Raw genomic sequence first — 288,358 nt, forward strand, 5'->3', positions numbered from 1 at the left:
ATTAAACTACTTAATAACAAAACTTTAATCTAAATTCTACTGTATTATTTATTCATCTATAGCCAATTGTCATCTCTCTAACTGTGATGTACAGAATTATTTTAAGAATCAACTTCAAAAGAAATTAAAAGACAGTGGACAACTAGCTAAGTATAAAGAAATGTTAGCACAATAATTGCTTTTAGCCTAAAATAATGTTAACAAGTCATTAGGTAATATTAATAAACCAAAAAGTTAATAGTAAACATAAATAGTGCAACCAATAGAATATTTCTGAGATTAAAGATTTCTTCTCCAGCCCTGGCTGGTGTGGCTCAGTGGATTGAGTGCAGGCTGAGAACCAAAGGGTCGTCAGTTTGATTCCCAATCAGGGCACATGCCTGGGTTGAGGGCCAGATCCCCAGTAGGGGGCACACAAGAGGCAACCACACATTGATATTTCTCTCCCTCTCTTTCTCCTTCCCTTTCCCTCTCTCTAAAATATAAATAAATAGAATCTTTTAAAATGTTTTAAAAGATTTAAAAGAATAATGAATTATAGGGTGAAAATTTACCACAAAAGTATAAATTGTATTTATATCTCATGGGTACAGCAACTTTATCTGGAAACAAGCTGACAACTTTAGAAGAAACCAGGGGCAGGGAGAGGCACCTTTCTATGTCTGATAGTACTGAACACAAACGAGAGAACGTGTACCATTATAATAAAAGTGGAGTATCTCTTACAATTCACAGTATTGCTTCCCAAAACCTCACTTCCACAACTACTTAGTTGTCTGATTGTCTAGTTCATCAACTAAAAGAGATACTACAGAAACTTAGAGGCACAAGAGAGGAATGCATTGAAAAGTTAGAGTCTGTTTGCATCTGTTTCCCAGAAGCAACAAATTGATAAACCAAAGACTAGTTGTATGATTTTGAGTAAGATGTTTCATATACTTTGTTTAGAATTCCTGAAATGTTAAATCAGAGTTATACTGGAAGATTTTTGATAAAATCTAAATTTTTTTCTAGCCCTGGAATTTTGCAAGAAAGTGATATATCCTTAAATGTACTACATAGAGAATAAGATAATGATTTATTACTATGAGATTTGGAGTTGTTAAGATGAAAAGGTTTTAATGAATAAAAGGGGAAATTTCATTCATTTTCAAATTTCACTTATATTGAAAGTCTCATCCAAATTATATTGTGTAAAAGAGGATTATGCATTGTGTGTTTTGATATTATTCTTTCCATATTTTTATTTTTAAAATGTACCCTAAAATTTAACCTGGATTTTCTCACTTTGATTTGAATGAGGTAACACTGTACATTATGTGTGAGAAAAAAATCTAGCATCAGTCTTTTAGAAAAAGCAGGGAGCCAAATTCCTACATGCATTTGTATACAGAAATGTAGATTTTTAATAATTTTATGTTGCCAAGATGCTAATCTGATACATGGGACAATCAAAATTCATAATTTTATTTTTTGTATCTATAGCATCTTTAGTACAAGTAACATATTGTGACATTTTTTAAAAAAGTAAATAAAATGAACCTCCTCTCCATAACCAAGAGCAAGGACGATATAACAAATTATTGGATAAATAAAACATCTGCTTGTTCAAACTTTTTATTTTTATTTGTAAATGTGCAAATTTTAGCACACAGCCTAAGTTCTGAATTACTAAATAAACTGAATTGAAATGTAGATATACATTTTGATGGCATATATCTGTTAAAGCTGAACTTTAAAGCAGTTAAGTTTTCAGCATTTCCAAGTTTTTAAAATAGATTAATAATAAATGCCAACTACTTAAATGAAGCTAATTTCTCAATGTAATTAATCTGCATTTCAACAAAATAGATCTTTCCTTCTATTCCCAATCCTGGCTGTATTTAATAAGCAAAGATTGAAAGCATATTTCTGTGAACAGTCACAGTATCTAGTCAATCAACAACAAAACATACTTCAATTCTGAAAACATTAAAGAAAATGTGTATACTTAGTTCACTAATGACAAAAATTCTATATTGAAGTTAACTGTAGCCTACAGTCATTTTGCCATTTACTTTTAAAATTCCACAATATTTTCCAATATATCCAATGCCAATTTTTAGGTCAGATGATAATAATATTGAAGCGTTATTAATTGCCCAACAAATTGATTACTTTTAAAAGTTTGAATAAAGCAAAGGTAAAAACAGTGCTCTCCTATTCCTTCAATTAAAATTGCATGCATTTGTTCTTGAAGATTATAGATCTCTTTTGGGATTTCCAGTTTCAAACAAACTTTTTGGTTCATTTCACAAGAATAATATTCATTTTAAGTAGCAAAAAACAATTGATGGGCTTTTTACAAGAGGGAGTTCACTCCATGCACTGATTAGTGACACTAGATTATCCCATTAAAAATAAAATAAAATAAAATAAAAAATAAAATAAAATAAATATAAAGCCCTGCTTTGAAAGCAGTTAGTTGAATATGTGTTCTGTTAGTAGCCATTGCTTTGAAGACAGGATGTCTTTCTTGATGAATGGTTAATTGATTTTGTTTTAACCTCCAAACTGAGCAATGTCCAAAGGTGGCTTCTGAACTGATTTATTACTGTTTTATGTCAGTTCAAATATACAAATTAAAATGATGAAATAAATTTCTGGTGTGCCATGCCATTGAATTGTTTTACACATTTTATAAAGTTAAAACACTTGTTTCCCATTTTTAAATGGAAATTTTTTTTAGTATTTAATAGCTAAAAATGAAATTGCTAATACATAATAAGAAATAACAAATCATACATATCTGATTCCCCTGTGACCTTTCAAGCTCTCTGTATGCCCTTCTAAAATTCCTTAACCCTCTTTAATCAAAACTAAACATGATTCTAAATTTTCTCTATCCCTTTCTTTTCCTTGTAATTTCATATCATGTATTTGAATTCCCTAAAAATACTATTCTTTGGTTTACATGTTTGCATTTATATGTAAATACAAATATATGTATTTGGCACTTTTCTGTTCAAAGTTAAGTTCCTAAGTTTCAACCATTTGAAACACATAAATATAATTCATTAATTTATACTGTTTTATAGTATTCCATTCTATACCATAATTTGTCTTTTTCAAAACTGATGGATATTTGGGTTGCTTCTAGTGTTTTTGTTTTAAGATTTTACACATTATACAACATGCTGCTATGAACATTTTAAACGTGTATAAGTGGATACATATACAAATTTCTCTAGGGCAAGCGGCTCTTAATCCAGAATGATTTTGCTCCCAGAGAATACTTGTCAATATGTGGAAACATTTTTGGTTTCCTAATTTGGGGAATGCTACTGGTTTCTTGTAAGTAGAGGCCAGGGAGGCTCTAAGCATCCTATAAGACACAGGACAGCCCCCACAACAAAGGATTATCTGAACTAAAATGTCAGTCGTGCAATGTTGAGAAACTGCTCTAGTTATTAGATAATTCCTAACTGTTGCACACAGCATCAATTTTATACCCTTCCCAGAAGTGTATAAATAAATTTTCCAATAGTGCTGCATTCTTGTTAGCACTTAATATTGTCAGATACTTTGAGTATTTTTTATCCATTTTGTGAATGTGAAATAAAAACTCGTTATAGTTTCTATCATAATCTGTCCTGGTCATTTTAAACCTGGAATTACGGCCCTGGCTGGTGTTGCTCAGCAGATTGAGCTCTGGCCTGTGAACTGAAAGGTCACCCGTTCCATTCCCAATCAAGGCAGATGCCTGGGTGGCAGGCCAGGTCCCTAGTTGGGGGCACAGCAGAATCAATAGATTGATGTTTCTCTTGCTCATCAGTGCTTTTCTCCCTTTTTTTCTCCCTCCATTCCCCTCTCTCTAAAAGTGAATAAAATCTTTAAAACTGGAATTATGGAACACAATCTCAGGCAAAGTGAGAATATAGTGGCTGATGGATCCCAAGGAAGGCTGATTCTGAGATTTAATTCTAGTTATTAAACTTTCTAGGGGGTCCATGAACCAGTAAATTGCGTTTGCTTATTTGAGTGGTTTCTGTAACTTGCAACCAAAACAGTCTTGAGAAGTACACTTTTATAAAGAAAATTCAATTTTGAGATGGTTTCCCTGTGTGCCCATAGTTATAGAACACATTGGATGAATAATAACCTTAATACCTTTTTCATCACAGTGGAAGGGGATTGGAAAGAGTCTCTGGGTGAGTTCTTCTGAAGCCCTGCCTTGACCACAATCTACCTCTCCCTCCTGATTTATTTATTCCTGAGGCAGGTCAAAGTAAAATGGATTACCTTAGATTATTTCTTATGACAAGGTTTAGAACTAACAGTATTTAGACAATTAACTTCTGTTATTCTTACAAGAAGCAGTTCTGGAGGTAATAATATTTTCCAGCTACTTTCTTCTTAAGATTTTGCATAACCTTAACAAACGAGGAAGAGACTGAAATTCAAGGGAAGAACATAACAATTATGGAGCCTTTTATGCTATGTTAAGGATCTGGCTGGTCCATTTTAATTTATTTTATAGTTAGATTTCACAGGCCGAGTTGCATCCCCCCAAAATACATGTCTTGAAGTCCAAAGCCCCAGACCTCAGAATATGACTAGTTGCAGTTAGTCTACAAAGAAGTTATTAAGGTTAAATGAGGTCATTGGGGTGAGCCCTAATCCAATATGACTCAGCTCCTTACAAGAAGAGACTAGGACAACTTGAAACTAATACAAAATAATATTGAATATAAACTATAATTGAAACATTAAAAGAAGAAAAAGAAGAGATTAGAATAGACACACACAGAGGAAGACCATGTAAAGATACTGGGTGGAGACCATTATCTATAAGCCAGGGAGAGAATCCTCAGAGCAAACAACCCTGTCCATCAAGTCCAGCCATAAAATGTCTTTCAGCTATACTGCTTCACTCTCTGTTCCCACTTTTACTACCTTAGTTTAGGCTTTGCTTTTCTTGCTTGAAACAGATCAGTAACCATCAGCTTTCATCATCTAAATCAAGTATTCACAGTCATGCCACTTGATTGTGAAATTGTTGACAACAAACTCTGCTCTGTAGTCTCTCTTTATCCCCAGCATATAGTCCACGGTTCCTGTACCTGGCTGTGCATCAGAACTTTCATTGACATTTTTTAAATTACAGATTTTCAGGCCCCAGGCTATATCTGTTGAATAAGAATCTACAGGCATGTGGGCTAGAAACTGGTATTTTTAATGTGTTCCTAAGTTGATCTTATGAATAATGGATACCTGTTACTTTTATTTGGCCATCTTTTTATTGACAATCATGTGACAGTTTAACCAAAACTTCTTACTTCAGCCGTTTGTCCACTCTTTGTTACTCTGCCTTCCATTACTGCAGTGCTCAGTGAATAATAAATCCAATTACACTCTTTTGAAGTAAAATGGTGATTCTTTTTACAGTAACAATGTATTTCAAGAATTTTCTTGTTGAAGGTCTATGTCTATTTTATGTTACAATATGTCTGTCCTCTGAGAAAATACAAAAATACCATAAAGGCAATTTATGTACTTATCATTTGGCAAAAATTGACAACTTTATATGCTGAAAAGAAAAATCATGCTGCTCTTCTTGCCTTAAATACAAAAGGCTTCAAGGCTGAAGCAATGGGTCTTTGTGTTTACTCACAGATAGGAAAAACAACTCTAAAAATGCCGAATAATGGCAGTCCTTAGAGATGAACTCTGCTGTTAGTCCATACTTAAAATCAAAGGCACTTGTTCTGACCATACTTAGGTAAGGAAAGAAAAACTTGCCAAACTGATAGATTCAATAAATATTTGTTTTGTGCCTATAATGCTATTCAAACATTATATAATATGGGAAGATTAAATGATGACATAATTCCTGTTTTGGTTTTTTTGCAGTTTCAGGTCAATAGAACTCCCAGTTAAAAAAAAAGCCGGGGGTGGGGGGGGGGGGTTGCTTCCACAGGCCTGGGATGGAGGCAGAGAGGTAGAGTGTATGAGTAGAGGTCTTGCCCAAATGATACTTCCTTCAGGGACCACTTATTCTGTGCTCAAAGGTAACTGCCAGGAGGACCCTGAGACTTGAATAAACAAATGAGTATGACCTCTTTCAGTACAGTCTTTGCTACCCATGCATACTTTGTAAAAAGGCTGTTACAAACACTAAATATTATCCATGGTCTCCTTTGCCTGTTCTAAATGTATACATGCATGTACTCATTACACAAATATTTTACTAAAAGTGCTTATAAAATAAGTCCCCTTGAGTAGACTGAAAGGGCTTAGTTTGAAGTAATATACTAACCAGTCACCTAGTCCTTGGGTTATTATTTCCTGGCTTATCTTTCTAACATTGTGGAGTCTTCAGATTATAATTTTGACCACATAGAACAAAAACAAGTTAGCGTTTCCAAACTCAGCACCTCTAGGAACAGCAAGCCCACTATTTCTTCTATCAAAATATTATATATTTGAAAAATTCTGACTATAAGTGGTTCTGTTTTTAAATGGAAATATGCCCATTGTACTTTGCAAGCATCTTATTTCAGCTTTTTTGGGCCATTTGCAATAAAGCTGATCCTTCTTGCACATAGTTTTTTAATTAAAAAAATATAGATGAGACTTTTATTAAGTCTTAGCAAGGAAGATTTCAAAAATTGAAAAAGTAAATAAAAGAAGAAAATAGCCATATTCCCAGTACTCAAGGTAACCACTTAAAAATTTTATGTATCTATTTCTAGACTTTAAATAGTTTTGATTCACTATTATTTTACACAATTTATCATCACAACTGTAAGCCATAAACACAAAAATAACATAATTTGTTTCCTTCCAGTGAGGGAAATCTACTATAGAGGATATGAGGGCAGGCACTGAAGACAAACAGACCTGAGTTCGAAGTCAAGCATTATCACTTGCCAGCTTTCACTGCCTTGGACATGATTCTTAATCTCTTTCAGCCTCAATTTTCTAATCTGTAACTACAACACACTTCTTGCAGTTGTGGCTAGCATTAATTAATGTAAAATGTTTAACACCTTGCTAGCAAATAGTAAATGCTGAATAGTAATTAAAATTATTATGTTTATATTATTCTAATATATCAAATACAACAACTTTCAGGCTCAAGTTCCTCAATTCTTTCAGCTTTTTCTCATATGAGATACTTTCAAGTTCCCTTTCCATGCAGGCTGGCCAATACTGAACATTTTGCAATCTTTCCATTCACATCTTCCTCAAAATTTTGCTTTCAGAACTGAACATGGTAATCCAAACAACATAAAATAGAGTCAGATTACACTCTCCATTACTCTATACAATCCTAAATTTACTAATGCAGGCTAAACCATTTTTTCTTGTTCCTCTCCCTTTCTTGCTCTGCCCTCCCCCTCCCTCTCCTCCCTCTTGCTCCTTCTCCCTTCCTCATCTTCTCCTTCTCCTATTGAACCTGCTTCTGCTTCTTGTCTTCTTATGCTTTCCTTCTTCTCTTCTTCTTCCTCTTCTCCATCTTCTCCTCCTTCTGCTCCTTCTTGTAACTATGTAATACCATTGATTCACTTCGAAGTAAAGCTAACTTTTTTTTTAAATTTCATGAGTACTTTGCTAAGTCACATATCCCTCAAATCAAATTTAAGCAGTTGGTGTTTTGGTCTCAAGCAAGGCCTCACAATGACATTAACCAAATCATATATTGTTAGATTTTTCTCACATTTCAGTTGTTCAAAGTTTTTAAATCCTGATGTTATAATCCAAAGTATTTGTTTACTATCTTCCCCTGTTGCATGTAACCAATTTTTGATAGCCATGTCTTCTTATAGCTATATCTCAGTCATTGATAAGTATGTTCACATCACACAGGGCCAAGGACAAAGGCCTGTGGTATACTACTTGATAATCTTTCCTTGAGCGTGACACAGAATCATTAAAATTGTCACTGGGTGCAATCATTACACCAGTTGTGAAAATATATAATAGTACTATCCCTCAACCTGTATTTCTCCATATGGCCCACAAGGATATGAAGAAAAGTGTTTTATAAATACAGGGTCCGACAGAAGTGACGCCTGCTTGACTGTGGTTCATAGGGTAATAATATGGGTATAATAATTTATAGTTTTAATTTGAACATTTCACCTAAAATGTCATATGGTTTGCTTGAGTATGGTATAATTATACTATAGAACTACATGCTTATGATTTTGTAATAAAGAGTGTTTATTTAAAAAGGGGCATTATTTGCACTGGACCCAGTATACTCTAGGCTATTCCCACCTTCCCATTCCCCAAGCAACATCAATTTCATGGATCTGATTTTGCAGTCTCTGCGATTTTGTTAACTCTGCCATTTTCTTCTCATATCCCCCCTCCTTCATTTCTCAAAGATAATCAGACTAGTTCATACTCTAAGTTTGATAGTCTCTGGTAGCAATTCATAGAGGTCAATAGATATATTTTTAGCTAGAACAGTCAAGTTCTCCCAGTATAGCATATAGGGGAAGTGCTCAGATTATGGTCTTGCCTATTGTGGTTAAAATTCTAGCTCTACACTTCTATAGTTGTATGATTTGGGACAAAATATTCAACCAGAAAATAATGCATGCTTTATAGGGTTGCTACGATGATTAACTGAGTGAATGCATATAAGTACTTGGTGAATGACATCTACTGGGTTCTCAATAAATGTTACCTATATTATAATCCCTTTACCTATTTTGGCTTTCAATTTTTAACCAATGTCTAATCTGCTTGAATTCATTCAACAAATATTCATTGAATAGTGCTTTATATACAAGGTCTAGAGATACACTACCAAACAAATCAAATTTCCTGCACTCATAAAGCTTATATCCCAGTATAGGAGAAAGAAAACCTTAAAACTTCATTATATAATATAATGGTAGTCAGTGATTTGAAGAATGAAAAGTTTAAGGGTTGGAAAATGTCAGAGAGAATTACTTTAGAAAGGGTGGTTGGGGTCCTTCCTGAAGGGCTGATGTGAGCAGACATTATTGATGAACCAACAGAGAAGACACGTATAGGAGTAAAGACACTTTACTTTCTCTTTTTCATGAATGGATTTCATATCTTCTACTTTAAAAAATATACCTATTCCTGTATTGATCATTTTCCTCTTTTCATGCTAAGGAAATCATCTTTGGTTCACTTTAGCATTTTTCACAAGCTCCAGCTAGTGCTTTAGTCCTGTTGATGTTATTTTTGTAAGTCTAGGCTACCTTCATATATTTGTGCTTGATTATGTGTCCCCCTTTACCATCTTTTGCACACACTGTTTTAAATTCAGAGCCTGCTGGTAGGTCCCTCTGCAGCACACTGGTTTCTTTAGTTTCCTCCCCATTTTCTTGCTCATTAGAATCAGTTGTGTTTGCATAGGCAGAACACTGCTTAAATCAAACTAAGAGTGCATGGTTGCTTTTCCCCAAGGTTCCGATCATTTCCATTTTACCTACTGGTTTCTGTCAGAATTGGGTCCAGAGTAGGAGTTCCCTTGACTGCTTATTCTGCCTTCTGGGAAATGAAATTATAAGCACGGCCAGTCAAGAAATTGTCAGTGTTTTGCTTTTGAAAAATGAGTTTGTGCAGATACTTCAAAACTAAAATCCCTAACACTAAGATATGTTGTTGCTCTGACAATTTTGTGGTCGCTACTGGAAAAGCATCCTTCTGTCAAGAACTTCACAATGCATTCACATGGTGCTAACATTTTTCTGTTGTCTTTCAATATAGGTTCATCTAGATTTGTTTCCATTGTACCTCTGCCCTCAGGTTCTTATATTTGCATGTAGGTTCATAACTTCTAACCAGCAAGTAGTTACCTACCTTTTTATTGGCATGGCCTAATTATAACTTAAAATAGATTGGATTTAAAATTAAATTGTTTGTATGACCAAACTCTATGCCCAGGAAACCAGTAAACTTCTCTACAGCTTACTATTAACAAGCTACATGAAATCCCACAAAGCTATATAACAGCAGGTGGATTCTAGTCCTGATGAAGCCATATACTAGCTTAAAGCTTGGTAACATCAAAACTAATGGGCCCTTAATTTGAGAACCAAAGATCTGAACCCTCAACTTCTTCTAATGAGCAAATCGTGGCCTATGCAGGTTAGGGGATTTGCCCAAAGTATCACACCTAGTTAGGGATAGGGACTGCAAGAAAAGTCTATTTTTTGCCTTATACCAGTAAATTTCTCTTCTTCCATGATTAGCCCAGAGACTTACTTTCCTCTTCTGTGAAATCCAAATAATATTATCTCCCCTTTTGAAAGGGTCTAGACAGGGAATATGTATTAATGACCCTTGGACATAGACAGCAGGGTGGGGACTGACTGTGGGAGGGGGTGGGCAGGGCAGTGGAGAGCAACGGGGGGCAGGGGTGGAATTGAAACAACTGTAATAGAACAGTAAAATACAAAATAAAATAAAGAAAATGTTACCTCCCCTTCGATTCCTCCTGAAGTTGTGAGAAGGGAAGAGATAATAGTTGTGTAATGATAGTGGTTGTGTAAGGTGGTATTATGATAATGCTTTAAACAATTTACTCTGTAGGTTTCTCTGGGCTTTACCCCCTTCTTGTTTAAGTGATCTGCATTTTAAATTTAAATCCGTAGTAAAATGTGCTCACTTTGTTAAAGATTTAAGCAAACTGCAGGGTGCATCCCACAGACTGCATTTTGGAGTCCCTGAGACTAAGATGGTAATCTTTCTGTATTCTGCCACTCAAGGGAAACAGGGCATCCCTCCTCTAATTTTAGTTTTCTTATCTGTTTAAGGGCAAAACATTCCTGTCTCCAACAGCTGTGAGAATTGCTACAAAAAGTCTATCAGTGGTTGTTTGGGTTTTATTTATTCATTTTTCTGCATTTTTTTTTCTGATGAGAAATCAGAAAAGCAGACTATGAGCATCTTGATGGCAGAGACCATTTGTTTATCTTTGTATTCCTGGAGTCTGGCACTTAGTAGTGAATGAATAGTGCACAGTGAATGAATTATTTACGAAGGTGAGCAACATGGAATGGGTCTGAGGGTGGCAGCATTTTTGTAAGTCAATGTTTTTCCAACTCTACCCTTAAGAGAACAACACTGAATTTTCTAAAGGTATGCATACTTTAGGAGCTACTAAAGTAGTGAGCAGTGAGCTCCTGGCCTCCACCTTGCTGTAATAAGAGCAGATATAGATACGTATTTCTTTTCAGTATATTGTTCTGCCACATATGACTGTTGGAAGTAGGGGAAAACCATTTCCCCTATGTCAGAGGAAAAGGTTTTTTTAGCCCAAAGAAAGTTCAAGCAAGGTATGCGGGCTTTAGAGTCTCAAAGATACATCTTCTAATACTCCAGTCACCATTAGACATCTTAGGAAATTAGCCTTTCTTTGTCATAATTTCCCCACTTATCACAGGACTTAGAGCATTTCAGGTTGGTTATAGATGGTCAGGAAGCTATTACATGAACACCTGCCATTTCCCAATGCATTTAGCCAAGAATAGCAAAGTGGATTCCATCTGGATCCAGGTGGCCATTTGTATCAGCAGCAGGTGCATACAGACACAGTGTACCTTGGCTTGGCTTTTCTCTCCCTCTGGTTCCCTATGGACCACACAGCTGCCAGGGACACTATTGCCAGCTTTGAAAAACACAATTTTTAAACTCAAACTTTAGACGAATTTATACTTACGGCTTAGGCACTTCCACATAAGAGAAAATGCTTACAAACATCGGGCTCTCTGAATTCTAGAACCAAACTAGCACAAGCAAGAAAACCTCCTCTAGGCAGGTTGAGGAGGAACAGGCAAGTCAGAGTCAGGGGTTTTTGAGTATACCTCTGCCTCTGGCTTCCAGGGTTCTCGCTTTCCTGGACATTTATTTTGAAGATGAAATATAGTAGAAGTAACACTAAAATATTTAGTAATGTGTAAATGGTTGGGCTTGGGCACCAATAGATCAGAACAGATGCTGGTCATAAACTATCCCTGAGTTCTGCCAGTGTGTGCCAGCTGAATGCCAACATTGAAATAAAGTAACATTAAAATGTCCTCATGATATCTGACACATAGATGATGCTGGATTAATGGCCATCCTCTATTCTGCTTCCCTCTTCCTCTTGAACAAAATCCTGTAAAAACAAACAAAAAAGGCAAATCCAAGGAGACATATGCCCAAGTAACCTGAGTAGTCAAGTTTATTATTTCATTAGTACAATATATTAATGAAGGGATATTTTCTAACACCAAAATTCATCCTGTGGTCTAAAATAAAATGGATTTACTAAAAAAACTGTAAACTCCTCCCTGAGTTATAACCCAGCTGTTAGCTAACTAGTAGTATATCTTAGTTATACCCACTGGGGCTATCGTGTCTCCTCTGAGGTCATAATTTTCCCTGGTAGGAACAGCTCATTCATTAAATTTAGTTATATTGTATCATTTGCTTGAGGGCAGTGTTTCCCAGGAATTGACCTCAGAAATGGGGAACACTCTGCCAGTCATCGGTGTCTTTCTCCCCACTCCCCCAGATCCTTCCATAGAGTTTGATGCCTTTCTTCCTATTAAGAATCTGCCAGAATGAGCCACTGGAAATATGTATAGGATTCTCTTGTTAAATTAGCTTAGGAAAAAAGTTAAATTAGCCTTTGAGAGGTCTTGTTGTTGGAACCTCTGAGAAAAGAAGGATGGATATTTTCATAGCAGAGGCAAAACTGGACTGTATCAACTTCAGTAATGGAGCAGAGAGGGTAGAGGACAGGCCACAAAGACAGAAGGGATTGAAGGACAAGTAATTGACCAGCTTCACCATTTGGTCAGGGTTCTCCTTAGTCTCATCACTGAGCACTGGGAATCTTCCAACAGCCTTTCTCCTCTCTCTGTGGCTCTTAGAGTAAAGGCTGTCATGCATCATTTGCGCTGACTTTTCCTGCTTTTCAGTTTTCAATCTTTCTCTTTGCCTTGCTATTCTTAGTTACTTTTATTATTTTTATTCCCATTTGTTTGTAAATCCCCTTAAATTATCTTTGGGACATGAAGGGTTATAAATTAATAAATAACAGGCAGTGTGCCTAATGGATAACTGTGTGCTTCACTCTTTCAGAAAAAAAAATATAAAACAGGAATATAATAAGTTTAACAGCTATTCTCTTCATGTTATGGATTTAAGAAAAACTAAGCATTTTTGATTAAAAAAGAATGAAAATTGTGAGCTATGAATATAACTAAGAATGAGGGGATTCTTCAAATTGTTAACTTAAAATAATAAAAAATACCAGTAACAACACTGGCATACATTTGATAATAAATTTTATGTAGTCAATATAAAGCTATATATTTCAAATTTCTTCAAAATTTCTTTGCTATAATACAACCCAATATGTAAGAATATTCAAAATTGCTCCACATTAGATTGTACAGTTTTAGGCATTTATACAGCAGTATTTTAAAGAATTGTAAACTGTTTTATTAATGGTACAAAAATAATTAAAAATATTTGAAGACTTACTATGTGCCAGGTATCACCTATATTAATTTATATAACCCTCACAACAACACTAAAATATGTGCAATTATTATTCCCATTTTATAAACGAGGAAAGAAAGAAACAGTTAATTTAAAGATGAACATCCATAACTTCCTTAAGGACACACAGTTCAGATCTGAACCCAGGTGGTCTGGTCCAAATCATAAGCCTTTAAGTTATATTGCTTTTTTGAAAAAAAAATAAAGGAAAATAAAGGAAAAATTAAGCACCTTAAAATTAACATTAACTAAAGTTGAGTGAAGTTACACTTTATGAGACCTTTTCAGATCTTTTCAACAGATCTTTTTCAAGGTAAAAGAAAAGAGAAGGTTAATCTTCAAAATAGTTTTAATTTTAAAAAAGTAATGTCTGTGGCTTTTTTGAAAGAATATGTTGAGTGCTTCAGTGATGGTGCTTCAAAAACTTTTGCAGAGCAAAGTGATTTAAAATGGTATTTACCAAATTCTTGACTGTACCAAATTGCAGAATTTTAAGTAAGCAGTGAATATAAATGCTTTCAGCTAGGTATAGCTTTGCATGCTTATTTAGCATCAAGAAAAGAAATTTCACTTCTCAACATGTGTGTTTTCTTAAGAGTCAAAAATAATAGTAAAAATGCTTCATGTTTTTACGTGGAGATAAACTAAATTATTGGCAAAATTAATTATGCATTTTTATGTATTCAGTGTATCTTTTATTTTACAATTTGGCAGGAAAAGTGAAAAGAAAGAGAACATACAACTTTTGAAAAATAAATACCATGATAACTAGAAGCTCAATTTTATTTCTGTCATTTAGAAGAGACTTGCTTAATAAAAAAGAAAAGAAAGAAAGAGAAAGAAAAAAGAAAGAAAAGAAAAGAAAAGAAAAAGAAAGGAAAGGAAAGAAAAGAGAGAAAGACAGGCAACTTCTGACATGAAGGGAATCCAATCACATATGCCAACATCAGTTTCTAGGTTACACAGGACCGCATTTGTGATGTGTTCTTTTAAATGGAGTCTATCCCAACAGTTGACAGATATAATTGTTCAAATAAAGTTTTACTGGTGAGGCTGCTGAGATAATTCTTTAATAAAATGGTAGGCAGGTGTTCATGTGTTCTGAAAAGAACAGTTAGTTGAACATTTTATAAAACTGTTAAGTAAAGGATAGCAGTATTTCAATAAGACTACTACAATGAACACAGGTGCTCATTTGAGAAATTATGTACTACTCAGGATTTTTAACTCATATAAAGGATTTTGCAAAAATTACTAGTTACTTCTAGTAAATTTTAACTAAAGGCTTAGCTTGTGTGTCTTAAAACATTTTGTGTTTAGCTGTTTCTACTACACAAGCATGTCTTAATTATTTGTTTAACTAATATGTTTTTAAACTATGTGTATTAATCCTTAAAAGGATGTTTGTTCACATTTGTTTGTTAGGTTGAATAAAACTGAGGCTTTCATTTGTTTTCCCTCGGTGAACTATACCTACAGGATATTAGGTAATACAAAAATAATCAAAATCATGATTTGTTACTGTCAAGGTACTTTTCCATATAGAGAAACTGACAAATAAAAGAAAGTGCAAGAGTATCTGTCAGTGTAAGAGTGGTGGAAAGTGGTGTCAAGTGGAGAGAAAAAGAGAAAACCAGTAAATGTGGATATGGGTAGAGGAGTAAGCCAATGAGTAAGAATAAGAAGGGTACTACAACTTAAATATTGAGCTATGTAGTACATGCACAATGAGATAATATATATGCAAATCAGTTGGACCTAGTAAAGCATTATTACTACAATTTAGTACATTTCTTTATATATTACAATGTATATTAACAACATAAGTCACACATCCATTCACACACAAATTATTGACCATGGAACTCAAAGATTTCAATGTTCATAGAAACGTGGAAGACAAAATTAATGAGTGAAGGGCAGTTGGGAGTTGGGTGAATTACATAGTCCTCTTATGCATCTATTTCCCACTTTATAGAGCTACAGATGAAGATATATTTCACTTTCTCTTAATGCCACTGTTAAAGTGGAACACAAAACATCACAAATTGGGTGATATGTGTGGCCTTGGATTTTTTTTCTCATGGAAAAAACTGTCAGCATTATTCCTCTAACATGTTGGTTCTCAAATTGTGGTCCCCAGATCAGCAACATCAGCATTACTCAGGAACTTGGTGGAGAAGCAAAAATTCAGAGTCACTCCAGACATGCTGAATTAGAAGCCTGAGGACAGGGACCCAGCCCTCTGTATTCAAGGAGGCCTCAAGTACAGGCATACCTGTATTGAACTCACAGAACTGCTGTGAGTTCAGTGCCAGATCACTGCAATACTCTTTTTGCTGGTGGAGGGTCTTCACTTCATTTTGTAAAAATTGTGACATATGTGAATCTCAATTAAGTGAAGTGTGATCAAAGGAAGTCTGCCTGTGTTTGTAGTTACCACTCAAGTCCAAGAACCACTGCTCTAGAACATAGCTCTCAAGCTGCCCTGCTCAGTCAAAGCACCTTTGGAGCTTTTAAAACTGTCCACTCTGGACTCTACTTCTGGAGATCTTTCTTCAGAGGTCTGGAGTAGAGCCCAGGCTTCTGCAGGTTTTTCAAGCCCCCTCATCTCATTTTGATGTGTAGTTAAGATTGAGAGTCAGTGCCTTAAGAAGTTTAGCATATTTTGTGTTTATTTTTTTTTAAATTTCAGAGCAAAACAGGACAGGGTAACTGGCCCCACACTAGCTTTTGTGTACACGTTCTTTTATAATCCTTTCATTATTGGCTCTTTTTAAATAATTTATTTTCACTGTATTTTTCTATTATCATTTACCCCCTTCTACCCTCTTCCACCTTCACCCACCCCTGTCCCCTGGCAATCACTCTGGTAATATATAGGGCATGATGGTGAGTATGGCTGAGTCAGAAAGTGCATGTTTTCCCTAAAGGGGAAGGTCTCTCCTGCTCGATGTTGTTATGATGTGATGTATGGAAAATGTTGCCATATCTTTCCATTTTTTCCAGAAACTGGAAATCTTTATTTTGATTGAAGCTTCCTAATTTTTAAAAATGGACAAATAATAAATTTTTAAAAAATCAACACACTTTGTGACCCAACATCTGTTGGGCCAGGAAATTAAATTTGTTGGCTAGATTTTATACGGGCCAGCAGTTCGTGACCTCTATTTTATACTGTGCTAAGAACAGGGAACTTATTAAGCTTAGTGAGACTTTCAAGGAACTTATTGTTTCATGGGGGAGGAACAAATCAATAAATACAATGATGCATAATAAGTGTATGATAATTAATGTTCATTTTGACAGTCCTTTCACACTGAGAAATTTCATGTCATCAAATAAAGATAAAATGATATTTAGTATGATTTTCTTAGATAGAAAATTTCTATACTAATATAATTTGTAAAGATTTAAAAAAAACAAGAATGTGAGCTAAAAGAAAGCCTTTAAAGTACCAACAGGAAATCAGAATATCTTCCTTGGACATTTTGATTAATTAATTAACTCTGTACGAAAAGATAATTAAAAAATGCTAGTTATTTGGCAGGAAAAACTTGGTTAAAATGCTTTCTGGCTCTTGGATATAGGTTTCTAGTCTTTGAATGCTTAGTGAATCATAAATGAGCTAAGATGAAAAGTATGATACTTTTTAACATAATGTATAAAATGTCAGATGTTTTGCTTTTGAATAAAACCAAAGTACTAGGGTGCAAAATATAACCTTGAAAAGCTTCATGTAAGTCCCGTTGATTCTAATTTCTAAGGTTCCCTAGACATGCCTTTATCTTATTTAAGTTGGCATAGGAAGAGTAGAAGGGAGAAAGATTGTTCTGTGTAAAATGGGTCAGTCACTTTTCAACTTCTATGGATTCAAAACCTCAAATTAATTTCCTCCTTCCTTGAGCTATTTCCCACCTGTCACACACCCACATACACACACACAAACACTCAATAAGGTAATTAATAGTGCTAGAAACTCCTAAAACAATTTGTCTATATTTTTGCCTTTCTCTTTACTTAAAAGCACACACACAAACATTATCATTAAATTATCTTTTGGAAAACACTCAAATTTTCATTGTAATCACTAATTTGTGCAGATATTAAAATATTTACATGTGGCCTATGAAAGTATTTCAATAGTTTGACTAACAAATTTGTTAATCAGTGTGTTTATAGGTACAGTTGTGATAAGTACATTTGTATAAGATTTCTGGGTTATTTGATTTATAATATTCATACCGGCAAAACAGCGTTACAATATTTGGATAACAAGTAGCCTTATAACTGAACTAAGTATTATGACAATATTCATGATTACAGGATTCTAATTCATTTATTCCATAAATACCTTTCAACAACCAGTTGTAGCTCTGACCCTTTGCTAGACGTTAAAGAGGTCTCTGTTTCTCAAAACTCTGAGAGAAGGTGAAGTGTTTCCAAATTTACTTTGTCTGACTTGGGTAATATCAGTTCTTGTATCACACAAATTACAGGTATTTTGGGGGCCATTTGTACTTATAGACACAAGAATGTGAGTGGGAAGAGAGAAGCTTTCAGAAAGGAAGATGCAGCAAGGGGTTTTAATTATCCTGAACTTTTTAAAAGCTTTGTCTTCCCAAGAGTTCATGATGATACTTTGGCATATCAGGGACCTTTAAAAGATGTGTTAGACTGCTGAGGTCCTTAACACCTCCTTACTGAAGTTTGTGTATTATGGGTAATGGATATAAATTAGTACAGTGTAAATGCCACAGAGTGAGATTTTAATATGCATAAAATTATACCCTCACTGGAAAACTAAAGCTAAAAAGAATTTGTTGAAATGATGGGTGGCAAAAATAAAATAAAACCTAATATAATGGAAAGGGGAATAGTACCCCAGAGGAAAGGTTTCCAAAAGAAAGGAACTGGAAGGGAAAATAAATAAATAAATAAATAAATATAACGTTTAAAAATAAAATTGATGGCAACCTGCCATAATTATAATTTATTATATAACCTCACCAAAGTTGGAGTATTATTCAAATATTTTCATTGTTTTTATGAATAAAAATGAATCTTCAAGGGGAAAAACAACAATAACATCTATTTGAGAGAAAATTTTGTGAAGTAATAGTCTGTGAGGAAATACTACATAGTTAAAATTCCTGAATGCCATGCATATTAAGCATATTATATAAATCTTTATGTCCTAATTAGTTTTGTATATTTGCTTCTAAATTTCAGTGTATACATATATTTATTTTCCATGTGTATTTGCCCTCCACTTCCACAGATGATTTATTTCTCTGCGGACAGATTATGTTCACCACTTTCTAGTAGCACCTACAGCACTGAATTGAGGAAAGGAGGTTTTCTATGAGTGTTGCATAATTGCATTTATTATAGTTACATTTTGAAAAATATTTTGGCCTACAATCTCAGTAAAAATGCAAAATTAAAAATGAGTTGAGAAAATAATGTGCACATTTAGAAAATGACATGCATGTTCTTTTGACATTAAATCACCGTGTTATGCCAAATGTATCACAAATGGCCCTCTAACAGGGGTCCTGTGTGTTCTCTGGGTGATCAAAGAACACATCAGCTGCAACACCCAGTCATGCTGGTAGTGTCAAGGACAATGTATTCTAAATCCTAGTTTGTATTTCTTCTGTGACATTCTGCCAGAACACAAATATATAGACACAGATGTATACACATACATGTGCATATATATAGATTTTTCAGAATTTAAATAATTCATTCAAATAAATTATTTAAATGATTTAAAAATTCCTCTGTCAAACAGATTAATGGAACCTTGTTATTCAAAAGATAAATCATTTTATATAAAGTGGCAAAGACTTCAAGGGCTAATAAAGGTTTTATGAGAGATAAACTTTTAATAGATTAATATTTTTGCATGTACTTATTTTCCATATATGTAAATATATACACAAATGCTTATAATTGTATTTATATTAACATTTCTGACTGATTTTTAAGTAAACACTATTCAGTGTTTAAAATTAAGTATTTTGGGGACCTCTGGTCAAGATGGCAGCATAGGTAAACACAGCTCACCTCGTGAAATAACATCAAAATTACAACTAAAATATAGAATGACTATCACTCAGAACCATCAGAAATTGAGTTGAATAGAAGTAAAAAAAACTAGAGAATTAAAGAAACCACATCCATCTGAACTGGTAGGAGGGGTGGAGATGAAGAACAGGATGGTCCCATATCCACATGTAGTGGATAACTATTTGGGAGGGATATCATGGGAACAAGGAGTCCTAGCTCCACACCAGACCCTGAAGCCCAGGTGCCAGGAAGATAAGTCTCCATAACATCTGGCTGCAGAAACCAGCAGAGAATGAGTCGGTGGAGGAAACTTCTGGAGTCCCATGCAGTTCCTCTTAAACAACCTACACATGGACTTACTCAGACTCACTCCCTCTGAACTCCAGCACTGGGGTAGCAGCTTGAAAGGCACCAGTGACATACAGGGAGGAACTGAAGTGTCTGTCTTCAAGGTGGGAGCTGGGGGACAACTTCCTTGCAGACAGAAAGGTGGGTAGAGGCCACTCTCCCATTTCTGAACCGTCCCCCTACAGAGCCAAAGAGCTGGCAGGTGGGTGCCATATCTGAGACTCCATCAACATGGCTAACATATTTGCCCTGCCCTGGAGGTCCCCTGAAACTCCATCCCACCCAATTATGGGCCCATCCAAACTGTTAATCATGACTTTTCCATATGAATGGCTGGTCTTGGTTGATGCTTCACAACTTCTTAAACCTATTAAACAAGCAACAGCTGGTCTCAGTAAGCCTATAGCCCTTGTACCTCTTGCTAAGTGGCCCCAGGTCTGGCACTAGCAGCAGCCAGCCTAGATTAACAGCTTGGCTTCACCTGTAAATCTCCAAAGCCAGCACAAATAGCAGCCATCTCATATTGATTTATAGCTTATTCAGCGTGGCCCCAGGTACAACACAGGTGAGAGCAGACCTTGGCCGGCACCACTCAAGAAATCCCCCAACCCCAGAAGCCAGTGGGCAGTTATAGACCACATCAGAACACCACTGCCTTGCCCCTACACAACTGATCTTCCACAGAGGGTGGAGTTTGGTGGTCAGTGGTTACAATCAGTCCTTGCAGCTCACTGGTCTGGGTAAATCCCTCCCATTGACCTGCCAACAGCAAACAAGTCTCACATACAAGAGGATGGTATACTCAGCCCACAAGAAGTGTGCACCTCGAGTACCCAGCACGGTGATAGGGGAAGGAGGCTGTGCCATTGGACCCTACAGGACACTTACCACATTAGGTCATACTACCAAGACAGGGAGTCAAAAGAGTTCAACTTAATACATAGAAACAAACATAGGGAGGCTGCCAAAATGAGGAAATAAAGAAATATGGCCCAAATGAAAGAACAGATCAAAACTCCAGGAAAAAAACTAAACAGAATGGAGATAAGCAATCTATCAGATGCACAATTCAAAACACTGGTTATAAGGATGCTCAAGGAACTTAGTGAGGCTCTCAGCAGCACAAAAAAGATCCAGTCAGAAACAAAGGATACACTAACTGAAATAAAGAACAATTTACAGGGAAACAACAGTAGAGTGGATGAAGCCAAGAATCAAATCAATGATTTAAAACATAAGAAAGTAAAAAACAAAACAAAAACAAAAAACAATCAGAACAACAAGAAGAGAACAAGAATCCAAAAAAAAAATGGGGATAATATAAGCAGTCTCTGGGACAACTTCAAGTGTTCCAACATTCACATCATCTGAGTGCCAGCAGGAGAAGAGAAAGAGCAAGAAATTGAAAATCTATCTGAAAAAATAATGAAAGAAAACTTCCCTAGTTTAGTGAAGGAAATAGACAGGCAAGTCCAGGAAGCACAGAGTCCCCCAAACAAGATGGATGCAGAGGCCCACACCAAGATACATCATAATTAAAATGCCAAAGGTTAAAGATAAAGAGAGAATCTTAAAAGCAGCAAGAGAAAAGAAGTTAGTTACTTTCAGTGGAGTTCTCGTAAGACTGTCAGCTGATTTCTCAAAAGAAACTTTTCAGGCCATAAGGAATTGGCAAGAAATATTCAAAGTCACACAAAATAGAGACCTACAGCCAAGATAGCTCTACCCAGCAAAGGTATCATTTAGAATTCAAGAGCAGACAAAGAGGTTCCAAGATAAGAAAAAACTAAAGGAGTTCATCATCACCAGGCCATTATTATATGAAATGTTAAAGGGACTTTTTAAGAAAAAAATCAAATTTATGAACCATAAAATGGCAATAAATATATATCTATTTAAAATTGAATCCAAACAAACAAACAAAGCCAACAAGAAGAACAGAGACAGAATCATGGATACAGAGAACATTTTGATGGTTGCCAGATGCGAAGGGGTGAAGGGTATGTGTGAAGAGGTGAGTGGATTAAGAAGTAAAAATATGTAGTTATAGAATAGCCATGGGGATGTAAAGCACAGTATAGGAAATGGAGTAGCAAAAGAACTTACATGCATGACCCATGGACGTGAACAATGGTGTAGGGATGGCCTGATGGAGTCAGGGGTACTTGGTAGTGGGGGGTAAAAGGGAAAGAACTAGGACAACTGTAACAGAATAATCAAAAATATGATTTAAAATAAAAAAATTAAAATTTGAAAATAAAAAATTAAGTAATTTTCCCTGGATGGTATCATTCAGTGAATTGAGCACCAGCCTGTGAACCAAAAGGTCACTGGTTTGATTTCCAGTCAGGACACATGCCTGAGTTGTGGCACAGGACCACAGTTAGGGGTGTGTAAGAGGCAACCCCTTGACTTTTCTCTCCCCCTCCTTCTCCCTCCCTTCCCCTCTCTCTGAAAATAAATAAGTAAAATCTAAAAAAATGCATAAATAAAATTGAATATGTTTATCGATTTGATTTTTAGGATATGATGGATTATAATTCACCAAGTAGAAGGAGGTTTAAAGAATAGTGTTGTAAATATTGTTATTTGTGTAATATGACAAAATAAACTTTTTTGTTGCAATTTAGATGAATCCATAATAATTAGCCCTGAATAATTTTATGTATGTCATTTTCTATGGTTTGAAATGTATTTACCACTCAAATCTTTTTTTCTGTATAGGTCCTAATTAGAAAGATGTTTTGTTGTAGAAAATTACAGTGAGCTAGTATTTTTATAACAAGACCTTAAGACCCTGGGAAAAATTTTAAGGATTTTTATGGAGCGCAGTACACATTCTTTAGCTAAATTTTGGCATAGTTTCAAATTGAGACTCCAGTGAAATTCAATTGGTGTATTTATAATTAAAAACAAGGAAATCATAATAACAAAAATATATAATGTATAGCACTCGTGTTTATAATAGAAACATCCATAAAGAAAGAAACATGTTCTAACTTTTCTCATTACTCCAAAGGGAATTGCATCTTTAATCACACAAAGCACAACTGCTTTCTAATTTTGTTTAAAGTGCTTCAATACTTACAAAAACCAGATCAGGTTATTGTAAATCTAGAGCAAATTAGAATCATTGGCCTCTGCTCAGCTCTATGTAAGGGTTCTATGTAAATCATAAATTTAATGACATGCTAAGACACACATCTGTTTCAGTTTTGTAGAAGTTAATAATCTAACTACAGAGTATTTAAACACTTCTTTCATTAACTGGAAAATTGAAGCAAAGATAGACTTCCCTCAGTTATAAGGTGTGATATTTTACCTCCAAATTTTGATAAGCTATAAATATATTTAAGTAGTTAAAGATGGTTTTATAAATATTCAACCTAGTATCTATTTTTGACATTACATGGTTTCCCACATATAGAAGAAATATCCAATATAAATAAGTCAGTATTATCATCTCATATCTATACCTGCATAAAATATTTTTATTTATATATATCATATTTAAAATCATTTTGCAATAGGGCCCTGGAGAGAAACTAAATATTGAGTTATCATATATAATGTCAAAATTCATTTTTTAAAAATATTTTTCAGATTCTTTATTTGATTATGTATAACTATATTTTTAAATGATAAATGATAGTCTTCTGGGGGCCCATATTATGTAAAAACAGTTTATGTTCTTGGATTTCTTAAATGTTTACATTTTATGGCTATAATTCCTACTCAAATTTTCTCTAATTTTATTTTAACACACTATAAGTATTCTTCCTGTTATTTATGTAACCTCTTTCTTTGAGACATACCACTTCATATATAACATTAACCCAGTATTATAATAAATGTTTCCATTATCATTAGATAATAAACAGGAAATTAGTTTTTCTTGCAGTGTATTCTACATTGTCTGAATGATGAAATATATGTGGTTTGAATTTGGGTCATTAATTCAGGTAGTAAGGACATAGTACTAATTAAATTGGTGTCATAAATTACATTCCCATAATGAAGGGGAGCATTCTTTTAATGCACTAATAATCCTTTGTAGTTATATTGTAGATACATGATTTTGGTAACCAGAACAATTGCATAAGAGCATGGATGGTTCAGTACAATACATTTCCATCACTGAAACAAAACATTCAAGGAATATATTATCCAGGGGATGGCTTGGCAATTGGTCTCTAATGTACAATAGCTGGAAATATTAACATGTTTTTATTTTTTTAACCTAAAACAAATTTTTTTTTCTATTGGGTATTGCTCAACAAAACCTTATCATTACCAAATCATTTTAGTACTCCTTTGAGTTGTAAATGACATTTTAGCAGAATTCTAAATTTAGATGCTAATTTTCAAGAAAATGGACTCTTTTCTACTGTACTTGTGCTTATCACAAAAATATATCACTATTACATCATTGTTTGGTCTAAGGCCTACATGATTGATTTCATAGTAACCTTAAGAATGCACTGTATAAAGGGCTACAATAAGTTGAAAACTAAATTATAAAGATTTAAATTATTCTTGAAAATAGAGGTAGCAAAATTTTATTATCTTATCAAGAAACTATGAGAGCTGAGTTTAGAAGAAAAATCTTTGCAAATTGCTGTTCTTTTCACATGCTCAAATTTACTTTTACTAAAACATAGAGAACTGAAGCCCTTTTTAAATTAAAGCATATATGTACAGTTAAAAATAACTATCATATTAATTATAGAACAAAAGAATGAAAAATGTTAGTAACAGCTAATAATAATATAATCAAAGAGAAAACCAAATTCAAGATGAAACATCTCATGTTACACAGTGTTAGACTACAAAATATTTTCAAGACTGAAGCAAGATAATTTTTGTGTTTGGAAATAACTAAGATCATATATTACAATTGTTGTTTTATGCTGCAACATTAAGAAAACTGTATGCCTTGTAATATGAAAATATTAGAACTGTGATATAATTGTATCTTTGACTCACTTTCTAAACCACAAAGAGGCATTTGTCAGTTTGTTTCCTGATTCTTAAAAGCCTTTTGCAAGTTTTGCTGTACTACAATGAACCATGATATAAACAATCAAAGTCATATTCTCAGAGGCAATAAAAATTCAATTTGGACTTCTGTGAAATTGCTGTTTAGTTAACTTTGAGGGTTCAGATTCAATAGAGTGGAGTTACCTCTACTATTAACCATTGGTTTGCTTTTGTTCACACCCAAGCTATGCTTGATCAAGAACTGCCCATTCAAACATTTTATATTTAAAACTGAGAGTTGTGATCTTATGGAACTCTTAGTTTAACTTTAAAATAAAAAAAAATAGATATTTCATCTGTATTGTTGACAGAGGTCTGCAGATATTAAAAGGGAGGCCTATTTTTAAATGACATACTTTAATTAAAAAAGCACTTGATTATGAGCATTCATGATGAACAAAATGATTACTATAAAAAGCTATAGATAGTATTTTCATAAAATGAATATTATAGTTATATTTCCTGGTTTTACAGAAACATTGAAAAAAATGATCTGTAAGACCCAAATATATAAAATCCTCAAGGTTTAAAGATTAACAGGAGTTAAGGGAACAATCTATGGAAAAAAAAGACAGACTTTGAGTTGTGTAAGACTCTGTAACAATGATTATGAGGGCTTTTTAAAATGTTTGCTTACTTTTTAGTATGATGATAAAAGCATAACATTTCTATATTCCTTTCTACACAGTTATACATACATAAACAGTGAGTGCAGAGAGTCATGCTACCAGTGGTATTGCTCAGTATTTCTAAAAAGTATTAATCACAAAAATGATAGGTACTTTAGAATATATATATGATTATATACTTCTAAGTAATATCATTAATCATAGTATACCATAATCATTTTTACAATATAGTTTAAAGTGTCATTATTTTTGAAGACTGCATCTCTGTATTTTAGATAGAGTTTGGCCTTCTTGGATGAAGGTTTAGACTGCACCTCTGCATTTTAGATAGATTTGGCCTTCTTGGACAAAGATTTAGCCTGAAGAGAGCCGGGAGAATAGTTAAAAACTTATTGACTTTGCCAAATGCTTTCATATGTTTCTGCTCTCATGGAAAATGAGTTTTGATATTTTTTCAGCCTACATGTATGGCAAAGCTAAATGAAAAACAAAGCTAGCAATTTTCAACCAGTTCTAGTTAAGTTTGGTATTCATATATTGCTTTGATCTTCTCTAGAGCTTTCAAATATTTTCTAGAGTAGGCAAAACTAGTTTCAGCACTAAGCATCATTGAACAGTAACAATGAAGAAGAGGAAATGTTAAGTTTAGGATGAAATCTAACTAAGTTTATGTCTATTTCTGTGTCAGAAGCTGGAACAGTTTCACATGTTTTTTGTGTGTTTGTTTTAGTTTAGAGCCCTCACAGAGCTCTCATCATGGGCAAGAACATGTTCCCTATAATGAATACAACCAACCTCACTGATAGTTCCAGCTGTGTAGCTCAAACTTCACACAATTTTTGGGCCACTATGAAGTCTGGGATCTTCTCCTCACCCCACCCCACTCCACCCTTCCTCCATGCCAGAGTGGTCCAGTGAAGAAGTTACTGGTACTCACTATTCTATGGAAATAATAATCATAATATTTTGTAACCAAGCCCACTTTTATACTTCCTCAGACTGTTTAATTTTGTACCCAAACGATTCTTATTCATACATGTATTTGACAAGTCTTTTATCACTTCCCTCTAAAACAAAAATGCCTGGATGGTATATAACTTTAACAATTAGCATAATTTATGTATCAGAAATATGTGAACCCAATGAATGAAATCATCTTCAGTTCCTTTAAGTTGCTTAAATTAAAAACACGAGTTACTACAGTTGGAAAAAACATGTATGGTTAGAATGTTTGAAGGCCATCAATCTCCCTAACCACATAAGCTAATGAGTTCCTTCTGTTTTCTTTGAATGAAATCACCATGAGTGGTTGGATGTTGATTTAACATAAAACAAATGGAAATGGGTGTTTCCTTTGTCCTTTGTAGAATTTATTTCTTAAAAAACAATTAGCAAGTATTATGAATACGTAAATGATCTCGCCATTACTTAAATAATAATACAGTTTGAGTAGTTAAACTGATTGCATTGTAGGGAATGTATAACATACTCCAACTGCCCTTAACTTGATAACATCTGCAGACATTATTAAGCTTCTCGTTTCATTTTTCTACCGTAACACCTGTATTGTTATAAATTATGTTTTGAATTGCCATAAAATATCAGGTAAATTATATTTTTAGGATGTGTATGTGTCATTTAAGTGATCCTTTGTAATGGTAGCTTTGTGGCTAACAGCTTAATCTTGAATATATCAATGTAATTAAAAGCTGTTTCAATTCTTCCTTGTGAGTACAAAGAAGGTTGAAGTATTATTATATGTAAAGTACAAGGAAAGAATTACAAATTCTTTAATATTTCAAACATTATTCTAGAGAAGGAATATACTTCAGTGTAACTGTAAAAACACAGAAGCTTATTATATTCTTAGAGAAAGGTGTTGAACCCTTTGAACTCTATAAAATACATATCCTATTGAATTGAAATTAAAACTTGTATGAGGCACTTCTCCACTCCCTATAGTTTTCCACTCCCAGACACTTCTGACAACTTCCCCCTCCCATGCATCCTTCTTTTCTTGTGATGTAGTCTCTTTAGAAATATAGTGGAGAGTGACTCATTCATCCACTACGTGTCCAGAGCATCAAAAATATCAGACCTGTAAAATGTAGACAGTGGGTTCTTCCAGAGATTCTTTCTGACAGAGTTAAATAAATAAGTAAATAAGTCAATAAGCCAACATATGGCCAGCTTAATTCAGGCAAAAATTACTATTGATTACTTACTAAGCTCACTAAATAAAAACTTCAGACCAAGTTTTGCCTCCCCAAAGAAAATAGGATTAGACTGATCTATGCACTCATTGGGGCTTCTTGTGAATCATACCCAGATGAATGAAAAACCTTCAAAGATAAACAAAAGAAAGAGCTAAAATCTTTCGGTAAATGCAAATTATTATTAGTTTGACATATTTTGGTTTACAATCTTGAGTCAAGTAATTTTAAACTCCAAAGGATACCATGATATAAATGACCTCTGAGGTTTGAGAAGTCTCTATTTCTGCCTTTTGTTCAACTAAAGTAGCCTGATTTAATTTGCCTAGGTAGATCTGTTGTATGTAGACATTTTGACAGATGTAAAAACTTAAGGTACATAGTAAGGTTTCATACCAGCTCTGCAAAAGTGTGTTTCCTCAAAGAGTTTATAATGATATAAACGATAATACTTCAATTACAGTATCTAAAAAATTCCAAATGGAAGTGTTTATGTAGTTTATAGCACAAATGCTCCAAGTTTTTCCTCTTACCTTTTGGAATGGTGTGAATGCTAAAACATTAATACATTAAGTAGAAAGAAATTTGATCATCAAGGATTCTCATTTTAAATTGAGAATTATAATGAATCAACCAAAAGAGCATGTTTCAGTTATTTGCACTTAGGTACTTTTAACTTGCAATTTTTTTACAAGAACAAACTTGGGCAAATAGCTGGATTTACTTTAGTACTGGAAGTATCTGGCTTTGTGACAAAATACTGACAGGTATTTAGAGTCTTCATGTTTTTTGAACAATCTGCTGTTGACATTTTAATAACATTGTTGTTTGAAATGATTTCTGAAGTATGATGACTGCAACATACCCGCAGCAACAAAAAGTACATATTGTTTCTGAAAGCAAAGAAGCTCAAGTTTCGTCTTATTTACCAGGGATTTGAATCTTGGATTATCAGTCTTTCTTGAAAACCAATGCAAACTTACTTTTTGTATTAGTATAATCAGTGACTTAGAAATATATCTGAAAATTAAGTCAGTTGCAGCTCAGACATTTTGTAATTAAAAATAAAAAGTCCAGGTTTGATTTTCCTCGGATGCAGAGGACACTTAACTGGCTTTTAAACATTTTTCAAGCATGATTTCCCCGTCGTGGTCTGTTCTTTTCACCTTGGATGCATCGTTGGCGCTGCCTGGCTGCTTGCTGACACTTCCAACAGAATGTGCAAGGAAGTGTGGTCAAAGGACAAGAGCAAAAGCAGTTTCAATGTTAAGAAATGAGGGAAACAGACCTAAGAGCACGTAGAATGCACTTGCGAGTACAGAGCCTTGTAGTCAGTCTCCTTTCCTTTCTTTGCATATCCTAGTGAGTTTAATCAAAAACAAACAAAACGCTCTGGTAAAATATAGTCAATAAAGTCAAAGTTTGGTTAGCTCTCTGTAACTACAAAGAAAAAGTCACCGCAATTTTAAAAAACGTAACTTGCATTAACGAGCGTGCCGGAAATCTCAGGTATCAAAGACATTAACCCTGGAGCGTCCCCCGCGTGCCGCTGCCGGACGGAGGCAGCCGCGGCAAACAGACGTTCTTTCTCTCCGGAGCAGTCACACAAAAGGAGGGCTGCGGAAACTAAAAGTTTCGGGGCCTCCGGCTCGCCGCGTGGAGAAAAGAGAAAACCCGGAGACGGGGTGGGTAAAAGACACCTCTTGGGCGCCTCTTCCAAGTGCAAGCAAGGAGAAAGCTCCTGGGCCTGGAAGGGGAGAGGGAAGGGGGCGGTGAGCCACAGGCCAGCCCCCTTCGTCCCGCCTCCACGGCCGGAGCGCCTGGTTCTGCCGCGCTCTCCCAAATACCCTTCACTCCATTCCAGAAATAAAATAAATGTTTAAATTTCAAGTGCGTGTGTGTGGACAGGATGGAGAGCGCGCGCCGGCAGAGCGCGCGGAGGACCAAGCGCGCAGTGAGTGGAGTTTGGAGGTAGGGTGGGGGTAGGGGTTGAATTGGTGTGTTGATGGGGTGGAGGAAGCTGAATGCGGAGCCGCGGGACTGAGGTGGGGGCCTGGGGGTGTGCCGAATCGAAGGGGAGGGGCGCTAGCCACCGCCGGCGGCCTCCGGGGCGCGTTCCGCGGCCGTGTGCGCGCGTCCCTCGCCGCCGCCGCCGCCGCCGCCGCCCGGACAGCCCTGCGGCTGCCCGGCCGCTGGCGGAGCTGGGGCCAGCCTGGGCCAGCCTGTCCTCGGGCTGCTGCTTGGCCACTTCTATCCGAACAGCTCGAGCTCGTAAGTGTCCCCTTCTCTCCCCTCCCCCTGCTTGGGCGCACCGCCGTCGCAGCTGCTCAAATGGAGTGGAAAATGGCCATTGGGCGGCAATGAGTTATAGACTATCTGCTCCACGTTTTGTACTTAGCTGCCTGTAATCTTCTTTTGAGTTTGCCGGAGCCTCTTGCTGGAAAAAAAGAGGAGGGAGAGATTTGTCCTTTGCCGCCGTACATGCTAGTATGTTTATATGATTAGCCGAACTGGGGGGCGGGCAGTGTAGGTGGGGGCTCGGGGTGGAGGAGGCGGCTGGAGGTGACTCCAGTTCAGACCTCGCCGTGAGTCTGTGTCAGGACTTCGCACTACCCCGTCTCTCTGCCTCTCTCCCTCTTCCCCTCTCACTCTCCGCTCTCACACACACGCAGAGGTGCAGAAGCGAAATCGGGAGCTTACCGGAGAATTCCTTGGGATTGTTGAGGGGCATCTCCCCTCCGTTGGTGTGCGTGACGTGGCTCTTCCCTGCACCTCCCTGTTTCCCTGAGCCCGAGTTCTCGCCTTCAGCCTTTCGTGGGGCAGCGGCCACTGCTCAGCCTCGGCCCGCAGACTCGAAATGTGAGGAAGGGCTGCCGCCTCTCGTCCCAGGCCGCAGGGTCTGCGCAGGGGATGTCAGTAGGGCCAGTACGGACGGCGGACGGTGAGGGGCTTCGCGGGACAAACTGAGTTGGCGGCGCGCCGCCGGCGTCTGCCCGCCCCTCCCGCGGCTGCTGCTCCTAGGGGACTCCCAAGTCTGCGCACCTCTGTCGGGCTTTTGCCTGCGCCACCCCTTTCGCTGCGATTCCCGAATTTTTAATTTTTTCAAGGGAGCGTGCGATCGAGGGGAGGGTGGTGGTGTGCGTGTGTGCCAAAGATCCCTCTTGCGGAGCAGCGTGTGCTAAACTGCGGGAAAATGTTGACCTAACCCCTGGAGCCGCCCGGCGCTGGCTGCTTGGTTGGAGGAGGCGGCAGCGGCGGCCGAGCAGGACGCTCCGAGCCGCGGCGCTGCCTCGGCGCGGACCCCGTGGCTGGCGACCGGCCCGCGGCCGGCCGCTGTCCGGCCGACCGGGTCGCCGCTGCGCTTTGCGCCTCTCCCGGCGCGGCCCCTGCACCAGACGGTCGGCCCCCGAAGCGCGTTCGCAGACGGAGGTAAGAGCTGCAGGAGCGAACAATGTGCCTCTGTGCGGGGCTTCGGAAACCTGTTTGCTTTGCGCCTCCTTCCCGGGGGTGGATGCGGGAGGTAGGGGGAGTCGCGGGTGAGTTGGGGCTCCACTGTTTGTTTATGTTTTGCCGGGCCAAGGGGGTGACCCGCGCTCGTTCGGGCTGCTCCCCTCCCCCTTCTCCCCACCTCCTGTCCTCTAAAATCGATACGCAGAACTCCCAGTCGGTCCAGTCTGCTTCTTTTTCTGGGGGAGCTGCAGTAACGTTCTCGAACCTTCAGTCTAGTTGCAGGGGGCACCGAGGGAGAGGAGAGTAGGATTGCGTTGTGCATATTTTGATTTGGGGGAAGCCTGCCTCGAAACGTTCCCGTTCACCTTTTTTTCACAGTGCGTCTGGGGAAGGGGGTTACCAGGCCGCCCTCGGCAGGGCTGCTCAGCTCCGGGTGCGAGGCCCTGCCCCCCCCACTTCCACCTCCCCGCCGGCTGCAGACCCGTCCGGGTCTGGAAGTGGAACGGGGAGGCCAGGCTCTGGGAGCAAGTTCAGGGGAAGTGGACGATGGGGGAGGGCTGGCCTGAGTTGTCTTGGATTGCTGTTTCTTCTTGTCGGCGGTTAGGTGGTGTGGAGAGGCAAGGATGACAGCAAAGCGCAGCCAGATGTGGCCGGGCTGGCGCTGGGGCTGGCAACGATTAGGAACGGCCGGCGGGGCGGGAGTGTGGCGGGGCCGGGCACCCGTGGGCCCTGGGGTGGGTAGAGAGCCTCTCGGACCCGCAGTGAGAGGGCAGCAGCGCGCCGCGCTGGGCCTGCGGGAGAAGTTACGGGCTGTTGGCTCCTGGGGTGGATCTGCGACAGAGTGCCTCGGAAAGCCTGGTTGGTAAGAGAGGGTACCAGGTGGGGAGTGGCTGGGAGAAAAACGTGTGGCTGGAGCGAAAGGAAACGGGAGACCCCTGGGGCTAACCGAGCGTGGGCTGGGGCGACCGGACCCTCTGTTGGAAAGGCAAGGGCGAGCTAAGCGACAAAAGCGTCCAGGCACCGTGGAAGGCACTCTTGCAAGACTCCTTCGTTTGGGGTCACCAAACTTTGTTCTTTTCACCGAACTGCGGGGCTTGGGATAGGGAAAATCTCTGGAAGCTTTACTTTGTGCCAAAGAGTCGCCGAACAGAGACCAAGGGACGTATGTCTTTCGTATGTTTTTTTAATCCTCTGTTCACGCTGTGCTCTGAAAGCGCAATTGGAGGGACAACTCCCGCGGTGTCCGTCTTTTCCTATCTTCTTTGGACTCCACCCCCCTCATCCTTTCCCCCTGTCCTGGCCCCCTTATTGTTGTCTCGAATTCAGACCGAGGAAATGTTTTCCTCCTGTTTCTTGAAAGGTGTCAGGCTGCTTAGCAGCTTCTCCAAGCAGCCTGGGAGCGTCTGAGCCGCAGCCACCTACCATATGGTTTCCGTTACAAAGGCCAGGTTCTGACGTGCTCTCCTCGCCCCCATCCTAAATTCCCAAATTTTCTTCTGCAGTCTTTACACTTTGTGCAGTCTTCTCTTCTCTCCAGAGGCATAGCTTTAAGGGACGTGGTTGGTCCATTCATTTCCCTGACAGTGTTTGTGTCTGGAACGGCCCCACCGAGTGTGCTCTTTGCTCAACTCGAGTTGCACAATGAAGAAAAGTCACATCCGTTTGGTAAATAATTGCCTGTTGGGATGTCTCTTACTAAATCAGGTTTGATCTTGGACGAACCTTCAAAGATGGGCATGAAGGAGGCAATATACATTCATAGCAGAAAATAGATTGGTTTGAATGGTGTCTTTGGCAACATTCCAAGTTGTGATGGGACTCTTGACCTAGGTAAAAGGTAACTTTGTAACTTTAAAAATTTAGTATTTTCCTAATACTTGAGAAACCCTTTATAAAGAAAATCTCCTTCTGTTCAGGTGTGTTATGGAACTTTTTGCTCTCCCTTCCTGCACCCTCCCAGAAATTTATGCATGATAGAGAGAATACTGCAGAACAACTGTTCTGTTGTTTAGTTTCTTCAGACATTCCGATTCTCTCCTTTTGTTGCTTGCCTCTAAAAGAGGTGCCATTTCACATCATTCTGCACAAATTGTTTGAATTAATGCAAGTGTGAATTCTTACCGTTTGAAGGGGACTATTAGCATATCAAAGGTTTCTTAGCTTCAGCTCAATTGAGAAAACTTCAGCCTGTCTTCCATTTGCTTCCAAGCGGGGCCCAAAGGGCAATGAGAATTGTAAAGGGTGAAAATAGGGAGGTGGATTCAGACTGTGTTTCTGAACTTTTACTGTTTTGTAATTATGTGAGCAAAAAACATTGTCTATTGCTGTGGAGCCCTTGCAAATGGCAAGACAATTATTTTCTATTGATAAATGGTTTGTTCCTAGAAAAAGGGTGACCTTTTATTTTATGATAGTCACTGTTGCCTGTCTTTTGGGGTCCCTTCAGTGGAAGAGAAAGCTTTTCCTTTTAACTTAATACTTTTCTAGGGCCTATACTTTTGTTATATTAATAAAATGGGAAAAGAAAAGCTTTTCATCAATCCATAAAATAATAGAAATCTTGTGGTAAAAGAACACTCATTTTTTACCTAGAAAACTTTGTTTTTAATACACTTGCTAAATTAATAGAAAAAAATCACTGGAGGGTTTTGAATATTAAAACTCAACAGGAACTTTGTTACCCAATTTCTGTTGCAAGTGTAAGTTTGAAAAAGGATTCTAAGTGATACGCAATTTTTTGTGAATTGTACTTAGAGAATTTTGTTTGGCTATCATTTGTCTAAAATTTTGCATTTTATCAAACAGTAAATGCTAGAGTTTAGCTTACAGTTGGTTTATTTTTCTTACTATTCATAGTGTATTTGCTAATGCTTTTTTATATTTGCGGAAGGATTCATTTGGATTTCTTCTCACAACTCAGTATCCATGAGGGAAGAAACAGGAACAAGTCCTTGGGTCATTTGGGTCATTTTGTGGTGAGCATATGGGTGAAGAGAGGACATTCTTCTTCCATTTTGGGGGAAGGACTGATTTCATTTATTTAGCTTTAATTTTCTAAAGCCTGGTTAAAGATGAAAATGAATCTGAAGGAAGGTATTGAAAATTTGCAAGTTCATATTTTTTTTGCAGTTTTACCTTTGATGGTTGGTTGATTTTGAATGTGAATTGATATCCCTTAATTGGAGGAGATATTTTTAAAAAATTAATGTTCAGATCTCCTTGTTCTTATTTCAATAATGAAAATTTACTCTAATAAACATTTGGAAGTAAATATTAATTGCATAACATTTTTGGACTTCAGCTTAATAGAATGAGAATTTTTTTCATATTAAGATTTTTTTAAAGTGGCATTCAAATTGTACATCATTACTCTGAAATCATTTTATGGTAGTTTGTTTATCTGATTCCTTCAGTTGTCTAAAAAGTACTTTCGAGGTAGAAAAGTGTTACATTGATGTAATTGCTATTATTGCACTTAAGTTTCTGTTTAACTAGTTTGCTTTGAATGTAGAGTGCTATAAAGAAAACATCTTTCAGAGCTATTAGTGATAATCTAAAAATTGTCTTGAAAACATGGCTCTTCATTTTACATCATGGTGATCCTGAATTCATCAAAACTCTAAAGGTGTAAAATGCAGTGAAAGAAAAGAAGATGTTTCAACATTTAGATGACAAAATTGGACTACTTAGAGAAAAATTAATGTGTTGTAGAAGCACTCCAGCTGCCATTTTCAATCACTGTGGGTTACTATGTGTTGGCAACAGAACACAAATTTAGAAATGCAGATAGCTCTGGGAGCAGGTAGTTGGAGAAATCAGAATACTGAATCGTGGGGTAGAACAGACTAATTATTTCAGGTTTTGACTTGAGAATTTCTAATAAATGAATTTTTTTCCAGGCTCTGACTCCCTGCTTTATTAATGGACTAACATCAAAGCAGACAACAAAACTTCCAAATGTTATAAAAACTAATATAAACATACAGCTCTCACATGGAGTACTACAAGTCTTAATTTAAGACAAGCAGTTGGAGTTTTTATTGCTCTAATTTTCACAATCAGCAGAAACATTAACACCAAGCTTCTGGGTGTTTCCTTTCTTAAAATTAGCAAGAGGAAAGCTTTAAAACCAAAGTTTACTTAGGTTTAGATCTCCATTTGAATCACGATTGAAGCTTTCTGTGTTTTATTAAAAATTTTAAAATATTTTAATGTCTTAAGTAATATAGGAATATGTGAACTACGATTGAGATTTTGGGAAGGTCAGGAAGTAATTAAAATCTGTACACCATAGAAATAAAATGTTACTGCTCCATTTTCTATCAAAAATATTCATTTGACTTGACATTAGTAAATAAATGTTCAAATGACACAGTTTATTGACAGTTCTGAGATGAGGAGAGCATTGGAGTTTATTTTAAGGTATGGGCTAACCATACTTGTATCTACCTGACAGAAATCTTTCATTTTAATAAGAATCCGTAGCACTTGTCAAATTGCTGATGTTTAATAAGAGTGCAGATCAGTTATTCTTAGATTAGGCATGAAATACAGTTTTGGAAATTTGAAGAATTTACTGTCATATAGTATTGCTATTTTTATTAAAAGTTTCTTCAGAGACTGTGCACTTTGCCTCTTGATGTTCACTGTATCGGATTGTGTGTCTTGAAGGAAAGGTATACATTTAATATCTGCAGAAAAGGTTCAAGTAGAATAAAAATGGAATTATTTCCAAGCTAGTAAATTTACTTAATTACAAAAAAAGGTTCATTTAGTTGTTTGCAAAAATGCCTACTTGAAAACTGCACAAATTGATAATTTTGAAGAGGATTAAAAATAGCAATGTTAGCGGCTAGCCCTGTAAAGAACTTGAAATTCTATTTTATGTTTTGGTCATATCAGTTCCTAAGATAAATTGTGTAAATATTAGTTCATATTACCTAAATAGATAACTGTTTTGTAACTATTTTCAAGAAAGATTAAAACATTTCTATTTAACAGACAGATTAAACCCATAGCTTAACTTCTCTTACATAACACTAATTAGTGTATTGCCCCACCCAAATATTCATCTCTTCAAATAATTCTTGATTAAAGGTTGAAAGGTTGAAAAGTGTTTAATCACCTAGATTACTGTAATTAGACTTGATATCAGAAAAATTGAGATGGTTTTCTGAAATTCTTTTACTACTTAGGATTGGTCAAGTAGTGATTATTACTGTTTTTTTAATGCTTTAAGAAAAGGTTAAGGAAATGCGTTATTTAGCCTAGATATGGTTAATGATTGGAATTAGGGAAACAGAATCGTAGAATAATGCCGTTTTTCTTGATCTACTGTGATAATTTTTAAAGGACTGACTGTAACGGGGTGTGTAATCCTTACATTTTATTCAAGGCATCAATGTAGTATTGTGAGTTCAGTCTTATAAGTAGATACTATAAACTATGAAAATCTCAATGCTATCTTGATGTAAGTAGGTATTTTTAAGTGGATCATTGTGTCATGAAAAAAAGGTCTTAATCATCCAAAACTACTTACAAAATCTGTTTAGGTCACTTACATACTTTCCAATCTATTCTTATCCAATGATTTTTAAAAAGCATTTCTTAGAAAAAATTCCATATTTTGCAAATAAAAATTATGTTTAAAAAAAGAAGATCAAATGAAGGAACCAAGCACTTAACACCTGCAAGCAAAGTGCAGTTTATAGTAAAATACTATTGATTGCTTTGGAAGCACAGAGCAAGTTTAAATACAATTTGTTTAATCACAACAAAAAAGCAGTTTTATGAAGTAATATAGTTTGTTTTCATAGAGGATTTGATGCATTGTGTGGTGGTAAGTAAAATCCTATCACACTTGTATAAATTTGTTCAATTACCAGAAAGGCTAAAAGGAAAAAAAAGCAATTTAAGTTGAAATTCAACAAAAATTATATTACCTTGGTTAGGAAGAACTTGTTAGCAGTGTCTAAATAGCTTAATAATATCAAAAGTTACCATGTTCCACAGTATAAGGATATTGGCGCCTGTTTTAATATGCATGCATCTTGTTTACTCGGTGAGTTTAGTTACGTGAACATTTTTTTTTCTTTTTGCTTTCTATTTTTGTTTTTATGGAAGCTCTTAACATTATTACATGACATTCAGGAAACTGCATGACTGCATGAATGTTATTTCCACTAACATTCTTGTTTGCTTTAGAGGTTTGTTTTTTAGTTTTCTGGATTTCTAGAATTGCAATCAGTTGATACTTCAGATCAGTGCAGTGAGATATTAGACATGATTTTCTGAATCAAAAGAGACCCAGTCCATCAGTAGGGATAGCTAGATTATTAGCAACAGAAACACATAGCAGTTTTTTTTTACTATTGACTCTCAAAATATACAGAACTCTGAATCTTAAACTCTTGTGCCAGTAACGTGGCGTGGGGCTGATCATAGCAGGTAGATAGCGTGGCACCTGTTTCATTACCTACACCCTGATTCATTCTGGCACCCAGATTTCCTGAAGTGCAGAAAAGGCACAACTACTGAACAGCCACTCGGCTGATTTTAGGTCACGAAGTCAACTTCCTGGAATTTCTGGGGGAAAACAGTTGAAAAGGGAGGACAAATGTCACTTTAAATAGAGATGTTTAAATCAGATTTCTGCCCGAGGGTGAAATTTAGGTCTGTTTTAGCCCGGATGTAATGTCTCCCTCTACAGAGCACAGCATTAATCACTACCTGACAAGAAATCATATGCTGAGCAAAACGGGTCCTGGTCGGTTTTGTCATTGATTTTTCCAATCTGTGAGGAGCACATTAAAAACCTTAAAATTCACACACAAAGATTACACCTTAGTATCTGAATTTTGGTATTGGAATTAGTTGCCTTAAAAGACGCCTACTTAAAGCTAGAAAATCTTAGGGAGACTTTTTTTTGTTTTTTGAAGGATAGGCTTCGTACCTTAATAAAAACAAAATTATTTTCTAATATTAAAAAGGAAGGTAGGTTAAGCAGAAGTTAACTTCCTGAAGTGCTTACCAAATCTTAATTCTGTTTTAAGATGCATTAAGTAACTTAAATAATGTGTTTTTTAATCTGATAGTGGAAAAAAGAAACAGATGATGAACTGTTAGTTCTTAGCCTTGAGGAGGGAGAAGTTGAGAAGGTGGTTAACCTTAGACACAGATCAAGGCAAACATTTTGTTAGAACAAAACCCTGTGTCTTTTTTTCTGGAAGAAAAAATAAAAGCTTTAGCCATTGTAGTAGCAAAGAAGAATGCATCATGAGGCTCCTAATTTAACAAAAATACAAGGTTTAGTTTTACTCTTTTATTAGGTAATACTGTTTAACTTCTCTTGGTCGTACATATAATGTACATACACAAGTGTGCAATGTGTATACACATAATGTACATATACTGTACATACACAAGTGTGCAATTTATATTCTTTTGTTTATACTAATACTTATTGACAGTTATTGGCTAAAAATTAGTGCAAATTCAAGTTTAAAATGTGAACTATGTGTGATTAACATGTCTGTTTTTAAACTGATTTTGCAAATGATATGATTTATTTGGTCTCTATTTTGTTCTCAAAAGTTATTTCCTGCCTTTGGACTGTGAAATGCTTGTTTTATCCAGACTTTGCATCATTTTGTAGGTATTTTACATCGGTCCACAGCTCAAACAGATTGTTGCTTTGAATTTAGATGACAGAATAATCTAACCCCAATTGCTGTCAAAAACGGTTCTTGGCTGCTGGGGGCAGGATAGGTGACCTTGCTTTTGAAGAACACTTTCTCTTGTAGAGGATAGTAAACAGTGTCTCTCTTTGGAGACAGCAAAAGGTAATTCTCTCTTTTGCTTGTAAAAAGTTCTAATTTTAATCATCTATTCTTAAAATACTGTGACATCAGTTCTCTGTATAATGGATGAATCATTACATGATTTTAGATAGAGTCTTTAGTTGATATATTTGTTTTATGCTGATTATATTTATTTAATGAGTTCTCAATTACAATTTATATTAAAAATCACATTGAAATGATTTTCAATTTCTACTTTGAAGCAAAGTATTTCTATTTGGAATTAGTTCTTTATCCCACTGGTACTGTTCATTGTTCACATGGATATTTTCTTCCTCTGCATGAAAAGCCTATCTTTTTTTACTGTTTACTGCTGTGGTTATTGATTAGAAGTTACAGAATACATTTTTATACAGTATTTTATCCACTCATTTATGTTTTTAATGTCCAGATGCTCATGGTATGTTTAAATTCTTAATTTCTCTGGTTTTCCTGTAGTTAACATTCCAGACAGTTTGGGAAACATTAATTTTGGTGATGTAAGTTTAATGCATTTGTATCTCTGTAATTGTACATACTTTCATAGAACTTGAGAAAGAATAATGTATTAAATGAAGAATAGATGGATTTTATATATCTTGTTTTCCATTTTATAAAAAGATTGACACAATTCTAAAACATTTAAGTTTGCTTTACATGCATCAGCAAATAAAAATTTTACTAAAATTATGATGTCCTAGACATTTTCATTTTTACTAAAGATATTTAGCTGTTTTTGTCCTTTTTAAAGTCTGTTTGTCATGAGAAAGACACTGTTTGAATATTAGGTGCTTCCTCTTGAGAACCGTATAGATGAATAATAGGGACATTGCTCTCTGCCTTGTTTTTCCTGCTGTAAATGCTGGGTGTGATACCCGTAGCCTTGATAGAAGCCACTGTTCATATTGCTAATTGGTTTTAAAGAACGTCTAGGGCCTGGTTATTTAGAACTATAATAGAAACAAAATTTCTTTCTCTTAAGCACTAAGAACAGTGCTTGTTATTAAGTTGCCTTTTCCCTTAACTTTATTTTCTTTAAGTGGAAAAAATATAACTGATATCTCTGTATGGCATTTCTGTATGTTTTAGCATGAAAGTTAGCATATCTTTTAAAATTTTTACTTGTTTAATAAAGATATTAGTTTTTTAAAAATCACTTTTTACAAACCTGTCAATTCAGTTCATTTATAGGTAAGCCAAACTGGATTTGCCTTAAATTCCTGCAATTGGGAAATCTTAAAATGGGAGGGTCATCAAAGATTGTTCAGCAACAATTTTTTTTTTGCTACACATTGCCCCCAAGACCTTGAAAACATTCTTTACAATTTTTTTCTCCCTTGGCAGAGATGCACCTTACATATCTATCTGTATACCTGGGGAAGGGAACAGGGGAGAGGAGAGTGTGTAAACAAATTTAAAATAGCTCTGAAAAGAAAAGTATCATGGTGGGGTAAAAACATTTTGCAAACCAAATCAACTTTTTTGTATTGAATTAATGAAAACAGGTTTATTGTACAGAAGTAAATACTCTCCAGCTTTAAGTTTTAGAATTCTAACAAAATGCAGTTGTTACTGCATTCATTTAAAATTGATCTTTTATCTTTCACTATAAATTAATCCTGAAATGCCACCTTTATATATTGGTCACTTTGCAGTCAGATGATGCATCAGATATACAGGTTGAGCAGCTAGGTTTTGGGGGGTCTCATTTGAGGGGGCTGCTGTGTAAGCAAGGTAATATTTTCTTTTCCCTGAAACACACCTTGTGAGAGTAGCCCTTGGGTGACTGAAAACTTCGTGTGTCCTACCTGCTCAAACTGCATTCCTAATCAAGATGACAAGAATAACGGTGTTGACCCACTAATTCTCAGGAGCAGGTATTTTGATCAGATAATTGGTAACCGATGGAACAATGCCAGATGATAGTATTTTTGTGCGACAGTGACCTGCGACTTTATGCAGGGAACTGCCTACATGTTTGAATATTTTTGCTAACCCTTGTTATTACCTGCAGAGGGAGCTTGTATATGACATAAAATAATCAAGACAGTATGATTTGGTAATTTCTCATTTGAAAATTGTTTAATTAACATACCTTTTATTTTTGTTTGAGAAAAATTAAGGAAAGTAAAGCATTTTGGGGTTAGCCATCTATTATAGCCATATAGAAATTCAATATACCAACACCAAGTGTTTATCATTCCCTATATTCACAGATTAATAACTGTGGTTTTTACTTTTTCTTAATTAGCAAAGATAATGTGGAAAACAAGGAGGATAGTGAATCAGATTCATTTTAAGATTCTACCTTTTTTTAAACAGTGAGCTACAGCTCTTGGAGGATAGCTGCAGAACCAGGTCTTCTTTAAATATCTAATAATTGTTATGAGAAATCCAAATTTTAAAGATAGCTTTTCAAATTATGTAAAATATAAAACATTCACTTGACACTAGGCAGTAAATTATATCCCTCTACTGAGTAGATTAATCAATAGATCAAAGTACATGAGTTGCATATGTTCTTTTCTAAATATAAAAATGGTCACTTTGGATTAATGACATTTACTTGTGATAATGGACCGATCAGTGCCGTGACATTTAAATGGGGAAACTACCAGTGAAGACCTAGTACTAAATGGTTTAGAAAACTGCTAACTTGGTAAAAAGCAAATGCAAGCAAGATAGAAAGTACTTTTGATTAATAACTGAATTGTATTTGTGAACGCTGTGTGAACTAAATTATAAGCTGGATACTCATAAATACTTCAGAGTTTTGCAATCAGGTATTTTGAGAATCAGGGTGTAAAAAGGCCTTTTGGGGCATTGGGATCTTCTTGTGAACAGGTTTTTTTTTTCACATTATGTGCATATACTTAATTGTGCCAGGAAATTTAAGGATAGAATATTATATTATGTAAATTCTAAGAAAAATGAATATTTCTGTTTTTATATTTTGGTATCATAATGTTATTTCAGAAAATGTTTGTTAGAAAGAAAAGGTTTTCCACCTATACATCTGTGAAAAGAGATGTGGTAGTTCATTTTTTTCTCTTAGTTTACCAAGGAATGACATGACAAATAAAAATATTTATTTTGTATTTTAAAGAGCTTTATTTCTTAAAGAAATTTATTGTTGTGGACTTATTATTTTATTAGCTAGCCTTTGCTAATGTAAACAGTCAGATCGTTACTGTTGCACAGAATGGCCCTCTGAGTATAGGGGGAACTTGTATGTATAATAAAGAGATTTATGGTACTTGCATGGGTTTTTATATAGCAAGGTCCTGTGTTATCTTAACAAGTCCATGTTATTGTACATTTATGCAGAGCATTTAGACATCAGCATAAAAATGATTGCAATAGCAGTTACACTTAAAGGATTATGATGGCATGTTTCACAAAAGTATATAAATGCTCCTTTTTCATAGAGTTATTGATTGGCATCCTGTACTGCCAAATTTACTTCATTGTCTTAATATGATAAAAAGAGCTTTCTTATCATAGTTGGTGCTAAATATAAAAGGCACCAGAAATGGAATCCAGTATTACAGTTCATTATCCTTTTCTTCAAATACCACACCTCCCTTCACAGTGAGGTAAGGGTTACCAGAAAATTCATTCCAGGAAGATGGTTCGGTGGGCAACAGTAACTGTCACGGAGTGCATGACTTCTGTGGGGTTGTTGGAAAGGCACAGCTAGGGTGAGTTCTGCTTGTTCTATCTCAAATTGAGGGTAGACTACTGAGTGTTTGGTAAAATAGTGAGATTTGAATCCATTGCAAAGAAAGTGAGCTCTTGAAAAATTAAATTATTGTTGAGTAAGTATTGTTATTACATTGAGGATATTTACAGCAAGGACATTTTTTGGCAATTGCTTTTTAGTGCAACATAACCCTGACATCCTTGGTAAGTTAGCAAAGAAGTTTTTATTGAGTATTCTTAAATACGTTAGGGGTAAATGTGTATGCATCAATTGTTCCTAGATCTAATTGAGCAGATTTTTTAAAAATGCTGTATTATGTGTAGAATGTAATACAAAGAATAATTCTCCAGATAACGATAATGTGTTATGAATATAGACTTGAAATAATCTTTTTAATATGAATTTTATAAAAATGAAGCTCCTATTTAAGAGAAAAGATGGTACATTTTATACTCTTTGACCCGAGTCAAATATTTTAACATGTTAATATTTTAAATGAAAGTTTACAAAACATGTAGCAAAAAAAATTTATTCAAAAATTTTCATATACCTATATGAAGAGTCTGAAATGCAAAACTGTAATCTGCGTGTTGCAAAAAAATATTTAAATTGCCTTATCAGGATTTAAAAACTAATGTGTTTATTTTAAGTATAAAGTGGGTAAATAATATTAGATTCTTTTCTTGCTTTTTATATGTTTCAAAGGTATTCCTTTTTGTCTGTTTGATTTCTTCAAACTGAAATCTAGCAGAGATTTAAAAAACTACTTTTTGCCCTGACTGGTATGGCTTGGTTGGGCATCGTCCCGCAGAGGGAAGGGTCGCAGGTTTGATTCCCTGTCAGCGCGCAAGCCTGGCTTCAGGGTTTGGTCCCCAGTTGGGATGTGTATGAGAGACAACCTATCAATGTTACACATTCACATCATGTTTCTCTCCCTCCCTTCCCCTGTCTCTAAAAGGAAATAAAATCTTTCTTTTTAAAACTACTTTTTATTTTTATTACACACATTTTAGTATGATTTTTGTGGCGTTCACATGATGGTGCTAATCCCAAGCTGCCCTGAAGAGTGAACAGATTTCTGTTCCTTTGAAAAACAATAACTTATAACACATATCACAAATTTTCTCTAATTTATATATAACGGTATTACCTTTATATAAAAGTAAATACCGTACCTCAAGAACTATTTGAAATTGAAAATAATACTGATGCTTTCTGCTTATGAATAGTTTTGTCTCATGGTTTCTATATTTTAATATAAGTATGATTATTAACACTGCTTTTTTATTTATATTTAAGGAAAAATAAAACTCATTTAATTATTGATTTTCTGTGTAATGGTTTAAAAAAATTTAATGCTCATTAAATCAGATTATTGATTCAAAAGGCATTTTTGTTTTGAGCAAATATAAGTCAAAGAAAAAAAGGAGTTGCTGTTATACCAGAAACCCTAAATAATAGGTTCTTTGAAATGACTTAGCCCAGCATTTTACTATTTGTCAGAACATCATAACAAATACTTCGTTATCTCTTATCTTAGTTAAAATTACTGGCCCCCAAAAGCTACTGGTTAATGCAAATATAAGTACCAAGACTTGTAAAATTTGTTGAATTTCATTTCAAGAAAATTGGTTTTACCTGTTTGCTACGTGGGATTCAGATCAGAGCTGCGGCATATTGAAGCATTTAAGAATACATTCTAAAAGCACTTTTCCATCTTTGTATTCTTAATAAGAATTTGGGGATGATTTATCTTTATAAAATATTTTGTAACATGCTGACAGAATTGTATTGAACTTGGTGGTTAGACATAACTTTTGTATTTTGCCTATTTTAATATAGTTACTCTTTCACACCTCCATGTGTTTTTATTTTTTTACTAATTTCCTTGTATTGTGTTACTAAGGTGTTAGGAAGTACATATATTCTTCAGCATTTCAGCCTAGGAACTCTAATTGCTTTCATTAAATGAGATTACATCTTTAAAAACAGTTATTAATCTGTTAATATTGCGTGATTAAAAAAATCAGGACAAATCTAAAGTATCTTAGAAGTCACATTTAGAATCGATTCTTAATAGTTTAAGAGTATTCCTAAAAAAAACCCCACAAAGAAGAAGAACTAGAGCTCATTAGAACAATACTAAATTGAATAGCCTGTAATATAATCATTGCTTAAGTATTAAGGATACCGAGAACCTTGTAGATTACATACACTAATAGACTCATTTCTCTGTATTGCCTGTCTATTCCATGAGCAGCAAATTCACAAGGTTGCAATCAAATCATAGTGTTAACTTTTAATTGAAAGTAAACTAGAATAGAGGTTTGTAAGTTTACTTTATTAAAATTGATTTGCCTGTTTATAAAGAATAAGTCATCACAGACTCATATTTATAAAATGGATAATGTCATGTTTTTTCAGCTAACACCTTTTTAATATTTTGTAAATTTTTTCAATATTTTTGATATTTTATGTAGCATGATTTCTTAAGATGTTTTAATAATTTGATGTCACTTATTCCTGAATTGCTGGCTGAGGTCTCATTCTCTTTTTTAAAAGAATTCAGTCACAGTTTTTACTTGACTTCCAAGTAAGCTGCTGTTTGACCTTGCAAAAAGAGCCAATATACAAATTTAGGGATAGTATTAATGTATAGGATTTTTATTGAATGTGGAATCATATGGTGATGGTCTTCAGAGTGTTTCTATATGACCCAATATATATTAAACCCTCCATAATTAAAAAAAGAATATTTGCCATGCCTTCATGTTTGACATTGTTCAGCTCTTATCAAAGATGTTCTTAATGTTTACTCTAATAATCAATTATTCATTATAATATGAGTGATTTTTTATACTTGCATACTCTTACTCAACCTAAAAAACAGAAACTTTATTTCATGTACTTTTTTCTCAAAGAAAATATAGACGTTTTTATTGAAGCATCTTAAATGACAGATCGAGGAATGCATAGATATACTGCCATTCTATAATTAAAATTTGTGTTATGAATAAAATGATTTTAAAAGAAAAAGCTGCATAGCACAATTGATGCCTTTGGTTGGCCTGCCATCCTACCTTGTTTTATTTAGATTTGTTTCAACCAAAATATGGTCAAGTATGTATTCACTCTTGGCTGTGATTTGTTATTATCCTGATTTTAGTTTTCTGGCTGAAAATTAGGTTCTGTTACTTAAACTTACAAATACTGTATTATGTGTAAGATTTAAGTATCTATTGATTTTTTTTTCTCCTTTTTTCTGTTAAAATCTGAAACTTAGACAAACTTCTGTGGTAACTTTACTGTTGCAAATTTTTGAGCATAATTTGTATTTATTGTCTATAAGGGATTTTTTAAAAATAAGTATATGAAACCATGTGTAAGGATTGGCTTATAGATAATGAATTATAACATGTATTAATAATTGAAGTTGTTGGAAAGTCAGGCTAAAAATATTAGAAAGGATTCCAGGAAATAGTGTATAAATTTGAGTAGTTAAAATTTTCACTAACACTGCTTATAATGGTTAAAAATTGGACAATATCACCAGTATACTGTGAATTTTAAAGCTTTGCTTAGTCTATTTGAACATTAATTCCTTGTTAAAATAAGCTTTAATATTTCATATCATTTTAACATGCAGTCAGGAACTGATATAATTTAAGTGTTTAATATCCAGGTTGATATATTTTGAAATTACCTATCATGGTGGTATGGAAACTGCTTTAAAGGTAGGACTTCAGTCCATTTTTTGGTGGTAGTTGTTGCGCTTATGGATACATTGAGAAATATTTTAGCAAGTCAGTGGAAATTAGAAGCTCCACCCTATCTTTAGTAGTAAGCTTCTTTATATGAACTTTGAGTTTTATTGATTCTATAACAAGCATAGCAGATAACAAATTGAACAATAAGTCTGGAAAAGCAGTTTTTGGGTTAACATATACATATTACAGATTTGGAAAATTGAAAATTGTTCTTAGTTCTAAATATAATAATCATAAATTTATCTTTATCTTTCACAATATTGTGCAAATAACTAGTGGTGCAGTGGGTTTTTTTAGCTGAAAGGCAGATGTTTCCACCTTTGGATTTAACATTCAAGTTTGTGTTAATCCAACTAAAACTCCTTCAGTCCACTTTTTATTCATGGGGACATTTATAGGGTGCGATTAAGACCATGCAGGTATATGGGAATGAAGTAAATCTTAATTTTTGGCAGCCTTGTCACTCTTCTGTGCTGAACAATTTATAGTTTTCTCAAGGACAGAAGTTATACCAAGCCAGAGTGACTCAATTTTTGACACTATCTTGCCTCTCATGCCCAGTTTGGGTAAATTAAATTGTATTGAGAAGCACAGTACTAGAGAATTTTTACTATGTAGAAGAATTCTTTTGAGAGTCCAATTAAAATAAAAGTCATACCCAAATTATCTTTTGAAAAATCTGTTATTTCATATGTGGGTATGTTCTGTTAAAAAACACATTTCTGCAGTTCAGAGCAACCTTCCCAACAATGTTGCATATGTATAATGACAGGTGAGGGCTTGGATTTACTTTACTAATTCATGGAATTTATATGCTTTGAGGTTTACTTTCAACATGTTATTTTTGGTTTCCTACAATGCCACAGAAGTTACTGTGGCAGCACATGTGGTTTTTAAAAAGTGACAACTTCTAGCACCGAGTTTGCCAAAATTGCCAGAAGTATGCGTTTGCTTGCATTGGTTTTAAAGTCTGTATTTTTAAAATACTGATTGTGTTTTAGCCTTTACAGGAACAGTTTTGTCTATTAGCACATTTTATCTAGTTATCCATTAACTTCTGGGCTTTAAATTCTAGTCTTTTTAGATAAACAGACATTTTTAAGGCCCTGCTTAGAGAAAATGTACTGTATATAGGGACTGTGCTCTCTAGGAATTTATAATCTCATGAGAGAGACAGATATTTACACAAATAATTTTAATGTAAGGGCTACTACACTGACATAGCATGACATGAAGTGTAGAGGAAAGGCTGTGGAAACACAGGGTTGTTGAGTGATTTCAACGGGTAGTATAGAAAAAGAGGATACCCTACTTAAGTAGACCTGAAGGCAGAGGAGAACTTTGTCAGATGAAGCCTTTTTGAGGAGGAGGACAGGACAGAGGTGAAGATACTGGAAGACAAAAGCAGAAAGCGGTGCCTTAAGGAGAATGTATAGAATGTATGAATTGCACAGAAGTGGAAGGGATGAAACGCAGATATCAGTTTGGGGGCATGTTATTAGAGAGCCTAATCTACTAAAATTACCAGGGGGCACCCCCCAAAACCGGAATTATCCTGCTAGCTGAGTGTTCCAGGAACCCATCTGTATCAGGGTATTAGCTGGCATTGTTGTGAGAGGCTGCATTGGGTTTGCAGTGAATTTTTATAACAGGTTTGCTCATTTCATGATGGGTGAATTAGGAGCATACCTGCCCACATGGTGCTGAGTGTTCAGTAGGTTTAGATGAAAAAAAACAGCACGATCCTCGCGTCACAGCCTCCCTGTTCACCCAATCTTATCCTGAGTGACTTTCGTTTCCCTGAATTAAAACAAGTCCTCAAAGGGAAACTTTTTGCCCATGTGAGGAAAACAAAAACAAAAACCCAAAACAGCAGAAGCACTAAAAGCTATCAAAATTGAAGAGTTCAAAAACTTTTGAGTAGTGGAAAATGTCTTCATAGGTGTATTGCATCAAATGAAGAGTCTTTGAAGGTGACCGAGTTTAAACATGTGAGAATAAATACACAATTTTTAAATAAATTTCCTGTTTTATGTCCCTCTCCCATATATTTTATCATGTAGGTATAAAAGATGTTAATACTTTTGATTGAGTAAATGTTTACATATGATTCCAAACTCTTCAAAAGTGGTGTAACCACTGAATTAGAGGAGGGAAATTCTGGAAGAAATAGAAACATAGAAGGCTTGGATGATAGTCCATCCAGGTGAGAGGCTATGGCCGTACACAGCTGGGAAAAGTTTTATAATGATGGATAGAATTTAGTAATCAGTGGGCTATGGGGTAGAGAAGAACTAGGAATCATAGCCTAGGTTCCATGCAAGTCACTCATTCCTGCTATTACCCTGCTTGAAAGCAAGAGAGAGGGAATTAGCCCACATTTCTGACAATACTTTCAGGGTGCATGCGTTACACGAAAAGATCAGCTGGACCCCAAATCGCTTCAAGTTGATATGTATATTTTTATGTGATATTTGTGAAAAAATATACTTTTGCTTCTTTTATAGATGCTTCTAAAATATTCCATATGTCTTTAATATCACACTAAATCAAGTGTCAATTAGAGTGAAAAATTTTATTGGTAAGGTTACAAGATTTGGGTTTTTGGTTATTTGTATTTTATCTGAAGTTCCTGTAAGATAATTAAGACTATAAAAGCCAGTTATTATAATCTGGTTAGAAGGAAGTATTTATTTTGTGAAAGAAACACCTTTGTCAGGATTAAATCTGTTGAGATACTTCCTGTGTTCGGGGTCATTTTAGTAATGTTCTTAAGAGCTTTTTAACCAATGAATTAGACATTCTTAAGTTTCCTTAGATACCAGCCTGCCTCCTTTAGGAAGGCTTAAAGTTTCTATGCCATGCAATTTATAGTGGCTTTTTCTCTTGTTATTATGAACTTATATTTATTCTCTTGGTATGTAGGAGATTTTCCAGCTACATATTGTTTATTATAAGAATAATGAAATCATTTCCTCAATAACTTTTCAGTTCTTCAGACTCAGCAATAACTTTTAGCCTTTATAGCTGATCCTTTGTATCTAGTTAATTAGGGTGACAAGGGTGAAAACCAGCTAAAGCATCTATCAGCACCTATCATCGTTGATTAACTCAGACTAGGCTCTCAATCTGTTTTTGAATAAACAGTTATTATTGTTGATAATGAAGATCACAATAACTTTTGCTACAATCTAACCAATTCCAGATTCTTCTCATAGATGTAGGAATGGTAAAGGTAATAAATAAAAGAGTTAGTACTGGTATTTTCTGTGCTAATGCAAAAGTATTCTTGCTTCCATATAATAGAGAAAATTTGTCTGATGCAGTTATATTGCTTAATGGAGCTGCATACATGGAGAGCTCTCAGTAAATGCTTATTATCATTATTGATGTGGATTAAATTTGCTTCACATTGGTTTCCATACTTTAAGCAGGCCATGTCATTTGGCTTCCATTTTTTACTCTAGATTGTTTCATTTTTTTTTCTCTTATTTTTGTTTGGGAGGTTTTTCCTCCTGTTCTCATTGTGCTAAAGGTTTTCTATTATTTTTTATTACAGGGGTTTCTATTATTGTTGCTGTCTTTAGATGATAAACCAGTGACTGGCCTGACTGGCCTTTGTCAGAATAGATGCTCAGATGTTGAAAACAGGAAGCATTGATGATTACCCAAGCACCTGAGAATATCTGTACTTTCTCCTTCCACTTTTACTATGTGACTATTTTTAAAATCTGATGCCTGATTGAATACCACGTGGAAAGCACTCAAGTAGGATTTTTTTTGTAGTTCTTCTCCCTGACCTACAAATACAGCCCAGTGTCCCTGCCCCCAAATCATTTCAAGTATTATATCTTCCCACGTATTATCAGCTTTAAAAGGCAGTCAGGAGAGGATACTCTCAGCACATGTCCTCGTATGAAGGCTGATTTCTTTTCTCCTGGTGCGCCAGTCATACTGAAGGCATAGATCAGCATAAGGTAATCAATACAAAATAAAGGGAGGTTAATTAAATGTGGTTATTGATACTGTAGTGTGAGTTTTATTTTAGTTGGTTGGTTAAGGAAACCATAAAAATGTAATAAAATGTTTAAAAAGACATTTTAATAGTCATAAGATAAAATATGTGAAGAAGATTTTTGACAAACGATTTCAACAAATACGTGGTGTAACAATAACATTTGGTATCTCATGTAAACTGTTAGCAAAAGTGGCCTGAATTTTAGCATCGGACATGTTCTGGTATGCAAGGAGCCATTCTTCAGTGGTACTTAGATATCACAGGTGCTTTATCTTTACCTTTTAATTATGAAGTAATAGTTTTCTTGGGGAGGCGAGGGTATTGCCTTCCGAAATATCTTTTAGTGACATACTAAAATGTGATTAAAATCTCATTATGTTCTTGCATTCACAGCAGAAGACTACTATAAATTGCATTGTGTGAAACTGAATTGTAACTATGGTTTGATTTAAAGTATTAATAAAATCCAAATCTGTACATTCAAGATTTTAATTTAGTGAAATGCCAGAACAGTTTCTTTGTATTTAGTCTGACAAGTGTTATGTGAGAAGCCTGTCTTCCTAAATTAGGACAGGCATGTATATATAGTACCATTTACAGAGTCTAATTATTAAAACCTGTTAGATTTCATATTTAATATCAGATATCTTTCTATAAGCAAGCTGCTTAGTTTTATTATCAACATTGTTGAACTCATGTATTAAAGTTGATAAATTGCAAATGCTAGCCTTAAGAACAGTGCAGTTAGGTTTTAGGGGTAGCCATGGTAAATTACAATACAAAAAAAAACCCCAAAATTAACCCCACAAAGTACAAAACTATGAGTGCTGCATGTATTACGGGAATATCAGATAGCCGAAGCTTAGTCCCCAGTGTGAAATTTCCTGCTTTTTCGAATAGAGTTGAGACCTAAGTCCAAGATTGACATTGGAGTGCTAATGCCAGTCCCATCATTTTGGAGGAGAAAATTAGTGTGGATTTTAACTTTTTTATTCTTTGTCCTGAATGCTGACAAAAGTGTGTTGTGCCCGTATGTTGCCCTCTATTTAAAATGTTTCACTTTTATGAGGAATTACACCATTGAATTACAGCATTTTCACAAATTCAGAATATTACTAGGAAGATGTGTAGATGTGGAAGCCTACCTTGGCCAAATATTTTGCAGTAAATGATGAACACATAATACAGTATACAGATAATGTACTTTAGAATCATATACTTGAAATCTATATAATTTTATTAACCAGTATCACCCCAATAAATTCAATAAAAATAAAAAAATTACCTTGCATTTTCAGTGTACTTTGAAAATAAATGTCAAATTTATTTTTCCAGTTCTGTTTTTATTTAAAAGCAAACTGTCAGGTTTATAATTTTATGTAATTCCATATCTTGTAATAATTTTAACGAACTATAGAAATGATCCCTGAAAGTGTAATCTTTAATAATTTTAAAAGTTTTAAATTATTTTCAGTATTTTAAATCATAAATTGTTTTTGTAGGCACTATTACATTTTCAAGTATTTTGAAGCCAGCCTCCATCAAGAGATTATTCCACAGGAATTTGCTTGGACCTGAGTTGCAGGTCCAGTTTCCCCACTAACTGGAGGAGTCTCAGTGGTTTTTAAACTCTCCTTGTCGATAGTTTATTTGACTTCCAAAGTGATAAAAATAATAAGCTATTTTATGCCAAACTGGTAAATTAAACTTTCTGAAAAACAGCCATTTCTATTTTGTATTTATGGGGAATCCTCAATATTTAATGAAACATTTAATTAAAAAGTAGTCCCAAATAGGAGGGGAAAACCTTGAAAATTCTATTTTAGAAGATCTCAAGTTTGTTTCCAGTTTAAAAAATTGTTTCAGTTTTTAAAAGTTAGGAATTTAGTTTCTGAAATCCATTCACTTTCCTTGTCCTTTCCACCATTCATGTTTATTACCTCTCATAGTTCAGTTTATTACTCATTCACCCTTTCTCCCTCTCTTCTCCCTATATCACTATCTTCCTTTTTTTTGTCAAAAACATTTCTTATGTGCTTTTTGCCAGCAAAGGTGCCTGGTGTGAAGTTAATAGATACAAAAGCCATGGGTTCCATTTTCAGTTATATAGCGATAATTTGAAAGTAATACTTGCAACAGTTTTTGGTAGTGGTAGGCACACTGTACTTTAGAACAATGGCAGTGTGTGTGGTGGAGATTTAGGGAAAGGAGGGAGAAAGATAGACAGTCAAGTGATGGACCTAAACTGAGTTTTGGAAAAGGAATTGTAGTTGGCCAAGGAACAAGTGGCAGGTGGGATTCCAGGCAGAAGAATAGCATAAGTATGCCAAGAAAAATACAAAGGTGAAGGTAAGCCTCTTATGGACCCCAAATTAAATTACCTCAATATTTAAAGGGGAAGAACAGGAAATAAAGATGGTCATTCTCAAGTTTAGTTGTGAAATAAACAGTAAGTCCATTAAAAGTTATAATAATTTTCCAGAAATTTGGTTGACTTAATTGTATATTTACTGTATTAATCACCAGGATGTTACACTACTTACCAGAATCAAGATTGAAGTGAAGAACCAAAGTCACAGACCAAATGGAGCATGTACTCTATTAATCACATTAATTTGTAAAGTTATTTGTACCCATGGCTTATTTCCTTATCTCCTGCATATTGTAATGCCAGCCTTATACTTTGAACAAAGTAGTATCCTGGAAATTTTTTGGTATGGATTGAAAAGATGTACGTTGAAGAAGAAAAATATTGAAAACTTGGACATAATTGAACAACTATAAAATAATTGAAAAAAGATATTAAAATAGTTTAAAAGCTTAGTTGATCAGGAGCCATAATATAACCCAATAACAACTACCGTACAGATGACACAGGTAATGACCATAGGAATTTGCAGAGGGAGAGGGTTTCCCCCGCCCACTCCCTGGAGGTGGTCAGGTTGGCTTTATGGCATGGGGTGGTTTTCAAACCCATCAAGTCTTTTGATGGTGGAAAGGAAGGAAATGCTTTCCATATGGCTAAAAACAATCTGGCTTAAAAGTTATTTTAAAAGATGTATTCGGAATTACTGAGCAAATAAGTTTGACAGAATCAGAGGGTTGGATTAAATATTTTTGAAGTTAGATCTGTTTGGGTTTTTTCCCAGTTTTACTTTTTGACACATTTTTAAAACTTTTTCCATTTACCACCACCTCCCCCAGCCCTCCCAGCCCCCACTGTACTTTCCCTATTGTTAAAATAGTGGAATTACATTTGTTGTGATAATTATGGTGAGATAATGATATATGCACTTATGGGAAAGTTTTAAAATCAGCAGTTTAGAGACCTGCCTTTTTCAACTCAAAACCTCAAGTGTTTTCTTTGTCTTATATATAAAGTGATCTCTAGGATTGGTTCCAATTTTACACATTTTTATGGTTTAGAGTGAAATTAGGAAGATTAGTCTAATGGAGGTTGGCAAACTGAATGGAGGGTGAGAAATCAGCTGTGAGATTTTTGCAGAAGTTTAGAGAGAGGTTAGGGCAGAGGGAATGAAAGGAATGAGGGGATATTAAGACATTTCAGAGAAAGAGTCAATAAAACACTGAGAGAATTTTATACTACTTTAAAATGAAGTACCTTTTATATTAACAGAGCTGTATTTTACCCAAACTTACAATAAATAATGCTCCAGGGGATTTTTGGTTTTAAAAACTACTAAAGACTGAGCTAATTGCACTTATGTACTGTATATATATCTTCATGCGCACTTGTACACATTTTGTAAGCATGGTTCAAAGAAAATCTGTTACTTTATAGTGGATGTGGTTTTTTTCTTTTACTATTTTACATTAATGTATTTCATTGTTATTGTGAGTCACCAATTGAAGGATATATGTATAATTTATACCTAATCAGTATATTGGTCTAGAAGGGTTTTTAGGGGACTAATAACAGAGTAGAGGCTTCTTTAATACATATGACTATATAAAACATTATTAATGTTAACAAATGTTGCACTTTAATCCCCTGGAATGATTGTTTGGTACCAGCAGGAGATTTATTAAGCCTGAATTGTGTGAAATTGTGTGTGTGTAAGCTGCTTCTTAGATTGTAAAAACACTATTGAAAACTGTTAACAAGTTTTAGCTATAATTGGCAGAGAAGTATTAACTGTACTGAAAGAAGGATGTGTTTATGGTTGGCCCATGTGCCTTAACCTTTTTATCATTTATCTTGTATTAATGTCACTGAATTATTAATTCATGAGCTGAGGTGGGGTGGGAGTGTGAAGGCATCATTTAAATGTGTGGCAAATTTATCCTTATCACTAGAGACATGAAAAAAAGTCATTTTGTGTTATCTGTAAAATGGAAAGGACATTTAAAATTTCATTTACTGTAATCCACTCTACTTTCAGTAAAACACCTAGATTATTACTACCATAATATAATGCTCTTATTAAAAATTTGTAACCTCCTCCACTCTTTTGTCTTATATGTAAAATTGATAGAAAAGTTAAGCCTTCATGTATTTTAATGTGGTAACTATTAATTGTAGCTTAGAAATGTTACATGGTATGTTACAGCCTGACTATTCAATTTTAAGAATCATTAGATTGCAGGCAATAAAAATATTTGTTGTAATAGTAACATGGTATTGTGATTGGGGAGAACCTACATGGAATTGAAAGCTGTAGAAATACTTTTGTTCTAAAAGAAATTTGTGCATTTATTGTGACCTCATAATTTTTTGGAGTAAGGTTGGTGATTTTGGCCTTGTAGAATTTTTAGATTTATAGAGCAATTCAACAAATTAGAATTCAGCAGTTTCCTGTTGAATACAATGTGGAACCTGGGATATATCCAGTGTTTCATATGGGTGAGTAGCAGTGGTGACAGAAATTTCAGGAGTTTGAAGTCACTTTTACCAACAGCTATTTGACACCATCATACTAATGCTAGAAGGCCCTCCGGGAGTCTTGTCCAAACCTCATTACTTCTCAGTCTCCCATTACTGACTGTTTTGATTGGTTTTACATTTTCTCCTGCCAAACAAAGTAGTAAGATAGGTTACTGTGGTGATGTCCTTTGTTTTCTTTTCTGGAGTTTCTCCTCAACACTGAAGCTCCACATATGAATCTGTTACACACATAGTATTGAAACACTAATTTGTTTGGTCAGAATAATGCTGCTTTGTTTTTTACCTTTACATTAACATTTAAATTAATTTCTTAAAATAACAGACCAAAGTTGGCTTGATTATTTTGGCAGACATTGATAGTTACTGGTCAGTTCATTACTTGACTGAACTGCAGTCAGTTCTCTTTATCTTATGCCTGTTCAACTATAGCAGACTTTGGCAAACTGTGGCCGGCTGGCTGTTTGTGTAGTAAGGTTTATTGGCACACAGCCATGCTCATTCATTGCCCATTGTCTATGCCGGTTTTGTGCTGCAATGGCGGAGTTGTGTAGTTGTGACAGAGACTGCATGGTCCTTAAAGGCTAAAATATTTACTCTCTGGTTCTTTATAGAAAAAGTTTACTGATCCTTGTTGTATAATATCAGTCTACATATTTCCTTGTTTTTAATCTTTCCAAAGGTAATGGAATACTACAGATTTTAATTAAGTGATTTGAAGAGTCACTAGTTGCTGTTGGTAGTTGCTAAGAATAGTTTTTTTTTTTTTTGCTTTTATTTATACGTAGAATTGCAACAGGGGATGTATCTTCCTCAGTTTTCTGAACGGGAAAATTTTAAAATATTGTTGAAATATTGCAAAAAATATGTTAGTCTTTTACAAAGTAAAAGAGTCTTGGCAAGTGATTCAAATTTTTAGTCAGTTTTTCTCAGGTTTTTAATAACCTTTTTAAAAAATTAAACACCACTGTTTTGTTACTACATTAATGTTATTTGAAATTTTAATAGAGGTTATAAAATTGCATTTTAAACTCAAAAACCCATTTTCTAAAATCCACATGCCTCTTCTATTCCAGGATCGAGTAGTTAAGAGGCAGTAACACATAAAATGTGATACATTTTAAATTTTTAATGAACTGAAGTTCTGTTTTTAATTTTTTGTTTTTAACAACCATTCAGAATAACTCAGTTTATTATTATTTCTTATAGTTGTGTCCATGAATATTTCTCTTCCCATCAGAGCCTCCTCATGCTCTTCAGGGAAATCAGCCACACCACTCACACAGAATGTCAGAGTAACAGTGGAAGTAGTCTGTTCTGTTCATTGACTAAGACTACAACTTTATTTCTAATGTTCAGTTAATTTTCAGAAATAATTGATACATTTCTCTCCTCTACAACTCAGTAAAATGCTGTTTTGCTTATAGATGTAGGGATATGTATATGGTGTGGAACATAGGGCTTGATGGAGAGTAACCAGGTACATGTATATGGTATGGAACATAGGCCTTGATGGAGAGTAACCCTGGCTAAAGCACAGGAATTGGCTCTTTTTGGAAGAAGACCTGGATGTCATCTTGCTTTTGATCATGTGTAGTTTTCCACAAGGCAGAGTGTGAAATATATGAGCTGCGTAAGTCTCAGTTTATTCTGTTATGGCTACCAATGTAATAACATTGTAAGTGGGTTTCGAAAAACGTTTTTGGAATTAGCAACTTCTTTAGATGTAATTTTAAAAATGGAATTACTAGAATAATTGCTAGGATGTTTTGGTAAAAGAGATAAGCTTATAGTGAGATATATTTCAGTAATGCCTGAAAATGTTCCTCAGGATTACTTACAGTGGAATCAGGACCATAAACCTAAAATTTAGAATAATTGGGAGAATAATGGAATAGTAGATTTACTATACATTTCTACCCTCATACAGAGTTGCTGAAGTTGAGACATAGATGTTTGTGAGGTGTCCAGCCCTTGCACGATTAAGCCAGTATTCTAGTGTGCTCCTTGACCTCAGTCTCTGGCCCTTTTCATCAGGGTGATATTGGTTGCTTTAGGAACACATTTCAAGGGAAGCACAAGTCCAGAAACTGCTTTTATTTGTCTTCTCTTATTATTTTGGTACTAAATACATTTATGACCATTAGGTTTTTGGGAGTTGAGCAGTTATTAATTAATATTTTGGGTCTTAGTAATTTCTTTGGTTATTTAATTTTTAGAGTATTAACTTTTTGAAGGTGGCAACCATATCTTTAATTGGTTTTATAATCCTCTAGAATGTAATACAGGACCAATTAATATGTAAGGTAAAACTAAATAAGCAACACTTGTCAGAACTCAGTATCAAAAAATATCTAGATTGTAAATCACTACTTACTCATTGACTTAAACTGACATATGCAATTACACAAGTAGTGTTAACTATTATCTACTGTATTTTAGGAGTTAGAATTGCAAGTTTATTTATTTTTAATTTTTATTTTATTGCTTTTTAGAGAAAAAGAGGAAAGGGGAAGAGAGAAAGAAACATGAATTTGTTGTTCTATTTACTGATGCCAACACTGGTTGATTCTTACACGTTTCCTGACCAGGGATCAAACCCACAACCTTGGGTTGTCAGGATGATGCTCTGACCTACTGTGCTACCTAACCAGGGGTAGAATTGCAAGTTCATTAAATGACATTATTTATATATTGACATAGGTTGCAGATGAGTTGTATGTATCATTTATTGATTGCAAAAAGCAGTGTGCTATATACTTAAAATTTTCTTCAACTTCTTATTGTATATTTAAAAATTTTTCATATTTTTAAGAGCATTTGACATATTTTACTGAGGTTACCTCATTATTTCTTTTTTTTAAGATTTTATTTATTTTTTTAGAGAGGGAAGGGAGGGAGGGAAGGGGAGAGAGAGAGAGAGAGAGAGAGAGAGAGAAACACATCAATGTGCGGTTGCTGGGGGTTATGACCTGCAACCCAGGAATGTACCCTGGCTGGGAATCGAACCTGGGACACTTTGGTTCCCAGCCCGCGCTCAATCCACTGAGCTATGCCAGCCAGGGCTCATTATTTCTAAGAAACTTCTGATGCTCATATTGATGATCTAATGTATACAAACAGATCCTGGGCCATTATTATTTAATTTAGTTGTTATATATAGATCAAGAGGGAATCTGAATATCAATTCAGGGAATGCCTGCTGACAAGGCTTTGTGAACAAAGGGTCCAGTGCAGTGAGCCAAACATAAGATTGCATCTTATGAACAACATTGGATTTTTTTTTCTATTTGCCTGACCAATGATTAGTTCAGTCATTACGTGAAATCAGTGGTTAGGTAAAATAACACATTTCTTTCATTCAGGCAATCACAGGAAGGGTGTGTATATCACAGTGAGACATTTTGCGAGAGAGAGAGAGATCACATTCACATGCTTTTATAATTTGTAAATGAAACTTTATGTTTAAGGAAAAAATGGTATGTATAGAGTTCAGTACTATCCAAAAGAAAAAGAAATTCATCCAAGTTTCAGGCATCCACTGAGGGGTCTTGGAACATATCCCTCCATGGATAAAGGGGGGCTGCTATAATTAGCCTTGATTGTAATTCAAGTTCAGCCACCTGCTAGTGGTGTTACTTACCCTTTCTGAACCTCATATTTCTGACCTCTGTAACATTGGCCTCAAGGATTAATGATATGTTCTAATACAGTATTTCACACATAATAGACACTCAGGAAATATTTCTGGCTGTAGCACCCATAATTTGTATTCAAGTCAAAAAATTATTCGGGAAACCTGGACTATAGATGAGTTAAGGGACAACATGCCTTAAAGTTGGAGAGGACTGCTATTTAAAAATAGAAAAAACGAACTTCTATGTTGTAGGTATGTTATAATTTTAATAAATGCAAAATATTTTAAACAAATTATGATTCCTTTTGGTAGAAAAGAGTGAGAAGCCATCAAATTTTCATATTATATTAGCTAATATTTTGAATTGGGCATGTAGGTTTAATTTTTTTCCTTTGCAACTTCATTTGCAAGTTTACATTTGGTCATAAAGTGTTCCCTACATTGCTTTGAGAATGACAGCCATTTGTTTTGATTATTTGAACTAGAAGGATTTTAATGAAGAGGATGGCAGACTGCCCTGGGCTGTGCCTCTGGTGTCCACAGCTACAAGCGTCTTCTGCATGCTCAGCCTGACTCCTAGATAGATATTACCGTGGAGAGCAGATGTGCTTTACTAGGAGCATTCCTGAACTCTTCTCTTTTCTGCCCCTCCACTAAGCCCTCTCATAGGAGAATTTCTTCATTTGCAATGAAGAAATTTCAGTTAAGGTCAGGGATGAATGTTAAGGGAGACTTTGGCATAACTAGTTTAAACAAACTACTCTAGATTTGATACCGGTGTCTGCAGGAATGAAACAGAGAAAGAGGGTGGCGACTTGTGTTTGGTCATGTGGTTTTAAAATTTCTATCAGCATTCCCAGGCCCAACCCTATCTTTGTGAGGAAAAGAAAGTAAACTCAGAGGCTAAGAACTTTGAATGCCTGGAGCTAAAAAAGGCATTGTGATTAGGGATAGCAAGGGTTTTACTTAGACAATTTACTGAAAGTAAACTCCCAAGGGTGTTGATGTTTTCCTGTGTCTTAGCGAGAAGAGAAAATTCTGACCCGTAAGGGCTGTATGTGAGATATTTCTGAAAAAATGAGCACTCCAAATGAGGCTTAGCTAAATTGAAATGCAATTAACTTATTTTTCATTTTCTATTGCGTGGGGGCAGAGTGGGACTGGTGTCCTCTTCTGTTGCTTTTGTTTTGGTAAAAGACAGAAAAGCAGCTTTCTTTTGCTAGCAAAGTATGCTCCGTAATGATTATAACTCCATGTTACATGTAAGACCAGAAAGACTGATTTACAACTACCTTTAACTTTCATTTAGTGTTGACGTACATTTAGTGCATAGGATTTTAGGCTTACTCAAAGCATTAACATTTTATTTTACACAGCGTTAGTGCATAATTAACAAGGAGGGGTGACTTTCATAGGTCCGCGTTTGGATGGCTCTTTCCTTTCCCTGTTCTCCTCATGCTTATAGGTGTTTTGTTCACAGCAGTTCAGTGTCCATGAGTAGAAATCAAAGGTAAAGCTTTATATGTGAATCTTTATGGTGGATTTGCTCTTAATAGAGTGTCAACCTTAGTTAACCAGTTGAGACGATTCTAAATTATCTTTTTCTCTTACTAGTTTGAAGCATGTTATGCTCTACTTTCAGTGATGCTTATCAACAAATAGTTTTAACTTTTTAAAATTTTTGCTAGTCATTATTACATAAAACGTTAAATGTGATTTCTGGGTAATGTTACATAAATACATGACTATTAGTGGTGTTTTCCTAATTTTGCCCATAATTTAAGGCATGGATGTTTCCTGCAGCTAATAAATACAGGATGGGGCAAAAGTAGGTTTACAGTTGTTCATATGGAAAATAAGTACAATAATTGATAAACAATACAAGAATGCACTTTTTTGTATACTCACAACTGTAAACCTACTTTTGTCTAACTTTACATAAGCAGGTTACTGTCTGAAAGACTACAGATAACTGTGCACTGTAAGTTTTGTAGAAAACATTGAGGACTGTTAGGATATGAACAGTGCTGAGGCATTTTCCTGGAAGGCATTGTTCTCCTTTGGAAGGTTTAGTTGTAATGATGCATTGACTTGTAGTAATGATGCATTAATTGACTTTCACATAACAGAGTATGAGAGAACCTAGATTATACACACACACACACACACACACACACACACACATATCCATAGGTTTGGTAGACAATGGCATGTGGTTTATAAAAATAAGATTAAGATGAAATTGTTTGAGTCTTCTTACTTGAAGGATAAGAATAAAACATAGGGAGTTTGTACATTGGAAGTGGCTTTGATTTTTTTAGATCATATTTTTAGTTTAAGTAGAAATGTTCTGTTTCTGTTTTTACTAGGAAATGAACTGTGCCCTGGCCACGTGGCTCAGTTGGTTGGAGTGTCATCCCATACACCAAAAGGTCGGGGTTCTGTTCCCAGTCAGGGCGCATACCTAGGTCACCGGTTCCCGGTCAAGGCATGCACAGGAGTCAGCTGATTGATGATTCTCTCTCACGTTGATGTCTCTCTGTCTCTCTCTCCCTTCCTCTCTCTCTCAATCAATAAACATGATCTTGAGTAAGGATTAAAAAAGAGAGAGAGAAGTGAACTGTACCTTAGCATTAGCAGGGGTTTCATCTGTGTACTGTATCTTTACACTCCCAGGCCCTCTCTGAAGTTCTTGGGGAAGAAAAGTTTTTTCCTAATCTAAAGACAAACTGGTGGTTAATATGGGGACTCGGTTAATCTTTTCTGTTTGTTGAAAAAAATTAATAGCCCTTTTCTGATTTTGTTTCTTGTTTTGTTTTGCATCGTGAGAAGCTTCTACTGAACTTCGCTTTGCAAGTATTTACAGTTTGGAGGAAGAGTGTTACCTACATCTATGCCCATGAATGTTCTTTGGCTCGAGTTTGATTTAGGAGCACTGTTTTCTTGGAATTGGTTTCACCATATTTCATTGTTTATTTATTCTATCCATAGCTGATTGTGGTTTGCTAAGTATTTCAGTTTTCATTAACATTTCAAAATGGAAAGTTGTTTTTAATTTGAATCACAGCAATAAAATCTTTTGACTTAGTTTTCAAACTTGCATTTAAAACTTGAGCTTTTCAAATAATTTTATTTGATTAGGTTGTAGAATTAAGAAAATAAATTTGAGACTCCTTACTTAGTCACTGCATAGTGTGATGGACAGACTTCAGCTTTCTTTGCATAAAAGAAACCATCATTTTATTACATTCCAGAATTTGTTTCTGTTTGTTAGAAACAACCTTATGCTGTCTCATAAATGACTAGAGCATACTTTTTAAAATTGTGTTTCACATTTAAACATTAAGAGTACATTGAAATTTTAATGTAGTTAAAATGTGTTCATATAATACTCTGCCCTGGCCAAAGGCCACGAAAAAAGGTCTTGGTTGTGCGGTTTCCTCCTCCTTTTCCCTTACCAACAGAGGTTTTCCTATCTTGGCAGCTGTTTCCTACAAGGCAGTCATCAGTCCCTGATTTCTTCCTTCCCTTTCTTCCCACAAACAAGGACTCTTTGAAAGAGCGGATGACTGAAGACAGACTGATCTTGGATTGCTTTACGAAAGCAGAAATGTGTTCAAGAGCATGCGGGCAAGCAGCCTATATGCATTAGTTCACTGAAATGAAAATACTCACTACAACCAAAACTTGGACAGTCAGAACTCTTGGCTTGAATCAGGAGCATTCCAAAGGCTCACTTAATTTTACTGGTCGTAATGAATGTACCTCATTCACACATTAAAATTATTCTGCTTGCTTCATCAGGTCATTGAACAGTCTATAGAGTATAAGAAATTGTTCATTGATGAGACTTTTCGATGTGACAGGCCATGAAATTGTCTTATTCCATTATGCTTTCCATTAAAGAGCTTGCAGTTTTAAGGCAGGGACTCTGCCACAGCGATTGTAAACTGCAGGTTTACATTTGGTTTTGTCTTTTGCATAGTCTTTGGGAGCTCAGAGAGAAAGCGGAAAGACAGAGCTGGCCAGTTCTGCATGGTTGTGTGCATTGTGTCTCCATCATATTAATTTTTCATGTATCATTCTTCTTCTTATACTTGTGGCATTCAGAAAAAGAAACATGCCCTTTCTTTTGTTTTTGTTTTATTTCTTTGGATAGAGAAGCATCTGAGGTGTTCTCAGAACTGTATAATATGAATTCTGAATTTCCTCATCATGATACCTAGTCATCTTTAGAGATTTCAGAGAAAGCTTAAAAAAAAGGCTAATTAATGGTTGCAGAGGCATATATGGGGAAGTAGTTTCATCTCAAACTATAGGCATGATAAAATAAAGCTCTTAGTACAGAAATATCTTGCTAGTTTAATCTGTGATTTTATGAATCTTTACGTTTAAACACTAGATAATAGCTTCAGATTAATTTCTTACATTCTTTTCGGTGTGTTTGTTGGATCCTTATGGGCTGGTGAAATTATACTTGGCTTGGGATTTTATATTTTTGCCACCTTTCCTAGTTTTTTTTTAATAGAGAAGCAACCTTGGAGATAAAATAATCATTTTCTGGGGTGTTTATTTGGGTCCAGTGGGTGGATCAGCCTACTCAAAGATGATCTTACTAACTTATAACTTGCTGTAAGAAAAAAATAATATAGGAAAATCTTCACAATGAAATAGTTGAGACTTTATTAAATTGCTCCCTCTATGAATAGTAGTAATCAGAGAAATAACAATTAGATATGCGATGGTTTTGAAATGCCATTATTATATAAAATACAACCATATTTAAAATTGTGCACCCTTGTGTAGACAAATAAAGTTTCATTATCTATTTTGCAAGGTAACATGATAATATTGCACATAATGTTGCTGTTACCATTACTAGAAACAAACAAAAAAAAGTATATGCATTTATAAAATTTTGTAGAGTTGTTATGGATTAAAGCTAGTATAGAGGGCCCTTGAACATTACGGAAGTTGGATTGTCAAACCTGTGTGGTTGAAAAATTTGTGTGTAACTGTTGACTCCCCCCAAAACTTAAAGTTCTCTCTTGGTATCTCTGGGGATTAGTTCCAGATCACCCCCTCACCCCATTACGTGTGAATACCAGAATCACAGATGCTGAAGTCTCCTATGTAAAATGGTGGAGAACAATGCATACAGTTGGCCCTTTGCATCTGCGAATTCCCACTGATGAATCAAAAGCAGTACTGGTTTTATGGATACTATGTGGACTCTCACAGTTAAAACTTGTCTTATTTAATGGTGGACTGTAATTTAATTAAAAGGCTGGTATTTGGCATAGAACAAAAGATGACTTATTCTAGAATGACATTCTAAGCTTTTCAAAGGAAAATTCATCATTAGGGATTTAACTATTATGTGAATTTCTATGTTCTGGTTGTCGATACATATTTTCAAGGTTTTGATCATTTTTAAGGTGTGAGGCTCTGCTATTCAGCATATAGGCACAGCTTCCATATTGGATATAGAATCAAAATACAGACTTTGAAAATATATACACATAGGTGAGGGAAAGAAGGAGGAAATGAAAGAGAGCTATTGTTAATACTATTTTTGCATATTTTGTAATGTACCAGGACCATAGAATAAATGATGGATTTGTTTGTTTTTCAGATATGAAGATCAATGATGCAGACTGCTGGGTTCGATGAAGCTGGGCATTTATAACTAGATTCATTAAGGAATACAAAGAAAATATTTAAAGGAATCAATAATGGTGTCTTCTGGTTGCAGAATGCGAAGTCTGTGGTTTATCATTATAATCAGCTTCTTACCGAACACAGAAGGTAAGATGAAGTTTAAATTTTATTTTTTACATCCAGGAGACTGAAACTATGCAATCTTACTTATATAGACATGACTAGAGAGTATCATTTTATTATTTTACAAATAGGTGTTAAAATGATTTTCTGAATGTTGAATTATTTTCATTACACAGCTATGTATTATAGAAAGTGTTAGAAGTCTGAATTTATATTTTATATAAATTTATAAATATAATTGTAAATGATCCTTAGAGAAATAAATGAAAGTTTTGTTTTGGTTTAATATTTCACATTTATTGACTAAATTTATTTTAGTAAAATTGCCACATGTATTGTGGTAACTCTTTCACTTCACGTTTATATTTGCCTGCTTGTGTATGGTCATAGTTCTAAAACTGCTAAATAAAATTTTATATATCCCCCAGAAAACATTTTTATTGTGCTTCCATTTTAATGTTACATATATCTTTTTGATGACAGATCTGATTTTTAAAGAATTACATACACTTTTGAAGCTTAATGAAAGTATAGCATTTCATTACCATTATTTGTCAATAACCATATGGGTTTCCTGGTATCCATTACTTCTATAAATATGTTTTTCCAAGTGAAAATAACATCCTTCAAGATACTTTTTACAGAGTAGTTAATAAATTAATGTGGAGCTCAGATGCTAGTTGATAGTGGTAGTTGTACTCAGCGTGAAAATACATTAATCTTGTAAAATCTGTAAAGAGTACAGAATCTCTGATAAACACATATAAAATATAATGGATAATTTTGGCCCCAATTAAATATTTTTGAAGAAAGTGTTTTAGAATTTTAAAATTGGCTTCCTACGTTTTTTTAAGTGATCACATTTATATCTATTAATATAATGATAGGGGGAGAAACAGGCATCTTGTTACCCAATAGATAGAAGCAAGCTTATTATTCCAATGTCTTTATAATAAGCTTCAACATGGTAATATTTTAATTTTGCCAAAAGAATTTTATTTGAATTGCTTATTCCAAAATTGTTTTATTATTCTCTCATTGCGTTTAAAGTTCCCTAGTTTCAGTGTGTTGACTTGACTTAATAGTACAATTCAAATAACACATTTAGGAACATTTTAAAATCAGAATTTCTATAATCAGAAAGTAAATAATGTTCACTTATATTTAAGTCACATGAAAATTACAAATATGTTAATATTTTGTTTTCAGAAGATACAGCTCTTTGCATCAGAATTGAAAGCTACATGAAATCTAACATTAAAATGTAATATGCCTGAATGAAGAATACTGTAATGATAAGCAATGTGCAGAAACTGAGTTTAATAATAATAATCTCTGGCTTGGATCATTATAAAAATCTTGAGTGTATTCTATAATTTCATGTCTGGTTTTTTTTTTGGGGGGGGGGAACTAACTGAATCCCTGCTGTTATATTTGAATTATTTTATACATTTAGGAAAGATTCCAGGTGTGGACGAATGGCTCATTAGTCCACATAATGAAAAATTTTTCAATGGAGACTACTTTGCTGGCACAGTAGCTTAATTCAGGAGGGTGCTAGCAAACAGAGCCTTTTTCATGAGATACTGCAGTTTTATTTCTAGTGTGACCTGTCAGGTCAGGATTCATATCTACTGTGAAGAGAAATTTCATTTTTGGCACATCAGGCCAGGGGGTGTTGCTTTTGAAGCAGTTCCTTCCTACAGGTGCGAAGAACCTGGGACAAACACGCACTGCAAGCTGTGGGAGTGTACACAGCTAACGCACACTGTCAGACATCGAGATCCAGCGTCCCTCGGTTTTGTCTTAGAAAAGCCTGACGTGACATGATAGTATCTATATTGCCAGAAAGTAGATATGCTTTATGAACACCTATGGAGAAAACCAATCAAAATCACATATTAGAGCATAGGAAAGAGAATATAAATTTAATGATTCAGCCATTCAATGTTTTCATTGTCCTTAAATGATTGTTACCTTTGTGTCAGTCCATAGTCCTTACGGATAAACTCTGACAAGTTTTCCTGGGTGGTTTCCTCCCTCCTTCATTGTACTGAGTGACTGAATTGAGCCAGGTGTTTAGGATTAAAAAATGCACAAGACACAGTTTCTGCTGTTGAGCTCCTTGTCTTATGTGCAGGGGTGGGAACCTCAAATACCTATTGGGGCCAAGCAGGCAGAGTAGCCTGAGTGTATGTTGCAGATCAGTGGAGGTCCGCAGCAGGCAGGAAGGTGCTTGCTGGGGAAGCGTGATTGCCGTTTATTTTAGCCTGGTTTTGCCAGTTTTCTGGCTTTGCAATACAGAGCAGACATTAGATTTTTAAGTAATAGTAACTAATCAAGTTTAAAATCAAAACAAGCCTTTGTACTATATTCAGCTGTGAATCATGCCTTCCTTTTTATAACTTCTTTTCTCCTCTTAACAGTTGTGTTTTACCTTAATGTATGATTTTAAAGGTGTAATGTGTGATTTGGATTTATATTACATCCATACATGAAAAGTAAATTTACGCATTTGCAAGAAGGACTTCTGTGTTCTATGTTCAGATGAACATAAGTATTCATGTTTTGTGTGCATAAAAAAGCAAATCACTAAGCATTTTTAATAAGTTTTATGTATAACAGTCTAATTGTTAAAATTAGCTCATTTCTCCCTCTCTTTCAATTAGTATTTAAGAATCAAATCGTACCCATTAAAATATGCTTGTTTTAAAAAAATAGGAGCATTTTGTTTATTCTTCAAGTCTCTTTTCCCTGTGTATTTTTGAAAATTATGTTTAGAATTTCCAAATAAAAAATGATTATAAAAAACTAGACTTCAAAATATTTTGTAAGTTTTTCTTAGAATTGATTTTATTCCTAGAGAACTAACCTCAAGGCCTTCAAAAATCAGTTTTGTTGAGAAACTGGTGTGTTTTGATTTTTTTGACTGATTTTTATAAGCATAGTAACCCACAGTGGAATCATGCATCAGTAAGTAGGAAAGTAAATTGAATTTTTGTGTCCTAGAGAATTAAATTATGGTATATAATGGAGCCCTGGAAAGTATAAGTCAGACATATGAAGGCTTGCTCAAGTGACAAGTTACAAATAATAGCAGTTCTTCAGCAAAGTCAGTAATATGGATTTCAGGTTCAATTTTTTATGTGGTATGTATGTAATTGGATTTCTTTAGTCAAATTTTTAGTCAATTAACTCAAATTACATTTTTGCTTATCCTTATTTCAAAGAAAAATCTTATGCCAGGTAGAAATGCCAGGTTTTCCAGATAGAGCTATAGATATTTATTTTATATAAAGACAATTTTAGAACATAGCTGTGGAAGTAGTATTGTTACAGCTTTTAATCTATTTTCAGATTATTTAAGCATATCTACAATGCCTTTTATGTAAATGATGTCTTACTAAAAATGAATGTTTGGTTGTGAAGTCTTTTCTCTATTTGTGTGGCAAGAAAAAGCAGATCTAGGGGTTAAATATGAATTAAAAAGACTTTTTGGCATATAAAGATTTCCCTCAGAGTGGTCTATAATTTAGTCGAAGGAATAGAGTTGCTATCCAGTGTTAAACATAGGAAGTATTAAAATAATTCAGACCTGTATTCATTTATCTTATTTCCATCATTCTTTATCTAACACACATATAATGAAATGTGTAAAATTTACATTTACCCACACATACACTATGCGTAGTGTGTTGGCATGTGAGCTTCACAGGGATCTTTTCATTTTTTCTTTTTGGTTCATTGATGTGTTCAAGTGCCTAGAATAATGCCTAGAATAAGCGCCTCACTTATTCTAGTGAGCACACATACTATATCCATCACATAAACAGCATAAACCTTGGAAGAGGGTCATGGTTTTAGTCACTAGAGAAGGGACAATAAACAGTCGTAGTAAGGAGGTAAGTGCCTTGGGGATGCTATTCCAGAGGCACTGACCTGAAGGGTAGTTGAGTTGTGTGGGTGTATGTCAGGAAGTAATGATGCTTCAGGTGACTCTCAGTGGGAGCTGAAAAGACAGTAGTGAGCATAGTTGTGGAGGAAAAAAGTCAATGGAGAGAAAACAGCATGGATATGAAATAAACAATTACAGTGCTCCTCAAACGATAGGACCAGCAGAATCACCTAGTAGAACAGAAGGTCAGGGGTAGGGCCTAAGCATTCACATTTCTGACAAACTTCCAGGTGACACTGGTGTGCTGCTCAGCATTACACTTAAGAAGCGCTGTAATATTGTATGAATGTGGGTGGATGGAGTGAGTGAGGCTTTAGGGGGTGCGTGAGTGTGGTATAAAGTGACTTTTTGAAAGTTTTTTTTCATACAGTTTAATGCATTGTGATTCAGAAGTTGTAACCAGTTGTTTACAGGGAGTTACTATCTGTAATTTTTCATATGGCTCTTTAGACTCTGTTGAAGCTCCTTGGGTATAATTCTAGGCTTCAAAAAGGAATTACTTTGTTACTATTTTCTGACAGTGTACTAAGGAAGGAAAAAACAAAATTGAAAACTGTCTCCAGATTGGAAAAAGAGAACATATTTTCTGTCAAGGGGAAATGTGACATTTTTGGAACTCCTAAGCCCTTGCTTCAATTTGCCTCTTTTCATTGTGATAACCTTGTTCTTTTTCTTGTTGGGAATAACTACATGGCTGTTGCTATGATAATGCTGAATTAACTTACTGTAGGGACTTTAGATTTCCCAGTCCAGCAAAATTGACTATTTTTGTTCATTTCAGTATGTTTGATTATTTGAAAGCTGAGAGGTAAATTTTCAGCAAGGTGCATGGGGATCTGGCTGTATGACACTCATTAAACTTAATGGAAGTTACAACTCCTGTTAAATTAATAGGAATTAGACAGCATATCTGTGATCACTGTGTAGCAAATGTAGCCTTATTTTTTAAATTCACAAATTATGTAAATTAACATTTGATTAAAACAATGTACTTTTTAAAAATGATTTTCTTTATATTTTTAGTGCAAACCAATGTGATTTTATTCTTTAAGAGAGCACCTAACTATATTACTTGTAGGGCATTTTAAATATTCCTTATTATATTATAGGAGTGCAATGTAATTTGATTACAGCCGTCTTTTTCTGTATGGGTTGTGATGTAATTCAGTTTTAAAAATAAATATTAATTCCATTTATAAATTATATGATGATACTTACTTTGTAAACACCAAATGCCTTGTAGTACTAAGACCAGGATTCATAAGGAAGGTATACTTGTTCTGAATGTGACTGAACTTGAAAAAAAAATGAGACTGAATAGGATACACCAGCATTTTTTTAAAAGTTAATTCGGAGTATACTTTGATCATCTTATTTACTGACATTCAGTGTCAAAATATGCTGTATTTCCTTTAAAGTTTTAATTTCAGTGCCTGATTGTAAGTTTTTTTTGCTTTACATTTTTCTTCCCACTTTTTTTCTGTTTCATCCTCTTGTGATTCTTTTTCGGTGTTAGAAAAGGTTTGTTTATTCACAATCTCTGTTGATTCATCAACAGACCTATGATTAGTAGTGAAGTGTTACAAACCAGTGTGTCATACACAACAGTTACCCAGTAGACCTCAATAACATTGTATTGCTTGACTGTTAAATTTTTGCAAACCTTTATTTTCTGACAGAAAAAACTAATCAAATAAAGGTTTAATCTGTTACTATGAGAAAATAATCTGCTAAAAGAGCTCTGTTATAAACTTGTCCATATGAGAGGAGATTTTTGAAATATTCATTTTATATTTATATGTGGCCGTCATTGTTTTATTTTGAGTGAATCAATAGTTTAATAAAGGCTGCTTAATTAAAGCTCAGGAAGTGTGTGAAGCACCTTAATTTTGGTAAATGGTAATTGTATTAAATACTCATTGAGTGATTTCAGTTTTAATGAATCTCTTGCTTAATTTTTTGAATTCATACACACTTTCTCTTTATGAGCTATATATTTACGTTGTGGTTTTAAATAACAAATACAAATGATTGAGCACATCTGAGTGTTAATGTTGAACTGGTATGCCTGGAAGAAACGATTTATCTGCTGCATTACTAAGGGAGTGTCTTACTGAAACATATGCCTGGTACCCCATGGTACTCTTTATTTTCTTTTCACCTCCAGCATGACAGAGAATGACATATGACAGCCGTGCAGTCTACATGTATTAGACATCAATGTGGATTAGTGAATATCTCATGACATCTTTCAACCCTCTTCTTGAACTCCTTTTGTCAACCTGACAGAAGCGATTCCAGGAGAGTACCTAGCCCCAGCCCTGGGATCTCTTGGCTGAAATGTAAGGTTGAGAAGGGAATTCTGTATCAGAGCTTCAGGAAGCAAAAACATTTATAATCCCTCCTTATCAGCATGGGACTCTGTTGCATTTGACTTTTATGTCTGCCATTATTTTTGCTTTGAGGGCTTATTTTTCTTGAAAAATTTTCCCTTTTTAAATTTTGAATGTAGTACAGTCTCATAAGAGATTAATAAGAAAAATTAAGGTACGAATTTTAAACTGTTTATAATTCTAGGACCCTGATATAACCATAACACATTTCCTTTTTGTTTCTAATGTACATATTTGGTATTATGGATAAAATATAACTATGATATGTAAACAAAGTTAGGTTTTGCATCTCCATATACTTTTACATTCTGATTTTTCACTTTATATTATCATAGCTTATTTTATCATGCTATTATATATATAGATAATGGATTTTAATAGCTGTATTTGTTATTTATCATGTATATGTCAAAAATGATTTGATTTTCCTTCTCTACTCGTTGGCCATTTGAAATTAGGTAATTTCTTTCAAGTATATGTAAAATAAATATATTAGAAATCTTTCCCCTTTTTATCTGATTATTTCCTGAGACTAGAATTCTGGAATTCCAATTAATTATATCAGGCACATGGACAGATTCAAGTAGTTTTTCTGAAGTTATACCAGTGTTCATTTGGATTGCAAGTGTGTGAAAATACCAATGTACACACTTTATGAACATTGACTTTAAATTTTTAAAAGAATTTACACTTTCATATGTGAAAAGGGTGTCTTATTGTAAATTAAATTTGTAATTTGGACAGAAACAGTTTTTGGATTTATTTATGGCCAGTTGTAATTTTGATGTGAGTTTTTTGTTAACTGCCTTTGCCAATTTTTCTATTTATGTTGTTACAGCTTTTCTTACTTTTTAAAACTCTTTGATGGTATTCTTAGGTCATTTTTATTATGAAAAATGTATTTGCCTTTAATTTAATTCATATTGCTTAATTTTTAATGAAAGTTTCAAACAGAAGAGAAGATTTTGTAAAGTAGCACTAATCAGATTTCACAGTTACCAATATTTTACTTCATTTGCTATATTTACCCCTTTTTCTTTCCATACTTTATGATGGACAGCTATTTTCTTTTGTAAGACTTTCTGTTATATATTTATGGTTAAAAATCTATGTCTTGAGATTAGTTAAATATTTATTCACTTGCATTTTCCTGTAGCTCTTAAATGTTTTCATTTCTATTTTTTATCCATTATGAATTAACTTTGTTTAAAGGTGAGAGTTAAGGTCTCAGTTAATTTAAAATGTAGTGGATTAATATTAAATCATTGGATATGAATCAGATTTTAACTAACAAAGTAGATGAAGTTGGGATATTCTCATATTAAAAGTGGATAATGGACAGTATTTAAAAAAGGAACAGAAAGACATAAACACAATTCATATCTATCTGTATAGATTGACCAGTGGATGAAAATGTCATTGTTCTGATGTCAGTGTTAGTGTTCTTTTCTATGAAAATGATTTCTTTTTGCATCTATTCTATTTAATAAAGTTTATTTTAAGGGAATTATTTTTTTATATTTTTCAGATACACAAAAATTTTCCAGGAAAAATAGAGGGATTCAGATAAAACAGAGTTCAGTTTTGTATATGGGTTTAATTTGAAAAAGAGATTAAGTAATATTTATTTTTCTGGTTATTTACAGAGTGCTTTTTACTGTTGCTTTGTACCTATCTCGTTGTGTCTGATTGGTGTTGTTAGTGTGTGTATTAACCATTAGTTCTCTCTCCCCTTCTCCTATTCATCTTTCACTCTTTGTAGTAAATCTGAATCAGGAGGTAGATATGCCTAAATGCAGGCCTTCATTAGAGGTAATATGTTAAGAGTCAGGGACTTCATAACCTTCAGTAAAACAGTAGAAAAGATGAACGGGGGCTTTGCTGGTGGCACTGAGGAGAGAGCTATGTGTTGGATTTTAAAAGATTTACATGGCAGAATGCTGTGATGAGGTGATGGTGGCAGGTAATTCAAAATTTGGTAAGTCGAGTAAAGGTGATAGGTGAAGGTGAAAGGTTAAGTGTACTTTGTTGTTGAAGGAAAGTACTTATTATAGTTTTCTGTTTTGTTTGTTTGTAGTAGAAATGTCAGATGCCTAAGTTTTTTCCAGGCAGAAAAAAAAATGGGATCTGGGGCAAGGATAAGTCGTCTCATTTAGGAGAGGAGAATGGATATTATGATACTGGGAGGGGAAGATTTAGGAAGAGATATGTACAGGAGACGAAGAAATTTAAGGGGGGTCATGCTGGATGTTTTCAATCTTATTTATTTAGAACAGTGCTCCTAAAAATTTAATGCACGTATAATGCACTTGGGAATCTTGTTAACATGTAGATTCTGATTCAGTGATCTGGGATGGGCCTCCAGAGTCTGCACTTCTAATAAGATCCCAGGTGATGCTGAGGTTGCTGGCCTGTGAGAGAACATCTGTATAAAGGAGTTTTGGTTATTAAAATAATTCAGTCTAGAAAATTAGATTTTGCATGACAGTGATTTCTACCCTTGCAAATTGAGTTTTGTTTCTAACCTTAACAACACAGTTGAAATGTAAAACTAACAGCACTTTCAGTTTTGTAATTTATTTTAAAAAAGAACTAAGCTATCTTGAAACTTTATAAACACTTTTATCTTTTATTATATTTTCAATCCTAATTTATATGCTTCTCATTGACCCTTTATCTGATATTATTGGAATTTGAAAAATTCCTGAGCAACAATGCAACCTGACCCTTTCTCCCTGATATTTTCTTCTATTCCCCATTCATCTGTCCTACTTTTATTCTGTTATATGAAAACATAATTTTTAATAGCATTTTACTAAAAATGTTTTTAATTCTTGAAGTAAAATGATAAAATCACATAATGCAAAGTGTATAGTAGGTTTGTCTTAACCCATGGAGAAAAAGTTTGTCTTTACTAATTTTTGAAAGTCACCATATTTCAGAAACTAAGAATTGTCATTTTCACTTCAGTATTAATGCCCTGACATGATAGCACCATAAATGGGTAGAGGATGAGAATACTTCTCGGATGTAAATTGGTTATCTAAAAGAGCTTTAAAGATGCTTTAATTGCTTAAGGTCATCTAGTGATTTCTCTGCTTTGTAGTATTATACGTAACCAAAGATTTTATTTTTCTTAGTAGTAGACATCATCTGCTTTTACTTTTCCTATCAGAGATAAAGATAAGTTACTGACATGATTTATTTTAGTTTTATGATAACACAAGCACAAATTACACTTATTTCTTCATGAGGTGCATAGATTTTCCAGCTTTTAAAGCCAAATAAAAAGTGAGTAGAAAATTTTAAACGAGAAGAATTCTATATAGGTGTCTTAGAGGTCAAAATATTTATTGTTTTTATTTTTTCATAGACCTGTAGAATTTTATACTGAGAATTACTACCTGGAGATTAGTTCACCACGTAGAAGTTTTCAGTTTACAGGTCAAGAATCTAAGGCCTGCGAAGATCGTCTCTGTCCAGCTGTACTTAACTGCCATTCCATTTTTCTTTCTGTAGAACTGAATCCTTAGCCTTAGGTCATTGGAGTATTTTCCTGCCTCACCAGGTTGTTGTGCAAGAATATTTAAGATATACTTTAAAATATATTGCTTAACATTGTTGATGGTGATGACTGAAAAAGACAATTTATTTCAAAGTTTTAATATCATTACATTCCAAATTAGACTTTATTTTGAAATATAGAACAATCTTGGTAACTCTGCAACTTTCAAATAATCCATAGAAATTATACAGCTATAGGCATATATATTTTTATATCACAATTTCTCTTTGAAAGTACAGTTGCTCATAATGATTAACTATCAGAACACTGAAAAATTGAAATATTCCAACAATACTTTTAGTTTTTACTATATTTAGTTTATCAGTTCATGCTTATTAGCATTAATCATTAAAATAGTTGAAGACATGCTTTCATATCCCCCTTTTCAGGTATGGGCTTTAGATATTATCTTTTTCCTTTTGTTTGCTTACAACAGGAAGCTCCTTTAATCCTTTGCTTTGTTTTAGACTTTAAGCAAATAGGGACTATCCCTGTTAGCTTTTAAAAGCTTTTACTTTTGATGCATTAATGGCACTCACTGTGGATTCTGTGATCCTGCCTTATTTACTAGAAAGCTTGCCTTTGAGAGCTGTCATTCCATTCTTTTAACTGTGTTGTTAATTGACTGAGAGCAAAGATTGAGCAGAAAACCCTTTAGTGACAAAAACTGGATATAGGTGTGACTCCAATCTAAAGGCTGATGAATCTTTGTTTCTTGATCCCGTTTCTATTGTACTAAAACACTACATACAGATGAGAAGAACAAAGTACATTTAAAAGCATTCAGAAATGTTAAGCAACAATACAACTCCGTAACCATTTAAGTGACAGCCGCTGACTATTTGAATTAACTTTGTGTTTGGCTTAATTTGGGGCCCTAATTATTCCTAACTTACATGAGTAGATTTCAATTATACTATCCTGCAGGGATTTGTAGCTAAGGCAACTAAAAGAATCATTTTACATAAAGTACTTCTGTTCAACTGATAATGCAAGTTAAAATGTGATGATGTAAAAATTGAAACCCTTCTGACAAGATCTAAACAAATATTTCTAGTAATTTTGTTTAAAAAATTAAAACAAGTATAATTTTAAATAATATTGTGGTTTTTGGGAAGATTGTCTTTATTGCGATACTGATAATACATACATCTCTCTCTCTAAATATGTGAATATATACGCACACACGTTAAGATTCCATGATTTAGTAAAGTAGTAAAACAGTAAAGATATTTGTCACAGTGAAAACCTTCCCAAATAATATTTAATTGCTTAATATGGTCCTAATATGTAATTTGACAACTTTAGATCCATAGATTTAGAGGGGAGATACAAGTAACTTGAATGACTAGCACCTCTTGTATTTTGTAAGGCATTTCAGTTGAACACAAATCAGAGACTCATTTATGGATTTGAAATGCTGTATACCAAGAAGCACAAGGACACATTATGTAGTTGACATTTTGCTACAGTTGGTAGTGTGATATTTAACTGGCCCTTCCTAAATATTCTTTTTCCTCACTCTTAAGAACCTACAGTAATTTTGAACACCTTTTCCAGACTGAAACTGTCTTTATGACTGTTAGTAAAGTAAATGCTACTTTGGTTATTTACTTATCTATGTATATGAACAGAATATTTGTTTAAAAGATTTTATTTACTTTACTTTAGAGAGATGGGAAGGGAGGGAGAAAGAGAGGGAAAGAAACATCAGTGTATGGGAGATACATGGTTGCTTCTTGTACGCCCCTTATTGGGAACCTGGCCCAGAACCCAGGCATGTGCCCTGACTGGGAATCAAACTGGTGACCTTTTGGTTCACAGACTGACACTCAATCCACTGAGCCACCAGCCAGGATGGAAAGAATTTTTTTAAAAAAACATTTGCTGGCATTAATAGACCATTTTGAGACTTTACCATAACATTTCACTGGAGTCTCATAGCTGTTTGATAGTCTCCTCTAGCGAACAAAGTGAGCAGCAGCAGCTCTGTTGTCTTGCCTTCTCAGCACCCCTTTGTCGTCGCCGAAGCCCTCCTCACCCTTTCCCTCCCTCCTCCCCCTTTGCCCCTCCTCTTAATTTTTGAACATGTATTACATGTTGTAATTTTTATATACGTACATATGCATTATTTTCTTAAATTTTGTCAATTATGTGACCAGTTGTTCACTGAATAAAACAAAATCTACAGTATTCAAAGCCCCAAATTTGACTTTGAAGTGGGGTTTTCCTCCCATAACTGCAGCCAAGCTATATTACTAATTGTTCCTTAAAAACGATGCTGAGAGATCCACCCTTCCACGTGCTGGGTTTTTTGGTTCTTTAGGATACTTAGATAGAAAAGATTGTACCTTTAGGAGGCTTTTTCCCATATAAACAGAAATCCTCTGAACTTACATGGTAACACAGTCCAGTAGAATAAGTCACTTTGGGGAATGTGACTGATAAAGTGCAATATTTTTTAATGTTAATTAAATTTGAGTAGCCAGGCTACCATAATGAATGAAACAGTTCATAGGTACTTTTCTTCATTAACACTTTTTTTGAGGGGTCACCCCTTATACACCTCATTTATATGTTTTAGTGAATTCCTTGAGTTCAGGGATAATTTTCTACTTATGTGTATGTTTTTTATAGTGCTTTGGCACTCAGAAAATTAATTCATTTAATTGAGAAATGCATTCAAGAGGTGTTAGTACAAAGCAATATTTTAAATATGATCACCTAAAAACAGTGTTGTGAGTTCGTGAGCATCACAAACAAAAGTGTCTCTGCATGTGAAGTGTGCAGCATGCAGGAAGGGGATCTTCGAGATTAACAGCTGAGTAGACTTTAAGCCAAGGATGTCAAACTCATTTCACAGGGGCCACATCAACCTCTCCGTTCCCTTCAAAGGGCCGAATGTCATTTTAGGACTGTATAAATGTAACTACTCCTTAACTAGGAGCAAGCAAGGAGCTCGGCGCTGCCGCCAGGTTGAAACAAGGTGCTGGGCCACATAAAACAAGGTGGAGGGTCGGATTCGTCCCATGGGCCTTGTGTTTGCCACCTGTACTTTAAGCATAGTTCAAGACTTACAGGTAGCAAACCCTAGTTATTGACTACAGCCCAGTTCTTAAATGATTTGGATAGTTTTTAAAATCATCTGGATGGTGATAACTTGTAACACCTAAGTCAGCTAATGTTGACTTTTAGTCCCTAAATTGAGCTTCCTTTTGAAATCCAATGATAAACCCAGTCGATGCTGCCATTTGCTTTCTATGCTTTGAGAAATTGTTTTAGAAGATAATAGTTATGAAGATATCAGTTTAAAAATATGAGTAATGAATATCTATAATCATTTAGAAAATTCTCATGAAATTCTTTATTAGTAACTAGAAAACTGATTGTAGTTTAGACATGAGGAGGAAATTTTATTCTTATATATAATGGTGTTTTATTATTATATTTTACATAGACTTATAAGTTTCATTTGAAAATATATTACTCTTAGTTAATATGTTTTAATGACTATTAGTATTAAAATGTTTATAGCTTATAATGCTGCTAAAATTGATGAGGAATCTTCATATTATGTCTTAATTATATGTGTATTTATGTATTTACGTGTGTGTGCATACACACACACACACACACACACACTGGCAGTTGCATTTCTTACTCTGTTTAAATAACATTGCAAATGGATACTGGCTTAACATGTCGTGTCTCTCTCTGTCTTTTAGAAGAAAATTGACAAGTTCTATATTTAGTAGAAATTTTTAAAAATATATTTTATTGATTATGCTATTACAGTTGTCCCATTTCCCCCCTTCATTCCCCTCTGAAATTGAAATAAATGCACAGTGCAACTAGGGGTATTCCCCGCTATTTAAAAGTTGTTACGTCACTTTGCTTGTACAAAAGATCTCTCAGTGCTTGTTTTCACTAAATGAAAAAACTGAAAGGATTTTCACTTTTACAAAAAAAGGCAAAATGCAAAAAAGGTGTTCAGCCTTGGTTTTTCAGCAAGCCATTATTAGGAACAGCTTATACCTGGAGCAGGGAGAGTGGCCTTGCCAAGCTCTGTCCTGGGAACCCCCTTCAGCATCACATCACAGTAGCTTTGAATGATGTCTGTGAGCATTTGTAGTTTGTCTCCATCTATTCTGTGCAACGGTTAGCAAGATGTGTCCTAAGACATCAGAAAAGACTAAAAGAATTTATTAAGGATATTATCTTTAATGTAAACCTGGACATAATTAAATGTTTTGATCATGGTGAACAAAATAAAGACACTGTGTGTGCATCGAGTTTTGGGTCTGGGAACACTAAAAAATGTTCCCAGAATAAATGATAATTGCTTCTTCGATTTATGCCGTTTTGGCTTATGAAAAATTTCTTAGGAATGCCCTACTTTCAGATAGTGGGGGAAACCTATATTCATTAATTTTGAAGACAGATGCATTTGACTTAGAATGATAAATTAAAAAAGTAATTGAGTTTTCTAAGACATACTTGTCATTGGTTTGAGGTTTCAAAAGTGCCAGTTGCTGAACCCCCACATCTAATAGGTCATCACCATCTCTTATTCTATACCAATGGTGATGTCTCAGATTGAAGCATTATTTTATCCCCTTCATTCCTGGATGATGTATATTTATTTTTAGCAAGTCAATCCATTCTTCAAATGAAATTTTGGCATCACTAAAAATAATTGAAAAGAATGTGTTGGTACTTCATTGATCAAATAGTACAGGAGAGTTCCAGAAATGGCTGAGTCATGGCTGTGTTACTAGAACAAACAAGTCATCATCCAGTCGACTCCGCGGAAGGAGAAGGTGTCGTTTATTAGAGGGAGAGATGTTTATGCATAAAATCTTGTATATATGTGGAAAAAATAATGAACAGTAATACTTTATAAGTATGGTTTATATATTTGTCATTTAAATATGAAAGGAGTAGGTAAATAAAATATAAGGAAAATTTATAATTTCCTGAATATAATGTCAGTTAATTGCTATTTTATAATAGTTCTTTATAATACAGTCATACAGAAGTACCGGGTAGTAAATTGGCATAGCTTTAGGTTAAGGTTGGTGTATTTGTCCTTCTCTTTCTTGCTTTATCTTGCTCTCTTTCTGTCAGTTTAGAAAAAAGAAATTAGTGAATCCTGTATTTAGTAGACATACATATGTTTCTCGTTCTGGCAGCCGAGAAGTACTGCACTATATAAATTAAGATCAACTGACACAGTGCATTTTTTTTATAACTTCATTAATTTTTTTTCTTAACTGTTCTTAAGAAAATTTTAGTGGTATTTCTTCTGCATGGGAATCTGATACTTTAAATTTTCTCTATGAATTCTGATTTTCGTTTTGTTGGTGTAGTTGAAAAAAAGACCCAACTGTCAGTCCATTCCAAGAGTGAAGAAGGCAGATGCAGCTGGTCCAGAGGAGAGGGGGTCTGGTCGGTGCATAAAAAATTCATGTCAGCATTTCAGCACTGCATTCTTTGGAGGTATCTGTTATCACTGAATAGGAAACTGTTTCTAACTGACAGGCAGACAGAATGTTGTGCTGAATGTGTAAATTGGAATTATCACAACTAGCAGAGCAGTTCCCTTCACCAGGTGCTGGCTCGGAGCTTGGTTCTGCCAGGAATAGTTTTATTTGTTAATTATCCCTCATGTCATCTAGTGTCTAGGTTTTTTTAGTATTCAGCCTGCCCAGGTGTTTTTAGGAATGCCTTGCAGGACAATGCAACACTGCAGGTGCTTCTGTGGCAAGAAGATCCCATACAGATCACTGAAAACATCTATATCCATCTGTATGAAAAAAATAAGTGTTCTCAAGGATTTTACCCTCAAAAGTACTGATACAATATTTGTCAGTATTTTGTTGGTGGTTGGTGTTTTCAAGAAAGCAAGAACATTTAATTATGCTTATGTTTGAGCCTTTTTAAAAACCTTTGGTATGCAACCTATGTGGATCAGCGGTGATGTTTTGAAAGATTGTAAAACTGAAAACTAATCCAAGTGTTAAAATAATATTAAAGATGGGGGGAGGGGTTTGCCCTGGCTGGTGTAGCTCAGTGGATTGAGCACAGGTCTGTGAACCAAAGTGTCACCAGTTCAATTCCCAGTCAGGGCACATGCCTGGGTTGTGGGCCAGGTCCCCAGTTGGGGGTTAGCACGCTTATGTTTCTCTCCCCCTCTTTCTCCTTCCCTTCCCCTCTCTCTAAAAATAAATAAATAAAGTCTTAAAAAAATAAAGATGGGTTTTTTTGGTTTATATCTCTAGGCTTTTCAAACTTACTGAAAATATTTACTGCTGTGTAATATAATTGTATTTTGTCTGTCATTTTTAAACAACTACTGTGGCATTTGAAAACAAAATTTAGAAGTTTTTATTCTTTACAAGCTTATGTCACAAGCTGTTTTAAATACTGCTCAAATTAATTTGTGCTTGAAGCATTTATAATAGTGTTATTTTTCTTGAATTTAATAACGAATCTAAATTATTCTTTGATTAGTTCTATAATGTTTTCTTGACTGTCATAAATAGTTTTCTTAAAGAGTTTATGATCTCCTTTGCCTATCCTGTGGGCATTGAATTTTCTTAATACATTTTCTATAGTAGATTGCTTTTTTGTTTTCTTCTTTCTAATAATTTTCCATTATGGTAAGACAATGAAGAGCTAAGTGCTCAAATATGAAGATTTTATGGAGTTTTGTCTAGTTTGCCTATGACTGTGAAAGTTGTCGTGGCATTTTGACAGCCAGTCACATTGCAGTGATACTGCTGAACATTTCACAGGATTTATCCTGTCAGCTTTGATTTAGGATTAGACATTATTGTCTTTTGTATTGACTGGGTCTCTGTTTTCTTTTACTGACATAGCTTGTAGTGAAATCACATTTATACCAGAATTTCCCATGAGAGCAAGAAAGGGATATATTCAAGGGCCACAAGTTTTGGTCTAAAGTCCCCTGGTTTAGATTTTTATTCTTTTTTAGCAGCCGTGTGAACTTGTGTGAATTATTTGACTTGAGTTGCATTTTCTTACTATAAAATTGGGGAAATGTCTATTTTTTGGAACTGTTAATCCTGATGCTTAAGTACCTATTTAATCGTCAGTAATTATTGAACTCATCCAGTGTGCCAGGACTGTGCCATGTGCTAAGCATGGTTCTTGTCTTTAATGAACTTTACAATAATTTTGGTAGCTATGACACCTACAAGGGAAGTAGAGAGAGCTGTATAAGTGGCACACCCATATGAAAGTGGGTGTGTGAAGGAAAGCTTTCTGGTAGAGGTTCCTGAATGGGTAGGAATTGACCAGCTAAGGAGGAATGAGGCATTCCAGGAGAGGGACTAGAGTATGCAAAGACATTGCCACTAAAAACGTGAATTGCAAGGGATGCCAGGTAAGGAGTGACAAGAGATGGCATAGGTTAAAGAACATGGGCCAGATCATGTGAAAGAATTAGGATTTTATCATGTAGGTGAAAAATCATTGAGTCATTCAGTAATTTCAAAGGTGACTTTAGATTTTTATTCTAAAGGTATTTATTTGGGTTGATAGGGTCTTCTCTTGAAAGCAGAGAGAAGGTTGAACAAGTTCCTATGAGACCAAGTGATTAACATTTAAAAAATAAAGCATACAGAGTATAAAGAAATGAAACAAAACTGAAAAATGCATGCCTGTCTACAATGGACAGGTGCTACTCAGATTCAGGTGATTTATTTGTCAGTATTTTGATACTTTGTTAATATGAGTTTTTCAATTGATCTGATTTCCCCCAAGGAAAGTGAGAAATTGGTTTTGAGTGTTATATCTCCATATTTTGAAATGTTGACAACTAATTGAGAATACATATTCAGATACTGAGGGGGCGAATGAAATATACTGTGAGCTGAATTCATTCCGTGGTTTGCCAGTTTCTTCCCTTTTTCTTAAATGAGACTTGAAGTAATCTAGGCGAGAAAGAATGAGACTGGAAAAATTTCAGTGAGATTACATAAAAAGGAATGAATGGATGCAATTTCAGAGGTAGTGTTGATGGAATTTGGTAAATTACTGATGAGGGAAAGAATGGTTCTTAAAGTTGATTGGTGGTAAGGAAAGGTGAGTAGTGGATGTTCAGGAATAAAACAAACTGGACTGTCCCGGGACTCAGAAGCAGTCATACTGCCTGGCTTGCACTTACAGAGTTTGGAAGATTGAAGGAAACGGGTCATATGAGCACAGATCCAAGATCTGGAGTAGCAAGAGCTTTTGGGACTCTTTGTGCTTTGCATGGGCCCCTTTACCTTTCTTTCTCTAGGAAACAAACCTGCTTTCCTTTCCCTTTACTCTGCCTTCATCTTTTCCCCCTTGCTTTACTTAGAGTTTCTACTCTTTCACTGTGTTATCTGAGGATAACTACCAGTGTATTATTCCACTTTGTTACACTGTCAGCTTCATTTTCTGCTCTATTTCTGGAAGTGCTCCATGCTTCCCAATTCAAATTCTAGAGACACTTAAGGGCTGCACTTCTCTTTTTTGTATGAAGTCACATCATACATTGCTGTTATGATCATAAACTGCCATGATCACAGCCATGGTTTTTACAGTGAGTTATGTTCGGTTGCTGGTATCTCACAGGCAGATCAGCTTTGCCCCCTCGGCAGTGGCTATAGGCAGACCGTTTTCAGCTAGAATGATCTCAGTGCTGCTGGCAGAATGGGAGATTTATATCCAAGTGTGGTGAGTGCTGAATGTGGGGGGGTCAGACCATATCATGAATTCTCCAAGATGAGAAATACAAAAAAAATGTATTTGATGGATAATTTATGTGGGCAGTTTAATGAAGTTACTATTACTAAAAACATAATTATTGATTATAAGCTCAGACTTAGACCACCTTGTCAGTGGAATATACTTACAGATTTTTTTGAAACTCTAAGAATTAGATATTTAATATTCATATTCCATATGGCCTTACTAAGACTATATCATAAGGCTTGCTTTAATCACAAAGCAATAAATGTAAGTAAAGTTTGGAAAACTTTTATTATACACACACACACACACACACACACACACACACACAGAAATTACTAGTTTTTAATATCTCTCCCTAACTTGAGCATTTAATTTAAATCTAAAACCAATGGCTGCATTTTGTTGGACCCATGCAAGATATCAAGGACTCTGCTCAGTTCTTTCTAGTCATTGACTTGGGTAATGAATGCCTCCACAGCTCTATGGGGTTTATATTTTCTCAGTTTTGTGCCTGAAGACACTTAGGCACATTATATCAGTGTAAATGCAAAAATGAAATTCATTCATCCTCATGACCGATACAACATTCTTGATGCTCTTTAATTTGTACAATAATGAAAATCCATTTTAACTTTTTGTTTCAGAATGCTTCTAGATGCACCTAGTGTGGTGCCTAAGATTTAGCCTTCCATAATTGAAGCAATGTATACGTGAAAAAAGGAAATGGCTTTGAAAGAAGTTCATAAATGTACACCTACTATGCATGCTTTGACTAGGTCTGCTTGACACCACAAAGCCTGCTGAGAAAGTGCAAGGTGAAGGCAAGAACCATTTTCTGACATTTTTAGGTAGAATATCATTGGTTATATACACTGGTTCTCTAACCACGTATGGACTAGTGAGAAGAATTTTTCTTGTGTTTATACAGCAATTAATCTTTTTTATTCTCATTGCTGTCATCAAAATCTTTACTGTTATTGATATTTCGAGACTGGCCCTTAAAAATATATAGGAATAGTAAAACATTTTATCTCAAAAGAGAAATTAAAATTAATAGTTTGGAATAGCAAAATAAAGAAATGTAAAGATAAAGATGTCTACATTTGGACTTAGGGAATTAAAACTGGAAATCAGAGAGCATGATTAACTATGAGGAATAAGCAGTTCTTCTAGCTGCTGAAACTCACTGTTGTTTTCCTGGGATAATAGCAATATTGGTTTAAATGAGACCACATGTAGAAACTTGGAAGTTCTATAATGGCACTTAAGAATGGAGAAAGCCAGACCTAGTAACACCTAGGACATGCACCTACTACCATTCAGCCACTCCTTGACTTGACTTATTCATAGAGTCATGTGTTATTTCATCTAGCAAAGGCTCTGAGCTCTTACAATGTGAAACTTTTGTGTGTGTGTGTGGTTGGTAGGATGAAGAACTAAAACTAAGAAGAAGGAACCTCATTTTACCTATGTTCATAAACTTCCCCTTAGGGCAGTCTCATATTTATTATAAAAATATTTAGAGCTAAGACGTAAGACAGTATATTCCTTAGTTTTTGCTGTCTTTCAAAGCATAACACAACCTCAACTCTTGAGACAGCATCAGGGTCTGTATTTGACTTAGTGTTATTATTTTTTACATTATCAGAATTACGGATGGTTATTTAGATGAAGGCCAATGAAGTTTTTGTACCCTTTAAAATGCTAGCAAGTGTACAAAGACCTGAAAAAAAATACAACAAAAACACGTAAGTTAAGCTATGGACACATTTAATGTGTTCTCCCCACCCCCACATGTGGAGGAAGAGTGCTGTTTGTAATTGGGGTGCTTATTTGTCTGTTTTTATTGGGTATGGCTTATTTTTAACCTGCTATGGAGTTTGTGTTTTAACATGCCATCCAGATTATAGTCGTATAATGTATATCACCATTTATTTTTCTACATGTTTGAAAGTGTTGACTGAAAACAGATATTCCTCAATGAAATAATTGTCCAGGGTTTATTTAAATAGTTATGTTTGAACACTCAAATTTTGATAGTAAGGACTGAGAAGTTGCTACCAATAAAGTTGTAAATAATGGATACCATTTAAGGTAGTAAAATAAAATATAATGACAGAATTTTATAATACTTTAATAATGAGAATCAAATTATTTTAAAAACAGTTGTGCACTTTAATTCTGACATGATTGTGTAAATGTTCTTTTATTTTTATGAAAAGATAATGTGTTTAAGTTATGTCAGTTCAACAGAATTTTGTTTCTGTTGTGTAGTATTTTTGCAGTGCCTTATTCTTCTATCTTTACATGATTAGAAATTCTAAGTATAAAATGATCACAAAATAAAACTTTCCACATTATTTGATTTATATTATTTTTTTTGTCATTTAGACTGTGGTACTGTGTGAGACTTTTTAAAATACAGAAATATTTTAATGACTTTATTGAATTCTAAGCAAATATATAAAATGAGGAAGAAAAATAATAAAAGCATTTGAAATTCTGAAATCCAGAAAGTAACGTTTTTTGGAACATCTCAGTGATTTTTTTAAAAAAAGTTAAAAGACAAAAACCTTGTTTGGTTTTCTGTATCTTAAATAGCAGATAACATGTGCAATATGTTGATGTGCAATATCTCCAGCAAATATAATAATCACGTGTGTATGGTTTCAGTCACTCAGGTCCCGTGTTTACTGGGGAAAATTTCCTATGGTAACTTGACACAAGAAGTACTTTGGGTAGAAAAGAAACAAAAACCCAAGGAATCCAAAATTTCACATCTTGGTCTAGTTAGTTAATTTTTCTTGTCCAGTCTCTCCATCTTAAAAATTAAGAAACTACACTGGGAAGAGGTCAGTATCGATGCCAATTCTATATTGTAACAGGAAGTTGTCTACCAGAGCAGAGTATTTGTTTATAGCTGTAAAAATTTGCTTATTTTAGTGTACTTTTTACTGTTCTTTTTCCTCTGTTATTTCTATCACCACTTTCAGCATGTGCTGGGTAATTGTTACTAAGCATACGGTTGTCTTTCAGTTGCTTGTCATTTTCATTACATATCCTCATTAATTTTAGAGAATGTGCACATTTCGCTGACATTTTAATAGGATGATAAAGTATCAAAGTATTATTTGCCATAACTAATTTTGCAAAGATTTAATTTTTTTCAATAGGATACTGAGTTTAAGGTACTCAGCTGCCACTTCATTTGATAAGAGATGTCAGAATGTCATGACAGGTTTCACATGTTTGCGTCCAGGTGCTGCTGTGCAGTGTTGCATCTCGAGAAGTTTATTGATTCTGGCAGTGTCATTTCTAAAATGTATTGATATTTGATACTGTTTTTTAATTAACAAACACATGAATGTGCTTTGTTTAGATCTTGAAGTTTTCCACCATGAGTTATTTTGTGTAAAAGAGTTTAGACTTAGTCTTTTTGCTTTATTTACCATCAGAATTTTTATGTATACTTTTGTCATCATAGAGTATAGAAGGTAATTTGTGAAAAAAGAAATATATTTATCCTGGATTTTATTTCAGTTGCCAAAGTTAAAACTAGCAGACTTTGTAAATTAAAAGAAAATTACTAGTGTAGATTTATATTATGTTATTGAAGGACTTAAAAAAGAGAGGCTAAGATGGATGAGAGAAAGCACTTTCTAAGTTTTGAAAAGTAGGTACTTTTTTAAAGAATAGATTAACCTACTTGTTTTTACATTATCTCTATTGGTAAATTCGCCAGAAAAAATACCAACTTATCCATCATGATCTAATACCTTGTAGCAATTATTGTGCCCCTTTTAATTTGTTACCACTGAATTTTGAACTTTCTCTAGTCCCTGTTCACTTTTTTCTATCTTGCTCTGGACTTCAGTAGTCCTCCATGACAGGAGCCCTGCCTGTTGCTAGTGTGCATTCCCAGACCTCATGAACATGCAGGGTACAATTAATATTTTTAAATGAGTAGATACTTGATGACTGCTCAGTAGATCAATGAATTAATGGGTTTCCCAGCAGATGACTGATGGAATGTAAGTCTTTTTGGGGATGGTGCAGGAGTGGCCAAACTGGATTTACTTTTTATAAATTCCAGATAAAGAAATGTGTAATTTTTCATAGCCCTTATATTTGACCAAGTAAACGCATCTATCACTTTTCACATCTGCCAGTGTCTTCCATGTAACTAGAGCAGTGTATGACATTTGGAGATACTAAATAAGTATTTGCTGGAGAATGAATGACCCTGATTCACAGTATTGTAAAAGGAAAGAGAAATTACCAGACTGTGACTTAGGAAAAAAAATTGCTCGTGAAAGCAGATAACATAAAAAATAGGCCAGTTTCTAAGTCACAAAGAAAAATGAGCAGTGGAAGGCTGTATGATTTTTAATATGTTTATACTTGCTTATAGACCATATTCTGTATAGATTTTACATAGATAAAGTACTCTTCGTTTTATGGAAGTTTAACTGTGCAAGGAATTCAGATGATGTGTTTGTGATAAATAGTTGGAGCTGGCTGGTGTTGGAACATAAATTAGAAATCAGTTTGTATGGTTCCCAGGCTATTGATTTTTACTCTGTGCAGGACTGAGAACTGAGGATGGACCACAGACAGCTCACGTTGGTCTTTATATTGCATTGCAAACTTTCGAGGTCCCCAAACCTCAGTAAACAGTGGTTGGGACTCAGGTCATAGCATGTCTTGGTCATAGCATGTCTGGGTTGTCTTCTACGTATCGCTTAGTGCCTGAGGAGCCTCGGCTTTAAATGATGATTCCAGAAAGTATCCTCCTCCAGAAATTGAAAATAATAATCCAGAACCATGTTTGACAATTCTTTTCCTTCACTACCTTCCCCCACAGCTCCCCCAGTCTGAGGAAAGTGACAACAGGGCACTGTCCTGTGAGGATTCTCAGGTTGCCCAGAGCGGTTGCCAGCAGCAGATTAAAGGATGGAGAAAGGGAAGAGAGGGGGAAACCTCAGCCTCTTGCTGTTATTTAAATTTGATATAGTGCAAAGCAAGATTTAATTGTTTACATTAAAGGCAATTAAGGGGGGAACCCAACAAACCATGGAGTCATTGCAAGCTGCTGCAGAATAAATGAGAATGTTTTCTCACCCAAAAAGATTTGTAGTTGGGTCGTATACACATTAGTTGTAAAATAAAATAATGAAGTTGTCTGAAAAGATTAGAAGCCACTACATTTGTCCCAAACTTATTGATGTGTCACAAATATTAAATCACCCCTAGACCCTTGTACCAGGAATTAAACTTGACAGCAGCTGATACTTTATTTTTAAACAGTTTTAGGTTTTTATAGGAATGTTAAAAATAATAATGTGTTTGTTTATATATTGTGGAGGAAGAACCAAAACACTGGGACTTAATTTTTATTTATTATAAGTTACTAAAACAATGAAAACTGTGTTACCTTTTCAGCATTTTGGGGCTTTTAATTGTATGGTTTACTATGCAGTTACTTACCATAGATATGTATTAACAATGATATGGCAGCAGCCATAAGCATCCCTAAATAGTAAATTGTCACATGTATTTCATGGCCTAATTCCTATATCCTTCTAACAATAAGATACTCAGTGTGAGTCTCAGAACTGGCTAAGCATGAAGATTTTGTTGCATGCAAAATTAATTGCCAAGTGATGTGTCTCAAGGCAGCGTATCATTTGGCAAATGTGTACATGTTTAGTGAGGCCCTGCCTCTGATTCAGAAGAAATTGAATGTTTCCTACAGCATTGAGACAGTGCATAGAATTCTTTTTCTTCTTCCTGCAAATAGCAGTCATTGACTTATGCAAATATTGCACTAGAGAATGAACTGAGCGATGAATTGATCAATGGCTTATTAATGGTAAAATTAAGAAAATAATATTTGCATGATTATTATTCAGTTTCTATTTAATTTGATGCCATCATTTGCATCTTTGTTAATATAAACTGTTCAGTCATTATAAGTATATTTACAGCTAAGTTGGAAAATTGGATTTGAAATATTTCACATTATTTCTAAAGCTTGTGAAAGCTCCCAAGTACTGTTTTGCAGAGAGCAGATTCTCCATATGCCAGTATCCCTACCTCTCTTCTCTGCTCACGATTCACTCTAAATGACAAACTTAACTATGTAAAAGTGATACTAAGTCAGCTAATGTGCTCCCTCGTCTTTCAACTTCCTGCCTGTATTTCATATTTCTAAAACTGTGACCTTACATTATTTGCTTTTCTAGAATGTAATCTGAACGGGTAGGCAACAGCAGTTGCAACAGTGCCCAACATTCTTTCAGTTACTTCCCTGTCAACCTTTTGGTTCTTACTTATTAGCTCAAATATATTGAAATATTAAGTAAGAGTTGGTGAGTGAGCTATATCTAATTTTCTAATTAAGACTTTCTGATACAAAGATAATGTGAAGCATGAAAACTGGAAGCCTTTTTAAGCAGTTTTACTACATTGCAGCTCTTTTTAAGTCACTTTTGTTTGAGAACATGGAATCGTTTCTACGGTAAAGATTATGATTTTCCCTCCTTTCCTTCCATTATGAAGAGATCACTTTCCTGTGAGCACCAGGGATTAGGACCCTAACTGTTCTAGGGAGTAAGCTCTGATTATTCCTAATGTTCTGTATGTTCTTGAATGTGGGATTGGTGGTTTTAACTACTACTTTTGAGCCAGTGGTTTGTTTTTTTCCTAGAAGATAGATAGATACCCAGGAAAGTGAGGTGGCCTTTGTAAATATTTCTGCTGTGTGCCCCACAGAGAGCTTCCGGGGAGACAACTCACCACCCTAAAGAGAGGACGGGGGAGAGGGTTTACATCAATCCTAACTTTCCATGAAAACTCTGCTGTTTCAAGGGACATGGAAAATTTTGTTTGAAGCCCTGGCTGGCATAGCTCAGTGGATTGAGTGCGGGCTGCGAACCAGTGTCGCAGGTTCGATTCCCAGTCAGGGTACATACCTGGGTTGCAGGCCATGATCCCCAGCAAATGCACATTGATGTTTCTCTCTCTCTCTCTTTCTCCCTCCCTTCCCTCTCTAAAAATAAATGAAATCTTTAAAAAAAAAGAAAGAAAATTTTGTTTGAAAGAATTTTACTGAAAATGTTCTACATAGATTGTAAATTTTTTAAAAGATTTTATTTATTTGTTGTTAGAGAGGGAAGGGAGGGAGAAAGAGAGAGAGAAACATCAATGTGCGGTTGCTGGTGACCATGGCCCACAACCCAGGCATATGCCCTGACTGGGAATCGAACCTGCGACACTTTAGTTTGCAGCCCTTGCTCAATCCACTGAGCTATGCCAGCCAGGGCAGATTGTAAAATTTAAAGAGAAAACAGATGGTGGTATTAAGTTCAGAAAGATAAAAGTGGCACCAGTTCTGGAAGGAATAATTTATTGAGCATTTTTGTTAGCTGAAGACTTCTTATATCAGTGGCCATTATGTAGATGAGGAAAAAGTGGGTTAAACATGTTTTAGTAACTTACTTCCCAAAATGAAATAATTTGTAAGTTAGTACTGCTGAACTTCGGATCCAACCTGCATTACTCCAGAGTCCATCTTCTTACTGGTAAGGCCTGCTGATCTTGGAGGAATAGGAAAGAAATGTTAACGTTTTATGAACGTGCTTTCTTTTTCCGGAACAGGCCAGATTTTTTTTTTTCCTTGTGTCTGGAACTCATTCATCGGCTTGTCATATCACTGATTTTTCCTCATCCTTTAGGTCTTGGCTCTAATTAACATTATCCTCCAGAGATTGCCTAACCATCTTATGGAAAGTACCTCCCAAGTTACATCATCCCATTTATTTTCTTCTTAACAGTTCTGGTACCTATCAATACTTTATTTGTATGTCTCTCCCACTGTAAGCTCTATGAGGATGGAAACCTGACATTTTTATTTTTGTTTCCTGAAGTTTTATTTCACAGAATAGTACTTGGCACACAGTATATTTAGTAGCTGTTGGGCCAATGAATGAATACAACGTACATGTACCCGGCTTTTTTTAAGTATAGAGATAAGTGAGTACTATTTCCGCAAAAAAAATTTTTTTAAAGAAATAAAACTGCATTTCAGTTTTAATTCCCCATGTTACCATGGCAGCCAAAAGTTATTTTAAAGAAATAAGTTGCATATAATTTTTCATGAAAATTACTGGAAATTCTTATTAAAACTATGTTTAATTGATAGGACATTTTATACTCCTGCGTTCCTTTTCCATACAAGATCCACTTCTGCAAGCAGTGCCTTTTTTTGTTGTTTGTTTTTAAGATTTTATTTATTTATTTTTGGAGAGGAGAAGGGAGGGAGAAAGAGAGGGAGAGAAATGTAATGTAGGAGAGAAATATCAGTCAGTTGCCTCTTGTACATGTCCCAGCAGGAGACTGAGCCTGCAACCCAGGCTGTGCTGTAATCAAACCAGTGACCTTTTGCTTTGTGGGATGACGCCCAATCAACTGCGCCACACTGGTTAGGGCTGCAAACATGTCTTAATGATTGAGCTATTAACTTCATTGTATATCTTGCACAAAATAAAGTAATATCTCACTGGGGTTTTGCATGAAATAGTTACTCTTAGGACATTGTGTGTAGAATGAACCAGAATCTTACATGACTTTTAACAAACATTAACCAAGAGTGAGCTCATAATACAGAGTTATAAGTGGCAAGAAAATACTTTCACTACTAGAATATAAATTGCTACCTGTGCTTATAAATTATACAAAGTTATTTGAGAACTGCATTATGTTTCTAGAAAGAAGAAAGTGAGATCTTTGTTACATAAGAAAAGTGGTTACTTTTTAAATTTAGGGAAACAGAACAAAGCTCCGCTAATTTAAGTACTTTTTCTTAAGTAAATTTAAGTAGGAACTTTGCCTCTTCCAGCCTTTTAGAGAAGATAGGAGAGAGAAAAAGTTAACTTTGTAAAATATTTCTAGAGATCTAATTGTAGCCAATTGACTTTGTTTTACAAATTATAGTGTTTTCACATGTCAAAATTCTTATGCCCTCTACTTGATCTTGTCAGTAAGTTACTTTTGTGATTAGTGGTTGATGATTACTAAAATCTCACTGTTTGGAAACATCTACTTTATCCAAAGGTAACAAAAAGAAATAGCCTAGATATAATAGTGTTTTGCTTTACTGGTGGACGAGGTAGCATTTTTTGCTGAGCCCCATGGGAAGAGGGAGCACTGTTTTGGGTGTTACAAAAACAAACCAGACTCCTTCCCTGGGGTGTTCTGACTTCCTTTGCTGTGTGCACACCAGGATGTGTGCTGTGTAGCTTTTCTTAGATCTGTGTCAGTAAGTCAGAGAGCAGGAGGCAACTCTTCTGTATATAAGAAGGAAAGCACAATAGAGGCTAATGAATGAATTATATATTTAACTCTATGCATGAAAGCTATTTAGTTAAATAATTGTGTAAAGCAATATCTAATCATCTGCAGATTAATTCTTATTTCACAAAAGTTAAAAAAAAGTATGGCTAGGTGCACTGCTTTTTCTTCACTTGGAATTGCTAAATACCTAAATGAAATACAATTATAAAGGAAAGCCAAATATTGCAAAGTCAAGAATAAGTCATGTTTTTTTAAAAATTTTAATCTGTACAACATTATCAGGAGTTAACCATCTATGAATAATGTTTTTTTCTGTTTATTTTAGATTGTTATGTCTTTATGTCCTTTGACAATTTTACCTTCTAGATTTACCGTTCTTAGTGGCTGTTAAAATTTTGGAGCATCTGGTCTCCTCGGAGAATCTGATAAAGGTTTTGCAGCAACTCCCAGACAAATATATTTCACATACACACAAAATAGTGTGCTCTTGACATGTACTTAATAATAAAGCTCTGACACAGAAAGAAGTTCATAGATATAGAAAACAAATTGAAGGTTGCCAATGTAGGGGCATTTGAGGACTGGGTGGAAAAGATGAAAGGAATTAAGAACAAATTGGCAGTGATAAAAATAGTCCCAGTGGTGTAAGAGACAGCATAGAGAATACAGTCAGCAATATTGTAGTAACTATAGTATGTATGTTCTTAGCATGGTACACAACTTAAGGGAGTTTCCCTTTGTGAGTTATATAAATGTCTAATCACTATGTTTTATACCTGAAACTAATGTAATATTGCATGTCAACTGTAATTGAAAAAATTTTTAAAAATTATTTAAAGTTTCTCCTTGGATTGGTGTATGTGTTTAGAAAATATTGTCAAATGGGGTGAATGGAACTAAAATACTGTGTGTTCAGGGAGATTTGAAAGGGTGTTACTAGAGTAGTGGGATTAAGGATCAGTAAGTGGATTATTTTACTAAAAGTAGAGACAGAGAAAAGGGAATGAATTAGAGAGATATTTAAAACCTTAAAACATGCCAGACTGGGTGATGGGAAAGGTGTGTCAAGGATGAGTCCTGGGTTTCTGGTTCCTAGAACCTGGATGGATGTTGGTGCTGGTGCTTTGGGCTGAGATAAAAGAGGACCAAATTATTCCATGGGGGGCTTACCAGGTCTTACTTTTTTTCACTTTCAAGGTGTGTTTGTTTTCAGCTATTTTCACATACTGTAAGAGTAGAAAAATACAGGACCTGATCAGAGTTTTCTGATTAAAATAAATTGTGTGTTGTTGTTGTTGTTGTTGTTTAATGAGGATTGGAAGACCTTGAACTGTTTAATGAGGATTGGAAGACCTTGAACTGCTTAACTTGAAACAATGTAAGGATATTCAGATCAGCCTTTTTTTCTCTTAATGGAGACTATAATCTTGCTGTTTCTCTTTCCACAAAATCCACTTAATATTGACCACCTCTGTTGTTATTAGTAGTAGGTCACCAGTATAGTGACTCTCAGCCATGGTTCATGAACCTGAGTATACACATAAAATATCATAATAGGAAAGCGCATATAGGTGTAGTTTAACTACTTCAACTACACTTTTTATAATTTATAAAGAAGTACAATTCCTCAGTGTTATGTAGAGAGGAAGGAAGGATAAATGTCAGTCAAATTGATCAAAACCATTAATTAATGAAATGTTTATAAACTGTAAAAATATGGTAACTTAAAAAGGGGGTAAGAGACATTAAATGTTCAGATACATATTTTCTGTTTATTCAGGGAGACATATTAGTCCCCCGCAAAGGAGATTTGAATCGAGTCTCCATGAAGTCATGGTTAATTTTGAATTCTTTTGTACTCACTTATTAATGAGTGTTTTGTACTCACTTTATATGAGAACTTGTTAGTAATTTGATCTTCATTGTTGAATTTTATATTTAATAGCTACATATCTTGAGAACTGTTGGGTGCAGCACCATGGCAAAAGTGAACTACCAGGAAGTGTATGTTTTCCTTCCTCAAACAATAACAAAAAATTAGTAACCTCATAAGATCTGTATGAAATGAAAGACTTGGCTTTTGCCAGGCAGTTACTCAGTTAATTTCATACATATTGGTGTGTGTATCTGCACATAAAACTTTTGGTATATATTCATGAGACATTTTTATAAAAGAATAAAATGTGGTTTATTTACTGGAAATACATTTTCCCATACTTAATATTTTTTGAAGCTGAAGACGTCAGCAACAACTTTTATTTACTCTTGTTATCTAAATCGGAACAGATTCCCTAGGTCGTACTTACCAATATACTTGCTGGAAAACAAGGAATGACCAGTGCAGTGTTCCTTTCTCATACTTGAAACACTAAAGAAAAACTCAGTACTTCTATTAATTTTTTTCTGGAACATTTTGATGTATTGTAACACAACATAAGACTTTAAAAGGTAACATTTCTAATTGTAAGAATCAGTTTTCAAATAAAACAAAGGTTGAAATGGGGACTTTTGACCAATTTCAAATAATAGCTTCACATTTTGGAAAGCACCCATAATGATAATCTAACTTTAGCATATTTGAAAATTGTGAGCATATTTTTTTCAAGATGTAGGAATATAAATTACAAATTAATTTTGTTAGAACTGCTAGTACTGATGAAAGCATTTTTATATTTGTAGATGAATATAATGAAGTGACTAAGGTTCTGGTTTTTCTTGTTGTTAATACAGTTATAAAATGGCTTGTAGATGTACTTTATTCATTTATATGTTAGCTTAGTCAAAACAACCAGAAACATACTTTTTGTTTTTTTTCCCCATTTTTCTGGTCATGAAAAATTTTACATTTATATTGACCATTGTTTATTTAAAACTACTTAAAAATATTTGTATACTTTTACCTAAAGGTATAATCTTTCCTGCTTTTGTTTTAAGACAATATATTTTTAATCTGATCAGTTGGACTATAGAACTTAAATGTAAATGGTTGTTATTGGTGGAAAATGAAAAACAAAAGTACTTTTCAGGTCAGCATTTAGTAGGTTTTCATTTCTTGTTGACTTTAAGTATTAATTTGCCACTAGTTTCTGATAGATTAAAATTGTTTAGAAATTAAATTTTGCATTTTTTAAAAAGATGAGATGTAGATTGGTTCGTTCTCTAACGACTGTCTAATCTCAAAGAAAGGCCACAGGCTGCAGTAGTTGTGAGGAACTTGTAAGGCCACAGCCTTCTGTTCATGGATGTAGAGATGTTCTTAGGAGACTTGATTTTTTAAAAAAGATCTTATCTATTTATTTTTAAAGAGGGAAGGGAAGGAGAAAGAGAGAGAAAGAAACATCAATGTGCGGTTGCTGGGGGCCATGGCCTGCAATCCAGGCATGTGCCCTGACTGGGAATCAAACTTGTAATGCTTTGGTTCACAGCCCACGCTCAATCCACTGAGCTACGGCAGCCAGGGCTGATTTTTTTTTGAAATAACTATTTAAGTGGTAGAATCTCCTCTCCCTGAAAAAGATTCTTATTTTTAAAGTGTTTGGTTTTAATTTTTTATATTTTTATTTTGAAAGCTTTTGTAGTGCTGATTATTTTCATGTTCTCTAACTTTTTTGTATTGACATATTTCTATCACAAAGACATCTTTATTCACCCTGTATTAAGTATTGGTGCTGATTGGTTTGTGTTTTAGTCCAGCTCTTATTATACTGATGTCAGACTAAGGAGAAGGAAGCATATATCCTTTGAAATTATTTTAATTTGTGCTTTTATTTCTGAAAAATCATTGCCAACTGAAGACACTTGAGACATTTTCTAGATTTCTTAGAGCTAGTAAGTACATACCCAATATAATGATGATTTTCTTACTGTGATGGTGTTAAAATATGCTTTAGTGTTCACCAGTATAAAGGAATGCTGACAAGTCTGTAGTGTGCAAACATAGATAAAATAAGATATCAGAAACACTTCTAATTTCTTACTAGATCATTTTATCAGCTTTATTGGCGTAAATGCTTAACTCTTTGGAGAATATGCAGGATTAAAATGAACAAATTTATGGTGTGAGACCATGAAGTGGAATGTACATTAAAATAAGAACAAACTAAGTACTATGTTTATTCTGTATTACTGCATTTTGTAGAGAAAATGATGAAGTTAAAGCTCATGTTTGTTTTAAATACAGGGTCTTGACTGAAATGTAAAGGCGTTTTAAGCTACCTATTTCAAAGATGGTATGGATAGACCACCTGCTGTTAATATGCGTAAAGGAAAGTGGAGAGATGAGAAAGAGGTTTAGTAATTTGCTTGCCTCTGAATATAAATGAAGCTGAAAATCGTCTGTCTTACACTTTTAATGGTGAATTACTTAAGTATTCAAATCTGTGCAAAAGTGAAGGCTGTTATAAGAGATTACCATTAGCTTTAAATTTTTTATTATGTGAATAATTGTTAATACTAGATAATCAAATATAACTTGGGTATAATACTTTTTTAAATGTCTCTAAATATGGTACTTTGTGAATGTGCTTTGACACATTCTGATTGAAATGTAGAAAAACCCATTGAACATCATAAGTGGTAGATGAAAGTTGTGCCTAAAAATCAGAGAAAAAGGGAGTAGCCTTTACAAAGTATCCAAAGTAAGTTTTTAGCTAAGACAATAAGAATATTTTTAGGAGTCAAAATGACTTCCGTACAAGGCAAGACCTAGTAAAATATGCCAAGTATGTCAGAAAAAGGCTAGAATTTTTTAAAACATTGATAGTATATTCAATGACTAAAATTACAATCTTTGAGTAGAGAATGAAGGAAATTGAGATAATCATATGATTCTTAGCTGCCCTCAATATGGAAATACCTAATTTTTGCCATCAAAACACATCAAATGAACACATCAAAAGTGCTAGTGTTGCTGAATAGAAGTTTAGTTTTCTTTTAATTATCCATTAATAAAGTTTACTGTAGGCTCACATTCCTTCTGATGTTTGTATTTTATCAAGATGAGAAAAATATACAAAATTCTAATTTTAGATATGTAGGTCAAGAGATGAAATAGTGAAAAGTTATATTTTTGAATAATCAACTATAGATTTGTTTGACATATTGGTAGTTTAATCCTAAGAATCTGTAAAGACTTTCCTAGATCTTTTCCCACTCATAAACTTCCAGAACTACAGAACCATGATTCATTTAGGAGGGCAGTTGCTCCAACTTGTCCTCCTTATGTTCATCCATGGCATTGAAAACTTGCCATTCCACTCTTGCTGGGTACCTGTCTCTGGAAACAACTTAATTGTATGAGATTGTCATAATGTAGCGTTGTCTTTCTGAAGATCATAGGTCAAGCTGAAAATTAAAGGTGAATCTTGCTTTATAGTGTCAATTATACCTTTTGGAGCAATGGTGGAATATAGATGAAGCATTTTAATAATAAGTTTCAGTCCATATTAATTTGTATTTTGTAAGGTTCATTAAAGGTAACAATCAACATAGAATGAAATCGTGAAACTTTTTATCCTGCCTTTTTATCCTTAATGAAATTATTTATAAATGATGTTTTTATTAAAATTTTAAAACTGTAAGGTATCCTTAAGTTTCCCCAAAATATTTCTTCAGTTTCTATCTTCCAGATCTGAACTATCTCATTGTAAAACAGCAGGGGAGCAACATCTTAGTATTTAATAATATGTGTTTATAATATTACTTTGTGACTAAGTCTGTCTTTCATAGTAATGTGATGTAGATTTAAAGTAAAGGAATTATGGAACAGTCATGTGCTTTTGTTGATACAGCTCTAGGTTTTTTAAATCAGTTATTAAAGGAAAAAATTGACTTGTTAAATGAGCAGAAAACTTTTTGTTTTGATTTGCTCATGCTACCAAAAGAGAAATACCTGGTTGCCTTACGTTCTAAACTCTTAATTCTATAGGCTGCACATCTTTCTTCTGAAAATCCCTGCAGTAAGTGATCTCATCAAATAAAAGTGGGGAATAATGGGAGGCAGCCCAGGGGTGGTGGCTCATTTGCAAGCAGCTGCTTCCTGCTGTCAGAACAAAGGCAAATCAGAGTTGCATTCAAGGATATGACAAGCAGAGGGAACAACTGTCCAACTGCCAGCCCACTTCCCTAATAATGCTTATCTTCTGTTTGGTTGAAAAGTGACTGGCTTGAGTATCTATTCATAAGGGTATGGGGATAATGTTTCAAAACACAAGATTATTAAGTAAAGTTTATTAAAGCACCTTTATAATGCTTATGAGTGAGAGAAACATTATGAATATGTTGTATTCAATAGCTTTTAATTGCATTGTTATTAAGTACGATTTGAACTGTGATGTATTTGAGTCTATTTAATATTGCACCATGTTGTGATTAGATTGTTGATGTACTTTGTAAATTTGGAACAACAGTTAAATCTTATTCTTTAGAATATTTGTGTGCAGAACCCTCTTACATGTTTACATGAGGAAAAAATTCTGCCTTTTATTTGTGATTTAATATATAACCTGCCTGGCCTTTTTGGTGTTTTTGGAGGGGGACCTGAGATTCATTGTGTAACTTCTATGCTGGTGTGAAATGAAGAGCATCACCTGTATCTGGCATTTGCACTTTCAGTTGTGGCTTTAAAAATATTCCAGAGCCCTGTCTGGCCTAGTTCAGTGGATTGAGCGTGGGCTGCGAACCAAAGTGTCGCAGGTTTGATTCCCAGTCAGGGCACATGCCTGGGTTGCAGGCCGTGGCCCCCAGCAACCGCACATTGATGTTTCTCTCTCTCTCTTTCTCCCTCCCTTCCCTCTCTAAAAATAAATAAATAAAATCTTTAAAAAAATGTTCTAGAGAGGTACATATTCTTCCACTCTGCCTTTTTAATGCACAGTTAATAAGACGTCCTTCCCTTGAACTCTTTCTCCCATAAATCAATTACACATTTGCTATAGTAATTCAACTTTTTGAAGTGCATACAGGAGAATACTGTATATCAAGTGCTTGTGGAATAGTCTGTATTCATTTGAATAAGAACCTAGACCTTGAGAAGTTTTCCCATTTTTGAAGTTTTTAATGTAACAGCTAAGGTTGTTTTAAAAAGTTGACATATATAAAAGGTGGCATATTTAAGTTAATGTTTAGAATATTGCAAAAAGGTAAAACATCAAAATGCTTTCTATATCTGACTTATATGATGCAGATGCATTAAAAATGTTACAAGAAATTAATACTTGGCCAAAAGTGAGATTCAAGTAGGTTTTATCATACATGTTCCTGATACGTTTTTAAAGCAAATACTTGCATTGGTCTCTTTTTTTTCATTTACTCCTATCATAACTTTGTATGTATTCTCCTCTGAAATAACATTTCAGAATGCCAACATTTATTACTTCATTATATTGTAGTCAACATATATTATTTTCCTGTGAAGCTCTTAATTATACTAAGTAGAAAATATGTGATCTTTTACACTTATTTAAATGTGCTAAATTACTTTTTACATTGATTCTATTAGATGATTACATAACACAAGAGAAAACCCCGATTTACATTGTAATAACAAGAAGAGCTACCTGGGTATCAAGAAATGCTTGTTTAACTTGAGTGACTAAGTTAAATACTATAGAAGTTAAAAGGACTTTGGAGATGATTTAATCTAACCCCTTCGTTTTTGACTTGAGAAATCGTTCATGACTTGATGTTGGCTCTGGCAGAATCAGAGTAACTCAGATCCTCAGACTGAAAAAAAATCTTAACATTTACTATTTTTCCCTGCCTTTGGTTTTTATACTGCTAACTCTACTGATGAAGCTCAGGTTCAGAAACTCTTAGTCTTAGTTTCAAAGCTATGGACTGGTGCTGGATATACATACAAAGTGGGGTAAAAGTAGGTTTAGAATTGCAATTATGCAAAAACAATTTATTCCTGTATTATCATTTATTAATGATTGTATTGTTTTCCATACAAACAACTGTAAACCCACTTTTGCCACCCCCTCCCCCATACATCAACAACCAAGCCTCTTAATAGCATAGAACTGAAAGTAGAATTAATTACTTTTCTGAAATAGGAATCTCTGGGTGCTCATCTTAACCACTCCTGTTCAACTCATCCTACAATATTGCCTTACTATTTATTTCTCACTAATCACTCTTTTTAATACAGTAATTCCTCACTTAATGTCTTCAGTAGGTTCTTGAAAACTGCAATTTTAAATGAAACAGCAATTAGTGAAGCCAGTTTTACCACAGGCTAGTTGATATAAAGAAGAATACTTTGTATGGTATATTTCTGGTCACAAAAACATCACCACACATCTCAGTAGAGACCCCAAACCCTTTTAATGCTAAACATTGAAATAAATGTGAGCTATATATACATTTAAGAAGGATGAAGAAACACAAGTAAGGTAACTACTTTCCAACCTGCTTATTCCAGTTCTGGGTGGTGGGTGGCTGAGGTCTGTCCCAGCAGCTCAGGGCATGGCGTGACCCCAACCTGGACAGGATGCCCTTTCATTTCAGGGCACACTCACACCCACACTCACTCAAACTGGGACTATGCAGACATGCCAGTTCACCTCAGGTGAACATCTTGGGGATGTAGGAGGAAACCATAGTACCCAGAGAAAATTCACACAGAGCTGGGAGGACGTGTAAACTCCACCCAGAGAGTGGCACCGACAGGGAATCATCTCCCCACCCCCATCATCAATATTAATAATTAAACTGTATTCGTGGACCTCCTGTATTTTTATATTTTGTCTTTTTTTGAGAGTTCCGGCAAAGTTAACAACACTTTATTATAATAGATATTCTCACTTTAAGATGACATAAAGTGAGATATTTCTCAGGATTGACTTTCAAACTAAAAAATGTTTGCCTTTATCTCTGCATCAAAATTTATTGCTTCAATTGAGATGACTAATGTTCCATGACATAGTATTGAAGAGCACTGTCTGGGGCCAGAATGTTTGAGTGTGAATCTCAGCCTGTTTAGTCTTAAACAAGAGTCCTCCCCTGTTCATGACCTTGGGCCACTTAATCTGTCTACGCCTTGTTTTACTTATATTTAAAATGAGGATGATAATAGCACTGTTGGAGGATTAAAGAAATTAATATTTGTGAAGCACTAAGACCCTTTTAAAAATCACTTGATATTTTTGAGGAAAAGGTTAAAACTACATCTTAAAAGAAATTCTGCAGCTGGCTCAAATATGTAGTTATATGGATACCTTGCCCTCTAAAGTTTTGAGTGTAGTTTATCTGCTTAACAGCAATCAGAACTGTTGAAAATGTTTAACTGTAGTTAACCATGAGACAAAGACAGTTTAATTGTGTTGAGGGAAAGGAAAATCTCTGTAAATGATGTTTACACATTTCATAAACAGACTAGGAATATTTATCAAAATCTGTAATTTCCCATTTGTTTACTATATTAGAATACTATGTAGGTTTAATGAAGAAGCATTTGCAGTTTTTGGTCTTAAAATTGTACTAGAATTTTGAGGGAAGTTTTTATTCTTTTCTGATAAGCTCTGCTAGAGATTTAGAGAAGTCATAGTATTCCCAGTGAATACAGTCATTTTCAAAGCCCATACTTTGGGCCTAGGAAGACTATTACGGTGCCTACCTTGCTTTTCTTCCCTAATATAACCTAACAAGGTGGAGTCTCATTAGGTACACAGCTTATATACCTGCTATAGGTCACACATTACACATATGCAGAAATTACTATAACATGGATTAGAAATCTATTCATTGACTTGAAAATCTTATAATAATTTTTTTGTAAATAAACAACTATTATTTTACCCAGCTCATTGAATACTGATGACATACATTTTTTGGAACATGTTTCAAAATACATGACAATACAGCAGACTATGAAATATGTTACTATTTTTTATATGTTTGGAAGATAGTTTTGTTGGGGACATAGCCTACGTATATATGAATAGATGTTGAAGAAATAGGAGAATTGATAGGAAGTTTGATTTTTAGTTGTTTGCTTAGTTAACATTTCTTAGTATAAAAACAGGTTTTAGAAGATTTATTTTTACTTTTGATTAAAGCACGCATTTAAAAACTATTCTTTTTGAAAGTTGTAAGTAATGAAAAATCCTTTTTACATTGCACTTGTTTGTTAGCTCCATATTATTTTTCTGAATTTCTTTCATTATGATGGTCCCTTTCTCACAGCAAAGGACATTTATTCATTACTTTTCCTGAATAATACTAACACACTAGCAGATGGTCACTTTCCAAATGGTTTGTCTTCAAAAAAGAAATTAAAACATTATAGTACCAGAGAGAGATGTTGTAATGTGTCCCATTTAAATTAGCAGGTTGTCCTTTCAACTGTTTTATAATTATAAAGCAGCTCAATGTCACATAACAGGCTAAAGACTAGAGTAAGTGGAATCATGGGCAATTTGAAATAAATACACGCCTGTGTGGTTCAGAGACGTATGTGTGAACACACTGGGGATTACTGTTTTCTTAAAAAAATGTATGTGATACATAGTTTGATAGATAGCATTGTGGTTGTATTGGTTTCTGGCACAATTGGTTTATAACAAAAATTAGCAGTTTTAAAACATACATAAATTCTGAAAGATGTCATTCAAAACCATTTAATTAAAACATAATTTTAGCCTAAAAATGAAATCAAATGTGAAAATAATTAATCTGCTTCACTCTTCTATCCATGCACCAACCCCATCAAAGACTGATCTCTACTTCCAGTTGGCTTTGAGACTATTGAATTATTTCCAGTCTAGGATTAGACTGAAAGTAGCATTGTAGGATTAGAAATACAACATATAGATGCATAGATTCAGTCAGTGTGTTAAAAAAATAACTGGAGAAACTGAACCATCCTAAAAACACAGGGTTGTTATTGAACAAACAGGAAAATTCTAAAAATAGTTATGAGTAAATGAAGACAATGAAATTATCACAGTTAAAACAAATAATTTGTTTCAATCTTTTTCTGTTGCTAAGTAGCCACTAAATAGTGGCTATTAAACAGACACTAAAGTGTCTGACCTTGGGCAGACATCTGGATCCAGGCTATCATTCCTTCATCTAGCACATTAGATAACTCTTAAGTCCTTTTTGAAAACTATAACTATTTGATTGGTGGGTAATTACTCAACCTAGAATAAAATGTTTAAAATGCACTTGCTCAAGGTATATCTCTCATGAAGCACAAAGGAGTTCTTACCATAACTGTTCCTCATAGCTAGTAAAAAAAAAACCTGTTATAGAAAGTCATGTATAAAGCAGGTATAATTTGATTTTCAGTTCTGATTACTAGTACTGTTACAAAAGCAACTCCTATCAATATGCCAAGATTTGTTTGATTCCTAATCTGAACAGAAGAAATAATAATTTTTCAAGTTACCCTTTTTCGTAGAGGGATCATTTGAATATCTTTATGGGTGCCCTTGTTGGAATGCTTTCTAGCATGTTACTCAAGCCTCACATATCATCAGGGAAGTTATTTCTTAAGTAGTTGGATGTTCCTTGTCTACTTAAAAGACACAAAACAGCCTTCTCTGATTTGTGCAGAGATGGAAGATGAAGTCAGCCTTAAGTCTTTCTTAACTTAGATTGTTTTGTAGAACACAATTTTAAGATCCCTTAGCACCTACCATTTTTAACATTGTAGTGATATCAACATGCCTGCCCAATAATCCTGTGGTTTGCAGTTTACTGGTTTCAACTACTGTTTAACTAAGAGACACTGCTTTCTCGCACACCTACTGAAGGATTCTAGCCAAATATACTACTACTGCAATGTTCCACATAGATTCTAGGCTCTTTGGAATTCATCACAGTGAAAGTCAATTTTATCTAAAAAAATTAACAGTAAAAAATACCCTTTATTTAGTAAAAAGAAATCATGCTTTCTGCAAAGCATGTCCAAATAATTAGAGCTGTTTATATGGATAATGCCATAATAAACGTGAGCAAAGTCTGAAAAGTTAGAAACATTGTAAACATAGAAGTTAACTTTATGGGTGGAAGATAACCCTGAGGGAGAGGCTAAATGCCATTTGTTTCCATGACATCTCTTAAACTGAAAAAATAAGGAGTCTGTTTTTACAGTTCATCAGATGGTGTACTGGTCCCTTTCAACTGATTCTGATAATAATTAAGACCTAACTCATCTGTTAAATGGAATATGTCAGCATTTCTCCAATGCATTTAGATGAGCAGAATTGGGAAAACAGACCATCAACCATTTTATGTAGGGCTTTATTTTGTGAAATCCTAGTTGAGAAATGAGTTTTAACCTTCAGTTACATAAAACTTCTCCACAAATATGTTTTTGTGAGCTTTCTCTTAGATTATTTTTATTTAACCCTATTTGGTAGTGGGTAAGATGCATTGAGTATATAATAGAGTCCAAACCTTGTCCCTCTTTATTTTCAAAGTTTTAAATGTTGTGGCCATATTTTATCGACAGCAGTTTTTTTTTAGTTAATTATGTCTTTTGTTGACAGCTCAAACTGTCTCTGTTGACTCTTAGTTGAAATGCAGCTGGCTGCATCAGTTGGTTTGTGGAACCAAAGCACATAATTAACCTCCCCAGTTAAGGCAAACTGTGTTTCATTGGGAGAGAAAGGATTTTGCAGGATATGGTGCTTTGGTCTGAGAAGTTACCCATTTTATTTTCATGATGTGTATTTTATATGAGAACTTAAGCAGAGAATTTTTTTAAAAAGTGTTAATACTACCTCTAATATTACTTGAGTAGTAAAGTACTACAGAAGTAATTTTGGTTTTCAATTATTGGTTGGACCAGGAAAATTAGATACCAGTATTCACTTAAGTGTCAAATTAACATAGTGTGGCCAGTAAGGAACATCTGGGATCATGTTGTTTTCACACCTACTTGGATGAGTATTGAAGCTTTGATGTGGATTTTTGAAGAAATATAAAGACCCTTCTGCCCCTCCTATTTTCAAGGACACTTTGTAGTTACTAGTTCTAAAATAAAACACAGATAGTCCTTGGCTTAAAACGATTTGACTTATGATTTTTTTGAATTTACAATGGGACGAAAGTAATTCACATTCAGTAGAAACTGCTTTGAATTTTTATCTTTTCTTGTACAATACTCACCTGTGGTGCTGGGCAGTGGCTTCGTGGTGATTTTGCCCAGCTGCAGGCTGAGGTAATGGTTCTGAGCATGTTTAGGGTAGGCTAGGCTAAGCTGTGATCTTCAGTAGGTTACTTGTATGAATTGCATTTTGACTTAGGTTATTTTTAACTTATGATGGGCTTATTAGAACTTCATGTGAAAATGGGGAGAAAAATACGTAACCAATAAACTTTATACTATGAGATTTCTTACGTCCTGGCTACCTGACTTGGTAAGTTACCCTGGGTTCTCCTAATACTGCACCAGATGTTGCTGCTAGATTCTCTTCTTCCAGGTATCGTCCAGTTCAATCGTCCAGTCTTTATTTGCTATTTTTTATAGTTATAGAAATGTTTTGGATTGATAAGAATTTTTTTCTGTTTTCAGATAAAGTTATTTTCTTTGTTGTTCATCCGAAGAGAACAACTCTGTTTTTGTGATGATTTTAAAAGAACCTTACCACTTTCTTTCCCATAGAATTATGTGTTAACAGAATATGGTTTCTTAGAGAATATTGTGGATTTATTTTTTACTAAAGTTTTACCAAATTTTTTTTAAAGTTTCTTAAAGATTTTATTTATTTATTTTTAGAGAGGGAAGGGAGGGAGATAGAGAGAGAGAGAAACATCAATGTGGGGTTGCTGGGGGTTATGGCCTGCAACCCAGGCATGTACGTTGACTGGGAATCAAACCTGCGACACTTTGGTTCACAGCCTGCGCTCAATCCACTGAGCTACGCCAGCCAGTAGTTTTACCAAATGTTTTGATCTGCTCTTCCAAATACTGTAGTTTTTTGCCCGGTATTTTAATTTTAAATTAAAAATGGGGAAATTGATCATGATGAAAGCTAAAATTTATTGAATGATTTCTGACTAAATAACAGAGTGTGGTAAAGTAGGTTTACAGTGTTCCTATGGCAAAGTATATAATAATTAATAAATAACAATATAAAAATTGTCTTGTATACTCAGAACTGTAAACCTATTTTTGCCCCACCTCGTATGTACTGAACAGAGCTGAACACTGTGTATGCACTGCTTCATGTACTCTCTCCAAAACTCTTGTAATCAGTGTTCCTGTCTTTATAGTTAGCTAAGTCACCAGTTCTAGAGAAACGTGATTTATGTGTGACCCATTGTTGAGTTTAGGGAAATAAAACAGAAAAAAAATAAGTCTAAAGAATCATGGTAGTTATCTTGCTGTTGAGGAAGATAATTTTGATTTTTAGTGTAGACTGATAGAATTAAAAACATATTCATAATATTGCTTTTGCATTAGTAGTTGAATTGAATAGAAGGAACTTCAAAATTAGGTGATCTAAAAATAGTGTTCCACAGTACAAAAAAATGAACTAAAATAGTACTTTTGAAAACAAGTAATTTTAGAAAACAAGTCTTTTTAATGGAATGTAGTTAAGGAAATCAAAATAATAAATAATGGAAACTGTATGAAATTAGAGACATAAAATTGTGAATTTTGTTTCAGGATTTTACTTTTTGGTAGTTATTATTCCAAAAATGACTAACATAAAAATTGAAATAATGAGGGAAAAGCTAAGTAAACCATTTGGAGCTATTAATAACATTTGGCACTGATTTTACCATTTTACTTATATTTGGTTTATAAGGGTTAAATTTATGTTTTAATGTCTATATTTGTCTATATCTTTTTCAATCTTAACATTTCTTTATATTCAAAGAATTTTTTTGAATTTTGAGGTTTTTATGTTAAGATATTAATGATTACTGGTTCTAATTAGTCAAAGCTTTCTACAAACACAGCTTCGAAGGACTGCCAAGGTGCTTGGTTCCATTTCTGATCTAAAGCTTGATAAGAATATAGTGCTGCTCACTAGTTAATTACTGTCTCCATGTAGAAAACGGCTTTGAATTCAGCGTTTGTGTGGCTGCACGGCCCTGTTCAGGCAAGCTCAGTGCATGTTACTTATCAACTGACAGGAATAGAAAAGCTACTTGCTCAGGCTCTGACCAGAATGCATGACAAGGAGCGGTGTCAAAAAGGACAAGGTTGGGATCAGGGCAAGGTGGGGATTGCAGCTGTTATGGCAGAGGCAAAGTAGTTTCCGAGACTACCAGACTGAGGATTCATTGCGATTTATTATTTACTACTTCAAAATCTCACTCTGTGATTTAATTAAAAGTTGGGATGCCCATAATCCACCCCCCATATTTGAATACCCTGTTACTGTTGTAAAGGTGTACACTGAAACAATTCCAAACTGATGGTACTCTAAAACAGGGACAAATTAGGTTTAACTATAGCTCTGTGAAAACCTAGACAGGCAGTTAACTTAAATGGACCCTATGTTGGGTGATATTGTTAATCAGCACTTACACAGACTTACCTGTGACCCCCTTGGGGATCTTCTGAGAAGCATGACTTAAACAAGTGCATTTTACCTTTTTTGTTGAAAGCAATTTAAAATAGTTTGTATTACAATATATCATTTTAGATGTAAAATACATATTTTTGCAATTATGTGCATAATTATATACCTTTTATATTGCCCCAGAGTTAAGCTTCTTGAAGTGAGTTAACCATCAGATAATGTATTTCCTGTTTTCTCTTCCCAAATATTTCTCAGATACTTATAAACTTGCAGATGAAGCTCTAAATTGACTACTTATTCTGCATTATTAGTAATCAAATGCGATAAGCTTTTTAACATGGGGTTTTTATTTGAACAACAAAAACTGACAAATAAAAATAATTTTAAAGCTTATTGAATTGTTATTCAAAATGAATTATTTGCACGTACTCTTTTTAATTAAAATAGCATCTGCTTAGCTCATTTACATTCTTTTCTGTCAGAATTTCTGCCTGAGGATTCTATATATAATTAATGTAAGAAAAACAAGACAGTAATCCCTTGGTAGAAAACTGGTAATGGATTAAAAGACCGTAGCTCTGAAATTCCAGGAATGTGACACACTTTCTGAGAAAGATGCACTTAGTGTTGAAGTCTAGGGATACTGAGAAGTGCCCTCTAGTGTAATTAGCAGAAGCTAGACCCTCTGAGTATATATATTGTTGCTATTTAATAGGGATTGTTATAAGTAAATTTATAAGTGATATTAAATATTAAAGGAGATTCATTCCTTTGTCCAGAGTAGAGCTTTGAAGACCCATTGGAAACTTCAGGTTTTTCTTGAACCAAATGGAAGAATACACAGAATGCACATCGAGACTGTGCAGGGCAGTTGTCTAGGCAGTGTGATGGGTGTCTTAGAATGTAATGTCTGACTGACATTAGCTAAGCTAGTTCAGGAACTTTGGGGAATTTCTATAGTCATCCTGGATTCCCATTTCATTATTTAAAGATTTGAACTAGACTAGTGCTTTTCAAATTGTAGATTGCCACTGAATATCAGTTTGTGAAGACAATATTTAGTGGGTATGAATAGCACTTAAAGAATAGCAAGTAGAGTACATTATATATAATAATATTTTAAATGAAAGTTGTATGTGAACATAATAAATACATTTTGTTTTGATGCATAGTAATGTGCCTGTGGGATATTGTTAAAATATATAATATAATACATATAAAGAAATACTAGGATGGGAATGCTAAAAGTCTCTCCCAGTTCCAATATCCCCAAATGAAATTTTAATTACTTAGATTTTTTAAGATTGTAATTAAGAAATAGAATTTATTGTGTGTAGGTTATTTAGGGAATAAAGATAAATGGAACGGTGCAAGTCTTGTACTCTGAGAGAATACTACCTATATAAATTTTGATTATTCCTAGTTACTAAGTGTGATAATTTAGGCTTATATACAAGCTGTGGGAAAGTAAAGAGTAAATGATTTTATTCTGATTGTCAGGCTTAGAAAAATACCTCATGACATTAGAATGTCTTCTTGAAAGATGACTATGATTTGAATCATTTGGGGAACGGAACTGGGAGAGATGAGTCTGGACACTTTGGATGTGGCTGGGGGGTCAAGAGGTCTTGTATGCCGAACTTCGGCAGGGTGAACTGTCAAGCCCATTACACCTGATAGGGCTGAATATTTCTAGACAGGTGAAGGTAACAGTGGTGTTCAACCCAAGTACAGACGGACTCAAGGTACGGAGGCAGCGAGTTATAGGAGAATGTTAGAGTTATAGGCGAGTTATAGGCAGTTCGCACAATGATGAGAGTGGAGGCTGTTACAGCGAGTCAGAAACTCATCTTAGGATACACAATAAATTAGTTTGATGGTCTTTACACAGCACACTAAAGGAGTTTCAGTGAGTTTCTCAGCCCATGCAGTTTCAATTTAGTATTTTAGAAATACTGGGTCAGCTTTCGATACCATTGCAAAATACCCAAGTAAATATATGTGAAATGTTGAGTGACTGATTAAACGAAAACTAGAGTGAGAAAAAAATTTTGAAGAATATTTTCAAAACTGTGCATTTCATATAATGTAGTATACTTTTAAAATGAAAGGTCTTAGAATGAAATAATAGCAGTAGGTTAAAAATGACTTTGATGTGGTCTTTTTTGTCATTTCACTCCTGGTCAGATCCTTAGCTGTTTTGTGTTGTGTATTCTCAATTTTGGAGATTTTTATATGTTGCTTTTCTTGAGGAACCTTCCTTGACATCTTTCCTGTCAAGATAGTTTTCTATCTTTTGTGAGGTTATTCACTTTTCTCTCCCTGTATGATGTGCTCCTGCTTCATACTTTTAAGATTGAGCTGCTTTAAAGCTGAAACTGCAAATTTTCAGTTCAGTATGTTGTGTTTTCCTTAGCACGTGGCAACCATTCAGTAAGTCTTTCAGTGAAGAATAAATGAACCAAACAATGGAAATATGCAATAAAAGTAAGGTAATTAATAGGAAATTGAGTTCAAAAAATTACAAATGGAATTATCTCAAGGAATTAAAATTTAATTTAATAACATTTGGACATATGATAAGATACTGTTGGCATGCGTTTAACACGTGTTTATTAAGTACCCACCTCCTTGGGTGCTGTGAATGTAGTTTGTGAACAGAACAGGAACTATTTGCACCCCCATGCAGACTTTCTTTTCCATGTTTAGTCAGAAAGCATGTGATTTCAGGTTACAGTGTGATGGACACTGGGAAGATACCATGAAAAACTTTGTAATGTATCTGAGGAAATAGTGTAGTTACTTATTAAAGATAGTTACATAACTTTTGTTCCTGGAGTTACTAGATTTTTGACAACACTGTATCTCTTATTTTTGCAGACCATATAACGCATATATCTAACACATTGAGTCCAAAAAAGTAGGTGGTAAGAATATTTAGAAATAGTGGGCACGTCTGATTACTTTGTTAAGGTAAAATTGTTAGTAAAAATAGGAGACCAAGGTATAGGGTCCTTGGCAAGATGACAATCCCTACATAAAAATATAGGCAGTTGTTTTTTCATTTCATAAAGCACACCCCAGCAGCTTCCTCCTCAAAGCTCTTTACAGATCAGGAAAACTTTCTCTGTAGCTCCCTATGTATAGAATAGTCTGGGGTGTTTTTGTTTGTTTGTTTGCTCATTCGTTTTTTGATATGCACGGAGGACATATCCATATAGACTGCCGATATGTTCTTAGCACAAAGCAATGTCTGCGCAAGGATCTTTCTTCAGAAATAATGATACGTCATTTTATTATGATGATTAATATATTCAACAAACTGACTTTGTACTCCACGGTGAAAGCAAAGGTCACTCAGGCAATAGATCAAGGTACAGAAACCTTTAGTCTGTTGTTGCAACTTACAGCTGTTTTACAGCCTTTGATCATTCGGTGTGGGCAATTAAAAATTCTGACAGCTGAACTGCGTGGTAATGTTACATGTAATGAAGTTACATCATCATTAAAACGTTTGTTACTTTTGGATGACTTTGACATTTTGCCTATCAGAATTTCAAATAAAATTTCCACTTTTATAATATATAAATTCTAACAAGATGAGGGAATTGCATGTTCAAATATACAGTTTACAAAATAACTTTAACATAACCTATTGAAAATCTGTGAAAAAATTATTCATGTCCCTTTAAATGTGCGTTTGATGGATTTAATTTAAGTGCCTGGGAAAGATTTGTTAGGATTGCAACAATACTCATGGTAAAACAGGCTAAAAGGGTGCTGAAGGGAAGTGGCCTGGAATCTCAAAAATTAACTACAGATAGAACTTGACAAGTTAGCATGTTATAGTGAGAGGAGCAGTAAAGGCTGTCTTCTGATTCCTTTTTATCAATGTGACCCTGGATAAATCTGAATAGTCTCCATTTTCTGAGCTGTAAAATTAACATCGTTAAGTGCTTATATAACCAAGTACTGTGCTTGGGATAAAACCCAGAATATTTATTCCTGCCTTCAAGGAATTTTTAGTCTTAACAGGAGGAACACATAAGTACTTAGGTTTGAAGCCATGTGTTAAGCGCTGAGAATGTCCATGGTGTATAGTCATACATAATTAGAACTCGGTTTAAGAGCTAAGGTTTAAGATAGGTTGGGTATGTGGTCAGAGAAGACGCCTTGGAAGGGATTCTCCTGTTTATAATGTTAAAAAGGGGGAGGGGTAAGACTCCAACTAGCAGCCAGGATACTCTGTGGAGTCAGCCAGGATTATTGTGATAATTAAGTAAGATAATGTACCTTGTGTGTAAAATATTCTAAGTTATTGCAAATCCCTGTCTTTTTTCCTAACCTGTGGTCCAGTGTACTGTGTGCGTATGTGCACATATGTCCCCACTCGCAATTGGCACGTGAACTTTGAGTCCTCAAAGTGTAGGGAGCAGAGATGGGAACAATGAAGGCTAGCTGATCTCTAATGACCTGTAATTATAACTTCATAATCTGAAAATTATCTGCATATAATGAGTTACTCAGTTACATCTGGTTGATAATTTACCAATTAGGCTGTTTCCTTATTTCACTGGAGATAGAATCCAGAACTTAAGCAGCAGTGTCAGATGCACCACTTTTAAGAAGAGTCTGCTGGCAAAGTTGTCAAGCACTGTTTTTGAAGACTTTGAAATGCAGTAATTTATTTAATCCTTACAAAATCCTGTGAGACACAGGAGTTATTATTTTCCCGATTTTACAGATAGGGAAACTAAAGTTGGGAGCTTTACCTCTGAACAGTATCACTCAGCTAGGAAACAGGCACCTAGGTTGAAATCTAGATGGTCAGTGCTGAACAGTGTACATTTGCAAAATAGCATGTGGTCAGAAGTTCCTAGAAATAGCCTTCTTGTCCCAGAAGACCAAGACTTTGAAGGTAGTGCAGCCAAGAACCAAGTTTTAAAGAACACAGGAAATAAGCAAGCTCATTAGCCAGCCTGTGGGAGATAAGTGGATACTTTGCTAAAGTTAATGTGGCTGACAAGCTTGCCAGAATACTGTTGCAGAGCAGGGCAGAGCAGGGCAGAGCAGAAACCGGAAGTCAGAAGTACGAAGACCAGGGAGATGGAGAGAGCAACAGCAGGATTGGTTCTTTGTTTCCACATTCTTGGGGCATCCTTAGGAATACGGATGTCCTGGCTCTTAGCCTTTTCAGCAAAACTCAGTGCACAAGAGTAGTGCATGTGAGGCACCACGATAACCCACAGTGACCCCTTCTTTAATGCTTTTCTCTGAAAAAAAAAAAACAACTAACATTTATTATAGTGATTTTGGGAGTCTTAGGCACATAATTTGTGATCTAAGTGCAAAAGTTATCATCCTATCTCTGAATCAAGCCTATTTTTTAAGTTAGTTTCTTGATAGTTTTATACTGTATCTTCTGCTAAGAAGGCTTTAAGAGGAGGGAGCTCATGGCCCCTAAATGGAGTGGGGGAGGGGAGAAACTGAGCATACTGTAGGGAATTGCAAATGGGGTGGAATGGTATGAAGAAAGTTAGGAAGGCAGAAATGCACATATTGGATTTTAGATTGTGAATAAAATTTAAGACTCAACTAGCATAAACATTAAATTGGTACACATTAATTATATGGAATAAATGAATTTTCTACATAGCACATTGGTGTCACAGGTACCATTTGCTTCTTTTTTAAAGTATGAATAGTGAATTTCATAAAATTAGATCACTCATCCACCTTTCAGCAAGTAAGGGTTAACACACAAATATCAGCAAAGCGGCAGCCTTGGGGTGCACTGGGAAGAAGCCTGGATTGAGTTGGGGGAGAAATTAGGAATGAAGAGCAAGAAGGAAATTACGAGGAGAATACTAGGGTGCAGCAACACTGACTCGGACAGGGTCCTATGAGCCATATCTCTTGCAGCCCCTTAAACAGTGACCCTTGAACAACATGAAGAAGGTTAGGGGGTGGATCCCACACGGTCAAAAATCAATGTATAACTTTGGACTTCCCCAAAACTTCAGTACTAATACCCTGCTCTTTGGAAATGTTACCAAAAACAACATAGTTAACAAATATTTTGTATTTGTATGTGTTATATACTGCATTCTTTACAACAAAGTAAGCTAGAGAAAAGAAAATTTTATTAAGAAAACCATAAGGAAACTATATTTTATAGCATTTATTGAAAAAAATTATGTATAAGTGGACACAGGCAGATGAAACCCATGTTATTCAAGGGTCAGCTGTCATCTGTTAGAACATGTGAAACCAGACGTGGGAACTGCTGTGCCGCCTCTCTGCACTCTGGGCATCTGTAGGGAGCAAGCAGGAAGGGTGACAGTGGGTTGTCTGTGTAGGGTCAGGGCTTCTACCCTTGGGATTCCCACCGTGCTGTTTCTTAGTTCCCTTGATGTTCAGTTTGGAAGTGAAATACAAGGAAGGAAATGATTTCCACTCTGTGGAAAAGTAGTATTAGTTTCTTTTTAAGGCAACACGTTATACCTTTACAGTGTTGGATTTAAATTGTCTCTCCATCCCACCCTCCCTCTCTCCCTGAATGTTCAGGAGACACAGATTTGAAAATACTTGAGTGTGTTCTCGGGAACCTCATCTTTTCATTAAAAATGCAATCAAAAGAGAGAACAACAACAAAAGGAATAAACCTCAACCTCAGAGCACAAAATAACACCAAACCACCCACGACATCAAAGTCGTTATATTGTCACTTGAGAAATTATTTAACCTTCATATCATTTTGGGAAGTGGTTTCTGTTTTTACCTCATAGTATCACAATTAGTAAAGTAGTTTTGTAAGATATCACTTTGCTTCAGGGCGGACTTTGTCCGCTGAGCAGGCTTTCTGTAGTTTGTGCAAGCAGTGGAGTTACTTCCAACTAGAGAATTGTTAGTTTCTGCGGCTTATTCCTGGGTCTAATGGAGGAATTAGAAAGAGCTAAGGACATAAATACAACTGGATGAATGAATGAGCAGTGTCTGAGTGCAATTACCAAAGGTGTTTGTAAGAGGTTAGAAATGCTGTTTGCTGTTGGTGGTGATTTTGATTATTTTGACTTTGCATTTTGAAGAGAAATTCACAAATGGGCTTACTACAGCATTTGGTTTTACTCATTGTCATTTTACAGTTTTTAATTGGTCCAGGAACATTGAGAAAAGTAATAGCACAGTAGTGCATTGTTGACTGGAGTAACTTTTAAACATCCTCTTACTTAGTGGTCAGTGAGTTGTTCCTGTAACTGTGTATGTTTCAGAAGTTTATCTTTACAACTGTTGGTGAGAGAAAAATAATCTTCAGTGGTAAAGGAAGAGTCTTATGTCAGTAGTGACAATTTAAATTTGGGTTTAAAGATTTCATGTATGTAGCATAATTTAAAATAAAATTTTAAGCATTGTTTAGAGGGAAAGGGGAAATTAAAAAAAAAACTCAGCTTAGGTCTAGTTATTTTTTGAGGTGGGAAAGTACTTCAGTAAACATTTTATTAGTTTTTCTTCTAGAACCATGTTGGGAAATGCCTTCTTACCTTTAGCAGAAAAGGTTTTCTATGATCTTTGATAGGTATTACTGTATTTAGTTTTTTTAAAAAATGTCCTAACTTCAAGAATGGGTCTTTTGAAGTTTGGGGGAAAGAATTACTTATGGCTTGGAGGAACAAAGACAGAAAATTTCTCCTTTCAGTGGGAAAAAGGTTAATGTCTGACACTTTGTAAATGATCTGATTGTTAGTGTGGGTAACAGTTTGTGCAAAGTCAAAGTATAAGAGTTGAGACTGGTTTTAGGCTATCTTTTCAACCTGAAGTGAGAAATAAATACCTCATGTATATGGAGATAGAAAGTGTTTCCCTTCTAGGACATTCATTCATTCAAATCAGCTGTGGTTGAATGTGGTTGAATTTGGATTCCTGTTTGGGATTGAGTGAAATGAGTGGGTGGTTCCAGCGCAGTTTCAATGTAGTTAACTCAAATACATTTTAGACTTAGTATTAATTGCCCCTGTGTATAGATACCTTTAATGAGGAAGCCACTTAACCCTGGTAACTTCTTTACACCTTTAGCGATCGTTGTTGCCAAATAAAAGTTAATTGACGTGAAAATCTTGTGTTCATACACATTGTTGTTCCTCTTGTGATTAGATTTAAATGTACTTTTTAAAGATGAAATTATGAAAATACTTAAAAATGAAATTATGGTTCATAATTTTGTGTGAATTTAAAAAACATTTTCTTGTTTATATTTAAAGATAATAAGGCATTAACAAAAAGTGTTAGAATCCAAATTTTGACTCTCTCAAATCTGGGAGACCTGCTTGGGGAACACTTTAGTGAGGCCGCCACCTCTAACTAGCTGTATTCATCAGATTAATACAGCAAAGGAAGAGAATGTTTCAGTCAGTATGGCTTTGTGGGTGAGTCACTGGATGAGGGGGCAAGTCTGCTATTTTTGCATATTTGTTTCTTATTTAACTCTTTTAAGACCAAACATTCTAAGGTTGAGTGTAGTCAACCTATGGAATTTCTGGTAACAGAAGCACTGCAAAAAAAAAAATAAAATTGTGAAAAGATTATATTAAATGATCACTATAGAAGTAGAAATAAATTGTGCCAGAGGAAATAATGAAGTTGATGTTTTGTTACTTTGAGATTATTTTCAATTTTGTTGTTGTTATCTGTGAATAAATTATGCAGAATTAGTTAAGAATTTTAATTTCATGCTAAAATATGAATGACTTTGGAAATTGCATTTCTGATAGCAACTATTTAAAGTTAAACTGGCTTTAACTAGTTATGAAAATAATAAATGTAAGAGTATTTCCTGTTTTTCTAAGGGAAGTAAAAAGAGAGGGGGGTTAAGTTGCTCTTCTGGTTTTTGTGATGCTTTTATGTGACTAAGGACCTCAACTCCTGGATGATTTTGAACTTCAGCAGGTCAGACACTGAAGGGTGCGCTTCATAGTTAAGTCCCACGGATTTGGGGATGTCATCTTTGTTATATTTTTGGTCACCTGACATCTGAATTTTTAATAAAACATTTTCTTAGCTTAAACTTCAAAACTGGAAACTTTAAAGCCGACATATAAAAAGATAAAATTGTGGTGTGTTTTCCTCTCTCCCATAAAAAATATTTTCATTTCGTATTCTTGGGTATATTGGATATCTTTTTGTCTAAGGAATTAAAGTATAAAATAAAACATAAGATAAAATTAAGCAAAATGGGCATGCCTAATATGTGCCATGCACCGTGCTGGAAACAAAGAATACAAAAATATATTTAGTGAGTCCCCCCTAGAACTCACTTCTTTCTATTGAGCAGCTCAGAGTTCAGTAGGGAAAGACTACATAAGTAAAGAGAATCTTAGAGTATGTTACCTGCTTTGGTAGAGAAGGTCGTAGTTGTTCATCACTTAATTTATTTATACATCCATTCATTTAATGTACCTTTATTTCATGCCCTCTATAAAGAGAGCAGTATAAACTGACTCTATTAGGTTTTGGAATTATATTGGTCATCCAGGGAGGTAAGATACCTTTCCTCAAGGAGAACTCTCTTCCTATGTAAGTGACTCAGGCACAGGGATCATTGTCATTTTTGTTCACTGTTATATCTTAAGTGTTTAGAAGGGTCCCAAGGCATGTAGTAGATCCTCAACAAATATTCGCTAGAAGAATGAAAATAGCCCACACCTGAGCTCAGATTTTGCTTTCCCCATTATTAGAGAAGCCTTGAACTGAATTTTGGAGAGTAATTATTGTCTAAGAGAAAAATGGGTAAAATATTCTGTGCAGAGGGAATAGTTTAAACAGTCACTGAGTCGTAAGGGTGACACTGTGGCTTAATAAAAAATTCACTATTTTTTCCTAAAATAAAGGAGATAAGAATTAAGTATTCTATATTTGTGAACTTGGAAGAAGTAGTTATATATATGCTAAGACTACTGATAGCCTCTCTTTGTGGCATATATTACTTTTAACAGACATGCTTATTAGGAATTTTTCTTTTAGAGTTCAGAATTAAAGTGATAGTATTTTATAACTTTTAAATTGCTTTATTTTTATGGCACTTGTGAATTATTAATCAGTGGTTTACAAGTTTTTAGTGGAGAAATTAATTTCTTTTTAATGAGGAATTTAATACCAAAAATGTCTAGAAAGACTCGTATACTTTCTCCCTAAAATATCAAGAGGATTTCAGAAGTAGTAACATTCAAACCTAACTACTTAATGCTTTCTAAAAATAAATTTTTACCTTTGAGTGGCAACATGTGTCCAGTATTTTACTTAGTGAATCCCAAGAAACCCTTGTTGTTTCTGTAATTGGATTTAATGATGCATTCACTTTTTCATCAAACATTTATTTGTTAGGAATTTTTTGTGTATGCCAATTTAATTCACAGTATTTTGTATGTAGATTGATTTTGCTTAAAACTAAATATTCTTCTTAGAAAATAATTTGTTTGAAATTCTTCACAACTTAAAATATATTCAAAAGTAAAAAGAAAACCAGCTTGTAAATAAATGAGCCAAGAAGCCAACGTATATCTATCCCCTGTATATAGTGAGTTGATTACTGTGTACTACATGATCTTAAATTGAACGCTTTCTTTTGCGCGCACTTTGTATTTCTGTAAGGATTTGATTGGTGTTTCATGCTCATAACCAAGTTTACTTACACTCAAATTACTACATTTTCAAAGTGTGTGTTCTTAAGCTGGAAAACGGTATTGCATTCTTTTCTTTATCCTCGATATGAAAACAAGTTTAAAGGTGAAAGTAGTTGTTTTTTTTTCTCTCTCCATTGTCGTTATTTAGGCTCCTCACATACTGACAGGTTAAAAGGATCATAATGTTTATGAATAAAAAGTGTAAGTGTTTAGATTGATAAAGTTATTTCTTAAATGGAGTAATAGGGTAACTAAAACACTAGAGTGACAGTCTGCACACATACATGAAGTAAGTTTTTCACAGGCTGTATAAAAAGAAAAGTTTAGTATACAAAGACAAGTTTTATTATATGTCCTTGATTTTTTTAAGTTTGATGACTTCATGAATATGCAGAGATGAATGAACAACTTAAACTACTAGTGAAATATTTTTACCTTTTAGGTTTGCTTTTCACATTCTCTTTTCATCAAAATTCTAATGAATTGGAAATAAGTTTTCTGGAAGCTTGTAAACTAGAGTTCAGCTTTGCTGAAATCATGTCCCCTCCTTATTAAGTATTTTTCTCATTTCCATTTTAGGAAGAAATCTCATTAACATACATAAACAGGGATAAGTCAGAGATTTCAAATGCCAGCACTGGTAATAGACTGTGGCCTCAGTTAATGTTTCAGCAGAGCTTGAAGTCACAGCCCCAGTCCCACAGAGGTCTCTGATAATCAGAAGTCACGGTGCTTACCGGAACCCTTGACAGCATGAACACTAGCATCCATGACAGGGTTCAGTTCCAAGTAATTAAGAAAAACAGTACCAGAAAAGTTGAAGTTTTTACATTACAGCTTAATAAGAAGACTTTTATAGGCGTGCGTGATTTTACGGAAATGTGCAAAAAACAGACTGAATGGAGACAATGTTAGAAAAGGAAAATGTTCCCAATCAAGGCTAAGCTTATAGCAGTATGTACTATTTATTGCCACAGTAGCATATTTTCTTGCAAAAATGCTCATAAATGATGCAAAATTCAGTGACAGAATTCCAATTCTGGTCTCACAAATTCCCATCTGGTAGCAGTGCATCTGTTTATTAGAAGTTATCCCCTGAATGTGAACGATTTCAGGCCTAAGTCACTGCACCTGTTGCTGGGAGGTATTTATTCCAATCACCAGCCTAAAGCACAGAGAGTTATTGCTTGACATTTTATAGCTCGAGGGGAAAAATTGTCTTTTCAAAATCATTTGTTCAGAGTGGAGAAAATGGAGCAAAACAGTTCATTTTACTCTAAGCACCGCTATCTGGCAGTATTCACATTTGCACAGCACAAAGCTGCAGTATCGATTTTTTTTGCTCCCAGGGCCTCCCACAAGTTTTTTTCTTCAACTGTCAAGGCTGCAAGATGGATTGGATTACACTTGTTGGGATGCTTATTTTTTTCTTTGTTGAAATAGATGTAAGTTGAACATACATCTTAGAATAAATGTCATAGTAGTAGTGTGAATAAAAGGCTTTAATTTAGAATTTATTTATGTTGATTATGTTGACCAATTTCATCGAATACTTGGCCACCAGGCACTATTTCCTTTTCTGCTCTTCTTACTCTAAAACTAGAAGCACACAGTACACCCTAACTATTCCCTCCACAAGGAGTCCCCAAATCTGCTGCTGATTGTCATTATCACTTGGAGAGGCATTAAAGTAACATTGAATGCCATGAACCTGGGAACTGAATTACTAGGCTTCAAACCTTCATTTCACTCTTACTGGATTTGTGATCATGGAAAGTGTAATTTTTCCATGCTTCAGTTTATTCTTCTGTAAAATGGTCATAATAACAATAATCCCTATCTCATACAATTGTTTTGAGAAAATGTAGTCAGTAATTATTTGTAGTCTATTTTTAAAAAAAATTTAAAATTTTTTAGACGGAGGGGAGGGGAAGGGAGAAAGAGAGGGAGAGAAACATCAATGTGTGGTTGCCTCTCATGTGCCCCCTACTGAGGACCTGGCCTGCAACCCAGGCATGTGCCTTGGCTAGGGATCAAACCAGCGACACTTTGGTTCACAGGCCAACGCTCAGTCTACTCAGCCACACCAGCCAGGGCTATCTGTAGTCTTTAGAGGAACTCCTGGTGATGATGGGGTAACAAGAGTGGCAAATCCCTCTCACTCCCAAACAAGGGTGAACTTGGAAAGAATTGTCAACAACAACCACTTTAGGGCTCTGGAAACTAAACAAAGCCATGTAAGAAATTGGGAGGGCATTTAATTATAGAAAGCTGGCAGAACTTGTGGTGTGAACTGTGAGAGTTTAAAGCCTGCCAGCCTGGCTGCTACTGTCCCCACCCCACCGTGCAACTCCTTAGATACGCATGTCCTTTTGGTCCTTTCAGTGGGGTAAGACTGGCTTTGAAACTCACTTTGCTGCCAGGAAAAAGTGGCTTGGTTTGGAGTGAGGTTGCGCGGGGGACCCACATCCGGCAGTACTGTCAGTAAAAGCAGTAAACACTGTGGAAAACTAATGGGAAAAACCCACAACTCTGCCTGAAGTGGTGGTCCCAGGTGGGGAGACTGTAGGGCCAGCCCAAAACATAACCAGGAAAACTTGGAAATGAAGGAACCTGAAGTTTTCTGTGCTTTCTTGAGAAACTGGAAGCTGTACACATGTGTCAATGGGAAAAATAACCCAGGCTGACTTGAACATGTTCTGGATTCTGAACACTGTCCCAACGCACATTCAGATCATGCTGCAGAGGTTAGAGATTGTATTATGGGTTCATGGTTTTTGTGAAAAGTCTATATTCAGTCAATCATTGCCTGATCACTAAGCTTTGTGGAGATAGGGGTGATCCCTAGGAAGCCAGATGCGAAAATAAAAATCAGAATTAAAATAACAACAGCAGCAGTAACAATAATAGGAGAGACACAGGAGCTGCACACTGTGGGGGAGATGAATTTTGCAGATTTAAATCCAGTCGTGATACTAAAAGGAAAATACCTCACCAGCAACAATTCTCGGGGGAAAGAGATCTGAATCAAGTGTTGCTAATACTGTAATATTTCAAATGTCTGGTTTTCAACAACAAAATGTTAGAAGACATGCAAAGAAACTGGGAAGTTGATCCATACTCGGGAGAAAGCTCATTCAATGTAAAGTTGCGCTGATGTGGGCCCAGACATTAGGTTTAGCTGATAAATGTTTCAGAGTGCCTATTAAGAATATGTTTACAAGATTAAAATAAAGTTATGTTGGAGAATTAAGGGGAAATATGATGACAATGACTGAAAAATATGTAATCCCAATAGAACAATAAAAACTATTTTATAAAGGCCTTGGAGAAATTCTTGGCACATCTTAGTTATTATATATGAGTGTGCTGCAAATAAATTCATGTTTTCCTCCCCCAGAACGGATATTTTTAGCTTCATCTGAACCTAGAGATTCTGATTGAATAGGTCTGGATTAGGGCTTGAAGATCTGTCTTTTTAAAAACATTTACCAGGTAACTCTGATGCAGTCATGTTTAGGTATCAGTCTGGTAGTCTTGGCAAATTATTTGTAAAAATAAACAGTTAAGAATTACTTCATATACACAAAATGGAATACTATGCAGCAGAAAGAAAGAAAGGACTCCTTACCTTCCGCAACACCATGTATGGAACTGGAGGGTGTTATGATAAGTGAAATAAGCCAGGTGGTGAAAGACAAATACCATATGCTCTCACCTATAAGTGGAACCTAATCAAGAAAACAAACAAGGGAGCAAAACATTGTCTAGAACCAGAGACATGGTAATAAAGAACAAACTGACAATGACCAGAGGGGAGGTGGGGATAATGGGGAAAAGAAGGGGGTCACCAAGGAACATGTGTAAAGGACCCACGGACAAGCCAAAGGGGGGAAGGATTGAGGGTGGGAGGTGGAGATGGAAGTAGTGGGGTGGGGAGAGTGGTGGGGGTAAAACGGAGACAAGTGTCCTTGCACAACAATAAAAAAAAGGGAGTTACTTCATGTACAAAAGAAGAAAGTGTGATTAAGAAATAGCGGCCATACTTGCGGTAGTTTCTTCCATTTGACTCAGTATATTAAGTCATTAGTGTGCAGGAAAGGGGATAAAAAATGTTTAGGAATCAGTTTTGTTGTGCTTTTTCATAACTTAGTGAAAATACAGCATTTTTAAAATTAGCATTAGTTGTAATATTTTTATTTAAACTGCGCTCCACAATTTTATGTCACTTATTTGAATTGCCACATAGCTTTTGCTTCAGAAATAAAGGTCCTTTCTGACACTCTAAAATATTTCAATATTAAAATAAATATAATAAAACTAGTTTAAATTGGATTATTTTTTGAAGGCAGTACATTCCAGTATCTAGAAAATGGAAGAAAGCAACTTTTAAAAACAGATTTTAATTTATTTTTAGAGAGAGGAGAAGGGAGGCAGAAAGGGAGAGAAACACTGATCAGTTGCCTCTCTTGCACCACTTCAACCAGGGACCTGGCCCACAACCCACACGTGTGCCTTAACTGGAAATTGAATCAGCAACCTTTTGGTTCAGAGGCCGGCACTCAGTCTACTGAGTCATGCCAGCCAGGGCAGAAGAAGACAGTTTTATATATGGGTATGGGTGTGGGTATGGGTGTGTGTACAGTCTGTCCAAAAAATCCAGCCATTGTCAATATAAGGAGAACAGTTCTCACAATATCGATGTAACCTGGCAGCCAGGGAGAGTGGACTGGAATGCACATGCATGAACCATGACAACTTTGTTGTACTAGTTAGTGGGGGCAGTAGACACCCTTGAGAGGTACTGTGCGGCTGTTGCATTCAAAATGACTAGGCAAGTCATTTTGAGTACTGTGTGGCTGTTGCATTCAAAATGACTAGGCAAGTAAAGCAAAGAATTTGCATCAGAGTTTGCATTAAGCTTGAACATTTCTCTGAGAAAACTGTTTGGATGATTCAGAAGGCCACAGCTATGGGCATCTGGCAGCTTCATCACTGACAACATGGTTGCTCATGCATCATGTCTCGTGAAGAGGTTTTGGCAGAATAGCAAATCACCTAGGTGACTCAGCTCCCCTACAGCCCAGATTTGGCACCCCGCAACTTCTGGCTTTTCCCTAAACTAGAATCACCTTTGAAAGGGAAGAGATTTCAGACCATCGATGAGATTCAGGGAAATATGATGGGGCAGCTGATGATGACTGGGAGAACTGTGTGAGGTCCCAAGGTTCTTACTTTGAAGGGGGCTGAGGTATCATTTTCTTACATACAATGTTTCTTGCATCCTGTAGCTTTTTCAATAAATGTCCATTTTTCATAATATTGGCTAGATACTTTCTGGACAGATAAGAGTATATAAAGTTGATTTATGAACTTGGGGAAGTTCATAAATAAATTCTCAGAAAAGTTGGCCTATTTTCTGTTTGTCTTGACATTTTCCCAGCTCAGTTTCACTATTTCTTCTTTGTTGATAGTGCACCTCTCCACATACTTTTAGTAATCTTCTAAGTCCATAAACTTTCCTGGTGGAAACTTAACAGAGTTGGGTTTGCCACAATCCCCTATAGATTTCTGTGCTCCGAACTGTGTCCTTTCCTTCCCTCTTCATTTCAACTACACCTTTAGTTTTCTCAGTAAAACTGAGAGGGCAGCCAGGTTTGAGAGTTGCTAATTTTCTAAATCGTACTCATGTGTAACCCAATCACCCTTTTGTATAATTATTTTCATATTATAACGAGAATGCATGTTTATCCGTATGACTTTATGTTTCACAGAATTAGTGAGAGGCATTCAACAGTAGAAGCTAAACAGGGCAAGGTTTTGACTTTGGATTGACCTGAATGCCGCCCGCTCTTCAACTGGAAGTGTGTATTTTAGAACAGACTACTTCTGAGGGTCGGTATTTTTCAGTAAGAAGGAGTAATTCCTGTGATGCAGAGTAATTAAAGGATAGAAATAAGAAAAAGATACCAAAATTGCTGCTAATATTTTGTAACAGGAAAAATATAGGTAGTGACAGGTTATACAACGTAAATAACAAAGAGTTGAGGCAGTATAGGACAAGTGTTTGATACGGCAGCTAGCCAGTGCGTAGCACACCAGCTTGACGAAGATGTGCTTCTTCCGAACACAGTTCTTCTTGGCTCTCCTTGTTTTATTTCTGCTTTTACCTTTCCTCCTGTGCTCTGTTACTACTTCGGGACCCATGGTTGAAAAATGGTTAAGCTTAAAACTCTAATCTTTAGTTTGGAAAATTTTCACAGCATTCATAAACAGTGGTTATCTATACTCTGCCTAGTGCAATGTGCATAAATTCATACAGGTGTTTTTAGTTAGGCACTTCCATGTACATTATCTCATTTTAGAGTCACACAGGTAGAAAAAGTATCATCACAGATGTTTTTTAATCTCCATTCTGTAATTGACAGAACTGAATCTTAGAGAACTTGACCCTTTCTGGTTGTTGCAACCTGCTGGACTAGACTGTCTTGGAGCAGTGCTGGCTCCTTTGAATGCCCATCTGCTGATTTTTGTCAGTTTTAAATAAAATGTATAGAAATTGAAATATTATTGTGCCATAGTATGTTACTGTTATAGTGACTTAGTTACTTTGGAGGGAAACTGCTAAGACAAAAGTATTTAAGATAATGTTACTAGCAAGAATTATATGTCTACATTAAATGGGACTGTATGGCCAGTATATAGCAGAGTTTATTCCATTGCATAAATGAAAACTGCTTCTTGATTAGTGTTACATTCTATATTTGTAAAACTATTCATTGATTAAATTTGTGATTTTTATGTACTTTAGCTAAAAAACCACTTAGTTTCTGACTGTGAGAAGATTATACAGAAAGTGTTTTGTTTAGAGTAATTTTAAACTGTCTTATTAAGGTGGATAGTTCAGCCAAAGGGATGTGTATGTGTGTGTGCGTGCACACATGTGTGTGTAATAATAAATTCTTGACACATGGTAAAGAACCAAGGATGTAAATAAATGTATGAATGGAAAACTTAAAAAAAATAGTTTGTGTGACATCTCTTGAATATAGACCTGAATGCTATTATTTGAGAATGCCCCATTTAAATAATGTGCATTATAAATAAGTTAATTTTACTTTATCTTATTTTTTAAAGGTTTCAGCAGAGCAGCGTTACCCTTTGGGCTAGTCAGGCGAGAACTGTCCTGTGAAGGTTACTCCATCGACCTGCGCTGTCCAGGCAGTGATGTCATCATGATCGAGAGTGCCAACTATGGTCGGACCGATGACAAGATCTGCGATGCCGACCCGTTTCAGATGGAGAATACCGACTGCTACCTCCCAGATGCCTTCAAAATTATGACTCAAAGGTAAAGATTCGTGTGTTACATCCCATTTTAGCAACTGCATCTAAATTGGTGAAAATACTATAGTAATTTCAAAGTGGATTGGAGAAGTTTATATTTCAGCCTGTATATTAAGTCAAGTTAGGGTTTTACCTACCAATGTTGATTTCTACTTTTTAAGTTTTCAACATTTAAATGTTTATCATTTTATATAGATGTATCAGAAGAAATATGTAACATCTTTTTATTTTTAAAGAAGATACAAACAAAGGGTATAGGTATGTAATATTTAAAATGTGATTTTGTTTTTTAGGGCTTCAAAGTTTTGATATATTTTTGTAATATCAAGAATGTTTAAATGTCTGGGTTTGGCATAAATGCACCTCAATTTTTAAGTTAGTAAACTTTATTTATGACAGCAAAAATAGCAGAGTTATCATACTCCAATCCCCAAATGTACACAGCGTTCTCAGCTGTCAGCATCTCACACCACAGTGGCACACTTGATTGAATAGATGAACCCACCTTGGTGCATCATTGTCACCCAGAATCCATATTTTTCATTAGAGTTCACTCTCAGTGTTGTACATTCTGTTGGTTTTGGCAAATTTGTGATGTATCCACAATTGTGATACGTCATTCCCCCTTTTCCAGGGGGATACCTTCAAAGACCTCCAATAGATAACCTGAAACCTGGATATGACTGAACCTTATATTTACTGTGGTTTTTCCTCTACACACATATGTATTTTTTTCACTTAAAGGAAGCACTTTATGGCTTCTTTTTGGTGTAGTTGAATTGCCAGCAACACTATTGCATTTTGGGGCCATTAGAAAGTAGTGTCAGGGCTACTTGAACGTAAGCCCTGATACTACAAGGATTGATCTGATGACCGAGACACTGGTAAGTCAGGTAGTATGTGCAGTGTGTATACGCTGGGCACAGGGATGATTGATGTGCTGGGTGGAATGGAGCAGGACCACATGAGATTCATCATGGTACTCAGAATAGTGTACTATGTAAAATTAGTTTATTTCTGGAATTTTCCATTCAGTATTTTTCAACCACAGTTGACTTCAGGTAACTGAAGCTGTGGAAAGTGAAAGTGTGGATGGGGGTGATTATATCACATAGAACAGTTTCTCCCCTCTAAAAATCCTCTGTGCTCCACCTGTTTGTTCCTTCCTCCCTGCGAACCCCACGATAACCACTGGCCTTTGCATTGCCTCATAGTTTTGCCTTTTCTAGACTGTTATAAAGTTGGAATCATACAGTACATAGCCTTTCCCAATTGGCTTCTTTCACTTAGTAATATGCATTTTAATTTCCTCCAGGTCTTATCATGGCTTAAGAGCTCATTGCTTTTTAGTGTTAAATAATACTCCATAGTCTGGACATACCAGTTTATCCATTCACCCACTGAAGGACACCTTGATTGCTTGCTCTAGTCAGGTTTTTGTGTGGACGTAAATTTTCATTTCACTTGGGAATATACCAGGGAGCACAATTACCAGTTGTATGATGAGTGTGTTTTAATTTTGTAAGAAACTGCCAAACTGTCTTTCAGAGTTACTCTACTAGTTTGCATTTCCACTAGCAATGAATGAGACTTTCTGTTAATCCACATCCTCACCAGCATTTGTTGCCAGTGTTTCAGATTTTGGTCATTCTAATAGGTGTGTAGTGGTATCTTGTTTTAATTCGCAATTCCCCAATGACACAGTGTTGAACATTTTCTCATATGCTTACTTGACATTGTATATCTTCATTGGTGAGGTGTCTGTTCAAGTCTATTGCCCATTTTTTAGTCAAGTTGTTTCTTTGCTTATTGTTGAGTTCTAAGAGTTCTTTATAGATTTTAGATTAAAATGCTTTATCAGATATCACTTTTGCAAATACTTCCACCATGTCTGTGGCTTCTCTTTACCCTTTTTAATTCTCTTTACCTTTAGCTTAAAAATCAAAACAAATAAACAATTCAAGTTAAGTATCTAATGTGTACATGCTCTCTCTATATATACAAACACAGTAATAAACCATTTATTAATTTTGTGTTAAAAAATGGTTTGTTGGAAAGTATGCTATAAACTTAACATAAATTATATCTCTTAAGTGGATAGTTGCCTTCCTACACATAGAAAGAATACAAAAAAACTGCCGACAATGGGGTCTGCTTCTTCCTTAACACAGAGTACCTAACTTTTGGCACCTTTTCCCCTAAAATTTGGTACTCTTGGCATTTTAATTAGAATTTTCTCATATATTAATATCATCGCTCCTTATGATTGGATTAATGCAGTGAATATCTAGTAGTCACATTTATTTGGGACATAGAGACTCTCTGAAGAAAAATTCAAGTGTCACAGAATTTTACACATTATTGTCCTTTATTTTGTTTACAAGGAAAACCCTTCATCTTTATTTTCAAAGCCTTCACCCTCTCCTTCTGCTTCTTTTTCTGCCTTGGACACAATATTCTACCTACTTTTATAGCTTATTTACTAGTCTGCCTCAAGGTAAAATAGCAAAATTTTTAGAGGAGTGGTCAATTTAGGCACACTGAAGACATCAAAAGGTGGTAAGAAGCTAAGAAAGAAAAAAATCCATGGTGTAAGAGTGTGGGTATGGATTACTGTAATAGCTGTGATTTCACAGAGACTATCAATAAAATATGTAGTAGCATATTTTTATGGATAGTACCATTATAGTAATTCATAGTAAGTAGTTTTTAAAATGTTGATACTGATCATGGTATTTTTAAGAAAACAGAGAACACAAACAATACCTTTGAAAGATTTTCATTACATGTTTTTATTTTTATTTCTTAAAAGGATAATTATTAAACAATTATGGCTAAATCTTATTTTCATAAATGGTACTTGGTAAAGGTTTTTCTAAATTTAAAACTGAAGTTTTTTATGGACTATGCAGAATTTGAAATCTAGCCAGTGAAGCAAAGCATAAGAATACAACTTACTTTCTTTGGAAAAATAGATTCAGTGCTACAGAAAAATTGTAATAGAACAATTTTCACATAGTATTTCAAACTTTGGGAACTGCTTCTGCTAGAAAGACAATAAAGGCAACCATTGATAATTGACCGTTTATTCATTCTTTATATGTTGATCTGTTCAATGGAAGTGCTACAATTTCAGCATTTGGAATTAGGCCAGCAAGAACTAGGAAGTAAAGAATTATTCTGTATAATTACATGCTTTTACTAGACTGACAAGCAAAAAGCAGGGGGCTTAGTTAGAAAGAAAGAATCTAGAAGAGCTGGCCTTGAGAAATTGTACATTGTAGGTAACTTACCTTTGTATGTGGTGTTATACATTTTAAATACACAGTTGAATAGAAAAATACATAAATCTTGTCAAAGGAGAAATGTCAATATAATTATGTATTATAGGAAATGTGCAAGATAGATACCAAGTTATTTTTATTGTTCCATTATGTTACAAAAGCAGGGCTGCACTTGTGATAATTATTTTAAAGGAATTAGAGTTTTGAGGTAGTTAAATTCTGTGTAAGCATAGAATTGTTTCCTGTTTCTTTGTTATCAGAACCTCCAAACAGTTTGTGTGTGTTATTGTAAATAAGGGGTTAATTCCAAAACTGAGAGTACAACCCTATTTTAAAATTGTTGTATTATGCTAAGGCTTATAATTATTTAATCATCACAGTGACCTTTTAAAAATGAACACTTTATTGACAGGAAGACAATGTTAAGATGACTTAAAAATGAATTCCAAAGTGGTAGCTTATAATTACTCCACTCTGTGTGCATAGAATATAAACCTTAAAGGCCGGCTGCCATTTTTGACTGTTATATAGTTACAAGTAGCTATAAGAAAAATAGGTAGACAGTATTTTTGCAACTGAATTTTATTACTGAATAATTGTTGAGTGCATGCAGTACTTGTCCCTGTTTTGCTTTTAATTTAAAAATATTTTTAGGTGGCTGGAATGGGGAGGGAGTGGTGGAGGAAAACTGGAGACAATTGTACTTAAACACAATAAAAAAGAGAGAAAAAAGAAAAAGATATTTTCATTATAAAGAGCGATTTTTTACCAAATTCCTAATAATTTGGCAGTTATTTCCATTTATAATCATAAAAATGATTATAGAAATCAGTATAGAAAAGGCCCTGGCTGGCATAGCTCAGTGGATTGAGTTGCAGGCTGCAAACCAAAGGGTCAAGTCCCAGTCAGGGCACACGCCTGGGTTGCGGGCCAGGTCCTGAGTGGGGGCCACACGAGAGGCAACCACACATTGATATTTCTCTCCCTCTCTTTCTCCCTCTCTTCCCTTCACTAAGAATTAATAAATAAATCTAAAAAAATTAAAAAGAGACTTTTTTCTTTAACATAGAAAATTTTGTGGGGGAAAGTTCACAGCACTGGAATTTTTCTGTTGAATTTGAATATTCTCCACTTTCTACCTAAAATGATGGAGATTGGCACAGGATTTGCCATTTACTACAGCTATTGAGAGGCAAGTAAATAAATATACTTGTAATTCTGAATATAGTTGTAGTAAAAATATTATTCAGCCTTCATTTTCTATTCCCTATTTATTTAGAGTGTGAAATCAAGGCTCTATTAGTAACTGATAGTATACACCAAATGACTCAGTCTAAAAAGTGAGAAATGAAATTCCTTTCTAAAATAGTATGTATTTTAATAATCACCATTAGAGATAATATTTTAGCACTCTTTGAAGATCATACTAGTGAGGTAACTTAAAAAATATATGAACTGTTGTTAACACCTTGAATTCATTAAAGACAAAAATAACCTGTCTGCTACTTTGAGGTGTTTGATGGGTAAGTAAATGAGAATTTGCCTGTAATATTGGGTCTTTGCAGCACTCGGGCACAATCTAGTTCATGTCTTGAAAGTGATGTGCTCGGTTGTGCCTTAGATCCTCTTCCAGTATTGCTTATCACTGTCCTTCTGTTCATATTCTTCACTCTAAGAATTTGTGTGTTCTCATCAAGGTAGTTAGTTTGCTGCCTAAGCTTTTGCTCTATAGCATGGCCTTAAAATTTTAGCATTTCGGCCTAAAGACCTGAAAGTAAGTGTTCATCGTTTTTGTTTTCAGTAGTAAAGGTAAGGTTAATGTGCATGGGTAGGCTCAGTTTCAGTTTCAGTGTATACTGTCAATATAGAGAGGTTCTAAAAGTAGTATGTACTATTCTCAAGAAGCTAGAATAAATGCCTCAGTTTTTCTCTTTATTAAGAAAGGTATATTTGGTGAAAATGATTCAAAGATAGGCTGTTTATTTATTTGTTTATTTGTTTGTTTGTTTGTTTGTGTTGAAATTGCCCTAGAAAAGTAAAGAGGTGCCCTTGACCTAGATAATTAGCCTGGCTCCTTAAAAGCTTTTAGCCAAAACATTTTAACTCACATATAGACAGCAACTGACTAGAACTTCATAGCTAAACTATACAGGGTTCTTATTAAATAAAATTGAGCATATTTTTGGTTCTTATATTACCCCTTTAAGCTCCTGTAAGTTTATTTGGGAACAGGGTGGCATATAAAAAATTAATAGTTCATCAAGTAGTTGTTTACATAGATACAGCACTCACAAGAGTGGTGGAAGAACATACAGACGAAGCTAACATAAACATAAAGTTGGTGCCTGCAGGTGAACAGATGGTACTGCCCACAGAGGTTCTGTAGTTCGAGCGTGCAAAAGCTGGAGAACACCTGCATTTAGGGCAGAGGTGCAGTTGCTATCCAGGAAGCAGAACATGTGCAGAAGGGTAATGTCTCGTAAGCCGGTAGTAAAGCATTTGAGACATACATTTTTTTCTCTTGTTGATTTGGAAGATTTTTATTCTGCTTAGAGAGCTCAAGTAAACGAACATGTTAAGATTTTCAAGATAGTGTTTTTCAGGATAGAATTCAAGAAAATAGCATGCAGCCTTTCACAGATCAAAAGAATGAGGTAGGCTTCTAGTCACATGGAGCTAAAGAATGCATAAATATATCTAGATTTATAAAGTAGGGCTACAGTTCAGGGATTTTAAAATCTAGCTCCTAGAACTTGTGTACAATTTAGTTAAACTAACTGCAGAATCTTATTTTAGAGCCTGGATCTTTGTCATAAAGGAACCAAATTGATCTATTCCCATTCTCTATCCCATTAAATAACTTTTCTATTCTTGAATTTCCCTTTTCTAAACCTATCGATGTCCCAGCCTATTGTCTCCAAGTATAATAATTCCATTTCATTTAACACTGTTAACCCAACAGCAGCTCAGGTGGCGACCATTTCTCATGCGTATGAACATTGGAGAAAACATGTCATTGTTTGTGTATGGGTGTTACTTTTGCTGTCCCACGGCTCTCCACGTTACGGTAGATGCAGCGTGAGACTGGGAGGTGGAGCACATACTCACAGCACGCAGTTAGTAGTAAGGCTGCCGAAAGGACCAAAGCGTGCCATGGTCTGGAGTAAGCAGAATAAACTTTCCCTCTGCCTCTCCACCTCCCTTTTTGCCACCCTACCAGGCAAGGCACATAACTAGGAACCCTTTAATTGGAGGGGAAAACATAGACAATTGTTCCTATATTAAGAAAATTATTACACAGCAGATTGTTAGAACTGCTGAGGACCTTGGGACTCATCATATTCAAACTCCCTTTCATTGCCTTACGGAGTCAACTGTCATTGCAGTCAGTGTGCTCCGTTCACAGTACTGAGGCATGCACAGCAGGCCCCCTTCTCTACAGGGATGTGTTCCCGAGGCCCCGGTGGGTGCCTGAAACCGCAGGTCGTGCCGAGCCTTGTGTGTACCATGTTTTTCTGTGCAGGCAAAAGTTGGTTTACAGTTTCGAGCACATGAACACAATTTATTCTATTATTATTTTCCTTATGAACAACTGTAAACCTTTTGGTTTACAGGGACAACAAAGTTTAATTTATAAATTTGGCACAGTAAGAGATTAACAGTAATTAAAGTAGAAGTTATAACTATACTATAATAAGAGTTATATGAATATGGTCTCTCTCTCAAACCTTACTGTACTATACTCACCTTTCTTCCATGATGAGGTGAGATAGTACACACCATACCTACTACTGAATCTATGGAACCCCCATTACCTGCAGTAAATAGTTTGGTGTCACTCACTTCAGGGGATCCCTTGACAAAGTTTTCGTATAGGTTCAGTGCTTTCTGGTGCAGCCTAAGCTATGGGATTTTTTTTTCCCAGAACTTGCACCTTTTCATGTAAAGGAAGTATTTTATAGGTTCTCTTTGGCATTTCAGAATCACTAGGAGCACTACTCTCTGCTTTGGGGCCATTCCTAACTAAAATGATAGTTACTTGAACACAGCACTGCGATACCGTGACAGTTAACCTAGATAGCTACATAGCTACTAAACGACTGGTAGGTGGGTAGTGTGCACAACTGGGATACTCTCACAAAGAAATAATGCATGTCCCAGGTGAGGCCGAGTGGCACTGAGCGAGATTTTATCTTGCTACTCAGAGTGACACATAATCTAAAACTGAAGAATTTTTTATGTCTGGAATTTTTCATAATATTTTTGGACTGTGTTTGAAAGCAGGTAACTGTGAAACCCAGAAAGCAAAACCATGGATAAGTGGGGGCTACTGTATATTCTCCTTATTTGAAAGAACCCTTGGAAAGGAGTGGCAAAAAGATACCCTTCTTTTTTGTGAACCTTTAAAAAGATTGACTTGTTTGCCACAGGGTCTGAAACATCAAATTGTCCATATCAAAAACTTCATTAATTTCTTAGTGGCATGAAAATTTATTCTTAAATAAAAAATAATAATAATTGTTATCTAGGTTTTTAAAAATACACTTTTGTTATTTTTCAGGTATCCTAATAGATATTAAGTTGTGTGTAATATATTTTTTAAAAAGGGGATGCACACACACATGTGTGCATCATTTCTTGATGAATATTGGAAGCTTCTCAGAATTTAGCCATGAAAATCCATTAAAATGCAGTCACAGTTCTGCCAGTGTTTTCTGGCAGACTTCATGATTATAGATTTCAGTGTGGGTATACTCTCCTTGACATACAGCCCTCTCAACTTTTATATCGATCTTTCAGTCTTCATAAAGAAGCTTTGTATTAAAGTCAGAGCTATGCGAAAGAGTTTTTTTTATTTAATTAACTTTTTTGTTTTCTGATCTCTTGTTATAGGTAACAATAAACTTCAAATCTGTCTTTCTAAGATGTTCACATTCCTTTCTTATTAATGGCCTTTTCTTAGAGGGAAAGATATTTGCCCAATCTGTATTTTCACCTCATTCAGTGTTTTGTAATATTTTTTTCAAATTCTTAGTGTTCAGGGATACCCCTCTCTCACTTAGTGTATTTGTTCTCTGTATCTATTTATTCTCATAGGAACTAAGCGTGCCATTTCTGAGAAACTACATTCTTATCCTTGTGCTTTTTATCCCAACTGCATTTATCTATCTGTGGTGTCAGATTTATCAACCATTTGTTCATTAAGATGAAATGTATCTTGGGAAAAATTAATAACTCAGATGCTACTATCTCATCATTTCTGTGATGTACTTAGGTTATTTTCCTTAGTGATGGATTCCAGTAATTCTTTTATTCTTGGCTGAGTTGATTTAAGAGAACTAACTGAATTTCAGGCACCTCTCTTTACCCAAGGATTGTGCGGCAACTAGTCTGTACTCTTCAGAAACCTTTGTATAGTAATAAATAATCATTAAAGCTCTAATTGGTATATCTAATTGGACACATACTTTGCATGTCACTTACTGATGGACATTTAAACCAAAGCATTCGTTATAGAAAGGGGTGACTATTGGCAGTAATAAACATGAACCATATTAAACAGTCACATTTAGTGTGTAAAAAGGCCTAATAAATTATGACATGGATTAGAAGACAAATCATCTAAATATTCCTTACAACCCTGCTTAATTAGCAAATGTAGAAGAAACAATGTCACATCAAAAGTGCTGCCCTACAGGGGCCTTTGTTTCTTCTTTTTAAAAAGAAAATTAGTAAAATAACTCTACTGGATAATGAAGGCTGAGAGTAAAAGCCTGAAATGCTGGTTTTCACTAGTATTTCTGGTTAATATGTAGGTTTTTACGTTTTATGTTATATGTCTGTTGGTCAAGGAAGCCATGACTATTTTCCTTAAGGATACTACATTGCCAGTCTCCTAAGCATTATTCAGTGAAATTAAGAGTCTTGAATGATACCTTAAAAGTTTGAAATTTATTTTATTTTTGTACAGATATTGGTCAGGTGAAGCAAAAGGGATTTGTTTTTTAAAGTGAAGCATATCTTATTTCAACTCTGGTGATTTTGCTTTGGTTTTAATTTTTAGAAGTTGTCTTTATTTTTGAAACCAACGTCCAGAGGTGAATAAAAAAAACCAGATGCGAACATTTTTTGACATACACGTGTCAATAATAATATTATAATAATATTTTTCATAGTGCTTTTCATACTCTTAGTGTTGTTTACTCCAGCTTTCTCATGTGAGAGATGAGTGTTACAGCCGAGGTGACAGTGGTAGTTCAATACTGTATAGATTGCCATACACATTGTAGTTTTAACTCTCTTAGAATGTTTCCTACTACACACTGAAGTATTGCTGTGTGTTCATAAAGTAAATTTAAATTAATTGTTAATTGGCAGACACCAAGTCCAATTCAGTGTTATATTACTAAGATATACTAGACAATCATATGTTAAATAACTAAATTGAAAGCACATTAGACGTGTTTATATGTGACTCATGTAAATATTCATGTGAGTGTTTTGTTTTGGACCCAAATGTGATTTGTTTTTAGTGTGGATCTACTTTCTAATGTAATATGAGTGTCAGTGAAGAAATATGGCTTACAAGCATTCTTTAGAAAAAAACTATACTTCGAACAAATATGAAATACTGTATTTTTCAGACTATAAGATGCACTTTCCCCCAAATTTGGGAGGAAAGGGGGGTGCGTCTTATAGTCCAAATGTAGCTTGCCTGGCTTGCTGGTGGGGGGGCAGCCTATGTTATTTATGTTATTAAATGTTTTACTACATTTTTCGCTTCAAAATTTTTTTCCTATTTTTCTCTAAAACCTAGGTGCATCTTATGGTCCTGTGTTTCTTACAGTCCAAAAAATTCTGTAGATGTTTGATTACAGTTGTGGAGAATAGAATAGAAATTGTATTTCAGAGTTTCAAATCAAAGCATAGTCATTTTTTTCCTTCAGATTTGTTTTTTTGTTCTGTTTTCCTGCCCACCAAAATCTTGTAGCCAAATGCTAATGAAATGTAATATAATGCATATTTTATGCCCATTTAAAAGATGAAGAACCAATTAAGAATTGTAACTTAAGAATTTGGAATTACTTTTCATATATAATAGAACTTTATATTGGCATGTTTATTACTAGGAAATTAATACATGTATTCATGGAAGCTTTGGAATAATTTTACTGTCTGGAAATATGCTGTTTATTTCCCCGACTGGTGTGGCTCAGTGGACTGAGTTCCAGCCTGCAAATCAAAGGGTTGCAGGTTCCATTCCCAGTCAGGGCACATGCCTGGGTTTTGGGCCAGGCCTCCAGTAGGGGGCACATGAGAGACAACCACACATCAATGTTTCTCTCCCTCTTGTTCTCCCTCCTTTCCCCTCTCTAAAAGTAAATAAATAAAATTTTTTAAAAGTAAAATAATATGCTATTTACTTACTATATTTCATTATATAATAAATAACTAATTTTGTATAAAGTTGAATTTCCCATTTTCATTATTTTTAATTTTAAATTTTACTGTTCAATTACAGTTAACATTCAGTGTTATTTTATATTAGTTTCAGGTGTATAGCACAGTGGTTAGGCAATTATGTAATTTATACTGTGATTCCCTAGTATTTCAAATACCGACCCAGCACCATGTATAGTTATTATAGTATTATTGATTAGAGTCCTTGTGTTGTTCTTTACATCCCGACAACTATTTTGTAACTACCAATTGGTAACCTTTCCATCCAGCCTCCCCAACCCTCCTTCCCACTGGCAACCATCAGTCTGTTCTCAGTGTCTGTGAGTCTATTTCAGTTTTGTTTCTTCATTTTTTTTGTTGTTTTTATATTACACATATAAATAAAATCGTGTGGTATTTTTCTTTCTCTGTTTGACTTATTTCACTTAGCATAATACCCTCATTGTTCTTTTTATTTTATTGAGGTTTATATGTGCCAGTAAGTTAAAAAATTATATGTTATTTGGTGGAGAAAATATCCTTAGTCATTGATTTACCTCAAAGCCTTATTTCTTTACCACAATTTGGGAGCTCTGTTTTGCCACATCAAAAGCAGGATTGTGAGTCAGCATCATTTGTACTGTACTCTAGTAACTAATTTTATTAAATGAAGAGAGAATAAGGTTTGGTAAATTGTTTAAAAGCAACTTAAACTGTCATTTATGATGGGCCTGCTAATTTTTCCACACACCACACAATACCCCCCTAGAGCATAGTAACTGCAGCAGCACTAACAACACTGCAGCATTGATACTGTAATCTGTACACGTTCAAGGGAAATTATTGTAGGTTATTAGGTTTGGGATAATATTGTACTAATACATATTTATCTGTCTCACAGATTTTATGACCTGTTCTTTTAAATTAGCTCCATATTTTTATAAAGTATCTTACAGCAATTTTGTTAGTTTTTAGTGGTGTTTGCTATTCCACATTTAGATTTCACATAAATCAATAAAGTATGTCGTGTAACTCATACATGTCACAGTTCTCCCAGTATTTCTTAACATGTTATATGCAAGTAATAAAGATGTAGTTTTAGAACTTGCCTACACACAGTCCCCATGGCCTTGAAGAGTGTCTGGAATGAGTCATTCTGTATACATTGACTTGAGATTACAACAGTGAACTTTCTGTCCTTTTTTTCAGATTGCAGATATTTAAATGTTATTGAGCTCACCTGTACTTTGTGAAAATGTTACTCTGTTTCTGTAGATGGGTTTACCATGTGGCTAATGAATCTTAAAAGTCAGAGCCCTTCTTTTCCACAGGTCCCATCCAAGACCATGTTAGGGCCACTAGCAGTGTGCTCACAGGGCCATATGTTTTTGTAAAATTTGCTAAATATGATATTAAAGAATAATCTTTTAAGGTTTTAATTTCTTTTAAGGCTTTAATTTCATTACTGGACTTCAATTTTGTTATACTGCCCCTCATTTATGGTCATTTAGGAGTAGCCAAGAGCATTTTGGGACTCTGTTTAAGTGGAGGTTCAGTTAGTGACAAATACAGTTTGGATTTAGTGGGGTATTTTTATGTGATTGCAGACACTCATGCACTGTTTAGTTATTGCTAGATCTTCTGGAAAAGAAAAATTGCCTCTAGAAATACTCCTATTACTCATTATACCACATTACTGATCATGACATAAAGGTGCAAGGCCAGGTGTCATATTACAATAACCGCGTGTCCTTTGGCACCTGAAATATGTGCAGAAACAATGTTTGAAATGTATGGAGCCAGAAGCTAGTTTGTGGAAAATTCTTTCAGTCATTATATGTGTAAAATGGTACGTGGAGATTTGGCTCTCATAGATACTAATCAAAACAGAAGTTATTTTCTAATATCCTTGTTAGAGCACATATAGTAGATACATAGAGAACATATAAAATGTGGTACTTAGAATTTTAAATGCACCATCCTGCTTCCCTCTTTTAATGAGTATTGTATCAAATAGACCATACAAAACTACCTGTGTTTGTAGGGCACAGGCCATAGCAGGTGAACAAACATAAGCACCTGTGACATAGTAGGTGCATACTTTATGTACCCCAAACATCAGTAATAAGAAACAAATTTTAACCATCTGTTGTAGAGGAAAAGCAAAACCACAGAAAGGACACTATAAAATTGTTAGATAAAGAATCATAGATAATGGACTAAAAATATAAGGAAAATTTTATAAAGAATGTCAAGCAATTAAATTTTTAAAACATTAAGTTTCTGAATTTTGTTTCTTATGGTATTAGTAGGTTTTTTAAGATATTTGTTTTGATTTTATTTTTTTTCTAAGTAAGTATTCACTTTGGAATCTGACTTTTTCCTTATAATGTTTCAATATTTCCCTTAAAGTAGAACCCCTAAATTTTAAGCTTTAGACTTTGAAAAATTGAATCTGCTTCTACCTGTTTTATTTATAATGTGATAGTTTGAGGAAATTGGCACATGATTCCACTGACATTCATAGGTTGATATGTGCATTTCAGGACATTTCATTATGCCTTTTTAGTATTATTTCATTGTGTCTCCTTTGTATTTCAAAAATTTGGGGTTTGGGAGAAGAAAGATGAAAAATTTTAAAATTTAACTAATATAATTTATTAAGGGGCATTAAGTAGATAAGATAATAAAATATTCAATGAAATGTTTGAGATAGAAAATACATTTTTACAGTTTATATTAAAGAAATGCTTGATTTAAACTTTTCATATTGTACTATAACTAGATGAAAGGGGTTTTATGTTAAATAAGGTGTAAACATATTTTTAAGAAATTACACTAATGGGCTTTGCTTTTATACTTTTCTCTCACTCTCTGCATTCACCATTTTTGGAAGTTTCACCTTTACCCCCCATTCCCATGGTAACGTCTTTGTGTAGAAAACTATTAATTTTAAGTTCTTTTTTTTGTTTTTCAGTAATTATTTTAGTGGATTTCTAAAAGATCCATAATCAAAAAACCTTTTAGTGTGCCTCAGAGGTTTTTTTTTCTTATTACTCTTTGAATTTGCCAAAACAATCTAACTAGAGGAGGCAAGAGAGTGTATGCTGATTTTTCTAGGCCATTTTATAATCTGGTATTTTTTTTATATATTAAATTATCTTATGATCGTCCTAAGATGTTCTCATCATTAAATTTATGGAACGCTGTATATATAATTGAAAAAATGTTTTTATAAGTAACTTTTGAAATCTAATTATGGGTTGTTATGTGAATGAGAATATACCTTTTAAAATGTATATAAAAACATATGTTAGAGAGATAGATAATGGTAATTGCAAATACATTATCTGATAAGTGGATGTAGGACCTTTATGTGTGCCTCACCATTTATTTCATCTCTTGACGAGTAGACCTTTATTAAGCTGTGATGATTACGGAATACGAAATGTAACCAAGATTATTTTTATTCAAATATAACTTAAATATTCATCAAAGAGAAGTTATGCTTGAGACTGACAGAGACTATTAACATCAAAAAATATAATTAACTGCATTGGGTATCATGAAGCAGAGTTAGTCAAATAGCCGAGAGGTCTAATTGCTCTAGAGTTAGAGAAGCAATGGTTTTATTTTATGCTGTAGCTGTGGAATTAATAGTAATGTGGTTTCCTATGTGGGCCAATTAAAAGCTGCCTGTTAAGGTTCATTGCTCTATAGGAAACCCATTGAATATCACTTAGTAAACAGGATTGACATGTCAGTGCGTACAGGAAGATAAAATACAGTAAAAATCATGAAAATGAAAAGTACAATAGTATTAAAAATGGTTTTGAAAACAGTTCTCATTAAACTCTACTGTTACAGTGTTGTGTGCTGGATAATTCCCCCTCAGGATCAGCCACTCGCTGTCTCTGCCCCAGCTGCCCAGGGCACTGCCTGCTGATGGGCTCAGTCAGGGTGGGAGGGACCTTATCTTATACTCTGCTTACCAGAGGCAGCCCTCATCAGATGCCAGAGTACAAAGGCTTGGCCCCATCATCCTTTGCCTCATTTTGGGAACTGAAGGGCTTTCCCAACTCCAGAGCCCCCTCCATGAGGAGTTTTTGGGCCTTTGTTGCAGCCACACCGGGCCTCTCACTGTACCCACTCCTGCTTCCTTGGCATTCAGTGGTAGTTCTGAATGCACTGGGAGCCTCTCAGACATGTCTGCCTCAGCCAGATCCCACCCACTGCCTGTGTTTCCCGACCTAAGAAAGGGAGTACTATTGCATATAAAAAGGAGAACTGTCAGTGGTATGGGTCACTACATACATTTCAGGAATCTGGCAATTAAACATTTTAAAAAATATGACAAATTCGTTTTAAAGCAAAAAAGAAATGCTCGATTCAGGTCGAAAATGGCATTTTCCACTCTGAAGTTTATCTTCATGTGGTCCTTCTTTTTTAATAAAGATAATATTCTGACTTTGAGGCTTTATTAAGCTTTTTGCTATATATAAAGAAAGCACTGCCTTGCTCAGGCTATAGAAATTTAAAAGTGGGCAGACGTTCTAATGGCATTTTGACATTAATGAGGTTGCTGAAATGGAATAGTTGAAGGGTCAAAGATAAGAGCAGTAGCAAGCTCTAGCGTGTCTTTTTCTTCATAATGACATATCAAATATAGTTAATAAATTTACTGTGATTTCTAACATAAAATAAGTAATTACATGTGTGAGTGTAGTACTTGAAGTATGAGAATGCATTTGCAAATAAAAATAATTCTAAGACTTTCTAGCTATAAAATATGTAACTTCAAATACATTTTAGTAAATTATAACAATCTTGATTTAGCTGTAACTTTTGTAAGACATGTAAATCTTAAAATAGCTTAATAGATTTTAATGTGTATAATATAATAAATATGCAATATGCATTGTGCCTTTAATCTGCAATGATAAAGATGTTTTCCTAGCTATGCATTATTTAATATGCTTACCCTGTTTATATCTGTGGCCTAAGAGTGCACATTAGCTTACAGAAGAGCAGGGTTGCTGCTCCACAGCACACAGCTCTGCACTCCCAAGCCTGCACATGGCATGAGTGGTGTTTAAAGCTTTTGAGGCTAACATTTTATAGGTCATAGTGAAGGGAACCTTTCAGACAAGTTACTGATGTGAAGCTAATTCTGTAGGAATATAATATGGAATCGAAGCTTTCTGCTTTCGTTGTAATTTTTAAAAACTTACACAAACCACATAAATCAGAAAAGTTTTAATTTGGTTTATATCTTACGGTTATGGAACTGAAAATTACTTATCTTTTACTCACTGGTTTATACTACCAAGTGACATTGAGTTGTATAATGTATAAGATAATGTGCCAGATACTCTAAACTTACTTATGAATGACCAGTAAGAATGTTTTCAAGTCTATACACTGACATTTATGGACTTAAATTTTAAATAAGGCACAGCATCATGCACTGCACATGGTTCGGAGGTTCTTAAAACAGGCACTAACCGGTCCAAGATATTATAATCGGAGGAGGAAGGTGAGGTATATGCAGGAACAATGATGTCAAATCTCTTGATATAGCACAACGAAATTCCAAAAACTGATGAAGGGAAGCAATGAGCAGTGGCCTATTGTGCGAAAATATACTTCATGTTGAGGAAATACTGAGCATAGGTCTGATTAAGAGAGTTTCAACATCCATCCCCTCCCTCTCAAATTTTCTGTTGCTTGTAGCATCTCACCAGCTTTCTTCTTCCTCCACAGCATTGTGAATTTTCTTTTTGCAGTTAGGCTAAGGAGGAAAGGATTTTTCAAAGATTTCTTTTCTATTTCTCAAAATTGTGGAATGAATCTATAAAATTTGTTAAAAATTGATTTTAACTCTATGAGTTTATTTTAACTCTATCAATATGGAAGATAACACTAGTGTTTAATGCCCTTTATATTAACTCTGAAGCAATATGGAGTCCACTCCTTTTATAAGCAGAGAATAGTAATACATAATGTTATATTCATTTGTTCATTTATTTTTTCTGCATAGGTATTGTTCAGATGTAGTATATTTAGGGTAGTACTGTGCTTTTCAAAACTAGATATTTCTACACATAAGATATGTCTTGTATTACTGATAATGTCTTATGTTACTGTTTCTAGTGCCAGAATATATATAAAATTATCGTTCCCTTTCCCCCTCTTTCCCTATCATCTGTCTGCTTTTAGATAATTTCTTGCCTTTGTGACACTGATGCAGCAAGAAGACACTTCCCTTGATCTGCGTGTGTGTGTGTGTGTGTGTTTCTTTTTTTAAAGAGCACTTTAAGTAATATGCTGTGGACTGAATGCTTATGAGAAGGTGTTCAGTTATCGAGAATGCTATCAGCAGTGCCTTGTTGCTTTCTTATCAGCTACTTCCTGCTGTCAGCTTGGCACTTATTTCAATAGAAAAGGATTTGCATCAAATGTAATGCCTTATTATATACAGCTGACATGGGGTTTTTAATTGTGCAAACACATGAGACTCCTGCAGTGATAGTCAATTTGATAAAAGGATTAGATTATGAATATTTTGTCATGATTAAAGATTAGTTCTGATTTATCAGAAGTAAGCCAGTGAAATTTGCCATATATTTATCAGTCAGGTGAGACTCCATTAATTTTGAGAGTGTGTGATCCACAAAGTATTCACCTCTTTATAAGTCTCTGATGGATTTGATTATTTGTATTCAAATTGTGGGTATTAAGGATTGTTTTCAGCCTTCCACACCTGCTCTACTAAGAGTGTCCCAAGAGTCTGTTGATCCAGATTTTTGCCTTTGTTTTTCACCTCTTATCTTACAGAAGAGTTAGGTAAACATCTATACAAAGTTTGTGCAGTTTGTATTAGGGAAATGGCAACTGGTATGTACAAGGGGATATTTTGAATTGTTCCTTCAATGGTAAAATCTTAGTAAAATATAGAATAATGAGAAATCCAATTTAGAAAATACTAATGAGAGAGTAATTTTTGCTGTAAACAGGACTAGGAATTCCAGTGGATTTAAAAGAAACCTAATGATATCTAACTGGAGAGGTAAAAAGGAGGGTCCTAGAAAGGACTTAGTGCATTGTAGGGTATCTCATTCACCAGCACTCTGGGGTGTTTGGAAAAGAATAGAAAGAGAAAAGGAGTTTACAGCTTAATTCTAAACATCAAAAATACTTGGTGAGTTAAATAACAATTAAAATGGAAAATAGAAGTGAAGATGCCTGAGAGCACAATATAATTGCCAAAATAATTATACATGTAATATATAAGTACATAAATATATAAAATGTACATCTACAGTTGCTGCCATGGAGAAAGGAGAGAAAGATCAATTCAGGTTTGGATATTTAGGGGAGACTTTAATACTGTTTGCCCAGCACAGCATATGTGTTGGCTTTCTCTGTGTCTGCTTCCTCCTTAGCTGGGCTTCCTACAAATGTGTGTGCTTCCCTCACAGCCAAGTATGTATCTGGGAGCTGTTACTCAAATGCTTGTGTACAGGGTACCACTGTGAGCTGGAAAACAGTGCGTCCTCAGACTATTAGCCTAGTGTCCTAGCCTCTGAAAATGTTCCACCTCAGAGACTTAATGTCCTTCAAATGGTCTGTGTATTAAGAAAGATGTAGTTCAAGAAGTGTACACAGACATTAATTTCCATGAGAATTTAGTTCCGATATAATTTTCTAGGTTAGAAAAAACAATGCAAGGAAACCATAAAGAACTGTTTTCATGGTGCACAAAGTTAAAACTAGATAATTAAATGAAAAAGACTTCCAGAATGCTTACATAGCACTTTGTTTTCAGATTGAGTTTTCACTTTGAGCCTTTGGAGAAATATTTACATATTTCTCTGCCCTTGATATGAATTTGTTAGTTCAAGTCATATTAAAATGTTGCTCTTATATTTGCATCTCCTTTTACCAAGGCATTCCTATACATTCATTTACAAACCGCACCACATTTTTTACTACCAGAATATTTTATAAGTTGTAGGAGGAGAATAAAATACTTTAAAATTTCTAAGAAAAATGTATTGATCTGAAAAATGTTTGATGAGGAAATAGTAGTACTAAAGGTTGTGAGAGATTTTATACAAAAATAATTCACTTTGAGTAAAGAAAAGAATAGCAAGCTTATTTGCCTCTTGTTAAAAAAAATAAGCACTTACAGAATGCAATCATTTTAATAAAAAGTGAAAATTTCCTGAGTCAATTAAATACTTTAATGAAAAGTTATACTTTGTCTAAAATTTTGTATAGGTAAAAATTTTTAAATGTTATACTATCAAAAGTCTTAATGATTTTGTTTCTGTGCATTCAGGAAGTTCTGCAAACATTTGTTGCTGTGCTGTAATCAAAGTGAGGTCTGTAAAAGTGGAAATTATATTAGCTGTCAATTAGACCAGAAATTTGCTTCGTTCATATGCAGAGATTTATAATACTGACAAATGACACCCCATCAAACATCTCAGGAGGCAGAAAAATATTTATGGCATAATTTTTCTGTTCATCAAAGCTATATCCAAACCAAGGGAATGAGTAATCTTTAAGGTGAATTTAAAATATTAGCAACAAACATCTAATTTACTCAGTTTGTCCTCTAAAATTCCTTTTAGTAGGTTGTTTTTGCATTATTTCAAACTCTAATCTTCTGAGCGGGTAATTAACGGACCAGAAAAGCCATTTGTGGAAAAGAAGAGCCATAAGGGTGAAAATATTTCTTCACCAAATGATCTTTAAGAAGTAAATAATTACAAAAGGAAAAGATGTGGGATGACCAATTTAAATCTGAGGATAATTAGCAGGAATAGAGAATGAAAATCAAAATGCTTGGCATGTACAACAATTCTCATATCATAACAAGACTAATTAAATATTTAGAAACCAAAAATCCCCTCACAATTTGAAGAAAAATAACCCATGTAAAAGGGTCTGTAACTTTGCAGATAATTAGCAAGGGTTAGAGGAAGGAAAAAACATCACAGATTGGCTCCAAGACTCTGCAAGGTCATGTTTTATTACGCTATGTCTTTTATATGGTCTAGTAACAAGTTTCTTGCTAATTTAATCTAACTAGGGCATCCCATAATGATTTCCCATTTCCCTTGCTAACAATGTGATAGTTTCCGCAAGTGCAAACTATAGTAGGTTAACATTTTTAAAAAGCATTGCTCTTAGTTGATACACGTCACAATAATTTCTTTAAGTTATTAAAAGCAGAGTTCTTGAAAATTTGGACACAAGTGATATTTTTAAAGTAGTTCAGTATTTTATAGTTTGATCTCTGTGTAAATTATTATTTTTTTCCTTTCAGCAAGCAGTTAGACATGATAACCCTGTGCATGAAACTTCGTCTCAGTGATGTGCTTTGTAAATAAATACTTATTATTTTGCTAATAAAAGCAAGCACACTTATGTTGAATGCGCATTTCTACAAAGAAGAAATTTTGTACTGGATTGATAAGGCTCTGAGTGAGTCAAGTGTAATTTGCATTAAGCTGACACTGTGGTCTGGTAAAAACTGCAAGGAATTCCAGACTTTTCTAAAACACAGAAAGTTGCCTTTAGTAGATCAGCATGGCCATTTAAAGTGCTTGATTTGGTAATTAATGTGGGATTTTTGAAGTTATTTTTTAAGTTTCTGTGGTGCACATTTAGCTACAAATATTACAGTATGCACACTCTGGTTATTACTCCTGACACAATATTTTACTCCCACACAGATGATTAAGGGAGGTGTCACTTTTACGTTATTCCTGTTTTCAGCGTACTGAAAAACAGAATGACAGTCTTCTAGGCATGATCTTAAACTTTTGTTAATGTGCTGTATGCATTACCTGATGCTTATTTATTTGGCTTTCTATTTCTTTTACATACTAGACACTTTCGGTCATATGGGTTTATGTTTATATATTGATAGCACAGAAAGATATTTGGTGCTTTTTGCTTATAGTTAATTAAATAATAAATTGGCCTTTTTCTGTGCCTTATAAAAATAGTTGCAAAAACTTAAACAGGATTATGTTTGAAATTTTGGAAAATAATAGTATATAGAAAACTAAAACAATGGAAATTATGCTGTTTACTTTTCTAAATTATGTACCCATCATACATGCACTGATACACAGGCATATATTCCTAGAGATATTGGTAGTAAATTTATTTCAGTCATTCAGCTTTATTTCAATGGTTTTAAAATTCTTTAAATAACGCAGTATTCTTAATGCTTACAAAGTACAATATCCTAACATACTTCCAGAATTAAATAACTTTATGATGAATAGAAATCTTCTAGAATACACAAATTATCAAATAATGAGATCACAGTTATATGACAAATGGGAACATTACTACAGAACACCTCTTTTTTACCATATTAATTACACACCATTTAGCTTCCTAATGTTATGTTTACCTTGCAGTTAGTTAAGCTCACAAATCATCATTAATAAATATTTATAGAAAGCAGGAACCACTTTCCTTAGCTTTAAGAAGAGTAGTTTAGATTATAGAAAAGCATCTCAATATACAATAAAAAATAAAAGGATCAGTTTAATATTCAACTCAATTTCTCTCTTTAACCCGTGAGGATGATTGCTACCTGTGTCTTCATATCCCCACAGTATATTTGATTACTTTGCTTGAGCAAATTATTTGGATTGGAACTTACCTTTCATGTTTTAAGATTGTCTGCTATGTGTATGAAACTTTACTCTAAATTTAGGCTTACAAAGAAAGGAGCTTTGGTGCCTGTAGTACTATGTTCCTTGCTTATTCAGAATTGTTAATGTATGAAGAAGTGGTTTGGAAGCCAAAGGGTACTTTTTCTCCTTGCTCCTGAAGCAGACGTATCTCCCAGGTATTATTTGGGTTGGCCAAAAATTTCTTCAGTTTTTTTTTTCCTGTATGATGGCTCTACTAGTGCTTAGTGTCTAACTCCATTTGAAACAATTTTTGTTAGATTGAATTGTGACAGAAGTCATATATCAGTGTGCATTTTTTAAAAAGTATCAAAATTGGTGAATTTTTGTGTAGTCATTTTAATATTGAAGATGGAAGAAAGTACACATTCAGCATACTATGCTTTATTATTTCAAGAAAGGTATAAAAACTGAAATGCAAAAAAAAAAAAGATCTGTGCAGTGTATGGAGAAGGTGTTGTGACTGATCAAATGTGTCAAAAGTGGTTTGTGAAGCTTCGTACTGGAGATTTCTCTCTGGATGATGCTCCACAGTCAGGTAGACCAGTTGAAATTGATCGCAATCAAATGGAGACATTAATTGAGAACAATCAATGATATAATACACAGGAGATAGTGACATACTCAGATCAACAATATCCAAATCAACAAAGTTATTGGTGAAAATTAAAAATGTGTCTTTTATGGAAAAAAACTAAACAGATATTTTTGGCCAACATATAATATATTACTGGCTTTCATGATACTAGGCTACGTCCAAATTGACAGAATTCTCTGAAATCAAGTACAGCTGATTGAAGCAGATCGGGATGTCTAGTTTTATTTTCTACTGAGTGCTTATTTACCAGCAGAAATAAGTTAAATGTGTATTATTATCTTATTTATTTATAAAATATTACTGCATTCCTGTTACATATCAAGCATATAATCACCTCTGATAAGAATTTGTCAACTGCCAGTGGTTTTTTTTTCTGTCTTTTTCTGTTTTACTCTCTGTGGTGATGTTTCTCAATGTTTTTTAACTTGTGTACCTGAACAGAATAAAATTTACTTAATGATGTATAATATTTTTATCACTTGAAGCTCAAGGATGAATATTATTTCTATTTCATTAGTAAGAATGGATTTATAGTGCAGTAATTCAACTGTATATTTAGAAGATATGTTCATTTAGAAGATATGATTCCCCGTGTGGGTATGGTTTAAACTCTTCCAAGGTATTCCGATAAATGTCCTGCTTATTTTTGACATTTTGGAAAAGGGTATCATTACATGATACCTTGGTACCTTGAAAACATTAATTTCGTCTCCAAAATGTGAGCAGTTTTAACCAAGACAGAAGGTAACTCAGGAAAGAAACAGACCTCTTACTGGTAGTATTTTATAATTGAATTTTTAAAATAACAGTTGCCACTGAAACTGAAATTGTTGAGGCAGTCTTCACTGAACATACAGACTTGGGAAAGAACTGAATTAATTCTAGAGGATAACTCCAAATTTCAGCAAACATTAATTTTTAGTTTCTGTCGTGATATAGTGAGGTTTTCTGTTGAATACTGGAGTATTTGTTCAAGTCTATAGATTTTGAATTTTTAATCTTCCTTAGAACTGTAGTGAATAATGGCCCCTGGCAGGAGATAATGAAATTTTCTTAATTTATATTTTCAAGCAGAAGAGTAAGTTGAAAATGGCACCCTATGGCCTGGAGACATAGCTCTAGTGCACGTTTAGGGGAGATGCAGTAATAATGCAGTGGCATCGAGACCAGGAATGATGGGACAGTGAAGAAGTAATTTAAGGAAGAAAAGAGAATGTACCAAAGCTTTATTGTAGCATATCTAATGATCTGCTGAAGATTCCCAATGGTTTTTGGAGCATGACTGGAGAAACTAATGTTATCTTGCCAAAACAGAAGCCCCTGCTTAATCAGCAGAACAGGACCATTGATTAAAACACCTCTCACAATAGATTACACATGGAATCTCATCTCCATACTTTGCACTTGGTAAAGTGTAATAATGAGCATAAGATAATCAAAAGAAGAGTAAAAGCAATTTGTTGGGCATTATACAATTCAAGATTAGAGTTGGAAAGGAAACAAATTTGCATGAATAGTTTGGCCTGGTTTTAAAGCTGTACACAGGAAATCGTGCACAGCAGAGGGACTAGGGAAGAATAAACTTCTACCTCTTTAAGGTTTGCAAATCTACGTCCATCTTATACAAGGGAGTAGTTATTGTTAATGATTTTCTTGTGTGTTTGGTAGTTCATATTTGTTGAGGGATTATGCAAAGAGTTTGCCTGCATGATCCTGTTTATTAACAACAAATTTCTAGGGTAGGCATTATGTTTTACAGATGAAAGAGCTAAGGTTGAAAGTTTTAATACATTGCTTATGGACACACAGTTAAGTAAGCAGTCCAGCTGTAAATTTCTGATTCTAAAGCCCCTGCTTTTAAAAACTAATCTTCCCAATTAGCAAGTGGTTTTGCTTCCAGACAGTTAAATATTATACTGTATTGTTGATTTTTGTACAGTTTATTCACAGATTATAATAAGTAACGTGTGCATGGTACCTCTCACAGTTTTAAAAAATTGAGGAAAGCAGGATATTGATAGTTTGTTTGCATTACTATTTCATTAATAGTGGAGCACTATTATTCCAAAATAAAAAAAAGATGTTTCTTTAAAATACTATAGTGCTGTTATTCTGTGCATGACAATTTCTAAGGAAATGCCATATACAAGTATGTAAATTAATGGCGTTACACATTTATAAAATGCCTTTCATCAATTACACATTTTCTTGGCAACATTTATCTTAATTTCCAAAAATATCATGGCTGCCTTCAGATTTATATTGAAACCTGAGAGCATTGATTACATCCCAAAGATAAAATATACTGTTTCAATAATTTTAACTTTTTACCATCTCCTAATTTTGATGGTTGAAAGATTCATTAGATACTCCTTGAAGTATTTTTTCTTACATTACTGTGTACAGATCTGAACAGATGACTTTAAATGTTATATTGTAAATTTTGCTAATTAGCAAATACATTGCTATATCCAGGTACATAGGAAGTAAATTAGTAAACTCTCAATCTCCAGAATTACTTGGTTTTATTTTCTTCAAGTTTTGAGGTGTACATTTGGCTTCATTATGAGAAATTCATTATTTTAATTTAAAGTAGAAAGACTTATGGAAATGACTTTTAAAATAATTTTTAAAACAGTCTTTTTGCTCCATTTAAAGCAGCTTTATGGTCTATGAAGCAGGCCTTAGATTTTCTTTGTTGGAGTTGATGGGTTTATGACTAAAATGTAAGATATGACTATTACTGTCAGAAATACTACTTTTATTCTGGCATTTGAACTTGATAATGTTACAAAGCATCTATTAATTGGATTTAATTTAGTTACATACGGAATTCTCTGAATGAGTATTGTATTCTGTGTATATTTTTGATTAGTAAGAAGATTAGAGGAAAAAATATTTATTGTCATATGACAAGTTGAAATCTAAAATAATGTGTAGAAATTATATATAGGTGATATTTTTTGAAAGTTCTTTTAACTCAGTGTGAAATAATGATTAGCCTTTTGTCTATGCGTGCCAACTTTTGGAAATTTTTGGAAGGTCATTAGAATATTAAGAATGATTAAATGCTTAGAATTTGAGACTGAACACCTATGTACTTTTACATTGATTTACTAGGTGTTAAATCATACATTATGCCCTGAAGTTGCTTGGACATTATTTCCAAGGACTGCCTTTATGCCTCTTGAATTCTTTCTTAAAAACAATCATATTATTTCTTCCTATAGTTGAGCCTTTTTGTCTAAATTTATTTGAATAAATAAGTCAAAGGCCGAATATAAAAAACTTTGTAATGACTACAGTAAATCTTTTTGTTTGTTTGTTTGTTTATTGTTATTATGGATGGTCTCCCAGGGAACACAGTTTATTTTTTACACATTGTCAAAAAATGTTTATTTCCAGGCTTATTTGGTGTTAGGAATTTCCATTGGCTTACAAATTTTTAGTAAAAGGTTAGATTTTCCCTGTGTTGTTAAAAATGGGCTTGCATGTGATATATGCATGTTCCTAGAAATTGTACTTATATAGACTACCCACATTTGGGAATTTATAAATAACTAACCTGTTCTCTCAAAATTTGAGAAACTAAGACCCTTGATTCCTATGATGAAAATAGCAAAGGCAGTCATTTTAATATTGTAAACTCTATTGTGTACTTGCTTCATAAATCATATTCATCACTTAATGATTTTCTGTTTCACTTGTATTTTTATAAAGATGTATAGAACAAAAAGCATGAATTTCCATACCTTTTTATTCTTTATAAAGTAGCGAAACCTTTCTCTAACCCAGTGGTTTTTATTCATCAGAATCACCCGCGGAGCTGATTAAAACACAGATTGCTGGCTATGGCCTTCCAATCTCAGTCTGATTGTCTTGAGTGGGGCCTGGAAATGCATTTCTCCTCAGTTCCCAGTTGATGCTGGTGCTGCTGCTCTGAGGACCGCATTTTTTGAGAGTCGGGGCTATCCTAACTCATCTGTCCATCTTTACAAATACGAAGTAAAATATAATCAATTTTTTAAAAAGTTGAAGTGTGTAAAATATGTCTAGAATGCATTTTCTTTATGATGAACTGTAGTTATATTTCCTTCAAGTTGTACTCAGAGGTCCACCTATTTAAAAAATCCACTTTCTTCTCTTCTGCCTTGTTCTCCTTCATACTCATTTTTATTTAACATTTGATAAAAGTAGAATTTTAACATAATTCACATGGTATTACTAAAATATACTGATACTTTCATTGTTAGTACAACCATACCAGCATGGGATGGGAGAGAGAAAATAATGCCAGGAACAATGTCCAGGGCTAAGAATCCAAAGGGATGAATGTCTTTCTGTTCTTGGCTTAGTTGTGTCTGTTCAGAGCAGTTGGTGGGAATTTACTTCGCTTCTGTGGCTAGCTTGCTTCCTCTTTACCAATCATCTTAAGTTTTAGTGGTTTACAATTTTACAGTCTTACCAGCAGTGAGTTGGATAAGAAGTTTTTAGTTGTTTTTATATATATATATATTAACAGCTCATCTTAGATATTTCCTTTCCCTTGTGTCCCATACTTACTGTATTTGGAAACTTAAGGATACCTGCTTCATTCATAATTGAATGTACATAGTCTGTATTTTTGTTTCCATCATTTGGTTCTCTAAAAGCTTTGGTTTTCTTTGCCATGAATCAAGATACTGTTATATAAATCTGATGCTCTTATATTTGTGCATTCTACTTCTTGCCGATCCTTTAACACTTTAGCCCCTGAGTATCTTCCCCCCTCAAGATTAATTTTCTGGATTTATGATATATAAACGGAACATTTTTGACATCTAGAGAGGCCACAAATTCTAGAAATATACATAATTATACTTGCAGGAACTCCATTAATTCTCCTTACCTTTAATTGTACTTAGGAATATAGCCCAAGAATTAGCATCATTTGCTGTCTTAAAGTGAATGTTTTGTACAGTGTGATTATTAATTATGGTCATTGCTTTTGACACTTATTTGAACCTGTAATTTTGGTATGACAACTAATGCAAACACCATAAAAAGTAAATTTGAGCAATTGCTTTTCATTTAAATGGTGATGGTCTTTAAAAATACATCCATATATATATAATGGGGGCAATAATACTTTATCCTTTGTATACTTCTTGGAAACATGCTGTGCACATTGAGAAATGTAGAAGAAAGTTTAAATTCCATATTAAAATCATATTTATTTTTCTGATCTTCTACTGGTAAAAATTAGGTAACCTTCATTTCCTTTATTTTTGAAAAACCATATAAATTCCTAGATCCTTTGGGCTACATACCTCCTCCTTCACCTTGGTCCACAGTCCTTCACGCTCTTCCGTGCAGTCCAACCTCAAGTACAGTTCCCCCTTTCTCCCACCTATTCTTGGTTTAATGGTGTGGGAGGAGGCTTCTGTGGGAAAGGGGGATGGTGATGATGTATATGAAAAGGTCACTAACAAGTAGAAGAACTTTTAGGGGATTTTATCATGAATATCTTTTTTTAAAAGATTTTATGTATTTACTTTTTAGAGAGGGGAGGGAGGGAGGGGAGAGAGAGAGAGAGAGAGAGAGAGAGACAGAGACAGACAGACACATCAATGTGCGGTTGCTGGGGGGTCATAGCCTGCAACCCAGGTAAGTACCCTAACTGGGAATCGAACCTGCGGCACCTTGGTTGGCAGCCCACGCTCAATCCACTGAGCTATGCCCAGCCAGGGCTAATGAATATCTTTTAGATATGTTTTAAAACCATATGTTTAAAAACCAGTTGCAGCATGGCAGAGTCAACATTCTTGAGTGGTTATAAAATGCATATTGAGGGAGTATATAAAAAGCATATCTTACATGAATGTGGATTACTATTTTTTTTGAAAGGTGTGAAGGTGATGTGAAGGGAGGATCCTTATAGGTGTAAATGCAAAGAAGAAAATAAAAGAACTTTAGTTTTTCACGGGGACCAGGTTAGTGGTTGAGGGTTCCTGGGAGATCAAGAAACTTTAAAAAAGTGATGAACTCTCTTTTGCTATAAAATTTAACAAAGGAGAAAATAAAACATTAGTTGAAACATTAGATACTATTGGGAAATCTTAAATCCATCTGTTCTGTTGTTTAAAATTTTAGGATATAAAATTGGTTCTGTGTGACTCATTTACACTAAATAATTCATTTACAGTAAACTGACAGCCATTGGCATATTTCCTCAAGTGATTGAACCAATTCATGAAAAACACAGACTAATAAGAGTAAAACATGATGTTGTATAAGAATGTGACAGAGCACCATTTATATCATCCGTGCTCTTGGAAATTATTTTGTATGGTATGTTTCTTAAAAATAAGGCATAGAGTATTACAGATTAATTATGATAAAACTTATCATAAGTTTAGTATTTGCACCAGCAATATTTGTTATCATTTATTTAACATTTAAGACCTTTGTTCATAATATACCTTGATCTATGAAATGTACCTTTTTGATTCTGTAGAAGTTTTCAGGTCTTGCTGCTCTTTAAAGAAGAGTTAGCCTGGCTTGAGTTGAAATGGCTCCAGGGTGCCTGACTTACCATACCTGCCCCCCTCTGACACAGCTCTCCCTCCACCGTCCTTTAGTTATGGTAATTGCTGTGCTTGAAGCCAGGCTGCTTTTTCATTCCTCACAATGTTAAAGTCCCGTTATTTGGGGCACTATATAATGCCTGGTGTTCAAATTGGTAAATAAATTTTATTATAATGCTCTTGTTCTGCTTGCTTTGCCTTCTTAATTTATATAGTATTGGAAAATACCATAAAAGCCTGTATGTAATATTAATTTTAAAGGCTAGTTCTTGCCTTGACAAAACTTATAAAAAAAAAGATCATTTGGATAAAATCGTGGAACTAAAATATCATCTTACCTGGAGCTCGAACTTAATTCTAATAATTTTGATAGTTTACTGACAACATAAAAATAAGAAAGTATTTCCAATAGTAATCAATAGGATATTCTAGACACCATGTTAATGACATTCTTTTCAATGTTACATTTCAGGGAATCTTAGTTTAGAAGAACCGGTGTTCATAGTTCTGCCATATTAATAGTATAAGCACATTGATCTATAAAAACAAAAAAGATAAAAACAGTGTTTAAACAGTCAGTATGTATTGGGCACTGTGCTAAACACTTTAAATGTGTTTTGTCATTTATGGAAGCCATAAATGGAGAGTGCTGTGGTGTGTGAGATCAAGAGTATAGATAGAAAGTGCCTGTGATAGAAAACGTAACACAAAACTGGGTTTAGAGGATAAACTTAAAAACCTGTCTCCTCCTCTGTTTTAATATGTTGTCCAAACTTACTTTAAGCTATTAATTTGTGTTTGTGTGTTTCTGTTCCATCATAGTACCATTTTAATTCTTAGATATGGGGAGTATCTTGGTATTTTTTCAGTACATGTTTAATATGTTAAAATTACAAGTAAAACATAGTCGAATAATAGAGAAATATTAGCTATTTTCTTTTCACTTGGAGTTAAAATTTAGTGTGACCCACATTACAGAAATATCACAACACAAAGAAGATACGACTTTTGTAACTAATAATGATATCAGTCAGATTTTTTTTGTTTCATGGTGCTAGTTACTTGAAAAATAAACAGTCCTCAATTATTATTTTTTTGTAAAAATATTCAAATAAATTATCATGTCACACAGTTGGATTTGTTTTATTTTCCAGGTGCAACAATCGAACACAGTGTATAGTAGTTACTGGGTCAGATGTATTTCCTGATCCATGTCCTGGAACATACAAATATCTTGAAGTCCAGTATGAATGTGTTCCTTACAGTAAGTATGAAATTTGTATTTTTCAATTTCTCCAGCATTCCTCGTTGATGCTGAAAGACCACACATGTGAAAGAAGCATATGTTTATGGCCTACAAAACCATTATGCATGCAGAGCACTAACAGACTCTGGCCTCCAATTAGCTTCATGAAGTGTGGAAGGAAGCCATAGTGTGATGCTGGCCAAGTGTCTGTCTGTGTTCTTAAGTGTTTGGCTTTTAAGGCTAGTGTTTTTCCAGAAAACAAACTTGAATTAGCTATTCAATAAGGCAGATAGAAATCTGTACTTTTGCCCAATACCAGTTGCTGACAAATTGGTTTGGCTCATGGTTTTGTAAAGAAGGAACTGACTTTGGTTTTAATCGTGAGCTACTTGAATGGCTACCTGCTGTCGTGGTAACTTCAGTGCCTGGGAAAAGCTACCGTTGCAGTAACTGAGGCAAGTGCTCTCTTTTTTGTTCCATTGTCCTTAAGGGAGCATTTCTTTGCCATATGCACTGATGAAATCTTAACCCTGAATAAAAAAAGAGATACAACAAAACCTTATACATATTTCTATTTTTAATTTGACCTAACATTCATTTTTGGTGGGGTCCATGAAGGGATATTTAAAATTCAATTGGAGATTTCATGAGTAGGCTTCAGCTAACGTTCTAATTCTGTATAATTTTCCTCTGAGCTTCAGAATTCACACTTCTAAATTGTATTCTGTACTTTCATTGTACATTTTATACAACTAAAAAGTTTCAGTACATTACCTAATTTTCATAAAATGTATATGTCACCTTAATTCCTAAGCATGTGAATGAAAACTTCATTAGCAGTTTTACTGATTTGAGATAGTTTTGGTCCACTTCTTCCTAAAAAAAAAAAGTCGGTTTCAAGCTAAATAATGAAATTGCTTTTTCTAGAACCTCAAAAACTAGATTAGTTTGGATAGGTGCCTATGTGAAAACCACCAACATTTCTATAACCAAAGGGCCGAATTCTAACAGATGTCCAGTATGGTAGTAATGCATCCTTACATACCATGTGAAGGCGCTGTCTCTCTCTTTTCTGCCCACAGTTTTGATAAATTGGCTTTTTGTAGGGTATCAGTTAAAGGCCAAACACAGCTGATCTTTCCTTTTCACTCCTGCTCTGTATTCCTGTGTCACTGTGAAATGGATGCTTTTTATGTTTTCAGTATTCTCTATACCATTTGTAGGATTGGAAGCCTACTGAGTGCACTGATCGTTGTATCATTTCTCCTGTGTGTGGTGTTGGTGGCTTACATAATCATTCTCCTGTGCCACTAGAGGAGCATTGTATTCTTTTGAGCTAACCAAAATTTTGTTTCGTAAAGTCACTCTCACTTGAATTTAGCACGGTTTCTGTCCTCACATTAGAAAAGGAGTACAGCATCCATTCCCAAACAGTGGAATCAGTCAGAGCTGCCAAGAATTGTGTCTTTCTGGAGCCTGTTCCTGTAACCTAGTCTATAGACCAAGAATAGTGTTGTTAAGCAAATATCATTTTCAGACTAAGTAATTTCTTGTGCTGTTTAAGAAAGGAAAATGTGGATACCTTCTGGAACATCTAACTTTCACTTTTTTTTTACTTTTTCAGTTCTCCAGAAGTATTGTACATTGTGCACTAAACTTGCAAATAGTTATACCCAAGAGAAGTATTTGTTCTTTATAATTTTTGTCCTTTTTTAAAAAACCCAGGAATTAATTTGATGTTACCTTTCTAGATGTTTGCACAAGGCAGAAATAAGTCTGTGGCTTTTTAAAAAACTACTTCTTGCTTAAGGATTGATGTAATTATAAATTCTGTATACTGTATGGTAGTGACACACTATGAATTGTAGGACTGTGTATTTTATCTCTTTTCCTCTTTTCAATTCTTTTGTTTCTTTATGGTTCTGTTTGTTGTCCAATCCTTTACACTTGCTTTTATTTTAAGTGTGTAGCCTTAAATTTCCCCTTGTTTTAATAGTGTTTTTTTACTTGTAATATTTGCATACCTGCACACTAAGTTGATAAAAATTGTCACTGTCACGTAATATTTATGACATGTCTCTTACCATCTTGCTTTATGCCAGTTTCTATCAAGAATAAATTCTCCAGGAACATATACATCCCAGACTGTTTTCTCCTCTTTTAAAAAATATTCAGACAATTTTTTGTGATTTCTGAAAATTTTATAAGTACTTTACTCAACAGAGCCCATTAGAAATATTGTTTATTTCTTACTTTGTGTGTTGAAGACAAGCACATGTCTTTTATCTAACATATTTCTGCTCAATGTCTGTGTCAAAAATAGATGTACACAGCTCATCCTTTATCGTTAAGAGAAGTAGTACATGTTTAAAATAATTTAAAAGGATCTTGTAGGAAAAAGGAGAAAAGTCTGATTGGAAATTCATATTTTATAGGCAGGATTTGGCTTTGATTTTTGTACCCCATTATTTCAACTATCATTAAATTACAAAAATTAAAATTATAGCTACCAGTTTTATTTGAAACTGATGAAAAGAAAGAACCATTACTGTTGATTAAATCATATTAATGAATAAACATGAGATTATTCAAAGTGAAATAGTGTGTCACTTCAGATACAGAGTATATAAGGCATTAGTTTGTTTGGGTCAGTTTCTTGTCTTACGTATCCATGTAGTCTTCCTCTGATGTTAGTGGGTCATGTATTTATGTTTGTTTGGTCTATAGAATAGCAAACATGTTGTTGTGAATTAATTCATACATTCTCTTAAGACAAGTTGCAGTATCTATTTAGCATGTGATGAAGAATGCTAATTTCATCCATTTTATTGTGATTTTATATTCTTCTGGGTTGAGAAATTTTAATTGGCTGGTTTGACATATACCTACCCTTTGAGTTTCATAAAAATCATAATGTAAGGACATTTGTTTTAAATATCCATATCTTATTTGATTCATTAGTCATCAAAGGTTGTATTTAGTTACTTTTTATCCTTCAATTTTAATATTCTCAGTTTTCATCAGAATTGTTAGATACAATTTATATCCATTTTACTTTTAATATAAATGTCAGTTAAATCACAGACTTCTCTATTTAACATTTTGCTCAGTAACTGCACTGTCATTTTACTTCATCATATAGTAAAACCCAGACATTTTCAATTAATGGAAAACAAAATATACTTTCTATGTTCTTTATGGAACTTGTTTTAAGTTCTGTTTTAAGTATGTAACATATGTTAAAGTGTATTATTCCCATCCTTTATATTTAATTGATTTACTTCAGTAAAGTCATCCTTTTCTAAAATACAGCAGTATGCAAATATAGTCCGAGCAGTCACGACACTAATGATTTCTCTTGCCCTCACTCTCCCACCACACCCTTCCGTTATTGATTCTAAGCAGGTATAATAGAGCTCTTCACTGTGGAGTAATTTTAGGACTAGCGGTTTATAAAAATTGTTTCACGTCAGTAACACTTAATTTCTTTTTACCGGATGCAGTCAGAATTACACATTATAGAGCAAGTATGTTTCCTGAAAGTAGTTAAATAGGCCAAGTTGGATGGGGGAGGCGGTGGCTAAATGTGGAAGGATTATGCTATTTTTATGGCAAAAATATTTGTGTGATATTTCTCCCTAAGGTATTTCAGGAGGTCAGTAGTTAATCTTGATGAATTATTACAAATTTAAAAATGAATCAAGCTAAGACATGTAATGAAATGTGCAACTACAGTACCTTTGAGTAATCAGTTTGGAGATACACTACTAGCACACCCTAATGCATTTTAATAAGGGAAGAAGCAGCCTAGACATTAATCTGGACACTTTATGAAATTCAGGCAACATACTTCAAAGCCTACACACAATTTAAAATAGTTCTTTATGGTTTGTAATTATTAGACTACTATTTACCAGTGAGAATCTCATGTAGCACCCTTCTTTAACAGCATAACCCATTTCTTTAAACTTCTTGGAGGGAGGATTTTTTTCACATATAACTGTACTAATCAGGTTTGTTTTATGAAAGCATTTACCTTTTCTGGGGTCTGTGGAGTCAAGGTATTTGCTTTGAATGCTTGGTATGATTGCTTTTGCATGCTAGCTTGCATTCTGTGTAAATTGATGATAGAAGACAATGTCACAATAAGCTAACCATATTCTTTCTTCCTTTTTCTCCTTGCCTACTGTGCTTGCTTTTTCCTTGTATGTATTTTGCTTACTTCTTTAAAATAGTCTTAGCATTACAAAGCTTGAGATATGTACTGTAGAGAAATTAGTAAGAATTTTATGATATAAAGTATATATAATTTTCCTGTTTAAATTTTTCAAATATTAGTGGGGAAGAAAGGCACTAACCTACCCCACACTTCAAAGTCCCTATTGGGATAGGTGGGGGAAATTTGTGTATTCCTGTAAAGGAGGCATTTTTTTTATGGATAAGGTCTGTTTTTGTAGAAATAGGAGTAATAGAAAAACAATCGAAACATATACTGAGATGCATAATTATGTATTTCTTGTGACATAAATACATTACGTAAAATGTTAAAATGTAGCCATATTAATATTTATGAATTTTGACCTATACTCCAAAATTGAGTTGTCATTTTTATAAATACATCATGTTGTTATGCTTAGTCAATGTATTGGATATTTTAATTTTAGTGACTGTAATGATGAGTTTACATGATTAGATAGATACAGATGATAAGCCCATGCATGCATCTGTGTCTGTAGCCCACATATATTAAAGTAATACTTGGTAAGAATGCTGAGTGACTTTGGAAAGGCAAGAGTATGTATACCATGCATTAGTGAAGAATTTCATTATTTATTCAGGTACACTAAGTGAAGCAGCATGCCAACGTATTTGTATTGCCTCCTTAATCTATTAAAATGATTGATCCATGTTTTTTATGTAACTTTAGAATCTTTTTCCTGCTAGGTTTTCCTGTTGTGTGTTTCTCTTTGTCCAAACTAGTGCAGCTCTTATTCTTCCTATATTTAGCATCTGTTACAAATTCAATCTTAGACTAATAGTCAATTTATTTTAATCTTTTTTCTTTTTTCCTTGCACTCTTTTTATTTTTCTTCCGATGCTTAAAATAGAAGTGGAGCAAAAAGGTAAATAACGTACAGTCTGACCCCCAGCTCCCTGTTATGTGCCTTATGGATGTCACCTCCTCCCTCCCCTCCCCCTACTACACTCCTGACATTAAATAATCAACAGGATCTCATAAATGCACTTCATAAAGAAATCAGCTGTTTGCAATGAAATTTTATGACTGCTAAATCTGGTGATGGGATAAAATTTCTGAAGTCGGCGAGGGGGAACTGTCCTTTCTCTGTGTCTTTTTCACCCTTTATCTCTTTTTTCTGACCCCCTTGGATATTTTATTATTAAAGTGTCATCTTGCCTGGTTTCCAGAGCCCTCTCCATAGCATGCCATGGTTCCAGGGCCTCCTGGTCGCTTCATCCCCGCTTTCCTTGTGTTTACTTTTCTCTGCTCCTAATTGCATTTTCCAAATATTTATGTTTCTTCAATCGAAGCTTCTTTGGTTTCAGTGTAACTTCTGTAAAAGTTCTAAATAAGCCTTCACGTTAGGTTTTTTGTTGTTGTTGTTATTGTTGTTGTGGTCTGTTTGCTTTACTTTGGCCCTTCAATTTGGGGTTTTGGGGGATCATAAGTGGGCCAGGGAAGGGAGGGTACAATGTTGGGACTAAAGAAAGAATGTTGTACAGTATTGTGCAAAAAGCTCAAAGTTTTAAAGCATAAGTTACGAAATTATTAGATACAAGCACGTAGCAAAAATGTACGTTTTCCACTCAATTATGAATGACCTTAAACTTGGGTTTGTATTTGTGAAAATAAACCACAGCCACTTTGTGTGCTGGAACTTCGATTATGAGAACTTGGGGAAAGAATAGTACACTTGTATTAAGGATATATTTTGGTAGAAAGTTAATAAAATGAATTTTTTTTCTTTGGATTTACAATCCTTAAAACTTCTGTTTACCAGTGTCTTTTTTTTAACTTAACTTAATTCTTGTCTTTTCTCTGTGACCGTCAGTTTTTGTGTGCCCTGGGACCTTGAAAGCAATTGTGGACTCACCATGTATATATGAAGCTGAACAAAAGGCAGGGGCGTGGTGCAAGGACCCTCTTCAGGCTGCCGATAAAATTTATTTCATGCCCTGGACCCCATATCGTACTGATACTTTAATAGAATATGCTTCCTTAGAAGATTTCCAAAACAGTCGCCAAACAACAACATACAAACTTCCAAATCGAGTAGATGGTACTGGATTTGTGGTCTATGATGGTGCTGTCTTCTTTAACAAAGAGCGAACAAGGAATATTGTGAAATTTGACTTGAGGACTAGAATTAAGAGTGGAGAGGCCATAATTAACTATGCCAACTATCACGATACTTCACCATACAGATGGGGAGGAAAGACTGATATCGACCTAGCAGTTGATGAAAATGGCTTATGGGTCATTTATGCCACTGAACAGAACAATGGAATGATAGTTATTAGCCAACTGAATCCATACACGCTTCGATTTGAAGCAACATGGGAGACTGTGTATGACAAACGTGCTGCATCCAATGCTTTCATGATCTGTGGCGTCCTCTACGTGGTCAGGTCAGTTTATCAAGACAATGAGAGCGAAACAGGCAAGAACGCAATTGATTACATTTACAATACCCGATTAAACCGAGGAGAATATGTTGATGTCCCCTTCCCCAACCAGTACCAGTATATCGCTGCAGTGGATTACAATCCTAGAGATAACCAACTCTATGTGTGGAACAATAACTTCATTTTACGATATTCTCTGGAGTTTGGTCCACCTGATCCTGCCCAAGGTAAGAAGGTTTGCTTGCAAATGTATATGTCTTTCATGAACAGTATACTTCTAAAAAAGGCTTCTTAATTGCTTTCCTGTTTATTTTCTGCCCCTTTCATAGCTGAAGCACAAAGGAAAATGGTGTGCCATCCCATGCTATCACGTAGTATATACATTGTAGCTTTATTTCAGTACTTTTTTTCCTGAATTTCTTCGCTTAACAGTTGCCTTCAGAAAATTGAGGCATCATTCATTGATCATTTAGTTTTTCACTACTAAAAATATAATACCAGCTACAAACCTGTTAACTTTGCTTTTTTTCCCCTCTACCTGACTTCTGAATTGATTACAATCTATGTGCAGACCTTTTAACTTCTTGGCGCCAGTGGGTAAGGGAAATGTGTGTTAGGGTGTCCCAGGAGAACTGCTAGGCTTGATGTGCAATGCCAGGCGTTAAGTGTTTTGAAGTTTTGGCGTCTACTCTCTGCAGGAGAGGGGGTCATCCAACATCTTCCTAGATTGTCATGTAAAATTACACATTTTTATTTCCTGAGAAATTAGCAATGGTTTTAAGTCAATATTTCTGTGACTTTGTCACATATAGATTAAACATTTAGTGATTCCACGTGATGATTTATGACATACCTGCTAGCATTTTTTTGTGTTCTCTTCAATTAACTTTTTGGAGAACCATTACTTCAGAAAGTAATGCTGAATCCTTGGGAATAGACTTTAGTTTATCAAGTAAATTCAATTCTGTGGAAAACAACTTTTGACGGTTAAATGACTTATTATTAAATGACTATTTTATTAAAACAAGATTACCTCATACTCATGATAAAAGAATAATCTGTTACATTATTATAGAGCTTGCACTAATTATAAGTCTTTTTGTATTTGAACAATATCTGTGTATTAAAATTCTGAATTAATGTTTCGATTTACTGAGTTAATAGGAATTCTCACATTATTGAGTTACTTCAGAATTTTAGGAACCAGAATATTCTATGGAATGATTAAATCAATCTCTTCAAAAAGGCAGAAGAAAAATTAATATTTTTCTTCTATTAAAGCAGTACATATCTACACAATTAAACATAACTCTATGTACCCACACATATTTTAGGATATACTATTACTAAGCTCTAAATATTGTCATGGGATCAGAATCTCAAAAGTGGAAGTCATAGCCTTTTGTAGTGGAATTTTGACTCATAGAACGCCAAATCTGTGATGGGAGTTTTGTTCATGAGAACAGTAGCAACACTGACTTAGTGCAAGGTCCCTTTTTCTCCAGATCATATATGTCTAGAATTTTTTGGCTTAAAATTGTAGCAGTAATGTCCTATTAAATTTTCAACAATTAAATCTTCTTCTAGGGCATAAATATTTTTACTGGCAGTGTAACTCAGAATTGTTTATTTTTATAATTAGACATATTTTTTTTCTCTGGAGGACAGCAATTCGGAATGTTTTCTGTATCTCATTTGTTTTCCTAAAAACAAGTACCATGGTTCTCCTTTATCTTACAGGCTGGTAAAAGGCAAATGTCAGGAACTGACAAAATTGGACATTGTATTGATTCTCATGGTAGCTTTCTTTGGTAAATCTTTACTACACTCATAGCTGTTCAGTTTGTTTTGGTTGGTGATACATCTCTTCCCCTCCATTAGAAGAATAAGATAGGAAATAGTTTTTTAAAATGCCAATTCATGATCAGGCCACACCTGCAGGATTCTGAATAAAGAATCATTGCCTCATCTAATTGTCACAAAAGTATTTGAGTGAATACAAGATGAGTAATGTCATTTTCCACAGGTGACTTATATTCTAGTAAATAGATTCATTACAGATAAAGTCTGATAATTTAGATGCTTTATTTTTTTATTATTTATTTTTGAGAGAAAGGAAGGGAAGGGAAGGGAAGGGAAGAAGAAAGAAAGGGAGAGAAACATCAGTGTGTGGTTGCCTCTTGCATGCCCCTACTGGGGACCTGGCCTGCAATCCAGGCATGTGCCCTGACTGGGAATCGAACTGTTGACCCTTTGGTTTGCAGGCTGGCACTCAATCTACTGAGCCACACCCGTCAGGGCTGAATGCTTTTTGGAAAGAGCAGTTACCAACTTTGAAAATGAGAAACTTAGGCACATTTAGTAAGTGTGTTTCTACAATTATGTTTTGGTATCCTAAATAGCCATTCTTAAATAGTCTCAGAAAATGAAAATTCATTTTGGTCCTTTATTAAACCCTTAGTGGTAAAAAGTTTTATCTGACTTAAATTTTCTTGCTGCTGTTTGAATCATACTCTCTTAATCTGTTTACTTATAATTTATCTTCATATGCTTTTAGGGAGACTTCAGTTCTCTCTCCTCCAAGATGTGTGCTAATATCTAGATTTGGGGCTTTGCAGAGCTGTTCTAGCCCATAAATTTAGGCCAAAGCACTAAGCCACTGTCAGCATTCCAAAAGCAAGATCTGAGGGACTGATGGGACAGAGCAATTACAGATCAGGTTTTTTTGCCTGTCCTACAAAGCAGTGATTGACTGGTTTGGCTAAAATTCACAGTTTTATGTACTGGGTCTACCACAGTGTATGTCACCAAGGTGTACATTGTGCTATAAAGTTATTCATTCCTTTCATTTTTCACTGTGACCTGCTTTGTAATATATTAGTTTCAATACTTTTTCTTGCTTATAAATCCAAGCATTTTTGTTACTAACACCACAAATGTGTTATTTATTTGCCTGGATCATGGTTTTCAAATCAATCTTTTTTGTTTTTTGAGTTTCAGCTTTTTGTGATCTCTGTTTCCTTAAACTAGATCTGCTTTTCCTTTCTCCTTCTCTTCCTCCCTAAGTGGGCTTAGGAAAAATCCATTTTAGTCTTATTTTAACTCTTTTCTGGTTCTTAATTTGAGTGTTTTATATTTACATAATCTGCATGCAAATATCACCTCCCAAATGTTATAAAAAATATTGTGTCTTTGGTTTTGACAACTCCTAAATAATTACTCTAATTATGAAGTACCATATTTTGGAAATACGAGGGAAATTTTTTATTAAGAGAGTTCGTTGATTTTTTTTGGTAGTATTTAGCAAAGGATACATATTTCTTGAAACATCTTCCCAGTGATAATGAATCCTCTCAAAAGATGGCCAGTATTTTTAAACATTTAATAAGGGGAAAAATAATGAATGTGCAGTTTTGCCTTACTAGACTACCAACTCACTCTAGCCGGAGTTCATTTAGTGAATAGTGGGTTAGTTTTGGAACCTGGATGATGGAAATACTGCCCTTAGCATCGATAGTATTGTCCTTAAATCTTTTCATGCAGGAGAAAGCTGGTGATAAATAACAAGTTCTTAGTAAACACTACTGTAGTAAACTGAACCATTTTGTATGTGTTTGTCAAATCTTCATGGGATCCTATTAACTATGTTGATTAGCATTTTATTAGCACCATTTCTAGGTCTCTGTACTCAAATGATAACAGTGGGTAAGATGCTGAAGCAGTTAATCTAGATGCTTAATATGGCATCCTGATAACTGGGATGCAGCTTTGTGTGGTAGGGTTTGGGTTTGAAATGGAATTCTCTTGTGAGTTGCCTTGTTTTCTATTACCATTTGTAGGCTACCCTAGAGTTTTGAACTTCTTGCCACGTAAATTTCTGTGTGAAGCTTTACAGTTTATTGCTCCCACACCGTATGCTATCCTTCTCACATCTTTTCTTCTCTTAGAAATTTACACAGAGCACCACTGTCAGTTAAATGTTCCAGAGTAAGGGCAGATTGCTTTGTGGGATGTTATACTTTTCTTACCAAGGAAAGTAAGATTGTAGCATTTAAGAGTACAGGCAAGTGACCTTGAACAAATTGCATAACCCTCTCTGTGACTCAGGTTCTTCATCTTTAAAAGAAAGATCATCATAATGCCTACTTTATAAGGTTGTGGAATGGATTAAATAAGGTGAGCAGACGATCTTTGAGTGCTGATTTGCATAGAGTCCGGTACATAAATGCTGAATAAGTGTAAGTGTTTATCATTATCAGATGCCCTGTCTTCACCTATGGAAAGCAATATTAATCTTGAGAAATATCTCTGCGTTTCTAACTTCAACCTTACAAAAAATTGCTTTCCTTGAAGTTGTTAAACGCTGGCCTTCCAAAATCCCAGGAATTTTAGTTGTCCTCCAAAAAAAAATTAAAATGTGCCACATAAAGCTTACTTCCAGGTTTATTGTCACAATGTCCCAATATTTCAGTGATTTGCCTTTGAATAATGTGTTGATTCCCTTTGAACTTCTTTTGTTAAACAAAAGGTGAAAGTGTATGAAAATTATTTTAAAAACCACATGGAAATAGACTGTAGAATATCTCATGAAATCGTATACACGTAACAGAGGTCATTCTATCACCTACCTTCAAACAGTTATTATGCATCTCTACTGATGCTTAACTAACAGATCCCTAATTGTAGCACTGTTGATACATATTCAGTGATTAAATATGTCCTGATTAGCTCGGTGTCGAGGGAGACGTAAGACGGTTTAGCAATAAACCACTTTGCTCTGCCTTGTTCTCTTTTTGCTCCGATTCTCCACTCCCTTTTCAAATTGGATTCAGCAGCAGTCATTTGACACTTCTGCAAAAGATTGTGATGCTTTTGACAAATGTTAATTGAGAAAGCACTGAAAGCCTGGCTGCATTGTAATCAAAAGAAAATTACAGAGGTTTAACAAGATGTCAGGCAAGGGCTTTTCGGAGAAAGATAGACGGGTGTGAATAGGTTTCTGCAGCAGCTGGCTGGGCAGGATGTTTGACTCACGTACACAGGCATATCTCATATGGTCAATAAATTATGCCCTGGAAATAAAACATATGTTTAAGAAGTTTTTCTTTCTATAGAAGGGAAAAAAGGTGTAGAAAGTATATTGGCAACAAGAAGTTTGTCACTACTAAAGGCCTAGAAACAAGTTTTTCTGATAAACTCAGTGTACTCTCAATAGTATCAGAATTATATAAACATCTGTTTATGGACTACAGCCTAAAATACGAGACATAGTAGTAATATGAACTTGTTTTCTAATCAGTTTTAATGTTCTAGTTTGTTTCTTATGTATAGAGAAATCATAAAACAGTTAAATTATATGAAATTACTTGAAATTGTTATTTTTAATTTGCTATACTCTTAATAATTTAAATTTAAGGCATCATATATGTAAGATTTTAAGAGCCAGTAACTATAAATGTTGATAAAACTTCAGTGTGATCACCTAATAGAGTTCAAATGATAGTATTAAAGTTTTACTGACAGATATTTTGTTGTTTAAACTAATTAAATTGGAATTAATGAAGGAGACATAAGCTCCATTAATTTTTTAACCTGGATTTAACAGTTTGAAAGTAATATTGGAAGTCAAAAATAACCTTTAAAAACTTCTTTGTGAATTTCTACTTTTAAATGTGTAACTGTAGTCCTTTTTTACTGTTAAGGGTCAGTAAGAGAGTAGGGCTGTTTTTGAATTAGGCATGATTTGATCTGACCTGTTATCTTGGTAAACGATTACATTATAACCTCTTACCAGAACCAGTTGCCCTTTTCATACCTATGTTTTCAAAAGTAAAGAAGCTGAAGCCTCCGATGTGTTTCCTTACTAACAAAACAGCACAGGCACGTCACAGTTACATCCCGTTTGGGTCTGACCAGGCACGCTCAAAAATCTCTCAAGCAAGAGTCGCTGCTGGGTAAAGTGAAGTCACAGATGTCACATCTTACTTTCCTGTAAGATGTAGAATGAGTGACTTTAACTTTTCTGTTGTCCTAATTAGAGGTAATTGTCAGACTTTTGTAGATACTTTGAGTTTGATTGTTTAAAGAGTATGAATTTATATAAGAAAATAATTTTTCTCTTATTTACTAGTGACAAAATACATTTGGTTTGTATGTTGAAACTTTATATAAAACCGCCCATTTCCTGTTAGATAATATATAATGAAATTACACTTAAACTATGTTATCAAATGTCTCATTGAGAAGTAAACCTAACACAATTAGAGTCATACACAAAAATCTAAAATGAACCCCAAACCGTCTTTGCTTGGCTAATAGTATAAATAAATTGGAATAATTGAAGACATTTATTTTTCCTCCCCGCTACTAATGTTCTCAGTGGTAACACTCCTTTTGTTGGTTTTGGAGAAGTTGGATGGGTGGGCTTTTGTGTGTACGTGCATGCACACATTCACGTGTGTGCATGCGTGTGAACTTGAGTATGTCTTTGAGATTAACATACTCATCTTTTTTCCATAGTGCCTACCACAGCTGTGACAGTAACTTCTTCAGCTGAGCAATTCAAAACCACTGTATCAACCACAAGCACTACTTCACAGAAAGGCCCCATGAGCACAACTGTAGCTGGATCACAGGAAGGAAGCAGAGGGACAAAACCACCTCCAGCAGTTTCTACAACCAAAATTCCTCCTGTGACAAATCTTTTTCCCCTGCCAGAAAGATTCTGCGAGGCATTAGAATCGAGGGGGATATGGTGGCCTCAGACACAAAGGGGAGTGATGGTTGAACGACCGTGTCCCAAGGGAACAAGAGGTATTTTCTGTAAAATACTACATAGACCTTTTAAATTTTACTTCAGTTAGATTCTGAATTACACCGAAGTGATTTCACTAGATGAAGGAGCTGTTTATAACACTGAACTTTATTATTCTTGTTACTTGGGAATACAGTAGACAACTTAAAGGGTTTTAAATTGTAAAAATTACCTAAAGTCAGGTCCTTAATTACCTCTCCCTCTTAAAGACCGGGGTCAAGCCTGAGATTTTTGCCCATGGGCTCTAGGGAGTGTTCCTAACAGCTGTCTTTCTCATTGTGAGTATCATTTTGGATGAGTCCCAAGAAAATCAAGAGCTTTTTGTTTGTTGTAAATGTCTGATATTTCTATGCTGGCTTTATATTTTCTGTTTATAATCTGCATTTCACCCTACTTTTTGTGAGTTATTGTCAACTGCTTCCATTAGCGCTTATTCAAAATTGAACATGCAGGGTAGGATCATCATAGCTGATTTCCCGAATGCATGTAGAAAAATGGTTTCAATTTCACTGTTGTTTTCTACATCTGTTGTAGGAACTGCCTCGTATCTCTGCATGGTTTCCACTGGAACATGGAACCCTAAGGGCCCCGATCTTAGCAACTGTACCTCACACTGGGTGAATCAGCTGGCTCAGAAGGTTGGTTGGAACCTTTTAGTATGATACACATTGGTGATTAAGGGCTTTAACTTCTAACGTAAATAATTTAGCTTTGTATGTTAAAACCAGCTTCATTACTCTTTGTTCAGCATAAAAGTAAAAAATTATACATAGTTTTGTCTGTAAACTCTTTATTCAAAGTTACATGTGTTTTGGGGCATGCTGTTTTTTCTGTTAAGCTTTTTAACGAGTACATACTTGCTTAATTTCAATCATATTTAGTTAGCTCTGTTTCTTTTGATGTTTGTAAGACAAATAGTGCATTGGCCTAATAAATCAAATATCATTATGTTTGCAACTGAATCCACAGAATGCAAGCAGATGTTTATATCATAGACGATTATGAGAGAGTAAGTAAAAATATTTACAGTGAAATATAAGTAAATTATTTAATATTACAGTGGAATGCAGTGACATTTTAATTTCTCCTTTGTCAGCTACCTTTCTGAAGTGCAAGAAGTAGATAATAACCCTCTGTACCATACTGATTACATTCTGATTTAAATTTCTGGATCATTGGAATAAATAAATAGATTTTTAAATCGCAGTTTAAAATGGTTACAGCGAAATGAGAGAGCTATCTGAAAACCTTTACAAAGGATTTCTGCCCCCCCCCCGCTTTTGTTTCTTTTAAATTTCTGATTAATAATTTCTTTTGTGTTGAGTATATGAGAACCTTTAATCATTTGAAATGAAGAGAAAGTTATTTGTCTCAATTAGTTGCAGATTTTGACACATTTGCAAATACATTTTTCACCATAACAAAGATACTCAGGAGAAGAACAAGAAGCCACAAACTGAGCAAGAAATATTATTGAGATAATGTAAATTGGCATTTCAGATCAGAAGTGGAGAAAACGCTGCTAGTCTTGCTAATGAACTAGCTAAACATACCAAAGGGCCAGTGTTTGCTGGGGATGTGAGTTCTTCAGTGAGGCTGATGGAGCAGTTGGTGGACATTCTTGACGCACAGCTGCAGGAACTGAAACCTAGTGAGAAGGATTCAGCTGGAAGGAGTTATAACAAGGTAAGTAGGAATTTTCTGTTACATTCAACTAGACAGTTTTGTACAGCAGCTCTGGAATCAGCAATAGCAGCTGACTGTCAGACCTCTGGCCCCTTTGACATACACTTAGAGACAAAATTTCTAATTTGGTTTATGTCCCAAGAAAGAATTACAATTGAGAAAGGAGCAATATGGCTTTAAACAACAACAAAAAAGTTAATTACCTGAGAGTGATCTTAGTTGGTGGCAAACTTCACCTGCCTGTTTATGGTCAGTAGTTTCATTTTAGCATGCATTATCTGCACTTGTAGTCTCATTTTGGAATGTATTATCTGCACTTGTACAATAAACATACTGTGTATAATAGTACATTCAACTCTTAGGTTTGCAACACAGTTGTGACACATGTAGTAATGTTACCCACTGAAATACTGTCTTTAGTGGCAGGTTTTGAGAGAAGGACAAATTTCCCTCTCTAGGATTACAGTGTATTAGTTTATTAATTTTTCAGACTGTGACAAAATTTGATAGCTTTTTTTAACCATATTGTAAGTGTTCAGATGAGATTCATATGATTCCAAAATCTGTGGCTAATACAATTTTATAGGGAGAAAAATAGGCACTTTTTTCCTTTTGATCACATGTTTTGTCCCTAGTTTTATCAATATACTTTGGATTAGTATACTTAGTAACATACAGCTAACAACTGTAGGCAGAGAAAGTTGGCAGTCAGTGCAGATCCACGAAAGTCCAGGAGACCCAATACCTAATACATCTGAGTTCAGGAGCACCAGCTTAATTTTTGAGGATTTTTTTCTTTCCTCATTTTCAACAGATAAAATCTAACCTCTGATTTTCTTTTCTTTCACTAAAAAGCTCCAAAAACGAGAGAAGACATGCAGGGCTTACCTTAAGGTATCTCTCCTGTGCTGTCACCCTGCTTTCTCCCTTCTTCAGCTACCTGCCACGCTTTATCATCTTGCTGCATGATCCAATGTATTTCAGTCTTTGATAATTATATAATGTGCCCCATATCAGCTGTACAAATGTTGGCTTTGCACAGGTATATTACTCTCAGAATAAGCAAATAATTTTGTAATTTTATACATTTTTATAATTTTTGCTGTTTTTTCCATTCGTCCAAATGTACCCAGCATTTTAATGACATATCCTCTGAATTGGGGAGTAATCATACAGTCTTTTTGTTTTCTGTTGCCATCTCTGTGGATTAAAAACAACTTGAGTAACACAGCTATGATATATTCTCGGCAGTTTATCATATCAAAGACTGTAGAGTCATAATGTATGTGCATGAAAAAGTCACTGCTTTCTTATCTGTGTTATACTCTTAAATAAAATAGGCTTTGTCCTGAATTTTGGGGGGTCATTTCTAGTATCAGGTTGATATTAGAAAGGGTCACAAGAAATGAAATATAAATAATGTGACAGTGCTATCGTGAGTGTTATATGTTGGTTTTTTGTCAGGCTGATCAGAACAGAAAGCCACTGTTTTGGTTGAGAATCCTTGTCTGTTCCAGCCAAGTTTTTTTCCCCATGTGTATCCAAGGAATAGGCAATATTCTAAGTGAGGCCAACAGAGGAATTACGCCCTGCTAATTCTGTGTGATAGGTCAAAATAATAACACATTTCATTTTGTTTCATTCTAAATTTTAAATGTTCTTTTTGGAGGATAGTGCCATTCACTAGTAAATCAAACTTTGAACTAATTCTTAACACGTGTGACAACAAAGCAAAAGGACTTTGTAGTTGTAGAACAGAGATTACTCAAAAGCTGCTGCTTTGCTAATATTGGCGGGTGAGGTCTAGAAAAGAAGAATGGCATCTCAATGGGTACTAATAGACATCGTGGAATCTCAGAACTTTACAAGAAAAGGTGGTGGGAAATTCTTTTTAGGCACTAATATTCTGAAAGTCCCTTTAGCCTTTTTAATGGGGGCAAAGAACTGCTAAAGAATATAGAATTTGTCATACTGAAATTTTCAGTTCCCCATAAAGGTATTCATTAATGTGTGGAATGTAATGATTGGTATGTTGCCCAGGACATATATCTCAGTGGGAAAAGAATAGCTTTTTTTCTTTGGCAGGGAGAGACTACTTCAGGAATATGATTAGGCTAATGATCATTTTTGATCCCACTAGAAGAGTACAAATGTTAATAAATAAGGAGGGTTTCAAATTAATAAAGCTGTGTCATCAGTGAGTTATGTGTATACGTAGTAAATTTCAGCATGACCTTAATTTCTGACCAGTGTCATTTTCAGTATGTCACAAATGAGTTTCTGGGTTCAGATAAGACTAATAAAACTCCTTAAATTACAAATCAGAAGCTGACTTACACTATGCAAATGAAGCAGTTTCCTGCTTTGTGACAGAGGATTCATTTGTAACTTAGATTAGAGGCGCTAGTCTGTATTTCTTGGTAACTAATGAATCTGGCCTCAGCAGACCAATTTCTGTTCCACTCTGGTTAATGGCGTGCAGCAGTATCAGTGTGAGCATTATGACTATTCTGTCTCCCATAGAGAAAGAAAAAGCCTTTAACGCCACTTGGAAGTATCTTCACCCTTCGCGGAAGGTCATAGTGGCTCACGAGCAGACAGAAAGAGGATATTAAGATGGATTAGCTAATTAATCTTACTCTTTGACAGTAGCCTCAAACAACTCCCCCCCCCAGTTATTTTTAATATCGTACCTCAAACTAGCAATTTTTGTTGTTCTTTGTACATGTATTTTCTTTTTCCCTGTGTGAGTACAAGTAGATCCAACAATTTATGTATGGGCGTAATGACACAGTACGAGTAGGTAAATGGGATAGAATAAATACACTTGGTGATTTCAGCACTTTAAGCCATAGTGCAACAGCTAGAGTACCATCAGTGACAAGCCTGCCTTCAATTGCTTAAACTGCCTGATTGAGTTAATTAATGTAATGTTATTTTCTGCAATAATAACTAAACCTATATATATGTGAATATTTACAGCTTGGATGTTTATAAAGAATTTATTCTGCTTTTTCTGTTTACATCAAATTCTTAGTCTAGTCCTTAAATATTTTGACTTGTTTTCTTGATTCCTTAAAAGCAGATCATTATTATGAATTAAGGTGTACCCTCAAGTGTTTATTTTTTATCTGGACAGGGAACTGAAAGAGTGAAAAACATTCCTAGATATTTACAAACTTACAAATCATCTTGTTTCTTCCCCCAATGTAATAGCAAATAGTGTTACAAAGCACAATTTTGGTTTATTAAATTTTGGTTCACGTTCCAAAACACAATGTTTTACTTTTCAGCATAACTATTAGGCCACTCTAGAGGCATCACTGTTTTCTCTTTAAAAACCTGAGTTTTGAGATTATAAGTAGGGGTGACTATGCATGTAAGAGTAATACTTCAGGTTTTAGACGCTATTTGTGTTTTTCTTTCCAACAACTGAGATGATTAGATAAACACAAAAGCCATCTTTTTACACTTACTCTTTATAATCAAATAGTAGTCTACTAATCTTTAGTCAGTCCTATCTTGAAATAGATCTGTTACAAGTTGACCAGATAATATTCCATCTTGGAGTAAGAGTAAATAAATCATCATGACACATGTTACAATTGTCACTAGTCAGTGATTGAAAATCACCTTGGTACTAGAAGTATTCAGACCTAATGATGGTTTTCTCATGGATGCAGGCAATTGTTGACACAGTGGACAACCTTCTGAAACCTGAAGCTTTGGAATCATGGAAGCACATGAATTCTTCTGAACAAGCACATACTGCAACTATGTTGCTGGATACGTTGAAGAAGGGGCTTTTGTCCTGGCTGACAACCTGGTAGAACCAACCAGAGTCTCAATGCCCACAGAAAATATCGGTAAGTGAATCTATCGTTAGGTTTCACTTTGATTTAGAAGATAGATGTTTAAGAGAATGATGTGTCCATTCTGAATCTGTTGTTATTTCCCAGTGTCAAACTTCTTTTTTGTTGATTATTTATATCTATTAACCAGAGATATTATTGATCACATTTCATAATTGCAAAAGCCATAATCTGTCCTATATTTTTTAAAAGTTGGTGTCATGTGGTTTCTTTTTCCAACTGAAAAATCGTTAGAGTACTTAATATGGATTGCTTAAGTAATGAAAGTGCTTGCTATGGAATTGTGGCAATGCTTTTCCATTTGGTATAATATGTTCCTCAATGAATTTTAAATTACTTTCTGGAATGTGTTCTCCCAGTCATATATTTTAGGCAAACAGAATTTGAGCCAAATGTTTATATTAAACACAGTTGCCTTCAGGTGAAATTGTAGTCAGTGAACTACATCTTCCACGATGCAGAATATCTCTGTGCTTCATAGCTTGCAAAATTAGCTGCCGATAATTTTGAAGCATGAGTAGTATGGAAAGGCTGACAACAAGAGGCAGAATTAACTTGATGGTATTTGAAACAAGTACAGTAAATACAGTAAGATATATTAATTTAGGCTTAGCTGATTTAGAATTATTGATATTATTCAGTGAGTTTGAGCTTAGATGGAGTTTTATAGTATCCCTTAGTAATGTAAAAAAGTTTCCCAAGCATAAATGTAAAAAAAAAAACACACAGAAGGAATCATAGACCACTCTCTTTTACCCAAAAGTATGTATCTGGAGTATCACATAATAAATGAGGTCTGGCTCTCGGAGATGCTGTATCTCATTACCTGATTGTGTCTGTCTAAATCATGGGACTTATATTTTAAAATGTAGAAAAGAAAGGTATTTAGAAGAAATAGACATTAATCAGATTATTGTACTTGTAATTAAAGACAGACTTGAACTTTATTTAAATGAATGAATTTTTAGAAAAAAGAAACTTATTAAAATCACATTTTTATTTAGTGTGAGGTTTTGGAATGATAAAAACTCAATAACTTCAAATTAAATGAAGTCAAAATAATTTGGCCTGTCACAATCTGGGAGACCAGTCATAAGGGAAATAATGATTTCCACAGCCTTTGTACTACAGAATGAACACGGCTTTTCATTTCTGTCTAAAGCTTTTATTACTTTTAAGGTTAATTTGTTTAGCAGTCTAATGAAATGCCTAGATATACCTCAAACAAGTCTTCTCAGGTGTTCTAGGGATGTGCCTGCAAGGATGAAGGAGTGTGGGCCTGGTCATCTTAGGAGGATGATTCACAGAAAGTATTATCCGAAGTGGCGTGTCCTGACCTCAGTTTGTTTTCTAAGCCTTCCAAAGCTATTTTTAAAACAAAACAAAACAAAAAAAACTCCAAAAATCATAAAATTTCCTTCTTATGCTCCTTCTAAGAGTGCAAGGAAATGTGACAGGCCAGGTTGATAGTCTGCTCCCATTAGTGTCACATAACGCAGAGCGACTTTTATTTAGTGTTGGAGATACTGTATTCTCGGTTTGGGGCAAGTATGAGAACTTAAATGCCCAGGAATATATTTTTCCAATACTTGTGGTTTTTAGAGCGTTGAGGATTATTCTCCATACTCTTTTCTTCATTTTCAATTAAGGAGAGAATGTTATGGGTGAGGATGTAGTACACATTTTTGATCTCTCAAAAATAATTCCTTTAATTTACTGTATGCATATATTGATTACCCAAAAATCATCGCTGAAAGTCACTTTATACATTCTAAGATAGTTATATGTTTTTATTTCTAAGAGATAAGCAGTTTTGTGACAAACATTGCACATCACAAGTGGCAAACACAAGGCTGGCAGGCTGAATCTGGCCCTTCAACCTTGTTTTATCCAGTCTGGCACCTTGTTTCTAACCAGCGGCAGCACCGAGCTCCTCACCCCTAGTTAAGGAGTAGTTACGTTTATACAGTTGTAAAATGACATCCGCCCCTTTGAAGGCAACCACAAGTCTGATGTGGCCCCCGCTGAAAATGAGTTTGACACCCTGTTACACATGAATTAGTATGAGAAATATTCATATTTTTCTTAGGACTTGTTCTCATTTTAGATGGAGGACTAAAATGGCCCATTACCCTTTTTGTGTCCTCCCTCTTGATCCTCTTACCTAAATTTAGGATGTGGTTGCAGTGTCTTTGGTTATTAAGATAATCTGATTTTTCTCCTTAGTGATTTCTTGAATCCTGAATTTACTCTGTTCTGTTTTACCCCTATGCATGACCTCATAAAAATGTTATAATTATATCTGGTATAGCTTTTAAAAATCAACTTTGCCCTGGCTGGCATAGCTCAGTGGATTGAGTGCAGGCTGTGAACCAAAGTGTTGCAGGTTCGATTCACAGTCAGGGTAGAAGCCTGGGTTGCAGGCCATGACCCCCAGCAACCACACATTGATGATGTTTCTCTCTCTCTCTCTCTCTCTCTCTCTCTCTCTCTCTCTCTCTCTCTCTCTCTCTCTCTCTCTCTCCTCCCCCCCTCCCTTCCCCTCCCTTCCCCTCCCCTCCCTTCCCTTCCCTTCCCTCTCTAAAAATAAGTAAATAAAATCTTTTTAAAAAATCACCTTTGGGATTTAATTTACATACAGTAAGAACAGCTGTTGTAAGCACACAGATTGATGAGTTTTGGCAAATGCACACCCATAGAACCAACATCACGATCAACACTTCTGTCACCTCGGAAGGGTTCTTTATGCTCTTCTGCAGTCAGTCACCTCCTACTCCGAACTTCAGGCAGCCACTGGTCTGTTTTCTGCCACTATAGTCTAGTTTTGCTTTTTCTAGACCTGCAGTTGAGTGGAGAATCGTACAATGTATACTCCTTTTTGATCTTGCTTCTTTTACACAGAGTAATATTTTTGAGATTCATCCATTGTGGTGCAGGCATCAGTAGTTCATTCCTTTTTATGTCTGGATATTGTTCCATCACAAAGAGCACCACTATTTGTATATTTACTCACTTGTCAGATATTTAGGTTGTTTCCACCTTTTGATTGTTATTATACCGCTCTTTGCCCTTGTCATTTTACCATTTTATACTCAAACAGCGATGACGGTTCCAGTTACTCCACATTCTCACCAGTATTTAAGATTGTCTTCTCAAATGTCTTTTTAATTTTAGCCTAGTGGTTTGAAGTGGCAGCTCATTTTGGTTTTAGTTTGCATTTGTATGATTGCTAAGTTACATTTTGTTGATAACTGTTCAACTTTACATGTGTTTATGGAACTTCATATGTTTTTTTTTTTTTTTTTTTTTTTTTTTTTTTTTTTTTTTTTTTTTTTTTTTGTGGGTGTCTCTTCATGTGTTTGCCTGTTTTTAATTGGATTGTCTTTTTTAGTAATAAGTTATGAAGACTCTGTATACATTCCTGATATAAATCTTTGTGTATATGTACTCTGAATATTTCCCTCAGTATGGGACTTTTAAAAAAATGTTCTTAATGATATCTTAAGAGCAGCAGCAGTTTTTAATTTTGATAAAAAATTGTTTATTACCCAGCTTTAACATGTATGCCAATGCTATTTCACTTATTCTTCTCACCACTGTATTATTTTAAAGTGTATACTGACATCATATTATTATTAATATAAATACTTCAGTAAATATTCTATACTTTTTTAAAGAAAACACAATATCATTATCACACTTTAAAAATTAACAAAAATAGCTCTGGCTGGTTTGGCCCAGTGGATTGAGTGCCAGCCTGTGAACCAAAGGGTCAACAGTTCGATTCCCAGTCAGGGCATATGCTTGGATTGCAGGCCAGGTCCCCAGTAGGGGGTATGCAAGAGGCAACCACACACTGATGTTTCTCCCTTTTTCCCTTCCTTCCCCTCTCTCTAAAAATAAATAAATAGAATCTTTTAAAAAAAAAAATTCACAAAAATAGCTTCAAAAGATAACAAAAATGAGCCTCAATTTACCTGATTTTTATAAACGTATTAATACCTAATTACTAAATTTTTAAAACAAGGACACAAACAAATCGTGGTATACATTTAATTGATATATTTATTGAGTCTCTTTTAATTAAAAGCATTTTCTCCCTACAACTTAGTTTTTCATTTTTGTTGAAAGTATTGAATGGATAATTTGTTCTATAGAATAGCCCACATTCTGGATTTTGCTTATTTCATACTCATAGTACCGTTTTACCATGATTGATATATATTGATAATTACTCGTAGATCAGGAGTAAATCAGGTCAGGTTTAAGTCCCGTACCCCGTCCCCCCCCTCCCCCACAAGAACTTTCCATTACATCATATTTAAGGGGCACATATTTGGTTGTCTGTCTTTGTGATCTTATGATTAATTAGGTAGTTCAGGTGTTATCAGCCTAATTCATCCATTATAAAATTCTCTATCGTTTATTTTCCCAATGGGCTTAGCAGCCAGCATGATTGTATCCATCAATTTAAGCCTAGCAGTTACCTTGCAGTAACAAAAACCCCAGAGTCACAGCAGCTCACAACAATAAAGGTTTATACTTCTTCCTGCTGCATCACCCTGGAGGCTTGGCTTCGGCTCTGCTGCTGCCATATTCCGTGGGCTCCATGCTGCTTTCTCCTGGGACTCAGCTTGATGGAGTGTGGGGGGGCTCCTGGCAGAACCCATAGTTTTCACTGTATGCTCTCTTACTTTTTGTTCCCTTTTCTCTCATTGCAACAAATGCTCTGTGATAAGTTTAAAAAGTAGAAGGACAGAGGAATATATTGAAATTCTATGTCCAGCATTGGCTGTGAGTGAAGCTCTGGGTGGCTCTCCTATGAATCAAGTGTACGAGGGGGACCCAAAACCCCCCAGAATTTATTTATTAAAAAATAGTGCATTTATTCTTACATGTTTAAACTTCAGTCACCTTCAAAGTGCTCTCCATTTGACACAATTCACCTATCCAGGCATTTTTTCCACTGCTCAAAACAGTTTTTGAACTTGTCGATTTTGATGTCTTTTAGTGCTTTTTGCCCTGTTTGTTTCACCTCTTCCACACTGGCAAAACACTTCCCTTTGAGGACTTTTTTCATCCAGGGAAACAAACAAAAAAAATAGTCACTCAGGGCAAGATCAGGTGATGAGGGAAGGTGGGACATGGGGGGGTCATGCCCCTTTTGGTCGAAAACTGCTGAACACTCAGTGAGGTGTAGGAAGGTGTATTTGTAAATCACCCATCATGAAATGGGCAAACGTATTGAGAGTATTCAGAAAAATTCACTAAAGCTAAACACAGCTTCTCATAACAATGCCAGCTGGTACCTTGATACAGATGGGTCCCTGGAACACTCGCCTAGCAGAGAAAGCTTCTGTAACAAGGGATCCCCCATTGTATTCGCTTTCAGGAAATCTGCTGAACAAGACATGTATTATTTCAAGCACACAGAGATAGAGAGTAAGATAATGTATAAAATCCCTTGGTCTCCTTCCTGATCAGATCAACTAGGGAGTAACCATCATCCTTAAATTTTTTGTTAGTATTAGTAAACATTAATTAAAAATGTTGTTCTACAGGTAATGTACATTTAACAATCACTTTTTACGTTTTTAAAGTTAATGATTCCACACTACAAATATAATTGCCTAATTATTCTCCACCATGGTGGTTTTTGTGTTTATGCATAGTTCATCCACCTCATCCAAGAAGATTTTACAATTATATAACTATGCCAGTGATAGATATTTTAATGGCTTAAGTTTGGGGCTGATATGATAAGGAAAACTGCAGTGAAATTTTTTGTATATCTGCTTGTTCATGTATGTGCCTTCTAGACATACATGCACACATATATTTGGAAATAGAATTTTTGAGTAATAGAGAATGCCCATCTTCAACTTTACTAAATGCTGGAAAGTTGCTTTCTAGTATTGGTTTACCATTTTATATTCTCGCCTGTAATGCCATTAGTCCCAGTCATTCTCTTTTTAACACTTTATTATTGACATAAACATTGTCCTGTTAATGGGTTTGACTTGATCACAGTATTGTTTTAATTTGTAGTTCTTTGACTACTTAATGCGTTTATTGGGTATTTTAGTTTTCTCTTCTGTAAATTTGTTGTCTACAACTTGTTCCTATTTATCAGTTTCTCTGTGGTTAATGCATTCTGGACACTAATTATTTGATGATTACATACCGGTCAGTTTGCTTTGTTACTTTGTTCATCGTGTGTTTTGTTTTATAAAATAATGATGTAAAATCTGTCAGTCTTTTCTTTTAAGGTTGGTGCTTCTGGTAGCTTATTTAAGAAGTATTTCCTTTTTGGTGTCCCACTCAAGAAAATTTTCTCCACTTTGCAGTTATAAAGATCTTCTATAAGTCGTTGGAAATGATCAAACTTTGTAACTTTACAACTATGTCTTTTATACACCTGAAATTTATTTTTGTTTATGATATGAGGGAAGGAACTAATTTGATTTTCTTTTTCATATGGATAGTTACTCATTACTTGTAGTTGCATAACCAATTCCTTCTCCTAGTGCTTTGTAATGATATCTCAGTCATCTATCAAGTTTATATGGACATGTTAAGTGTACGTGTTATAAGTTGTTGTTTTTGTTTTGCTTCAATAATATTATCTGGTGAGTTCTTTCAGTCCGCTCCTTCAGGAATTAATTGCCTTGGCTGCTTTGGGCATGCCTCCAACCCCCTGTGTGATTTTAAAAATCAGCTTGTCAAGTTATATACTAAAAAAATCTTGTTGGAATTTTTATTAGAATTAGACTGTGAATTTATAGATTAGTTAAAAGAAGTGTCACAGATTTACTTGTTGTATTCTCCCAAGTAAGACTATGATATAATCTTCCATTTGTTGGTAGGTCTTCTAATAAATTCCTGCGTTTTTCCCATTAATGTCTTGTACTTTTCTTTTATTAGGTTTACTCCTTGGTAACTTAGACTATTTGTGTTCATTGTAAATGAAATTAAATTTTACTAAGTGTAATGATTTTAAAATTACATATTACAACATTTTTTAAAGTTACATATTCCAGTTGTTTATTGCTTGGTCTATAGGGACACAATTGATTTTGCTTATTTCAGTCTTGCTAAATTCTTTTAACTCTCATATAGTCTTCCTCAAGATTACTGTTGTTAATTATATTTTCTGCAAATAACAAGTTTGCTTTTTCCTTCCAGTGTTTATATCTTGGTTTTTCTGCATTAGCTGATACTTTAGTACAATGCTAAATAAAACCTGTGATAGGGGTCATCCTGACTGTAAAAGGAATTCTTCTAGAGTTTTTTTTTTTTTACCACATTTTGCTGTAAGTTTGGAAAGATAACCCTTATCTGATAACAAAAGCCTTATATGAGCAAGAAATTTTCTTTTTAATTCTATTATTTTGTAAACATTTCTTGTATTGAATGGGTATTGAAATTTGTTGAATTCTTTATCTTTTAATTTCTTAGTTTGGTATAGTAAATTAATATATTTTCTAATGCATTAATTTCTACAAGCCTTTTTGAGTTAAACAGTCTTTTTTTAGAATTATATCTTAAAGTATGTATAATTTTTTAAATACTTTTGTGTCTATATACTTAATAGATGTAACTTTTAAACTGTAATAAGTAAATAGTTGTTGAATGAAATGAACTCTTTTTACATGTATATCTGTATTTGGAACATTTCATGAAACTCAAAAGATTTTCTTTCACCCTGTCTTCTCTCTTATTTTAAGAATAATATTTTAGAGTGCATTTCAATGAAAGGAAGAGAGAGGTGTATATTAGATATATAGTTTTGTCACTCTTCTTTGCCCCTTTACCTTCTTCTACTGCACACGGAACCTGATATGAAGAGAGATCATTTACCTGCCCACCAGCTTAATCTTTCTCAGCATAGACCAGTGAAATAAGTATCTCAGCCAGTTTCTGGAGCAGATGGATTTCTAGGGGTTATGTGACTCTCGTTATACACTTGTATTTTAGGTGCTTTGCATGTAGTCTGATAGCTTATAAGAATCTCCCAGCGTTACAATTTCATATTTACTATGAAATCTGTATGTATTCTACAAAACAAAGTTGTAAAAGATAAAAATAAATAAAATAGTATCCAAGAGAAACTCTGCAATGGGATACACCATGCTCACTTTTGTAAAAGGAAAGGGAGTGGGTGAATTGATCATCTGTGTGAGTATCGCTATGCAAGGATGTACATCATTAGGGTGAAATTCAGAGAAAATACATGGATAGTATTGATTGAATTATTAGGAGTATGTGTTACCCTTGATTGGCAGACTTTTACTGTGAAAGCCCAAATAGTATGTATTTTAGGCTTTCCAGTCCATGTTGTTTAAGTGATAAATGTTTAACTGACATGGTGGCACCAAAACAGCCATAAATTATATGTAAATAAGTAAGCATATCTGTGTTCCAATAAAACATTATTTCAAAAAACAGGTGGCAGGTCAGATTTGGCACGTGGGGCCTATTTTGCCCAACTGAAGTATGTAAAGGTTGATGGTTACTAGTGAGAATTAATGAGGAGTTTTAATATCATGCCAGACATTTTCTCATAAATAAGCTGTGTTAGTCTTTACTACTTGTAGAAATTAGAGAAAAATCTATTACTGTAAACTGGCCTTTATAGCCTTATGAATTAAAATGTATCCTATACATATAAGTAGATACATGCATGCAATAACGACATTCCAATTTATACTTCATGGTTTTGCCATTGACAAGTAAATGGCCATTGAAGAGTTATTTAATATAAAAAGCAAAAAAGTAATTTTGAAATATTTTTGTTTATTGATTTAAATGAAACCTTGAAAGTTTTGTATTATGAATTTAAACACTTTTCATACTCATCAGCTAAAAGTCTGGAATTGGTTCATGACAAAAAAGTGTAAAGAAAATGCTTATAGGAACTATATGAAATACACACAAATGATTTTATGAAAATTTTTAGAGTAGTCAAGGCTTAAGAACTTCTTAGAGTAATTTAGTTCATATTTTGTTTAAATCTAACAATATTGTAAGTAGATAAAAAGAAACTGGTTTCCGTGCAATCATCATTTGGTTTTTGTAGTTTAAAGAATGCTGTTTAATTCCTCCTCTATATTCCTTTGCCTCATCCAGTTCTGGAAGTTGCCGTACTCAGTACAGAAGGACAGGTCCAAGACTTTAAATTCCCTCTGGGCATCAAAGGAGCAGGCAGCTCAATCCAGCTGTCTGCAAACACTGTCAAACAGAACAGCAGGAATGGTAAGATGGTACCGTCTTTTAAAAAATTAATGTTTTTTTCTTTTTGTTCTGTTAAACCTGTTCTAAAATGCTAAATAAAGATTCTATAAGGACTTTTTTCATTTTTATTCTTATTTGAATGTATTTTTTATTCATAAGCTTATTTCCTCTGGAGTCATGTGAGTTTTTACTTTCCTAGGACTTGCAAAGTTGGTGTTCATCATTTACCGGAGCCTGGGACAGTTCCTTAGTACAGAAAATGCAACCATAAAACTGGGTGCTGACTTTATTGGTCGTAATAGCACCATTGCAGTGAATTCCCACATCATTTCAGTTTCAATCAATAAGGAATCCAGCCGAGTATACTTGACAGATCCTGTGCTTTTTACCCTGCCACACATTGATGTAAGTTATGTGCGCTAATGAAGTAGAGGAAAGAAAGCAAAGCTGGCGTGCTGGGATGGGAGAGAGGGAAGGGGGGATAGCAGGGTGGAAAGAAAGGCCCTTTCCATTTGAATTTCAAATGTCATACTAGGTCAGAGACACAAGTTTATTTAAGTCTGTGAACATGAAATTAAATGAGGTTCAGTGATTATTAGAACTTAAGTGTATTCTTAACAAGAGCTAATAGAGTAATCAATAGGAAAATGTAAGTGACTATAATTTGTTTTTGAATGAAAATTCACTCTTACCTTAGCAGCAGGATGGCTGAGTAGTAACTGATAGGACTCTGCTATCGGCGTGTGGCAGGTCTAGTTTGGTTTTACTGATCACATTTGACATAATTGTTATCAAGCACTGTGCCTTTAAAAATTGACAATTGAAGAGAGATGACTTAGAATGCAAGTTGGTAGTTAAAGAATTACACTGTGTTGGAAGATTGTCTGCAGAATTTTGGCTGTTCTATGTAGAGTGAGTAAGTGCCCGTAGGTAGCCAAGAGGATCTCCAGTATTGGCAAAGAAAAATAAATTTGTGTGACTATTCTCTTCTATCTGCTGCAGTATATTCACTCTTTTATGAATCCTGACATTGCTAATGTGTCACCAAGAACAAAAATGAGCCCAGTATGGAAAATGGATTTTAAAACACTTGGTCCTTATAGGGTTTTCTTAGAACAAATTCATGGGTCTAATGTTACTGGAAAAAAGAAAAGAAATGATTCTAATGCACGATCAGTAGTAAAATCATAAGATGGAAATTGTAATTGTGTAAAATGGGTCTTTGGTAATTTAGAGCACACTTTAGAATGTTTCGGATTATAAAGCCCCTTTTAAGTTAGATATCGCCTTGTATAACATAGTCTACAATTTTGCTGATGAAAAACTTTATAGTCTGAAACATGCAAAGTTTAATCTAAATTACTTTTTACTCATATTAAACAATTGCTATTGCCATCTTACAATGTAAAATCCTCATTTTATCTTGTCATTTTATTTCCCAGCCTGACAATTATTTCAATGCAAACTGCTCCTTCTGGAACTACTCAGAGAACTATGATGGGATATTGGTCTACCCAGGGCTGCAAGCTGGTCGACACTAATAAAACTCGTACAACATGTGCATGTAGCCACCTAACCAATTTTGCAATTCTCATGGCCCACAGGGAAATTGCAGTAAGTATTTGCACTTCTAATTAGTAGCAGAGAAAACCCTCAGAGATTCAAAACAGCTTGTGTGGTAATCCTTCTTTAGGTGCTAATCATAACTAAAAAGCAAACAAAGTAATGTAGCTTTCTAATTGTTTCTATACTGGCCATACATTTTAGGAAGCCGTGACACCATATTTATTGTTATTTCTCAATATCATGTGCTTTACAGACCCGTTCTAAGATTTTTCTCCTTTGGGCAGGTGTTTGGCAGGGGTGATTGGGGACTGAACAGCAATAGGTCATACTAAAGAGAGAAAGCTCTAAAATTTAATATACCATCCTCATCTTGAATGTTCATATCTCATTGTACAACTCGTACTTTGTTTCCTCATCATTTTGCACACTACAGAACTGCCAATTTTGAAAGGTCAGAATGGCTTCTGGAATGTTCTTTAGTGTTCTTTTTTATGATTAAGAAAATGAAATAAAGAACAATCTGACAGTAATCAGAGAGTAGGAGGGAGAGGGATAATAGGGGGTAACAGGAGGGGGGCCATCAAGGAACATGTATGAAGGACACATGGACAAAGCCAAAGGGGGTCGGTTTGAGGGTGGGAGGTGGGGATGGGTGGGGAGGGAGGGGTGAAAATGAAGTCAGTTGTACTTGAACAACAATTAAAAAATATAGCCAAAGATAAAAAATTTTAAGAACCACAGCATGAAAGCCCTCAGATCTGTTGTGTACTTGATTCCTAGTAGAGATAGTTAAAGCTTGACATTCGACTTACATGTTAACTTGGAAAATCCTGTAAATACCAGTTATTTTTAATCATAAATAAGTATCCTTTATTCTTTTATATATTTTCTATATGTTTATGTAGGTAATTATTTTAATCATTTTGAAATAAGTAAGCTCTCACATTACTTTCTAGTAAAATCTTCGACTTTCATAGGTCATTCTTTGGATATAAAGGTTGATAATACTGAACTCCATTATATGATCAAAATTTCATTTTCAGTATTGAGCCCTGTTTGAACACACATGAAAATTCAGAGAGTATAATATTATAAGATGAGCTATTACATTTGAAAGCTATCTCACCTTTAGTTGATGTAATGCAGGATTATTAATATGCCTTATATCTTTTATTTTCAGTACAAAGATGGAGTTCATGAATTACTCCTTACAGTCATCACCTGGGTGGGAATTGTCATTTCCCTTGTTTGCCTGGCCATATGCATCTTCACCTTCTGCTTTTTCCGTGGTCTGCAGAGTGACCGTAATACTATTCACAAGAATCTTTGTATCAACCTTTTCATTGCTGAATTTATTTTTCTAATAGGCATTGATAAGACAAACTACATGGTAAGCACCCCTTCAGTTAACTGACATAGGATCTCTGAAAATTTTTATGACAAGTGTGAATCCATTTATGTGCTGATATTAGTATTTGACCTTGTGACAGTATAAATGACATGGCAGTATTGAAAGATAATTTGTAATAATTGAAAGACAGCTCAATCATTAAGTAAAAGTATTATGGTGTAATTCATTTCTCATATTAAGGTATAGTTGCATTTTTCTGGGTTGTTAGTAAGACATGTAATTTGATTAGAAGAATGCAGGAATACTGAGAATGAAAAATTGTATTTTTTACAATTTTGAATTTCTCACATAGTTATTCTGACCATGGCCATCTCCTCTCCTCGAATTCTGAGCACTTTATTCATCGTGAGGTTCAGTGTTAGAAACAGAACTTAGTAATTAGTCATTTTTCACCCTATCTACATCTGTGTTGGGTTGAATTGGAGTGCTCCACATATGACAGGAAATGATGTGGGTAATTAGAGTGGGGGTATTTTTCATTAAAGCAAATTTTTAAAATTCTGGTACAGAAAAGGTGGAAATAATATATTTGGAAACAACCATTCTAAAAACTTATGAAATAGATCACCTAAAAGTAGAATATTCAGATTGAATAATAGATAATTCCAGAAGAGAAATTAAGATATGTTTTCTTATTTCTTGATTTTTTTAAATTTCACTACAAATAGTAATGTCTTATAGTGATGAAATTTCTAGCACACCTGGCATTATACTACAGCAATAATTCCTGAAGTTTGGCCATGTCCTGTAACTCATTTCCATTTTTGAAACATATTTTCAAGAAGCAGTATTTAAATAATGAAAATAGTGATGTATTTAAAAGACAGTAGTAAGCACTATCAGTGACTATTTTCACAGTTTTTGGAGTGGGCTCTTTCCATTCACGGGTTCTCCTTTGTGTTTTTTGTTATTTTGCTTTACAGATTGCATGCCCAATATTTGCAGGACTTCTACACTTTTTTCTTTCTGGCTGCTTTTGCTTGGATGTGCTTAGAAGGTGTGCAGCTCTATCTGATGTTAGTTGAAGTTTTTGAAAGTGAATATTCAAGGAAGAAATATTACTATGTTGCTGGTTACTTGTTTCCTGCCACAGTGGTTGGAGTTTCAGCTGCTATTGACTATAAAAGCTATGGAACAGAAAAAGCGTAAGTAATTGCAAGCGACCTGAGTGTTTTTCAAGTGAATAATTTTTTTAAAGCCTGTTAGCTGTCAGTGAGGGTTCCCTGACAGACTAAAATAGCCTCTGAAAAGCTTTATGGTAAGAGAATGAGCATGCCGTGCACAAATTACAATCAAGTCTTTTGTAATTTTCTAGGTTCAGAGGATTTGTACTCTGGCGAGGCAGATACTAAATTATGGACTTTCTTTTTAACACAAAAGATTGACCTGAAACAAATTGAAAAAGTAAATAACTTTTTGGCCTTAGAAAGATATTAAGTAAAAATGCTTCTGAACTTAAAGCATCTGACAGGTTTAACTACTCAGTTTTAAGTTAATGCTTCATTAGCTCTCTTTGTGCAGCCGGCCCTCTAGCCAACTCTCATTCTGAATTGTGAGAGTAGCACATTCCTTCCCATATGTTTTACTTTGATAATATTTTATCAGCAGTTTGAAAAGGATTAAAATAAGTACTGTCTTTCATTTATAAAAAAACAGATATTTATGGAACGTGACAGAAGGTACACATAGCCATGTTTCTAAGGATTTTATTGCTAGAGGCATGATTTGCTTTCTAATTCTGTTTATTTTTTTCCTTTGATAAAATTAGTCATATAAAGATTCTTTGGACTAAAGAAAGCTTTTGGACTGTACAGATGATGAAAGACAAATAAAAAGAAATTCAGTGGGGATTCAGTGTTATATGAAAAATGAACCACTAAGTAAAATCTGTCCTAATAAGTTTATGCATCATTTACTCTAATACTATATGAGTCTGTGCTTTATTTTTTCCTAGTATTCATTCATTACCAGTTGAAGTATTATATTTATACTATACAGTTTTGCAAAAAACATAATGTAAACTTTTTTTGCCTTAATGTTTCTTAGGGCTAAACTTATCAGCTCATATATAGATTTGAAAAGCAAAAAATTTAATATAAACTTTAAAATGATGAGACAATTTGGAGTACTGTATTTCAAGTTTTTCTTAGTAAGTCAGAGGTCTTGAGAATTAAGGGTTGGAATGGTGGTGGAATTTACTATTCTCTCATACCAGCATAAGTATGTCTTTATCGAATTAAAACCTGAAATGAAAACCAGTAGGCTGAAGTAGTTAAATTACTGCTTTTTAAGTCAAAGCCAACCCAGAATTAATAAAATTGAAAATGAAATCTTCAAAGGCAAATATAGTTTTGTTAGATTTTTAAATGGCAACTTTTCATTGTGATGTTAAGGATCCATTGAAGCTACTTAATACATATTCTTTCCTTTTCATAATAGTTGCTGGCTTCAGGTTGATAACTATTTATATATGGAGTTTCATTGGACCTGTACCTTCATTATTCTGGTAAGCAGACTCTAATTTTCCTTTCACTTTCAGCTTGCTGCTTTAGCAGTGCTTTTAAAAAGGGAATATTTGTTTTATTGTCAGTTTATCTGCAATTAAACATTATAAACACATCTAGTTTATGGGATAAAATTACGTAGTGTGTTTAAATATTATGCCATTATTGAGAGGTTATATACTTAACTAATTAGTAATGTGTTTGAAAATCCTCTGTCCTCTAAAAAGTACTTATTCTCATTTCTACTTTAGTTTATAAAAAATGTCATATCATAATCTTTGAAAATCTATTCATATATAAGCCATGTTAAGATTGCATGATTTGAAACTAATTTGATAATTAGAAAGGAATAACTGATATGTAAAGCTCACACTGTTTTTGCGTAGTGGAGTTTTTGCTAAGAGTTTTAATTCAGGAAGCTATGTCTTCCCAATCTATAATATTAGTCCTGTACCAAACCTATATGGCATTTATAAATTAAATGAATGTGTTATGGAAGTGAAAGAACATTAGCGTGATATTTGTATCTTAATTTACACACAGTAATTTAGTGCTTTTAAATAAATATCTATGCCTAAATTCATTTAGGGTAGTTTATTTTATTTTATTTTTCAATTACATTTTGCATTCAACATTATTTTGTATTAGTTTCAGAGAACAGACTGTTGGTTGCCAGGGGGGTAGAGCTTTGGAGGTGAAAAAGGTTAAGAGATTAAGAAGTACAGATCGGTGGTTACAGAAGCCACAGGGATGCAAAGTGCAGCATAGGGAATGTAGCCCATATACTGTGCCAGGTGGGGTACTTGAAATATCAGGGGGGACCACTCTGTAAAGCATGTGATTGTCAAAAAGATATTGGAGGCTTAGATTAATGAATTAAAAATAAATCAGTTTTTGACTCAAATAAAATACTTTTCTAAGACTTAAAATACCAAATACTTTCACTTTAAAATAAATTTGACATTAATTATAGTGACATGAAAGTATTTTAACTTCTTATTACATTATTGTTAATCAAATGTTTGAAATATAGTTAAAATAAAAGAATGTAGCTAAAATACTTGGATTTTGTTATTTAAAACATTTTACTCAATTTTAGGATTAAGTTTTAGAAATAGGTGTTATTGACCATTATAAGATTGTAAAGGAAACATAAACAAGTTTAAATATTGCCTACATGTTTTTATTACTATTTAAGCATTCTTTTTTCTTTAATGAGCCTATTAAGATATGTCTGTGGTTAACTAGTGTTTCATAAAATTGTGAAAAAGTTTCGTAGTTCAAAGAAATTTGAAATAACTTTGTACATGTACATTTGTCATTAAAATGAATTTTTACATACTTATACAAAACAAAAAGAAAATTTGAGATGAATGCTGGTATGATGAGTTCAGCTGCTAAAACATTGTCAGATGTTCCTAGGAAAACTGATTTCTTATCAAAACTATTCAATACAGAAAATTGTCCCAATTTTTTCTCGGTTTATGTAAGTTTAACACAGCCAAGTCTATCTTGAATAGTATAGGACAAATAGTTAACATGAAAGGGTTTGGTCCTTAAAGACTCAGGGTTGTTTTTTGCCCCTCATCCCTTGGCCAAACATAGTGATAGTTTGAAAATTGTGAAGGCTATTGTAGGGATATTTGGTCTATAAAAGCATTATGTGTTTATTTCTTTGGTACTGTAGTTTTACTTTCTATCTCTAAAGATAAATACTGGCTTTGAGTATTTCACTTAATAAAAGGAGTTAATGTTCACATATACTCAATTTCCAGTAAGAAAAGAGGTAAAGGACATTTTATTATATTACCCATTCACAGTGTCATTATTATCCTCCACCAAATCATTTAAGTTGAGATGTGAAGGGCTTTTGGGAACAGTGTTCCCAACTTAAAACAAAACAAAACAGCAGGTAGCAATCACAGTAAAGATCCTGAGAGTAATTCTTCCCTTGCAATTGCTTTGCCCTCTAATTGTCCTAGCACAGCAACAAAGAGTGGAATAGAGCGTAAAACAGTATCTTGCGTGTAACCTAAATTGAACTATCACATAATTGTAGAATACATGTTTGCTGAATACCAATCTTTTGGGAACACAGGACACTTAAAAGTCAATTCAGACACAAATCTTAATAATATAAATTAGATAGTATAATACACTTTTAAGAAATACTCTTGCAACACATTTTGCATTTCCAACTTTTCTGAATTGAAGCCATTTAACTTAGTACTATTAAATCAGTGCTCTTTAATAATGTTCTATGAAGGAAAATAACATGCTATGGAAGATAAAACCTCCTACTTGTATTTCTTTTGAATGTCCTCGCCTACAGGCCACTAGAGTTATTATATCTATGAGAAAAGTGCTTGTAAGTAATGAGCAGTGGGAAACCATTAGTATGCCTGAAATGGTTTAATGAAAGCTTGGATCATGACACCTCAGAAGCTATTCTTATCATTTGGACACTCCATCTGCATCGTTAATAATTATTCAGTTCAGAAAGAGTTCAGCTCACACACTCATTTAGAAGTCTTCTTCAGAGAACACCTCTCTGGCTGCTAGTCCCTGGGAGAAATCGGTTTCTGCTTGGCTTACAGCAAAGATTTGGAGATACAAGTGCAGTTTCAGAGTTGCATTTGCCAGGTAGCAAAAGCTCTGGGGAGGACAAAAAGGGTCAGAACATGTGCAGTTCAGTTAGGTTACTTCAGAGTGGTGTTTCTGTTCTTCTGTCTTATCATATCCATGTCAGCACTGCAAGCTGTGGAATGAATTTTAAGCTGCTAAGCTCAGGCGGATGTGATTCAATTGAGCAGGTTGATGACTGTAACACAAACTGTGCATTCCTATAATCTGTGGAGCCTCTATTTTTAAATATCTCATGTCATCGATACGGGTGATGAATAGCTATGCCATATCATTAAGCAGCAATGAATTTTATCAGTGAATTATACTAGAAGATCATTTAAACAATAATTTATAAAATTGTTATTTGGGCATAGGTAAAAGAGCATTATTTGTCATTGGAAGAAAAAGAATCCCCCATTTGGTGACTTACTCTTTTTAACTAAACAGGACATTTTTCTTTGAATTTGCTGTCATTCTTTCTCAAAGAATTCTGTTGAGATGTGTATATAGCTGTTACCTGCTATATACACAAAGCAAGTTAAAAATCTGATTAATTCCTGGATGAGTTGCCTCATCTCTGAAATTAATTAGCAGTCTGGGCATTTAGGCTGGTGAGTTGACAAACAGCATATAACACAGTCCTCTAAACCTGTACTTACTGGGGGCTTCTCTGTGAATGACTGAGTAATGACATGTACTACCAGGTTTAGACAAATCTTTGTGTTCATAGTTATAACTCCATCTTTTCATTTCTCACTGATGCATAACACCTCTCAACCTATCCTAAAATACCGTGTTTAAACTCAGTAGCATTTATGGTGGAAAGAAAAAAGCGAACAACAAGAGTGCAGAGTGGCTGCACTGGAACTGGTGGGAGAAGAGCTGCACTTGGACAGGCGAGCCATGCTTCTCACCTTGTCGTCTTTGCCCACTTTCCAGTGAGAAATAGGAAGATTCTATGTTAGATGGTTGTGATTTATTCTTTAAATGCATACCAAAGGCAGGAAAATAAATGGGAAGAAATAAAAGTGAGAAATAAGAAATCCCTTCAACAACAAAACAATAACAACAGAAAAGAATAAGAAGCGCAGAAGTACATGGCTGTGAAGAGTCATTTATGCCATGGGAAAAATACAAAGAGGAAAGAACTCAGAATCACAGCCAGTGCTGTATTTGCAGTTCACCCTTTTAGGTCTTTAAGTGGCTGTTTTGGATGATAGATTTTTAATCAAAGATGTTTCTGTTTGCCTATTTGTTCTGATTGTCAGGCGTATTTTAAGAGAACAAGAATTGATTAGAAGAGAGGGGGGAAATTTGTTGAAGTATTTTACTGTATAAAATCACAATTCTTATTAGAGTGTTTTATCTCCTGAAGAGATCATAGCAACAGTGTTTATCCTCTGAAAATAAAAAGTAGCATTTACACTTTAAAGCATTGGAAAAATAAAAGAACTCTAAATTCACATTTAAAAATTTTGTTTAAACTTCAGTCAAATGTCATATGATCTCACCTGTAAGTAGAACCTAATCGACAAAACTAACAAGTGAGCAAAATAGAATCAGAGACTTGGAAATAAAGAACAAGCTGACAATGACCGGAGGAGAGGAGGGAGGGGAAGGGTCAAGGAACAAGTGTAAAGGACCCATCGACAAAGACAGTGGGGGTGGGTATTGAATGTGGGGGGTGGGTGGGGCAGGGGAGAGTAATTATGGGGGGACAACTAATTGAACAACAAAGAATATTTTTAAAATTTTGTTTTAACTTCAGTGTATGTTCTGTTTAATTTCAGAAACTACTTCACTGCCATGTGTTGGCGGTAACATTAAACTGTTCAGTACTTAAATGATATATATTTTTAGTTTGTCTCATAAAACTAATAAATATATATTAGTGGAGTTTTTTAATGAGGATTGAGGGAAAGTATCTTAGCTTTTTTCTACTTTACATCCTGATTTACAGTATGTCTTGATGCCTTTTTTTATAATTTCACTTGAAATGATGGTATTTCATCCTGTGAAAGATACCTCACCATTTATCCACCTTCAAGTCCTATTTCAAAGATTAAATTAGTGTTGGACTTAAATATAAGTTTCTTGGGACCTAAACATTAGTGGATTGGCTATAATTTTATTTTTAATTTCTTTAAATTGGAGAATTCACAAACAGTGCTGAAACTATCTGAGTCAAATATCCTTCTGTGGTTTTACGATTATTTTTAGTTGCTTTTAAAGAGACTTACTTTTAAAAATGTCGTTAAGAAACATTTAATATTAAGTACCTTAAAAAGAATAGCCCTTATTTTTGCACTTAGCTTTTATGGCTTGGTGTGATACTTAGCTATGTGAGCATAACACAAACAGGTTTGAGAAAACACAGCTTACTGTTACACAGACAGTTTGGCTAGTGGGAATAGAAGTGTGTGGGTCTTGTAGGCACTTGCTGATGATGCAGTGGTAGTGTTTTACAAAGGAAGTGGAAGATCAGTTACTTTGGCAAGCCCATCAGGTAGAAGTCATTTGACAAGCACATCTCATGTCATTTAGGATTTCTTTGAGGCTGTATTTTACACATTAATTAATTTATTATTTATCTTCAACTCATTCATCCTCAAGTGATTTATAAATTAGATTACTATAGATGAAAGTGGAATGCTCCTTAAAATGTGTATTTTTGTTTTGTTGGAAGGCGCATTTTTTTTCTCCCAAAATAAATTGGTTAATTATTTGGAAAGGCTGTGGTCTGTGGAGCCAGCCCCACAGTATACTGAATCTCAGCACTGACATGACATAGCTGAGTAATGTCAAGGTACTTAACATCACATGTAGGTTTGTAAAGTGGGTCTCCAGCTGTATTTTAAAAGAAGAAGAAAGGAGTAGTGGGGGCGGGGGGTGTTGCTGCCTGTGACTAACTCTGGAGATAGATTGTTGTTTGTTTTTTTCCTCTTGTAATCTTGTGAACTTTATAGAGAATATGTTATATTTGTAACTAGAAAAAAACTAAGTGTGTGTGTGTGTGTGTTTATTTATATATATACACACACACATATATATATAATGTTACCCTCGGTAGGGGGAAGGGAGAAGGGAGGATGCATCTTAACCATCTATCTTTTAAGGATTAAATGAGATGTGTGTTCTGTGGCACAATATGCAATACTGGGTTAGTCCTCAGTGTTTAGAGGATGGAAATGTCTTTGTATCATACTTTGCTTTAATTCTACTTTCACGTAGTAGATTTTATATCTATTGGAAAATGCATTACTGACTTTTACCTGATTTTCTTCATTTAGAACACATTTGGAAGAGCTCACCTCCAACACTGAACATTTTCTACTCATTTTCTTTCCATAGCATACTGCTTTATGCATCCACATTTTTCACATTCATGTTTTTTATTTTCTTATAATTTATACATTGTAGTGGATAATAACTTTTTTCTTCCTGGAATATACTACTGCTGTTATTATTTTATTCCTTAGGGAATAATTAATATGCATAGGAAGTAATGAATACCAGGTTGTGGCTTCATATGCCTCAAGAAAATGTTTAAGAAAGAGGAAGGTTGGGCAACAACCTTAGGTCCAGAAATTTGGGGTAAAAGGAAGAAATCATTTCATTAGGACATCAAAAAAGAAGGGCCAAGAGATTTTAGGATTTTAACTCTGCATCTGTAAAACAGCCTTTCTTACCTAACAGTCGTAGTCATTTTGTCCATTTACATGGGTTTGGGTTGGTTGGTTTGTTTTTAAGATACTTGAGTTCTTATTTTTAACCATTCCTTAAACTTACTAGTTAAGGCCTACTATTGCATAAAATAAAAAAATAGAAACACTGTTGCTTTTGCCTTTTAAAAAATTAGAGATACACTGTCATAATTTTTTAAAAAGCAGATCAAATATTTACTTCCTGCCAGCAGGATTTGTCTAATTTCTCAAAGGCAGAAGTTATGTCTTACCCACAATACAGTAAACGCATTCTTGTGTGGGGCAGCAAAGTCAGTAAATATTTGTTGAATAAAATGTATCATATTATAACATCCCTTGAAGTGTAATCTTCTATTTATATTGTGACCTACTAGAATAATACTCTGAATGTGAAACTACAAAAACGTTTCTATAAATGTGTTTACCTTTTCTCTATACAAATATTTTAAGAAATTAATTTTAAGTACCATTTTAAACAAAGAGCTTTTTTTGTTCTCAAGTAATTAACATAGAATGCTGTCTGCCAACACTTGCAAATTATGCCCATTAACCTCATTTTCTCCCTTAAGAAGAAATTCTACAGCTAAGAGCAGTAGGCACGGAGAACAAAGTGACTGATAAACAGCTTAGATTAAAGCCTTTGCTGTAAAGCCTAAACTCATTAGTAAGAACTTGGAAATTTTATTTATTGCCCTATGTCACTTTTCCTAGTATAAAATCAGAAATACTAATGAATGGCTAAAGTACATTATCACTTTGTCACATGGTATCATGATAATAAAAATGGTCATGTTACTGCAACAAACTACATCTGTTATCTGCCGCTAAGAAACTGCTTCATCCCACATTTAGTGGGTCTTTTTCTGAATATACCATTTGAACTTGCACTGTCTTCAAGCCATACAAAGCTCACAAAATAATTTTGTTTCACCTTTTTTAATGTAACAATCTGAAGTAAATAAAATGTCAAAAAGTCCAGGACCAGTCTAGTGTTAGTTGTATTTTTACTGTATAAAAGTGCAATTGCCTTCCCTTTGTCTGGCGTTCTGCCACGTGACTATAGAAGCAATGCAAATTATAAACGTTTACCTCTCCTCAGTCGAAACACAACTCCTTTCTTCTGAGTACACTCACGTTCATCTCCCAAACATCCATCATATGTCAGGTTTCATCTTCCCCAGTTTGCTTTGGTTAGCACCTTGTTTTTTTGCACAGCCGAATGTTTTAGAGGGACTCAAATGGCCCTTAGAGACTAGGAAATACGAACTCATGGCTTTTGGTGGTTAAATAGCAAATATATATGTGTATATATTTAAGCTTATCTTAGTTTATATAGCTAACATTTTTTATATATTTTATTTCATCTGAGCATCGCAATTACCTTAAAAATAGATTGTGCAATTGTTATCACCCTTATTGAAACAGGCAAAATGCAAAGCTAGACTCAGTCAACTGTTAGGGTCTGGAATCCAGCAATCCTTCCATTATAGTACATGATTTAGTTTTTTCTAAGTAATGAATGTACTTCAGTGTTTCCTAGATGGCTTTGAGGCCCTAGAGTACCTCTAGCTCAGGGGTGTGAAACTCATTTCCACCAGGGGCCACATCAGCCATGTGGTTGCCTTCAAAGGGCCAAATGTAATTTCAGCTCTTTAACAGTTAAGGAGCAGTTACACTTACACAGTCCTAAAGTTATTTTGGCCCTTTGAAGGCAACCGCAAGGCTGATATGGTGGCCCCCGGTGAAAATGAATTTGACACCCCTACTCTAACTAAAGAAGCTAATTTAGGTATCTAATTCATGTAATCATCATCACATGATACTAATTTAATGAGGCGGCAACTTCGTATCAAATGATCTTTTGAAAAATTGACCATACATAGCCAGAGTATTTCATTTTTTAGACTTGCTCATTGCATATATAAACTAAAATTGGATCATTGTCTATTATATACTCATGTCATTGATATTTAACTGCATTAGTTCATTAAATTTGCAAAAAACTTTGCTTTGTATTCTTTGGTCATAATGGTCTAATTCTTTTTTTTATTTGTTATAACAGCTAAACATTATCTTCCTGGTGATCACATTGTGCAAAATGGTGAAGCACTCAAACACTTTGAAACCGGATTCTAGCAGGTTGGAAAACATTAAGTAAGTGTTTTGTATTTTAGTTTTAGTGCTTGACAAACTAAGTGAAAGATATTCATTCTCCACAGGGAATACATGAATACCTTCCATCAACTGTACAAATTACTCAGAATGAGGTTGTACTGATGAAGGCCGAGTTCACTGTGACCATGTCACAGGCGTTGGTCAGAAATTAGATAATACTGTCTGCCTTGATCCAGAGCCAAGCAGTTGTTTCCCGTAGCTCTGTGAAAATTCCGTGTCACTGTAGCAGTTCCGTTTGAATTTAAAATGCAGATCAAAATGATGTTCCTGTTTGCATGACTGATAAGATTATATTAAGTTTGTTTTGTTAAATGACTTTTTGATTTGAGGATCCTGAGCACAGTTTCTACTTCTAATCTTGCTTTCCTAAGAGAATACACTGTTACTGTTGTTAACTTGGAGATTGTCTGTTGTTTCGTGATAATTAAATAAATGTTTATTTTATTTCAATGTTGAATTAAAATGCTATCCAATTAACAAAAAATTGATAGCTGTTGACTCATAAGTCATTTTATGGAAGCATTTTTAGTTAATTTTTAAATATGAGCCTTAATTTAAATTTTGATGAAGTATTATTCAAGTTGGTTTTTAATGGGATTGCGAAAAAATATTTTTAATGTAAAAAAATGGCAGATCTATAGTAAGGGTAATTTTTTTTAATTAGATATTTTAGATAGGTTAGTGCCAGCTTCATTGCATGTTGCATGGTAAGAGAGAGAGCTAATCTTTAGCATCTCTCTCTTTTCTTCCTTTTCCTCTTTCTATCTTCTCATCTACACCAGTAATTACCGTGTTTGTGATGGCTACTATAATACGGACTTACCTGGGTAAGGTAGAACCCTACATTAACAAATTTATGGCATGATTTATATTTTTTACAATCTGTCAATATCATGAATTACCCTTAATTTTTATAATTATTTTGGAATATCTAATTTGCTATAGTATTTTACAACTATAATATGCCTTATTTTTTTAATTGCTTGCCTCTGCGTTTTGACTTTCTTAATTTTGAATAATTTATAAAATATATAAATGCTTTCTTATTACTTTCTATTTTAATTCTGTCTAATAATTTTGTTTCTCTTTTCTGCTTATAATGCTTTCTAGCTATGAAGATAATAAGCCATTTATCAAGTAAGATCATTAGTTAGACATGGAATGCACTGACTTGAAATCCTTCTCATTCCGTCCTATTTTCCGCAGTTCTTTTCTCCTTAAGCTATTCATGATGAAATCTCTCCAAAACTATTTTATTTTGAAGTTGTTCTCATGTTTTTGTCCCATTTCAGCTAGGCTTCTTCATGCTTTAGTTACAAAACCTGAGGTTCACCTAAGATGAGTTTATCAGAATCTGAAGTTGAGGTGCTGATTATCTGCCATTTAACCTTTCTGTATGTGTCACATTGTCCAGTCATGGGTACACCGCAGGAATAGAAATATAGGAGTAAACTAATTAAGGACTCCTGATTTCTTAGACCAAAATGCACATAAAAGATAATGAAGTCCTGGGGGATGTTGTACACCTTGTATTTTAATATAGTTTTGATACCTCGTTTATTCTGGAGTAAAAAAAAGGTTATACCTGCTGTTGCTGTTTTCACTGGAGTCTGCAGTACTAAATGCTATTATTCCTCCTTTAATCAGTGAAAGGTTAAAGCCAAAATGCTGTTGATTTTGAATGTGAACATAGAGAAAGTCAACTGCTACTACTGATATGTTAATATTTAAGTGTAATGTGTATTGTTCTCTTACTGAACATGTTAATAAAATTCACTCTGTTTTTTCAGGTCTTGGGTGCTTGGCGCTTTCGCTCTTCTATGTCTTCTTGGCCTAACCTGGTCATTTGGGTTGCTTTTTATTAATGAGGAGACTATTGTGATGGCCTATCTCTTCACCATCTTTAATGCTTTCCAGGGAGTGTTCATTTTCATCTTTCACTGTGCTCTGCAAAAGAAAGTAAGTGAAAACGCCATGGGATTCTGCTTGTGTGTTCTTTTATTGGAAATGATAGATATAATAGAGAAGATTTTGAGTAATAACTGACATATAATTAAATAGCGTTATATTTTAATCAAATTAATTGTAATACATATCTGGAAGCATTTTTGAATCTCAATTTGAGAATGCTATAAACTAGATATTTTTGTTAATATTTTTTTTTCTAGTGGGGTCTATAAAAATGCTTTATGCAGAGGGTATGCAAGATGAAGAAAAGGTTAAATAAAATTGAGTATAAGAATAAATGCCTTTAATTTAAAAGTACCAGACATACAAAAGATTAATATTAATGGTGCCTTTTGATTAATTTTATTAGATCTAAAATCCAGTAACTTATTATTTCACATTTTGTTATTTAGTCTGCATTTTATATTAAGTGGAGTAGCAAAAATGATTCAAAACTTAATGTTTGTTTGAAGATGAAAAATTTCAATGTGTTGCAAGAAGACACAGTCCTAAAAGGAGCGTTTAGCATCATTTAAGTTTAAAATTTCTGAGCCTTTCACTAGGTATCATCCTTCTCCTGCCTGCATATCCAATGTAGTTCTTTTATTCTGTTATTACTTGTTGGTCACTTAAATCGAACAGAGAAATCAAATTGTGAAAGTGAAAACTATTATGTTTTCAGTCCTGACAAGATGATAGTGTTGTTACTTCCATCAGTTTTGAATAAGCTACAATTTTGAGATAATGACAGTGGGATGTGCGGTACTGACAGATAATGTACATTCACAGCAATATAGGCATTAGGCAAAACTAGCACCAGAAGGTATTATTTGGATAAAATACCATTTTGATTATCATTGTCTTGGTTAGACGGCATTTCAGAGCAGTTAATAGCCATTAAATGTGCAGAAATTTTTAAGGTATTTAATAACACTGAATTTTAACTTTTTAAACATTATTCGGGTGTAACCTTTGCAATTACTTTGGTTCTTATATATTTCTTACTTTATAAATGAACATTTTATATACATGCATATGATCACAATTGTAATTTCTACCAAATTACTTTGAGATGAAGCCTAAACTTAGCCATTACTTCCTCACAGAGTTATGTGTATTAGTCGAACAGTCTTTGCTCTGCTTTTCATTAGAATGACATTTAAAAGCATCATGTAGCCCTTCTTTTGAACATGCTCTACTTAGTCCTGGAAACATCTTCCTGGGTGCTGCCAGGGTGAATTGTTAAGAATGTGATCTAAAATGATTTAGTTAAAACCATGGTTTTTACTACTTCAGTGAGCATATCTAGGCAAAGAAAGTGCTTTGAAAGTTTAATCCCATTGTTACTTGTTCTAATAGGTGTAATTAAATAAAGGAAGAGGAGGAAAATGCAAGTGCACTTTGATTTAAAAGGTCATCTAGAGACTTTAATTATCTAATTTGGCAAGGAATAAGTGTCCAAGTCATGGTCTCTGCAGTCACTGAGTGTAGAACTGAAAGGAGGGGGAGAGCCTGTGACTGTTTTTGTAACTGACTCAAAAAATCATTTTTATGCAACATCTCCTTATTTGTCTTATCATTTCAAAGTATCTCTCTAAGCCACAACAGTACATATTTATATGCCAACGTAGATACATAGAATCTAGCATTCTCCCCCACTCTTCTCAATTTTGTACCATCTCTCCAGGTTCCCTATTATTTAGTGAGTATTTGGACTCTTTTTTATTTTTATAATTATGTATAGATTTGGGTTTTGGGGTTTTTTTTAGAGAGAGAGAGATAAAGGGACAGTGGGGGGAAAGACAAACATTTGTTGCTCCAGCCATTCATGGGTTGTGTGTGCCCTAAGCTGGGACTGAGCCCAAAATCTTGGCACTTCGAGACAGTGCTCTACCCAACCAAGCTACCCAGCCAGGGCTGGACTGCACTTTCTAAAGTTTACTTTAAACTTTCTTTTAGACCTAATAACTTCTATCTACTCATATATCCAAGATTCAGGAGGAAAAGGAAACTGCCTGGGTAACTCATTAATGAGAATGGAAATTGTATAAATAGTTCTCTTGTGTGCTAATGATGTGAATAGGCATCTGGGACTCTCTACACTAAATGTGAAAGCTAGACATATCAGAAAATGAAGAAAACATCCCATCCTAAATAATGGCATATTATCAAAGTACTTTTTTCTTCATTCTTGTACCAAAATAGTCTTGTCATTATAAAGAGGTTACCCATAAAACTACACAATCCAGTTAAAAGAAGTTCATGCATTGACCTACCTCAGAGGACATGAAGCGTATGAAACTTAAATGACCAAATACAGGTGGTAAAATGTAATTAAGCAAAAAAAAAATTTGTCCTATTTTCTTAGCATGAGTTATAAAAGTTATTAAGTTATATAGATAAAACAGGTCTATTAAAATGTTACTATTCTATTAATAACATTTGCATAATAGGTTATAAAGCATTACTATATAATATATAACATTTTAAAGATTTTACTGGCCAGTCTACTGGGCAGAGAGTATTTTTCTGATTATACCAGTTTCGATTGAACTTGGTTTGGTAAGTGTAATTTATTTTCTCCATGGAAAAAGTGTTTGTGGAACATCTTGGTTGTCTCCACTGCTTATTCAATTAGTGAGAGAGGGAGAAGCACGTGTGTTTATGTTAATCCCTCTGTCTCCTGGTTGTTCATTTCAGGTACGAAAAGAATATGGCAAGTGCTTCAGACATTCATATTGCTGCGGTGGCCTCCCAACCGAGAGCCCCCACAGTTCAGTGAAGCCATCAACCACCAGAACCAGTGCTCGGTATTCCTCTGGCACACAGGTAACAAAGAATTTGACAGCATCTTTAATTAACCTTCTTTATAGAAAGCCTACTGAGACAGGTTCTGTTCAGATGCACTAATTGTCTCATCATTATAATGATGTCTAGATAGCGAATACTTGCTTTTTTACTATTTTGGTTTTAATTTCTTCTTACGTATTTCTTCAAGATGTTTCTTTCTGTGTGAATATCCTTTTTTAGAGGTGTACTTCTTTAAAAAGTATATCATAATCATTTCATATCCTAAGCTTATATACAGTACAATGCTCGTCATGGGTACTCAGTAAACATTTGTTGAATAATAAATAACCTCCACGTTAGAAAAAGGGGCAATAAAAGAAAACTTTTTAAGAGTAGATTAAATACCCCTTAGTAGAAAGTAACAGAGCAGTATAGACTTCCTTAGTTTTAGACCAAAATCCACACACATTTTCTTTTAAAAGCCCAACAGATAATCCTACATAGATTGTTAGGGTGAATCTTTGTGTGTCTTTAATAAGGTAAGCTCGGGGAAACTAACATAATATATGTCTTGCTATTTTATGTTAATAGAGTCGTATAAGAAGGATGTGGAATGACACTGTGAGAAAACAATCTGAATCTTCTTTTATCTCAGGTGACATCAATAGCACTTCAACACTTAATCAAGGTCAGTTACTAGGAAAATTTGAGTTTACAATATAAATTTTGTACCTGCTGCCAATTTACAACAATTCTAGAGAAAATGGGGGATTTTTCTCTCAAATGGGTTTATATCACAAGCTCCTAAACCAGTTGGAGTCAACTTTTATCCTTTCTTAAAGTACATATAAATTTTTTTCTTTAATAATGTAATGCAAAAAGTATAATTTTAAACTCCACCTTAAGAGTAAGGCTAGAAAAAATAATTACTGAAAATATACTATGCCACTGATTAAATGTTTAGCTGGTGAGTACAAATTTATCCTTCTAACTCAGACATTTATGAGAGTTTTCATCTTAAAACATTAACACAATTATAATAACTACTCTTCACTTTAAACAGTGCCAATTTTGAAGTGAAAATTCTCATTTGCAAAATTTTTTATTTAACATTCCTTTTGAAAAGTAAAAAATGTCATCCATTTAAAGTAAATCTTTGTAAACAAGTAATTAAAATACATGAGAATTTACAAAGTAATTTTTGTCTGAAGCACTATTTTTGTGTGTTTACAATTACAACTTTAAATGTATCATCTTACCAATATAATTCTTACAATAAGTTGGAAAATAAAATATTGTAGTAAGATAAGGAAACAAATGCATGTACACACAGACTTCTGAATCCAAGGCTAGGAAATTTCTATTTGGTATGAAAAAAACATGTTATTGTATATAATCCATGGAAAGGTAATTTATCCAAGTAATTTCAGTTTTGTTTTACTGATTGGTAATATAACATGTTACATTTTATCACAATGATATTTTTCATTGTTGACATTGTTTTGATGAGAGTTGGTTTAAAATGAGAAAAGGAGTATGTATGATATCAAAACCAAGTTGACTTTTAAGGTATGTTAGTAGATTACATTAGTATGGAAGACATGTTTGATGAGTATTGAAAGGCTTGTAATTTCTCAGTTGCAATAAGTGAAATGTGTGTTTATTTCATATTGCTTTAATGTTTTATCTAGTTTTGTTAAGATGACTATCAAAAAGGAAATGATCCAATGATTCATTTTTGAATCCTGGCAGATAAAATTCTCATTATATAAAATTCGTGAATGGTCTAATAATTCATTGTACCCAGCCTTTTCTTTCCTTAGCATGTGTGCTATCGCATTTACTAAGAGAAGCTTTGTGCAGTGTGTCGTACTTTTTACCTGTTTGAAGTTGTTTTTCTCCTGCTTGTATCAAAGTTGGTATTAACACAGATGTTTTCATGAGGGATAATCCTACACCTGTAAATGCTGAAAATTTGAGATTCCCTCTTCTGGGCCTCAGTGGTTAGGTTTTTAATATTAAGCAGTAACATCTTGAAACATAATGTTGATCTCTGTGCATTTAATTGCCATTTTTGTTTAACAGTGATTTTGTATAAATTAGTAAATGTCATCCTCAGCAGGTGTTTACTTGGGGGACATAGAAAGCACCTGTGAATTACTGAAATTTAACTTCCCTCTACCCTTTCTCCTTCAAATTAGTAGTACAAATACAGTCAGAAAATTTCAGCAGATTTTCCGTTGCCAACTTGTCCACTACCCTTGATGAATGCAAAAAGTACTGTACTGCAACTGTAACACTAAAATAAGAGAACTGATGTGTTCTTTCTTCTTTTCTGTTTTTTCTTTTCTTTTCTTTTCTGTTTTTTTTTTTTTGCTTTAGGAATGACTGGCAATTACCTACTAACAAACCCTCTTCTTCGACCCCACGGCACTAACAACCCCTATAACACATTGCTCGCTGAAACAGTTGTATGTAATGCCCCTTCAGCTCCTGTATTTAACTCACCAGGTGTGCTTATACTTACAAATAAAACTACCTTTTCTTTGCTGCTAAACAGAGCTCTAATCTTTGCCCTTTTTCTAGAATACTGAAGTGCCATATATTTATTATTATATCCTTAATTTCTCAATTAAAAAAGAAGTGGTGTTGACCATGCCAGGCTTCTAAAACTGCACTATATTATAGTAAAAATTTAGTCATGATAGTATTTACCAATAATTATCCGTGTTTTTGACACAGGTGGCATAAATCTTAATATATTATTACAGGACTGACATCACATGGTCCGAGAGCCCATCTTCAAGATTTATATCACTTAGAGGTATCCTATCTATGTAATATACTGTTCAGTTGACTCTAAAGTTTGCCGACAGAATTTGCTTTTGGAGTGAATTAGCTGATAAAGATCATTTGGATGCCTAGGTATAGAAAACTGCACCCAGCATTATCAATGTAACCGAACTATAGTATAGTGCAGCTTTATGGGAGTTTTTCTTTTCTCTTAAAATAACTTTGGAAAGAATGTTATTATCAGTCAGTTTATACCTATAGTTTTTTTTTAATTGGGGGAGGGGGAGAGATTGTCACTAACCCATCCTGTGTTACTGTTTTCTAATAGCTTATTTTATAAAAAGCATATATATATATGAATATTTAACAGAATTTTCAAGATTTTGGTAAAAGTTATTGCATAATTACTGCTAGTATATAATACTTCATTTGTTATTGATATTTGCCACTAAATTTAACACAGAACTCCGTTTCTGTTTTTTTTCCTTAAAATTCCTTTTTAACGTAACTGTAGCTTCTCTTTTCATTCTCTTGTTTTTCTTACTTTCCTTATGCTTTCCTCTAGCAACCTACAGAGAGACAAGTATGGGAGTAAAACTTAACTTTGCCTATCAAATGTAAATTTTTTCAGCATGATTTTTAACCAGCACAATTAAAACATAACTAGCAGTCATGAAGTAGACTCAGCGGGCAAGTGGTTCACAATTTGCAACTAAAATGTTACCAAATTGGAACAGTACATCTGTGTGTACTGCCTCTTGTCAGTAATAGAGGTCTGTAGCAAATGCTGTTCATACTTAAGTAAACACAATGCTGAAATAATTTGCTCTTTAAAGCCTGAGGTACTGTCAACAAGAATGCTTAATAATTGACTTATCATTTCTGCATTCCCACAGTAATCTTGCTACAGGCTGTGGAAAGTCTTCAAGTGAATTACCTGAACTTGGCAGAAAAAGTTGCCTCTTCAAAACCAGTCAAAGATGTGCTTAAATCTGCAGTATATCATAGAAAACACCTTCTGGATTATCCAGTACATATTTTTATATTTATTAAGCAAGAATAAAAAAAGACAAGATCCAACCTCTATAGAGGAAACCAATGCTAGCAAGTGATTTCATGTGTCACCTTAAAACACCAAGTGTTTTCTATTGGTGGATCTTACAAACATAAGGTGTGGTGCATATATGAATTTAGACAGCTAGAGAATTGTGTCACCCAAGCTAAAGGAAGCCTTACAAATAACTATCAGAACTTTGTTTTGTTATACGTGGAGCATGGTATTAATTGAATTGTCAGGGTTTCAAATGTAGAATCGGATCAGAGTTTTTAAAGCAACATGAGTGACCAACAAATATAATCCCCCCATTTTCTCATTTTCTACTAATGATAATTTGTCAAACAATTATCATATATTTATTGGTCATGAAATCAAGTTTTCTAGGATAATCTGCAGCTTTAAGAGTGGAGTGAGGACTAAAAAGGGAAATTTTCTATTTTTTTCAAGAATTAAATTTTTTTTTCCTAAACTCCTCCAAGCCTTGCATACAATGCAGCAGCCTCACAGTGGTCAGTTTCATTTCAATTTCAATAACATCATTTCATTCTTTTTTTCCCCAGACCTATCTGTAGACAAGTGATTTGTTTTTCTCTAGGATTTTGAGAATAAATAACCTAACTTTCCATGGTGCAGACCATTTAATTTTCTCTTAATTTTTTTCTTTCATTTGCCTGAAAAGCACTGTGATGTCTTAGTTTACATGTTTATGTGTCTGTAGGAAATACAACTCTGATTCAAAGAGAGCATGTTACCATATTTTTTTTCTTCCTAAATCTCTTTCCATATCTTCAGCAGACTTACCCAATCTTTCATTCCTTTAGAGATAAAAATATATTAGCCAAGGCTGACACCCTTTTCCCATTCCATAGTTAATATTTATTCTTGGTTTAATTTCTGTGACCCATACTTAAGAATCCCGAACATTTCTGCGTTTAACCTCCATGCCCATGGTGTCTGTGGGCCAGTCTCGTGCAGTAGACTGCTGGTCCACTCGGCGCTGTCACTGTGACTGATGCAGACTGCAGGGCTGCAGGCACACACTTTGACCATAAGGAGCCTGGGGCCATTGCTATTCGAGTCTTAGTACTGAAAAAAATCAAAATAATAAGAAATACCAAATGAAAAAGTAAAAGGCTGCTATTGCTGGTAACCTAATTTGTTGAACCCTTGCTCTGACTAAGTTGCTGAGAAGCTTAGAAATTCTTCATCGTGTTACAATAAATCATTTTACTTTCTTTTATATATCAGCTACTCTTAGGCCAGATAGCCTGAGCAGACAGACATGATGTGAGTTGTCCAAAGTGAGTCATCCCACCTGCTGTCTACCGTGTTGTTGGATGGTGCTTGTGGGCCCCTGGGCCAGTCAGTGTGAGAGACGGCTGTCTTTGTTTGACATGGATTCTTTGTATCTGTCCATTTTTTCATTCTTTTGTTTATTTCATCTCCAGAAAAAGGAAATGTTAGATGTTGTTTAAAAAGTTGCTTGCCACGTATGTGGGTTTATGTTGTACATTTGCCTTTGATTTTTGTATGTGACTTACCCCTTTTTAATTTAGTGTTGTTTAGGACAAATTCTGTTAATTTTATTTTTATAAATCATAGTCTCGTACTTAAAAATGTAATTGTCAGTATTGAATTGCTTTGCATTAACTATGCAAGGGCATGGAGTGAAGTCTTTTTTTTTGTAAGAGTGTCGGAGATTTGACCCAAAATCAATTAACTACTGTTTCCCCAAAATTGATCAAGTAATATTCTTTATGCCATCTTCCCTCCCTTGGAAAACAGTATTATTCTTTCACACTTTTTTGCATTATCTAAGGGGTTGCAACTGTTTACAGTTGGGAATGCGGGAAAGCCTGGCACTTTGCAAGTGTTAGCTTTCAAATACAACTTTGTCCTGAACGACATTAAAAAGTTTTGTACAAAAGAATGAATGATTCTTTAGGAAGTCACAGAGGTAATAATGGACCCCCATTTTCTGTTTCAGGACATTCACTGAACAATGCCAGGGACACAAGTGCCATGGATACTCTACCGCTAAATGGTAACTTTAACAACAGCTACTCTCTGCGCAAAGGGGACTATAATGACAGCGTGCAAGTCGTGGACTGTGGACTAAGTCTGAATGATACTGCTTTTGAGAAAATGATCATTTCAGAATTAGTGCACAACAACCTGCGGGGCAGCAGCAAGGCTCACAACCTGGAGCTCACACTACCAGTCAAGCCTGTGATCGGAGGGAGCAGCAGCGAAGATGATGCCATCGTGGCCGACGCGTCATCTTTGATGCACAGTGACAACCCAGGGCTGGAGCTCCACCACAAAGAGCTCGAGGCCCCGCTGATCCCTCAGCGGACTCACTCCCTTCTGTACCAACCCCAGAAGAAAGTGAAGCCCGAGGGGACCGGCAGCTATGTGTCCCAGCTGACGGCCGAGGCCGAGGACCAGCTGCAGTCCCCCAACAGGGACTCCCTTTACACAAGCATGCCCAACCTCAGAGACTCCCCCTCCCAGGAGAGCAGCCCTGACACGGAGGAAGACCTGTCCCCCTCCAGGAGGAGTGAGAACGAGGACATTTACTACAAGAGCATGCCGAACCTCGGAGCTGGCCATCAGCTCCAGATGTGCTACCAGATCAGCAGGGGGAACAGCGATGGGTACATAATCCCCATTAACAAAGAAGGGTGTATTCCGGAAGGGGACGTTCGAGAAGGACAGATGCAGCTGGTGACAAGTCTTTAATAGTGCAGCTAAGGAATTCCAAGGGCCACATGCGAGTATTAACAAAGAACGAGCCCATTGGCCCAGTGCAGCTCCCTCAAACTCGGCTCAAAGCGACAGCCCTGACAACCTGTGTTTCCTTCGGTGTAGAAAAGGTGACTGAACCTTGCAGTTCTGTGAATTTTTATAAAACATACAAACAACTTTGTATATACGCAGAGTATACTAAAATGAATTATTTGTTACAAAGAAAAGAGATGCCAACCAGGTATTTTAAGATTCTGCTGCTGTTTAGAGAAATTGTGAAATGAGAAATCAAAACTTTCCAGCCATTTTACTGCAGCAGTTTGCGAACGGAATTTGTAAATACGGCTGCACCGTTTTTGTAGGCCTGCATTGTATTATATACAAGACGTAGGCTTTAAAATCCTGTGGGACAAATTTACTGTACCGTACTGTTCCTGACAAGACTTGGAAAAGCAGGAGAGAGATTCTGCATTAGTTTGCAGTTCACTGCAAATCTTTTACATTAAGGCAAAGATTGAAAACATGTTTAACCACTAGCAATCAAGCCACAGGCCTTATTTCGTATGTTTCCTCAACTGTACAATGAACTATTCTCATGAAAAATGGCTAAAGAAATTATATTTTGTTCTATTGCTAGGGTAAAATAAATACATTTGTGTCCAACTGAAATAGAATTGTCATTAAAATAATTTTAACGAGTTTGAAGGAAATATTGTGAAAAGCTCTTGGTTGCACATGTTACGACATGTTTTTCCTTACACTTTGTCATGGTAAGTTCTGCCCACTTTGACTTCTTTTCCACTGTATACAGTGTTCTGCTTCTACAAGTTAGTTTTATTCTTACATTTAAATTTCTTATTGCCAAAAGAACGTGTTCTCTGGGGAGAAAACTCTTTGAAGCCAGTTAGGCCATGCGTTGCACACACGTGGTGAGACCGAGGAGAGGTGGCGTGCCGCCCCTCTGTGTATTCTCAGACAGCGGGCAGAGAGGGCCCTGGGCACTTCTCACAAACTTTCTAGTGAACAAAAGGTGCCTATTCTTTTTTAAAATAAAATAAAACATAAATATTACTCTTCCATATTCTTTCTGCCTATATTTAGTAATTAATTTATTTTATGATAAAGTTCTAATGAAATGTAAATTGTTTCAGCAAAATTCTGCTTTTCTTTTCATCCCTTTGTGTAAACCTGTTAATAATGAGCCCATCACTAATATCCAGTGTAAAGTTTAACACGGTTTGACAGTAAATAAATGTGAATTTTTTCAAGTAGTTAACATGTGCACTTTTATGTATGATGCATAATTGGCTTTAATACACTGGTCTTTTCCCACTCCTCCCCTTTGGATATATTTAGGTCCCTTCATAATACAACTCACGGATAGGTGAGAGAATACAATTAAGTTGCCTGATGGTTTTATATGCTAAAAAGGATATATTTGTATTTTGATTATCCATTATCCATGCTCAAAATTTGGCAGATAAGTTTCAACAGGGAAATATACTGACAGTTTTTTGTTTGTTGGGTTGCACTGGAACTTTAAAAATAACGATGAAAAAAGAAATGTTGGAAATTCTATAATCAAATTGAGCTTCATTTTTAAAAAATGAGTTTTCAGCAGTATTGAGAAGAAATTCCTAAAACACACTTTTGCAGTTTAGGATTATAGGTAACCCTATAGGCAGCTATGAATGACAATATCTGTTATCATGGAAAGGCTCAAAAATCATATAACTGAATCTCAACAAACAGATTTTCCCTGTCCACATAATAAATATTTATACCAAATTCTTCTGCAGCTTAGGTTTTCTCTAGTGACTACCAAGTTATTTTATGTGGACACACTTAGTCATGTCTGTTGAATTTAAAAAGAGTAATGAGAAAAAATTTTCAGGTATACATTTATATATCTAAATGTGTGTATAGTAAGGTAGACACTATATAATAAAATATCAATATTTAATTGTAGGGTAACAATGGAGGAGTATATTCACATGTAGTTAATAGCTAATAAGTTGGAGATTGTAAGAAGTTATATTCAGATTCAAACATTTAATTCTCTTGGGAAGGGTATTTCTATTTCTTCGGCTAAAATTTTTCAGCCATTTTCAAAATTTTATTTGCTACAAGGGGGTATTATATAAATAAACATTCTCATTTTCTCCTTTTTTCCTTTCAAAGCCTGAAACTACAGTGTGGTGTGATATGTACTTCCCAGTATACAAACTGAGTAGGGTCAGGTTGGTTCAGTAATAATGGATTAGCCAAAAAATATATTATTCAGACAGAGCTGTTTTTCTTGAAGCAGTTCTTAGAATTGGTATGCTGTGAACAAGTGCATAGTACCTAAATGGTTAATGTTCTCTTTAGAAAAAGTAATTTATTATGAGTCTTTATAATAGAGAATACAATTTGGAAGCTATTACTCATCTTTGTCACCAAAAGAAAAATTGTTTTTACAATGGATTTCTTTTTAAAAATGTGTAAATGTTGCCTTAAACTCTATCTAGGCTTCCTCCTAGTCCAAGTTAATTTCTTAAGTTTAACATTATTAATCTACTGACTGATGCATTACTCTCCTTATTAGTCCAGTAGGTTCTTGGGGTCTGCCCAGACTTCACATGGATACACAATTTCTACATCCTTGATTGTTTCTCTTTGTGATAGTCACGACTGTGAACTTTTATAAAGTCACATTATCGTACCTCTGTCCAGGGTCAGTTGGTCCACTGCTCTGCTAATAATAAGGAATGCTTGTTCCCATTTGTTTCAGATGTAGCTTGATACAGGTTAGTCCAGATTGACTTATTTTAAAATAGAGGCTTGTGTTTGTTCTGTTTACAAAAGAAAAGTACAGCTTTTCTGTATATATTCATCTTACAGGCTTTTAAAATCATTTATGTGGAAGAGAATCCATACAGGTCTGTAAGTTTCTTGAACATGTTGTCAACTCCAACTCATCCACATTGATTTGATATAGTTACGTACAGTATTTTAACCAGTGTAACAACTGGTTTTAAAGTAAAGGGACAATTATTTGACAGAAAATCACCATCACTATTCTCTCCCCTAAGAGAAAAGCATCATGCACAAATTCATTGCCAAATTTCAAAAGAATATTCGTGTGCACTTGTTACAATGGTGTTTTCAAGGATGCCTGTTTTATGTATTTATTTAAATGAAAAAGGAGAAAATGTACTTTTCCATCAATTCAACTTTGAACCTCAGGCTGCAAACTGACCTTTATGATGCTCTCATGGGATAGAGTGTTTTTGTAAAAAAAAAAAAAAACTTTAACTCACTAAAAATTTTATGGCGGTTATAACCTAAGTAGAAAAACTTGAAAAAATGCATACAAGTTGAATTTTTGTAATAAAAATAGCTCTTCGTATTTTATTGATACTGAAATTTTCTTTAAAGACAGTTATTCGTGCAGTGTTTTACAAATAAAACTACCTGTGTTTCAGATATTTTTTTCTCTTTCCATGAAATTGTTGCATTAAATCTCAAACATCAGTGTGAAAAGGTACTGACATGTTGAATACAGATGAGGATTGCTGCACAGGGTAATAAAGTTAGGGTGTTTTTTGGTGAAAATGCTGTATCACGTATTTCCTTCTAGTAAGCATCAAATTGATCATGAGCGTCCTTTAAGTAGCAGACTAGACAGAAGCAGAGCTGAAAGATGAGTGAATGGTACCGGGTTTGGAGATGAATTCGTGACTACCTTAATTATCATTTGAGTGGTATTGAATGGGAATTTTCTGTTACGTCACTTTGGGTCTCCAAATGATCATAGAAACTCTTCATGTTAGGTAAATGGACCAAGCAAAAAAACTGGAATGTTTAAGGATATCACACATTTAATTGATGTGCACTTTGTCCACATTACTGATGCCTTGTTTCAGAATGTGTGGGACTGATGGAAACTCCATTTCAAGGCACTATGGTCACCACACTTTCAAGGCCAGGGTGACATACCTCTGTCAGAGGGCATTAATAGTAAGTTGTAAATGCACCATGTAATCAGGCTAATTAAGTGTAGTTTTCAAATATTGGCAACAGACTACCCTTCACCTCTTCAGGCTTCTGTGGAGTTGTCATCATTTCCTTGATGGTATTACTGTTGACTGAGTGTGCAGTTTTCTCAGAAGCCAGTTCGATATTTACAGACAATTTTAACTGGTAAAATTTTTCTGAATGCATTGTGAAATGCTGTTGAGTATACTACCTTTTAACATTATAGATCATTGTTTGAAATAAAAAATTGCAAAATAGGTAACCGAATACAATTGAGCTCACCAAAATCTTTTCCTGCTGTGGAAGAAAACAGTGCTGGTCCATGAGTCCCTCACACATTTCTCTATTACGTTCTTATGAAACTGTCATACCAAAACCTTAGAAATACATAGAAGGCATAGGTAATCTCAAACAGTGTTATGTGAGAATAAGAAATGCGTGATTATCAATTTTGAATAGTTTATTGCTTCTTTCTCCATAAGCATTGTTAAATCGTATATCAGAACTGAGCTTTTTAAAGCATTTTGGCACTCAAGCAACATGGCTTTCTTATTTGATTTTATTAGCAAAAAATGGCTGATCATTTGATACTCTCTTAGAAAGGCTGGCAGCTATTCTATAGAATTCCCAGGAACAATAATGATAGGTATCAGAGATATTGATTAGATGAAAGATCCATTCATTACATATTTTTTTCTGCTGAAATATCGATCTGAATAAATAGATGGCTTTTAAACCAAAACATAGCAGTAGCACACAGTAAATTCTTTTTAATACTATAAAAAAAGCTACAGAACAAGATGTCTAATTTTTAAAGATATTGCAGACTAAATGATTTTGTCCTACTTACTTATTTTACATATTGCAGCAAGTATGAAAGTGCTAGCTTCTATCATTTAATAGATGCTTCATGTATGCCAGGCTCTGTACCTAACGTGATGGTCTTTGTTACACTCGGTCCCCTCAACAGTCCTCTCAAAGGAGTTCTTATGATATACTTTTGCCAAAGTAAGAAAACAGTTTGCTCAAGGTCTCACCTGGTGAGTGGCCGAGCCTAGACTAGCCTGACGCTTGTTTGACCCCAGAGTTGGAGCGTTTATCATGTGTCACCTTTGGCTTTACTTTGAGTTCGAAGAATATTCCTTACACTTCATGAATCCATTGCTGGTTGGGAAGGCTGGTTGGTCTGTCTTGAGTCTGTAGAGCTGTGCCATAGAACAAAGTGAAGAAGTCAGTTATCATAGAAGCCAGTGTGTCTCAGAAGAGGATACTACTGGTAGAAGACCGTGTGTTTGCCTCAAACTAGCAGAAGCGAGTCCATCAGCCGGGTGGTAGTGGAATGTCAAGTCCTGGTTACTGATTTGCCCCCTTGGGAAAGAACAAACAAGGTCAGCACGAGGGAGTTGTAGCAGGGAGAAAAAAATCAAAGATTTTGATTGAGGATATCAAGTTTCTGGTCCTCATCGGATCAATGGATGGTGTTCGTTACCTTACCCAGTTAGCAGTGTGATCAAAGAACAAAAAAATGAAAAGCACTTTTTGTTTTGTTTCACAACTGTGCCACAACAACAGTGAAAAAGTCATGTGGAATGTCAAAATATTTGAGTTCCTTAAATTATTTTAAAAGTTAATATTGTTTTAAATTTAAGTGATGGGGGCATGTGTGTGTGTGTGTTTCAGTATTTAGGGCTTTTGAAGTTTATAATCTAGTTTTTAACACTGGCCTAAAGATCTCCGAAGGGCATCTGAAAAATGAAGAGTATGAACTGAAACAGTACTGTATTTTATTTTCCCCAAAATTGGTCCTACAGAGTCCCAGAGTTACAGGGGGGACTCAGAAAGGCAGATGGTTAAGGGTTTTCCCTGTGAGTTAAGTTGTAAATGCAGTCTACTAAGACAGACGTTTTGCTGAGCTGTGTGATATATTTCATTCATTCTCAGAATGGTAAGGAATCTGCACCAAAGTACTTCAACTTAGCCAGCTCTAAAGTAGTGGCTGGGAATTGCCACTTTGCCTCATGCCTGAGCCCAAGCATTTGAGCACAGTTTAATTCTGTCTCTGGGGACAGTGTGGCCACCGAGAGCCTCCCAGAGTCCCCCAGAAGCTCCACAGCAGTTAGCTAGGCTAGCACCAGAAAGCCACATGCACTGATTTTCTAGGGAAGTGATCATTATGTAGCTGGCCCCGAGGTCACAGAGGAAAGGAAGATTCGCACGTGAGGAATATGAGTGAGTGTCTGGTGGCTGCTGCCCCAGATGGACAGTGTCTTCTGGCCACTACACCTGAGGACTGTCTGAGTCTGAAGGGCCTTGTAGCTGCTGCTCGCTTCTGTCCTGGCTCTTGCCTGCCTCTCCTAACACCGAATGACCTCTGTTTCTTTCCTTTTCAAACTTTGTTCTTCTCAATTCTCTCCTTTCAAAAAAGTTATTTTAAAAACCATTTTAGTTCTTAATCATAACTAGTTTTCTGTCCTTTTTTTTTCATTTCATGGATTTTAGTCTTTTTCTTCCTAGGATATATACAGGGTGGGGCAAAAGTAGGTTTAGTTGTTTGTATGGAAAATAATAACAGTAATTAATGCAATAATAAAAAACATGTACTCACAACTTAAACCTACTTTTTGCCCCACCCTATATTTTAGTCTGTGGATTTCCTCTTTCATCTCATTGTCTTCTGGTTTCATATGCTTTTTTTTAGAAAATCTCTTCTAATTTCTACTTTTTATTAGCCCTAACCTTTCATCTTTATTGGAATATAAGCTTGTTATATTTAAATTTCTCCTAATTACACTTTTTAATTTTTCTCTACACTTCACATTCTTTAAAAAACAAACATTCTCTCTCTTCTTTTTAAATGTTTTTTCTCTCAACTTACTTTTTCAACAGTCAATAAGAGTTATAGCCACAAAGATGGTGATGGCGTTGAAAAAAATTCTGCACTGTTTCAGTCCTACTTGTAATCCAATTTTAGTGTTCATTTGATATAAGATATTCATATAAATAATTTAATGAAGTGGAGGTATTATGGTTGTGGAAATTTTAGAGTCATGCAGACATAGATTTAAGCCTTTGCTCTCTTGCAGGCAAATTACCTAACGTCTCTCAAATTATTTTCTCCTCTAAAATTGGAACTGGCCTACCTTGCCAAGGCTTGCCGTTGCCGACTAGAAGTAATGTATGTAAAGTGCTTTAGTGCGGTGTTGCATGTGATAGGCACTCAATGGGTAGTAGCTTTTTTTTTCTTGAAGATATTTTAAATGTAGCATAAACATTTTATGACTTTAACTGGCAGAAAAATAATCAGTCATCAGGACTTCAGCTGGGTTGTCATTATCTGCCTCAAGCCACATGGCCGGGGTTTGTCTGTAACACCGCCATGAGCACCGCACCTACGGCCGCCAGGCTCCTGACTGCAAGGGTGGAGGCTTCGAGGGGAGGCTCAGCTTCCTGCAGCAATCTAGGTTCGTGAGAGCAAAGGGTAGCAGGCCTCTGAGTCTCCTTCTGGAATATTAATTTAGCTAATTACAAACATGCAGAGAAGTGTGTCACTTAATTTTTCCATTTCTCTACTTCCTCTTTTTCCTTCTTGTTTATCCTTTCCTACACAGCAGTAGACAAGTCTCTTGCTCTGTTTGACTTTCTTTAACAAACACTGGTTGAATACCTACTATGTGTTTCATGTGTAAAAGTAGGTGGTAGAACACAGAAATAAAGGATGTTCTTGTCCTTAATAATGACAAGGACTAACATATTGATTAACTATTTGTTGCTATGTTCTGTATTTAAACCCTTCATGAATATAATTTCATTAAAAATTCTAATTCTTGAACAATTCTGTAACATTAAAACTATTATTGCCTGCCTGGTATAGGGGAGAAAACGGGCTAAGCAAGGTGAAGCAACATGCAGAAGGTCAAAAATCAAGTGAATGAGGGACCCGAGACGTCAATTCCTAAGTACCTTGCTATACATACAACTGACATGGCTTGAAACCAAAACATATTTCAAAGGATAGTCTACATCACAGTAAGATAAAGGCTTATCCATTGTGAGATCACAAAGGAGAGAGTGATTGACCGGAAGAAACACTGAGAAAAGCTTTATTGTGGAGATAATGCTGGAGCTGGGTTTTAAAGGATAAGTAGGAGTTTTCTGGGAGAACAAAGTGTACAGAAGGACAAAGTGTACAAAGTGTATTTTTTCTAAGTGGGTAGAAAATAACGTGAAAAGCAAACAGGTGTGAAAAGACGCGAGCTGGTTTGAGTGAGCAGTTCAGTGTGACTGGAATAATGGAATGTGTCTGACGGAGTGTGGTGGGCCAAGAGCTGGGGAGATAGAATGAGGCCAGACTGAGAAGGGCCTCAAATGTCCCTTTTCGTGCTACAGCTGATGGCTGCTGATATCAGCCCATGAGGACAGAAGCGAAGGGAATTAATGTTTAGTTTCTCTTACATGTGTGCCTTATTTACAGTGGCTCATGCTTAATTTACATTCATTTAATTATCTACCATATAAGGAAGTTATTTATCATTATAACTTTGATTGAAGTATATAAAATATAAAGGTAGCATTTGCTGAATTTTTGCCAAATGGTCATACCAGTGTAACTAGCACCCAGAGTGGGGAGACGACATGCGGAACTCCAGCAGCTGCCTCGTGTCCTCCAGTCATTACACCCCAAGGCTAACACAACCTGCCTTCCACCACTAGAGTTTAACCTCGTCTGTTCTTGGCCTGTGCAGAGCATGATGCAATATATAATATTTTGTGTATGATTTCTTTTTTAAAAAGAAAAAGAGGGGAAGGGAGAGAGAAATGGAGAGAAACATTGATGGGTGAGAGAAACATGGATCAGTTGCCTCTCACATACCCCTAACCAGGGACCGGGCCCACAACCCGGGCATGTGGCCCTGACTGAGAATCAAACTGGTGACCCTTCAGTCTGTTGGACAACACTGAGCCACACCAGTGAGGGTTTGTGTATGACTTCTTATCTTCAACATCATGCTTGTGAAATTCATTCATACAGGCATGTGCAGATGTAATTCATTCCTTGTTATCCATGGATAACATTCCATGGTCACTAAATTATAAATTATCCAGCCTTGGAGTTGTTATTATCTCTCTTTTGTGAATAATAAAACTGGGATAGGTTAAATAACTAGTCTTGTATCAGATCTGACTCTGATGCAGTATCATCTCCTAAAGCCTGCAGGGCAGTTTAATATATGAGGTTTAAATCATTCAGTCTCTAGTCAACAATAATTTGAGTGCTTACTCAATGAAGTACACAGTAATTTATTGTGTGCCAGGTACCTTTCTAGCTGCTGAGGGCATAGTAAGAAACAAAGCAGATTCCCAACCTCCCAATAAACATTCAGGTGTACAGGAGGCTAACTTTAGCTGCCAATAAGTGCCATGAAGAAGATGGTAATAAACAGAGTACTGAGTTTGTAGAACACTTCATCCTGTGCACTTGGTATTGCTTTGTACAATTCTTGGAACAAACCCATAAGGGAGACCCACCCAATGAGCTGTCTTCATGACCATTAGTTTATAGATGAGGGTGCTGAAGCGTGGAGACTGAAAGCATCCCCCATTTGTCCTAGAGTTAGTAAAAAGAGAAAGCAGGGTTCGAGTCCAGGCAGTTGAACCTCAGAGTCTGAGCACATAATTCCAGAGCTGTGAAGGGTAAAATAATGACAAATACTGTAGTGACAGGGCTGGTCTAGCTTGGAAGCTGGGAAGACTCTGCGCAAGAGAGCTGCACAATGAAGAGGTCTTTGAAAATCTGGAGGGAGAACATCCCAAGAAGAAAGAGAAGCAAGTAAAAAGGCTCTGATTCGTGGGTACACTTGGCATGTTTATGGTCAGAAAGAAGAGAACAAAGGGAAATGCCTTAGCCAAGACCAGGTTGGGAGCTATAGAGAGACAGGTTGGAATATCACCTTCAGCACATCCTAGATGCATTTGCCCTACATTTGCTGCTTCCTAATCAACAGCATCGGTCTCTTCTCTGGAATAAATGTGGCGATCCATATAAAGGCTTAGAATGACATGGCAAGTAGGAAGTATTCAAAACTTGGTTTCTTCTTGCTCATGCTTTCACAGGCCCTTCCTATCCTGATGGCTGTGGGATAACCAAGAGCTACCAGAGGTGACGTTGCTTGCAGAAGAATGTGACTGACATATTTTCTTCGAGTTTCTTGTCTGCTACTTTTTATTATTGATTGCAACCTGCCAGCTGGGGTTTGGAGCTATCAGGAAGGGCATCTCAGGCCAGAATCTTTCCACGCGCATGCAGCAGATGTGGCAAGGGGCAGGTGAAAGAACTAGGCAGAGAGACCATGAGTCTTAATGAAACTTGACCAGGACACATCTGAAGTCCAAAACCGTGTTGCCCAAAATGCTAGAAGTCCATCCGTTCCGTGTGCATTTGAAATGAGAAAAGTGCCTGTCTTTGAATGAGTCCTTACTTTTGAGACAGGAGGCGGTGCACTGTTTCAAGGTGAGACAATGTTATGTGCTGCTCATTGGATGAGCCTGTTCTAATTACATGCCTCCTTGATTATTGTTCTGCAGACTGATTAGAACCATATTCAAGACATTTGTAGATCATAGTTCCTGACACTTCTATATGTTAGCAAATCAAGTATGATTTATCCCTGGAATTACTGGTTAGGGACAGCTTCTTTTTTTCAATGCATGTTCTCTCTAGCTTATAATTTTAATTAGAGCTTGCTCCCAGTTCACACGGAGAACAAGGATGTCACTTCAGCGCTGATGCACAGCCTCAGTGTGTAAGGCAACTTTGACTCTGGAATTTGGATTCTTTAATCAATGCTGGATGTAAAATAAGGGAAACTGCTGAATTAATGTTACAATGTAACAGGAAATTAGATAACCCTTCACTTTAGGAGGTGAATTTGAATTAGATGACTGATAGGCAAAGCTGGATTCGACAGTCCAGGGGTCCTTATCTACCACACCCAATCCTGAGTGAAGATCACCTTCCCCGGCACCTGACCCAGCTGCAAGTGACTAGGCCCACCTGCTGAAGAGGGTCCCTGCAGTGGGGTGACTGATGTCTGTCTTCTCTGCCACTTGCAACTTCTTGAGACAGTGACTTGGAGCTGTCACTGCTGTGCTGTCACCACAGCATTTGCTGTTCAGGTGTCCCCATCTTCCCTCATCGATGTGGTGGCATCATGTTCTCTCCCTTGTTTTGGTAATGCTGACAGAGATAAACAAGCAGTTTCTTAGACGTTCTATGTCTTATGACCATGGCAGATGTCTATGTGCGAGAGAAGTACGATTACTTTCTAAACATGTAAAATAAGAGAAAAAGCTGCTTTGCATTTCTGATTACCTTCTTTCTACCAGAGATAATATTGTATTGTTTCTCAGAAAATCCAGTATCTTGAACAAGATAATTATATTCCTCCTAATACTCAAGTAGAATTTTCCATCCATGAAATATAAGAGAACTACCTTTTTTTAAGATTCAAGTTCAAATTTAATCACTTTGTCTCTGAACTTCAAGTGAAATTTAATTATCATTTTGACATACATTGACTAACATACAAACAGTGCCATCAAGAGCATAAAATTTAGAATGTGCTAGAAAATAAAGAGCTGGGGGGAGTTTGACAGAGTTGGGAAGTTTCAAGAGTACAATCTGTTTTGGCAAGTTCAAACTCTTTTCTTCTTAAAAATGCAATTGCTATTAAAATGCAATATTGCTTGACAGTGGCAAGATGAATATTTAACAGTAAATGCTGGTGCAGTTTAAATGTTCCTGGGCCCAGGTTTAACAGAATTTCATAAGGAAGATTTACTTTCATGAAGTAAAAAGGGGTGTTTGAAATGAAGTAGGATAGCCTCAAGGATTTTTATCACCCAGCTTAGAGAAGGCTGTTTCATCAAAGAGCTGAATTGGATCATCAGAGAACCAGTATAAAGTTTGCCCTAAACAAACGAATAGTGTAGCTAAGGGGAGAATTTTCCTAAGTAAAGTTGATGCTTTGATACTCGTTGTATCAGTCAAGTTTCTCCAGAGACACAAAGCCAGAAGGATGTGTATAGATAATAGATACAGGTATGCAGAGGGACATTTATTTTGAGGAATTGACTCACATGATTAGGAAGCCTAGCAAGTCCAAAACCTGCAGAGTGCGAAGAACCGGAGACCCATGGGGCAACTGATGCTGTAGTTTAAGTCTGAAGGCTGTCAGGTGAGGAATGCTTTCTCTCTCAGGAGAGGTCAGTCTTTTGCTCTATTCAGGCCTTTAATTGGTTGGATGAGGCCCTACGTTAAGGAGGATATTTTGTTGAACACAAATTCCACGGATTTAAATGTTAATCTCATCCAAAAACACCCTCACAGAAACATCCAGAATAATATCGAACCACATATTTGAGCATCATGAGCCAACCAACTTGGCTCAGAGATCTGACTGGTGGTTACCCGAGAAGAGGTGGGTGGGGAGATTGTGAAAGAGGTGAAGGGACTAAGAGATACAGATTAACCCTGGCTGGTGTGGCTCAGTAGATTGAGTGCCAGCTTGGGAACCAAAGGGTTGCAGGTTCGATTCCCAGTCAGGGCACATGCCTGGGTTGCAGGCCAGGTTTCCAGTTGAGGACACACAAGAGGCAACCATACACTGATGTTTCTCTCCCTCTCTTTCTCTTTCCCTTACCCTCTCTCTAAAAATAAATAAATAAAATCAGAAAAAAAAGTACAGATTAGTAGCTAAAGAATAGTCACAGAACTGTAAAGTACAGCATAGGGAATATACTCAATAATAATAAATATGTATGGTGCCAGGTGGGTACTGGAAATATCAGAGGGAACACCTTGTAAAGTATATGATTGTCTGGCCACCTGAAACCAATACAAAATAATATTGGAAGTAAACTGTAATTTAAAATAAAATAATTTTTTATTTAAAATAAAAAATTCATAAATTAAGAAATAAAATAACTATCTCAGTTATTGGTGATAGGTTTTGCAATCTCTCTACATTCAATGTGAGGCATTTTCATAGTATTATTCTATTGGCCCTGTTTAGTTTTGCATTTTTCAAATATTTTTACTCAGGATTCTTCATATCAGAATCAACAATAATTGCTGTGTAATGGACTCGGATTTTAGGAATGAAAATGTTAAAAAGCTGATAATTTGGGAACATGGATAGAAAAACACTACTCACAATAAAAGTAAATCAATGGAAATAGAGGTTCCACCGCCCTTCCCAGTTTTGTCACCTACATGTGATAATTCACCTAGTCTTGGTTTAATTCCTTTTCCATGAAGGAAAATAAAACTAGCATTTTTTAAGTGCCTATTATTTGCAAGGCACTACGCTAAGTCCTTAAACACATTGTTTCAGTCCATGTCTTCAGTGCGCCCTGTCTCCATTTCTGTTACCACAGCCGCAGCATAGGCTCTGCAACGTCAGACCCGCGCCCCTCTCCGCTCTCCAATAGTTACTGTGTTAACATCAGACGTGTTTCTCTAAGACGTTCCTCCCTTTTTTCTACACCTTTTCTTCCCAGTGACAGCAAGATAAAATTTTCGTTCTCGGCATTCAAAGTTCTTTACGATCTGACCCTCCAACTAGTCAAACCGTTGACTGTGCCCTCCGCTCCATCCTGCCCCCAGTTCTCTCGTCCAGCGGGGTTACTCAGGGTCTCATTCCAAATCTCATTCTCCCTGAGCTTCCCAGGGCCTACAGTCTGATGCACGCTTTCTCCATGGAATCTCTAGTTTCTATCAGAGTTTTTGAGGCATGCTAAGGACACATTAAATATCTCTATTGATCATATAAATTAATGAATTTTTTCTGTCAATAGAGGTCTAGATATCCTGTCTGATTCTCCCATGGAATACACTTCAAAATGCTACAAAAATATTTTAAAATGTATTAAAATGCACTGGTGAGTTAGTCAGAAGTTAAAACCAAAACTAAAAGAATGTTAGAATCTACTGAGATAAACAAATGTAAGTTGAAACCAAGTGTTGCCTCCTCCCTCAGAAGTTTTACCGAATCTGGAAAATGTGAGCTTTGGTTTCCATGGCGCAAGGAAGCATGGGGAGCAGAAGACAGTTCACAGGGACCTCTCTGAGCATCCATGACCTCAGGCTGGCTCTCATGTGGGCTTGCACCTCGAATCTGCATTGGGAATCGCAAGTTTACTTTTATTTTAGGGAGGGCCTGTTTACAAGAAAGAGCAGCAAAAAGTTGACCTTCCCTACACATATGACCCTAAACCATTCAGAATATCAAAGGGTTTTATCATCGAATGTTCAGGCCTTACTTTTTGAAGTATCTTGACAACTAAACCCAAATAAAACATCAATGATTTAGTCATCATGTATTTAACCTATCTAAAACTAATAAAATAGACTCAGAGGCCAACCAAAAACCGTTTTTCCTAAAGCAGACCCATGTTCTATATGACACCTTAATGTATAAAAAGGAATATCAAAAAACACTAGGAAATATTTTTACTTTGGGGAGAAAATGGACTTAGTCCTTTCTTAGGTGACATGCAAAAAAAAGCAAACAACAAAATCAGAATATTAAAGCATTACATATAAAAATTGGAATTTTTAAAGTTAAAAAATGTAGGTAAAGAGGTTTGGATTTAAAAAGATTTTATATCATAATAGCAAGGAAGGAAAAAACAATGTAAACACTATCAGATCTTGTGAAAACATAATGCTATTCATAGAAATAATTTTAAAAGTATGAAACCACTATTTAATAAAAATATTAAAATATATCCCAATTCACTGGTATTAAACAGATATAAATTATTACTAGGGAGAACTGCTCAGTTAGTAAAATAGGCAGTTTCAACATCATAGCAAAATGTCCAATGAACCTGAGTTACTCTTTTCACTAAATTTATCAATAGTGAAACCAGAGTTCTCTGCACTGCTTCGGCCTTCACGGATCTCGGTAAGATATTTCTGGGTGGGTTCAGCGAGGAGGCTCAGAGGGCGTGAGATTGAAGCAAACACAAAGAAGCTGCTATTTTTTCAACCTAAGAAAAAGAGGTACTTAAAACAGTCACAGAATTATTATTATATCAAAGGGTACTAACTGGTTTCATTTCTACAGAAGAAAGAAAACCAAGAAGTGTATCTTGCAGGATAATTCATTTTACAGTGCAGGTATTTTGGATATTCTGAGACAAATCATGCAGTGGGTTATAGAAGATGGTTTGAAAATCTTTATGGGTGATATTTAAAAGCAGGAGAGGTTTTCCTCTATCTCCAGTGCTTCTGTTCTAGATTAGAAGCTCCACTAAAAACTTTCTCAAAGACCCATTTGGAGCTGTGATTCCAAATCCAGACTTTATGCAAGAGCATGTTTTAAACAGACCACACTGGATAAAACCAACTTTCGTGCTCTAGGCTAGAATATCCCTCTAAAGTTAAAGAGTCCACTTACACATGGTACTTGGTTTGTTACAAGATCAAGCCAATGGAGAAAGTTATCTGTTCCACCAAACAAATTCTCTTGGAGTCTGTTCACATTAGTTATTCTCTCAGGGTTTATGTGAAGTTGATTAAATTAGAGGACAATGTGAAAAATGCCTAACCAGAGCCTGATCATAAGAGGCACCTCAGCAAATAAGACTTAGGATACTAGAAGAAAATAGAGTTGAAAACAGTGGCGGGGGTGGGGGGATATGTATGTTTTCTACCTAGCCATGTCTTTAAATATTCAAAGCTGGTCTTACATTAGTGCTACAAGTAATGATAATTATAGTATTAATACAGACAATGCTTGCTATGTGTCATACACTTAATCTTTCAATAACTCTATGAAGAAGGTATTAGCATTATTCTTTTCCAAGAAGAAGAAACTAAGACACAGAATGGTTAAGAGAAATATGCAGATGTGAAGGACTGGGGACAATGAGGCTGGAAAAGAGCCTGAGGACAGATGGGACATGGAGGGCACAGCCAAGAAAGTTTGTATTTTATTCTAGGGCAGCCTTTGTGAGTTTCTGAGAAGAGGAATGACTAGTCCCAGGTGTGCTTGTAGCACTGTGTGTAGTTCTTATCCCAGGAATGAATCAGTGCTGGAGGTGAGAACTACAGGCGTGAGATGTTGAAGTGTTTGGACCTTATGAGTGGGGATAGGAAGGCAGCCCTAGCTGAGAGATTATGGAGGAAGCACTCGCAAGACTCGATTGTTAATTCTATGTCTGAGAGAGAGGAAGAGAAGCTGAAGATATTTTCTCTTTATGAACTTAATAAAAAAGTAAGATTACATTTCATGAACAGTATCTGTACATAATTGACCATAAGTTCTGAAATGCATTAATCATCCAGGTCATTAACTTTCTTAAGTTTTTCATGTGTTTATTCCAAATTTCAATATCCTGCCAAAGACTTAGGTCTTTTAATACATGAGAAACAAAGCCAAGCATGTTGTTGAAGCTGCGACTAGGTAACAAAGAGATTCAAATGAACCTAGGCATCTGATGAAATAGATTAGCTCAATTAAGTGTCTCTTGAATGAGTCAAGCAGGTAAGCTAACCATCTTTCCCAGGTCACTATGGCAAATTCTTCTGAAGTTCAGGACTTCTTAGCAACTTTTTAAAGTCTAATCAGATGTTCAAACAGCAAAAATGCTATTTACAAAAATACCAGTCACAGTACTTAGATGCTTATAACTCCCCAGAAAGTATAAGATGAGAGAAAATGCGAGAATCAGTACTTCCAACTGCATACACAAGGAAATAATACCGTACATACTAGTAGTGTGAGCAAAGCAGAAAGACTCTTTTGAACCTTCGTCCAGTCGTTCTAGTTATTCTTGGCATCCTCACCTCTCCCCCCAATATTCTCTCTCCTCCCACGCTAATCTTTTTACCATTCAATTCAATTTTCTGCCCTTCATTCAGTTCCTGCTCTCCTTCATTCTGGAGACACCTCAATTTTCTTTTAATTGCATGACTGTATGCTTTCCCCTCCCTGCGTCTAGAGTGTTTCCCTTGACTGGATTTGCCAAATACCTTCACTTACAGCCTTCAAAGATCTCTTTCATTTTTCCTTCCTCCCCGTGGCCCATCATAAGTAAGTGTGTGTGATATTGAATCTCTCCTTTATTCTAATGTGCTACTTGCTCACTCCACAAAAACCACAACTGCTGTATTCAAAACATAATGTAATACTTATTTAGAATGGGCTTGCTTTTGCTCTAACATCACCCAGGTTGGATAATTATATTTTGACCACATTAATGTAGTGTGGCCTGCAATATATGCATGTAGACATGGGAATTGATTCTATTTAACTCACTTAGAAAAGCATCAGCACAGCACAATGAGACTAAATGCACTATTAATAAGTCCTGCAGTGGGTACCATTTTGTAACTCTGATACTAGAAATCAGACTAGGACTGTGTGCAGAATGGCCATATTCAGGCTGTGTATATTTGTGCTTCACCGGGCAAGGTTGGACCCTTGAGGTCAAAGATTGGAGACAAGAAAAAGGAGAAACAAAGATGAAAACCACCCATGTTTCATGAAACTCCACCTAAGAAATCTGCCCCTCATCCCAATGAGAATGTGTTAGCTCTCCCTGCACTGGGCAGGCTGCTGTCACGGTTTCTTCTCATGCGCTCTCCCCTCTGCTTCATTAGCTAATCATAGAGCAGGGGCTGTTCTGCCAGCATGCACTGTTTCTTCTAACTCTGCAAGTAAAGCTAACACTCACCGCTTAATCACTTTTCTCTCAACAGGTAAGGATAATAAAACAGTGGGGAAAATGACAAAATTTAGTGCACCATTTTCTGTGTGAGGAGCCAGGCACTAACTTTGTCTTTGACATTCAATCACTTACTGTAGCACAGCAAGAAACTCAAGCAGGTGCGGCCTCAGCATCCTCAGCCCTGAAATAGAATAACCAGTGTCCTCCAGGCCAAAGTCAGGGCATACAGTGCCTGCAGTACCAACGGCGAGATGGCAGTAGAGGATTGAGCAAAAGTCCTTGAGCTGTCTCTTTCGTAGGACTCCCGTAGTTCCCAGGACCATTGAAGCCAAAATTATGAAATGGAGATCTGGAAGGTCCATTTATTGATGTTACCTATTCCAATGTGCTATTTAGAAATTAAGAAACCAAAGCCTGTGAGGTTGAAGTGACTTTGACAAGTGACTTTAGAAACTGAGAAATCTGACTCCCATGACAGATTACTGGATTAAGGAACATCAGTGAACTGTTACACATTTCAGGGTCTGATGTTATTATACCCTTGGTAAACATCATTTAAATGTAAAACATTGACGAATAGTAGCTGCCTCATATCTGTAATTTACAGCCAGATTACGGTAGATTATGGTAAACATGACCAGTGTTTTGCACTAGAAAGTCTTTTCCTAGGACCATTAAAAATGATTCCTACCAGCTTCTAGCAGTTGGGTGAAGGCCTAGGACTCCAAGTCACGTGAGTCCCTTCGGAAGTAGGCAGTGAACATTCATAGGAGTTGTTTAGCTCTATCCATCTCTCCACTTTCATTGTTTAAAGTGGAGGCACTGGTTGAGATGGCTGAGTCTCAGGGCTGAGGCAGCCTAGATCACCGAGTTACCACATGGATGAGTAGCTGCTCTGGAGAATTGTCTGAAGGAAAAATAATTTGTTTTTTTTTCTGGATGCTTTAATGTTTTTAATTACAGTTTAAATATTATTTTGCATTAGTTTCAGCTGTACAGAATAGCAATGAGACAATCATGTACTTTACAAATATTCCCCCTGATTATCTCAGTACTCATCTGGACACATACATAGTTATTACAAAATTATTGACTATATTCCCTATGCTATATGTTGTATTCCAAGTTTCCATCAATAAACAAGAGGATACAAAAGCTGTGGTACATATATTCAATGGAATATTATTCAGCCATAAAAAAAAAACAATGAAATTTTACCATTGGCAACAGCATGGATAGACCTAGAGGGTATTATGCTAACTGAAATAAGTCAGTTATAGAAAGACAAATACCATATGATTTCATTTATATGTGGAATCTAAAGGACAAATTAAACAAAATTGAAACAGACTCATAGACACAGAGGATAGACTTACGGTTACCAGAGGGAAGGGGGCTTGGGGAATTGGTTGGAAAAGGTGAAGAGATTAAATACAAATTGGTAGTTACAAATATTTTTGTTTTAAGTAATGGAGATTTTAGGATGGCTTGTTACTATAAATAAGTGTACCCCATTGTAACTCATAGAAAGATGATGGCATTTTTATGAGTTTGTTTGCTATTATTCTCAGTCTTTGATATTATCTTACAGATATGATGTACTATTATTTATATCAAATAAACTGTGATCTGAGAGAAATTCCTTGACATATATGATCTACCTTTGGTGATGCTCTACTAAACACCCTTAGGCCATCCTTCTGTGATTCCCATCAAGGCTGTTTACCTTTCTGGGAGGGCTTTCTCTCTTAGGACAGGCTTTCGAGAAGACAAAATCTGAAGTGAAAGTTTAACGCTAATAGTTTATGAAGGGAAAACCCAGGGAAGTAAAAGTGAGGTAAAAAGGAAGTCAAGGTCTGGAAAAGAGAACAAACAAAAGGAAGTAAGTTACGGTGCTGGCCATAACCTGGTGAAAAACTGACTGCCTTGGTTTCTTTGAAGTGTCTTCTGAGAAGCTGAATGAAGCCATTGTGCCTCCAGTGTGGAAAGTGGGCAAGAAGAGGTTAAAACAAATCTTCTCATACCCATCTCACGTTGGTCAGCTTTACCCTTTGTAACGTGAACACCCTGACATTTCTGATTTACATATTCATGGATGTGACTTCCTCTCGTGCCTCAGGGAACGGTGACTGGGAAATCCTGAAGTATGAGCTGAGGAGGCTGTGCCATGCTTGTGAGCGACTTGTGGGGCCAGAAGCATTGCCACAGCAGACCGCAGGACCAGCGTCCTGGTGGAGTAGCACTAAGCCTTTGCTTTAGTCATCCAGCTAGAAGGCATGCATATGAGCAGAACTTAGAGTATGCGTAAACCGAATTGGTTAAAGCTTCTCACTCTAAAATGATAATGCTACTATATCTTAAAAGATGTAATGTATGTGAAGCACTTAGCACAGGGCCTGGCACAAATTAATTAGTAAGTGGAAGCCAATTAAACAATTTGGTCATAATATAGCTTGTTCAATATACATAGGACTCTTGCATAGTTATTATCCATTGTCCTTTTATTAGATCCCCGAGCAGTGGGAGGGGTAGATATCACTTCTGTTTTACTGGCGGGGAAATAGAAACAGCACAGGCCTTAGTTACCTTCCCAAGGCCAGTCAGGCCTGGTGGCAGAGCTGGAGGATTCGGGAATAGAAGGCCAATTTTCCATTACCAATATGTCCGGTTCTTTTTCTTTCAGCCTGTTTTAATTCTGAAGTCACCATAATTTTTTCCCAGTAATTTGAGAACCAAAAGAGCTAGACGAGCAACAACAGAACCACATGCCTGTGTGGAACGGTTCACATTTTACTTGGTACTTGCACTTTTGTTAGCCATAAAAAGCTGAATGTTCTTAAAAAGGAACATTCTTGAAGTTCTTTTGGAAGTAAGATTCAGATTTATTTTTCAAACGCTTTGTCATGAAAAGAAAAACTTAAAAAATCAATAACTATTGTTTAAGTGAGTAAACAAATGGAAAATTTGTGTATCTGGCAAAAAATGTGGGATGAGAATTCTGGCACCGCAGATATTTCTAATTTTTTTTCATGTATATATACATGTATAATATACATCTTATATGCAAATATATAAAAATAAGCAGAGATAAACAAAAAGAAAAGGTTGATACACAATCTCATTAGATAGAATTAACTGTATCTAAACATCTCAGATCAATTCCTCCCTCCATCTGTTTCTTGCTCTCTCCTCTCCTCTCCTCTTTCTCTTTCTCAGCTCTCCCTTTCCTCTCTTCCCAGTACAAAAATGTTTTTAAAAAAATGTTTCAAGTGGCTTTTTATGTTTAACACTGTGACTCTAATAATATTTTAAATTCAAGGGAAATTTTTTATTTCTACAAATTTGTACTGCTTTAGCAATTTTACCTTGTAAATCTCAGAACATTTCTAATTACAAAATTCCACTTGACACTTGTACAAGCTACCTTCAGAGCTCGTTTTGTTTGCGTAAGGTCACACCATCTGATACCCAAAGAGCTCGGTTCCTTTGGCTCATACAGTGAAAATCAACAGTTCAGTTGACAGCTCTTTATCTGCTGGAAGGAGCGAGTGACACAGAGGCACTGGCCGTGGTTACACACCAGGAGGGGCCGCCCAGGCATTTCCATTCTTTGATGATGAAACCTGGATGTGCCCTGTCACTGCATTGTAAAGTTGCAAGTGTCTTATTTTCAGAACTTCAGAGATTTGGAGAAAAATACTAAAATAAATTAAATATACTAATAAAAAAACCACACCCTTGGAAGTTTCAGTAGGTAAGAACCACCAGCCTTGCAGAGTAGAAATTCCTCAGGGAAAACTCCTAAGTTAAAAAAAGAATGACCCCTGGAATAAATTTGGAATAATACATTGGCTGCCCTGTTTTTGTAGTCTGTGCCCTTCTGTCTGTGGTCTGTACGGATGAGTAGCAACAGCAGAAGACAGGTCTTCTATTGAAAAGGGGCAGAGGTGTAATGTATGACACCTGTGCAAACACCCTGGGGACTGGGGCATCATTTCACTTTCAACTACTAGCATGCAGGAAAACAAAGGAAAAGTATTACTACAGTACACCATTGCCTTTGGAAATCAGGAGAATAATTAAGTAACAGAGTTTGCTACTTGCTGTGCTATCCGGTCCTTACATAAACTTTGGAGTGATTACTATGTGAAAGGGACAATGAGAAATTCCAAAACTTGAGACAAAATAAAGTCTATAAAATGAGACTTGGTAGAGCTACTAGGGGCCCAGAGACATGTTTAGTGCCCTTAATGGTCTATCATTTGATGGTTGCAAACTACAAATGTGAATTGCAATTGAATTTTACTTAATCTATTCAGCCTATTAGTGAGCCACATTGTTCAAAAGAAAGCAACTTAATTAAAACTAGTTGTAAATATAAATGTGATCACAGGCATATTTCTTAAGGTTCTTGAACAGTGTGTGTTATTTGAAGCAAGGAAAGGCCAATTCCAGAAGCATTTAACAAATGCCTACTATGTGTTTAAGACTAGTAGTAGAAGCATGGGATACATTGTTTTCCTTCAAGGATTCTTTCTTTCTCTCCCTTCCCTTCCCTCCCCTCCCCTCCCCTCCCCTCCCCTCCCCTCCCCTCCCCTCCCCTCCCCTCCCCTTCCCTTCCCTTCCCTTCCCTTCCTTCCTTCCTTCCTTCCTTCCTCTCTCTCTCTCTCTTCTCTCTCTCTCTTTCTTTCTCTCTTTCTCTCTCTCTCTTTCTCTCTTTCTTTCTTTCTTTCTTTCTTTCTTTCTTTCTTTCTTTCTTTCTTTCTTTCTGTCTTGTAATATTACTTAGTGACATCACCTAAGTTTCAGGTATACAACATTATAGTTCCTTATCTGTATGCACTACAGCATGCTTACCACCAAAAGTCTAGTTTCCATCAGTCACCATGTATTTGACCACCTTTACCCAGTTTGTCCTCCCCCACTCCCATTTTAGAGGGACTTTTGATTAATCTTTAACAGAGATAAAATGTTATGGAGAATACGGTGCAAGATATAAATCCCAGATCAATGGGGATGTCAGAATAATCCAAAAGCGGGTAAGAACAGGTATTGTGAAGTAGTCAGAAAATCCTTATCAGAAGAGGAAATCTGGGTAGTAGTTGGACTCATCCTTAAATTACGACTATAGTTCAGAGAGGAGAAATAGCACTGAAGAATGGAGGGCAGAGCAAAAGGTCAAAGGAAAAAATAATAGGGAACAAAGCTTTTGTTAGTTTACTCAATTAATTTATGAAATCTTTGTGGAGTGAGGCATATACACCCCACATTCTGCCAGGTGCTGGAAGTGTGGGTCAATGGGGCTGACACTGGGGCTTTCCTTGTGGAGAGTGCAGGTGGCCTTCAGGAAGTCATCCTGGCTGTGGAGTAGGAAGAGATGAAGTTGGAAGAACAAAGCAAAGATCAGGAAATATTGTGTCCTCTCATATTACAGTCCACCCCCCTATCCACAGCTAGGTAGCACACACCTGCATGGTGTGTAAAGTCAGTGTTGACATTGGCAGTGGGCCTACCTTGCCAAGGTTCAGCAAAGTAAGTTATGTAGCAGGTATGGTAAGGGTGGAAAGTATGGTGCCATGATCTCAAATGAATTGACTCTCATAAGAGCAAGTAGGCCCCACTTCGGGTGTGCAATAGTGGTGAAGGCGAAGCAAGGAAGGGCAATTTTTTATCCTATTATGTGCAAGGCACTGCGCTGGATCTCTCATCCTTACAGTAATCTAATCATTACTATGATTTCAGTACAACTGATATTGTCATTATATATATATATATATATGAAAAACTGGACCTTAGAGAGTTTTAGTGGCTTCTCTGAGAACACACTAGTTAAATAGGGAAGCCAAAACTTGTAACTCAGACACAGTTAATTCCTCTTTTCATTGTCTTACCTGCTATTGCTATTCTGCTATATTGCTGTTGAGAAAAATGAGAGCATTAGGATCAGAAGCCATTTTAAGAAGGAATGTAATAAATTTAGCAATAGAATTTAGAATCTTATTATCTGTTCTCAGATATAAACTCTAGTGTAAGGCATCTAGGTTAATAATAATAGGTATGAAAGAGGAAATAAAAAGAAAAATTAAAGGAAGACAACCCTAGGGGCTGTAATAATTAAATTTTAACAAGAAAGGTCCATGTAGATAGACAGAAACCAATTACATTTAGCAAAATGTACTTGTGCCTTTTGAAATGATTTCAAAGTTTGGCTTTACTTTTGAACAAATGGTGGGGGCTACCATTTTTGAGTCTTCTTCCATTGCCTGGAGCTTCATGTAAGTAAACAAAGTAATGGTCCTCAAATATGTTAATTTGCAAGGCAAAGGAGATTTAGCAGATGTAATTACGGTAAGGATCTTGAGATGGGAGATTATTTTGAATTACCTGGGTAAGCCCAATGTAATTACAAGGGTCCTTATAAAGAAGGTCAAAGTCAGAGAAAGTAATGTGACAATAGAAGCAGAGAGGCACAGGAGGTATGACAACATTACGTGGTGTCACAAGACAAGGAATGCAGGTCTCCTCTCCACACTGCAAAAGACAACAAATTGGATTTGTCCTTAGAACCTCCAGAGGAATGTAGCACACAACAATTAATCTTCTATGTCCCAAAACTAAGATAATAAATTGTGTTGTTTTCAGCTTTTAGTTTGTGGTAATTTGCAGCAGCAGTAGGAAGCTAATACAATGCAGAAAACCCCTGGTACAAGTAGCAAATTTGGGCTGTAATGACATCGGATACCAACTACTTGGGGTTGGGCCAAACTTCACAGGTTAAGGACATGGTCCACCACAGGACTGCCCTCCCTTTAGCTGCAAGCTGAGAGTCTACTAACCACCTGACTACAAATTCAGGGCTTTTCACTAAACCCTTAGTTTTGATAATTTGCTAGAGCAACTCACAGAACATGGGAAAGCAGTATATGTAGAATTATAGTTTTATTATATAAAAAAGATTAAGACCAGCTAAAGGGAGTGCCCCAGATGTGAAGCTTCCATTTTCCTTTCTGTGTAGACTCAGGGTGCATCGCCCTCCAGGTACACTGATAGGTGGCGATAGCAGAGTACTGCCCACCAGGCAGGTTGCTCACACTTCCCTGTTCAGAGTCTGTTGGGGCCGCATGACAAAACACAATAGATAAAATCAATGGTTATGTGGTTGAACTCAACCTCCAGTAGCCTTCCTTCCTCTCCCCAGTGGTTCAGCTAATAACACATGGCTCAAAGCCTCAACACTCTAATCACACGGTTGGTCTTTCTGGCTCGGCCAGCCACCATCCTGGGTCATCTTGTAAGCACAAACTATCTAGGAGCTGACCAGAGGCATCTCATCAGCAAAACTCAGTGTGGTCAGGTCCATATGAATAAAAAAGACACTCCTATGATTCAGAGAATTCTGAGGATTTATGGCTAATTTCTCAGGAACTAGGGACCAAAGCTGGCCAAGTTTTTTTTTTTTTATTATAGATGACCTCTGTTTAAAATTTCTTCTACATACGAAGCCTCTGTTGACATAGGAATGAAATAGATGCTGTGCCTATAGAGTGGGGGGCAATGCTGCAGGTCGACAGAGATGTTGTGTCTGTCCCAGGCACGCTGAAACTTGGTTTATAGCCACAAGAGTAATTCTTGAACTGGGGCGCTCACTGGCCTGCCAGTCTTAGCTGGGATGGGCTCAGCGCTAGGAAGAATGTGACAAAGTAAAATCTTTGGTAGCTGTGATGTGGGCACATGGGGCTATCCTCACCTGCTCTCCATCTTAGATATCAGTCCTGAAGGTGAATGGCTTCCTCACAAGTGTCCTGAGATACGAAATAAATGCAGTCAAGTCTCCCACTGGTAACCTGCGCAAGTGAGAAACGTTGAACTCTGTGGACAAAAAGAAGGTGGGGTCCACACACTAACCCTGACAAGCTCAGGTAAAGCCAGCATGGCAGGGCCTAGAACTTTAGAGACTGGAAGTAACCCCACAGGTTGGTCTGGACATAGAATTCCTAACTAAAAGTGGGTTGTGATGGGTAGTCATGTCCTAGGCCTGCAGCTTCCTTGACGCAGGTCAGTCTTTACCTAATATGAGCCTGTCCATTGTCTTTTTGCACCTACAGTAGGGCTGCTTTCTCCAGAGGTCCTTCCACCCAGCTGTGTGGTCACTGCGACTGGGACTGTGGAAGGGGATCCGTGACTCAGTGTGTTCTCGTCCTTGCCCTCCAGTAACAGCACAGAATAACCATTTCATGGTGGTGAATGTGTGAGCAGAAATCTTCAGAAAGTGACTGTAGCAGGTTGAATGGTGGTGTCCAGAAGATATGTCTATGTTCTAACCCCTGGAACCTGTCAATGAGATGTGATTTGGAAAAGGGTCTTCGCAGACATAATCAAGTTAAAAGATGAAACCATCCTGGATTATTTGGATAGGCCCCAAATCCAATGACAAGTGTCCTTATAAGTAACACACAGAGGAGGATTGTGCCAAGATGAAGGCCATGTGAAGATAGGGGCAAATATTGGAGTGATTCCACAAGCCAAGGAATGCCTGGAGCTCCCAGAAGCTGGAAGAGGCAAAGGGGGATTCTCCTCTAGAGCCTTCAGAGGAAGCATAGCACTGCCGACACTTGACTTAGACTTCTGCCCTCTAGAACTGTGAGAGAATAAATTTCTGTTGTTTTAAGCCACTAAATTTGTACTAATATGTTTTGGCAGTCCTAGGAACTAACGCAGTGACCATATAAATACATGGGTGCAATAGATTTTTATATATTCCCCTTATACTGTAAGGTATATTAGTTTTTCTTACAGATTCCTGGTTGCAGTTATGCTTTTAGCCATAGGAATTAACTATTTAGATTATAGTCATTATAAAAAGTGCAAAGAACAAAATGTGTTATTGAAAATGAAAAGCTGTAACAGTAAGACAAAAAGGAAAAATCTATTATTGTTTAGTTAGTATTATGCAAGATGTTATCTTTATAATATCTTAGAAGAGCTAAAAGAAAATTCTTAGAGACTCTGAATTTAATTTGCAAACAAAGATATTCCCTTAAATGTGGAATAAAGTACTGCAATTATGTATTGGTAATGTGTTTATTTCTCAACCTTGAAACCAAAAGTCATATTTAAAGCTTGTTAAAAGTAAAGCCTGCCCTGGCCAGGTGGCTCAGTTAGTTAGAGTGTATACCAAAAGGTTGTAGGTTTGAGCCCTGGTCAGGCAGCTGATTGGGGTCTCTCTCTCTCTCTCTCTCTGAAATCAATGGTCATATACTCTGATGAGCTTTTTTTTTAATTGAAAGAAAATGAAGCTTTAGGCCCTGGCTGGTCGGCTCAGTTGGTTAGAGCAATGTCCTGATGTGCCAAGGTTGCAGGTTCCACCCCTGGTCAGGGCACATACAAGAGTCAACTAATGGATGCATAAAGAATTGGAACAACAAACTGATGTTTCTCTCTCACTCTCTCTCTCCCCTCCTAAAATCAATTTAAAAAATGAAGCTTTAAAATTTATAATGAACATTAACCATAAATATTTGAACTGAAAATAAGTACAATTTTGACACTTATTCAGCAAAGCAATGTAAAACACGAATCTGAATAGTTAATGCTGCCAGGAGTAAATGGGCTATTTTGGTAGGCTAAGTAATTCAAATTCATTATCTACTTGAGGTATGCCTTTTTCTGATTTCTTCTCATTTAATATGTCAATCATTTTCCCCATGCTAACACACGCAGTGATTTCTTCCCGTGTTCCAAATCTTTGTTTACAGCCATCGGTAAGACTCTACCAGCTTCTTCCTAGGGCAGCCTTGGAACAGTGCCATGTGCTGAGCTGCACTGTCAGTTCCAGCTCATTCCACATTGTGGATGCAATTGACAAAACACCTCAAACTCACTCTGCAGAGGAAAAAGAGATTAAGTTAGTGGATAATCTTCATCATCTTTCAGTATAAAAACCATTCTTAGGTCAGCATTATATTTAAAATTGTGCATCTGGAAATGCTTTGCATAATCTTTTGGGTGGTGGATATACCTCAGAAAAGAGGCTCAAATGACAGGTGGACACCGGGCATTTTGTCGTTGGTAATCCAGACTGCTTTGGGAAAGTCATCGAACATTTCTGGATTGTAAAATGTTAATAGAACCATCTTCCAACTTCCAGAATTTTTAAGGCTCTAAGAGAAGAATTAATGTGATGGCACTACTGAGTATCAGGGATTATTGTCATTTGCCCTCTAATCTGACTGTTTAACCAAATACTGTGTACTTGCCTTCAGAACACTTCATACAGCAGATCTATTTCATTCTCATACATTTGATGGCCTTTTGTATTTTATAAGTCAACCGTGGTTCATTTAAAAACTAATAAGTACCCAGTTGAGTTTTCACTTAAACTATTTTGACATCAGTGAATGACCAACATTCTAATAAAGTAAATTAGGCCTTGCATGAAACATTTTTGTGCAAAATCTATGGTATTTTTAGTTTGCTAGAACCTTTTCTCCAGAGAAGATCTTGGCCCCTAGAATAGAAAGTCTGGGCCTCCTCAGTGCCTTAGTCGTCCTCAGATACATGAACCAGAGGAGCCCAAACCACCTGTCAGTGGACGTGCCTTTCAGCATCCCCATTTCAAGAGAGGAGAATGGATAGACCTGGGAGAGTTACTCTGTTATGTAACTAGTGTGTCTCCTGCTTGGGGTATGATTTTTCTACTCTTTCCACCTTTCAGATCGTTAAGGCTCAGCTGTGACACTTCATTCCTCGCCCAGCTTTTGCTTGTGGAACTAGGCACTCATGCCTCTGGGCATTCACATCACTTTTTATGTTGCTCTGATAGATAACTTATCAACCTGGATTTCAATAATTCCTTTTCATTTTTGCCTCTCTTTACTCCTGAGCTCTCAAGTGCCAAGCTGTGTTCTCTATTTATGTATCCTGATAGTTTCTCCCCAGGGATGAACTCAAAATTGAATGCTGAATGCATGAATGGAATAACTTCTATTCTTATAGTAACAATGAATTAGGGTAAATTTTTTACTTAGGCTTTGATCATATCTATTTCAGAAACTAAAAATTTGCTCTTGCTGGTGTAGCTCAATGGATTGAGCATGGGCTGCAAACCAAAGGGTCGCTGGTTCAATTCCCAGTCAGGGTACATGCCTGGGTTGTGGGCCAGGTCCCCAGCGGGGGTCACCTGAAAGGCAACCACACATTGATGTTTCTCTCTCCCTTTCCCTCTTTCTAAAAATAAGTAAATAAAATATTTAAAAGAAGAGAAATTAAAAATTCCACTGATTTCTGGTATTTTTATACTCTTACTATGGAAATAATTTTTCTAAAAATCAATGTAGAACAATATCCCAAAGTCATGACTTTGATTTTCTGATATTTTATATTGCAGCTTCAAACATAGCTAATGAAAATCCTTAATTATTTTCAGCCAGAAATGAAAGTAACTTTATCTCTGATAAATCAAGAAAAAAAAAAGAATCAACCACCATCACCTTATGCTCCTAAACAAAAACACAAGTTTTCTTTCATCTCAGACATGAAACACTTGTTTGGAGGCTGAGAGTCCTAGCAGTCCTCGGGCCAGTACAGAGTGGGATAGATAAGTTTTTAAAGCCAGTTGGCAGCTTTCTCACTTGAGGGCCAGCTGGGTGTCTTCTCTACTTCTCTTTCCCAAAGGTCCTGCCATGCTCCATGATTGCTATCACCATGTTGGGGCCCTGAAAATCTCCTTTCTGCCCTTGTCTATCAGTTGTATCCTGGATCCCTAGCAGTGTCTATCTTTCCCCATTATTCACTCTACTAGACCCTCCCGCCCCTGTGTTCAGGTGCATGGGGGCAAAGCTCTCTGCTTTAGAACAGCTCCTACCTGTGGGACATACACCATCTCCCCTGGCCCGAGCAGTACCTGCAGGTGGCCCTGGATGAGGCCCCAGGTTGCATCAGATGGAGCCTGGGCTCTAAACGATTTACCTATTTGCTCTCTGAAATACAAAATCCCAATCTGCCAAAGGCAAGAGTGTCTAAGAACTTAAGAAATATCTCAAACATTGGGCACAATTTCTTAAATTTCTGCAGAGCTTCCTGGAAATGTGTATAAACCTGCCTTCAACCATTTGGAACATCCCATTCCTATCTCCTAATAAGTTTTTAACTCAATTTTCACATTGGAATGTATAATATTCTATAGGAGAAAGTCAGCTTTGCTAATATAATTTCAAGGTGACTGCCTCTTTTATGTGACATATGTCTAATGCTCTGGGTATAACTACAGCTATGTAACATCCCCTAAATTTCCATTGGTAATTAATTGATAGGTGCTCTGTGCATGATAAACTCATAATTTAATAAAGAGATTTAAGTCCAAATCAAGTGAAAGAAGGCATTTGTGTTTCTTCATTTCCATGTGCCGCTAAATTGGAGCCGCCAGGTGGGGACCACTGCCCTCATCAAGGACGGGGTGGTCAGTCCTGAGGAAAAGAGAGAAACCACCAGCTATCAGCCCTTTTATGGAACAACTTCAAATTAAACTGTGAAAAGCACAGCCATCTGGGAGGCCTGTCCTCTAGCTGGGGTTAGCCTCTGTGGTTGGCACTTGGAACTTTCTGTAATGAAAGACAAATTAGCACATTGCACATACAAACAGGAGAATCGATGAAACCCAAAAGAAGCTACCACAGGAAAATAGAGATTAAACCACAGATAAAAAAATGATGTCCTCAAATAATGGAACTACTCTTCTCCCAGCAAAAGCCTTCTTTGTATTGTTTTGCTAAAGGAGACCGTAATTTTGATGTTTCATAAAAATTTAAGTGGAGATTTTCTTTTTGTGGTAGGCATAAATCTCCTGGAGGAAAGGTTTATATGTAATTCCAATTTCGTGGTGCTAAGAAAACAAAGAACAGGTGAAGATTTTACTGCAGGTAATTTTGTAAATTATTAAAGAAAACACCTCCCGCAGCCCTGCCATAAACACATTCTCTATCAAAAGCTAAAATAGCAAATCAACAATGCCGTTTTCAGGTATTGTAAGATATGATGCTCACATCCTAAACTGGAAATAAAACTGCCTATAAATATTTACTGGTGAGATGACTCTGTGATAATAAATAGTTCCTTTAAACCAATGCAGAAAATATCAAAACACTGAAATGTACCTGTGACTGAACATGAAAAATAAGTGTAATCTAATGTACGCAGTGCACACCCATGTGTGGGTGTGCTAAGGCTTTGCTGAAAATGGCATCTTTGGGATTTTAAATTATTTAAGGGGAATAAAATAGTTCATTACGAATCTGTTTTTAAGAAAGTACAGAATCAGACATATAATAGGTTCACTCATAAGCTTAGGAGGCAAGTTTCAGAACAATTTTCATTATTTTTTTAATACAGCATGTGTGCCACTCAAGGAAGTTCCTTCCCGTGCGTGGGAAACAACATCTGCCCTTGGCAGCGTGCTGGCTTCCGCCTCTCCAAAGAAAGCAAAATCAGGCTGGGCGGGAAGAACAGTTCTTGAAAGAAATGGAAAGGCTCCATGATGGCTTGGTTGATCAATGTCTTTATCTTTTGACACAAAAATTTATTGTAGTAGATTGTTTGCTTTGATGTTTTAGAGAGGCATAAAAGGAAATTATGTTTAAGGGTTATTTTGTTGTTAGAAATAGTTTAATTTTGAGAGTGTACGTCTTACTTTGGTCAAGAATCAACTGGCAAAAAACAAAAACAAAAGCAAAAAACACCCTACCGGCACCTTTTCTATCAAATGAAGGTATTATTCTTTTGATACAAACCTTGATACATCTTATAGGATTGTGGCAGAATTATGGAGAAATAAGACATAAAATGGGGGGGTGTCAAAAAAGAGAGAGAGAGCTGAGGGATAGAGAGAAGAAGACAAAGAATGGGAGAGTAAGCAGAGAGGGGTAAGCAAAGCAGAGATGGAGACAGAGAGAGACAGAGAGTGAAAAAACATTCCTGGTGAACTTCTAAGAGTCTAATAGTTGCTTTCAAGGTTCATCTAACAATCCTTGGTTGCCTGGGTAGCATGAGAAGAATGTGCTTTGTGGCCAAATTTTCATGTTTGGTAGTCACGTGATTATGAATATATTGTGGAGGCAATTTGTGATACCAAACTATTGCTCACCATGCTTTACGTTTGGATTTATCTGCACAACACACAATACAACACACAGATGATGTTTTATAGAATTGTGCACTTGAAACTTCTAAAAGAGAAAGTGAAGACAGCCCATTCTGCATCTCCTTGCCACCCAGCCCCAGAATAAAGCACATCACTCAATGCTTTACCTAAAAACACAGAGGCTGCAGCTCATGAGTGTGAAATCTCTCCAATGCCTGGCTCACTTGGTCAGGTCCCTGGGAATCTCAGCAGAGACTGGCAGTTATGGTGCGCAAAAAGAGGGCTGCACACAGCCCCGTGCAAACTTGAGTCAATCTGTCAGGGGTTTTGTCCAATCTAGGGTTACATTCAGAGCATCCTAATCTGGATAATTCACCTTATTCTTTCTTCCTGTCACCTGCCAATGTACAAGTTAAACCAAAAGACCAAGAGGAAGTCCCACAGGCTCCTTTGGACTATCTCTGTGGAGCTTACTCTAGAGTGCATCACAGGGCAGCTAGCATCACGCTGAAATGGAAGTGTTTTTTGCACACTTTAGAGGAAGTGGTCAGAGGCTAGAAATCGGAATGCCACACTGTATGACATTTTTATGGGCCTCCTGGTTCCAGCAATGTGTTCCTATATTCTAAGCGACTCCCCCAAAGACAACCCAGAGCTTGCTAAAATGTCAGAGTACGTGGTGCTGTGAGTACGGGTGCAGACTGTGCACGCAGAGTAGGCAGATCCAGTTTCACTATGAGAAGGTCAGTCTGCTTTGTGCTCCACAGACAAAGCTTCTTAAAAAATGTTAAGTTTATTGGAATGATGTTGGTTAATGACATTATAGAAGTTTCAAGTGCACAATTCTATAAAACACCATCTTTATGTGGTATTGTGTGCTTACCACCTGAAGTCTGGTCTCCTTCCATCACCATTAATTTGATTCTGCCCTCTTCATCCTCCTCTCTGCCCCCTTCCTCTCTGGTAACCACCTGTTAGTGCCTTCTATCTTCATTTTCTAACCAATTTTACCGGAGGATTGATTTTATTTGCTTTTTCTGATACAGATTGCACTGCTTTCACAAATCTTCTGCCTCTTTGTGTGGAAAAGACATTTGAGAAGTTTTTTCAAGTTCTCAACTAAAACACAACAGTTTTCAGTCACCCACCAAACCCAACCTGTGAACTCTTTCCCAAGTTTCTGCACCCCTCTTTAAATCTTGCATTAATTTAGAAATTTCTTCCAAATTAAAAATTTCAGGCTAATTTGTGTTTTCCGAGGCTGCTCTGTCTTTCTGCAAAGCCTCTCCTCTTGGTCTCTCTGGCTTCACCTACTCCTGGTTTCACACTTGCCGGCAGCTGTTTTGACAGGCTGTCCCTCTCCACGCCTTCCTCTTGCCCTAAGGTGCTCACTGCTATCTTAGAAGTATTTGCATTCCCAGTATACAACCAGAAGCATAGTAGGTGTTCAACAAAATAAATGAATGCATAAAAACAGTGGAAAGAGCTTAGGCTTGGTCTCAATCAGATTCATGCATGAAAATCAACTTTGTCACTTATTAGCCATGCAACTTTGGGGAAATGACTTCCTGTGTTTTAGTTTCACTATGGGCATTTGTGAAATGGGATTAATAATAATAGCTGCTTTCAGGGGTTCTTGTAAAGATTAAATAAAATAAATATATCAAGTGCCCAGCATGTAGTAATAATAAACATGCTGGTATAGTCCTTCTTCCCCTGTGAATACATAACCATGTGAATATTTGTTTCTGGAACAAAGATTGAAATAACCAAGGTCAGTAAGTAGAAGGAAGCATCTATAAACCTGGCATTTTGTCCTTTTCAAGAAATATTCCCCATGCCCAGTCTTCCCACTCACTATGAGGGACATTTTCTTATGATTATAGACGGGGTTTTTGTAATTGAATAAACCTTTAGATTTAGTGACTTTTTGTTGTGGGGTTCAGAATGAGCCATCCCCTAGAGGTGCTTCTGTGGTATGCAGATCGTTTTGAGTTAAAGGCTATTAGCCACAGGCTTAACAGAACTTCTGCAGATAGTAACCGATTGTCAGCATTAACTGTCTTTGACCCACCTATATAGCAGGGCAAAGTATTGTTTACTAAACATCTGCTCTTCTTTTCACCCTGAAGACACCCTGTGAGGCCCTCAAGGCGCATTATCTCCCCCCTCACTCAGAATGTCTCAGAAACCTCAACCTCTCTTTCTGTATCTGAACCTCTGATGCAGGTGGGGTCTCTGACTCATTTATGTGTGTGGGGTTCCTATACTAATGTAGGTATTAAATGTGGTCATTTTCTCTTGCTAATCTGTCTCCAGTCTATTTGTTTACTAGCTCAGCTAGAAGAGCCTTGAGGGTAGAGGAAAGTTTGTTTCTCCCGAACATCATTAATACTTGAAACAGCTGTGATTGGCCTCCCAATTTCCTAAAGTGGTTAGTTAAAATGTATGTATTTAAGCATCTTCAGTCATTTTTGAAAGAAGATATTTAATGAGTATCTTTTTAAAAATTTTTTCAATTGTCATAATGAAGTTTCTTGTCACTTCTACAACTTATTCTAACATGTATGGCATCTGGAAATGTTCACTATTTGACTGCCAATGTTTAGCAGGTAATAGTAATAAGGAGAAATAATCAGTCACACTCAAGCTGAAGCTAGAGAGAATGTTCTACAAGAAACAGTATAAAAAGAATCTAAATTTTAAAAATGTTTCATTCAACAACTGAGCCATCCAAACTATCTGAGAGATTTAATGGCTCATCTTATAGCTGCTGAGAAAAACATAATCTCTGCATATACTGAATACAGAACCGTAAAGACACAGAGTTTTATAGTATGTAAAGCATCTTTAGTTTGTGTTTTGGAAGGCAGAGATGGAACTTTATATTGTTCATCTAAAATTGGAAATAATGAAGAGTGAGAGTTTGAATAACAGTAATTAATCCTAAATTCCAGTAGTTACAAAGCATCTTCCATTCTAACATCCTCAGGAGCTTGGTATTTCCCCCACAGGCACCGTTTAATGCTCCTTGCCTGTGACTGACTTCCAGAGCACCGACATGGCAACCCAAAGGCAAAATAGCACTTCACAACGAAAGACTGAGCCACCACAATGAGACCAACTGGAAAGCTTGTTCTAGTAAACCCTGCTCTTTTTTCTTAAAAAATATTGCTTTTTAGGAACTCCTAAAGCCAGCCAACTCTTGGAGCCTCTTTCCACAGTCAGAGCTCTGCAAATTGGGCCAGCCCTTTGCATAGCCATGATAGGTCAGATTAATTCTTCATTTTTATACACAGTCATGGCCCTCTCTTTGCTGGCCTACTGGGACATATATTAATCATTTTTTAATAGCCCATTAGGTGTAGTCATATCCTGTGGCAACCAGGTCTCTATTAATTTCAGAGTCTTTAGCTTTATGCAGCACATCCAATAATACATTTCTCCATCTGCTTGGCGATCCTGGTCAAAACGGTGCTTTTTAAGTTTTTGTTAGATCATATGCTTTTCTATGGTGGTGGGAGGAGGCAATACCCTAAATTATATGTGTTAACTAATCAGAACATAATGGGATCATTATTACAAGAAAATGCCAGTAGATTATTCAAATCATAGTTGCTAGTCCATCATCTATGTAATAGATACAAAATATGAATAAATATACATACATTACACTCTTGTTTGGACCTCAGTAAACCTGTTTCTAATAAATAACAGTCTTGTTGCATCTAAATGGCTCCCTTTTCCTGAAACCTGATTCCTGGGCTGCATAATGCTTAATATTTGCAAAGGGGATATGGTGCATACTAAATTGGGGCATGGCAGTAACAATTTGATTCTGGAAAGAACCTGCAGTTATTGAACATCACTGTGCCTGGCACATCATCTTTGATACTTGCCACAATGAGAGGTTGGGATTGTTCTCAAATGTTGAGATAAGAAACATGAGCCTCAGAGCAGCAAATGATCTACCTGACTGAACAATGTGCCCAAGATTATTCAGATATTTCATTAAGATTAGCTGAAATTGTACTCTGTGGTCAAGAAATGCCCTCAAAATAATAAAATTTAAGCTGTTTAAACTAATCAAAATTTAAAATACTTTAGAGTTTTACTATACAACAGCTAGTCTGCAGTTTTCAAAAATGGCAAGAATTTTGTTTGTTTTGTTTGTCATTGTGCCTACTTGGTATCTGCATAGATTAGATGAATAAACATGCATAGAATAAATAAAAAAATAAAAGCCAAATTTTCTGGTCATGCCTGTCACCTTATAAATGACCACACGTTGTGAATATTTCCTAGGTTGAGCTATGCCCTGATTTTATCCTCTAGGGAGAAATGCAGCTCCTTTCTTACATTAGAAATATCAGAACAAATTAATCCTCTTAAGTTATATGCAGTGTCACTCTTTTTGAGAATGTTTAACATGTTTCTGATAAATTGCACACTTGTACAACTTTGATTGCATTAATTCAGCAGACACTGTTTTGTTGGATATGCTGGATGGTGGCTATGTAAAGATGAACAAGACGGTGGCCTTCCTCTGAGCATCTGGCATGACACAAAGGAAAACGATTGAATGCTGGGATCAGGAAAAAGAGCACCAGAAGTCTGTGACCTTGGCATATTATTAAGCTTATTCCAGGCTTGGTTTTCTTATTTCTCTAATTAACTGTTTACAGTATGTATTCTTCTGTTATGTGTTGTAATTAGCATATCTCTGCATTACATTTTAATCTATATAATATTTTTATTTTATTTGGAAAGCTTAAGCAATTTATATTGATAGATTTGAACTGCTTCTGCTTTTTAATTTCCTGCTTTCTATTTGTCCATTTTTCCTGCTAATTAAAAATTATAACTTTATTTTTAGAGCAATTTTAGGTTGACAGCAAAATTAAGGGAAGGTGTGACTTCCCATACACTCTCTATTCTCATACATGCATAGTCTCCCCTCTTCCCAACATTCCCAGCTTACACACCTTTGTTTTAAATATTTCAACCTGCCTTGTTTCCTGGTGTTGCCACCATCGGCATGGGAATCATGGTCGTTGATTTAGATATTGTATTAGCGTGGGTTCCTTAGAAAGCAGAGTGTGAGCCAAAGGTTTTAAGCAAGTAGTTTATCTGAAATATGTTAACTGAGGGCTGGGGGAGTGAAATGGGGAACCCAGTACAAAGTTGGATTTTTGAGTCAACCACTGTTAGAAGTGATTGGTGTGTCATCATTTAGGACCATAGGATGAACTTAATTAAATGAGTCTCAGACTGTCCACTTTGGGTAAGAGGTAGTATGGGGGGGGGGGGGGCACATTATTCATTTGCTCCCAGTTCCCTTTGGACAAAAGTTCTCATTATCTTTTGAGGCATTAATTACTTGCTAGTCCTGGGTTGAGTGTGTGCAAGAATTCCCGGGGCAGAAAGGTAAAGGTGCAGAGCTATCAGGCTGAGCTGTGTGAAGCTGAATAGAGTTTGCCTACATCTTACTGATGCCACCGTGGCTGGAATTGAAGATATGACCAAGAGAATTTGAAGAGGCACATAGAAACGTTCAATTCAACATTTCCCTTTGCATCTTGGGTCATTTTCTTCTGCCTGAAGAAGATCCTTTGAAGTTTCCCTTAGAGAAGGTCTTTTTGTAGTAAAAATATCCATTTTTGTTTTTCTAAAAATGTCTTTTTCTCCCCTCCTCCTCAGTTTCTGAAAGATTGCTTCAATATTGCAACAGAGATAAAGCTCTCTGCTGAAAGTTATTTTCTTTCAAAACATTGAAGATATGATTTCACTGCCTGTGGCTTCTCTTGGTGACACAAAGGAGTCAGCAATTAGTTTCATTGCCTGGTTCTTTTTAAAGATGAACACCGTTTTTCTCTGGCCGAATTTATATTTTTTTCTTTCTTACTCTGCACTGTACAGTTTCATTCTAATTGATTTAAGTGTGATGTCCTTCTAATTTCCTGTTCGGGATTTTTTGAGCTTGCATCTAATCATTAGTATTGCTTCATCAGTTCTGAAATTTTTTCAGTCATTATCTCTTTGAATATTGCCTCTTTCCTATTTTCTCTATTAATTCCATCGGGAACTTTGTTTAGCTAGCCTCATGTTTATTTCTGACAATTTTTGTCCATATTTCTATTTCTTTGTTCCTCTACAGTGTGTTCTGAATAGTTTTTTAATATTTTCCAGTTCATTAAATCTCTCTTTAGTGTCATCTATTCTTTTGTTTATTCCATCCATTGGTTCCTTTACCTTAAATACTTGTATTTTTCATTTATAGAAGTTCTATTTTGATTCTTTTAAAAATAGGCTTGATCATTATTTTGTAAAAAGAAAAATATATGTATTGTTTATTCTATTACAATTGTCCCATTGTTTCCCCTTTTGCCCCCGCTCAACCCAGCCCAGCCCTCTCGTCCACAGTCAATCCTTTCTCCATTGTCCATGTCCATGACCCATTCACACAAGTTCTTTGACTAGCCCCTTCCCCTTCCTTCCACCGCTGCCCCCTTCCCCTCCTACAGCTGTTGGTCTGTTCCACATTTCCCTGTCTCTGGTTCTATTTTTCTCATTAGTTTATTTTGTTCATTGGATTCCATTTTTGTGAGGTCACATGGTGTTTGTCTTTTGGTGATAGGCTTATTTCACTTAGCATAATAGTCTCCAGTTTCATCCATGCTGTTGCAAAAGGTAGGACTTCCTTCTTTTTGCTGCATAGTATTCCATTGTGTAAATGTACAAGTTGTTTTAACTCACTCATTTACTGATGGGCACTTGGGCTGTTTCCAACATTTACTTATTGTAAATAGCATGGCTATGAACACAGGGGTACATAAGTTCTCATGAATTGGTGTTTCAAGACTCTTAGGGTATATTCACCATAGTGAAATCATTGGGTTATAAGGCAGTTCCATTTTTGATTTTTTGAAGAAATTCCATACTGTTTTTCATTGTGTCTGTACCAGTTTGGATTCCCACCAACAGTGCACTAGGGTTCCCTTTTCTCGACATCCTCACCATCACTTGTTGTATGTTGATTTATTAATGATGGCCATTCTGAGAGGTGTGAGGTGATATCGTAGTTTTAATTTGCATCTCTCTGATGGCCAGTGATGCTGAGCATCTTTTCATATGTCTATGGACCCTCTGTATGTCCTCCTTTGGAGAAGTGTCTATTCAAGTCCTTTGCCCATTTTTTAATTGTATTGTTTGTCTTCCTGATGTAGAGTTATGTGAGTTCTTTGTGTATTTTGGGGTTAAACCCTTGTCCCATGTATCAATGGCAAATATGTTCTCCCATGCAGTTGGCTCCCTTTTCATTTTGATGATGGTTCCTTTAACTGTGCAGAAACTTTTTAATTTGATGTAGCCCCATTTGTTTGTTTTTCCTTTATTTCCCTTGCCCTAGAGGATATATTGGCGAAAACATTGCAGAGTTGGATGTCTGAAATTTTACTGCCTATGTTTTCTGCTGGGACTTTTATGGTATCACAGCTTTATATTTAAGTCCTTTATCCATTTTGAGTTTGATCATTATTTTTAATCTCTCATTCACTAATCAATTTTCATGCTTTTCTTTTTCTTTTTCTTTTTCTTTAGATGGATCTATGTTACTTATCTTATATCTGTACAAGACTGTCAATTTCTGAATCCCCTGCAGGTCTGTATCTATCTCTATTGTTTCTCCCGGCTCGCATTCATGGTGCCTTCTCTTCAGGTGTGTTTTGTGACCTTTTTTTTTGTTTTGTTTACTGTGGATGACCTATTCTCCTTATATCTTATAAATTAAGTGTTATTCTCCAAGGACCAGGTTGAATTTTAATTCCTCTAGAGAGATTTTATATTTTATTCTGGCATTTACCTGTTGGAACAACTTACCCTAGATCACTGTATATTAAATTAAATTATTCACTTTTATATTATGATCATATCAGTAACACAAGTTTGGATCACTAATCTGTATGTGGGCCAGCTGTGTTTACAAACTGTCAGGAGAATGTTTGATTTCCTTCATCCAAAGATCATGGCAAGAAATTCTCTTTACTAAGTACTACTCCAATGGCATATTTTATTTCAAGTTTACTCTTACTGTGAGGATAGAGGCCTTTGGGACTCAGTGCAGGCATCTTCTCCTAGATCTCCCAGCTCAAACCACCTCTGACTTATCTGCTGTGTACTGCACACGCTACATCCATCAGGGAAGCAGCCCGAGATTTCCAAAGCTTGGCAGAAACTTGAGGCAAAAGCCAAATTTACATTCAATTTCACTCCAGGGTCCTGTTACATTGTTTTTAGTTCCATGAATTCCTTACCCTCATGCCTGTTTCGTAATACATTAAAAAATTCTTTTATATTTTATCTAGCATTGTGGCTGTTGCAATGAGGAAAATCTTAAAAGAAACTAGAAGATAGTCTTTATAATGTTGTAACAACTGTTGCCTCCTGTATTTTTTTTTCCAAATCTGTGTTTTAATTATTTAAACCCAGTTGAAGCACACTCCTCCCCCCTCCTGTGGTTCCTTTTCCTTCGGGTTGTTATTCTTGTCTTCCTCTCCTTCTGTCACATCCCTGCTTTGACTACCTTTTCCCTTATAAAAGAAACATTGGAAATAATCTAGTATCAATGATTTACACTTGGTGAAAGATTGATTTATCACACTTTAATGTAGTTTTAATCTTTCAGTCACTTACCTTTTACATATCTTTTCTTCTCCCCTCTTGTTTGCTGACATTTGATAGTCTTTTAATAGGGGACAAATTGCTTTTGGGCATGAATACCACTGAATCTCATTTTTCTACAAGGCTATATTGATGGTAAATGTAATTTAATATTTTAGCTATAATAATAGCTCCTTTTTACTGAACACTTGGTATATGTTTGGCACCATGCTAATGATTTACCTACATCATCTTAAATCTTCCAACTGCCCGGTTAGGTAAATAATGTTGCATTTAGTTTATTGATGAAGAGGACTGAGTCTTCAGTGGGTGCGGTAATTTAGCCAAGTTTACACAGTTAGTGAGATTCTCAGTCTGGCTTGTCTGGTTCCCAAACTTGTCATTCCTCTCCACTGCCCCACACGGTCTCCGGGGCAACTGCACTCACAGAAACCACCTGGTGAGCTCTCCACTATGATAGCTGATAACTCTTAGAGAAAAAAGAAATGAAGTCTTACTTCTAGTTGGGTTTTTAATGATAAAAGTTAAGTTCTACTTTAATTCTTTATCAAATATGCTCAGTCATTCTTTAAATCCCTCCTTAAAAAGAAGAGATGGCATATCTCCACATTCTGGGAGGAGGGTGGAGGTTTTGAGAGAGTGAATGGAGCCATATATATACTCATTTTCTGTACATGTTTCTTCTAACACCTGGAAGCCTATCTTATAACTTTTCTGTTTTCAGATGCCTCCAAACCAAAATTTTACTCTTTTTTTCATAATTATTTTATGTTCTAAAACACATGATGTTATTTCAGTTTGTGTTGTTGATATGACCAGACCATAATTGGCTCTTCTACTGACATGCTGGAATATATCCCTGATGCCTCATACATTTCCAGTCACGGTAGTAAAGAGCCTGACAATAAAGTGTGCTGTTTGAATATAGCTTCTTCATTAATAGAGGTATTACTCTACTTCCCTAATAAAACTCTTTTTGGGTGAGAGCCAAGATGGACCAGTCTGTGCTGAAATCTACACTATTCACCCCAGAGTGGTTCCAGAGCACTTTAAACCCAGTCAGAGACTCTTGCTCTCTTTTCCCCTCAGGCAAATGAGGACAAAGCCTTGCCTCTCATCTCCCAGAGCTCAGGAGGGTGTAAGCAAGTAGATGGGAAAGCCAATTAAATGCTTTGACTTTTTAAGAAACTATTATACATCAGCCTACCTAATTATAAAGGTGTTTACTGTATTTTGCAAAGAAAACGTTCAAATAAAGAGTAGAAATTATGGTTAGCATGCATAATTTATATAAATGGAGTATTAAACTCTAAGTATATAAACATCTGTATTATAATATACAATAGTATAGGGTCATACCTCCCATGTTTTAATAAAACATCTCAACTGCTCATCTAATTAGTTATTTTCTGTGTTCCAGGGAACAGTCCCCCGTGAGGAAGACCTATAGAGAACCAAAGGTGGGAAGCATGGGGTTGGGCTACAGAGAGACCGTTCTCCCACTGGCTGTACTGGTGCCCGTCTGTGCTCTCTGCAATCACAGGCTGGACTTGGGTACAACTCTCAGGGCACACAATGATAAGCTGATATGGCAGATTTGAACTGCAGTGTTGTGGTTGTCTCAGATGTATGCTTTTCATTTTGGGGGGGAAAATTAATGCTATATTTATTCTATGGAGTTGGGGAGTCAAAGATGATTAGGACACTGTTGTTAGTTTGAGGTGACATGACACTAATGCAATGGGGTACAAAGCATGTTCCCCTGAAAATAGAGGAACACCCCCACAATCCCACCTTCAGGCAGGATGGGGAAGAGGAGGAGTGCCCACAAAGTGGAAGGTGCAGTGTTTAGGACACATTACATAACAAAGGCAAATTAATAGCTGTGCCTTCCTGAAGTGAAGAATTGTGTATTTGACTGTGAGATAGTACAGGGACTTGTGACATAGATGTCAGGGTCAGATCCCCTCCCCAGATGCCTGTGCATCACTGGGAGCTCTTGCCCTGGCTAAAGATGGCAGACTAAAGAGAGTCAAAGACACTCGGGAGCTGATGAGAATGGCAGACACCAACACACCTTAGGAAGAGCCAGATATGAGGTCACATAGGAAGTTTCAAGCTGAGCCTTTAAATTAGGACAGGATGAAGGTCAGATGAGAGAGAGCCATGAGGTCAGAGGAGGTCTGCAGAAGAGTCAAGAGGTCTGTCTGCTTGGAGGTCTGCCTGGAGAAGATGGCGGCAGAGCTGATGGAGCTGCAGGGACCAACCAGGCCAAGCACAGACACCAGAGAGGAGCTTGGAGTTGAACTGTGGCCAGGAATGCTGAGCTGCAGAATTCTGATTCTCTGAAGGATGTAAGGAGAAGTCACTCTCTTGGAATGGGGACTTCTGATACAGGGCTTTAGAACTCAGTGTAAGTGCGCTCTCTCTCTCTCTCTCTCTCTCTCAGTTTTCAGCATTTGGATGTTCTGGGCTCTTGGCCCTACTCCTTGCACAGAGTAGGAGATACAGGGCCCACTAGGAACTTAGACCGCACACGGGTAGCAGTCCACTCCTGGAGGAATGTGTGACCCCCTTGGCTTCAGCCTCTGAGACACCATGATCCCGTGTAACATGGCATGGTTTCCTGAACTGCTATCTGGAGGCTGAGAACAAAGCACCCCAGATCTGAAGGAGAGAGCTTCTTTGAGAGGATGGCGACTCCTAAACCTACAGGTGCACATTCCAGAGAGGGTGGGGATCTGTTTGTGAGACAAGCTAATGGACAGATAAGAAGAAGGGGAACTTTTGGGTGTGGTTTTGGCCTGTAGTCCTTTGGAAAACGAGGGGAGCTCTGGGTCTCGTGGGAGAGGGGGACCCCCGAGCAGGTGTACACTTGCCCCCCCCCACTGAAGGTTGGAATCCTGTTAATAAAAACCTGTTTCCTTCGACACTAATTGTTGAGTCATGAAGATTGAAGGTGCTCAGTGGCTGAGCTCTGGTGTGCATGGTAATGCTAAGTTAAAATACAGTGGGAATAGCTAAGCTCTTCATGGAATTATGGAAAAAGACTCAAGAAGAAGAAAGGGAAAACATTCTATTTAGTGGTATTAGGGCAGATACATGTAGATTACTGTGATTAAAAATTTAATGTAACACTTAAAGCCCTTTGCTGTTTGGGTGTTGTACAATTGGGTGCTGCACCCACCAATAAACTCACATTTAAATTTCCTTAGCTTCAATGCAGAGAAAACAAAGCATGTAAAGCCAACTACAATCAAAACTCATCAAAACTCAAATCTAGTATATGGGTGGAAGGGAGGAAATCTCAGTTTCTTGCCCCCACCCTTTTCTCCTCCAGCCTTTAAATCTCTCAAATGGGAATTTAATCTGCATAAAGTAGTTGAAACGTGACACTTTCACTCCAAACACAGACTCGGTAAGCGGTAAGTGAACTGTAAAATACAAGCATTTGATTCTTTATTCGCATACCTTCTCTGCTGTGTTTCCGCAAGGCAGCTCCTCTCCTTAAAGTGACATCCATCTACATCAAAGGAAAAAGAAAGCCCTTGAACGACTCTTAACTGTTCACGCACTGTCCTGGAGGGTGTGTCCTCCTTTGCTTTCCTTTTCTCAGTCCCCTTGAGCTGTGGCCCTTTGAGACTTTGCCTCGCTGACCAGACTCCCCCAGTCTGGTGGATCATGTGAACTTTTCTCCATTCAGGTGTCTGACAGAAAATGCATTAAACTGTTCTTTATTAAAAGTCTGCTAAAAATTCCTTCTTTAGTGTGCAGCTATTTCCAAGAGGAATTGAAGGCTGCTAATTTTAGCCCATTCCCAAGGGAACATGTGTGCACATGGATGATGACCTCAGATGTCTCTTTATGGAGCACGAGACAGTGGAGCTGGGTGTGTCTGAGCATCCGGATCTCGCTGCACTTGTCACGCGGCCTGTGGTGGGTTGCAGCCCTCCCCTAGATGAAGTGACGTAGATTCTTGTCTTGTTGGCTGAAGCAGACTTGGAGCAGGAAGAAACATTCCAGGATGTAAATAAAGGTCCACTTATCAGATATTTATTTTCAGAGGGATCCTTGAGACAGTTCATTGCTTGTCTCCAGAGTCACCGTGTCTTCTTTCAGCAAGAGCTGGGTGTTTGGATGAACTTTAAAGCTTCCTGAGTTTTGATGTGGTGCTGAAACAGAAGCTTTGATGCTTCAAGCTGCTGACTGGAGAGGAAATGCAGGGTTTTAAACTTATCAGCAGATGTACAGAACACACAATATCCAAAAAGATTTCCCTCCAAAGGTTCCATGCTAGCAAAGGGTAGACTAAATATTTATACCAAGTGCTCAAGAGCCGGTCCTGATTCCTCTCACACCCCAGCTCTCAGCGGTCCCGTTTCCACTGTCTCTACCGGCCATGGGGAATATTTTATCTGTAGGCACTTGCCTCTTGATTTTCCTTACCTGGAATATCCCTTTGTTTTCTTTTTGTCCTGTTGTGTCAGTTTTGCAGGGCTGCTATAATGAAGTACTACAAATTGGGTAGCTTAACACAAAACAAAACAAAACAGAAATGTATTATCTCATAGTTCCGGAGGCTAGGAGTCTGAGATGAAGGTTTTGGCAGGCCCCTGCTCTCTCTGAAACCTGCGGAGGAAATCTTTGCCTCTTCCTAGCTTCTGGTGGTTTGGTGGCAATCTTTGGCATTTCTTGGCTTATATGCGTGTCACTGCCACTCTCCACCTCATGTGGTGTTCTTCTGGTGTGATTTTATAGCATCTCCCCTCTCCATCTCCCCTCTCCATTAGTCCTGCTCTGTGTCTAGATTTCCCATTTCGATAAGGATCTCAGTCACACGAGATAAGAGCCCTCCCTAAAGATCTTATTTTAATTTGATTATCTCTGTAAAGACGGTATTGCCAAATAAGTTCAAATTTTGAGGTAATGGGAGCTAGGACTTCAACACATTGTTTTTTTAGGAGGACAAAATTCAGCTCATAACATCTGGCTAGTATCTTTCCTGGGAACTCAGTTTCTAAGCAGTCTTTGTGGTCCTTCAGGCTGAGATGAAATACCCTTTCTGTAAACTTCTCTAACACTTGGTATTTCCCCCATGACAGGACTTAATACACCGAGTTGCATACTTAATTGTTTGTCTTCCACAATAAATGGTAAACTTGAAGCCAAGGACTGTGTTTTGCTAGCACAGTGCCTAGCATGGAAAGAACACTCACTGAGCTTACAGTATCAAAACATGGAGTGGGGAAAAGTATTTCTGCACCTGTGGTTTTGCAAAATCTTTAACATTTACAATGATATTTTATATTGAAAAAGAAAATGGCCTCTCAATTTACTGAATAGATTATTTTATCTGAAATTAACAAAATGACTATACTTGGCTTTGGTAAAAAGACTTGGCAATGAGTCAGAATCAAATTGAGAAGTGAAAAGGGTGGTTTGAGCCATCTCAACAGCCCTCCATGAGAGGATGCACTGGACAGGGCTCTGGGACAAGTGTCTCTGTGATAATGGGGTGTGTGGGACGAATGCTGCTGCGGCGATCAGAGCACGGAGCAGTGAGTCCCAACAGCTGCTTCTATTCCCGACTCGCCCTGGATTCCCTGTGACCTCCAGCAAATCACTTATCTCCCAACCTTCTTTTAAGTGAGCTTTAAAGTAAGGATGGCAATTATGACCATGTAAACATATGGAATATGAGGAAGACTAATTTTTAGGATGGGGCTTAAAGAGATTTTCCTGAAAACTACTATTTACTTTAAAGGCTGTGAATGTTATAGACTGGAAACCTGGTAATGTTGGCCAAAATATAAGAAAGGTAAAATAATTTGAGTGAGTGGATTTAACTTCAGTAAGCTTAGAATCAAATATCTAATTTTTTTCCCTTTTGGTAAATACAGCCAGGTGCACAGAAGGCATATATTTTCTATGGAAGAAAATGTGATTCATCCCAATCTCACATATTCCCCTTTTGTTTCTTGACATAGAGGGTTAACTGGAAATTTGATCCTTGAAGAGAGGCTGGGTTAGAACCAAAATAGCAGAAGTGGAGAGTCTGAGGGTACAAGAGTTGACGACACCAGTCTCCAGGGATTTTGATGGAGAAAATAGAAGTTGAGACTACGCTCTATTACCTGCATGCACGTCAGAGGAAAGCAGCAGAAGCGGCTCCGCAATTTCATTTCGTGAGACTCAGTGCTGGCAGCGCTGTTTGGAAGGGCATCTGTAGCCAGGGTGTTTGATGTTGTGCTTGAAGAGAAATTTATATTAAATTATAAAATTAAAGTTAGGAATTTCAGAGGTCGATGGATGGTACTGATAGAGATTACAGAATTGTTCCTAAAGCTTCCAATTTCCCTCTTAGACAGACACTCTACATCCTACTGGTGGTTACTAAGGCCAAGAAAAGGAATATATGCAACAAAAACATATATACACACAGATTTGTCGCAACCAAGAGTGAATGTCACTCCTTTCTTTTGGAGTTTTAATGCTGAAATAAATAAATATTACATGTAAATTCTTAAAACAAGGTTTCTGATTTCCTATCAAACCATGAGTCTAGTCAATCCATCCATATACGCTAATGGAGACAATAACCAGCTATTAATTTCTCTACAGTATGTTAAGTGGTGTGGGGTTATTCAAAAAGACATGATGTCAAATTGTTTATAGTTTGAGTACTCAGAGTAGCCATACGAGAAGGGATACTACTACAGGAAATGCAAGTTCTGTGATAAGTTGGGAGAAGATAATACATGTTGTATCTGGTTCTAAAAGGACAGACCTTTAATGGACAGCAGTGTACCTGCTATAGCAGGATTTCAGAGACATTGGTTGATTCAAGGTAATTTTATTATAATGTTAATGAGAAAAATAAACATCAATTCCCAGCCAGGGCCACAGTGTGTGGGGTTTGCTCATACTCCCTGTGTCTGTGTGGGTTTTCTCTGGGGACTCCAGTGTCTCCCAAATCCCAGAGATGTGCCTGTGAGCTGAGCTGGCCTGTCCACGTTGGCCAGGTCTGAGGGAGTGTGGGGGAGGGCGCTGTGATGGAGGGCACGTGGTTCAGGCTGGGGTCCCGCCTTTTGCTGCTGCAGTGGGCTCTGGCCCCTGGTGACCCTGAACTGGAATAAGCTGGTTAGAAAAAAATTATCTTACCTGTTTTGATTAATCTTTTTTTAAGTGTATGTATAACTTACCTTTATCTCAGCATTTAGTATTAGAAGTGTTTTGCATCTTTTCAGTGATGTTTCTGTGCCAGATATATGCTGCAGGAATTTAACTGTTGTCTCTGTCAATTAGTGGACGATAAAATTGTTTTCATTATATGTCATTTCCCTTAAAGTCTCAGTTTCCAAGAACCTATCGAAGATGTTAAGTGAGGACTTACTGTATCCAGGATAATTATGGGAACTATGAGATTTCAGCTGGGCCTTGAGGGAGATTTGAATGGCAGAGGGGCTGCTTAGGTTAGGGGTGGCACATATGTGTGTCTGGGTACTTACGGTCCCCGTGTTGCCCACGGCAGACATTGTTCATCAATCACCCCGCAGCAGATTTTTCTTTCCTTAGAGAAAACTATCTACATTCTGCTTTCTTAGATTAATTTAAATAAATGGTTTATTTTCCTGTTACACTACAGTGCAAGTATTAAGGCTTGCTCATGTCTGACTCTACTGAGTTAGGCACGTTGAAGAGACTCATTGTGTTAACCACAGAGGCGCTCTGCTGAATCTCGCTTCAAAGAAAGAACTTCCCATTCATCTGTGAGAAAGGCGTTAGCTGATCATCTGCTTTAGGGATTTGCCTTTGTTGCAGCATTTCACTCAAAGTCACAACCTTCTGGGTATCCCCGCCCCCCCTCACCAATGACTGGGTCAGTCAGGGGAGCTAGGGCCTGACATTCTGTGATTTGTAGACTTTGCTCTGGAGCTCCTGTTGGGTTGGCTGAGTATTAGGGATGTGTAGCAGTCAGAGCTTGCCCCTGCTCATCCTGCTTCCCTTCATCTTTCATAGGCAATGCTTCCCAGTTAACCCCCTGTACTCCTAATGTACTCTCTTTTTTTTAACAAACCAAAGACAAATGGTTGAATTGGAGAAGGTATTTCCCAATGATATATCTTATAAAAGCTTAATATAAAAAATATGTGAGGAACTCCTACCATTTAACACCAACTTAGCTGATATCCTGCTCTCTGTGAGTCTGTCTCTATTTTGCTTGTTAGTGCAGTTTGTTCATTAGAATACACATACGAGTGAAATTATATGGTATTTGTCTTTCTCTGATTGGCTTAGTTCACTTAGCATAATCCTCTGCTGGTCCATCCGTGTTATTGCAAAAGTTAAGATTTCTTTCGTTTTTATGGCTGAGTACTATTCCATTATGTAAATGTACCACAGTTCTTTTATCCACTCATCTGCTGATGGACACTTGGACTGCTTCCATATCTTGGCAATTGTAAATAACACTGCAATGGACATAGGGGTGCTTATGTTCTTTCTCATTAGTGTTTCAGGTTTCTTTGGATATATTCCCAGAAGTGGAGTTGCTGGGTCATAAGGTAGCTCCATTTTCAAGGTATTTCTTTAGGTATTTTATACTGCTTTCCACAGTGGCTGTACCAGTCTAACCAAGGATGTAAAAGACCTGTAGTTGGAAAATTACAAGATGCTAAAGAAAGAAATGGAAGAAGATACAACTAAATGGAAGCATGTACCGTGCTCATGGATAGGAAGAATTAACATCATTAAAATGTCCATACTACCCAAAATAATCTATAGATTCAGTGCAATTCCTTTCAAGATACCAATGACATATTTCACAGAACTAGAACAAATATTTCAAAAATTTATATGGAACCACCAAAAGCCCCGAATAGTAACTGCAATCTTGAGACAGGAGAACAAAGTTGGAGGAATCACACTGCCTAACAGGAAACTGTACCATAAGGGCATAGAAATCAAAAGAGCATGGTACTGACATAAACATGGACACATAGGCCAATGAAACAGAGTAGAGATCCAAAATAAACCTAATGTACTCCTAGTGTCTGTTTCCAGAAAGATTCACATGGACCCAGCAAAAGATTCTGGGATTAAATTGAGTTGGTGGTAAGTTTTCATTGGATTCACCATTTTGTGCTCTCTTGTTCCAAGTGGAGTCTCCATTCTTTCATTCCACAAATATTCTCAGCACCAGCAAAACTCTGGGCTCTGTGATACATGTTGGAAATTTGAAGAAGAATAAAGTTGATCCCTAATTTTCACAAGACAGACTCATAAACATGGATGTAGAAACTAGACTTAAGAAATGAGCAGCTTGTCCAAGACTATTCTCCTCAGTAGCCAGCTGAGTTTTGACCGCCCCCCCCAACCCCCACCAAAAAAGAAAAAAGGTTTTGGTTGCATAGTATGATTCTGTAACAGGTACAATAGAACTTGTGCCATGAAATGCACTAGTGTTCACATAACTTTGTTCTACTTCATATCCCCAGAGGGAATTCTTTGGAACACACTAATCCCTCAGGTGTGCTTTATGGAATGAACATGTTCAACGTGTTAAAATAGGTTTCTTGACTGCAGTTTATGGGGAGTCTTTTATATGCTGTTACATTGTGCATTTGCAAGAGCAGGTCAAGTAGTCAATGTTTTCCAAACTCATTTGGATCATGAATTGTTTTACAGCACACCATTGAGAAATGCTATCCTGCCCAGTTAAATCAATTGATGGTTTATTACTTACTGCAATCAATAGCTAACATCCATTCGACATTTTCTATCTGCGAGCCACTGCGATACTGTGAAGGAGGCATCATTATTGACCCCAGGTTTCCGATGAGAAATCTGAGGCCAGAGAAATAGTAACTTGCTCTGAGCTACAAAACCACGCCTGGCCCCCACTACCCTGAACTGTCCTGCACTCTCCTGGCTCCTGGTGTCTTTGAGGTTGGAAGGGGACATATGACTAAAATTCACCAAGGACACAGAAAAACTCACGTGAAAAATTACAACTGCTTTGCTCACCCAGAGAGACCACGGGTACTGTGCAATTCAGTGGGACATACGCACAAAGCCCTGAAGAGAAGGTGTTCGGATGATGTTTAGTGGGAGGGATGAGCAGGCGAAGCATTAACGCTTCCATCCGGCACTCGGCAAAGGGGTTCTCCTTCCTGTGAATCAGTATATGTACGGCTGATTCTCCTTTCTCCCTGATGCCTCTTCACCTCCCTTTTTTGTATCCTCACTGTTTTTTGGTGCCCTAGCACTCTGTCCCTCTTACCCCAACTCGTACTATCAGATAGGAGCTGGCAGATACAGGAAGAGCAAGAGGGTTTCACACTTAGGTGTCTGGATTTACGTCTGTTCTGTATCACTTGCCAATTGTTCAAGTGACTTAATCTTTCTAAGCCTCAGTTTTTACTTGAGTAACATGGTGCTATAAAAAGTCTCTGCATCCTAAGATTACTGTAATGATTCAAGAAACTAATATATGTAAAGTACTTAGTACTTAATACATAGTGGGCCCTTAATAAATGGTATAGGCTGCAAAGTCATCTTTCTCTAGCTGTTTCTGAAATTAAATTGTGACCTCTTACATTAAATATTCTCCCAAATGTAAGGAGGGTGGGCTGTAATTTCAGGAACCATGCAGGTAGTAGGAAAAGGAGAAAATATTTTGCAAGGAGGATGATGGCTTTTAAACCCTCTCCAAACAAAGCCCTGAAGTGCATGACTACTATGATAACTCTCACCTGGGAAAGGGGCCCCAGCTTTGGTTTATTTTGTGATGACTCCAGGTGCTGCCGGACCAGGTAATCTGCATATGTTTCATGGATTTGCCGGCCACTGATTTGTGTTTTCTTGTGACTTTCTACTGTCACCTCAGTACCTTGCCGCTAATCCGAGTATTTGAAGAGGCAGACAATGAGGGTTTAGTGGGCTCTAATGTCTATTCTGTGGCTTTATTTGCCTCTTTCCCAGAGATTGAGCATCTGTGTCTATGGGCGGAAGATCGATTGCTGCATTGTGCAGCAGAAATGAAAAGGAAACATTCTTTCCTCTCCAGCTCTGCCCGGTATGGGCTGCAGCGCGCAGCCTTGTCTAAGTGGCCACATGTCCTGAGTGGATGGACATGGCCACTGTAATTGCACACTTATCTCTGAGACAAAAGATAAATGAAATTGCTATCTAATTTATTCAGATGGCTCTCAAAATACAGTCTTTTATGTATGGATTTGATTTCTAGGAACTAGAAAGAAACTATAAAGATTTTGTTAGGAAAATTACTTCGGCACAAAATGAGTCCTCTCTCTCTCTCTCTCTTTTTTCCTAGCCACAGTAACTAATAGCTTCAGATATAAGATAAAAATAACGTATTTTGTAATTAATATTTTAATTTACTAAGATGGGAACTAAATGGTGACTAGACTTCTCTTCCCCTTGATAATAATGAACCTAGGCAATTTCAAACGGAGGAGAGCAGCCAGGAATTTAATACCTTTGATTAAGAACATGTTTCCACAGTGGCTATTATGTTCCTATTTAAAAGAGCAAAACAAAACTCAGGCTCATTTTATTTTGGAACTGCAGGGGGTCTTATGGCATCAAAAGAAGAGAGGAAAATGTTTAAGCATAATTAAAGGCAATTTGCTTCATCAGGTCTTTTTCCTCCTCCTTTTTCTCCTTCCTCTGATTCTCCCCACAACACTCCCTAATTGCAGTTTCAGTGACCTAAGATACTTTTTCCCTTCAAGTAACTTGCCTGTTTGGCTGTTGCCCACACTTATAATTGATTGCATAAATCAATGAATCTCCATTAGTTCGTTTTAAAATGCAGAATATGAGTTACTCTCTGTCTGTTGTGCTGGTTAGTTAGACATTAGGAAAGCTAAAGGTAAGAATTAACACGTGTTAATTCATTTCCTCTCGGAAGGAATGCTATAAAATGGCATTAGCATGGGAAACCAGAGTAGCTTTCTTAGGGTTTCACTGTTTAGGGTGAGATTGGAACTCTAAGCTTTGTTTTCACTTTATTACCTCTTTAAGTTAAGCTCTCTTAGTTTCTTTATTCATTTTAAAACTCTCCATTTAGAAATTTCATTTGTTCTTTCTATTTGCATGCCCCTGGCAAGCATTTAAGCACATAACACTTAGGTTCCAAAAAAGCGAGTTTGGCGACTCTCAGAAAAGGCATTTCTAAAGTCATTCACAGCAGCTTCCCTGGGGACTAAGAAAACTCAGTCACCTCCAGAGAATTTTTAGCTCAAGTTTTATGATAACAGAACCCAGGGTAGGAACTGAGCTCCTAAAATGCAAAGTGTTTCCATTTGACATTATGTTTCACTCTGAATACTGATGCCAAATTGCATCACATGCCCAGATAAAGTGACTTCCTGGAAAAAGGAGCAATTCAGAAACTTTTGACCTCAAGGTTGACTCAGGTTTTCTCTAAACACAGGTGAACTGAGCAGTGTGGACCAACGTGTCACATGCTGAGTAAGAGCAGGACACAGGATGCAGAGCTGTGCAAAGGATTAGGTTGTGTGTTACAGTGGAGGAGCCAGCAGTGGCCAAGAGTCAAATGCAACGGTTGTACTGCCGGTTTGGGGAGGTAGCAGCGCACCACGCAGTTGCATGTTCATTCTTCGTCTGGACAGACTGTAGGAAATGGGTAAAATCTCGATGTGCTCAAGTATGTGAGTCTCGGAGACGTACAAAGGAACTTGTTCTCCCTTCCCTGTTCTCCGGTGAATGACTCCGCGGTATTCCTACACTCACAGTAACACACATTGCCAGTCAACGTGGGCACTGAGTTTGGGTTTTTAACGTCTTCTTTTTATTTTTTCATAGTTCTGATTTTCATCTACTTTTTACACACATTAACAGCCAAATATTTGCATATGAAGCACATTTGCTCCAAGTCTTAATTTCAAAAGAAGTTTTAAAAAGAACATTAGAAATAAGAAAAGACTTTGGAGACCAGCACAGAAAGGGGCCTGGGGAAATCACTGGAATTCCCAGGGTCCACCTAACGACCTCAGACCCTGAGGGTAAGGAGGCAGTATGTAATAGTGTTATAGCCTGAAATCCTCAGAGAGAAGGTGGAATGAACCAGGTTTTAGCTCTGTTCTCCTACCCCCCTTTATTCTGTGCTCTGGGAAACATTTTAGTCCCTAGAAGCCTGTGAAATGTTTTATATCCTAGAGACTCTACTTAGTTCCCGACTGGTTGAACCAAAGTTAATTCTACTCTGTTTTGAGAAAATATTTGAGAAGCTGTGACTAGTCAGAATTGAAGGAGTGTCCGTGGATTAAGAAGTTAGATATTCTTTGAATGATAAACTACAAATGAATTAGAAAATCGTGAATTTGGGTTAATTTTGAGGTCACCTTCATTCTAACTTTGGCATAGTCTTGGAGGAAAGTATCTTCATGCAGAGTATTGGGTCCATCCCCACAGACTGGCTGTTGTGTCTCCCTCCAGCGCCATCACCTGCGGTTCTCCTCTTCCCTCAGTGCTACTCACTCTGGCCATGTGTCTGCCTCCCTTCAGGCAAGGCCCCTTCTCGCCCAGCCCTAGCACACACTGTGTCCTCAGCCTGGACCCCGCCCACTCCCCTCTGGGGGCAATTTTTGCTTAATGTCAGGTGACTAATTAAAGTTTTTCTTGTTCTCATACCACCTTGTATTTTTCTTTATAGAATATATAAACATGATTGAAAATCACTTGTGTAATCCCTGCTTTAATATTAGTCTCTCTACAGATTGTAAGAGTCATGAGGATAGAGGCTGTAATTATCATGTTTGCCATTGTATAATAGTTTTAGGTCAGAGCCAGTGCTCGATAGGCCATTATTGTATGAACGAATGTATATGACTGGTGTTGGACATCAAAGATATTTAGGATAAACAACTATCAAGGCAACTGAAGTGGAGGCCACACTTTCAGTATTGAAGATAAAATAGCCTTAGGAGTCTAAATGCTAAAGATAGAGAAACATGGATGTTAAGCATATGGTGACTGAGTAGTGAGGAGTGCTGGGGAGACAGAGAACAAAGAATGTGGACTATCTGATGTTCAGGCACAGAAAGAACCAAGGTTCTTTCCAAGGTTTACCTGCGATCATTACATCACTATGCGGCAGACAATGGAAGGAGACTGGTGGACTGATCCTGCTTAATGCTACCTTATTGAAAGTCCCTGGTGTCAAAACATGTTATTCGTGTTAAACCAGGTCTGTCGGTGATTTCATGACCTTCTGACAAGGCTGGCAGCTCCAAATTCAGTGTTATCTGCCCACACACATAGAATGCAACAGTTCTCACCCTTCTTGATTTCTCTGAGAGCTAACATTGCATGAACCTTCCCAAGAATTTCAGAATGGAGTATCCTTCCTTTGTAACACCATGGTACCCTCTATATCTATCATTGCATTTATTTATCTATTTGTTTCCTCTACTAGAATGCAAGCTTCTAAATATTAATGATTTTTTCTCATTTGCTTATATAGTTCCATAAGTAGCTCAGCACCTACCATTAGACACCTAAGTAATATTTGGTAAACTTAATGGAATTAAACTCATTTTAATTAAATACTTGTTTCCTTTTGCCAAGTAAATTAATTGATAGGGAGATGCTTCAATGTATATTCATGTATGAGTGCCTAACAGAGTAGGTTATGCAGTACAATGTAATAAAGCTAATTATTTGACAAATTTTAGCCATGAATGCTTTGGTAGATTGATAGAAAAATCACCTCATTGTTGCAATGTGATTTTGCAGCATCTTCCACCAAGAGCTAGTCTCTTTACCCAACCCTTGAATCTTGTTTGGACTCAGAATTTGCTTAGGCCAAGAGAATGTGACGGAAATGATGTGCCAGTTTCAAGCTTATCTCTTTCTTCTGGTCTCTTGAAACTGCACAATTGCTGTGTGAACAAGTCCAGACAGCTATTCCAGCTGAGGCCATCCTAGACCAACTGGTTCCTAGCTGACCTGGCAGCTGACCACAGACATGTTGATATATGGATATCTATCTGAGACCAGAACTACCCAGCTATGCACAGCCCAAACTGCGGATATGCAGAATTGTGAGTTAAATAAATGGTTATTGTTTTAAACCATTACATTTCAGGGTTATTGTGTAGCAGAAGTTAATGACTATGGATGTGCTGCTTTTAATTTGCTAAGTTAAAATAGCTGCTACTACAATATATTTTGTTAAGAAGATGGGTGGTGAGATCTTAAGCATGCTCTTGGGGGAAAGCCTCAAAAGTCTAAATTCAGGATTGATTCTGACCAACTCACACATAACCTTACTCAAATTCATAAGAGCTTTAATAAGAGAAACTTACATACACAGGCAAGGCTCTCAGAGGTGGCCAGCCTGAAAGAATCTACACCCCTCCCAGGACAGGGTCTTTTTTTAGAGAGAGGGTTATAGAAGGAGAAAGAGAGGGAGAGAAACATCAATGTGTAGTTGCCTGTCATGTGCCCCCTATTGGGGACCTGGCCTGCAACCCAGGCATGTGCCCTGACTGGGAATGGAACCTGCTACCCTTTGGTTCGCAGGCCTGTGCTCAATCCACTAAGGGTCTCTTTATAATGGGGGGTTAATAGTAAAATGATATGCTGGGTAGCCACAAAGACTCCCAGAAAAAGCAATGCATTCCAGTTAACAGATAACATCAGGTAGTTATCAGACTCTCCACATTCATTACCCTTTTTCCTACAGACGTGGCATTTATCTCTGGACATTGGGCTTTCTGGATAGTCAGCCAAGCCTGAGGCTACAGAGTTAAAAAGTCAGTGGTTTAAACAGTCCAACATTCCCCAGTGCCTTTGCTTCTGGAGCCATGTTGCATCTTTAAATGAGTCCCCCTACAGATGCAGATGGCATCTTTGGAAAGGAGAGTTCTAAACGGAATGACCTAGACAGTGGAAGGATTGAGACATTATACTTGGACTGAGAGTTGGAAAGTGACAAAGGAGAAATGTTTAGGTAATAAATAGGCAGAGCCCATGAGGCGTCTCATAAAGAGGGCAAGCTTCTTCAAAATTAGAGGTGATTTCAGAGGACAGAGAAAGCATAGGTGAGACAACGTAATGACTTGACATTCTGAGTAAGCAAGCCATGCCATACCCAGTGCTGGGAGGAACCTGCCTGAATTAATATAATGCAGTCTATCAGCATCAGGGAAGAATAAAGATCATAAGAAAATAATCATAAACCATGGGATAAAAGTTAGAAGTGATTTTAAGAAAAGTGGAAAATTAAAGAAAAATGCTTATACAGTGCTTTTGGGGCTGGAGAATATAAATAACCCCTCTGGTGTGGAATTTGCTTCTTATCACTATTACCACTTGGCTTTAAAAAAGTCAATGAGCTTCAGGTTCTTCAAGTGGAAATGGGTTACTATAACCTTATTCACAGGTAGAATTAAATAAGGTAACAGACAGGAAAGCACAAGGTAATTGTAGAGAGCCAGAACAATGGTTGTTAATATCTAAGATTGTGGAAAATATGACTGTAATTTTGGATGCTCAGTTCATGGATAGTTATACAGGAAATGCCTTTTTTTTTACATCCATGGCTTCTGTCATTTGTGTTAGCCTTCCCCATTGTCCTTGCCCTCACCTCTCTCCAGAACAACCTGTTTATTGCAGACAGTGGCAGAGCCTTCTTTTTGAAGCTGGAACCTTCACTCGCTGTGTGAGTCAGGGTGATGATACAGTTTCACCTGCTGGCGAACATTTCTGCTTTTATATTCCTGTGACTTGCTCTAGGCCACTGGATGGCAAAGGTATGTTAGAGACCAGATGGGCCCAATGCTATTTCGTTACCCAGTCTATTTGAATTCATTTCTTTTTTTAAAAATTTGTGACAAAGAAGACATAGTTTGAAACTTTCTCTCCTGTATTTTGAATTCCTGTTAGTTCACTAGCCCCACGGCCTGCCCATTGAGTCATGAACTGTATTGCTTCAGGAGGAGGGCAGAACCCAGCCAAGAACAAAGGAGACAGTGTTCAGGTTTTGAATTCCAAAACAAGCTCTTGAAGCTAATTTCAGACACAATAGTTTTGAAAAGCTAAGGCATTAACTTGCAATACCTAGGCTTGTTAAAAGAGAAACCACAAGCTTTGCTTTAAATATTAATTATTCTTTTAAAATATTAAGAAGTTAGAGGACTGAAAGAGGAAAGATTTACTATAAGCCACAGAATGCAGAATATAAAAAAGTATAACACAAAGATAATTTGCTAATATACTGGAAAGAAGAAACCCATTGGGGAGGATCCGGGACAGAAAGAGTGAGAGAAAAACCAAGATTACTGAGACCTGAATTGGCGCTGGTTCTTGGGCCTGGGTGAGACTGGGACCCCGGGTGACTTTAGAAGTTGCTAATTAGAGGGAGCTTGGTTCTCACATCTTACCTAGAACTCTGGATGGAGATAACCACCTCAAAAGAGGTATCCTCAGCAGAGTGGAAATTATGGTGTTATGTGTATAAAATCAGCAGTCTTGAGCTAGCCCAAGTCTCCAAGTGTTCTTCAAATCTAGAAAGGAGATCCAGGAAAATTCCTAAAATTTAAAAAATTGGAGCATGGGGTTGTATTGGAAAATTAGAAAACGACACATCTTCTAGGAGGTTGCCATAGCTTAAACTGGAAACTATGGATTGGATAGCCCAAAGCAGGGGCCAAGTGAAGATGTGACTGAATCTCAGAGTGTCAGCGGTGCATGTTAGTGCTGAGGCGAAAGCTAGAGGCTGTGGGCAGAGAGGACTGAGATGCCTGAAAGCCACCACCTCCCTGCTAAGGAACTAGACCACAGATACCAGCATAACACACTTCGGTGCAGTGAAAGGCTGTGAGAGGCTGTTTGCTGTTCAGAGAGCAAGCGAGAGCCAGATGTTCTTTCTCTGACGACAGCACAATTTATAAGCCCTTTAGGGGTAGGAAAAGGATGTTGGGGAAAGTCTGGAATTCAACTACCGAACGAGATTAAACTTAAAAAAAATACCTATGCTCCCTCAAAATAGGAAGATCTGGTTTTCACGTCTGCCCTCATTGGAATGAAGGCCCCACAGTACCAATATTCAGAAGTGGTGGGGTTGGGGGGGCTTGTATCAGTTTGGCCCTCTGATGTGGGTCGTGTGTTCCCTCTTTCTGTGTTCCCTACCTAAAACCACTCTCTGAATTGCAGTATGTGTGTATTTGTCCGCCTCCCCCACTTGATTGTAATCTTTATGATTATACAGGCCTCATCTCATTCTCTTTTTGTATTCTTCATTGCCAGTGTGGGGTTTGGCATATAGTTATCTCTCAAGAAATATCTGTTGACTAAATCCACAATAACAAATTAAATTGTGAACATTTTTACAAAAACCCTATGTAGGATTCTAGAAAATCTGATAAATTGGGTTATCAGGATCATCTGATAATTTTGTCTGCTGTGGAGATAATACACTATTGCTAAGCACTTTTTATTTAGAAATTGTTTAAACTCCTCAGGATCCTATAATGTTGCCTTCATGTGTTGGTGAGGAGAGTGAACCCTGAAGAGGTTAAGAAACTGACCGGAGATTCCATAGCCACTTAGTGGACCAGCCAGGACACGAGCCTGGTGCTAGCCTATGTTTGCAGCTAAATACTATATTTGTCTCCAAATGCGTATGAGATTATCCTCACACAGAAGTGTTAAAAAAAATCTGTATTTGGGAACAGCAACAGGTAAGCATCCCTGTACAGTACATATGATTTCATAAATCATAAGTGTATGATTTATGAAATCACATGCACTATACACTTAAAGCATTGTTTCAGTGTTTCAACAAATAACAAGAGTTCCCAGCAATGTGGAAAGAATGACATCTATATTTCTTTGCAATGAAAAGTACTACTGGGAACTTGTCAATGTTGGCTTGTTTGTTCTTTCAGGCGTGGAAAGTTCTAGTGAGATCCGTCAGGGGCCCAAGCCTCTTCTGTAACCCCTTTTGTGGGCTTCCTCATGTCTGGAAAGTGGCCCAGGGCTCCCATACCTCCACGACTCTGGAAGAGACCTGGCTTTCTGTTCATTGAGCAGGGCCCTAGGGTGGAGGAGGAATCAGGAACTGGTGAAAGAGGAACTCCAGCACTGGGCTGCCTGGACCTGCCCCAGCTCCTCTCAAGAGTGAACGTAGCAGTAGAAAAAGGTGCCCAGTGCAGGTGGGCCCTTGATGGAGACTCCTTCAATGGAGGAGTGAATATTTCACTCTTTCAGGATCAATCCAGGGGCAACATTTTATTTGAGGGACTGCCCTGCCTTTGTGTGCTGCATCTGACTGGGGCAGGCCATGGTGGGCAGTCTTGGGGATCCCTGTAGTATGAAACTAGAGCAGGGACTACATAGGGACCTTCTGCACATTGTTTAGATGATTTTGGCAATTGAGACTAACTTTTTGGGCCTACTTCAGTACAAAGTAGAAAAATGATCTCTAGTACATGAGGGTTATTCCAGTAAGGCTTTAAGCTGTGCTGAGTCAGTGGGCATTAGTATGACTGTAGTTGATTTTGGGGCACTTTGATTGGCTGTGCCAATGCCATGCTGGCTGTTTCATATGTTGAATGTCACCTTTGGTTTTAGGAGAAAAAAAAATGTTGCCAAAACAGAATTAGTTCAATGAGAGTATATTGAGACATAATCTTTGTTTTGCTTCTACATTTTTTGTTCATAATTTTTCTAGGTTCGCCGTAGGAAGGTAATAAACATCAAAGCTGGCAGAGTCAATGATATTTTTCCAGAGATATGACCAGACAAGCCTCCTTTCATTGGGCTCTTGGGGAAGCACATTCCCAGGAGGGGAGAGGAACATTAAACCATGTCACTCAGTCTGTGGGAATGGAAACGTTGGTTTCCCTGGCTGTAATCACTTAGAGATTAAACGTTGGACACGTGACAGCAGGAAAGCTGTGAGTTGTTTCCTACATCATGAAATCTTGTTTCTATTTCTCACCCTGTATACATCTCCTTTGGAAAGCCATCTAACTTGTCCATGTCACTTAGAGTCTGCCTTTATAAGGCAATGCCCCACCTGGACACAATCCCCCCAAATAGAATGTGCTTTGTTACACATGACTGTAAGCTTCCAAATCAGTCTTGGTTATTTCCTATTACTTCGATCCTTCTCACTTTCCCATAGCTATTGTAGAAAAGTTGCTCACCAACATCTAGTGCCCTGAAACTTTGTCAGAGGGAGTACTCTCTAATCATTGTCAATTGTGTGAAGGTTTGGAACCTGACTTGATCACCTGTAGTACTCAGTACCATGACTGCCTTTTATTTTCTTGCCTAGTTGTCACATTCTACTTGTTGGAACATAAAATTTGTGGCTCACAGAATCCCAAACCTAACCAAGTGATGGATGTACTGTTGATGATTAATCCACATCTCTATGTAGTTTTGAGTCTACTCCTTTTCGATCGATTTGTGCTGGGGGTCAAGCAACTAACTGAATGGCTGCCAAGGCTTGATTCTTAATTGTAGCACTTTTCCTACGTATTTGGGTCTACATTCTCTTGAACTGCTAATGGCCAGATGAGCATATTATAGACCAAACAAAAACCCCAACTAAACTAGAAATATACAGTCAAGTTAAACATTTTGTCATTACCAGAGAGTACTATTCATCTCTCTCTCTCTCTCTCTTTCTCAGATCCTATTTAATCCTACTCCTTAGTTCCCTGCAGACAAATTAGCATCAATCCAATGGAGAGGACTGTCTCTTTCTTGTTTGTTTCAACTGGATTCCCTTTTATCTCTACCCAACCTTTTCCCCTTCAGAGCAGAGGCTGTTAAAATGAAAGAGGTTCCAGAGCCCTAGTTTAAGAATCTTATCTTCCATGTTCTGGGGCATTAAAAACAGCACATGGGGTACTTTGAATGGGACCCAGAAAATTCTTGTGCTATGGGTTTTTGATTGAAAGTTGTTAGTTCTATTACCATAGACAACTATTTTGATGAGCAACTTTTTGTTTCATGTAGTGTTATATTGTTTACATATTTTGAATTTATGTAAATGATCAGATGATTTGCATCTTGTTCTGTTTCTTTTTTTCTTTTTTATAAGGATCCATCCATGTTGCTATGACCAAATCTCATCTGTTGTTTCTGATTGCCACATGATGCTCCATATTGCGCACCTAGCACATTTGACTTGTCCACTCTCCCCGTGATGGACACAGGTTGCTTCCCACATTCCCTCCTCAATGACAAGAATGCTGCACTGAAGTGTCCAAAACCCAATTAACTGATAGGTTTCCTTTTTTAATGAGTCTTTCTTATGTTTATGTAAAACTGAATTCATGAGATAAATTTTCATTTTGATTCAATTCTTTTTTACCCTTTAAAAAACTCTTTAATATTTTACATAATACTCCATAGTATAAAGGTTACTTATAGATTCATCATGCCCTTTGCTCAAAATTGATCAGTTTTCTCTTCTTGCTTAAATTTACAATTATCATAGCTTTCTGTCGTGCTCATTGGGTGACTTATATGTTTGAGAGAACAATTCAGTTTGCATTTTTGTCATGGTAATGATACCATTTCTATAATAATTCAAAATGTAAATGTAAATGAGAGAAGTCCAATACTACAACAAACAGTCAGCAAAAATCTGTAGAAGGCTGTCAGTAACATTAAAAAATCCTATGCATTACAGAAATAGAATGGCTAGAAGATGTATTTTTTTTGCATATTTCTTTGTCTTGAAGAACCCATCTGTTAACTATGCCATGGGTGGCTAACCCTATGGTTCAATATTTTCTTACTCTCTAGAATACTAAGCCACAGTAAACTGAAAATAATAAATGTAGCTCTATTTATGGAAAAATATTCACAATGCCATTTTAGAAAGAAATCAATGAAACTGTGAAACTGCCTCACCCCAAGTTATCTTCTGAGCTAAGCTGCCAGAGGTGAGTTAAAGAACACCTGGTATCATATGAGTTTCAGCATCTCTGGCTATAGCAGGTTGTATGAGGTGCCTGACCAAGGAACCATATGTAGACTTAGTTGTGATTTAGGAAGGGGCTTCATGTGACAACTTAGTCCCGAAGAGGTGTTACAACTGGAAAATGATTAATTAAACCAATTAGATCATCTTCTTGGGGGCTCTTAAAACATACAGAGAGATACTAAAAATGAAATAGGAAGAAACAGCTGATAGAAAGAGAAAGAAAATAGTTAAAAAGTAGGTAGATTTAATTTCTGTGGTATCCAAAAAAGATTCCTTTAGACCTATTTGAATATTGAGACAGTTTTCATGTGATTCGATCCTAGAATATAACTTGTAAAAAAAACAAATGATCCCAAATAAAAGCACATAAGAAGCCAAAAACTAAATTTGAAAAGAGTAATGATAATGAAGTAGATTCTAATTTTAGTAATTTATATTTTAAGTATTATATAAATAAGTAAAGAGGTCACTGAACTGATGAAAACATGTTAGAGTGCTTGAGTGGTTAAAAGGGAATGACATATTAAGCTCTGACTGTATGCATGTGTAAAATGGAGAGAATAATTTATAGCTTATTTTTTCAATACAATAACTATTGAATTCTGCACTTGGGACACTGTAATAAGCTGATGGCAAGTAAGACTATTGTCCAAGCTTGAAAGTGGTGGAAGTATGTCTCAGACAGTGAAACTCAGCAAATATCCATGGACTCCAATATATTTTGAAGACTTCCTTTTTGTTAGGTTATTCAATGAGTTGTGGCCAATAGTCTGGGGGTAAATATGACATGTGTCATCTCCAAACTATGATATTTATGATTAGTTGTGAATTCTTTTTGCCCTCTCTTTGCTTGTCTTGGAGACCATGGAAGCCAAGTGTTGAGATGGTGGAGCCACAGAATAAGACCTGGAAGGGTCCAAGATTCACTGCTGGGAAGTGAAATGCCCTGGAGAGTATCTAGACTTGCAGAGGGTTTGTGAGAATGGGTAATAAATTTTTATGCAGAGAGCAACTGAGATTCCTGAGGTTGCTTACTACTGCCAGACTATACCGGGTGGGATCTGAATCATGGCCAATCTATTTTACTAGAAATGTTATATTCTTCCCACCACGTTATATTGGCTTAAACAATAGAGAAAACTCTAGATAGATAGGTCTCAGCTTTGTCATCTTAAAAAATATCAGAAAAAATAAACTCCACTTTATGGGAATGTTATAAAAGCTAAGTGAAGTAACTGTTTTAAAATATAGGATTTATTTGTATTAATGTATTGTGGGGCCAACAGATCAAGGGACGATTATCATTGAAAAGATAGTTTGTCATTCACAGTTCCCAAGAGAAGCAGGTGCATTACCTCATGCATGGCTACATTGGGAAGCACCAGGGTTGGTCAGGTGGCAGAAGGAGTAAGGGGAACACACAAGGGCAGGAGCCTTTATTATTGTTTATGTGGAAAGGAATGGTCAGGGGTGGGATTGACTAGTATGAATGATTGTATCAGGCTCTAGGGCATAGGAACTCTCTTTACTTATACTGTTCCTAGGTGATTAAGGAAGTTGGGTAGTGAGTGGAAGAACCTAATAAAGGAGGTGGTTGAGGTATGGGTTCAGGATTGTTTTTGTTTATGAAAGGTGAATTGTTTATGATGTCTAGGAATTGGCAATCCCTGGGAGGGGCAGTCCCTTTGGATTCAGCAAAGCCCCAGGAGTAAAAGCATCAGAATAAAAATATGCTTAATGCAATAACATATAAGAGAAGTACCTCAGTTAGTGTCTGGCCCAGACTAGGCACTGCTGTGAATTCAAAAGCAGGATGAAAGGAAGCAAGTGGGAGACTTAGAAGAATAGGTAGTGATGGGGGAACTCAAGAAATTTATATTTTTAGCTTTAAATTATAGTTAATAGGCTTAGTAATTAATGCATGTAGGAAGCTATTGTTCTAGGGACTGGAATGTATGACTGCACCTACCCTGACTCCAGGATACCAGCAAGAAATCTGACCTTTGTGCCTCAGGCGGACTGCAAACAATCGAGATGGTAAAATATTTGAGCCATTGTGCTCTGGGGAACAGACACCTGCTGCCCAGGACACAGATAAAGAATCACTGGTCAGCAGATGAAAAGATACTAGGAAAATCACCAGACTGCGACTTTTATCTGATTAACCTTTTTCCTGGAATTCCAAACCTCTTACCTATTTTTTTTCTAAATTCCAAACCCCTTACCTACCCTTTTCTTCTCTTTATAAAAAAGTTTGGCTTGAGATGAGGTGTGAGATGGTCTTTTAGGGTACATAATCTGCTATCTTCTCAGATACCCAACCATATAAATAAAGTGTCGATAAAAATCCAATCCTTGTCTCTATCTACTGGTTCTGGCAGTGACCACCACACAACACTGACTTTTCTGGTTTCAGTAGGAGGCACTTACAGTGCAATATCAATCTAATTTATCTCTGTGATAAAAGATATTCTTGCCCTGGCTGGCGTAGCTCAGTGGATTGAGCGCAGGCTGGGAACCAAAGTGTCCCAGGTTCGATTCCCAGCCAGGGTACATCCCTGGGTTGCAGGCCATAACCCCCAGCAACCTCACAATGATGTTTCTCTCTCTCTCTCTCTCTCTCTCTCCCTCCCTTCCCTCTCTAAAAATAAATAAATAAAATCTTAAAAAAAAAAGATATTCTTTAGAAATGTGTTGTTACATCACTCTTTTTTTTAAAACCCCAAATTAGTTCAGGTTCTTCTCTGTTTCTGTGTCACTTTCATAAGGTAAGTCTTAGTGAATGTCATTTTTTCTTGGGAGACCTCCCCTCAGTCCCACTCGTCTCACCCTTATCCTCTGCTCCACACCCCACTGGGTCTGAGATAGGACCTCCTATGCACCCCACACATCACTATTTATATCACTTTTACCATAGCGTGGAATTTTATATTTATTTGTGTATATACCCTCATTAGCCAGGAAGCAACATGAAGGGGGAGAGATTTTGAGAACCCCTTCTCCTAACCTAAAGGAAATTTCCTAATATAAGCTCTCACTGCACTTATACTTCTCCTTTGTAGTACTGACCATTATTTTTCATGACAACTTACTTGGTGTTTGCCCGGTCTTCAACTGTTGGCTCCAAAAATGTCTATCATTTTTATTGCTGTAATTCTAGCACATAGTCCTTGCTCAGCACATGTCTGTGGAATGCCTGACAGGCAGGACTGAATTTGTCTTGTTTTTCATAATGCTCAAGCTTTTAAAACAGTGTTTGGCCCATTACAGATGCTCAGTTAAAGTTATTTGAATGAAAGCAGGTATAACTCTTCATAAAAATTCTCTAAAGTACATAATGTTTAAAGGACTTTTCAGGGTGAGCAAAATGATGTCCAGGCAATGAAGGCTCACTTGCCCAAGATGCTCAGCAAGATGGAAGCAGAGCTGGAACTCACACTGGATTCTTCTGCTCCAATGTTTATTTTCCCTCTAACAATGCCCAGTCTTAGCGAGCCATCTGACAACAGTGGTTCACTTCGGTGCTTGTCAAATTTTAGTATGCATACAAGTCATCTGACAATCTGGGTCAAGTACAGATTCTGAGTCAGTAGGTCTGGGTTGGCACCTGAGATTCTGCATTTCTAACAAGCTCCCAGATGATGCTCATGCTGCTGGTAAAGTGACCACACTCTGAACAGCAAAGACAAAGACAGCCCTCAGAATAATTTTCCTATCCTATAGACTTATACCTTCTACAGAGAAATAAAGAAGAAAATTAATCAGTGTAAAGAGTTCCTGTTATTAAGCAAAAGTATATTCAAGCAAGATAAGTTATCTAAATTGATCGAATTCAATCGACAAGTGTTAACACTCTACCTACTTTTACTGTTGGAAGAGAGGGTCTCTAACTCTGAAACCAAGGCCTTGTTTTTATTTTTCATCAATAAGAAGCATAATAGAATATTATCTTTAAAAAAATAAAAGAAGCTGAAAACAACACAATTTCCGTCAAATGAACTAACCATGAACTAAAGGCTTTGTAATGGACTTCTTATGTGATAGTACAGTTGCATTGTCTTGGGATGCGTTGCCTGGAAAACTGACTTTGAGATTTGCCTGTAGGAAGTTTACTGGGGAGTGAGGAAAGTGAATTAGGAATGGGGAGAAGTTAACCTGCAATGCATTTGCAGAAGAGGCCCAGTTGATTAAATGGGAGATATGCAACCAAAAGGACCTTTGGATCTGTCATTTTTTTTTAACTTGAGAACGTTTTGCAGGGAGGTTTTTTCCCATTGTTTATCCTATTACAGTTGTTCCATTTTTTCCCCTTTTAGAGTCATCTTAAATCAAGGCAAGAAAACTGGGTCTTTATACCCCTAATGACTGGTCATTGGGTGCAGACTGCCACCCACAGCAGCAGTACCACTTGAGTGATGTGGCTTTGACCAAGGGCAATTCATAGAGAGGGACTCAGAGTGGACAGCCAGCAACACTCATGCCCAGAAGACGGGTGAATAGGAGCCTCAGCAAAGAGGGGGTTCCACAGCATTAACTAGACACACTGTTCATAGAACTTAGGCAGGTCTAATAAATATCTTCAGCACTATCTCTGGGTTTTGAAAACATTACTCAGCAAATTCTCCAGAGAAATAAGCTTTTCTGGTGCAAAGAGCTGGAAGCTACAAGAACAGAAAGAAGCAGGGGTGTGAGTTAAAATGACAGCTGTATTCTACCATATAGATATACTATTAGCTGTTTCCAGACCCTCTGAAATAATTATGCCTACTAAAATTTCATTAAACTCACGTGTTTAATTGATCCACCCACATATCTGTTCCTTACATTTTTCTGCTCTTTCCTTCTCAGATTTTTTCATTATAAAATGTGAAGTTTCAAACAGACGATCTATGAAATCCCAGACAGTTTTAATAAAATACTGATTATATAACTCTTTCTCCTTCTAAATCTCTGCCCTTATCAACTGGCTCAGAGAGCAGAAACTTGGCCTAATCCTTTTTTTTTTTTTCCCACAAACATCTATTCCAAGAAGCTAGAAATACTTAAAAAGAAAAAGGAACAATTGAATATATAGAGGTCCTTTTACATCACAAATCACTTTTAAAGTATAAAATTAAATTAAAATTTAGTGTAACTTTGCAGCAAATCTGGAATATAGAGAAAACAAAAGAAGACAACTATTTCAACTAATCTGTTAATATTTAATTCTATTTATACTTTCCAATTTCTATATAATTACAATTACATAATTATGAAATTTTGCATTCTATTCTTTTAATTTAACATTCAATGGATATTCATATCCAAAGCGTTCCCACATGTATTGAATGTCCTTTGTAATTAAATATCTTTATATTATTTCAAACAATATAAATTGGAATTTACTTTAATACTTCTAATTGAGAAGACTTTGCTTGTTAGTATTTCTAAATTTTTTTACTTAACTAATACAGCTTTGTCTCAAACATTTTCCTAAAATCTGGATGGTGTTTTAGGTTAGAATCCCAGAAGTAAAAAAATGAAGCAGCTTTCTAGGTCAGGGGAAAGCAGTTAGAATGATCAGAGCAACAGAAAAGACCACATGTGGAGAGACATTGTTTTACCAAAGGAGACACCCTTCCTCTCTACATCAGTTGGAGGACAACATTTATTTGTGATGAATTCACAATCCGGTTGTTTTAGAAGTTTCAAGATTGGTAGTACACACCATAAAAAATTAACAGAGAAAAAAAGGGAAGAGGGAAGGAAAGGAGGAAGAAAGTGCAAAATAGTGGAAAAACCTGGACTGTTCTCACACCAACATGGGTTTTGTAAATTGATCTTCTACTTCCCCCTGCCCTGTAACTAACAATTTACCTCATCTTGGGGGAACGTAATCAAACAATATCACTCTGTACTCTCTATTTGCAAAGGTTTGTGTGATGAACAAGGAGACAGGCTTTGGAAGTCATTCTATGTCTCAGGCAGAACATTATTATTCTAATATGTGGTTTGGAACTGGGGTGTGAAATTCTCCATTGGAGACTTAGAAGAGAATGGAATGTTATTTCTCATTTGGAAAAACAATTTTGGAAGAACGATCTACCTTTCCAAACAAAGCTTCTTCCACCACTAAAAATGAGAGAAAACTAACTGAAAAGGGCAAACTCTTAAATTTCATCTTGTATTTTTCTTTTATCAAAACTACCTCATGTTCTACTAAACATTTTTCCCCAGAATATCTTTGCCCCTATTTCTCAGTTCCCTAATTTTTCTCCTTTTTTAATTTCTGTTTTTCAAGGGTGATCAGCAATACCAGTTAACCTTTGAAAAATAACTTGGTAAAATTTCCAAGATGCCTGGGCCATAGATAATTTCATGGATCTTCTCTTCCTATGGTATAAATAACAGGTTAAACTCAGGGCCACTGGGTAATGTCTAAATGCTTTTTGGCATAGCTCAACCAGGATATAAACACCCTGAGCAGGATTTAGACACACACTATTTTTTCCTCATAAATATTCTTGATTCAGGTCAATGTAAGACAGCCCTGCTAGAAGTAAAATAAGTTTTAGAAAAAAACCCCATATATATATGGGGTTAACTATATATATATAGTTAACCACTATATATATATATATATATATATATATATATATAGTGGTTAACTATTACTGCTTGCTGCAAGTGATCATCCAACCATTGACTGTGTCACTTTGTGGCTCCTAGATGAATAGTGGGCTTAGGCGGCTAAGAAGAGCAGGGAGCATGATCGTGAGTTCATTTTCAGCAGGTGCAAATAGCTTCCCTTGTGCAGGGCACTTAATCTCCTAGCGTTTCACATTACAGCTCTGTGAAAATGAGTCCAAAAAATATTAATTGACCTCTGAGGTAATTTGGTGGAGTACTATCAAAATTATGGAAAGCAAATATCAAATGCTAGACAAACATTTAAGAATAATTTTCTCTTATTTAATGGTTTTGAGTTCCTGGGCTTTTCTCTATTTTCTAATCCTTTCCTTCTCTGCACCCTCCCTTTACTCTTAGAGCCTCAGTAAAACTAGCTGAACTTTTTGTGTTGGAGGAACCTGCTCTCCTGTAATGCTCGTAGTCTGCAGCCTTTAACACACCCGTACACGATGTAATTAACAATTACAAAACACTCAGGAGTGTGCATTTTCAATAGAGCAAGGAGTCCAAGCACAACTATCCACAGACATTGTTACCTGTATGAATATCTAGAAAAAATACTTAAGACCTGGAATATCATATTTGAAATCGTTCTGATTGTGGGAAATGCTTGTTTTTGATACTGTCATTGATTTATTCATTCAACAATTATATATTAAGCTTCCAAATGTATTCCTTGCCTTTCAGCTGTGGAAATTAAGGATATGGGAGTAAAGAAGAGAAATAAAGTTTATACTCATAGTTGGGAAATGCATACATAATCTAGTAAACAAACTATATGACAATGTCAACAAAGGCCATAAATGCTATAAAGATAGTAAAATAGGGTCATGTGGAACCTTATAAAAAGGAAAGCTACTTATATGGAGTGGTCAAGGAAGGCTCTTTGAGTGGTGGCAGCTGCTCTAAGACCTGAATGATAAGGAAACATAAACCATCAGATGAGAAATTTCCATCAGCTGCCACCACATCTATCCACCTCATGAACTCTGCCCTCTTTCCTGGTGCTATTGATGAACTCCCCCTGCTTGTGTCTCTCACTTGTCAATTGGATTCCACCCTCTCTTTCCTACTCATGGGAATCACACAGTAATTATCTTTTTGCTCTACTGCAAAACCAAATATTCTCTTTCTAATGGTTAATTAGATACAATGCATAGTGATATATAAACATTTTGTAATTTTTTCTATCTTAAAAATACTTTCCAGTTACCCTCTCCATTATCCACTCCCTGACATTGGAGATTTTTTATATCTTTCCTCTTTGTTCTGCCACTCCACTTCTGGAGCTACTCCAATCATGTTTCACCCTCAGCACTCATTGAAGAGCTCACACCGAGTTCACTGATAATCACAATGTTGATGAAGTCAGTGGTTAACTATCTAAACCTGACCTATCAGTAGGCATTGACAGAGTTGATTGCTCTCCTTCCTGAAATACCAGCTTCACTAGAAATACAGGACACCATGCTAGCCAGGATTTCTGCCCACCTCACTGCTCGCTCTTTCTCATGTCTTTTGATCTCATCTCTAGATTGTGGAGTTCTCTTACAGCTCAACTCTCACCTTTTCTCTCTTCTGCCTCTGTGTTCACCATCTGGGTAATTTCATGGATGTAACCCCCATCTTCATATTGGTGACTTCCTAGTTTATCTCTCCAGTTTGATTGCCCAAATGCTTATAGCTATACTGTTGCCTGATACATCCAATGGAAGCCTAATAGTATTTCAATTTAACATGTCCAAAAAATTCACTGTGGCCCAAGAAAATAATTCATTGCCTTCACCAGGAAGGGAAACATGGGAGGAGAAACAGTGCTATGGCAGAAATGCATTGAATTTTGGAGCGCTGTCTTCAGGGACATCGGTCACATTGGGCAAAACTTCAAGAGAGGTTAGGGCTGGAGTTAAAGAGTTTGAAGAAGGGTTCTGATTTGCACAGTAGTCCAGCTGTCAGAGGGAAGACTTTTGTTCTTCCAGCGGCCAGCTACTGGTGTAATCTTTGGACTCAGGCAAGAAGAAAAAGTTTTTTTTTTCAGTATGTTTATATTTTATTTTTGAAAGAACCTGTTTTTTTGGGGGGAGGTAATCTAGTAGAAATAGATTTGCCTATCCTGTTTATATTATAGTAAGCATTTATATTATTTAAAAAGTATTATATTATTAAAAAGTATTTGCATGAGCAAAATAATCACTACCATTGTTATAGATATTGAAATATCAATACTATGATGTTGTATCTGATACTGAAAATCTTACTGTTAAGAACATAACACCTATAAAGCAAACAGTATTAGAAACAGGACAAATCATAATATATGCTTCAGACATTTCACCAGGTGTGATTTGATGTGAACAAATTTTAGCCCTAAATGATTATGGTACATCAGGGGACAATTGTCTTACATTACTTGAAGGATGTGAAATTTACTATGTAAGTCAGTTTAACTAAACTATCTCTTACAATAATTCAACAGAGACAAAAACTGTCTGACATGACAATTTTAGATGTTCACTTGGTTCATTATAAAAATTAAATTGCTTTTTATTGTTTAGGGTGATATTGAACATGATATTCAATTTGAAAATGTCAGGGGGAAATTCAGAAAATCAAATTTATAAGGTATATATCTCATGAAATTTTAATTAGAGAATTGTGTTGTACCCTTATTCTCTATAATACAAAACAAAACAAAGAATATGAACAGTTTCCTGCATGAAAAGATTTTAGGAAAATAAAGAAATAAGAAATTTCTACGTTGGTGAGCTTATTCCTTTTATTTAAGTATATTTTTAAGGAATGAGCCAATTAGGATGCATTGAGCTCAGAAAAAGCAAAACATTTGGATACCACACTTATGTGTTTTTTAAATGCTTCAAATTCCCCGTTTATGAATCAAGAACAAATACAATTAAAGATGTCAGGGAAAACCACTAAGGAGCTATTTTTAGATGTAACCTTTTAAGAAGTCAAGATTTGATATATCCAGAAAACTTAGCCCACAGAGATGCAATTTTAAGGATAGAAAATGGGGTAGGAGGAAATACAGGGATAGAAAAATCTGTGATCATTGACCAGCATACGCATTACTCCCATCATTCTTTATACTGAATTCATGGTTTATATTAACACTTAGCTGCTTGACTAAACTGAGAAGCACCTGTGAAAACTTGTACATTGTCTCTTTGGTTTTCTAGTGGAACCCTCGTTGTATTTGTTTTTGGGGACAACATGCCTTCCTGTCCCCTCTTTCTACTTCTCGTAGGTTTTTGAATGGCAATGAACTGGCCAAGAAATGGTTTCCGTAGCTCTGAGCCAATGACAAAAACTCTCAACTTTCTCTTATGATCAATATCTCCCTTGGTCCTCTTTAGCGACTTCTTGTCACTGGGGCTCTGCTGGCAGCCCTGGCACCTGTTTCATGCTTCTGCTTCCTGTCCCAGGAGGGAAGCTGGGAATTTTGATTTGTAAAGGGTGCCTTTCTTTGAAGTCGGAGTTCCTTTGTGGCTTTCCTATACATTATCTCTGAAAATGTCATCTGCACGATAGATGTGAAAAACTGAGTTGAGTGATCTGCAATTTCTTCTCTTTGGATCATCCATTTATCTCTAGTTGGCTGGCAAATTTGTAGATTTCTACAGAGCTGACACTTTCAGTGGGAAAGGAAGAAGTGAGTCCCAGGTTATGGCTGGCTAGAAGCCCATAGAGCCAACGGGGACAATTAATGCTAGACATGCACAATGTAAGAGAAGAACATTCTGCACTCTGGGTTGGGCTTCTACTGAATTGCCATCTGCCTCTCCCACTGTCCCTGTCCCACTTCTGTTTAAAACTCTGTTTTTGAAGTAGTATGCTTCCTCTCATTTGTCTCAGGGAGCTGTGGTCAAACATCATAAAACAAACACACAAAAAACATTGGGAAATAAAAGTGCCTTTAACTGAGAGAGTTAATCAACAGGGATAAGCCAGGAAGCAGCTTCAGATGCTTGGATCCTCAAGAAGGAAAATCCTAATCCTTGGTGTTGCTTCAGGTTCCAGTGAGTAAGGAGGGAGTTCGCATGACTGAAGGAGAGGTAACTGCGGAGAGCTAAGGGTTAAAGTGACAAGACCCGAACTGGCCAGTATTGCTCTGCTGGGGCTTGCCCCCTCTTAGAAAGGCAGTCCATCTCCCAGTCTCTACCCACCACCCCCTGTCCTTGTGACTTCCTGTACTTAACTGTAAATTATTCTTCCTTCCCTCATTTTCATTTTCCTTGTGTCTGTGACGTGATTCAAAAATCAGTGGGGCTGCATTCCCACTGGGAAAAAAGCAGCCTCAGTGCCTGTGAGGGCCGCTCACGCCGGCTTGGGAGCTGGTGACACTATGGAGCTTGTTAACTTCACATCTTCTTCTTTTATATTTTTTGTGATACATTTTACAGAAACCCACCCTGGGGAGAGAAGGGCCAGTTGCCTCTTTATTACACTGTAGAAGAGCCACATTAGCGTTCCAGTCTATATATTATGAAATTAAGTGGATACCCTTGGGGTTAATTCCTTGTTGTAATTGTAATGAAAAGAAACAATTTCTAACCCTCCATTTAAGATCTATAACTATTAAAATCCACTGGTCTTGGTGACTCCTGGGGCCAGTGGAGTGCTTCAATGTGCATGAAAAAGGGCACTCCTACAGTGTCCAATATCACTAATTTAAAAAATAACAACCTCCGAGTGGGAAAACTAACAAATGAGTTTTCCATTTAGCCCCTCCCTGCTGTTTACCCATGGTGTGTTATATTCATCAACAATGTGAAATTATATGCACATTAAAATTACGGGCCTGGGTTCTAGGATTTGTGTTGGACCAGAGGAGGGGAAGGGTACAGTGTGATGCTCTACAGGGTGAAATTTAGAGTGAATCATTGTAAAAGATGGAATTTTGAGAATTGGGAGAAAAGACCGTGTTTGTTCAAGGAAACTAGAACCTTGACTTGCTCCCCTGCTGCCTCCAGAGCTTCCTCTGCTGATCTGAGAGTGGTTTCAACACATGCTTTCCACTGCAAATTGATACATGTTTTGCTTTATAATAGTTAGCCTGCTGTAATTCAGTTTATTGTCAGCAGTCAGAAAGGTACCTCCTGCATATGACATCTGATTTAATTTTTTTATTACAGCTATTATAGCCATTAAAACACCAAATTTACTAGTGTATTATCATCTGACACTGTGTAAATCACTGGTTGGTGCATGCACAGGGGATGATGACAATAATTTAAAATAAAAGAAAGGGACAATTCAGTTCATAATAGAGTTAGTATATAAAAAGAATGAGACTTTGTGAGGCTTCTAAGGTTTCTGGTGGGAGTTCTTTTTAATAAATGTATTTGTTCCGTTGTGGTTGGCATGGTCGTAGCTCTTTTTATTTCTCTCTTTTCACTCATCATGGTATGAACTGCTACAGAAGACAGGGAAAGCAGTTATTTGCTTGACAGAAAAGGAGCAAACTAAGAAAATTTTATTTTAAAGACTTTATTCTATTGTCTCAAAAATGTGATGAAATATTTTATTTAGAGGGATTTTTGGACAATAAATTGTGTTCCATGTCAGAATTTATTAAAGGGACATTTTTATTTTGGGTGGCTAGACTCTGTTAATTCACTCAGTGTAGCTCCTGGTCACTTGTGAGGTGTCTCAGAATGCTCATGAAAAGTCATTACTCCTCTGCTGTTCTCATGCCATTTGCAAATCTCGTCCTTCCCAAATTTGTCTCTTCAGTAGTCATTTCAGAATGCCAGCAGAGGGCTGGTAATGGCCCATCGTGTTTAGGTTGCTGGCTTCTCTCCGAACCAGGCAGGTGGTCTGAGGGAAATAGTTGTCCTGTCTCAATTCAGTTCCCAGCTTCCTCCAGTCAAAACATTTTGCCAGCCTCCTGACCTGAGCCTCTCATTTGTCCCTAACTGCCCGCTTTGGAGAGAGGCTTGTGAAATGCTTTCACCTGAATATCACAGTGAAAGGGAGGACTACTTTGCATTGAAGTTTTCTTGGGAGTATCTAACTCTGATATAATAGGTTGTTTTTTTTATTTTTAACTTTTCATTTTGAAGCAGTTTTAGACTTACACAAAATTGCAAAAACTGTACCAAAAGTTCATATATACCCTTCATCCAGCTTTTCCTGATATTAAAACTTACATAACCATAACACAATTATCTCAAGCAGAAAGTTAAAATTGCTATACTGCTATTAAATTAATTACAGTTTATTTAAATTTCTTCAAATTCAAAATTATTTAAATTTTATCATTTTTTTCTTAGTGTCTTAAATTTTTTTTTTAATTTTCCAGGATCCAATTCTGGAATCTACATTGCATTTAGTTGTTATTTCTTCTTAGTCTTCTCCAATCTGTGACAGATTCTCAGTCTTGTCTTTTAATACCTTGATATGTTTCCAGGGTACTCGTCAGTTATTTTGTAGAATGTTTCTAGAATTGGGTTGGTCTGCTGTTCTATCATAATCAGATGAAGGCTATGCATTTTTGGCAAGAACACCACAAATGTGACCTGTGAGCCACATGCACAGAGCATGATGTAGCTATCTTTTTATTGGTGCTGTTGACCATGATCACTTGGTTAAGATTATATCTGCTGAGTTTCTCTACAACAAATTTACCATTTTTCTTGATACAGTAATTTTAACATTCAAATTTTTAAGGTCTTTGCAAGGGGGTATGTGTTTGTGTATGTTGAAAAAGAGCCATCCTCTCTCAGTTTTGTATTTAAATAAGCCTAATATTTTTTCCACACCGTGCATTTTGCAGTCCAGTGAGTACTGAAGAATTTCAAATACTTGATGAAAGTCATCCTTGGTGATATGATCCTATGACAAGAACTTTAATACTGGATGGAGCATGAGAACCATGCAAGCTTGTGGCCTGCACTTGGAAATGAGGAATGTGTGAACTTGGCCAGTGGCAGATGTTGGCATTAGTTACTGGCCCAGGAAGATGAGCAAAATATGAAGTATAATTTGAGCTGTATTCTGGAGATCACTTGTTTTTTTTACTAGTATATGTAATTATTTTTGTACGTGCCTCTGTTGCCCACTATACTGTGAATTCCAGGAAGTTGCAGATTGTAAACCAATATGATCCATAACCTTCTTTCCCATTTGCAAGCTCCCTTTAACTATGTACACAACGTATTCAGAGGTTTCAGAAAATAGGTGTAAACACCTTGGAGGCCTACCGCATTTGCCAAGGGCTTGAATGAGACTAATATTATCAGTAGGAGACTAACAGTATGGGCCACAGAAATAATAGCAGGAGGCAGAGGCCTCTTTCTACTGTTTTATTTTTTTAATTTTTGTTTATTTATTTTTTCTTTTTAAGGGATCATTACATTCCAGGTGCTTGTGCTTGGTATTTTACATATGGTATATAAGATTGGCTTATTTTCTCTATTTTTCACATATGGAAACTAAGGTATCACAGGGCTTAGTGATTTACAAAGCTAATAGATAGAAGAGATAGAATTTTATTCTTTGATTTTTAACTCCTAACTCTTCCTCCCCGCTTCTTAAAGTTTCAATTTAACACTATGGCAAAGAAAACAATCAGGATGGTGAAGTTCCCTGAGGCCCAATTCTCTTCTTGCTTTTCTATTATCTATTGTCTATTTCTGTTATCTGCTATTCTGTTAAACAATAGCCTTTGAAGTCTTGGAATGGAAAATCAGAACCAAAAGGGAAAAATGGCCATGAATAGATTGAATGGACCATGAGTTGACAAAGTAAAACAAATCAAATAATTTTATTAATGTTTTAAAATGAAAAAAATAAATCTGAGTACAATAAAAACTAAGTTTTCCTTTCAGGGGTTGCAATGTTTTCAACAGCTATGTTGGTCTCTAATTTACACAGGTTATGTTGGAACTGAGTTTATAAAGGAGACTTATCAAGAAATTAATATAATTGTAGTTGATAATTGCTGGGTCAAGGGTAGAAAATATTCTGAGGGATTATAAATTCAGAGAAGGTTATAGCCACATTAAAAACCTGTACCAGGTTATTGAGGAAACTTGTAGAAATACTTCCAAAGGAGGTTACAACCAATGGGTTATGTAATTTTATGACTTAAATTATATTTATGAGGATAAGAAAAGATTTTCTTTCTTCTGGACTAAGGCACTGAGTCATCAAGACTTCCTCCTTACTCTTTCCTGTTTTTTGCTAGGCTATGTATCCTTTGTCTATGTGGCGCTATTGACATCCTCAGAGGCCAGCAATTGGTGAAATCCGTCCAACCAATGAACAAAGATTCTTCTGAGAACAGCTAACGGATTATGTGTCAGATCATTCCTGCCTCTGATATTTTGCCAGCTCCACTGCATAGGAAACTTTAGACATCTAAAGTCTGTCTTTCATTCATGGTTCCTTTATTCAAGGCATAATATTTCTGACATGTACTTCATATGCTCAAAATTTCTCAGTTTCCAAATAGTAAGGTATAATATTCTACATATAGTTTTTCTAATTGCTTCTTATTCCCTATTATTTTTTAAACCTCTTTTTTCCTAAAATTGCATTTTATTGATTATACTATTACAGTTGTCCCAATTTTCCCCCTTTTCTTCCTCCCCCCAGAACCCCCTATTCCCTCAGGCAATCCCCACACTGTTGTTCATGTCTGTGGGTCATACATATAACTTTTTTGGCTACTCTATTTCCTACACTGTACTTTACATTCCCATGGCTATTCTGTAACCACCTATTTGTACTTCTTAATTCATTCACCTCTTTACCCATTTCCTCACACATCCCTTCTATCTGGCAACCATCAAAATGCTCTCCGTATCCATGATTCTGTCTCTGTTCTTCTTGTTTGCTTAGTTTGTTTTTTAGATTCAATTGTTGATAGATATGTGTTTATTTCCATTTAATTCTTCATAGATTTGACCTTCTTTTTCTTAATTAAGTCCCCTTAACATTTCATATAATAATGATTTGGTGATGGCAAACTCCTTTAGTTTTCTTTTTGTTTGTTTGTTTGTTTTTTGTCTTTTTTCTTGTCTGGAAAGCTCTTTATCTGGCCTTCAGTTCTAAACGATACCTTTGCTAGCATTCTTGGTTATAGGTCCCTGCTCTTCATGACTTTGAATATTTCTTGCCAGTCCTTCTAGCCTGCAAAGTTTCTTTTGAGAAATCAGCTGACAGTCTTAATGGGAACTCCCCTGTAGGTAACTAACTGCTTTTCTTTTGT

At 35.8% G+C, this 288,358-nt stretch overlaps 1 protein-coding gene across 1 annotated transcript; it reads left to right on the forward strand.

Moving 5' to 3' along the window:
- The first annotated feature begins 32,035 nt into the window (after positions 1-32,035).
- ADGRL2 (adhesion G protein-coupled receptor L2) lies at positions 32,036-213,203 on the forward strand. The gene is given in 28 exon segments (XM_036026340.1): positions 32,036-32,141; positions 64,781-64,953; positions 126,246-126,459; positions 156,222-156,331; positions 161,425-161,436; positions 162,385-163,185; positions 169,478-169,771; positions 170,307-170,410; positions 171,273-171,458; positions 172,314-172,352; positions 175,142-175,247; positions 175,250-175,324; positions 184,460-184,585; positions 184,764-184,969; positions 186,007-186,050; positions 186,052-186,178; positions 187,311-187,520; positions 188,465-188,497; positions 188,499-188,686; positions 189,981-190,047; positions 198,437-198,528; positions 199,332-199,376; positions 199,660-199,686; positions 200,340-200,508; positions 203,197-203,325; positions 203,878-203,974; positions 205,669-205,797; positions 209,124-213,203. Coding segments are annotated over 27 exon segments (4,458 nt in total). The 5' UTR covers positions 32,036-32,141; positions 64,781-64,880; the 3' UTR covers positions 209,879-213,203.
- Positions 213,204-288,358: the final 75,155 nt, after the last annotated feature.

Source organism: Phyllostomus discolor, chromosome 5 (genome assembly GCF_004126475.2).
Source record: "Phyllostomus discolor isolate MPI-MPIP mPhyDis1 chromosome 5, mPhyDis1.pri.v3, whole genome shotgun sequence".
NCBI lineage: Eukaryota > Metazoa > Chordata > Mammalia > Chiroptera > Phyllostomidae > Phyllostomus > Phyllostomus discolor.